Source organism: Semicossyphus pulcher, unplaced genomic scaffold (genome assembly GCF_022749685.1).
Source record: "Semicossyphus pulcher isolate SPU_LCO1_2020_fin unplaced genomic scaffold, fSemPul1.0.p SCAF_19, whole genome shotgun sequence".
Taxonomy (NCBI): Eukaryota; Metazoa; Chordata; class Actinopteri; order Labriformes; family Labridae; genus Semicossyphus; species Semicossyphus pulcher.
The window spans coordinates 7,052,577-7,297,282 of NW_027211692.1; the positions used below are offsets into that span (position 1 = coordinate 7,052,577).

The 244,706-nt window shown below is 42.2% G+C and overlaps 4 protein-coding genes across 9 annotated transcripts in view; 3 read left to right on the top strand and 1 right to left on the bottom strand.

Annotated features, from left to right (window-relative positions):
• The window catches only part of spartb (spartin b), a 7,651-nt gene extending 3,516 nt beyond the window's left edge, over positions 1 to 4,135 (top strand). The window contains exons 4-8 of one of the 2 annotated variants that reach the window (XM_069668511.1): positions 1,287 to 1,443; positions 1,548 to 1,742; positions 1,833 to 1,991; positions 2,085 to 2,175; positions 3,021 to 4,135. In XM_069668511.1, the coding sequence (XP_069524612.1) occupies positions 1,287 to 1,443; positions 1,548 to 1,742; positions 1,833 to 1,991; positions 2,085 to 2,175; positions 3,021 to 3,225 (807 nt within the window). In that variant the 3' untranslated portion in view covers positions 3,226 to 4,135. Of the gene's footprint in view, positions 1 to 1,286; positions 1,444 to 1,547; positions 1,743 to 1,832; positions 1,992 to 2,084; positions 2,176 to 2,349; positions 2,893 to 3,020 lie in introns of those variants that run through there. The other variant, XM_069668512.1, reaches the window with a different exon arrangement.
• A 3,750-nt stretch (positions 4,136 to 7,885) lies between these two features.
• Positions 7,886 to 27,253, top strand: LOC138596936 (serine/threonine-protein kinase DCLK1-like). Of its 2 annotated transcripts, XM_069668416.1 has the most exons (17): positions 7,886 to 7,999; positions 8,392 to 8,774; positions 8,990 to 9,336; positions 16,782 to 16,881; positions 17,887 to 18,003; positions 18,245 to 18,339; positions 18,926 to 19,013; positions 19,137 to 19,306; positions 19,465 to 19,584; positions 19,813 to 19,959; positions 20,367 to 20,500; positions 20,617 to 20,694; positions 20,829 to 20,925; positions 21,048 to 21,128; positions 21,853 to 21,966; positions 23,700 to 23,773; positions 24,442 to 24,578. In XM_069668416.1, the coding sequence occupies exons 2-17, from the start codon at positions 8,414 to 8,416 to the stop codon at positions 24,497 to 24,499; spliced, it is 2,181 nt and encodes a 726-aa protein (XP_069524517.1). In that variant the 5' UTR covers positions 7,886 to 7,999; positions 8,392 to 8,413; the 3' UTR covers positions 24,500 to 24,578. The 2 variants fall into 2 exon arrangements, with proteins under 2 accessions (XP_069524517.1, XP_069524516.1); XM_069668415.1 differs by lacking the exon at positions 23,700 to 23,773 and having other exon boundaries at positions 24,442 to 27,253.
• Positions 27,254 to 28,010: 757 nt separating this feature from the next.
• LOC138596689 (neurobeachin-like) lies at positions 28,011 to 242,719 on the bottom strand. Of its 4 annotated transcripts, XM_069667989.1 has the most exons (58): positions 242,447 to 242,719; positions 189,609 to 189,840; positions 187,640 to 187,740; positions 187,317 to 187,412; positions 185,481 to 185,602; positions 182,714 to 182,840; positions 180,340 to 180,459; positions 177,111 to 177,257; positions 170,087 to 170,284; positions 169,836 to 169,969; positions 167,758 to 167,866; positions 165,924 to 166,076; positions 163,920 to 164,088; positions 157,716 to 157,795; positions 156,303 to 156,365; positions 155,844 to 155,941; positions 155,300 to 155,392; positions 152,935 to 153,043; positions 152,752 to 152,833; positions 152,548 to 152,671; positions 150,918 to 151,110; positions 148,627 to 149,616; positions 147,481 to 147,698; positions 147,070 to 147,223; positions 145,458 to 145,638; positions 144,375 to 144,502; positions 143,408 to 143,515; positions 142,293 to 142,461; positions 139,383 to 139,821; positions 132,605 to 132,762; positions 131,178 to 131,301; positions 129,386 to 129,513; positions 124,973 to 125,034; positions 119,694 to 119,758; positions 117,271 to 117,379; positions 114,760 to 114,926; positions 112,540 to 112,559; positions 109,725 to 109,737; positions 105,057 to 105,181; positions 96,088 to 96,234; positions 90,081 to 90,217; positions 69,019 to 69,136; positions 68,838 to 68,940; positions 67,555 to 67,670; positions 63,516 to 63,628; positions 53,507 to 53,647; positions 52,314 to 52,433; positions 48,695 to 48,847; positions 45,243 to 45,410; positions 40,341 to 40,430; positions 39,073 to 39,265; positions 38,178 to 38,249; positions 37,868 to 38,023; positions 36,633 to 36,803; positions 33,363 to 33,464; positions 32,420 to 32,616; positions 31,890 to 32,041; positions 28,011 to 29,777 (listed from the first exon to the last, which is right to left on the bottom strand). In XM_069667989.1, the coding sequence occupies exons 1-58, from the start codon at positions 242,717 to 242,719 to the stop codon at positions 29,687 to 29,689; spliced, it is 8,721 nt and encodes a 2,906-aa protein (XP_069524090.1). In that variant the 3' UTR covers positions 28,011 to 29,686. The 4 variants fall into 4 exon arrangements, with proteins under 4 accessions (XP_069524090.1, XP_069524091.1, XP_069524088.1 ...); XM_069667990.1 differs by lacking the exons at positions 109,725 to 109,737; positions 112,540 to 112,559 and adding an exon at positions 95,682 to 95,714; XM_069667987.1 differs by lacking the exons at positions 109,725 to 109,737; positions 112,540 to 112,559 and adding an exon at positions 130,345 to 130,464 and having other exon boundaries at positions 124,973 to 125,039; positions 129,385 to 129,513.
• Positions 87,167 to 89,467, top strand: mab21l1 (mab-21-like 1). Its single transcript, XM_069668703.1, has one exon. The coding sequence runs from the start codon at positions 87,541 to 87,543 to the stop codon at positions 88,618 to 88,620; it is 1,080 nt and encodes a 359-aa protein (XP_069524804.1). The 5' UTR covers positions 87,167 to 87,540; the 3' UTR covers positions 88,621 to 89,467.
• Positions 242,720 to 244,706: the final 1,987 nt, after the last annotated feature.

Below are 244,706 nucleotides of genomic sequence, written 5' to 3' on the forward strand. Positions count from 1 at the left end.
ATATCTTTGTACATCAACACAAGCCATCTGCAGCTTGATGACGTTTATCTTCATGCGTTTTATGAGCGATCACATGCACAGAAAAATGAAACTCTGAACAGGGTTTCTACTGTTTTCACTTCAGATTGTGTTTGCAGTACAGAAGTCTTGAAAGTCATTGTTACACAATGCCTTTTGGCTAATCCTCTTGTGCCAGTGGGGCACAGAGAGCTATTTTAGGAAAAGGACACATAGAAAATGTGTGTGTTGTGTCGCTCGTTATTTAGACGTGTTAGTGGGTTTGTGCATATTCTTTTGAAAGCTGAGATCCCACTCATGTAATAATGATAATAATGTAATGCTACAATGCTTAGCTTTAACTGCTAATGTTGACTAAACAAATCAGTGTTCACATGCAGAAGTATATAACACCTAAATAGATTTGTCATCACACGGAGAAGATATTTTTTGTCTGTAAATTCAGTGTTGAAATTCATTAGACAGTGCTGACTGACAGCCATTTTTTGGCAGTTCCTTAAGACTCCTACGCCATTAATTAATTTATTCATCACAAACACAATTCTGCAAGCAGAGGAACAACTACAGATATTAATGATGTTATATTTCTTTAGATTTTTGTTGCTGCTTACTCGATTCTTTTAGTGTGACTCACAGGAGAACAAACTTTCTCACTGGTTCGCCCTGGCATGAAACTCTTGCTGCTGTTTACTTCAGAGCTGGCACACTTCTCCACGTTACCCCTGCCTCAGCATTGAGGGGATTTGAGACAGGCAGGTGAGGAGAATTAATCAGTTATAATGCTCTTATCTGCCGCTGTTAGAACAACCTCAGAGCTCTCGCTGAAAGACGAGAGCTAGTTCAGCCATGATGGAGGAAGAGATGCAGGCTCAGATCGATGCCAAACAAGGTCACTTCTGATGTACGCAGCCAGGCTCGTTATTTCATCTGATGGACGTGATAGCCTATCAGCAAGTACGCACTCCTGTGTTGTTGTAGTTTTGGTGGAAATGGAAGATTTTAGGTTATTCAGCACAAAGGGAGAGTGTGTTCTGACTTCAGAGTCTTCAAATTGGCATCTCTTTTTGGCAAACAAACAGCGCATTGTAACGAGAAGCAGAGAAAAACAAGAGGAGCTATTGTGTGAGTTTAGGGGGTTTCTTTGAGATGAGCATTTGAATGGGGATGTGTACAGCTTGCACAAAGTAGCAGACAAGTTGTCCAAAAGTTTCCCCCAACCTTGTCTCTCTTCATCTTACAGTAGCTAACCTATGTGTCTTTATGGGCAGGATCCTGATGAAGCTTCAGACTCCATTAATCTCAGTCAGAAGGTGTCCATCGCTGCACCTGAGGAGGCAGCACCTGAAGAGGCTGCACCCGCTGCGACAGAGGAGGAGAAGGCTCTGCCTGAGTGGAGCGAAAAGGTGGCAAATGGGATCCTGACGGGTGAGGTCAAACTGCGTCTTCCCCTAAAATATGTTAAAGCATTAATTTAATAATTAACAGCCAGGAAAGACGAGACTGAACGACTAGCCGTTTTGTCCTCTCAGGTGCGTCCTGGCTAAGCTGGGGCCTGGTAAAAGGAGCCGAGTTTACAGGCAAGGCCATCCACAAAGGGGCGTCTAAACTGCGGGAGCACATCACGCCTGAGGACAAACCCACCCACGTCAGCCCCACAGTCACCAAAGGCCTCCATGTTGCCAAGCAAGCTACAGGAGGAGCTGTCAAAGTCAGCCAGTTTTTAGGTGACTGAGTCGTCCCCAGTCAGCATGTTTTACTGACCTTGTGATTATTTGGCAGCAGACCTCTAATTAAGTAATGCTGTGTTTCTGCAGTGGACGGGGTGTGTGCTGTCGCTGGCTGTGTGGGCCGAGAGTTGGCGCCACACGTGAAAAAACATGGAGGCAAGCTGATCCCAGAGTCGATGAAGAAAGACAAGGATGGGCGTTCCAACATAGACGGAGCCATGGTAGTGGCTGCCAGTGGAGTGCAAGGTAGTGTGCATCAAGCTTTATTTTCTCTAAGAGGAAGTTGTTGGAAAGAAGAATACTAAAATGTGCCCAATGCGCTTTGTATTCTGTGCTCAGGATTTGCCACCATGTGGACTGGTTTGGAGGTAGCAGCAAAGAACATCACTACGAGTGTAGCAGCAGAAACAGTCACCACCGTAAAGCACAAGTAAGTCTGTTCTTTTATTTTGTATACTTGTCTGATCACTGTCACTGGCTTTAACATAATGCAGATTTTAGTTTAACACTGCTCGGTTTTTAATGTATTTGTTACAAATGACTCTCTCCCTCTTGCATTACACATTCAAACATGCACTCACTCCCTTTTCAATTTGCTTTGCAGATTTAGGGGTCTACAAAACATCTTTGACCCACCTAATGAGAAGAAGTGTAATTATTCCTAATTAGTCACAGCTGTTTAACTCTTTGAACTACTAATCACAAGCATGACATGAAGTGAATTGGCTCTTCCACAAAGGAATCTATGCTGTGCCAATTCACTGCCTTCCCCTCCGCTGCCAATCACATGACGGTGCTGCTTCTCAAGATCACAACTAGCAACGTTTCTGTCCTGCCAGTCTTCCCAATTTAATTAATAGATGCTACGTGTTCCAATGACGAGCAAAATATGTAATTGTTTTCTATAAGATGGATGAAGCAAAAAATAACAACCCGATCTGGCTATTTCTTCATTAATGGTTTCTATGTTCAATATCAATATACGTTGATATTGTGGAAAATAATTATTACCATAAGTATTGCCCACCCAAAGTTTCCTGAATCGTGGTGGAGAATAATTTCAATTCAAATTCTGGCAGTCAGAGGTTTCCTAATTTAAGACTACGCACTTGCATGGGTGTAATCCTCACATTAAAGTTTACCCTGCAGCATGGCATCTTCGCGATCCCTGCTCTGCACATGAATTAATTCTTCCCAAATCCTCTCTCTCTCTCTCTCTCTCTCTCTCTCTCGCCTCACGCTCTGGCCTCTCACCCAATCTGGCTTCTGATGAAGGTACGGAGCAGCAGCAGGACAAGCCACAGACCACGCGGTCAATTCTGCCATTAATGTCGGCCTCACTGCCTTCAATGTTGACAACCTGGGGATCAAAGCTGTGGTGAAAAAGACTGGGAAGCACACGGCAAAGGCGATTTTGGAAGACTACAAGATTCAGGATCAACCAGAGAACGGGAAGCAAGTGGAGAAATCTGGAAAATAGCCAGCAGTGCCCCTGCCTCATCCCCTCAGCAACGCCTTAAAGCATAATTTGTATTCTTCTATCAAATAAATCTATATTTAATATTAATTATTTATAAAAATATATGTTTGTAAGATAACTACAGTTATTTACATCTTATAGTTTCATACACCTCTAAAGCACCTTAATCTTTATTTAAAATATGGTAAACGGACCTAAATAAAGAAAAACAGCAGGTTGTATAACCCAAATAAAATCCTTAATTTAGATATAAGTATATTAATATATACTGACACTCTATAATATTCAGGTATTATCATTTAACTTGGAAGATACCAATATAAATGCGCTATTTTTACGAAGGAAGCATTGATGTTTTTTATGGCTAGACACTGGACATATTTCCCAATATTTATAAAGCAAGTATTTGTTTCCCCTGTAAGGGTATGTGTAATTCATATACTTTGAATGACTCTTGAAAAAATAGGATTTGTTTATTAGTAAATGCAGATATAATTGAGGCGAGAAGCATCTGCAGCAGTTGTAGTATTTAAATAAGACATCACTGATGCTGCTGAGTGCCTGCAAATATCAAATATCCAAAGATTGTATTTTTAAAGAAGCTGTAAAACTTCTGACTATAGTCTATAATGCACTTCATTCAGACCCTTTAATAAGAAACTTAAAAGTTAATTCTTCTCAATTGCAAGTCTGAGGGGATTAAAACGGATTATTTTTGTGTTCTGCTGTTCTTATGCATTTCAGTTCTATCCACATATCTTGAAAATGTTAATATTTAAAGTATTAAACATAAAAATCTAGATTTTAACATTTCATGTATGGACAAAACATTTCACTAAAAAGTCAATTTGAAGTGTGCTGCTAACTGTTTATGATCAAGCTAGTCTCTTCATTTTTGACTGATTAGATTTGTCTCTTTTAAACTCCAGCTTTAAGACTTGAGCAGGTACATGTAACTTTCAGGTTAACAAATTCTGTATTTAACCAGTGAGATTGTGATTTAATAAAATGAAAACAAGAACAAGAAATTCCCTGTTTTTTAAGATTTTCAGATTCACTACTATCTGTTTAGTGCTCAGTGGGAACAGGATGTCTTTGAGCAGTTTCATTCTGTTGAAATCCAGCAGATACTTTTTGAAGCTGTCAGCTATACAACGCCATCTAGTGGCTGCTTCTGTCCTTCATCCTACTGAAGGGTTATTCTGTAAACTATTAGAAATGGATTTGAAAGAATTTTACTTCGGAAAATATTTTAATTTCACATTTTGTCAAAACAAAAATGTGTTTTTTAAGATGAGCTATTTTTCAGATGTTTACTATTCATATCGCAACCGAAGTGGAAGGAGTTTTCAAAGAAATAATTTTATTAAACTGCAAGACCAAAACAACAATCCTCCAATAGCTCCCATTTTATGAAACACATCATTCACTTACATAACTATTTTTTTAAAAGTAAGACTTATCTCCTCTATTCACCTCAAAAACTACTCAATTCTTAAAATGTTTGATTGAAAATTAAAAGATGTAGTTAAAACAATCTGAAGCAGCATCACTTTCCAACATTAAATCTGTCATTATCCTGTCGTTTCAAAGACTACTTCCACAGGGGTTACTCTCCAGTAGGAGTCTTGTATGACACAGAGCATCTGACCCTGACACATTTCCATTCTCATTGTTCACATCATCAGAAGTTGAATTTGCATTTAGATACATAGACAATGGGACGAGGTGTTGGTTTGTTATGTTTACAGTTGAAACACTGAGTTGGGCCACCATAGGTGAATCAAAATGACTTTGGACTCTTGGATGGAAGAACATTAGGATCCACAAGGGCAGGACGGTCGTCCTTAAAAACACCTGGTCTGATGGTGGGTGCAGCCCCGGCTGTGGTAAAAAGTATGGCTGATCATTGATGTGGGAGCATGTGAGGTGGGGTTCATAAAGGCAGAGGTTGGGTTCATCCAGTTATTTTCCACAGACTGAAATGAGACAGAGAGAAATTGATCCTGGCACACTGGCAGCCTCTGTCCCCGGGGCACAGACGATTTGACCAACAGTATTGGCGGGGCATGCATGCAGTGATGACAGGCCCTCAGCTGGAGATGGCATTCGAGCCATAGTCAGAGGATTGGTTGATGTGATAGATGGCTGATTAACTTGTGTCAAGAGCTTCAGCTGGGAACATTGTCTGTAGAAATAATCTGAAATTTTAAAGTCAACAGACTCAAACTTCAGGATTCTCAAACAATGCAATTCATTAAACCTATCATTATTATTCCTGCCAGAATTGTGCGAGTCACAAAAAACAGTATATTAAGTCAGCCTGCTTTGCTCTCAGTTCATCTGTGGGAAGAATAGTGTGTTTGAACCTCAAATTGTTGTTTAAAAAACATCACCACTCATATAATTCCATCAAAATTAGAATTATTACACCCTCAGTTACACATGTTGACGCCCATGACTGAATAGAAAATGTATGCATTTTAGGAGAATATCCCCAATTGATCTGATAAAACAATCAACATCGACTAAATCAAACCTTTGTTTCTTTTCCTTGTTAGCATGAAGAGAAGCCTGGAGCTCAATTATCCTTTTCAGAAGAGGAGTTGGTTCGTCTGTAGACTCATCCTGGTACCTGAAGCAAACAAAGCCCCATATCCACACGACTCTCTGATGTCTCCTATATTTTCAACATTTGATTTATATTTTCAGGTTATAAAAAAGTAAAGGACAGTTTTCATTGCTTTAATCTTAGTCAGGGAAATTCAATGAAGCCCATTATCATGAATATGCGTCAAGGGGGTTTACAATATGTGTAGCCTGTATCTAAACTTCATTTCTCTAAAGAACAAAATCACAATGAGGCCAGATTAGTGTTCAAAACATACTTTAAGATACAAGTAAAAGTTGTTGAAGAAAGTAAGTTAACTTTTCATCAAGTCAAAAGTTTGTGGAATATTTTAGGAGCCTGATCAGCAACCTGTGACTCTTTGAAATAAACTCCAAGACTTTGAAGTTAAGTAAATTATGCCTTCAGCAGGCCAGCTGGATAAAAGCCCTTTAATAAAGTAAACATGAAACACTTTAATAAAGTGCATCACGTTAGACAAATTCAAAACTGCTGATGGCCACAAAAGTAGCTAGACCCACTCCTTATCCAATTATCCTTGAAAGATGTAGGCCATGTAGGCCTAAGACATGTCTGTGAAGGTTCTCAGTCATCCAGGTCATGGTGATTCTAAACTTAATCCAAAAGACAAATACTTGAGGTGCTTTTCGACAGCAGGAACTTTCCCCAGGAACTATAAACCTTTTGAGGAACTCTGTGCGTTTCGATAGCAAGAACCAGGGTCTAAATTTAGTTTGAGGGTAATTGATTTACCCCCTGAAAAGTCCCTGCTCGGGGGGTAGTACTTTCCAAAGTCCAGGAACTTTCAGGGCGGGGCCTGCAGTGCTGATCATTTCTAATTGGTCGAGTACTTGCAGGGTTTTATTTCACCCGCCATGTCTAATAGACTGCAGCTACAAGCTCACTGTTATCCCCATGCTCCATGCAACCATGCTTTGAGATGGAGTCAGAGAAGAAAGCCTACGACAGATGGAAGGTGTAATATTTTCTAGTGGAGTTACTTTTATTGCTTCTCCATATGTCATTGGCCTGATTTGCCATAATCTTATGGCTGCTGTGGAAACACAGACAACAATGGGCTACAGGAACCATTTAGTTTCTTGAGGAGAAGTTCCTGGAACTAAAAGCCCCTTTGGATGAAGTTCTTGAAGACGTTTCACCTCTCATTCGAAAGGCTTCTTCAGTTCTACACTGAATATATAAGCCTCTGTAGGTAATTTAGTATTCATTACTAATGACCTAGAGAAATTCAACCAAGTCCAGTTGCCTTTTGGATTAAGCTTAGAACTAATAAAGTATGATAGTCTGCTGGGATGACTTTGATACAAAACACGTGCAAATTACCAATTAGGTAGTCTTCTGCTCATACTTTCAGCCACTCATCTCATAGGTGCTTGGAGTGTTTTCTGAATCAATTAATTACTTGGGCCTACATCACCTTCACCTGTGCGGGTTTGTCCCAGAGCAAGCCAGATAGAGTGGCAAATTGTATTTGAAGGGCATTGTTAGCTCCAACTGTAACCCCAACATGTCTCGGTCATCTTGTGTAAGTCCTATTTTCCTGTTGTGAAATTAACAGCATAACCGGAAATACACAAAAACATCCACCTGGAGTGTTTGAAACGGCTGTATGCTAGGCTTACCTGGTAGGTATTACCTGAAGACCTGCTCTCTGCAATGTTGAAAAGGGTAAGACATTTACATTAAATGCATTTACATTTCTAAAACGCGTTTAGTCGTATAGGCTAATTAGTGAAAGCAGATATTTATAGCCTATTTATTTTAACGTAGATATCCCAATATTGGGTTATTCAAGCAAGTTAACCGTGAACGCGCGCATCATGCTAACACGCAGCAGGGTTTCTTCCATAGCCACGTGCACGCGCAGTGCTGACACCCGAGCGGTCCGGTGTAAATCACTGCAATGGCAGAGGAGTAGGGGAGGGTGGAGGACACCGGCTACAGCCCTGCCTCCTCTTTGCATGTGAACACACAGCACAGCAGACGCACGGAAGGCAGGCAGCACCATCACAGGGGCAACAAAGGGACGCATGGTTCATCTCAGGCATTAAATGAATAAATGATTCATTGAGTGAAGTTTCGCTTGCAGATACACGTTGTATTGCATCTGTCCTCACCTCAAAGGTAAGAGCGATTGCACCAGATTAGGAAAATCCTTGTTCTGTACCGTTTTCTTGCTACATCATATTTGTTTTTATTGCTTATCTAGTACAATATGCTTTTAGCTAATATCCCTAACAGCTTTACACTATTGCTCTATCCTCTGAAAACGTATGTAAATATCCTTTGTGAAAAAGATAGAATTGAGAAACACCAGGCAGCATGAAATGGGTGTGACATGTTACTTCATAATGTGTGTATAGGCAGCTGTAGCAGCATCAAAGCCTGTAGCCATGAGTGCTGTATCAGGATTGTAAGCAATTATGCTGTCAGAGAGCTTAATTTCTCTAATGTATTATCTAAGTGCAAGTTAAAGAGCTTATTCAGATGGTAACCTTTCTCCTTGTATTATTTAGGGTGTAATAGTACTGCACAGTCATGGAGCTGGAGCACTTTGATGAGCGGGACAAGGCTCAGAGAAATACCCGAAGGGGCTCGAGGGGCAATGGGCTCCCCAGTCCCACTCATAGCGCTCACTGCTGCCTTTACAGAACCAGGACACTGCAGGCACTGATCTCTGAAAAGAAGGCCAAGAAGATCCGTTTCTACCGCAATGGGGACCGCTACTTCAAAGGGATTGTGTATGCCATTTCTCTGGAGAAATTTAGGTCCATAGAAGCACTCCTGGCTGACCTCACAAGGTCTCTGTCAGATAACGTCAACTTGCCACAAGGGGTGCGGACCATATATACCATTGATGGGATGACAAAAATCACCAATATGGACCAGCTGGTGGAAGGTGGGTAGTGTCCCTGATGTTGTAAGTTTGTCCCAGATTTAGTCGTGTAATGTTCAATTAAGTCACAAACTCAACAAAAACAGCTCCTGTAGATTAAAAACAAAATGTATGAGATACTCTGTCTTGTAGTGCAAAAGTACTCTACCCTGTAGTCTTTGCCTTTTTTCTTATCTTTTATCAGCTAATAGAAATGTTTATGTCTTCATTTTGTGCAGGCGAGAGCTATGTCTGTGCATCTATAGAGCCCTACAAGAAGGTGGACTACACAAAGAATGTGAATCCCAACTGGGCAGTTGGGGCTAAGACTGCCATGTCAGTCCGTGATCCTGCTTCCCTTGGTAGTGCCAAGGCAGTATTCCCAGAAACCAGGGAGACCAAGGACTTTATTAAGCCCAAACTGGTAACCATTGTTCGCAGTGGAGTAAAGCCTCGCAAGGCCGTACGGATCTTGCTCAACAAGAAGACTGCCCACTCCTTTGAGCAAGTCATGTCTGACATAACAGACGCCATTAAGCTTGACTCTGGAGTCGTCAAAAGGCTGTATACTGTGGACGGCAAGATGGTAGGTTGAGTTATCATTTTCTAGTTGTGATTTTCTAAACCTTACTTTTGCTCATTTTTTCAGGATGATTATATTAAGTGGCAAGCATTCAGTGTTATAAGCATTTAGTGTTTTGTTTTCTCACACTTTAAAATTAATTTAAGGTTTAAGGAGTCATATCAACTAAAGTTTTGGAGTGTCACATTGCATTCCCCTTACTCCAGGATTCATTAGACCTCATTTATTGCATACTAAATACAACTGTGCCATTTAGAGCATAGTTAAAGGTATAATCTTGAAGATCTTCATGTAAATAAATGTCTGTTTAGTCACTATCTATCGCTGAATGAGGTAACACAATGGTGATTGAGCCTATGGCCCACTGATGAAAGCATTTGCATTTGCAGTATATAGTATTATTACAGACTGGGTGTTGGTGGCGACATTCGCGGATCAAATCACAAGCAGCGCCCAGTTAGTATCTTAATTTGCTTATTTATAGTGTGTTTATTTCAATTAAAGCAGTGACACTTGATGTTTGAATTTAAGCCATAGTTCAAAGAAGCCAGGACAACCTTAAGTGCTCCGCATCTGAGAGAGTGCCATCATCGTATGTCTTTTTCATCACCACTAATGCATCAATTGCTCACTCAAGTGAGGAAGAGTGAAGGATGCTTTTGCTGGATCAAAGTCAAAAGAGACTGTCATGACCTTTGCATATCTGTTTCAAAGCCTGGCTGAGAGCAGTACCTGGATACTTTAGGTTGGTTGGTGTTTGTCTTTCTAGTTTTTGTCACATTGAGTGAATTTGAGGCTTCAGAAGAAACAGAACATTGCATCTGACACAAGAGGAGGTCTGTTTTGTTCTCCATTCATGTCTCTTAGAACAGTTTCTTTACCCAGAGAGAGAGAGAGACAGCCCAGTGGGTTAAAAGTCAATTGGGAATATTCCCTAAATGTATTACAAGAAATAGGTTTCTAGGACTCCGTCTCATATTCCTTCCAAACAGTGGCACATTATTGAATGGCTATTCATTTAGTGAGATAGTACCAGACATCATGCAATATGATCAGTATATTGGTACCCTCACAACAAGCTGCATGCTTTCTGTTTCGTATATGTTTGGCTGAATTTAACTTTGATGACAGTACTAAATATTCAAATGATAATTAACATTGTTCAGGGCTAGATGTTTGCTGGCTGATAACAGTGGACAACACTTAAATGGCCAATGCTTGCAGAAACAATTCATCCCGCACAAATAATCTGCTCTTTAACTAAGCCTATTCATAAACTCCATCACCTGCATTTTTTTTCTCCTTCTTATGGTTTCTATGGTGACATGGTTTTCCTGTGCTGGTTGCTAAGGAACAGCCTCTGCGGCAGAGCGGTGCAGTAGTGATGTCAGGACTGAAGGTGTAGTGTGAGGGAGTTCATAGATGCAGTGTGTGATCCGTCAGCCTTATTATACACACGGTGGCAGGATGGAGCACATGGCTGAGGTATTATCCCAGGATAGAGGGAACAGTTGGGGATTTTCATACAAACAAACAAATCTGCCTTCACAAACCCTCTTATTGTTATTTTAGGAACACAGATTTTTTTTTAGCAAAGAGTAAATGGAAGGGAAAAAGCAAGAGATTAACAGTGGATATCCATTGTGTAAATTTCTTTCTATGCTCTGCATTTCTGCAGTTTTTGCACAATATATTATTCCTTCTGTGGTTTAGTGGTTTTAATCTCATCTCTGCCTTCCTAATATGCTTTTGTGTTATGAGCATGATAGTGCAGTTTTCCTGCTTTTTGTACTTTTTGTCATGTTGTGGCTCCAGATGGCGAAATAACCCCCCCGTTGGCATCAAAAGGCCTGTTTTCATGGGTATTTAACCTTTGGCAAATGACCTGCTTGTGCTTTTGGTCCTCCTGAGACAATGGCGTTCTCTGGAAACAATTAATTCTGGCAGATTTGGTTTAAAAACATTGCTCGGTAACATTTCCAACCACAACCACCCGATTAGCCAATATATTTACTTAAAATTATTGTACATTTTTGATGATACACTCAATCAATTACATGTATCCCTATTAAAACATCTACTGCAGAAGAAATGGACAAATAATTTGCTTTTTTTTTTTTTTATTAACATTTATTTTGGACTCATGTTTTGTGTTTTTTAGCAGATTCTCTTAAAGGGCCACTGTGCTTCATGGCTGTGATCTCTATACTGCTGAGTCACTCTGTAATGTGCCAAGAGAGCGAGGTTTAACTAGGCCAAATGGACGATATAAATTAAATGATTCTTGGGTAAACTTTATAAACCTCAGAACAATGATTACTAATAAAACATGATCCCCACTGGCAATAGTATATTTATACTGTGTATATATATATATACATAAGGTAAAGAGTCACAGACGCCCTGCAGGCAAAGCTTTTTTGATGCATGATAACGGGGGTCTGGTGAGATCCTGCTGTTGTCTCGAATGTAGAAGAGAGTATCTGCATGACTGAGGACGCCTGAAGAGACTTAGCCCATGGCTTTCCAGTCCCCACTGTAATGGATATGGGTCTGTACTGTAATTGTATTATGCGCACCGCTTGCTCCACAGTGCATGTTAGTCAACCCTTCTCACTGAAATAGATGTCAACACATCCGAGAACAGAGTCTTAATTCTCTCTGGTAAAATGATGTTAAAGTAAGTGTGTTAAGCAGCCCATTCATGCTTTGACAAATTAGAGACCGAGTGGAAGTGGTTATGAGATTAACAGTTCCCTATGAGCCGGAGAGCCAAACCCTAACTTATGTTTTCCAATTCATCAATTCAGGTTGACCTTGACTCTGCTGTTTCCTGGTTTGGCCTGTGTGTGCACACAATGAATCTCTATTACCACCACTTTCATTTATGCCTGATGCACAGTGGCTATTGAATTATTATTTTTTTTAGAAAATGTCCATATTTCACAAAGTAATTTAAGATGATCTTTAAATTATACTGTGCTCCAATTCAGTGGCTTTAATGTAAAGGTAGATTTATATTTTGTATGTGTTTTGTTTTAAAGACCCCCTCCAGTAAAAATCCAGTGTTTAACCTTGTAAACATCTCCATGTGGTGTTCCTCATGTGCTACAAGACATATCAGGGACGACATAAGCATTCATCTCCATGGCTGGGCCTGTCTGCTTTTAAACTGCAGTGTACCAAGGACAGGCTGAACAACACGTTTTCAGACTGGAAGGTTTGAGACGTCACAAACTTAAGGAGCCAATCCCGTTAATGGACAGGGTGACGCTGTGTATATCATTATGTGAAACCTATGGCAACCACTTCAGCATGTGCGAGCCAGCTGTAACCGTCATCGTCATTTTTAACTCACGACTGACTACTAACGTTAATGTTACTACTACTACTTCTATTACATTTCAAGCTAGCTAAGTTTCACTGAATGATGGCAGAGAAATGTTTTGTTATCACAATGGAGGGGGCGGTTGGTAATTTGCATAGTGGGAGGGGCCTATGCTGATTCAGATATTTTTAATGAGGGAGAAGGAGGAGATGCCTTGGGAGGATTTTTACAAGATAATGAAACATTGTGCAGAAAAAACATTTCAAGCAGAGCATTTCATATGTTTTAAAACATGACTGGAGCTGGTCTTTAAGTGACATAACAGATAGTATTAGAAATAATATCACCTAAAAGTAAACTACCGTGTGGTGTGAATGTACAAGTGAATGTATGGCATTTCTTCCTAAAAAAAACGTATTAACTGTTATAAAAAACACAGTTACTAGTAATTAATTATTAAAGATTTGTTTCTTGACAGAACAAGTCGTTCCCACACTCAGCCATTTTATAAAATAAATGGTGGAGGAAGGCAGGCTGTCGTGCTGTCCACTCTCCCAATGCTGCGACTTGGCTGTCAAACACAGAAAAGTGACTTGCTCAATGTCCCACTGCATTGGCTCGGAGAAGAACTTTTTCGGCTTTTGTTTTGAGACGCTGCTAATTATGCGCCAGCAAAAGTGGAGCATGCTGTCGTACTTTAATTAGAATATTGCAGAGAGTTTACAGCATATGAAACGGGCACTGTGAGCTATGTTGATTTAAAAAATGGAGTCTGCAGTAATTAACACATTTTTAAATGGTTTATGCATTAAGTTGATGTCATTCCTACCTAACAGTCATCTGTTGGTGATTTTACATGCTTTCTACATGTGTTGATAGACTGTATATCATGTACATTATTCCAAAGTCTTTAATATAACATTATTATGGTTTTACATTTTGTCCTGACAGCAAGCCAGCCTTTTTGAATATGATTCGGATCGGCCTTATTTCTTGCTGCTGAATTTCAGACATTGTTAGAACTACTGAGAGCTAAATATAGACACTAGAGAACAGGGTATTGTGATTAGGAATACTTGAAATGTGTGAGCTAAATCAATGTGTAAGCTGCTCACATTTTCTTTAATGTGTCCTTATAGATGTCTTCATGGTGACTTGTACTTTTTTAAGAAGTTATTACTCATATCTGTCTTTGCAGAAACTATAGTTATGTCACAGAAATCTGCAGCAGACCTAATTTAAATTTTAGACTATGTACTGTATATCTGTGAATACACTGTGCATGAGGACAGCTCAGGCAAAACGACCTAGAGCCTTTTGACTGCCCGCTGTGTTCAGTCTTCCACTTCAAAGGAGCGACTCAGCACCCTGGAAAGCTCCACCTGTCCACTGGTAGAGATAATTTTTTTATTAGTTTGTGTCTTTTATGTGGTCTGTGCGCCTCATCATGGGTCATATGGATTTATTTAAATAGCCTGCATACCTCCCGTTGTGTTTGCTTGGTTAAGGAGCAGTGCCTGTGCGTGAGGAAATGACAAATATACCCTTTCGATCAATATTCCATGGGATGCTCCTGGACTTCTCGAGTTTTTGTGTGCGTATGTGTTTGCGTGATAGGGGGAGGGTAGGCCTGACGTACTTGTCGGGCTACTGCGCCAGCAGGCATAAGTAATCAATAAAAAGCAACACATTAATGTTTGCCCCAGTTATGCTGTTCCATTTAAAGGACTGAGGTTTCTTTTTTTCTGACATTAAAGACAACTATTGGAAGCAATCCCTTTTTGTCACTCTTTAGTTCGACACTGTTGTGGCCTTTAGAGGGATGTGCCACCATTGATTAGATCTATTAATGGCTTTGAGCCTGCTGTAGAAATTGCCTGCCATTTTTTATTCTATAATCACGAATAATTATTTAAAAAAATGCTACCTTTGGTCAGATTTTAAGTTTAAAGTCTTGGCCATTTCTTATTTTATTAGATGGTTGTATGAAAGAGCTTTGTAGTCATAGGGTTGATGTCCACCAAATGTCAGAAGCCAGATATGAACCCATATTGTCAGGGCACCAGTGTGTTCAGTGTTATCCGTCTTAGCTGGACCTATCGTGATGTTCTTCTGATGTCTGCAGGTTGCACTATTCAGTGCTCATGATAGGATCTGACAGTGGATATTAAAGTAGCCGTGTCCCTCCCATCGTCTCAAACTCAGCTGTGATTCGGTCTGGTCTCCGTGGCAACGGGTGCGCAGCTCTCCTCCCTTTGGGATCTCAGACTCTTTCAGAGGAGGGGTGGGGGCAGGGGCTGTCAGAGAGGGGCCATATTGAACCCCCCTCTGTGCTTAATTTTGTATTTTAAGACTTAATGGATGAGTGACCTTTAGATGTTGGATGTCTTGCTGCAGGTTACTGATAAACTAATCCCTCCCTTTGTCTGGTTGATAGTCCAGCATGACAGGATTTGTTTTGAGTAAAAAGCTGTGTTTTTCTCTTAATTATTGACAAATTAAAGTGTATATTTCTTCTTGAATAGTCAATGTTTTGAACAAGGGAAACCAGTGTATTTGCTTATAGTAACTAAGGATGATTGTGACATAACATTTAATACATGGTTAGTGGGCAGTCTGGTTGACGGACTGTGGTGGCTTTCTTCCTTTCTGGCCTTCTTTGCTCTCTGTCTCTGCACTTAAGTCGTCCTGTTAGGATCCTGCTGAACTCACCATGTTTCAGAGCAGTGAGACAATTAATAATATATGTGCACGTACATTATACTGTATGTTGACTTATTTTGCTATTGTGTGGGTGTATTTTGGGGGTTTAAAAACAACTGCAAGCGTTCTTAAAAGTAGATAAGTTACAGGAATAAATAACTGTATACTTCATCCCACTCCTCCTCAAACTCCTTTTGTGTTGACATTTGCAGTAGAAATTGTTTTATAGGTTTACTTCTCAGATTTTCTGCTTAATAACTAAACTCAAATGGGATGACTCTTCAATAAAAGATTAAGCTGTGTCTGCCTCTCTGTAAAGATAAGAAAACAGCAACTCTATATTCTGTGGAACACTGCTGTACGCACATCGATAACCCTTTTTTAGGAGGTCAGGACTGCATATGTATCTTCATTTATTTATGATGCTGCATCCACTGCAGTGGGCTTCTGTATTAATGAGAGCAGCTGATGCATCCACTCAATTATCTTTGTATAATAAAAAAATAAAAATCTAATTATATGTGGTAACCATGTTGTTCTATTTAATGCATCAATGCCACCCTCCGGCTATATGTAGCATCTATCCTACTGCCATACAACGGTTCAGAGTTTTATTATTTGTGATACCGTGTGAGAACCAATATGCTCATTGTTTCTTTATATGATTGCTCCCCAAAAGAATAATTAGTGTAAAAAAATAACTTGTTTAGCCTGGTGTTGTATAATAGTCCTTGACACTAGAGGGCAATTAACTGAATCTCTCTCAAAGGATGGAAACGTTTTTAATGACCGGCAGTTGCCATTGTCACAGATTGTAACACGTTTAAAAGAAGGGTTTTCTGTTCTTTGCAGTTACCCTAGAGACACTTTCATATGCAGGCCGGCGGATACACCAGTAGAAAGAAATGTTAATTCATCTATTCATATGCTGCACACACTGCAGAATTTATTTTCCCTTGTACTTTCATTTGCGATTGCAGTGCTCAGAAGCAGTCCTTCATCATTAATGCAGCTGTATTTTTACATTGTTTTCTCTCTTGTGCACTAAGATGAGCTGAATGAAAATAACTACAGATTTAATCTGACCACTTTGATGTATATTTTTTATTATGATATTTTGCAAATTTAGGTGTGATGTGACACATTTTATTAAATATATTTTTCTCATGCTTATATGCTGTCTAAAAAACTAACTTTCAGAGGTTTTATGTGGGCGTTGGTCACTGGCACACGCTGAAATGTTACTGAATCTCCTCCAAGAGGCTCCATTAACGTTTGAAACCAATCCAAAACTGGCTATGGTGTGCAGCAACAGAGAGTGTCAGTGTGGGGGTGTATGCTCTAATTGCAAAATAATACCTTTACTTGTGTTGCTTTTTTGGTTCTTTAGCTGACAGAAACATCCTGTGTTTACTAGGTATCCTGCCTTCAGGACCTTTTTGGGGAAGATGATATATTCATTGCCTGTGGCCCTGAGAAGTTCCGTTATCAGGATGACTTTAACTTGGATGAGGGTGGTAAGTGTTTTTTTCATTTATATGAGATCTTTGATCACAGTGGGGAGAGCGAAGGACTAACAATTGTGTTGTTTGCCCACTATGGCACTACACATTGACTCACATCGGTACTGTAAATAGACTTTTCACAAACCACCCTCCTTTGTGGCAAAACTAAATGTGGATTATTTAAAAAGTAGGACTTAAATTCTGTCTACTGCTGTAACTGCTGCTGCTTATTTTAGGCAGTGCTAATATGTAGTATACTGTTATACCTGAAAGAAAATTTGCTTTTTTTAATATGTAAACCTAATTTAAAACAAACCAGAACATCAAATCATCACAAACTTAAAGTAATAATCTGGAAGATTTTCATTTAATAAATGTCTGTTAAGTCTCTATCTGTCGCCGAATGAGGTAACACAATGGTGATTGAGCCTGTGGCCCACTGATGAAAGCCTTTGCAGTATTACAGACTGGGTGTCTGTGGCGATATTCGCGGGAAAAAATCACAAGCAGCGCCCAGTTAGTGGCGTGTTTTCCATCACCCAGCAGTGATCGGTCTGCCAGAGAGGGTAGGCGGAGCTAAGCGTCTGCTTTTCCGCTCTCTGCAAGTGTTGCGAGTAAACAGTAATCTACTATGGCTGAACAAACAAAGAAAAGATGGATGACGACAGATACAACTTTAAAAATAAGTGAAAATCCAGAGAAAAAGAAACAAACTCGACGCTCAGATGAAGGCAAACAAAAAAGGAAAGAGACTGTCAGGCTGGAAAATCAAGAGTTACAACCGGAGCCAACTGTGGACGTCACACATGCAACACTGTCTGGATATCTGGGAAGTGTGCTCCTGCAATTACCGTTTATCGCCATAGGTGCTGCCAAAGAGAACGAAACTGAGATCCCCGAGATTACCACTTTAAGGCTGAGTGAAAAAAAGGGAGAACAAGTTAACCTTAATACTTTTAAGTACAAAAATAACTGCAGGTAATTATTTGCATTTATCTTTTTCTTCCTTCTCTATAGAATGCAGAGTGGCAAAGTCTGCATCATATGGCCGGCTTCCCACTGTGCATGGTCTCTCTTCTCCGAGAAGTGGTGGGATGTCCCGCAGAAGCAAGTCTCCGTCATCCACTGGCTCAGGTGTGTGTGTGTGTGTGTGTGTGTGTGTGTGTGTGTGTGTGTGTGTGTGTGTGTGTGTGTTATCTTTACATAAAGAAACAGTCGCAAAGGTGTTGTTCCAAAGCTTCACAGATTGGTGTTACAGGATGAAATATACTGTATGTATGTTCGCATTGTATATGTATAAAAAGTACATTTGGTATTATTGTGTAATGCTTCATCATTACGCTGATTGTTTGTTTTTCCTTCTGCATATTGGCAGCTAATGGCACAGCAGGCAGTCAGCTATCCACACCTCGATCTGGAAAGTCTCCAAGCCCCTCTCCAACCAGTCCAGCTAGCCTCCGAAGACGACAGGTAATAAAAATGGATAAGCGAGACATTACGTAACACTGTCTACTCACTCCTACTTATAAATATACATCAAGCCAAGATCTCTTACAATTTCTTTGCATATCTCGTGTAGGTTTCTTCTCAGGAAAATGAAACACGGCCAATAAAGAACTACAGAAAACTTTATTACATCACCTGAAAAAAAGGCATTTGTACCCAATGATTGCTTATCCCTATACAGCAAGACACTGCTTTTGTAGTCTACACAAGGGATAAACAAAACCGCTTTGGTTTACTATTGATAACAAAACTGAAAATAAACTTAAGAAAAACAATTTTATAAACATCTCCTAATTGTTTATGGTAATCCCAGGGTAAAGGTACATAACGCAACACAATGCAGTGCCACTCATTTTGCTGGTGAAAAAGTTCACGCTTGATTTACTTCTAATGTCAAACTGCATACTCAGCTGGGAGAGTGGAACTAATGAGCTTTGTGTTATCTGGCTGTAATCCCAATTTTACAAGCCTTGACTTCTCTGACGTTTGTGTACGATAAGTGATGCAGTGTGTTTTTAATTCTCACTCCATGCCTGTCTCATCTTTCCAGGGATCTCTGCACAGTGGCTCTTCTCTCTCTTTAGCCTCAACCAAGGTTTGCAGCTCAATGGATGAAGGAGATGGGCCTGGAAGTGAAGGTAACATTTCATTATTTGCACACATGAATGCAAACATTTGCACGCAGAGTGGGAACACTTTGCAAATATTATCTAGGCTTTTATATCTTTACATTATTAATCTTATTTTGTTTTGCTCCACAGCTGACCCAATGGAGGAGTACCCCATAATCCCTGCCTCCATAGCAGAGAGGTACAAAGTGGGGAGGACTTTAGGGGACGGAAACTTTGCTGTGGTCCGAGAGTGTGTCGAGAGATCCACCGGAAGAGAGTATGCTCTGAAGATCATCAGCAAAGAGAAGTGCAGAGGAAAGGTGAGTCCACCTCGTCGTCAGCTGACTTCAGTTATCAAATCATCAAGTTTTCTTCAAATAAATTAAATTAAGTTAGTTAAGTTTAATTAAGTTTAATTAATTTAAATTAAGTTAGTTAAGCTATGTGCTTTTCCTTGACTGTTTTTCTTGTTACCCAGGAGCACATGATCCAGAGTGAAGTGTCAATCCTTCGGCGGGTGAAACATCCCAACATTGTTCTTTTAATTGAGGAAATGGACACCCACAGTGAGCTCTTTCTTGTAATGGAATTGGTTAAGGTAGGCCTACTACACATCTGATGATTTTTGAAGAAATCATATGGCAAAAATCAAATGTTTGAGTTGAGTTGTTCAAAGTAATGTTGTTACTTGATATGTGTTAGTTACATTTTGGAATAGGTCGACAAAAATCAATACTTTTAACAGATAAAATGTTCATGTCAAATCCTTACTTAATTGTATTCTAGCAACTGGTGCTCTTTGACATCCCAAGTACTCTTTCTCCAGGGGGGCGATCTCTTTGATGCCATCACCTCGTCTAACAAATACACAGAGCGAGATGCCAGCTGCATGCTGTTCAACCTGGCAAGTGCCATCAAGTACATGCACAGTCTCAACATCGTCCACAGAGACATAAAACCTGAAAACCTGTTGGTAAGTTTGACTCGACAAAGATTCTGTCCTAGGCTCCTGGCAGCACTTCAATCATCATGAGCCCTGTGTCCCTCTTTCTCTGAAGTTTATATCTAGTTTTCACAACAAGTTTTAGAAGCAGAGGACTTAACATTTCTGAATTTAATGAATACAATTCACTCATTCACACAAGAACAAGATCTGACTCAAATATATCACAGATGCATTTGTTCATCTTGTTATTTGTTGCAAACATGATGTTCATGTTGTGATTAAAGTAAAAAAATCTCCATCTGTGAATGTTCTTCTTTTCCTGTTTGAACTTTAATGAGAGTGCACCAAAGTCCTTTTTAAACCCCTGTAAGGTCATCACAGATTACCCAATAAAAATGTGTTTCTCAATTAATTTCATTGTGTTTGTTTCACAGGTGTATGAACACCATGATGGTAGTAAATCTCTGAAACTAGGGGACTTTGGCTTGGCCACCATTGTTAACGGGCCCCTCTATACTGTGTGTGGCACACCCACCTATGTAGCACCAGAGATCGTTGCTGAGACCGGGTGAGTCTAAGCGGTTACATTATCTGAGCCATCTGTGACATGATTATTCGTGAATTTCCTGTGAAGGAAGTTGAAAGAATTTCTTTGATACCGTGTTTCTTCTTCTTCATCGACAGGTATGGCCTTAAGGTTGATATTTGGGCAGCTGGGGTCATCACTTACATACTTATGTGTGGCTTTCCTCCGTTTCGTGGGTATGTGGTGCTGAATCAGGATTTTAACTCTGATAAGCACTATGTTTTAACAACATCTACCTGTGCAATCCAATAATAGATTATAATGTGGAATGTAGTTTGCGTTTTGTTAATTAGTTCTTTCATTTCAACAGCAGTGGTGAAGATCAGGAGGTTCTCTTTGAACAGATTTTAGGAGGCCAGCTTGATTTTCCTGCATCGTACTGGGACAATGTGTCTGATTCTGCCAAGGTTTGTGTCTGGCAGTCTACCATTCTTATTATCCATGGGAACAACAGATCTGTCAGTGATCTATTGCTGGGTTTGAAACGTCATTCTACTTGATATTCATGGCTTCCATGTCCTTTTTTCAGTCTCTGATCACTGGAATGCTGCAAGTAGATGTGAACAAGAGATACACTGCTGTGCAGGTTTTGGATCACCCCTGGGTCAATGTAAGTTAATTTTAAAGACCAGCTCCAGTCGTGTTTTAAGACATATATAATGCTCTGCTTGAAATAATAAATTGTGTCTGATATGTTTTTTTCCCAGCAAAATACATTTAATTATCTTAAAAATCCTCCCAAGGCATCTCCTCCATCTCCCTTATTAAAAATTCCTGAATCTGCATAGTCCCCGCCTACTATGTAAATTTCCAACCGTCCCCCTGTCGCAAAAACAAAACACGTCTCTGCCATCGTTTAGTGGCAACTTGTTGAAACTTAGCTAGCTTGAAATGTAGTAATTAGTAGTAGTAACATTAACGTTAGTAGTCAGTCGTGAGTTTGAAAAGTTACGAAGACGGTTACAGCTGGCTCGCGCATCGCCAATGTGGTTGCCATAGGTTACACATAATGATATGCATAGCGTCACCTGGTCCATTAATGGGATTGGCTCCTTAGATTTGTGACGTCTCAAACCTGCCAATCTGAAAACGTGTTGTTCAGCCTGTCCTTGGTACACTGCAGTTTAAAAGCAGACAGGCCCAGCCATGGAGATGACTGCTTATGTTGTCCCTGATATGTCTTGTAGCACATGAAGAACACCACATGGAGATGTTTACAAGGTTAAACACTGGATTTTCACTGGAGGGGGGGGCTTTAAAACAGAAAACAGAAAGAGTATGCAGTTTGATCGAAAAGGTAGAGATGCTATAGCTTTGTTCTCTGTGTTTTCCAGGAGGACGGTGTGTCAGAGAACGAGCCCCAGCTGCCAGTGGCTGGGAAGATCAAGAAGCACTTCAACACCGGGCCCAAGCTCAACAGCACCTCAGCAGGAGTGTCAGTCATTACAGTAAGCACTGATCTGCATCTCTCCACACACTAACGCTGCATGCAACTCTACATCAGCAACATTCGGGTTCTTTTGGTGCGAATGTGCTAAAGCGATTAAGCTTTGGATGTCTCTCAAAATTGAAAAAATCTGCAGTTTTTTAATTTTGAACCAGAGTTCCAACAAATCACATGCTTTTTATCTTTATCTTTTGGATGTCAGTTAAACATTTTCTTTTAAGTTAAAGCTTGTACAACTGCATTAGAAAAGCAGTAAATGACTCCATGATCACCATTTTTGTTTCTCTAGCCCCTGTCCCACTGGTCAAAAAACCCGCCAACCCATGGCTTTGCTGAGTGGGAACGTTTACAATCAGCATTCAGACCCGGGTCAAATGACTCTGCAGTAGACCCGGGTAATTATCGCCTTGCCTCCGATCGGCAATGATGGGAACACAAAAACTGGGTCAACATGCTAATCTCCGCCCCGTTTCTGGTGTGATGCTATGATGCTTGCGCATTGACACGTCTCCGTCCAAGCAGTGCTCCAAATTTACTGGCGGCGAGTTTGATAAATAGACTCAATAAATAATAGATACACTAAAGACCTAACCACCGTAACTTCTTCACTCGCCTCCATGCTGCTTACCAAAGAGTATGTTGTTTCTCAGACATTGATGATGCGCAGATGATGAGAAGAACTTCCGTTGACACCGACTTGTTTGTATAAGCATAGGTTTATTACAAAGAATCAGCATCAGACAGGTTTCATGAATACCTGGGAGATCATCATGGCCAAATAGTGTCTCCCCGAATTACAGTTCTACATGCGCTTATATATGTTGGGGGTGTGTATATGTTTCTTCTCCTTTACTATAACAGGACAAGGACCCTCAGACTCTCAGACTGGGGGTCGCTAGATGCATCACCTAATAAGGAGTTAACCTCCTCTCAGTGTACATTATGTTCCTTACATCATTGTATAAACAGAGCACATGAACATATTTAGGACTCTTACACAGGACCCTACAGAATCCTCCACGTAAGCATTTTCACCTCAGGTCAGATACTTCAAGTATAATGTAAGTTCTTTGTGCTATTTTTTACTAACCCTGTTTCCGGCGCGTTTGTGACGTCAGATGTTCACGCAGCAGAAAAGAGACCGAAAGGAGTATACTCCCCTGGCAATGGGAAAAGAGACAATCGGCATTTATTAGCGGGTCTTCCCAGGTCTGAATAACCCCACGTCAATGCGCTTGGCGGAAAAGGCGTATGTTATAAAATGGCAACTTCCCTGCTTTATCCTTTGTACCATACACATCAGTCCATCCATCTGCTTCTCGCTGCAAGGTCTTCCTCCATGTGCTTTGGCATCTCATCCTCCTCCAAGACGGACTGTCAGCACTGTTCTTAGGAAATCTTATTATATATTATAACATAGTTGGATTAAAATAACTAGGTTTTGGTAGAAAAGATACGATATGATTCCTTTTGTAGTTTCGAAGCAAAGCTAGATTTAAACTGTTGGCAGAAAGATAACTTTTTTTGATGGGGGTAAAATCAAAATCTAGTCTTTTTATTTACTTTGCATAAAGCTAATCTCTCAGTTGTCAGTTACCAAATGAAAATGTCTCTCTCTTTTCCCTGACTTGCAATGTCTTGCAATATAAGTGTAGAGTTGTGCGCCTTAATGCTAATCAGGTCAGTGATGCTTTAAGGTGATCCTCTGAGTTGCGCTCGTCTCTTTTCGCTCAGCTGAACAAGGACTTAACCATCCAGAGATCAGGGTCTTTGGACCCCTACCAGCATCCGGGATTGTTCTGGATAAGGTATGACACAGCGTAGTGCTAATATGCAGTGCTTCCATGGCAAAGTGCTGGCAGTCTCCATTTCCCATCTCTCAAAGGGTTTGAGCCATTAACCCTCAACAGAGCAGTTTTCATGCCTCGCCCTTATTTACCTCATCAGATCCATCACTTCATCACGCCACTTCATCTCACTAGTGCTGTGGCTGTTTCCTCTCGCCTGGTCATGCAGTTTACTTTGCTTTTTATTTACTTACTCTGCATAGGACAGCTGTGCATCTGTATTGCTGACTGCATTTCAGAGTTACATCTGGATGTGTTAAGGAACAAGGTTTTGTTTCATGACTTAGGTGTCTGTTTCTTTAAAAGAAGTGCTTTCATGGACATGAAGATTCCACACACGTCTCCTTGGTAAACCTTAATGGGTTGTGTTGTTGCTTTTCTTGGTTTTGCTGAATGTTCCACTAACAAGCTGTGAGAAAAGAAGTTGAACTCTCTCTTTCACAAGAAGTTCTACTATATTAAGAGAGATGTAGTCAGACAAATGCACCTTTTTCAAATACCAATACATGCTAGCATTGGATCATTTAAAATGGACTGTTTCTCACTGATGGTTGAATGGATGCCGCATCTCATCTCTGTGGTTTTTCTCTCAAGAACCTAATGATAGCTGCTGTGTCACCCTCTCTCAGACCACGGCACTTGATAAAGAGAAGCAACATTTCCGACGAAGACGCCACCATGATGTGAAGCTCGCTTCCCACTTCCCACACAGTACCCGTGCCAGTGCCTCCCACAGTGCCAACCCTGGCCTCCCTCCTGGTGACGTCACCTCTGAGTCTGAGGACATTTCCCCATGTTCAGCTGGCACTGTCCGTTCACCCGTCTCGCCATTCTAACGGCATTCATGAGGTCAGGGCACCTTCCAAACCTTTCATGGAAATGTAGGAGAGAGTACAGGTGGAAAATGCAAAGACACAAAATAGCGTGCTGATCTGGACATTCATAAACTGCATACTTCTCCTGTTCCTTAATGACTTTTTTTTTCAATCAGTAACAAATGCATTGCACAGAGTTTGTCTGTGTTTCAAACAAAACATCTGAAGAGCATGTCACAGTTCTTGAATCATGCTTTATATTGTTTTCAGAATGCATACAACAACCTAAACCAAACAAGCAAAGTAATATATACAAACAATAGGAGATGGTGAGACAGTGAATGATAAAAAAAAATATTCAAAAGCAGGAAGAAAATAAATTAATTAAGTACATACTTATAAATAACTTATAAATAAACTTATAAATAAATAGACAAGACAGATTCACCCATCAGGTTCCCATCTTCTATTTGTGCCCCTTGATCCCGCCCGAACGCTAAATCACCTGCACAGGACAGACATTGTGCAAGCAGTGTAACTGAAGTGTGTTAAAGCGGAATTATAAAAGAGTAAAAAAAACAAAGCATAGCGGTGAATAAGTGACACAAATAAACATTGAATAAAATACAAAGTAAAAACAATAATAAATAAAATAAAAGGTAAGGTTGTAGCAAAGTTAATCAGAAGTCAGTATTGTTTTTACTCCCACCCCTATAACCCGAACCAAAACCACAAGTCTAAGACACTGGGCTGTGGCTATCTGTTTCAAGTTTCGTCAAGCTAGACTCTACTCTGCGTTGGTTGCTCTGGAATGTGTCAGATTTCCAAGAAGACATCCAGCTTGTTATTTATCTTGTAAATGAGGCGCTCATAGGAAGCTGTTTCTGCTAGAGTATTATACCGCTCTTGATAATTTGAAGGTTCACTCTCCTTCAAATGTCTAAGTATGACCCTTTCAGCCATGGTAATGGCAACCTTTAGCCATCTCAAATAGTTAGTGCTCACAGCATGTTACTATTCTTAATATTTTCCCCTTCCTTTTTAAAAGCCACTATACAGTTCAAGCCTTATTTCTACACGAGCACTGGTTCTGTGTAGTACTGTATCGCCCTCTACTGGTTTAGATTGTGTACTGCAGAAAAGACAGCCTGCTTTAAGAAGCACTTTTTAATGGAAGGTATAAACACAAAACATTGAAACCTTCGCTTCCAAATATCAAATTATTTTGTGATATGACATGTTCAGAACATATCATGCTATTATATGTTTCCAAAACACGGACACTTCACTATAACTCACTCACTCAATACAACAGTCACCTTTTGGCTGTACTGTGTGACGTCTAGACTACTCTGCTCTGAAACTAAAGGTTCTGGTGCATAAACCTCAGACACACTGTTTAAAAAACTTAAATTAAAAAGACATGCTGCTATGTTGGGGGAAAAAAAGTCATGCTACCCAGTAGCTCACCTTTCCAGAGAATTGAGGGCACTAAAGTTTGATTGTTAACGGTCCAGATCACCTGGAGGCAGTAGTTTGTTACATGTCTGTGAGAGTGGTTGTAATTCATTGGTGGTACAGATGAATGTCAGTGTTGTGTAGTTGATAGTAAGTGCATGTTATAATCCTTGCCTTGGTAAATATGGATTTAAGTGCAATTAGGTGTACTGCCCAATGAGCACAGTGTTTTTAAATTTGTCCTCTGAAATGCTGGAATAAGTGAGAATGGATCTGTTGCAGGTTGTTATCGGTAGCTGACGAACACACTTCTTTCTCAGACGGGGGCATCAGCTCTTGCGTAACTTTTTTTTCACACTCTGAAATAAGAAACAAGTTTGTAAACACAACAGTGCTTCCAGTAAAATCCATTAGTTTAATATATGTTCAGCCAGTCTGTACTTTTCTTTAATAGTAATCTGATAGAACAACATGGCTAAGTAGTCCGACTCACAAGACTGTATGTACTGTATGTCCTCTCACCACTTCATACATTCATCTTCGCAGACCAAGTATTCATGGATGTGAAGGCCCTCTTCCTTTCATCAAAGACTGTAACCTGCATGTGTAATAATATGCATCCTGAATCAGCTGTTCTGGTCTTCTACTGTTTGATATACACCTGTCAGATATAAACCTGTTCCTCTAGTCACTGTACGCGCTGTCTTAGTGAGTGCAGTTCAGTTAAGGCCGACTATATTCATACCATAGCTAAGTTAAGACTTGTATATAGGTATTTTAACAGAAATGTTACCTTTCACCTCTGACTTTGTTGTAAAAGGGCTTTTAAGTTTTTGACTGACTTGGAAGGAGTGAACCAAAAAGCACAAGGAAAGCAGGTTGTGATGATGACTTTTTGGGAATGTTTATATACAGCTGACAGAATGTTACTCAAAGACAACTGAGAACGTGAATGTTATGTGGAAACAGATGGAGAATGTGAATGCTGTATTATATTCATCCATATTCCATTTAATGTAAGGACATTATAAAACTATCTTAATGATAAAAACTGGTAACAGATGTTTTCAATTCATGAAAAAAAAAAAAATCTATTGTCATGGTTGAAAAAACTTCCAACAATGTACTCCAATGAAACCAAACCTGGGAATAAAAATGGTTTAATAATGTTGTGAGTCAGTGACTTCTCTCAAGTTAGTACGCAACTGTTGTGCTTGTGGACGGCAGGCAGTGTGAGTGGAAAGGATGGAAAACCAGGAATCAGTTTTCTTAGTTGCAAAAAGAATTTATTCAGGCAGGCCACACAAAAGAAAAAGGATCATAACAGGAAAACTGTGTCTCCTCACAGCCCTCACCTTTTATGCCCTGTTACCTGCTTCCTTGTACCAATCAGGTTCAAGCTCTGTAATCAGTTGCTGATTGCTTCAGGTGGAATAAATCACCCCTCACTTGTTCAACGAGACTAAATCTAAAGTAGTAAATAAAAAAAGTAAACAGGAAAAAAAATAAACATTTAAACATGTGCACCTTCCTCTCTGCCTTAATATCAACATTTATTTCAGGTGGTTTCTTTACAGACTGGCAAAGGAGACTGAAGTCTCCATGACAGTCAACTGTTTTTGGAAGATAATCTGCAGTTGACCCACTGAATCTGCAGCAACAAATATGGGCAGCAGGTGGCAGTATAGTCAAAGAAAAGCTTACAATTTCTTCAGTTTATTCCACCTTCAGTCACTCATTTTATAGTGTAAATTTACCGAGCTATCCTCATAAATATGTGAGGGATTGCATTAATAGATGCATGAGTGTTTTGGAGGCACTTTACACATAAACATGAGTAAAATCTCAGCAAGAACAACTCCTCTGACACGGTTTTATTTTAATTCAGTTTTATTAAAAACACAAAAATAATGAAAGCAGCTGAAATTACAATTGTCATATTTTTTTTATAATCACATTGGCTTTAGACATATCATTTCTCTCCCAGAACATATGCAAAAACAACTGGCAATACAACTTAAATATATAAATTATATATATTATTAAAATGCGCTGCTTATTTAGAGCATGTGATTAACAAAATTATTTTCCTCAAACTAATGAACAGTAATGAAAATGATTTCACAGTAAATAAAAAGTTAACCCAGTGCCTTCAGCTTTAAGCGTGCAAAACTTGAGCTTTGGGTAGGGTGGTGTCTTGTAGCACCACATGAAAATCAGATTAACTAAACGTCTATTTGCATATTTCTGTTCATTAGAAATTGTCAGTTCACAAAAACAGACCTCCCATTTCAGAAATTAAAATAAGACACAAAAACTAATTTTTGTGTGACCTTTCTGTTCATCATTACATACGTTTTTGCCAGACCTTCCTTTTACAGCAACTAAGTTTTAATATTGCTTACCATGGTGTGCATGGTGTTCAAGCATGAACCTGTGTTCATGAATTCACAGACTGAAAATAGGCAAGCAACCATTATGTGCAAAAACAGAAAACATAACACTGAGATGCAAAAGTAACAGTATTGAACTTCAAAAGGATCAGTGGTCTTACAAAATGTCTTTAACTTCACCACAAACATCTGAACGATCATGACATACTGGGCAACAAATCTGGTATTTAAGCCTCTGGTTACATTTTTGGAAGAAACAAAACAAACTTCTGTTCAAACTGTTCCACTTGAGTACTTGTAAGATATCACAGTGAGTAATTTTAGTTCTTTGTAAAATCTTTATAAACAAAACAGTCAATTTAAAATAAATATGGAAATACCGGTTATGCTTTTTGCTGACATCATGATCAGAAACAAAGATTTCACAGGACTAAACTCACACAGAATTAGACTGTTCTTCCATATAGACGATCAAACACAACAAAGTAACAAACATTTTGTCTTTTCACATACAAATACATTTGACCACCGTTAATAACAATGAGAAAACAATGGCCACACACTTATTGCTAACCAACTAATATCTGCAGTGCAATGGAGTCATTGTGAACATTTCATACATGGCTTTCATGATGGAAATGTTGGGAACATGGTGGCTAGTCTAACAGCATTTAGATCTTCCTCTCAGCCTGTACAGGGGAGAAACACTTTACATTGTCCATATTTACAGGTTAACTTTTTTCCTTAGAAAAGTGTTCCACTTGAGATATGTATCCGCCATACAAATGTTGTATAAATGTTCCTTACAGAGGATTCATTTTGTTTTGCATTTTCAGTTTGAAACAGGAACTCATAAGCTTACGTTACGTTTGTTTTAGTTGATCTCAGTCTCTCATTGCACAGGACAACAGACTTGCTTGACTCACTTGGGGAAATGCATCAGCTGGTGTTCAGGTAAGACATGAAAACTGACAGAAAATGTGTCCAGATTGTTCTGCAACAGACGAATAGAAACAAATTCGCCTTAGAGGCCAGATGAACATGTTAGCACACTTTGTTCTTTATTAGCATCACAATGCTGATGGTCTCCGACCCACTTGATCTCTATCGTGCTCTGCGTGGATCTTCTGCTGCACAGCTTGGTCACTGGACCGTGGGGGTTTCTTTTCACCCACCACACTTGCTCCTGCTGCGTGATTCTTTTCTCTTCAGTACCTGTTCTGATGCTCGTAGTGCCACCGGTTGAAATCGATGTTAAAAGCCACGATACTGCCAGACACCATGCCCGTGATTAAAGTCCTGAAGAGCAAGAGTGACATCAAATTACAACGTCATCAAACATTTTATAAGGTTAGTACAATGTGAAAAAATTAAGCTAAAACTAGACATTAATCTCATTGTTGGTTTGATGATTTCATGTATACAGTATTCTTATTTCAAAGGTATTCTTATATGAGAGAGAAACATGTTCATTGGTAAAGATTATTTCCATGAATATGAGCAGTTTGAGCTCATTTCGTTCACCACTGTGGACATTTTTACAGAGGGTCATCAGGGGCTGTAACAGTAAATTACTGGGCTCCTCTGACAGCTGAAGTCGAGCACTGAGTCCCAGTGTCTTTCCGTAACCCTTTGCTCTTGTGTCCACGGCTGGCTGGTATGTAGGAAAAGCAGCTGATTTCACAGGGTCGTCTTATTCTGCAACACCCCAAGGGCTTAAATACTGAAGCACAATGAACAGAGCGGCAGAAGAATGCCCCTCTGTAAATGAAGGCGCGGTCCAGGGCTCACTTGTGTTACCTAATGTCAACTTACTGAGGAAAGAGATTGTAGCTGAATCACAGGGTTCTTAAAATATTTAATTGAAGCGATTTGTTAAGTGGTTTTGGAAATGTTCAAAAAATAGCCTCTTTTTTAAATTTTAGTCCTTAATTTAATTACTACTGTGAAATGTACTTTATATTAAAAACACATAATGATAAAATAACAATGAATAGCGGACAATTTCACTTCTATCAGATTATCCTCTGCTGACTTTAACAGGTTGTGCAGTGATGTTTTTAAGAAGCAGGTCACTGTTTCTGGCTGGACTGTAAGTGCTGGCGGGGATTTGGCCTGTGGCTGTAAAGTGCAGCCTGAATGTTCAGAGTCTCTAACCTCTCTTGACTACCAGGGTCACATGATGACGTCAGACTTGTGTCGCCTCTGCACCGCCATCCAGGCACCCATCATATGACTCCTGACAAATCACGCAGCATGCAAACTTTAAAGAAAAACATGCTGCTGACCAGCCGTCTGCAGTATGCATGTTAGTACACTGTTGTCTGTTTATCCAAAATAAATGAGTGCGCAGACGATACCCTGGTATTTTTTTTGTTGTCTCTATGGCAACTGTAGAATCTATTTAAGGGAAAAGGACGGTGGATGTTCCTCTAACAAAAATGCTCAGTGACAACAATGAAACACAGGCAACACAAGGCTTTTTACCACAGCCTACACACACAGGACAGCACTGAGGATGTGGGAGCATTTACATGTGCATGCAACAAATACATGGACTTACTAAGAAAGCCCACGCATGCACACAGACAGCCCTAACACATAAACACACAAACCCACACAGTGATTTCGGAGAGCCAAATCTCGGGCACTGTCTCATTCTTAACATAAACTAAATTTTACTGAAAATTTGGATATGACTTAAAGGTATAATCTCAAAGATTTTCATGTGAATAAATGTCTGTTAAGTCACCATCTATTGCCGAGTGAGGTAACACAATGGTGATTAAGCCTAAAGCCCACTGAAGCCTTTGCATTTGCAGTATTTAGTATTATTATGGGCAGGCTGTCTGTGGCGACATTCGCAGAAAAAATGACAAGCGGCGCCCAGTTAGTGACACGTTTTCAGCCAGCAGTGGTTGGTCTGCCAGAGAGGGTAGGCGGAGCTAAGCGGCTGCTTTTCCGCTCTCTGTAAGTGTTGCGAGTAAACAGTAATCTACTATGGCTGAACAAACAAAGAAAAGATCGCTGACTACAGATACAACTTCAAAAATAAGTGAAAATCCAAAGAAAAAGAAACAAATTTGACGCTCAGATGAAGCAAACAGTCTAAAAAGGAAAGCGACCGTCAGCGAGGAAAATCAAGAGTTACAACCGTAACAAAGGGAGCCAACCGTAGATGTCTGGTTAAATTGGGAAGTGTACTTCCAAAATTACCGTTTATCGCCATTAGAGGCGCCGAAGAGAATTAAACTGAAATCTTCAAGATTGAATCTTTAAAGAGGTTTTTACCTCAGGGTCTAAAAAAATCTTCTTTTGCATCTCAATATCTGTTTTGTCAGATGGCTTTCTGTAAACATTGTCACTTCTCAGTGGCTTCAAAATTGCAAACAAACAACTTCCTGCTCTGACCTTTGATCATGTGATAGGTCCATGGCACGTACGCCAGCATCACAACCAGGGTAGATGTAGAGCTGTTTGAAATCACAGGCCTGCCACACCTCCACCACTCCGTTATCCCCACCTGTGACCAGGTTGTGGCCATCACTGCTCAGGAGAATAGCCTACAGTGGGGATAGAGAGAGGTTCAACACATCGCTTCCAACATTTATTTGTTTCTTGTACAGCAAGAAAAACAAACCAATCACCAGCATTTGTGATAATGCCACAACAGTATAATAAAGACATACAGCAGCAATGTACACTTAATTTTACAAATGAGTATGTTTTGGGCTGTGTACTGTGATACAGGTCATGTGAAGTACTTGATCACACTCCAGCAGTCACTAGATATGCAGAGTTTCTGCTAGATGATTCAGTACTTAAATCAAAGCTTAAATTTGGATTTTTAGCTGTCAAATATTTCAATCTTTCGAGTGTTTAAGAATGCAGATGAGCAAACATCTCTCTTAGAGAACTTTGCTGTCAAACCTTCAGCTTACCCTGGTGGAGTCATTGACCTCCATCTGTGCCAGCAATTTTCCATTAATGCTGAAGTTGCAGAAGCGGCCCCTCTCGTAGTAGATGATGCAGTGCCCCTCGCTTGACACTGTGATGAGCCGTGGGCACTGATAGTGGTCCGGCCCCTCGAGGGCCCGCAGCAGGTCCCCTGTGATGGTGTGGACAAGACATGGACCCTCTGCCAAACCAAGAAAGCATATGCAGGCACAGACATACTTAAGCGTGAGCAAACTGAATCAAAAAACGTATGAATCATTCTTATGATCAGACAGAGTTAAACAGTACATCTGGGTGTGCTCGAAGATATATTCTTTGTCCCAACATTTTGTGTAAAGCATGTCGCAAGTTAAACTTTTTGTACACATTCATATAAAAATTAATACTTGAACAGTACGTTCACTAATATGCCAGCTCTAAGCATAAGGATCCCTGACTCCTTTTGTTTTCTCTTCAAGGATCAGTTCGCCCCTGGAAAAAGCCACTGTCAGTCAAAACTGGTGCTCTCTGTAATCGATAGAAGCAATAATATTTGACATCGGCGCCATAGCTGTGGAGAAAGTTCTACAAACAGCTTGTGGTTTCGCCCATTCAACATTCCTACAACACCCAGCATGCATTGTGCCCCTCCTTCTGAAAGGAACGGCCCAGCGAGAGACATTGGAGTGAAATGCTACAGTTTTACGACGAGAATATACCGGTGGATCGCAAAAAATCTTCAGGTCTGCAGTTTACATTTCAAACCTGATGTTTTTGAATGAGACATGACATCGGAGGCGGGCAACCTAGATCGAGGAAGTGTAGTTTAGAAAGCTCCCTGGCCTCCGCCAGATGACGTGTTTCAAGTAACTGAATTTTTTTTCGACCATAATGGCATTAGCTCCCCATAATAGCAAGACAGTAAATGAAAAGAGAGAGTACACTGACCTTTGGCTCCGCTGATGACCAGGCCCAGCTCTGCGCACACCGATACACACACAACTTCCTGGTCATGACCCGTCAGAACTGCTCGTGGTGCCGGGTAGTCGCCTAAAAGAGAACAGAGAAACATCATCATAAACTAAATGACTTTTAAACAGATAAATATTTTGTCTGATTGGACAACATCACCTAAAAAATTTGAGCAGCATGTGGATGACCTATCTAAATTTACCGGTAAAAGGGTGTTTCTGTGCAATAGTACACGTAACCAGTACACCTTTATCAGGCCATAAAATCATATAAACACAAGCACCGTGATTGTGACACACATCTGCTAGCAGGGAGGTCCCTTTGAATTGTCATGTAAATGCAGGATGCCCACTGATGGCAGCAGAGCCACTTGATTTCATTCCGCGTGTCACATGATTGATGACGGCCGGGGGAGAGGTTAGTGAGGGGAGTTTCGCGGCACCTGGAGCTGACCTCAAGTGCTGCCAGAGAAGTATGACAGCAGCACTCTTACGGAAATGCACAAATCACCAATAAAGAGTAAACCCTCATGTGCCTTTATACTGCTGTGTCTTACAGTGAGTTTAACCGACTGAATCCAACTAAATTAATTTAATTGGTTCACAACAAACAAGAGAATGCAGACATAATATGAACGCTTAAAAGGCAGCACAATAGTTATTTAAATTGGAAATTTGAACATTACATTAATTTACATAAATATAGTAATACAAGATTTATATATATATAAAAACTGCAATTTTTAGTGGGCCCTTCAGCCCACTAGTAATGGCAACTTCTGCCAGACCACTGAACATACAGTATGTGGCTGTTGTGTGTCCACACATGACTCAAAAGTTAGGCCAAATCAGTGGAAGTTTCTGCATCCACCTAGCTGACAGTAAAGCACTGATAGATGATGTGGACATGTGTCAGACCTCTTTCCCTCTCCTCCTCCCCCATCATCATCTCCTCCTCCAGCTCGGCATATCGCCTCTGCAGCTGTAGCCGTCCAGCCAGTGAGCCGGACTGTGATCGATGCAGCACAGTCCCTCTGAGACCAGGACCTGAGCAGCGCTGTCAGTCCCAGCACCCACAGCTGAAGGGGGCTGAATAGGACAAGTGTCAGAAAAAAGCCTCCAGGGGGAAAAAAAGAGCGTGTGCAGCTCACCTACCCTACAAAAGATTCAATCAGCTTGCACTGCACACCCCCCTACTCTCTCCTAGCCCTTGGGACGAGCCGAAGTCAGCCACCACAATTACCCGGTGCAAATATCCCCTTGCACGTGTGTGATGGGGCAAGGCTGAGAGGCAGGGCCATGATTGAGCTGGAAGTTATTTTAATTATTACACATTTAAGACACATGCAGCCTTTTGGGGTGCGGGTGAAATCAATTTCTTCCACATGCTACATCTGCGTGACGAGGGAGCAGTGATCCAGCTGCTACATATTCACACAACCTTCAGCCAGTGTTATAGAAAATATAATTTAGAATCTGTAGGCAGGGACCAGGATTTCCGGGACGGCAAGTGTTCTGGTTTCTGTTTTGGTCCGTTTGTACTACGCTTGTAATCGGAGTAATATTGACCTATCACGTATCGGCAGGCTGCAGCGTATGCAGGAAAAACATCCCGGCTCCCATTCCGCGGATATCTGACGATGATTTAGCTTCTTATTTATCTCTATAAAGAGACATCTGCAGCAAGTTCAGCTAACAAACCGTGCTAGATCTAAAATAAATTCCCTGAAGCGGTGTCACGAAAGCCGTTTAGCGTTCAGGTTTCCCGACTTCCTTGAATGCATCAGAAATGATTGAGCCGACCTCAGTTAAACAAACGAGCATTTTAAAAGTAGTTTTCTTCTCCCCTTGAGGACAGACCTGAAACAGCTTCTTTTTTACTTTTTACTAATCTGCATCATGAAATTTCGGCGAACACAAGACATTACAAGACATTAATTAAAGTAAATCACAAGAAAAACAGGTTATTTTTCTGTAAACAATGCAGCACACGGAAAAGGAAGTCATGACTGGAAGCCGTTTATCCCGCTTGTCCCCAGTGGCTATATCGTCGTCAGACTATAGCCGATGGGATCCAAGATTGTAGAAAATATAATGTACATGAGAACACCTTTCGATGAATAGTTAAAAGAATAAAGAGGATTTTCAGTGTGAAGATATGAAAAGTTATTGGTAGTTTGTCCCTGAGCATCCTTGAAAATGCCTGCTAACTTTATTTAAAATGACTGATATTGGCTGGCTGCAGAGGTTCCTATAGTGCTGTGTCATAAAAACAGTATGTAAAGCTTTTAGCTTATTTATTTTCCTCTGCTTTAACAACAAACTCCAAGTTCCTGCACTCCAGTTTTCTGCATCCTCGAACCAGCCTAGATTTTTATCTGCAGTGTTTCTGACATCATGAAATATTGATGAAAGATTGGAAATTATTTGATTGAGTGAAAACACATCCTGTCTTTTGTTTCCTTCCCTTTGTCCGTTGAAGATGCATTGTAAGCACTCGTGGTGTGAATATCAGGGGAATTCTGTTTTCCTGCTGCAGTAACACAAGTGCTTTTGCCCCTTGCTAATTGGAGGCAACCAAGCTGAAATTCTTAATTAACTGTCGGAGCCTCAGTGAAGTTAATTAGAGAACACTAGCAACTAATCCAAGGCTCCTAGAATCTGTAACAATTGGAAACACGAGATTGTCTAGCACCCACACACATACACCAACACCCATTGTATTGTCATGTAGAAAAAAACTAAAAACACACTCTCTTTCTCATCTTGAGTCTCAATTCCACACCATATATGGAGCGTCTTGCTTGTACAGTACTGCTTTGTCTGCCTACCTACCCTGATGGATTGTTCTAACACAGACAATCAGTAAGAATGAGCAACTTAATGAACTGAGCAGCAGAAATCACACACTGGGATCTCCCGTTTTGAATGCCAAAACATCTGGAATCCTCTACTTGAAAGCAGCACTGCTCAACGCAATGAATCACACTAATATATCACAGCTACAGTTCAGAAAAATTATCCTCTCTCTGTCTCTGCACATTATTTGATTCCTAACACAGAATGCCTTTTTCCAGAGTTGATCAAAGCCTCTTGTTTCCTATGTTACTTTAATAATAACTCATGTACCTTTATGGGCCTTTAATAAGTGAAACAGGTGCCATACAACAGATTCCTGTAACTTTTCCCAGAGGGTGATGCTCCTGTATCCTCTCTGTTTGAATTCAACATTCAGACTCTTACTTACTGTTATTGGGGTTGTCGCCAATAATATGGTGCCGTCCACTCCAATACCACAGCAGCAGCGTAGCATCTCTGGACCCTGAGACGATGTAGCAGTCTCCTCCAATGTAAGACTCTGATCGGGCAAGACATGTCACCACATCCCAGTGGCCAAACACTATCTGGGTCAGCTTGCCTACAGAAAACATGTACAAACACATTTTTGGTGTTAACAGAAATTGCTAGTCAGAAGTTCCTGAAATGCAACACGACAAAAGTACTGCCAGCTGTGTTTTCAAAGCCCCACTGGTTTAATTAAGGAAGTATTGTATTTTATTGTTTTATGAAACAGTGGAAAATATTTCTACTAGAGTTAAATCATGGTTGTAACTCTTGATTTTCCTCGCTGACGGTCACTTTCCTTTTTAGACTGTTTGCTTCATCTGAGCATCGAGTTTGTTTCTTTTTCTTTGGATTTTCACTTATTTTTGAAGTTGTATCTGAAGTCATCGATCTTTTCTTTGTTTGTTCAGCCATAGTAGATTACTGTTTACTCGCAACACTTGCAGAGAGCGCAAAAGCAGCCGCTTAGCTCCGCCTACCCTCTCTGGCAGACCAACCACTGCTGGGTGATGGAAAACGTGTCACTAATTGGGCGCCGCTTGTGATTTTTTCCACGAAAGTAGCACCAGACAAACCAGTCTGTAATACTGCAAATGCAAAAGCTTTCATCAGTGTGCCATAGGCTCAATAACCATTGTGTTACCTTATACGGCGATAGATAGTGACTTAACAGACATTTATTTAGATTATTACTTTAAGCAGGTTTGACTCTTCTGTTTTGGTTTTTTATACTTGATTTTAGAGGCCAGAAGAGGGGAGTGTATGCTGTGATTCATAAGATAAAAAAACTTTTACAAAAAAACAACAGTTTCTTTTCTTATTCTTTCAATCCTCCTCCGACCCCTCAGATTCATCTGGCTTGTCAAGCTGCAGTGATCATCTGCATGTGCATAATAAACCAGGCATGTTGTCATCACTATCATTTAGCTGAGTCATCAATTGGAAGTAAATCAGCCAAAAAAAAAACAGCTTTTACTTATCAGGGAGTTCCAGTGTATTACAGTATAGACATCCATTTTTCTACAACGCTTGTCAGAAGACAGCAGCGACGATACTGTATTACTCCCATCATAGCGTTCAGTCCTCCACACATCAGTGCACACCTCTATAGGAAATAGAGTTTACACTGCAACCTACCTGTCTCGGAGGAGTACACACGAAAGCTCTTGTCCCAGAAGCCACACACCAGAATGTAGCGGTTGTCAGCTGTCACCACGAAACAGTGTGTGGTGATTTGGATGCTCTGGTCCACTAGGTCTGTGATCTGACGCTTGTTGCTTCCAGTACTGTTGGCTGTGAGGGGGGAAAAAAAAGGAAAAACAGAACAGGTGTCAATACCTGAGCTGTAACAAATAAGCTATAAAGACTGTTGCTGCTAAAACAGACGTACAGTCAACAATATTCATTTTTGCTGTATTTTTCAATCCCAACATGGAAGCTTACTCACCAACCAGAGAATCCATCTCTATAGGGAGGTGATGGGCCTGCTCCAGAGAATAGCCTGGTGCTCCGCGGAGACCTGATTCAAGCAGGGATTCATGAGGATATTAATCATCGAGGCTATTTCTAACCTCCGCACGTGTGAATTCTCACACAAACAAACACACCTGTTCCCTTTTTCACTGCCAAAGATAATTCATAGTGCCTTCCAGGAGAAGGAAATATTGGAGGTCCATCAGAAAGAATTCTACCCATCATCCCGGGCTATTTTTGTCATACTGAAACTGAAACTGAATGGAGACATTTTGTCCAAGCAATCTGTATGTGGAGCTAGTTTTTAAACAGCAACATGCCTGAAAATATGGAGGCCTTATTATCATCGTTATTCGGGAAAGCCAAACCACATTTCCCTCCTCTCCGACAGGATGGCAGGGGTGCTGCAGCTGTGTTCATTAGTGTGGGAGCAGCCAGAGCAGCCACACAGTGCGGACTCTTTGGTCCTGAGCTCGCTGTGTTTCTACGGTGACAGAGGGGGACGTGTGAGGAGAATGTGGTGCAGTTGCGGCCTAATTTCCTAGTAACCATTGCTTTGGCCCTCTGACCCTGAGGTGAGGCTGATTCTCAGGGAGGGGCTCTGTGGGTAATGTTGTTCACACATGTCTGAAAAGGAACATGTGGAAACACTCATGGTCAGCTTACCTCGGAGGTGCTAGCCGGTCACATAGCCAGCTGGCTGCAGCTCTATCACGAGCAGTGGGCAGGTTTGTATGTGACGGTGATGAAGTGATTTTACAGGGAAACTGCTGTGGTGGGTATCACATGTGGCGTGGCACTTTTTTTTTATGAGGGCATATGAGTATGTTTGAACACATCACCTGCCATGTGTGCTGAGCTCCACTCACCAACGGTGTTGTGCCATCGGTTAACGGCAAAAACGCGGCTGCAGGTGACGGTGACCACAGCAGGGATGGTAAGATGGGGCAGCGTGTTGGCGGCCACGTGCGTCACTGGGGAATTGGACGGGAACTTCAACACCATAATGACATCCTGCTGCATCTGGTCCTTGAACATAAGAGGACTCTGTGGAAGGAAACACTATTGAGTAGAAGAGAGAGAAGATGGTGTTTCGGAAACGATGGAGGGATGTGACGGTATGAGAGGAGGAGTACAAGGATAGAGGACCAGGAAGAGGAAGGAAAAGGAAGGCAGGGAATGAAGAAGATGAAGGGAAGAGGTATGATAAATGAGAGAAAAAGAATGGAAAGAGGCAATTAGTGTGGAGGTTGGAGGAAAAAGTAGGTTTAGACACAGAGGAGAGTTTCATGCACTGCTCCCTCTGGACAGTGCAGCCAGACGAGGGATCAGTCAGACGAGGGTAAGACATGGAAAACTGGGATGAAGTCGGCTGTACACATGAGATGGTGCAAGCATGATACACATGTATCAGAAAGATTCAGAAGAAAATAGAAGCAACGAGTTCTTGAAGATTTGCTTAATTTACCACTCAAAAAGCTACGCTAAGCCTTTACAACCCTGGGTGAGACTACATGTGTAGCAGGAGTAAAAGCAATGCAGGAAATAGTGATCCTGACTACACTGTGAGTGTTAAACTTGTTTCTGCTCCCCAATTTTAGAAGATTCTGTCAGAAGAGGACAGTAGTGGATGAAAACATTCACATCTGTTGCAGAAGTAGAAAATTGAACTAAAAGGTCTCAAAGGGATCTGCCTTACAAAGTTTCTTGTAGGGAGAGAGAAACAGAGAGAGCCATGTGGGGATAACGAGGGCTCGGCTGCCTATTACACGGATTAGACAGAGAAGAGCGGCTTACAGAAGTAAGAGGGAAGCAACTAGACCAGTAGGGAGCACTCTTCCCTTTACACCAGACTGCTAGTAGGAAGTAAGAGCTACAAAAGAGTGCAGACAATTTCCTTTGAATATATGTTGTTATATTGCAGGTCTTGGACCTACATGAAGTAAGCTCTCTGAATTATTTATATATTTTATAAAAGAGTGATTTGAAGACAATATTGAGACACGAGAAATCAGGGAAATCTATCTCAGTCCTGCGACTAGCAAACACACACCATCCAGGTCCACACATTCTCTCTCACGCACACCAACATCACCAGAGGTGCAGGGAATTTTCCCAGCATGCTCATTGCTCTCACCAGGTGCATGGCGGAGCTGCGTGGAGGATGTGGCTCAATAAGCAACTGAGATGGCGTCTGTCCAAAGCTCTGGATCTGTGCCTCTGTGGCCTGCGGGAGAGAGAGAGAGAGAGAGAGAGAGAGCAGAGAAGGAGAGGAGAGAGAGAGAGAGAGCGGCTGTCACAATCAATATGCATCAAAGTGATGGGTCAATGCGTTACTTGACAATGCAAGCAAATCCTAACTCAGCCGTGCCTCTGAGGAAGGGGGGAGGTAAAGGGAAAGGGGAGCACTCCCAATCCGCCTGGGTGCTCCCCCTTCCCCCCTCAGCCTGCAGAGTCATCCAAGTGTTAGTATGGAAGAGACAAGCCTTTTCCTATTAACATGCTTCAGTTAACCATTCCCATTTCCAGGCGCAGGGGCCCCAACTGCATAAACGTTAACCTGGAGTGACACCCAGCTAGGACTGCAGCAGGCCGGCCTGCTTTTAGATGTTATTGTGCTTGAAACAAAGGGAAAAAGCATGTCCATGCACACACATACGTATGAGACAGAGGCACAAAATCACACAAGCAGACCAGAGCAATTTGGCAGAGGGTACCTTGATGAAGGATGATTTATGGGGTATAAACTGGGACTGTGGATACTTGTGACTGAGGAAAAAAAATAGACACAGTTGCACCCTGAGTAGAGGAACAAAAACCAAACAACAGACGACTGTTTTACTATTATTAGAAAACAACCTGGATTTAAATAGACAAAAGATCCCCTCTGCCTTCCAGTGAGTGAGGAAAAAACAAGCAGTAAAAGCTGCTGAGCTTGACTGAAAGTGGGGCACTCCACGGCGGGAGTGATTGATGTGACTGGAGCCACTTCCACCATCAGAGGGGAGCTTGTAGACGTCCGTCAATGCCACTGTGCACAATGGAACATACATCGCTCAGCCTTTCGCCTGCCCTTCTGACTGCCTGGGTGACTAGCCCTCATTTTCCTCCGCCTGTACACACCACTCACTATCAAAAGGACCTATTGGGTAGCACATGCCACAGAGGGAGATGTGGAGCGGGACATTTGGAGGTGATACTGAATTAGGACAGGCCACCTGCAAGCCAAACAGCCGCCCCAAACGCCCCCTGGTCACTTCCGATCTTCCACAGCACCAAAAAAGGCGCTGTCCACACGGCTGAGCGCTGTCGCACAGCAGTGAAAGTTTCGTGTGAGTTGGTGAGCACATTTGGCAACCATTAAGTGTTAGTGAGTGTTTCTTTACAATGCAGTCCGTCAAGTAATAAGCAACTGACATTATGGCTTTCTAAGGTTAGGTTTGGGATGAGGGTCACAATGTCTGTTAGAGTTAGGAAATTCGATACAAAGATCAGAAAGGCTGAGAGGGCCATGTGGAAAACATCACCATATTTCATGTGATGATTCTATTACCAGCTACACTGGTCAGTTGCATGTCACAGTCTCAGACCATCTTTATGCCCACTATTATTATTATTAATGTACGGGGGAGGATTTGTCTGTCTGTGTTTGTGTTGTTGTCTGTGTCAGGGGGAAGGCCGTCTGTCTTGTTGAAGGTTACCTCAAGAGCGTGTTCCTCCTCTAGATGATCAAAACATGTCAATATCTCTCAGGTGCTTCAACACTAATCCTCTCTGAGGAATGTCAGAAACTTATCTCTATCTCAGTCTGAGATGGAAAGCACTTAACAGGCAGTTCATTAGTTTAAGTCACTTCAGGCTCTGCTTTTTGGCTGATAAGTGACACTTATTGCCAAAGCCATCTGGATGATCTCCCCTCCCAGCAACAACCGCCTTGCTTGGGTGAGCACCTAACATCCATCATAACACACAGTGTCTGCATGTCTGTCTGTCTGACTTTGTACACATCTGAAATGGCTGCAGCTTTCCCTTCTTATCTGCTGCCTGGTCCCAAACTAGTGACTGTGATCCCCCAGCAGCTTCCTCCAGTGCACTCATGCAACGCAGCGACACAACAGCTCTGTCAGACAGAATGCAAACTCGGCCTCGCAGTGACCCGCTAAGCAGCGTGGGATCATGCCGAGTCACGACACCTGAGATCAGCCGTGGCAACTACAAATACAAAGCTGCTACACCTTTCACCTTTTGACAGATTCGGTAGATAAGAGAAGCAAATTGCTTTCATTAAGTACTTGTGGTTTTTAAATAGTACAAACAGATTATAAAAATAGATCAAGCCAGCACAGGAACCTCACAAGCACATACACATAAACAAACGACTCATTTAATTGTGTATTTGCGTTGAGAAGACACTGCTGCTCATTCTTTACATGCCATGGAAATTTGTTTAAGGTAAGCTTATCGGGACTTATTTTAATCCCTTAGTACCAACAAAGAATTACCCTGAAGGTGCTTCTTGAGTGACAGCTTAGACGGAGACATTTGCACTACTGTATGTGGAAGCAGAAATGTCTCAAACAACGTGTCCACCAGTGTGTGAATGCCTAATAGTAATCATGTATGACACGGCACACTAAATCCTATCTGATCTGTGATACATATAAAGGGAGTTTATTAGCATTGAGGTCAAGTATTTAAACACTTGTGTGCCATCTCTATGAGATTATCAAGGTGAGGTCAATTTAAAGTATGTCAGCTGCTTCAAAGCCCTTCATTGGCCAGCCACAGCACACTTTGTTGTCTTTGTCGTCCCAGACGGGGCGGGAGGGGCTGTGGCAGCTGAAGAAGAACAGAGTCCCGATGATGAATAATTTGTCTGTTTACTTCTGAGTGACACAGCGGGGTCTGAATCAAGGGGTTGCTGTCATGTTTTTCCATAAGAGAAGGCTGTCAGGAGAAGCGTCGTGGGGGAAAGGACTGCTGTTCCGGCAGTGTGCCCAGTGGAGCTGTCACCGTGCCCTCAACGAGCGGCCGGCGGCATGTCAGAAGGTGTCATCATTTCAAACTGACACACGGATGGGAATTATCTCTCATGACCTCTAATTTCTTGACATTTCAAATGCCTTAATTGTTGTGACTAATGCCAGATCTGCAGTTTCACCTGTCAGGCCCTGAATGAATCAATGCCCTGGAGTCAATAGCTGCATTTCAGCAAGTCTTTGCGAGACATTCATTGGGCACTTTTCCATGCTGCACCTCACTGACTCAACCAGGCAGCTCATAGACCGGCCTGTGTGGGCCAGGAGGAGTGGTACACATTAACGGTTATAATGTTAAACTGAATTGAAAATTGGGTTTATATTAAGATTGTGCCTCGTTAAGTAAAACAGACAGGTTATAAAATCAAAGGCAGATATTAAAATAACAATTAATTTAACAAAATAATTGACCAATGACATAAAATTCCTTTAAATGAATGCGAAAAAAAAAGATTAAGACTCAAGTAAAATCTGGAAAGGCTCGCCCATAAAAGTTTGTCTTAAGAAGGGACTCAAAAGAGATCACTGATTCAGCTGACCTGACCTCCTCGGGCAGGTCGTTCCAGAGCTTTGGAGTTTTCAGTCTGGCTTTTGGTACACACAGAAGACCTCTGCCGGAGGATCTCAGCATGCGTGTCGGCTCGTACAGTACTAAAAGGTCTGAGATATAGCTGGGAGAAAGGCCGTGGAGAGACTTAAAAGTAATCAGTAAAATCTTAAAATCAATTCTAAAACATACTGGGAGCCAGTGTAAAGATGCTAAAACAGCAGTGATGTGGTCGTATTTTTTGGCAGCTGAGGCTTTTAACCAGAACCTGTACGTGTGTTTGCAAAAATCAGGAGAATCAGTTATTACATTTTAAGTTCTGTGTTTGACCAGCTTGTTTATAATATACTTTAAGGATACCGCTGGTTTGTATATGAGGTTTATTTACAAGGTTTATATACAATGTTATTTTTTATGTTACAAGAAGAGGACGGATTCATCCTAAATGCGAAACGTGACTGAAGGTTTGAAGGCTCGTCTTAATTAGTGCTCATCTTATCAGCATTACATCAGTTGCAATTAGCCGAGCCGATTTTTCATTCCAGCACAAAAACATTCAAATGTCACTATGGCGACTGCATCAACTGGGCACAATTAGGGAGTCTGAGTTACAGGATTCCTAATGTGCAACTAACTAACACTGCTGTCATCTCTCATGGTATCAGTAGGCAGGGTGTCAGACAGCTTAAAAACCACCTCAGTCTGATTAAAAAAAAAAAAATCACCAAAATCCTCTCGAAATGATGAAAATCAAACCTTTCACAACACGGTTTGGTAATTAGATCGGCCAAATCTTCTGCAGGTGATTTGCATAGTGGTCACTTGATAAATAAAGGCGCTCCTGGAAGTGACAGTATATAAATGACTTGTTTTGCAGACAGCAGATGGTGGATATCACAGGGAGAGACAAGCTCGCACTGGAAAGCACCACAATGCATGCCAGCTGCTGCAGTCTCTGGTCCCCTTTCCCCTCTACGCAATTAAGCTATTCACGAGTAGTACGGAGGAGCTAATAGATATTCAATTAGTTACCTCAGAACAAGAGGATTCACTCCTTCATCTATTGACCGAGTGACCTTTGTTGATTGATCAAAGGGTCCAGTCGGGCTCATTGATCTGATTAAGGAACATACAGTATGTTCAGCATCCAGAAAAGAGCACAGAAGATGATGTTTAGATGGATCTGTGAATACTGTGGACAGATATTAAAAGATTGTTTATCGGGCCATCATGAAGTGACGTTAATCAAAAAGCAAACTGGATGACTCAGCAGCTCGTCTGATTCTCTCACGGGTTACACTTGCATGACACAATAATTGATTGACAGATGCACGATATGAAAGCTCTGCGAGCTCCAGCACATGCCAGGACAGATATAGACAGGAAGTCGTGCCTATGATGAATAAGGGAGAGGGGGAGGGGCTTCGTCTCCATGGCAATATGTGTGTCTTACCTCTCTGAGCGAGGGGTCAGTGATACTGTCCAGCTTGGCGGACCCCTCGTAAGTCAGGTAGTGAAAGACGTTGAGGGCACGCACCGCCTCCGGTCCCCGCTGCTTGTAGCCGAAAATAAGGTCAATCCACTGATGCAGCTGACATGACACAAACTCGCTTTCCAGGGCCTGTCAGAGGAGAACAGGGCAAGTAGAGGTGAGAGGCACGCCGGCAGCACATGGGCCAAAAGACAACACAAAATGTACTTCCATAAAACAAAACAGCCTACACAGATGACCTATCTGGACTTTACATCGCATCAGATATCACAAAACTAACTAAGAGTACTGTAAGGGGAAAATAACTGATATTCAGCCAAATAACGATGCGGATTCAACCTGGTTTACTGGACATAAAGATTGCAGAAGAAGAAATGGGCGAGAGGCATCTCCTCCTTTAAATCTAATCATCTTACTCTGAGAGAGCCTCCCATATCACATTTCTCCGTCCACTTAAAATAACAAGCCGACTATCTTTGCAACGAGACAAAGAAAGCGGTTCAATACTAACAGGGATCCAATTTACTGTAAAACCATCTGCAGGAACGACACTGATGAATCACTTGTAAGCGAGAAAAAGGAGACTTGATTTCTTGTGGGAGATTTGGGATAAGATTTGAAGCTGATAATTATTATAAATACACCTATGGAAGCCATGCAGTGGGGGCTTGATGTATTGTTCCACAATACGGTATAATATAATTCCCATGCATGCTGGTGTAAGGCTGTGCTAGAGGAATTTACACTCCTCCCCTCGCGTCAGGGATAACAGCCATTACCAACAAAGCCTGCTCGAGCACACAGAGGCAGAGTTTGCCACAGGGCATATCACTACAATTGAAAGTGGCACATGCAAAGATGGGAAGTGGGAGGAAGAGGGAGGGAGGGAGAAGGAGGGAAGGAAAAAGGAGGAAGAGTGAGACAGAGGGGGAGGCAGGGAGAGAGGTTCACTGACAGAAATGAAATAATAGAGGAAGCAAGAGTGTGGGCTAGCGAGGGAACAGAACAAAAGAAAGACGAAAAATGGAGGCAGAAGATGACTGTGAATACACTGGTCTGTGAATGTAACAATGCAAGGCTACATCACACATGCATCCTTCAACAGTGAGAAAATATCCTCTATAATCCTTTTGTCATCCTCTCTCCTTGTTTCGGAGATGCAGACATGCCTGTAACAACTCCCAGCCTCTCCCCTCTCTCCCCCCCAACCCCCCGGCTCTGCCGGTATACACGCCTGATAGAGCTCGACCAGGCAGCGGGCGTAGAGCACGGCAAAAGGTCACCTCCATAAGACCAGCCCAGCTCTGTCACTCCGACTGAAAAGGTCAAGTGTGTTCCCACAGCCTCTTTCTACCTCCGGTCCAAAAACGCTGTGGCCCCTAACCTCAGAATACATAGCATGCATCAAACTCTGTCTTTCTGGAAGATTCTATGGTTCTAAGAGGAACGACTCATCAAGCATGACAAAGTGTGGGTGTATGTCATAGGGGATTCATCATATTAAACTGGGACTGTATATCTACCCCTTAAATTCTCAGTGTGTCATCTTACATCCACACGCAATACTGAAAATCTTGTACTCTTCATTCCCATGTTTAAATAAATGACACATGTGAAATGTGAAAAGTAAAGCTGTTGTTATTCATCACTTGTGAATTTTGAGGTTCATGTGGAATCTCATAAATGCAAATATAATAAAAAACTACGTTCTTATTCTGTTTTCTTTTCTTAGGGGTTAAGCTAATAAGAGAGCAGGCAGGCTGGGCACATCATAACGTCGTGTACAGCATACTGACAGTGTTGCACTGGATTTCTGGGGACTTTCTAAATAGTTAGCATTAGCTCAAATTCTCAGTCACACGCAGCTTTTTGAGCTTTCATAAATACATTTTTCTTTTTAGCCAAGTTAAAAAATTGTGGGATATGTGATCAAACTGCATCTGCACTGCTGTAAGCTCATGCGATGGCCATTCATCATGTAGCTATTGTATGAAATGTTGGTCTTCTCTTTCATTAGCTTCAGTGGGGAGGAGAGCTGTTGAGTTCCTACAGTAAGTGATTCCAGATTAAACGGAGAACACAGTTCATTTTCGGCAAGAGTCGGGTTGTGATCTCCATTTCTGTCTCTGCGCTGCTCCTGAGACCTGCTGGGGCTTGCGGACCACATGTTGATAGGCTGTCTGTATTAAACGTGCACACACAGACGTTCGCACACGCAGGCGGAAAGGGTCCTGCACGCTGCCAGAGTGATGAGGCCCGGCATTAGAGAGGGTAACATTATAGGGCGGGCTTGCCCTCAGCCCTGTCCTTCAGTGACATCACTGGGGTCAGAGGTACAGTGTTAGTATTGAGCGGTGCACTTTATTAGACGCTTCATGAATAAGACAAGGAGACTCAGATTCAGAGGAAGGTTACAAGGAAGAGTAGGAAATGTATATATTTGCTGCCGTGGCTGGCAATAAGAAATTCAAAATGTTAGAATACATTTTAAAACATTCGAATCAGTTTATATCATCCTATAGTAGATTTTCTGGATGGTAAAATGGTGTATATACCATACACTGTATAAAAAGATCGACGACATGACAGCTGCCTAAAAGTGAAGCAAAAACATTTTGAGCGCCCCCTGCTGACAGGCTGCAATATAGGTCATAAAGCCCGCCTCCTCTATGTTAACAGATGGAACATTTATGATGCTTTAAAAGGATGATTGACAGCTCTGTTGACAAATACGGCTCCCGCAGTCGATCTGTTCCGGATTAGCAGAGTAGAGGAGGAACAGAGAGAGGAGACGTAACTTTTCCATAGTTTCAATATCTGTGAACGTCTGCTTCAGACCAACGCAGGAAGCTGTTCTGCTGTTAAATACGCCGACATGCGGGATCCTTGCTGTTTTTGACGACAATTTCAGTCTGTGTTTTGGTTAGCGGAAGTGGCTACGGAGGGTCCACCCGCCGATCTCTACTGCGCAGGTCTGGCTCCAAATGACATCACCATCGCAAGATGGCAGCGGCCATCACAGGGGCTATTTTGGATTCAATTTCATACAATGAGAGCAGATGGAGACATACGGTCATTGGTATATATTGATGAAATTAAATGTTTTTATTAATGTGACAATAATATTTTTGAATTTTTTTAATTACTGTTGGTGCCATTTATAAAATCTTAAATGACAATAACAGATAATATATACAGATTTATATTATCTGTAATTTATGGTTCAATTCTAACATGATTAAAATGTATTTGACTCTTGCCATTGACTACCATACATACAGTATATTGTACATATATTTCTTTTATATATATGGTCCCATTTTGGTCAGGTGGAAAAGGTGGGACTCTGCGTCTTTACAATTCGGCTGAAGTAGTTGTACTATTTTGTAAATTTACAAATACCCAAACTTTACCATCCGGTTGATCCTAACAAGGTCTTCAGGCTTCTTCGCCCAGGCTGGCAGGTCCACGTCACAAACCATGGCCCTGTCCTCCCTCATCCCAAGATGGTAGCCGTTGCTGTTGACGAACATCTCCGGGAGGTAGTAGAACTCAGGAGTCAGTTCCTGCATTTTAGAGGAGGAGAGATGTTCATGATTTACAGCTCACTGACAGGACCACGTCTAATAACACAGTTTTCACCATATAATCGCCCAACAAGTCAGCTAAGTGTAAGAAATAATAGACGTGAAGACAGAGCCACAAAAAACAGAGAGAAATGGCTCTGTATCCCGCTGAGATGAAGTGAGAATTCAGGGGGAAAGGTAACACAAACAAACTACACAGCAGGCCATGAGCAGGCGGTGAGAGGTGCTAGTCCAGTTATTCCAGGCAGAAGTGTTAGGTGTGTTAAATGAAACTGGAACTGAGTTTGGTTTTTCCCCCTGGTCTCTGGGCTCTTGTGATGAGGTCAGGACCTCGCAGTGGAGGGGAAGTCGGCATGGTAAAGGAGCCCCCTACAAAAAGCCTGGTGTGAGTCCATACATTGGAGAAGAGAGCAAATATTTTCCCTCAGTCTCTGACAAGACTATTCCTTCAGGCATTACTGCTGTGGTGAATGACCACACGGGTATCTTTACTTTTTTAAGAACACATTATGAACACATTTAGACATTTACCTTCCAGACTCCCCTTTATAAATCATGTACTTGTAGATAATTTGCAGAGTAAATTACTATCTGTAAACCGTCTGTGATTCTGCTGCCCCCACTCTGATCCCTGATCCTCCTGATCATACAGCTAAGAGAGGACGAGTGAGTAAAGCCTCTGCACAATGAGGCATATGCACACCAGGAATGTAGATCCTCTGCTCTGTCCTCATTAGAAAACATACACACAAGACATGTTAAATGTTGCTGTCTGCCTCTAAGCCTGAGATTATAAAGGGGGAGAAGAGTATTTTAACTCTGTGTATGGGGCTTGTTTTATGAATCCAGTGTTTGTCACATTCAGTGGTAATACAGGGTTTTATATTGCCTATGGGATACATTACGTGCAGAGCTTTTAGGCCCCCATAAATCACTGGGTTTTGAGAGCGCCAGTTAGCATGACATGGTACAGGCCAATAACACTGCTGGTCTGCTGTTGGTCACATTTCACCCTCCGCACACGACAGGGAAGGGAGTAAAGTAGCCATTCCTCTCTGTTTCCCTCTCTCTCTTTATACACACACAGACACACACACAACCGCACTTTTCCTCCACTTTTTGTCTGTAAACTTCCTGCCGTAACTCACCGCCAAGCCGTTAAAACTGCCAGCTCTGTTTTCAAGCCACCCTCCCATGGCAGCCATTAATTCTGCAACAGCATCGTAATGGGCTAACAAGTCAATCACACAAGCCTCCATTGCTTTACACTGTGTCACCTTAATGACATGTTCGTCAAAATCTGTCACTGGTGGAGTGCTGCTGGATTCCTTCAGACAGCATGGTGGCAGCTCTTGTGTGTGTGTGAGTGTATGTGTGCGTGCCCACTACTTCCACAAAAAGCCTGCTTCTGTCTGCCCATGGTGGCCGTGCCAGCTTTACATAGCACTGTGTGCACTCAGTGATAAATGAGAGGTATGGATGCACAATAATGAAGGGGTGGTCGGCGAGGTGAGGGGCTTGGTCGGCGCAGGATTTCTTCCATTTGACTTGCTCTTTTAGGAGGTCAGCCCCATCAGGGGTTCAGCCTCCCTCGGTCTTGTCGTCATTACTGCTGGAGGGGGCCGGGGTTAATGAAGGAGAGACCCTGGTAAAAACAAGCTGGCTTTTAATCAGAGGCCTGATGGCCGCCCGGTGTAGTGGGCCGAAGATGACCTTAACCCCGCACTCTGCACTCAGTCTCAGTCGCTACGTGGCGGCTGTGCATGGCGATTGTGTCTTTCCATATGTTTATCTGCCTTCTGGCATACATGAACACCTTAATTATATTTTTAATTTTGAACAGGAGTATACTGACAAAACCCCCTTTTCATATATAGAATGTTTGAGATTACGAGAATTTAGGAAATAAAACTTTGTTGGCTGGGGTGCAAAAAAGAGACAAACTGAAATTAAGAATACTATAAAAACATCACAGTGATTGTTAATAATTTAATCATAATACGTATAGTGTTTTGACGGGGAGAAGGGGGGGCATTGGCTCATAGTTTAGGCCTATTGCACCATATGTAAACCAAACAAGCCCTTACATAATATTTTCCTGCTTCTTATACATTATGAAATACTGTTAGTACTTTGTCCTGCACACTACAATGCCCCTCCTAATAGATCAGTGGCCATCTTATGTGTGTAAAAAGAGATGCATGCAGACATACAAGTAGTAGAAAGTAGGCTGTATTTGTTAACAGGGTGGCGTTTGACTATTCAGCTGTTCGCTGGCTCGCGGCTTTCTGCCTCTGCTTCACATAGATTGTTGGCTGCTCTCCCCCAGATCCTGGCGAGTAAAAGCCCTGTCCGTACATAAAAGACTACATTTTAAATAGCTTTTGTCATTAATGCTTTATTAATTGCCTGGGGCAACACTACCCAATGCAGGGTGTGCTAGAAATATATGACACTTTGAGGTCAGTGCGTATTCCTGCTGCGTGTTATGCAGTGGGCAAAATGGAGGCGAATCAGCAGGGTTCAGCGTTTTCAGTAACTGCTCTGTGGATTTGCAGAGGGAGGGCTTTGTCTTACTCTCAGACACAGCCTTTGTTCAAACTCATGAGTGCTCGCATGCAAAGACACAAGATCAGTCTACCTCTGAGATAGTTTGTTTCTGCATGAGATAAATCAAAAGTGCATTTCTAAGTGCTGAGGGTATTCCTCTACACTGTGGCTCTTTGTGATTCGCTATTTGAATGAAGCATCTATATTTAATGGTATATATTTTTCCAGTGGTGTTAAAGCTAAGGATAAGGGAGGGGAGTTAAGCAAGTGAGAGGCTTGGTATGGTTATATTGCAGATTATACACTCTGTATAGTTTTGCTAGTAGATATGTTGTGCAATCAATATTAATATTTACTAGGGATGCACGATATTATCGGCACGTTATCGGTATCTGCAGATTATGGCTTGAAAATGATGTATCGGCATCGGAAGATATGTCTTTTTTTTGCTGATTAAACAACGCTTTAATTCTGCCTAAATGCTCGATGATTCCCTAAAAAAAGACAAGAAAATGTTAGAAAACAAATAAATCTGGCATTTTGTACACAACCTAAGTTTAAGTACTTTTCTTATATTGCCCAGTGAATGTGTACATTTTAAGAAGCACTGTATTATGTTGTTCTGCATCATACAGGGAGACGTGATGGTCTCTGCAATTAGGCGGAAAAAAACATGTGTCTAATATATCAGTATTGAAATTGGCAAAAAGGGTTGGAAAATATCGGCATATCAGATATCGGCAAAAAATCCAATATCGTGCATCCCTAATATTTACTATTAATATTCAATAACACCAGCTTAAAGACGGTTTGCGGCAAGGAATGTTTAGGTAATAAATAATAATCACAGTTAACCTCTAATTGTTTGAGGGCACAGTTTTGAAGCTGTTCTCACCTTGACGTCAGACGTGTCCCTCTGACAGTTTCTCCAGGAGCGGGAAATGCCTGAGAAGGTGCGGTCAGGGTGGTCGAATTTGTTGTTGCTGGCACAAAGGAAGAACGTGGTAAAGGGCTCCTACAGAGAAACACAATTAGACATCACAAGGTTCAAAGACTTCAACCCAAATTTCAAGTCATCGTTGCCTTTTTCCATCCTTTTAATTGCAACCATCATAATCAACATAATGACAATCCCAGTGCTGTTTTAAATTTACTGGATTTCCATACGATTTATTAATAAACATGTGAAAAGTCTGAATAATCTGCACTTTTCCATTGTGATTTTCTGCGGCAGACGAGGGGATCTCTGCGGAGATCAGTCATTCATTGTATCCAAGCCTGGGGGAGAATTAATTAGTGCTCTTCCTGAGTACAGTAAGCCATAATGATAATTGGCTCAAATTTGGTTTTCTCAGCCTGAGATGGTAACCATTGCCGGTTGGAGCGGATGGATCACTCACCAGCGGAAGAAAGGGATTGTGGGAACAAACCCACGGAGGACAAGCTTACTGCTGTCAAGGGAGCTCCCTCAGTTCATCAGCCCCTTTCTACTAATGATGGGGGAGGAGGAGAAATACAGTACAAGCTCCACGTGAAGCTCTTTCAAATTAATAAGCAGACTTCAAAATCAAATGGACACCAACTCAAAAAACCTGTGCAGGTTATAAGGGCCTGTTTTAAGGGGAACAGATTGGAAGAGAGCGTGCATGTTTCCCCCTTCTCTCCCAGAGTAAATGAGGACAGTGCTCAGTAACCTTGATGGACATGTCTCCAGCGCTCACTGGGTTGCCCGAAACACATAAACCTGTCACAGCAGCCTCTGTAAATCATTACCCAGCCACTCTTTATTTAGTTCACATATGCCGGTTTACTGGCCTGTGAAATGTGTTTTCTGAGCGCCATTGGTCTAACTCAGGCCCAATCAAATTGAGATGTCGAGCTGTTTCCTGTGCGGAAGCCGACAGACCTCAAAGTAACAGCATCATCAAGTCTGACAAGTGACAATCAACTAATGCAAAGTCAGAAATGAAAAGCTGTCTGAGGACGTGGGTTTGACTTCATTCCTATTCTGATGCTTGACTAATTTGTGGATTTGAAGCGCAGTACAATAAGGGCAGTGAAGGCAGTCGAAGGAGTGATTTTACTCACTATTCTGACGAGCCAGTGCAGGGTGGAGGCAGCTGTGGAGTAGTGGGAGTTGTAATGACAAGGTGGCGCCTGGTCGTCCTCACAAGTCTCGTAGCGTTCGGCGTAGAATGCTGCACGCTTCGGATTCAGAGCACCAACAGGCTGGAGAGAAAGTATGGAAATAAGAGGTTCAGTTGATGCAAGTTACCTTTAAGAAATTGTACAAGTTTATGCTTTGTGAAGGCTAACTTGAACTTATGCATAGTTTCACCATTTTGAAATTTTTATAGAATTTGCATGCTTGTATTTGTGTCCTATATGCGGCATACAAATCTGTGTTTAATGACTTTTACTGTAACTAAACATTTAACGCCACTTCTACATCACTTTTTGGCTAACTTAATCCATACACAGAGGACATTCTCACTGGTATAACTCTTAATCACGATAATTTAATTTCATACAAACAAGCTTCAATGCTTAAAATAATTGAAAAAATTACTTATTATTACAATTTAAAGGGCCAGTTCGCCAATTTTCAACCTCAGTCCTATCATGCTGTTATTGGGAGCTAATATCATTATGGTATAAAAAAAATGCAATGTCACTCTGTGCCTTTGGAGGACTCTATCCGCTTCCCCAAATGGGCCCAGGAAAAGCCAGGGAGCTTGATAAACTACACTTCCTCAATCTAAGTCGTCAGGTTTGAAATGTAGACTGCAGACCTGAAGATTTTTTAGACGATCCACCAGTATATTCTTGTTGTATTTCGATTCTGTACCGCTCTGAGCCATTGCCTGCAGCGAAACGATAGCATTTCACTCCAGCGCCTCACGCTGGCCCGTTCCTTTCAGAGGGAGGGGCGCAATGCATGCTGGGTGTTGTAGGAATGTAGAATGGGCGAAACCACAAGCTGTTTGTACAACTTTCTCCACAGCTATGGTGCCAATTTCAAATATCATTTCTTCTATCGATTACAGAGAACACCAGCTTAGACTGACAGTGGCTTGTTCCAGGGGCGAACTGCTCCTTTAAATACTAATGAGAAAGTGGAAAGCCTCAAATTACAATCAGAAGTTTGTGGTTATCTATCTGTATTGATTATTATCCTGCCCAATATATTACAACAAACCTCAGCAGCTAATGTATGCATAGACCAAAGAGTAACTCAGTAATGAACCTCTATGTATCCTTGAGAGTCTCATTCAAAGAAACAACGCCTGTATGAAATTCAGAATGTCTTAAGAAAAATAAAAATGTCAAAAATAGACACAAGTAGAAATCGATCAAAATAGCAATAGTTATTGCATCGTCATAACCAATCTGAAGTAACAGCAACGGTACAGGCCACGTTGTAGTCCCTGATGTTGGTGTCTTTAAACTGTTGTGGAGCTAGAGGCAGTTAAGTGAACACAGAGAGTCTGTAGATCTGAGGACCATAACAGGCACATGTCTTGGCAGCAATTCAACAATATAGTGAAAGACAGGTTCATGAAAGGATTTATAGACTAGCTGAAGATTTTAAAATCTATACAATGAGTGACTGTGTGTTACTGTGAATACTTTGCAATACAAGTCATTCTCTAAACTGCCTTCACATCACAACCTCAGAGACTGACTTATCTGACTGACTGAGGTATCACTAGGTCAGCAAAATTAAGTTGCTCTTACGTATGGCTTGGTGATATACTGGAAGAAAAATCAGTTGCCAAAGCTTATGACTGAAAGCCAGGCAGAATTTGGAAGATTTTCAACAGACCGTATTAGCTGAAAATCAGTTGAACTATATCCATGATATATGGATACATTTAGGCTATGTTCAGACTGTAGGCAAATGTGGTCCAAATCCGATTTTTGTTCTCATATGTGACTCAGGTCTGGTTTTTTTTCATGACAGTGTGAACAGCACAAAAACAGCACATAAACTTGGAAGACGGCTCCGACTCCGTGTCCACACACACCTCCGTACTGAAGTAGTAGCCATTGTTCCACAAAAAGGCATAATTAAAAAACATCAATTTATACATGAAACCGTAAACGCTGACTTCCATGGCAGCCATGTTTGTTTACATACTACAGTGTGCTGTGCTGTAGTCTTTGTTACTGTTCTTTTGCACATGCAGGTCAGTTCAGGACTGTGACCAGTTCACACTGCAAACTGATATTGGCCACATTTAAAAAAAAAAAAAAAAAACCTCTCTGGGTCAGTATTTCAAAGAGCAAGCCAATGCTTCGGTTTGAAGTTAGGTAGTTATAGAAAATTACACTATCCAAAGCATGAAGATGAATCAAGAATCCAGAGATGCCTCTAAAATTTACAACAAGAATCTTTTTTCTTGTAGTAAATTTTAGAGGCATCTCCTTTTGGCTTCATCATTGACATGCATATACAGTATACTGTATAACGTGTGCAGGAGCAACAACATTTAACCAGACCAGATGAAGCCTTTGCCTGGTGACACTGATGATTTGCTACCAAACTCGATGCTCATGTAGCGAGGCTTTTGATGCTCCTTACTCATGGCTGCAGAGAAATTTATTAGAGCCCTTACCAGGCAATGAAGCTACAGAATTTTTACTTTCATTTGATAATCTTTTGTTTGATACATAACCTAAATTACCTGCTTTACCCCGTGTGCACAAGGAATGGGAAAGCATAATTGAGCATTATTAACAGAGATGGACTTGCAGAGTCTTAGCAGTTCCCCATTAGTCTACATGTGGTAAAGCCGGCAGAGAGGCTGGGGGAGAGTTCAGGGCACACAAGGAGCTTTACTCTGGGATTTGTCTGTCAGACCCCATTATTCTCCTGAACCCTAAAAAGTTCCTGTTGCGCCGTCTTCTGTCTGAAATTTACAGGGGTACGGTGGCATGGGTGAGCAGGACGGGGCGCTGAGAATGGAGGGAGGAGATATGAGCGTCTCCTGCTAAATGTTGTGGCTAATCCGTGTGGATTAACCCTGGCTGACCTGATTTACACCCAACACACCCACCGAGCCAAGCACTTTACTCAGCACTGCTGCTCCCATCTGCTTTAGGAGCCCTTCTGTGCTACTGGGCACTGCTGTCGGGGTAACTTGAACCTATACAATATACTGTGATCAAATGAATTAAGCTTTTGATCTTTTGGTTTTTCAAAGTTTGGCGTTATTGGCTCGCTTTTACTGCAGAGAAGTTTATAACATTAAATTATACAGGTGTTGTGTTAGTATAAAATCTCCTCACAACATATCGAGGGAATCAATACAGAAAATTTACCATTACAACAGTTTAGTTTAATGAACAGAAGTAATGGATATTTCTTTTAAAAAAACCAACCAACCACGAGAGCAGAGCCAGCACTGAAAATCACAAACTAATAACGCTCTTATTTGTTGCCTAATTATTGTGAGGATAACAAACATACATCACAGGAACGTTTATCTGACATCCATCCAGTCAATTACATAGTTAGGCCAAACCTTGGATAGTGTGGTTCATTATTTAAACGCAGCCTCAGTAATAATTCCAACATAGCACTGACACTATGACTGGGTTTCTGCCCTGTGGGAGCTGTTTCATTTTTATGTGTTTTTAGGGCAACAAAATTACTCCCATTAAACACAAATTTAGTGGTGAATAAATTGCCTTCTCTGCCTTTTCAATCACCCTGTCCAATATAAGCGCCTTGGAGGCATATTGGCAGTCAATATTAATATACTCAGTTCCACTGAATCGGTCACAAAGGGGGAAGGGGAGACTGGTAATGTAATCAATGTCAGCTTTTTTTTTTTTTTTTTACCTGAAAGCAGCTCAAAGGTCAGAAGAAATAATATAAAAGCACACAAAAAGGTCTAAGACTGCAGCCCTTTAAATCCACATTATATTAGTAATAATAGTTATTCTCTGGGTATTTGTATGCAACCTCAGCGCGACAGACTGACTGTCTTGCTCATTATGAAGCTTACCGTCATATGCATGTGTGGGCACATGTCTGAAGCTCTAAGTCAAAATTAAATGGGGCCAGGGTTTTTTTTTCTTCCTAAAAATTTAATGGCAGTCCACATCAGTGTTAGCACAATTGAATAGACTGAAAGAGAAGTTTATTGAGATCTGCATAGATTTATGGGGTGATAATAGCCCTGCATGTGACGTCTTGGCCCAGCTGGATCGGGGTGCAAGCCACAAGACGTCTCGCACTCTGTAAAACCGCGGCGAGAGTAACTAATGCAGGTTAGAGCTATGAAAGAGTCTGAAAGATCCAGGTAATCAATGTGACAGAGGGAGAAGAGGAAAGAAAAGACAGCCGCAGGTCATACTAAAGAGTGAAAGAAAGGAATAAGTAAACAAATCACAAAACAGGTATCAGACCCAAAGATCAAAACAGGTTATTAAATGTTGTTCTTGCCGATTTTAATATCATGGAATCAGAACAAGATGGAAAACAAATTTAGTCATGTTATTATGGGCAAGAGTATGTGATATGAGCCATATAGTTGTGCTTACCAGGATATTACAGGCTTATATTATATTTTTGTTTCTTAATTTTGGGTATATTAAAAGAGTACAGACTCCATTCTGCTGCCAACTTCTTAACCTTTTCCTGACATTAACTTAACTTTTGCTGATGAAGCACCAGGTCACAGGAAAGGAATCCAAAGATTAACGGACAAGTTATTTCCTATTCTTCTTTTACTTGGCACTACATAAATAAGCCAAAATGTTCTCACTGTGTTCCAAAGTTACTCAGCTGTGTAAGCTGACATATAATAACCTTATGTCATTTGTAATTATAATAAGAGTGTTTTTATTGGTTTCTAGAAACGTGTAGTGTAATTAAACTGACTGTCTGGCAAAACTTATCTACATGAATGACTGAATTAGTTTAACTGATAATCTTGAATATTTTAATTTAAATAAATGTCAGTTAAGTCAGTATCTAGTCTCAGTACCCGTCTCTGCAAGTGTTGCGAGCAAACAGTAATCTACTATGGCTGAACAAACAAAGAAAAGATCGATGACTACAGATACAACTTCAAAGATAAGTGAAAATCCAAAGAAAAAGAAACAAACTCGACGCTCAGATGAAGGCAAACAGTCTAAAAAGGAAAGCGACCGTCAGCCAGGAAAATCAAGAGTTACAACCGGAGCCAACCATGGACATCACACGTGCGACACTGTCTGGATATCTGGGAAGTTTGCTCCCGCAATTACCGTTTATCGCCATAGAGAACGAAACTGAGATCTTCCAGATTACCTCAATCTTTGACACACGTTGTTGTAATCTTAAAGGGAATTTGTACTATATTATTCACCAAAAAAATCTAAGATATATAAAAATAATGTAAAATACAGTTAAGCTAAATAAAATGGCTAACTGGCTTTTCATTTCCATACCATTGATGTAAAAAATAAGGAAAGTGTGCGCAGACATACACAGCTGGTTGAAGGAAAAAGCTTGAATAAATGGAAACGGAGGGAAAGCAGAAGAACTATTTGTATTGTATGGTGTATATTATAAAAACCCACCTGCAATTACAATTAAGTACCACTAGTAGCTCCTACACTGTTGGTCTTTGGCAGTTCGAGCATGAAATAAACTAAAGTTACTCCCAGGTTAGTCTAACCCTGTACATCTCCACATCGATTGTTTGGGCATAAAATGTACAAGAAACAGGGTTTATTCTGTTTGGAAAAACGTAATTCTTGTTAAGATAACCTGAATTTAAAATGGACATAATCTGCTTAAGATCTACTTTTGTTTTTCCTTAAAAAAATGTTTGTGTGAGTAGCTGTTCACCTGTTCACTGAGAAATAAAAACAATTGTAATAAGACAGCATGAGCACTCCAGCAGTCCCTTAGAAGCTTTTTAGTTGTCATAATCCCAGCTGTTGATAAGCACGAGTCAGCTTTGCTCACCTTTATTTTACCAAGAGTGTGCTGCACTCCAAAGATGCAGGATATAAACATGACCGTTGGTGAATAAGTGTGCAGAGAGTGCCTCCATTCGTTTGGTTATATCTAAGATGGCTCCCAAAGAGACGCATATTGCATTTTATATTTCAAAATAAATTACATTAAAGTATGTTGCTATGGTGCTCTGTCAGGAGAAGTCCTAGTTGTTTTTGCTTGCCTCGTCAGAGGCAGGGCTGCATGCAGCTCCAGTCTAATGCAATCAAATTGCTCAAACTCAAGATAAAGCAGATGTGCTCCAAAACAGCCTGACTAGAGTGGAAGTGAGGGTGAAGAAGGCTCCATAATGGAAAGAAGAGCACGGAGAGTTTTTTTTTTTTACAGCAGCCAAGCTCCTTCTTTGTTACTTAGAGTTTGTCTCTTAGAGATTCTCGGCTTTCACCGAGTGCATTAGCAGAAGCTTCAGGAAGGAGTCAAATCAAATCATGTTTACAGGGTCAAAAATGGACAGTATCAGGGTTATTCTAGTAATTCTAAGAAAGGGGAAATGAAGGAGAACACTTTAAAGAGCAGCTCCAGTCATGTTTTAAGACATAAAATGCTCTGCTTGAAATAATAAATTGTGTCTGATATGTTTTTTTCTGCAAAATATGTTTAATTACCTTGTAAAAATCCTCCCAAGGCATCTCCTCTTTCTGCCTCATTAAGAATTCCTGAATCTGCATAGGCCCCGCCCCCTATGCAAATGTCCAACCACCACTCCGTCACAATAACAACTACGTCTCTGCCATCGTTTAGTGGTAGCTTCAAATGTAGTAATAAGTAGTAGTAACGTTAACGTTAGTAGTCAGTAGTGAGTTTGCAAAAATGACGATGACAGTTACAGCTGGCTCGCACATGGCTGAAGTGGTTGCCATAGGTTGCACATAATGATATGCATAGCGTCACCCTGTCCATTAACAGGATTGGCTCCTTAGGTTTGTGACGTCTCAAACCTGCCAATCTGAAAACGTGTTGTTCAGCCTGTCCTTGGTACACTGCAGTTTAAAAGCAGACAGGCCCAGCCATGGAGATGACTGCTGATGTTGTCCCTGATATGTCCTGTAGCACATGAAAAACAACACATGGAGATGTTAACAAGGTTAAAAACACTGGAGGGGGTCTTTAAATTTATTTGGGCTGAGAAATAACCTTGAGCGACTTTTGGTGTTGCTTATCTCTTGAAATCATATTTTACACAGTATGCACGCAAACTTTACTCAACAGATGAAGAAACCGTGTTACACCACATCTGCTTCTTTCACCTTCTTATGCAATTATATGAATTTACATCACATCATTTAACAGCTATGAGGAAGATTAGCTTCCGCCTATCTATCATCCACTTGTCAATTCATCACAAAATAATCATTAGAATCTAATGAAACACTTCACTGCACGGATGTATCTGACATCCAAATATGCAGAACTCTGGCCCCGAGGCAAAGCAACGCAGTGCTCAATAGCACTTTTCACAGCTGACTGAATGCCCAACCAGCAGGTAATTGTAGGTGTGTGCTGTACTTTGGGAGGATTTTATTTGACAGATCAGCACTGAGCTCCAGAAGTTCAAACAATGCTGTCAATCAACTGGCAGTCACCTGTAATTGACAAACAGGTCTCAGGTATGACTCCGAGCTGTGGGAAAGAAAGCCTACAGAATTGGGCAATGCCAGCGTGAGATACTCTGAGAATATTTTAGGAGTATTAATGATGCTTCAGTAAACATAATTGGGTTGCAATTACAATTTATGGTTATCAAGTGTATTAACCTGCGAGTAATAACATGACAAAATGCTACAGCTCAGTGAGCACTGGAGTGACAGGTGATATTACATGAGGAGATTTGATATTTTTCAACCGCAGGAAAAAAAATAAACGTACAAATTAAAACAGGAAATGAATCAAATAGCTAACCACAACGACTACTTTTTTGGAACAGACAGATATGTGTATCAAGACACCACATGTTAAAACTGCCAATAACTGAGAACTGACTTGGAATGCTTGTTTGGACTTGTACTCTACTTAGACTTCTGTTTGTTTCTATTCAATTCAATCTGCCTTATCCAAGCAAAGTTCTTCTGCAAGTGTTTGTTTGATATCGGTTAAAGGAGCTACTGTTAAAGGAGCAATCCGCCCCTTCTCTGTAATCGATAGAAGCAATAATATTTGAATTTGGCGCCATAGCTGTGGAGAGAGTTGTCCAAACAGCTTGTGGTTTCGCCCATTCTACATTCCTACAACACCCAGCATGCATTGCGCCCCTCCCTCTGAAAGGAACAGCCAAGCAAGAGATGCTGGAGTGAAATACTACCGTTTAGCTGCAGGCAATGACTCAGAGCAGTACAGAACCCGAAATAGGATGAGAATATATCGGTGGATCGTCTAAAAAATCTTCAGGTCTGCAGTCTACATTTCAAACCTGACGATTTTGAACGAGACATGACATCAGAGGTGGGCGTCCTAGATTAAGGAAGTGTTGTTTAGCAAGCTCCCTGGCCTCCGCCAGATGACAGAGTTTTGATGAGTTTTACTGAGTCTGGTGGAGGTTTTCCGGGGGCCCATTGGAGAAGCGGATAGCGTCCTCCAAAGGCACAGAGCGAAAATGCATTTTTTCCTACCATAATGGCATTAGCTCCCCATAATAGCATGATAGGACTGAGGATGAAAATTGCAGAACTGGCCCTTTAAATGACCTTAAAAAAGGGGTTTTGTAGAGTTAAACATGTTTATTTTCCAAAAGAATTGGTACCGAAAGATGGTTATTGTATAAAACCATTGAAATGATCTTACTGTACACACAGCCTGTGTGGTACACAACCAAAGCCACTGGACATACACCTCAGAGAGACACTCACAGTCCTAATATACAATGAACACGTCTCTAGAGACGATGCGGCTACCTCTGATCCATAATTGAACAAAAGGGCAGGCCGAGCACAGAAGAGAAGTGCGGGGGCCTCTGTCCCTCGCTGCTACGCTAGCTGTGAACTTTTGGAGGTAAGAGCCCCGGGGTTCCAAGGACAACTGTCAGGAGACACGGGCTGTGAACTCATGCTAATGAAGGCAGCTCAGCCCTGTAAACAGCATGAGAGGATGTCACTGGAATACATTACAATACATAACTGTCTCCCCAGGGCAGGACGAGTGCACATGGCTCAGCCACGATCACCCCCACCCCCACCCAAATACACACATCCTGTGGCTCTCTCAGCCCACCTGGACGCCCCACAGGCCGGAGCCGCCAAAAGCACACAAGTGCTGCAATGATGCTGGAAAGGAACAAAACTGAGCTGTTTGTCCAAAAAGTTCTGTTTCACTGAAATAAGAAGTTCTTCAGAGCAGAAGGAGATCCCCCTTTATAATGTGTGCATGACACGTGTTGTTTAATACTAACTACCTTCTTAACCCTTCCAAAGTTCTCCTCTTCCACTAACAAAAAACTGCCCACATGCCTTGAAAAGCAGAAAAATTGAGACAACCTGCTGAGAACTGAGATGAGCAAAATGAGGCTCTTAGTCAGAACATTGGCGCTTTGAGGAAAACAAGAGGGAATGAGGGAGCAATAAAGAGAGCAAGAGAGAGAGAGCTCAGACAGGAATGCAACTGTTTTCAGGTCACTGAGCTGCAGTTTGCATGTGCTAGAGAACGAGAGAGACAGAAAGAGGAGGGGGGTGGTAAACAAGTAAACCAGGGCACAGTTTGTGGTAGAGTGATCTACTGCCTTTCCCTCTTCAGTCAAAATCAGAGCGAACATAACTTTGAACTTTATCTCCCAGGGTTGAGGGGCATTAGTGTCATTGTTTCTGAGCTCTTGTGATTTGGCAGCGTTAGCAGGATCGTGCTACTGCACAGCTGGATGCATTTTTGAACCGCCATATTTAGAAAGGCTTTCACTGCTACACCCTGATAATGACCTGCTGTTATTACTTTATCAACCTGAAAGTCAAATCAAAGCCGAAACTTACAAAATGGTGATGTATTAAAAAGATTACAATTATAATGTATATAAACAGCCTTTATGAATACATAATACACTATGTGATTAGCAGTCTCGATGTCATGCTGAAGTGCATGGCCAAAACGCCTCGGTACCTTTGAGAGATCTCTGAAGTTCCCTGGCAAGGTCAGGTCCAGTTCCTCTGAGTCGTAGTTGGTGAGGACCCAGGGAAAGACCGGGTACTGGTTCAGGTCATTGTATGTCCTCCCTAGACACACAAAGTAGACAGAAATCTGTGAGTGATGAAGGGTTGGACGGGAACAGAGAGGTTGAAAGCGGGGCAGGGTACACTCGAGGCTTCAGTTACTTTAGGGGATCAGCATGCAACATTCCAACAAGCCCCCAATCTCAGAGCCCTCAATCAGACGCACTTCCTGTCTCATACGGAGTCTGGAAGGGAAACGCATACACTTATGGCATGCTCTCTTTGCTATGAGATACATTTTTCTGTGTTACAGAGGAGTCTGTCTTTATGTTTATAGAGAGCATGAGTATATCTCAGCAGTAAGGAGTTGATGTAATTGGAGGGATATAGATTATTCCCAGGGCCATGACTTCAAACGCCTGAAATGCCACTGAAAGTCTGATGCACTGATTGGCCAGATGTAAATTCCCTCTATGCTCCGGCAGTGGGAATTTGGTTTTAGATGGCAAAATGTGTCAAAGGAAATTCATGGGAAAGCCCAGAGCATGTACCATGTTGTTATTAATGCTCGGCTTTTCTTTTGAAGATGACACTGATACAGCTGCGAGGTCAGGTGGTGGACAGTCATAATCCAGGATTGGGACAGGGCTGCTGTGGACAGTTTTGTTGGAATTTTTACAACTGGTAATAAATCATGGTAAAAATGTAAGGCTCAAAGCAAATCAAACATTTTATTCACCCACTCAGCACTGGAGAGGTCGTAGCAGTACCAAGAAACAATACAGAGAGAGAAATGAGTCTAACTACCAGAGCTCCAACACCAGAAACATGTGGGCTGGACTAAAAACTATCGCCTAGATGATATGTGCATCTATCCCAGACGAATTGAATACCTTCTATATGTACACTTTGAGATCAACTTCAAGACAGAATAGGTGCACACGACCCAGTACCCCAGCCAACTGCTAATAACCAGGGCAGATGTTTATGGATCCTTTAAAGGGATCAATCCAGGCAAGGTTCAAGGACCTGATGGGATCCCTGGACAAGCTCACAAGGTGTTTGAATCTCCAGCTTGTAAACCTCTCACTATGACCAAAAAGACCAAAGTCCAATAGCACTGACTTCCATCATCCTGAAGAGCTTCGTAAGATCAGTCCTCACCTCCCCGCTCCCCGACTCACTGGAACCACTTCATTTTACAAACAGACCAAACAGAAACAGAAACAACTGATGACGCCACGTTGTTGCACCTCCATGCTGCCCTTTTCCACCATGATTAGGGGAGAACATACTGTATGTTAAAATCACTGACTACAATCCACCATTCATTATTTGTTACAGGCTCGTCTTTGAGCACCGTCTATTGTGACTGCATCCTGAATTTACTGACAGGCAGGCACCGGACGGTATGAGTAGGTAGCACTTCATCCTTCCCTGATTCTCAACACCAGCAGCCCTAAGGGCTTCATACAGAGCACTCTGTAGTCAACCAGAGCTTCTACCTTATCTTTAAGTTTGCTGACTATATCAATAGGATAGTTTGGGTTTTTCGAAGTGGGGTTGTATGAGGTACTTATCAATAGTAAGTGTACAACATATAGTAAATAACAGCACGACCCTTTTAAGTCGGCTGGACTTCCTACTTGGAAGCTAAGCAATGTACCACTGCAGACGGAGCCACAAGTACCACATACATTAGCCTATTAAAATAGTCCTACATATAAACAAACATTTCCGTTTAAGTGTACGCTGTATTTTTTTTTTTGTCACCCCTTCACCTTGGTGTCAGACAGCCCTTTCCTTCGGCACTACGTCTTACTCTGCCCTGTATACCTACGCATGCAGCGCACGGTATAAGATCAGCTGTTTGGGTAAGAAGAGACAACAAATAAAGAAGAGAATACAATATTATGGAAACGAGGAAATTACATTCACGGTGGCTCATCGACCTGATCAGCAGTGATGACAAGATGGCCGACAAAGAGGAGGTCAGAGCTTTGACCTCATGCTGCCAGGACACATTCTGCATAGAACTTATTGTGGAGTAGAGGAGGCAACGTGGTAAACAGCATGCCCCCTTCTCCGTCCATGGGACTACAGTGGAGTAAAAGCAGCTTTAGGTTCCTTTGGCTTCCCATCAGCAAGGACCTGATCTGAACTCACCTGACCAACACCATCACAAGGACAACAAGATAATGGCTCCTCTATCCTTCTAGGCTACCAAGGCTCAAAATCCACTCCAGGATACTTTGCAGCTTCAACAGGAGCACCATGGAGGGGGTCATGACTGGCTGCATGATTGCTTGGTATGGAGGAAGTTCAATGGGTTCATGAAAGACCCCGGTCACCAGAGTCGCATATTGTTCTGCCTGCTGCTGTCGAGCAGAAGGTACCACAGCTTCAGGTCCCAAACCATCAGGCTCAAGGACAGCCTCATCCCTCAAGCCATAAGACTGTTGAGCTCTTGAGCTCTGAAGCTCATTACCATGTCACTGTCACTGTACTGTATATAGTGTCAACATATGGTCACCTTCTACTGTATTATATTATTTTCTGATCTTCTATTCCTACATTTTACAGATTCCCTGCATGTTTTATCCCTGCATGCATAAGTGTTTTTCTTTGTTTTATACTTTACATACTCTATTCTATACTCCTGCAAAGCCACTCCTGCATATGTTTGTGGTCAAAGAGTTACTTTTACATGATAAAATACAGTTTATAAAGAGGATTTAATAATGACATTGTCTACTTTACATTGACATCTCTAGCTAGCTGTTTAAATAAATCTAAATGAAAGCTTTTGCATTGGTATTCAATGTTATTAAGTACAATTAAATAAGATTGTTCAATAGAAATACCATATTATCTGCTAGTGCCAGAGGTTTTAATGATTAGCTACAAAATTGTATCAGCCTACACCCATCCAGCGGCATGTCTCTTCTCACTCTTGTACTGCGGCAGGTTGGCATCAGATATTCTAAATCTGGCTGAGCGAGCCATAATGTATGACAGGCTAGTCAATGGGAAGGCTTCTGCAGAGTGTTCAGGGTCTGGAGAAGCTAGAGAGCATAATTATCCAGGTTAATGCCATATATTGAAACAGAAGCAGCAGACCGAGTGTGGAAGAAGAGTCGGGGGTGTTGGTGTGGTTAAACCTACTGCTTCTGAGGCCTGAGTTGGGATGGCAGGATGTTAATAACAGTGGAATAGTGTTTAATTAGAAGACCACTTCCCGTTCGCACCTCTTCCCAGCACTTCACCCCCCGCCTGTCTGCCGCCCCACACTATTCTGACATCCCTGTCAGTGCAGGTCATTACCGAGGATTTTTAATGAATTTTGGGCATGTTTTTCTGTCTGCCTTACATCTAATTAGCTGACAATAATGTATCGAACTCAAGCACGAGCTAAATATAAATATGCATGAATATGCAGCGAGAGAGAGGATGACACCTCTCAGAGCAGAGTAGCGTGCAGTCGCTCTTGCCTTCCCTGTTAGTTGCAGTTCAGATCAGAGAGTCGACAACAGAACCTCTCAACTCCACAGACACAAACGTGTACGCTTTCACAGAGCTCGGCGCTAATTATCTGGCAAAATCTGCTGTGCCGGCTCTTTGCTTCTAACAGAACACACACATGAACAGAGAAGTCTACCATGTTGAGCACCGCTTAAGGTTACCAAGGATTCTTAAATAAATATGACATACCTGAGGCCACTTATAGCATGTTTCCAGCACCACTGACACATAAAGTTTATTAATCATGATAGCCAAACTTAAAGTCATAAGACTCTAATGGTGAGGCAGTTCAGACAGATAATATATTAAAACTTTACACTTCCACTAGTTGTATATTTTGCCTGGATAAGAAAGAAAACAGATCAGAATATATTAAACTGATGGCTATGAAAAAGAGAATATATAATGTCTATCCCTGCAGTTATTTCCAAATTAAAAGCATGGAGTTTCACTTAAGAATGCTGTACCTGCGATAGTGTTCAGAAACATGAGGTACTCAAAGTTGGAGATCTCTCTCCTCTGCCAGCGCTGGGTCATGTTGGAGGATTTGAAAAGCTGTCGTGGGGTGGCCATGGATATGCGCCTGGAAAAAACAATCATACACAAGAAAGGAAAACATAAGGTGGGTGTTAGTTTAATTTATTTAAAGAGTTACACTCTTAAAACTTTAAAGTTGTAATCTTGAAGATCTCAGTTTTGTTCTCTTTGGTGGCACCTATGGTGATAAACGGTGATTGCAAGAGCACACCGATATCCAGACAGTGTCGCATGTGTGACGTCCGCAGTTGTGAGTCTTGATTTTCCTCGCTGACGGTCGCTTTCCTTTTAGACTGTTTGCTTCATCTGAGCATCGAGTTTGTTTCTTTTTCTTTGGATTTTCTCTTATTTTTGAAGTTGTATCTGTAGTCATCGACCTTTTCTTTGTTTGTTCAGCCATAGTAGATTACTGTTTACTCGCAACACTTGCAGAGAGCGGAAAAGCAGCCGCTTAGCTCCGCCTACCCTCTCTGGCAGACCAACCACTGCTGGCTGATGGATAATGCTGACCTTACCTCATTCGGCGATAGATAGTGACTTAACAGACATTTATCTAAATGAAAATCTTTGAGATTATTACTTTAAAAGCAAAAAGCATAGTTATGTTTTGCTTTAGTTCAAATGACTGGCTACACCACAGAACATTAAAGAATCCCATTGGAGAAATTTTCTTCTGATTAGATTGATAGTGGGTATTGGATAAGAAGATCTATGTCAAACATAAAATCTTTAAACTATCATCCTGAGATTAAGACATATCTCGAAAATAAAATATGAAGCTGAAGTGAAAGAATATATGTGGCTTTCAATGCACTTACAGTCAGACTATTTTAATTCCAGTAGACTAAATTAAAGCTAGCTGCAAATTAAGAGCCATATAGGAAAGGTGCTTGATTTGTAAGTGTATAAACAGTCCTGTTAGCACTTAGAGAGTCTAAAGGGAATCAGTGGTTTGCTCTGTGGTCAGTGGCCTGGCTGCAGCCCTGCTGTATAGAGTCTTCTGTCAGGGAATTAGGCCAGTTCAGTCAGGGTCAGTGCACATCCACTGCAATGACTGCACCAATGAGATTTCAAATGACTCTGCTGCAGGCCTGGCTGCACAGAGGCTACAACACACAACATAGTGGAGGAAGCCTCGGCCATGAAGGAGAGACACATTATAAGACTGTTTTAATAGTGGTGAGTTTGTTATCTGTTAGCAGAGGTGACCCACCTTGCTTGTGGAAGACCATAGCTGGTGCCCACTCCCACTCGTGGAAGACTGTAGACCACTTTCTTCACTGTGGCCTGGTCGGGGAAGTTGAACATGACCGATGCTGTGAAACAGTGAGAGATTAGTGACGGAGAACTGGTAGGCATGGATTTCAAATGCTGTAATTGGCCCTCCCTCTTACTTCTGTTGGCCATAAAGACCTCCATCGCTGTGTTCTGCAGGAGGTAGCGTCTGGAGAATACTGCCCGAATCTCACTGAACATCCACTTCCCATGTAATCCCTCAGTGTAGACTAAGACCTAAAAAAGGGCAGAAAAAGAAGAGAAAATGTCCTCAGGATATAATCGCTGTGGAAAACGACCTCAGTAACATTTTACTAAACAGAGTTCAAGTTTCTTTACTGTTTAACTTTTAAAAAACTTGGCAGCTGTTGTTCTTTTTCTTGTTCCTGTCTGAGTTATGGGAACAACAACAATGTTGATATTAGACATTGAATAGTTATCAAGTGCTTGTTTCTCATATTGTCTTCTGAAAACTATGCTACAAAAAATTCCTCAAATGAATAAATTTTATTCAAAGGGGGGGAAAATTAGACTAGAACCAACTTATCTTTCTGCTCTGGACAGATCCTCTTTGTGTTTCACAGGTTTATAGTAAGTCTAAAAAAGTCCCTTGTGTGAGGCAAGTAGTCAAAAAACGACCCCGGGGTCAGTGGCACATAAATAATCAATAAAAACCATCATGCCAGGGTGATGAGTAACCAGACAAAGGATCATTAGCGTACAGCCAGGTCCACACAGAAAACCAAGACAGTTGTTCTGACAGGTGAGAATGGTCTCACACACCTTTCCCCCCCTCCTTCCATCTCACTTCCCTCTGACTGAACAATTTTGTCCAACAGTATGAGCTGGGGAGCAAACTCATCAACTCCCCAGGTCATAATCACACATATGTTAAGTTCAGAGAGAGTGAGAGAACAGAGATATAACAGGGCAGTAAGGGGTGAGGCCCTACAGTACAGTGTGTGTGGGGGGGGTGTCTGTATGTGTATGCGGGGGTGATGGAGGTGGAGTAGGCAGGGAGAGAGGGAGAGAAGTCAGAGTGAGATGTTCAGCTGGGTTAGGTCTGATGCTAATGCTCATTTAAAATAGTGACAGGCTGGAAGAGTGCAGCGCGAGCTGGGCTGCCTTAATTTCTCCCTGGAATAGCTCATGCCCGACCTCCGTGCCACATCCAAAATCTCTGGAGCTCAATTAAAATTGGATTAGGTGGAGATGCTGGATGTGCAGCACAGCATCTCTGGTGCTCTCCTCCCAGTAATGCCCCTGCCTGACACCTCTGCAACCCCCAACTCAAACAGTTGTCATAGAGACAGCAGGGCCCAGAGGAGGCAGCGTGCTGACTGGAGGGGGAGAGGAGAGGAAGGGAGGTGAGATGGAGGGACGGCTGCGAGGCTGCGGGCGGACTGTTGAGGGCCAGCAGCAGCTCACTAGGAGGCAGGGTAGCTTTCATCCCCCCTCCCGCTCTGCAGCCAGATGTTCTGGAAGTAGTCTTCAGAGTGCAATGCTGAAAGGCAACTCATGCAGATATGCATCATGGGAAGGCTACAACAGCTTACTCCATCACGGCGATAGCATGCTGTAATTTGAATACATATTAAGTTATCGAGATGTCTTGAGATTTCAAATGGTTTCTCTTTTTTCAACAAAGACTCTATTCATTCTATAATTACTATTTTATTTTAACAGTCCAATAAACTCGCTTCCTGAATTCTCCATGTTATATGATCTAAAACTTTGACTAACAACTCATCAAGTATTAAAAAACACAAGTTTATCAAACACGCTCTAATTTAGGCTGTTAAGAATTTAAATAATGTCTATAAAGCAGCTCTAATGTGGTTGTATTTAACTTAGAATAAAATCATATTTTAGCACTGGCTGGTTCTTGTTGCCCAGCTAGAGTGAACAGTTTGTTGCCATGACAAAGTACAGGCCAAAGGGCTAGCTGTCAACAAAAGAGAGGCTAAAGAGGAGAAAAAAAGAGCTGATTTCAAAGAGCCCAGATCAAAAAATTTGTCATAACAACAAAGCTTTGGTCTAAACCAACACGCAGGGGCCCCTGTAGACTTGGAGATTTGACAAAGCCCAGCCCTCATTTTTGGAGGCCCAGCTGTAAAAAATGCCATTTAATGAACCTGTCTGCTGAAGCTGTCCCCTGCCTGTCAGAGGTGTCAGCCAGTGACAAGCGCTGGGGACCGCCGCCTCCAGTCACAGACAGGCCTGCCAGCTGGAGACTTCGGCCCCAATCTAATCACGCCACCAGGAAGGGACCGGCGCTCTGCTCTTGGTCTGTCACGCTCAGGGCTGGGGGAGCAGCGAGGGGACGGGTGGAGGGGTCTGGTATGGCCGACAAGCACAGCCTTTTGTTTCCACACAGGTCCCTCCACGCAGGCTCATTAGGAGCCACAGGCGCATGCGCTGCTTTGCCAGCTGCAGGGAGGTGCATCTCTACAGCATAATAGCTGTAATGCAATTTAACGTCTCTCTTCTTGCCTTCCTTTATTCCCCTTCTCTTCTCTCCGTGGTTTGACAGAGGGCAGGCTGCAGTCTGCCTGTAGATCATCACAGGTGGAAAATAGAAAAATATTGTGACAGATGAGATGAGGAGAGGCACAGGTGACGCCGGTGTTTAGGCTGAAACTCATATATAATAATGTGCAGATGCTCAAATGGAGCACATCATACTTAAAAGCGAGGGGAAGCCACTTCATGCACGGAAATAGATTCTAATCACATCTGACTTCCCAATAGCTTTAACCCCACATTGGCTGAGACACTATGACAGAAGTTATTAATAAACCTAACGAAGCATTTCTCTAAAACCTGACGCAATTTCCTCCTATAGGAAATACAATCCCCCTCCACCGCATTTACAGCAAAACAGGAAAATAATATAATTCAGTGAGCCCTCCAAGCCGGCATGACTGATATATTTATATGAGCCTGTGGAGATCTCTGACAACCTGGTATCACAGCACCTCGGCTGCATTCTTCTAAGATTTGTCTAATAGGCTTCCACTATAAAGCCTCACAACTGCAAGGTCCCAGGCGGCCGGAGAGAACAGGGAAGTGGAAGAATAAGGGGAGGATACGAGCGGCAGTTTCATTTTGAGTGATATGACTACTCCCCCAGGAGCGAGTGGGATGGATTTCACACATGGCAATTTGGGGGATCAGCACACACTGCGTATACTGTATTCAATGGCTGACCCCGGGCAATACGGGCCAAATCTGTGAAGAGGTTGAGCAGTCGGAGAAGGCGAAGATGAAGTGTAAAACCTGGTAACAGGGAGAGCAGAGAGCAATGTTCGGCTAAGTGGGAGAGCATCGTCAGCCATAGGCAATGTGGTAGTGTGGCTGATGAAAAAATATATACATATATAAAAGTAAAGAAATAAAGGGTCTTTCACCCAATTTACATAAATATATACTTACTGCATTTCATGCATTAGCCATGTAGATATTTAGTTTTGGGTTTATTTCCAAAGTATCCAAGATGCCTAAGAAAATACGATACGATACGATACGATACGATACGATATGACAGACTTTATTGTCCCCTTGAGGAAATTGGTCTTGGACTCCAATGCTCACATCTCGCTCCCATTACTGTAGGATCAATAAATTAAAAACAATAGAAACCAACACAATCCACATGTAAACAAGAGAACATGCCTGTGAAAAGAGCACACACATGTATTGCATGTAACCCATGCTGCACAGATCCACATAAAAGAAAGTCAGAAATAAGAGAAAAAGATAAAAATATAGAATATAAGAATACAAATATAGGAACATCACGATGCTATTGCACAATCCACAATCGATATAACCTCAGGAAGCATTAGGAATTTTGATCGACGTGGGCACAAACACATTTTTAAAACGGTTTAGTTTGCACCTGGGGACTCAAAAGTTCATATTCAGAGTGAAGCAGGTGAGACGGGTCAGACAGAACTCTCTGGGCCTGCCTGAGAAGAGACTGCTCGTATATCGACATAACACTGTTAAAAGCAACATCTTGTTTCATAGTAAAACAGGAATTTTTCCTTAAAATAAATTTTGCAATTAGATTTTTTTTTACTTGAACAGGAAGAAATGGAGAACATATAACTCTTTGTAATTAAGTTAAACTGACCCTTTACATAAAATAAAGGAGGAACATACTATGACTCAGGTGCTGAAACTTTATAAAGCTGCAGTAACCATGATGTGCTCAAATCCTAACTTTTATTTCAGCTTAAATCCCTTTAAAATCCTGCACAGATTTATAACGTACGTAACGTCTGTGCATCAAAGTATGTTTCCCTTCTCACCCCCCTCTTAATGTGACAACTGTTATGAAGTGTAGAAATTCAAAACTGTAAAAGATTCCCACAGATTATAAAAAAAAAAAATCTGCATTCCTCTCGGTTCCCCTCTGTGAGACCCATATCTCAACTTCAATAAAGTCGCAGGCTCCTAATGCAGGTATTGGGGGAAAAACAAGACACAGATTTGCATAATCAGTGTCACTATACATTTGGGTGGTAGCTGGAGTGTGGCAAGATGACACAGCTTGGGTGCTCTGGCAAGACCAGTGGGATAAAGGAGATGAATATGCATTAAATATGCTGGCAGTTCACTGCCCCAAATGTCCAGCCAAGTTTGTCAATAACATTTATGTCAGGGATGGTATTTCACGCACATTAGCAGGCCCTGCAGCGCTGTCTTCAACACTGCCACGGTGGGACAGGTGGGAGGAGCCGTTCACGGGTGTGCAATCTCTTCTTAAAGAGTCGAGGCTCCTTAAATATTCTTTATCAGCCTATGTAAAAATATAAAGCCTGAAGAAATGTAATGAAAAAAAAATCGTAGTTACTTAGGACGATGGTTCCCTGCAGTGATGATAAACAAAGTTTGGCATAAAGCCGAACGATGCCTGCAGAAGGCTTCTGAGAGGTCGGAGAAACAACCACAAACAAAATGTATTTCCTTCTGATACCCATAGTGTTATTAATGTACAACTGGAGTAATGCACAACATGCAGTTAGCTTTAACTAAATAGCAAAATACAGAAGAATAAATAATAATGTTTAAACTACCTGAAAAGGGGAATCATATCTCGAGAGGATGTTTAAACTGATGTCAACACGAACTGGTCCTAGAAGTTTATTTATGTTTTATATGTTGTGAAAAATGCATTAAATCATTTTGCCTTTTAATAACCGACCACCTTCAGTTAGAGAATAAATTATTTTGTGTCTTTGTGGCCCCATTAGTTTTCTATAGCCGCTTTCCCACTGGTCACAAAACCTGCTAACACCCGCTAACACGTGGCGTTTTTACTTAGTGGGAAAGGTTACAATCGGCACTCAGACCCGGGTCACATGACTCTGCAGTAGACCCGGGTAATTATCGCCTCGGCTCCGATCGGCAATGACGGGAACACAAAACCCGGGTCGACACACTAATCTCCGCCCCCTTTCCGGGGTGATGCTGCTACCTGTATCCATCCAAGCAGTGCTCGAACATTGTTCGAAATTTGTCGGCGCTGAGTTTGATAAATAGACTAAATGAGTAACTGATGCAGTAAAGACCTAACCACCTCCGTGCTGCTTACCAAAGAGTATCATGTAAGTTCTTTATGCGTACTTTTGTTTGCTAACCCTGTTTCGGGCGTGTTTGTGATGTCAGACGGTGACGCACCAGAAAAGAGACCGAAAGGAGTACTTCACTGGCAATGGGAAAAGAGACAATCGGCATTTATTAGCAGGTATTATATTAGTCTTCCCGGGTCTGAAGAACCCGCATCAACACGTTCATTTTGGTGGTAAAGGGGTATTTTTGGGTGTTTTTTTACATTAAAGTACAGATTTAACAAACAAAAATGTTTAACATTTAAGCTAATGATTCAACTTTGTAGCACTGATGCTGATGGTGAATAAATAAGTAAAAAACATAAAGAACAAACATTTAACATAAGTATGAACATATTCCAGTGCTGACCCACCCACAGCCACTTCCACACACACACACATGAGCATACTTTGTGAGCACATCATCCAGATAAACAGCTTGAGGATGCCTTCACTAAGGAGCTTGAGAGAAGAGATGCAGTCATTTGGTATGGGGTCTTTTCAGCAAGCTTTTCCTAATGGGACTTTTTCAGCGACTTGTCAGCCTTAAGATGACTGAAATCTTCCTGGCCTGAGTACCAGCTTCCTCTGGCTGCCACCACGAGTGCCAAGCTGATCGCTTTAAATCCAACTTTTCTTATCCTTTTCTTTTTTTTTTTTAATGGTGGTGCGTGGGAGGGATAGGGGCTCAGAACAAGACAGAGAAGAAGAGAAAGAACGAGACAAGGATGGAGAGGCGGAGAGACAGAGGAGGAGAGGGACAGAAAGAGCAAGTGGTTAGACGAGAGGGCCTGATGAGCAATGAGCGCTTCACTCGTCCTCAATTAATCTTGTCTCTCTACCTTTGCTTTGGCGCTTCCCTCAGCACCAAGGTAATAACGACACCCTCATCCATTATCCTTTTATCCCTGTTATTCACTGGGAATTGCTTAATAATATGTTACAGATTTGTCCTCCTTCGTATAATTCTTTCTGTCATTCGCAGTATATCATTTGGAAAACACACAGCCCCCTTTCTGCCGGACGCTCTTTGAGGATTATCGTGGGTGACACCTTCGGGACGCAGCCAGAATCTGGAGCATCATTTTTTCAGGCATAAAGTGGAATTACCCTGACTTATCTGTCATTGCCAAAAGCACAACAAGCCATTCAGGGCCAAAGCAAAGGTGGAACAGGTTCTTATCGGCTCCTTTGAACGAGAGCGCTTGTAAATTTATGCTAATGAGGGCCTTTTGTCATCCAGGCTCACCCCTCGGGGCTGAACGGGGCTTGCAGGGGATGATAATCTGGCTGTTGAGTGCACTAGATAATTTGTACTTTATCCTCATGTAATTATATAGTTTAAATCTTTTCACCAATGCTAATCCTGCGACATGAGGAAGTGTCTTAACCGTGTCTGTGGCACTAGTTAGCGTGCATCTGACTCTCTCTCTCTCATAAATTCACGTAGGAGGAGAGCCTCGCTGATGTAATTACTCTGACTTTCTGTAGCCCGTGCAATGAATCCTCATATCATTTTGATCCACCTTAGCAGGCAGGCAGAAAGCCAAGCTAGCAGCCTGGGGGTATGGGAGACAACTCAGAGAAGGTGAAAACATTGTAGCTAAGCTGAAAGAGCCCTCCCCATTTTTGTCAAGGAGGAAAGATGGAGGAGACCTGGAAATGGTCTGAAAGGAGTGAGAGCAAGTGCAGGATAGGGTAGCTTTGCAGAGCTTTTTTAGGTCTCCTTGCTGTCCAATGGGACTCGAGGCCATCCTGTGTGCCTGCCAAAGCCGACAGCCCTTGACAAGCTGCTTGGCGTGCTGCAATTTGACTAATTACATTGGATTAGACCATATTAATGCAAGCTGTTTTCTCCAGGGTCACTGACCCACCCAGTGTGCCCCTTGCTAGTTTCCCTCTTTTTGATGCAAACAAAACATGCACAAAAAAGCGTGTAGACTTTCCTGTGTTAAATCAAAAACAATGGACACGTATCTTTATCCCTGACGTTATTTTTATAATGGGAGAGAATTTGTTACGAAGCATCGACAGAACAGAGAGCTTTGAAACACAGCCTGCGCTTTCCTGAGGCACATCATCGCAGGATTCTTTGATAACAACCAGAAAGCTTTTCCTGCTTCATCTTTCTGCAGAAAAAGAAAACAAAAATAAGACTTTTATGAATCTCACACAAGTTGCAGGGTCACATAATTGTTTTTTATACATGGAAATGGGGGTACGGGGGCCGAGAGGGGTCTCCACATTCTGAGAACAACAGTGCAAAATTTCATTTTAATGCTCCTTTTATCTTAGCAAAATATCAGGATGAAGCCTGAGTAATGAGGGGCTGTTTCTATGTGTGGTTTGGTCCCACAGTTGTTTTTCTGAGCAAATGCTGTGTTGAAATACATGATTAATATAAATAACAAAGCACACATCACTCGATCCGCTTCAAACATGAGTGGAATTACTCAGAAAACAAGAATGAATTCTTTTTTCTCGAAACTAGGAGGGAAGCTGATCCTCATTTGCATTTGCAAAACTTCAAAATGAAAGGGGGGAAATGAGCCATAGAATATGTGTGTTTTAATACAATTGCTCTCCCAATTGTACTAAATCAATTTGAGTACGACACAATGGAGAGGCAGCCTCACTGTTTGTATGTGCTCCTCTGCCTTGAACATGCTGTAATAATAGTCTTAAAGCAGGCGTTATACAGACAGAATACCAAAGAGGCTTACAGCCCTGGTTTCATGAAACATTTAGGCAAAAGTTCCAAGGGCTGAGGATGATGAAAGAAGGTAAGCTTGAAAATGGGCTTCTGGGATCCACAGCCCTTATTGTACAGAAGTCACATCAAATTAATACTGAGGGCCATTTGCAGCCTTTCTTCTCCTGAGCTTTTCAGAACGGATTAAGCTATGAAAACTCAGAAATTACTAAAGCACCTATTAGGCATTATGCTCACCCTTTCTCTTCCTTCCCTTTGAAAGTCATTGAATGAGCTTCACTTCAATTGCACTTCAATTCATGAGTTGTTTGCATACTTTAAAGAAGGGAAGTTTTATTACAGTGTTATGTAAAACCTATATTTCCACTTGCACTATGAGAAACACATCCCTGCAATTTGTAGATAAAAGAAAATATTGTCTTTTCCACATTTGTTGTCTTGTAACAGAATTATGCATCATATTTTGGATCTTTCGATTGATTTAAACTTTATTGTAGCTTAGTGTGACGATGCAGGCTGCAGTGTTCGTTGTTTCCACACTAAGGCTCTCTCAGGCTCTCCGCGCCCCTCTTTACTCTCTCAATGGCTCTTCAAAGAAGCGCAGGGAGTGCATGAATTGTAATTATGGCTCCTAACAGGATTCAAGAGCACCCAAACGATGGCACTTGAGAAACAGGTCGTGTGGAGTTAAACGGCTGTCAGACACTCAAAGCTCCCCAGCATGTGAACAAACCCACAAAGGCTGGACGTGTCCACCTCAAGGGCCCTCCTACCCACTCTCCCTCACATAGGGAGAGATTAAAGATCACCTAAGGCCCCTTTAAAGACCCATAACACTGCTTTTTTTACCCACATGCAACATTCAAGATGGGTAACAGCTTCCCAGGTAAGATGCACTTCAGAGGTGCATAATGTTGACTTGAATTAAGTGTTTGATAATAGAGGCAGAACTTAAGGCCAATTAGACAAAACCAGGGGAGCTTGTGAGGGGGGAAGAAAGGGCTTGAGAGCATCAGGTAATTGGTACCACCTGAGAAACCGATCTAACCACAGAGTCAGATTATCTCCCGACCTCGCCTTCAAAATAACGGAAAAGATCATCTGTGCTCCCCAGACAGTTTGAATGACTCACCGGGGCACAAGACCCCTCGGCACACATTAAAGAGACCAGCCTTCAGTCAGGCCCTCTCCAACCTCAGCCCCATCCTGCTCCCCAAAAGCAGCCAAAGAAAGCGACCTGCAGCGTGAAGTCCCTATGCATGACCCTTGTTAAACTCCTAATTGGATTGAGAACTGCAAAGAAAAAAAATTCAACATCGCTCATTCAGCGGAGATTTTCTTTGGCATTCCTTCCAGTAGTTTGCCTCTTCAACAATAACATTCAAAATCAAGTCACTGAAAACTTTTTCTCCCTTTTCAAAACACAACCACATTTTCCAAAAATGGGAGTATAGGCAGAACCTTTTTCACCTTCCCCTTTAAGGCAAAGCACTATTTGATTTTCACAGGGAGCAAGTGACAGGCTGAAACAAAGCCCGGCACTGGCCATTGTGTAGCCTTTCACTGTTGTAATGGTCTTAAAGTGGCTACAAGCAGGGCCCTATTCAGTGGTGACCAGGCTGCTCAGCTCTCCTCTCCATATCCAAGACAAACTGTGCACCAAGCGGGAACTCTGAGGTCAGCCGATGAGCGAATGAGGGACTGAGTTCACTCAGAAGCACAGTCTCAGACTATCAGTGCCTGAAGAAGTTCAGGACACATTTACACTGATTATAGAGAATAAATAGTGCCACAACAAAAACATCAATCAAGTTCATTATGGAAAATAACATAATGACAATAATTACAATAATATCTCATTATGAAGGAGAATGAGAGGCAGGGGAGAATTAATAGCAGACAGGTGTACAACACACCGCAATTATGGAACCTTAAATTAGTTCATTGCCTCGAGGCAAACAGAAGAGAAAGGGAAGGTTGTGAGTGAGGGAGCGTGTGTGTGTGTGTGTGTGTGTGTGTGGTGGGGGGCTGGTTTCAGGGCTGGGAGTAGGACTGATAGAGAGAGGCTCACTGACAAAAAAAGGAATTGCAAATAAGCAAACAAAAATGTCTTAAATGTGTAAATTAGGGAGAAAAATAAGAGGGAAAAGCAGCTTTTCCCTGCAGACTGGAGCCTTAGATGAGAAGGGAGCAGCGAAACGTGATCAAGGGGAGCCGTGGAGCGGTGCGGCAGGCGTCAAGATGAGCACTCAGCCAGCGAGTGGCAGCTTCTCCTTTTCCAGTCAATCATTCATTACAGAGCCAAGTGCGGTGGAGGAGTGCCTCCTCTTTTTGACCTATCATATTACTGCCTCTGTAAACTCCTAATCCTCCCTTCGTTAGATGGTGTCAACAGCCGACATGCTCTCACCCTGCTGCTGCACTCCCCGCTCAGACACCTCCCAAGCCCTGCCAAGACCACAGAACTGACACTCAAATAAAATCGTTTGAAATGTAACAAGGTAGAACCGCGCAACTTCATCCATCTGTTTTGGTGCTTGCATCAACCTTTTTTATCATTAGATAGAGATCCAGAAAATTCACTTAAAAATTAGTTAACTTTTTCTCTCTGTCTCGCTATCAACTCCAAGCCTCCAGTTCACAGTAAACAACACTCATAAAGTCTGACTTCAGCTCTTCAGCCTTTCATTGGCCGGCCGGAGCAGCCTGCTTCTTTTTGCCTTGGGGCTGTTCCCGAGCAGGTGAAAGCCTGGAGGCAGGAACCTGCACATCAGCACTTCTCCGTCCATCATGACTCTTTCATGGGGAGCCCTCTCCTGAGCTTCTCTTCCGACGCCCAGTCAGATGACTACTATAATGAGTCCAATAGATGAAAGCCCAGCAGGACAAAACAACATTTAGATACATCTCAGCACACGCACACACACACACACACACTGGGAGAAGCAGCAATCAGAGACTCTGGGACTGTGAATATTGTTATTCAGGGGAACAAAAATGAGGCTGTAGATTTATAGAAACTTTGATTTGGATTATTTTCTGGTGAAAATTTTGTGCTGATCACAAACAACAATCATAACATACCCAACTGTCCTTCACTCACATGCATCAGTGCACAAACGTCCCTCCACACACACAAACACATCCTAACAGTGTGCGGACGTGTTTACTGCCAATTTAATAGACAGATAGCAGACAGTAGATACTAAAGAAAATGACAACAGTGATAAGAGATGATTCCGAGTTACACTGAATGTGACACTGTCACAACAAAAAATATTACAGTCAAACCAGTGAAGGCCGGCAAAGGTCCTAATGACCCACAGCACACAGGCTTCTGTAGTCTGTGAGGATCTTAAAATATCTTTCCTTACTGGGAATATATATGTAAATCTGTGAGATAAACTTTGTCACGGTTGAGCCACACCTACCACATAACACGGTTTGAGGGCTGTTAATTACCGTATAAAATAAGCAATTGGCATCCTGCCCCATATGTTCCACTTTTCAGTGAGGAAGATGGAAATGAGGTGGGGTAGATTTGATTGTGACATGCTCTCCGTCTGTGCTCCACAATGTGTGGCTTTGCCAGTAACGGGCTAATATTCAGCACAGCTCAGCACCACCAGAACTAATGAAAGTAGACAAAATGTCTCTGCTGCCATCTTTGTCTAGCATCCGCTCAGGGTGAGCCTCCCCTCTTTCCCTCCTTTCCTTTTCACCTCCCCTCTCTCCCCTCGCTCTTGAAGGGAGGGTGACAGCGGCATAAAATGGTGGCGAGCAAATGTGCCTTCCATGTGGCAGCAGTGGTGGGGGTGACAGGGCAGGCTGAGGCCAGCGCTATCAGCACTGTGAGGCTGTTGCTTTGAACAACCTGGATGGTGGCCATGGAGGGCCGAGCTGATGAGCAGCAGTTACACACAAAAGTAGCTCAATATGAAATCAAGAAATAGGCTGCTCATCCGCAACTACAAACAGATGCATGAGAACTTTGCATTACATTCCTAGATATCATCTATTTACACTTTAACCACCTGCTATATTTTATATATAAATCTAAAGTCTAAAAAGGAGGATGTCATATGTTCTACAATTTGTAAAAACTCAGCGACAAATATGTTTTTTTTGTATCCTAATACACATAAAATCTCTGGATTTGTCTTGAAAAACAAGATATAAAACATGTAAATATAGAGTATATCCATTCATGCATAAAAACAGCCGCACAAAGCAAACTCCCTCCATCCAGCAGTCTGTGTTTGAGTCATTCACGGGGTTGTTAGTTAACCCCGAGCACAGAGGAGGATGAAACAGGGGCATAAATCACAGAGTGAAACAAGGCAGACTCCTCCGATTCATTAATGGAAATGATCTGTCAATATGCTGGAGTCAATTCACACGTGTCAGCTGGGCTCAGCACACAATGGGCCAGCCAACTTATGAACTCCCAGCACCACTCCACCGAGTCCATAAAACAACTGGCATCGCCGCTGGGGAGCACCCCGAGACACCACCCTCTTGCACAGACCACCAGATGACACAGATGGGGCGAAACCAAACAAAGACGAGACTCCCTTTGTACAAAGAGGGACCTCTTTCAAAAGCCATTCATGCAACAAATTGGGGAAATCTGGCCCTGCAACACTCTGCGTTTGCTCTTTTATTAGCGTGAGTCTTACGTCACAGTAAGTGAAATCAGATTTACGGCTCTCTGTTACAAAGGGGGTTAAAATCCAGCTCACTTTTAGGACAGAAAAACTTTTTTAAAGCCATGTTAAACAAGAACAGTTTGGCCATGTTAAGCAGGAAGAGCCTGTTATGTTGTGCACGTTGCACAGACTAACAGGCGATTCCTCTGTCTACAACGCTTTGCCCTCTTGCACGATAATGGCCAAAGCATTCAATACAACTAATGACATGCTTATGACTCCTATCTCCTGGAGTTAACAGATTGTTGGCTAAATATAGAGGTAACTTTTCCATGTGTTATTGTCAAATCGTCTTGACAAGCTTGCAGGTAAATGTAATTTAATTGTAGTTTCTATTTTTTTCTCACTGTATGGGTGAAAGCTGCAGATCGTCATGATTCTGCAGAGACTCTTAATATCAGGCACTGTAGGAGACTCCTCCATTTTATGGGAGCTTTAAAGAGCATCAAGCTCGAGTACTTTCAAAGGCAGTCCATCAGGTTTGTTTCCATGTAGGTCATTAAATATGTGCACACAAGCTTTCTCTTATTAGGCCTCTCTGCATTTTCTTTTCTTCTTCTCTCTCAGCTGCACACCCGTGCTGCTGCAGCAATCTGCATAGAGAGACATTTGTCATCATTAGCCCTGCTCTGACAGTTGGCACCCGGCACCTCAGATCTGTAGGACTGGCAATTATGAACCCTTCATCCCTTATTTAGGCAACATTGCCTAATTTCATCACAGGACTCAGCAGCAGCATTTGATTACCAACAGCCCCAAACCCTGAATATGCCACCATGTCTTCCATTCCCTTTGTTTTCTGCCTCCATGTACTCTTAGATCATGTGACCAGGAGAGAGAGAACTGTGAGATTTGAAATTACTTTTAAGACACAAGTGCTGCAGAGAGGACTGTAGATGAGCATCATGGGGTCAGTGGGTAGATGATTACAGCGCCCACCTTTAGTTTGTCGACATCTCGCAGACATTAAGATTAATCACACTGCTGCTGCTGTGGCTGCTGCTGAATGGCTGCCTTTTACTACAGACACGATAGAAGTCAGGCATATTAGATAAACTAAAGGGAGAAAAAAACCTTTTGGAAATAAACAAGACAATTTTTCAAAAACAATTTAGCAAGAAATAAAAACAGGAAAAAACCTGCTAAATAATGTCTTAAGATACCAACCACAGTCGTGCTCCGTTCTTATTGTCATGTACAACAAAATAAAATGCTAAACTGTGTGATAATAAACGAGCAGAAAGCTCCACACCAGCACTTTCACTGCACTCAGCTGCCACCTGCATCACCTGAGCAGGAAAAACCTGAGCACAACATTAGCCTTTATTTTTCTTTGGTGAGAAAAAAAAACAGACATTTTCTGGATCGTTATTTTGGCAAACAAACCTGAATTGTATTCATGCTAAATTCATGCAAATACATGCATGTAATTCATCAAGAAGGCTGACAAGCGTACCATATTGCAGAGGGGAGGGGTGAAGGGCCACATGAAGCCGAGACAATCAATTAAGTTTCATAATTCACACTTTTCTCCACCTCTGCTTTCTCTAAATATTCATTATAATGAAAAGTTTGGTGATTTGTGATCGTGTGTATGCTACAGATTCAGCTCACAGAAAACAGAGCCTGTTGAGTTGATCACTACAGGGTCTCTGAGAGCCTCTGGCTATGTGGTCCAGCTTCCTGACTTCTCCGAAGGAGGCTGCTAATACACAGCCGAGAATTAAACAAATGAATGGACACAATCCAAAGGGGGTCCTCAGTGCAGCTCCGGGCCCAGAAATTAACTGGCCTCCAACAGAGACGCCATATTGCTTAGAATAATAACGTCCTGTTATTAAAAATCCCAATGACAATTTCATTTTGTGACAAATAAAATCATTGAGAATGTGTCAGGTTGAGCGTCGATCCCCGGAGATTAAAGTGTATTAGTTCTCACAGTTTGAGAGCCAGTGTTGATGTCACTTCTCTGAGGAGTCGCTGCTTTTAATCTGATTTATATAGAAATATGTCATCCTATTAAGTCCACTTTGACTAATCTGCATATTAGCTTGGGAGCTAGCTGGTAAAGTCCCTTTGTAAAGGAACTGGCTTGAGATTCTCTTTTTCAAAACTAAATGACCCCAGAAATGTAATGAAAGAGCATATGGCAGGCCTTATTGGTTCTTGTGTAATAGGATTATTACAATAATTAAACATCACCCATAATTATGATGCCAGTCTGAAGAGTGCTGGTAATAAAGGTTACAGCTTAAAATCTGCCAAATGAAATGACGTCACTGATTATGATTGACAATAAAACCTCACAGTCATGAGGTCATTCAGAAAAGCGAAACTAAGAACGTCTAATAAAATCTTTTTTCAAACCTTTAGTTTATAAAATATAGTTAAAGCCAGAGGATTGTGTAGCTAATAAACATGTGTGTTAGTGAGAGTGGACTTCTCATCCCCCCTGGAGACTCACTTCTTCAAAGTATTAATATTTGTATTAAGTGCTTGAGGCTTTAAACTGTGATGCACATAGAATACAAATAATCATCTTTTAACGCAGATTACGCTCATTTGTTCATCAGCACATATGTTTTATTCTTATACATATATATTACTTATTCATGTGTATAAATACGACATGAAGCCTTGAGGATGAAATATAAAACAAAGCAATATGACTTTAATGACTTTGACCAGAATCAGTGGAATATCATTTCAAGTCACTCAAAGCACGAGCGGTGTCATCAAAGGGCAATTTCAGCCATCAGACAAGTGCCATTGACCTTGTGCCCGGCCATATTAACAGGGTGATCAGTCTTACTTGAAGAAAGGATGAAAGAAAAATGGAGGAGAAAAAATGAATAAGTGTAGAGGCATGCTCTGGAAACAAAGAGGCCTTCAAAGCAGGGTCACATGCTTGTGCAAAATTAGGGGAAGTAGGAGTCATTGTATTGATTTACACAATCATGCATGCATTTTACTGGGTCAGAAATAGGCCTTGCTGGAATCAGCGCCCCATATATCACACTGCGGGCCTCCAATAGCCTAGCGGGATGGCGAATGAAGCAACAAAGCTTGCAATGTTGTAATGGTAAAGATATGGCTAAGAAGATTGGGTTGTCTTAGGCTAGACCTGACAACTGCTGGAGTCCTGGGACTGCAGAGCAGGTTGAGTTACTGTGAGATCTGTGCAGCCACATGCTTTAGATTAAGAGGTGATAATCTCAATGAAAATCCCCCCTTCTATCACGCATATGGATGGCTACGGGCTGGAGCACAAACTCGAGAGGTGCAACTGGATTCTAGGGTATCTGACTTGGAGCAAGATAGCCTGGAAAGCGAAGCTAGTCTGGTTTCAATAAAAGGCAAGTACCTGCTGGGCCACAGACAGTGGGAGAGAGCGAGAGAGACGAATATCTAAGCATGAGCGAGGAAGAGGCTTCTCACGCTCAACACATGAAAACATCATAATGTGCTTGGAATGTACATTTCTGATTGAATTCAATTTTGATAATGTGATAAGAACTAGAATACAGAGCTAATCTTATTATTCAAAGTTAGAATTAACCTTTATATAGACCTCTATAATGTCCCGCAATTAGATTTATGAAAAAAAAACTGACTCCATTTCTGTAATTTCTGCCTGGTAACAGTGTGAATAATCAGTGGGGTTTGCCAAGAAGCTGCTGCCAGTGTGTCCATGACAGGCTGTGATGATGATGGGAGTCACCTATCTATCAGGGTCCCTCTCGCACACGCCGCCTCCCGCTCAGCCGCATCCATGTAGCGAGAGTCAGAGCTGACGTGCGGCGGTTTGCCCCCATAATGTCTGGTCTTATGCAGCTCTGACTGGAGCAGAGATGAGTGTAAACGCCTTTGTGTTCCTTATCTGATCCGTGCAGCATTATCTTTTTTGAAGTCCTCTTCAAAGCAGGCAGTGTACCTCGTGAGATGGAGTGCCAGTGCAGTGATGAGAGCCAGAGGGGGTTTAGAGTGGATACAACATCTCTTTATTGTTAATCACAGTCTGTATCAGAACATACTGCAAAACAACTCAGTAATACATCAGGAGGCTTTACAGGAAATGGGAAACCTTAATTGTTAGAAAGATTAGCAATTAATGTTTCTGATTTAAGTTTTATTTATTTATTTTCTATCCAAACTAAGTATTTCCTGATATTATTGTTAGTTGCTGCATGATCATCAGTTTGTTGAAGAAAATAATGTATAGGCCATAATAATGGACATCACGTTGCAGGATGCATTATTGTACATTATTCTCTTTAATTTAATGATCAGTTTTGAAAAAACAACAACAATAATTTCAATCTATTCTAAAATCAAATAATAATTCATAACAGGTAAAAATGTATGTTAGGTTAACAACTACATTTTTTTCTTCTTCTTACAAAATACATAAATTACATGACTGAAATAACAGGCTGCTCACGCGCAGTAAAACAGCAGGAGACATGCCTTCCTAATCTGCACGGCCACACACACGCTCTTAACGCTTTTACTGATCACCGCAGTAATAATACATTTGTATAATTGCAGTGCTAAACATAAACAGCGCAGTAACTTTTTAATCCCTCAGAAATAATAGCCTCCTGCTGCATTACCGGAGGATTCAAAGACTGTCACTATGGCGGAAAGCTCAAATTCATTAACGAATGCATAATTATTTGTATTAATATATCACTTACAAACCTGCAAAAATAAGCCCAACATCATTAAAAAATACAATGACATTTTCGTCACAAAAAAGTACCTTAATTACTTCATTGTAATTTAAATTAATCTGATGTCGCGTAAAAATAAATTAGATCCGGTCAGCTGGAGAAATAAAAAATAATTTTAAAGTCAACATTTTTTTTTTACCCGATGTCATAAATACTTTTTGAATTCTAAATCCACCTACTGTTTCATATAAGATTCAGTATAGCTGACTAAAACAGAGCAGATAGAGTCCAAGAAAAAGCAACGTTACGCAGTGAAAATGCTGTTTTTTTTCTTCTGTCCAAATGCGTAGGTGTACTTCCGCTCCTCGATATACTACTACTACCTGTACTTTTTACTTGTATATAACACCCAGGGATGAATTTGTTTTCGATAAACTGGGAAGCGGTGACGCATCGGACAGCGATTGGACACCTTGGTCTCAACTCCTCCCTTATAATAAAGAGTGTGTGTGTCTCTCTGTTGTAAAACACAGCAACACCGGGCGGCTGCGTCAGGAGGGCACATTCCACTCTGCGCAATTACGCGGACTCTTAACTGGCACAGTGTTCAGAGAATTACAAAAGGAATTTTTCAGCTACTGAACCTCACAACGTTGAAATGGACTTTTAATCAGCTCCTCCTGTTAAATTCGAGGACTTGGTTCGAGCACTTTAATGCAGTTTACGGTAGAACAGCTGTGAATGTTGTGATAGATTTTTACGCATGTGCTCTGAGCACAGCTCTGAATAGTTGTCTTATAAATAGACACTTTTTTTCTTTTTAAATAGCTCTCTTTCTTCTCTAAAATTGGCTCCCGTACAAACAGCCGCGTTGGATCCCTCGGCTTACTGCGAGACTCCGGTGTACAACCCGGATCTCTGCCCTAATATGATAGCCGCTCAGGCAAAATTGGTGTATCACCTCAACAAATACTACAACGAGAAATGTCAGTCTCGAAAAGCCGCCATCTCCAAGACCATCCGGGAGGTGTGCAAGGTGGTATCGGATGTCCTGAAGGAGGTCGAGGTGCAGGAGCCTCGCTTCATCAGCTCTCTCAGCGAGATGGATAATCGTTTCGAGGGACTGGAGGTCATTTCACCCACCGAGTTCGAGGTTGTGCTCTATCTGAATCAGATGGGAGTATTCAACTTTGTGGATGACGGATCTCTCCCGGGCTGCGCCGTGCTCAAGCTCAGCGACGGCCGCAAGAGAAGCATGTCTCTCTGGGTTGAATTCATCACAGCCTCCGGTTACCTCTCGGCGCGCAAGATCCGCTCCAGATTTCAGACACTGGTGGCGCAGGCAGTGGATAAATGCAGCTACAGAGATGTTGTCAAAATGGTCGCTGACACAAGTGAGGTGAAGTTGCGCATTAGAGACAGATATGTGGTGCAAATCACGCCGGCTTTCAAGTGCACTGGGATCTGGCCACGCAGCGCTGCGCACTGGCCTCTCCCTCACATCCCCTGGCCGGGACCTAACAGAGTGGCTGAAGTGAAGGCGGAAGGTTTCAATCTTTTATCCAAAGAGTGCTACTCCCTGAACGGCAAGCAGAGCTCAGCAGAGAGCGACGCCTGGGTCTTGCAGTTCGCCGAGGCCGAGAACCGGCTCCTCCTGGGCGGATGCAGGAAGAAGTGCTTGTCAGTCCTCAAAGCCTTACGCGACAGGCACCTCGAGCTGCCCGGAACACCGCTGAACAACTACCACATGAAAACTTTGGTTTCCTACGAGTGTGAGAAGCATCCCAGGGAGTCAGACTGGGATGAGAACTGTCTCGGCGACCGGCTGAACGGGATACTATTGCAGCTTATTTCATGTTTGCAGTGCAGAAGGTGTCCGCATTATTTCCTGCCTAATTTAGACCTGTTTCAAGGAAAACCTCACTCTGCTCTAGAGAACGCAGCCAAACAGACTTGGCGACTGGCAAGAGAAATACTGACCAACCCCAAAAGCTTGGAGAAACTCTGAGGTAAAACATACTAGCTAACCTCGTCTTAACATTGTGGTAAAGAGGCCTAACGAGCGCGTGCACGGACAGAAAAAATATTGCCAAACAATTTGCAAAGTCTCGTGAAATGTGACTGTCCACTATTGTTAAATATCTTTTGGCCAAGCCTGTTAAAAGTTTCTTTTTCATTAGAGTTCATTTTGCCATTTTTCCCATGCACCTTTTTGACGGTGTCAAAATTTAGGAGCAAGTTTAAATTATTGGCCACCTTTAACCCAGGAGGCCACCTCTCCACGTGCCACTAAATCCTACATTTTCTTAAATGCTTTAAAATAAAGCCCGAGACAAACTTTGGAGAAAATAAACACACACACATCTGTACATTTTATACTGTAAATACATTCATAGATTGTGATTCAAGTGGTCTGAAATTGTGAATGTTGTTCTGTGACACGTAAATAGGATCCACCTGTTTAAACCTGAACTTTTTCTTTATCTGGTAGGAACGTTTTTAATTTATACTTGCATCCGTGGTAGTCTGATTCATCTGTTTCAATGGACATTGTCTCAGTTTTGGAAGTTTACATTTGATGGTAGGCGTACACGACATTTGTTACATTGAAAAAAAACATTCCATCAATTTACTTGAATTATTATTTAAAGTACATTTTTCGTTGTTGTTTTCTCTACCATGCTTAGGCCTACATGATAAAAAAAGAAAATGATAACATATATATAGTATATATATTACAGTTTAAATGAAAAAAAAATGCACTTGAAATACACTGGATTATAACATCTGTGATCTGATTTTTTTTATTTCTGTCTTTGATCTAATTTAAAGAGCTAATAAAACGAGCTGTTTTATATTTGTGTCCCATTATGCTTTTATTAAATGTGTTGTTGACGGTTGCGCAGTAGGCCTAATGCCAGGCGATAATAAGGGAATGGAATATTTAATTTCGGGCTCTCTGCTTCCTGTAGGTGTTTTACATTCAGAGGAGTTTGACGCTATGAAAAAGCAAAAATAGGGAAATGCGGAAGGAATAGTTTTTATAGTTTGAAAAAAAATGAAACTAAAACCACCTTTATGAGACATTTGCCTGTAGTTTTTTAGGTTAGGAAAACAATTTAACTTGGCATAACATGGAGGATAAACGGTCACTGTTTGATAGCTTAGCAGGAAGAGTAGCCTCAGTTTTCATTAAAAAAAAATGCAATGCAGTAAATTAAAACACACAACAGAGAAAGTAACCGTGGATTACGGTACAGTTCCGTGCTGTTTTAGATACAACAGAAAAAGACGAGAGAAGCGCACATCTCTGAAAAAATCACCTGTGCAATTCCGCGCTTTGTGTATCGAAAATTGCGTATTTAAAATATGGAGCATAATATATAAATGTATTGTTCAAAAAAACATGCCAGACGCCAAACTGCCCGCTTTAAACGTGGGCTGCCCACTTGCTCGCAGGTTACTTACCTTCGGGTCGACCCTCTTGAAGGCAGGGTCATCCTCGTCCACCTCGAAGTAGATCTCAGTGGTGGTGATGGACAGAGTCCCACGAGCCACCAGGACGGGGGCCACAAGCTGGGCCGGGCTGCTCAGGACCACTGGGCCTGCGGAGAGCAGAGGGGCAGCCGCGTGCTCAGTCAGAAACATGCAAAAAAAATGACATTTAATGAAGGCAGGCTGAGGCTTATTCTAATAAGCTGATCGATATGATTCACCGACCTGCCAGCGGCCTGTCTGCGGCAAACTATCCCGCCACGTGCGTAAACACTGCGCTTAGAACTGTGAGGGATTTTTTATATTAATTTTTGTACCTCAGTCAAATATTCCGCAGAAGGGCAGCTCCGTGAAATCTGCATTATCTTTTTTGCTCCACAAAAAAGCCTCTAAAAGTCTTTTTGTCATTAAAGTGCATGTGTCCATATTTGAGCATAATACAGAGCATTTATCAGGCCTAAACACATGCCTGTTTGTAAACCAAAGACGCGCTGATAACTACTAGATTTTATAATGTGACTGGATCATAACGCAAGCAACCTCAAGAAGCAGCGTTACGATGGAGTCACATTCTAAAAAATAAATGCATTTTTTTAATATTCTATTCACGTTATATTATTGTAATGCATTTGCAGTACGTGTGTAATGTACAAATGTACATAGTTTATATTCAGCGCTGCTTTGAAAGGCAATTTAATAACACGAAAATAAAAAATAAGCTGCGTTATTATTCGCCATTACACTCTCGTAAAACAATAGAACTACAAGCTTGTTCTCAAGTGCAAATAATTGTGCCGAATTTGGAGGTGGGTTTGTGACCCTGCCAGCTCATGGTGATCACATCTTTATTCCAGTCTCCTCCTCCCTCCTTCTCTTCCTCCGCTTCATCCTCCATGTTCTCAGATCAGTGTCGCTGTGGAGCTCCGGTACACTCATTTGTCCGCTGCTCTCGAGCGAAAGCTCTCCAAATCAGGATATTTATCGATCCCTTAAACTCCAAAGAGCCACTTTAATGTCTCATCAATCTTAATCTGCGTTCCTCAGCCAATTATGGCCGATAGTGTTACAGGAATACAAGTGGATTTCGGTCTCAACTCCCAGAGCGCCCCTTCATCGCTCTTGCAGGCTGCAGAGTCAAAGCGCCTCCCCGGATCTCTTCTGTGCGCTGCTCGGGTCCATTAACAGAGATTCTATCTGCTGATGCTATCAGCCCACGCGCTATACGGTGCTTACAAGCCTCATATGAAGAGTAAACACACAGCCTGTTTTACTGCATTTTAGATAAAGGTTAGTGTATTAAATAAGTAAAAAAATTTTGTTTTATTAGAATGTGAAAGTGTTTATATCAGACTATTAGCATGATTATTATTTATGCTAGTTGACCCTCTGTGTGTGACACAAATGGTTTCAGCTACAATAAAAGAAGTTTGTCTTTATATTCCCTACAGCCCCTAAATTACAAGCCCCTTCCCCTCTTACTAAAAATAACACTTTTAGAGCTGATGCTTTGTGCGCGGCCCTAAAGGGCTACACAGTGAGAGACACAATGCCTGAAGCATTAAGCCACAGCATCCATTGCTCATGAGGAGGAAGAGGATTAGGCTGTAATCCCCTCAGGGATCCTTCCATAATTAGGCTATATGGCATTAAAATGTTTACAGGAGAATAATGAAATTAAAGGCAAGTTACACAGGAGGAGTGGTGAATATGCCGGCTAACGCTTGGAATTAGTTCTTTTAATGCAAATGCAATTATTTGTAAAAACGACAGAGCCTTTAATGAAGTGATGACAAAGTTTGGTGTAGTGGGAGTTTGGGAGTCCTGCTGAGAAGATGGGTATATTATTACCCACAATCCACCCGCTGGACTGTAGTGTTTGTTAAGGCCCAATGCATTTAAGCTCTGGAATATGAGAGAAATACAAGTGGAAGTGGGTTACTTGCACAGCTGAGCACTATTAGTCACGTGCAAACCATGTTGACTTATACACACATACGCACACCTGCAGCCTGTATATCCTACTGTATGCTAAGCATCAGAGGCATAATGCATTGCTGTTCATTTGAGTGATTTAAATAATATTATTTTGGCTGTTTCAAAGCATTAATTTATCTTTGAACATATAACATGTAAATATAAAGCCTGGATTAATGTATATTTTAATGAGGCGGCAGCAAGACTTGTGTTGTTTTTAGATTTTCCTTTTATAGACAGACATTTTATTCAGACATGTGATTAAAAAACAAGAAAGTTGGAGCTGTTCAGTGGGTTATGAATATGAAATATTGGTCAAACACTTGGTGTTCCTCGGATGTTTTTTCTTGGTTTACACATTTACAAATGTTATGTTGGTTTGACTCTTTTATAAACATGTCACCACTCAGGGGATCAGTAATCTGAATGGGGACTAACGCAGAAATACAAAGACTAAATTAAGGCTAAACAGAATGGTTGTACGCGCTAAACCACACATTGTGAATATACTGACCCTGCTCTTGTGTGCCAGCAGAACAGTCAAATCTACAGACATGACGTGAAAGGCCTTGTGAGGCTCAGGCTCATCCTTTCTTCGCTCTCACATTCTAGTCTTAAGCTTCTATTTCCCTGATTTAGTTAACAATATGTGCCAAAAAAATAGGCTAATTTAATGCCAGTGCAAGCAAAGATGGCATCTCGAATGTTTGTGGGGGAGCAAAACTGATCATAGGTTCAGTAACCACAACTCCCTGGGCTTTTGAGTGCAGGCGCCGCCCCTTTGGCAGCGGCAGCAGCAGCCGGCACTGACCCAACGGCTGGCAGGAGGAGCACTGTTGTTGACAAGGAGATAGTCCCAGATCTCTCATTAAGGCCGTTCATGCCTGAGATTAGATAGAGGCCAAACACAGACAGAGCATCCTGGTAAAAACATTACCCTAATGTAGTGAGTGAGGGAGCTCCCCTACTGGCAAAAGCATAAACTCAACTTTGATTCAACTTAAAGAAGTAATCACAGAATGTATTGCTACCTTCAAAGTTTGGTTAATGATTAAACCACATTACCAAAAAGGAATCACACATATTCAATCTTAGTATTTCTGCTATTAGTTCTCTCAGGAGAATCCAGTCTTACTCTTTTGATCGGATAGTGCAGGGTTCATCTGACAGACACGGAGTGTTTGGCTGCCTGCTGCCCCAGGACAAAGAGGAGGAGTTAGCCGCCTCCTCTGAGAATCATCTGTGGGATCTTAAAGGGGATTTCACTGCTCAGCAGTGCCCTGCTTCAGCCTGAGACTCATAAACTAAGCCACAATAACTACGTAATGTTTGTATGGTTATAAAACTGCACTGATTATTTAATACTCTTTAAATCTTTTTAAATGTCTTTTTGTGCGTGAAATGAATCTTTTATGTTCATTCATATTAGTTACTGTTAACATGCTTCAGAGGCAGCACAGAGCCTACAGGTTTAGTAAAACCTGTGACACCAGGATGCTTTATAAAATGTGAATAATGCAGACAGTAGAAACTAAATCCACAACTTAAGATTATTAATACAATGTCATTACAAAAACAAGAACACCCTCCAATCTTCATGTTCAGTTTTGTTATTATTAAGTACCATCTAGCAAAAATAAGCTAATTCTATGAAAACATGAAAATGTTTAACATTTTACATCACTGAAACATTTTTTAAACGTGTCGGCCTGAGAGCGAGATTCACTTACAACGGGCCACACTTCTTACCATTAGAGGAGAAACCTTCATGTGCTTTATTATCATTGGAATATAAGAGATGTTTTCGTAATAGATGATAGCTGCCAGAGCTAAGTATTTACTTTATATTGTACTAAAAAACCCGAGTCATTAAAGCATCAAACCAGTAACAGAATCTGCTTATTTAAAGGCGCAGCGTATTGCATGAAGTGTTAAGTGAAGATTTGGCTTTATGGAGGAGAACGCAGCGCAGCATTCTTGATCCACCCTCAAAAGTCGAGTGAACTCTGGATAACTTACCTCTCAGAGCCATGCCAGTTTGTTGTACAGCAGCCAGGGGTTGGCTGGATAGTTTGGCTCACACACAGAGCGTGATGCCGGTTACATTACAGCATCTTTGGGCAACAATCACCTTGCCAGTAAGCTGCACTACAGACTGAGGTATTAAAGTGGTGTGTGTGTGTGTGTGTGTGTGTGTGTGTGTGTGTGTGTGTGTGTGTACAAATGAATAAAAGATTAATTGAGACAATAAATTTAATTCATCTTTCCTTAGCTGTTAGGAGCAAATTCATCTTTTAATGATTGTTCAGTGTAGACAGAACGAATGTTAGTCTGACTGCAGGATAATTAAGTAATTAAGTGATTAACTCATCTAAAGGGGCCGTATCTTTGAAATGGATATCCTCATATTTGCATGGGTTTCACATTTTTGGGGTGTTTATTGTTTACAGTGAAAAAGTGAAAACTGAAATGGGCCGTTCAGAACAGCTGCAGGTTTCTACGTGGAACCTTGCTTTCACTGAAATTGACCAATCTTCATTCACCGTCGTTCTGGCTCGTACATATAAGGCCGAATAACTGATCCTAGAGCAGCCATGTTTTCTACAACTTTGGAGTGACAGTGCTGTGCGGCCGCTCCCCCACATGGGATCACACACATGGGGGAGGGGCTAGACGGTCACTCCAAATACTGTCAGCCAATCGTGGCTAAGGTCTATCCTTTGAATCGCAAAATGGCTTGTTCATTTCAGGAGGAAGGAGAGGCTCCGAAAAATAATTAAATTAAAATATGTATACAATTTTTAAAGCGGAACAAACTTTACCAACGTGATTCAAAAACACATTAGAATAAAAGAGAATTAATTGCAGAGCTAAAATATGTCCCCTCTAAATTTAATTTTTTTGGCAAGATCTTTGAAGTTATAAATAAAATACATTTTATTCATTTAAAATAAGGAAAGTGAATTGCTGTAATTTCAGATGCCTGATAGAATATATTATATTTACAAGAAAAATACATTAATACAGAGTTTGATTAACTTTGAACATTTTCTAACCACCAAAGAGTCTGTTGTTTGATTAAGTTACAATATTGATTAAGATGTGTGTGTTAGTATTATGCAGGATTTTGATACAGATTAATACAATTCTGCTGTTGCTTATTAAATTTTTAATTTCAAACATTTTCACTTAGTAGTTTTTAAAAAGGTTTCATCAGTATCATCACAAGATCTTGTAAGAAGACTGAAGACTTACTTATCAGAGACCAAGAACACTCTGACTACAATATTTAAGGATGGCCTTATTAAATGGTAACCAACAGCAGACTGGACTGCAGAATATCCATGAAACAACGACGGTCTGTTAGTGTTTAAGTGAGTATAATAGAAGCTTAACGAATTAGACACAGTGTCTCAGTCACCACTGATTTTAAATGATGTCAGCAAACCTTTCAGGGTACATTACTGGGTCAGATGACAGTAAAGTTAAAAACTATCAACAAGTCAGCGTAAATCAGTGATTGGTCAAGTTTTATATAAGAGTTGCGACATATCTGAATTGATCATCTTTCCGGTGTCAGTTTTACTTTAGATGACTTGCCTTTGGAGATAAACACACGAGGAAGGAAGGGTGCTGAGGAGATCCAAAAGAAAACAGAGAGGGACACTTATCAGAGCAAAACAAGTCCTCGCTGTCAAACCTCATCAAAGATGTCCAGATCAGAGCAAAGGGGAAAATAATTTGACTGAGGAGCAAAAAGGAGCTATTAAACATTAAATAATTCTAAAGCCAAATATCTCAAACTTACCTCGTTCAGCTGTACTGATGCAATAAAATGATCATTTAAAGCCCCTACATTGATCCCAACTCTTCATCGGATACACTGATTTTAATCATGTACACTGTTGCTATGCCCGCTATTAGAAGGAAGACAGATAAAAGACTGATGCTGCAGCAGAGGAGATGTTGACTTGGGGTTAATGGAGGTGCTGGTGTGCTGACTTACCACCCAGGTTGTCCATCTCCTTCTCCTGCAGCAGGCTGACGGCATCATCGTCTCCCTCCAGCAGCAGCTCTGTCTCGGGGTTCTGGCTGGTCACAGTTTGAGTGCGGAAGACCGGCTTGGACTTGACCACCTCGTCCTCGTCTGTGTCTGTCAAGAGATAAATGAGGAAGAGAAAGCACTAAATATTGTACAATAAAATATTAGAATATGAAATAAAAAAATTATGAGAAAATACAAGAGCATGAAAAGAAAAAAAACTAAGAAAAAACATCCACACATCTCTGAAAAAGCATTGATGACCTCTGCATATATCCCAGAAACACACACACACACACAAACTAATTAACTAAGTGTGAGAACATAGAAATGTTTTCCTTTAAAAATACTGATAATATCGATACAGTAAAAAAATATTTAAGTAGAACAGCATCACATTTATACATCTTACCCTCTTAGTATGAGCTTTACAGCTTTATTCTAATCAAGTTTGTGCACATATAATTCAAACAATCGGTTTATTTGAACAATTAAAATGCACAACATTGAGTCAAATATATAAAAAGCAATAAACTTCTCTGCAGAAGAATGTCTGCATGAAAAACACACAGTACATGCAGGATGAACCTGATCTGAGATGCTCACTAATGTACTTGCCGTAGCATATGAAAGAGTGTCAGAGTACACACTCGTTCAGTGAATACATTACACGTGGTTGAACATCAGAGGTGTTTCAGCTTTTATTTTTAGACAAGGTCAACAATGAATCACTATCTGTAGCTTGAAAGACCAACAGCTGAGTCGGGGGGATACATCTCGAGCTCGTAGTCGATTAGAGATTTCATTTGGAGCTTTTGGAGGCCTGACAAGAGTGAGACTGAACAGACAGTACAATTAGGAGGCTGCTTACACCAGTATTTCATCATATGGCTATAGCAGAGCACGCTCATTGACAAAGACGTGTTCATACATCCTGCAAAACAAAGAGGTCTCACAACACATGTACCAGCTTGAATCAGCCCATCTCCAACATGTGCCTGCCACACGGCTGCTCACAACACTTATGTGAATTTGTCTATGCGAAGTCCAACGTAGGAAATAGAGGAAAAAGTTGCGTGTGTGAAAGGAAGAACACATATCAAGAAATGGGAGGTGGCTGACACCCGTCTGACATGTTTCCTTTCAGCACAGTTCTTAATTCGCCTCTCTCTCCCCTGAGGAACATGTACCTTGTCTTGAAGAGGTCACATTTGACTGTTGTCAACACTGCTACTGAGAAAAAAGTCTGCTTCCTGCTCTGTCTCATATCTGGAGTGCTTTCATCAGACGGAGGGAAGAAGTCTGTGCCTTTCGGAAATGAATTCTGTGTAATGTTAAAGGCAAAAGGCAGCCAGCGGTCAGAGATCAAAGCAGAATGAGTGAAACTTAAAACTGTAATTCTGTAAACCATCATTATGCTGAAAGTAAATGAGGGAAAGCTCAGCGGACATGCTGATGTTCTGACTGGCAACTCTGTATAGGGTTGAGTAGACCAAATAAACTGTGCTGATTTCTACACACAAATGACCAACAACTGCCGGGGGGGCAGGGCAGAATGTAGGGTAAGGAATCTGCTTTACCCACAATGCAATTGACTCACAGAGAAAATAATGTGGTTATAAATAAGGAGAAATGAAGAGCTATGACATGAAGGAGAAAATGTGCTGACATGAGGAGTGATCTTCTCGTGAGTGATAGCCCATTGACTCGGAGACGTTCTTACACGGAAAGAGTGTCTGTGAGAAGTGGTCACCATTTTTCACTGTTAGAAGATTGCTGTGCAGTCGTGTTGAGGCAGACTCATTAGAAACGTTGTCATGTGTTCACCTTTGACCACTAAAGGGCAAAACAACAAGAAAGACCCTCTGAGTGTCTGAATATGAAAAAGAAGAAGAGACAGCTGCAGGCTGGAGGAGATATTTTTATGTTCTCATTCTTGAATGCAACTTTCATAATCTTATTTAAAGGGGGCCGTAGCTTTTAAATGGATATCCTCATTGCCTAAGTTTCACATTTTTAGGTGTTTATTGTTCACAGTGAAAAAGTGAAAACTGCATAATTCCGTGTTTTGCCAGAATCGCATTTTTAAAAAGGTCGCCTCTGAAATGGGCCGTTCAGAACAGCTGCAGGTTTCTACGAAGAGCCTTGCTTTCGCTGACATTGACCAATCAGCATTCACCGTCATTCACCGTCATTCACCTCAGGCTGCCTTCTTGCCGTCGGGCCGTTGTCAAGATCTCAACTTAGCATTCCGATACCTCCTGGCGTTCATGGCTCGTACATATAAGGCCGAACAACCGATCCTAGAGCAGCCGTGTTTTCAACAACTTTGGAGTGACAGTGCTGGGCGGCCGCAGGATTTGGAGAGACCACGTAGCCCCTCCCCCACATGTGCGATCCCACGCGGGGGGGAGGGGATACGTGGTCTCTCCAAATCCTGTCAGCCAATCGTGGCTAAGGTCTGACCTTTGAATGGCAAAACAGCTTGTTGGTTTCAGGAGGAAGGAGAGGCTCCGAAAAATAATTAAATTAAAATATGTATACAATTTTTAAAACGAAACAAACTTTACTAACGTGATTCAATAACACATTACAATAATAGAAAATTGATTGCATAGCTAAAATATGTCCCCTTTAATGGCATGATGGAATAGGTAATGGGATGCTGAACTGATCTTCAGAATCTGTTCTGCTATGACTTCTACTTTTTATACTATCTACTTCTCTAATTTCTTAAGTTGTGTTTACACTGTAAGAAAGGTATTAATTGCAATTTACGTTTACTATTAAGGATGTAGTTTGCAAATACTTACTCTCTAATCATATTAAAAGTGCATTTTCAAAAACACAGTAACTTCATAAAATTAATAAACATTTTAAAAGAAAGGTCTAGTGTGTCACTCATGATGCTACATTAACTAGCATCTAACTAATTAACCTTTCGAAGCGCGCGGTCTATCAAAAGCCACAACCACTGACTTCCCAACGTCTCCCAGCAGTTTCATTTCATGTTGACTCTCCTGCCCTTCATGGCCACAGCCAGGAGAAGCCACCTATCACCGGTCTCACGGGTCCTCTTGTTCAATCACTGAGTTGAAACTGCTTCAGAGTGCACTAATTACACTCCGTAAAGTGCATTGCAGAGCTTTTGTAACGCCGTTGGAGGCTGATGAAGACCTGCCAGCTGGAGTTCAACAAGGATCCATGGTCCCGAGTTTCTCGGAAATATATTAAACTATTTCACTGACGTAATTCGAGCAAAAGCTTTGTTTTTATTTTAAAAATGTATTTATAATGCTTGGTTGACACTTATGAGACTTCACAGACATCATGTCATTGAAGAAGCAGGGGGCAATTTGATAGTTTTCCAGAGAGAAACGTTTGTGTCTTTTAAGAGCAACATTATTTTATGTTTCTTATAAGTCATACAAAATATTTTTTCAATTCAAGCAATTGTGATCAGTAGTGAACAAGCTAAAGCCCGACTCAAATAAACGTTATAATCTTACATTCAGGCTCCCACGATGGAAATAATTCAATGCACAGTAGTTTAACTATTCAGTAAGGAGCAGATAAGAGTTAAAGGCCTTTAAAACGACTGTTGAATTAACTATAATTCTGTTGCCAAGGCTCCATGTTTCATGTATACTGCAACGCTGGAGAGTTTTGTGGCACTGGCCTTTCATTTTTATGGCCTCAGCAGAGCCAGCGTGAGTCTCCTATGTATTATACACCCCGGCTCAAACACACTTCACTGCCACTCCTCAAAAAAGAAATCCACAACATCATGTTTCACTTAAGTTTATACTAACGTGTAAGGGGGGGCTGTTTCACAAATGCTTTGAGTAATTCAATATACACGACTATAAATAAAACACAAAATACCTGGAGCTGCTCGTGCTTCAAGGTTTTCATGAGGAGGTTTGAGCAGCAAAGAAAGGACAAATGAACATTTTGGACGGAGCTGAAGACACACAGCTATCTGAAATCCTTTATAAACACAGACCAACTCCTGAGCCTTTGCAGAAATTATTCTGTTTAATGTCTCGTTCTGTCAGGTCTCTGTAGATAACATGCATTAGTATAAGCCTCGGTTCCTTAGCTTATTTACTTCACTATCTCATAATGCACATTAGTGTTTTGTGCAGCCATTCAAACGTCCCTAACGTGAGCTCTATAGAATGTGTAAATATATCTCTTCCGTTTCCCAGCCTCTATCTGCTTCAGATCCTGCCCTCCTACGCTCCCTCTCCACGGGCTCCACATTCCACATGCAGAGAAAAAGTCCAGTCCATGGGATTGCATTACGGCGGAGGAGATGCAATTCTGCCCTCTGTCTCTTCACTTTTATTTACTCTGCACTGAAAGATGAAATGAGGGGGAAAAAATGACAGCTTCATACTTCCTGTGATGCAAGCCATCCGTTCTGCAGCGTATGTGTTTTGAGACTGTAAAAGTAAATATTATCACTTTGATGTAGGGGAGTTTATACGGTGCAGACGCTTCCTCTTGGGATGAGCTTTATTCAATATCCTGGGACGTGTGGTGCGTGTCTACTGTGCTGCCAGAGGTTACAAACAACCTCATTTTCTCGCGATCAAAACATTCACGGCAGTGCCTGATAATTCTCACGTGTGGACCTGAGGATTTGCATGTTAGTATTTGCCCTAATGTCCTTTGTCACAGTTTAATATCTGCGCTATAAAGCTGGAGAGGGTTAAAATCACATCATGAGGCTGCTGCCTCTGCCGCAGTAAAGAGCTGTAAAGATCTCGGCCCGGGGCAATCAGCTCGGAGAGAGGCTGCTCACCTGAAAATGAGACAGCAAGGACACCCGGAGGTAAAACACCCCGTTAAACACTTGGATCAATATTAACGTGACTTCCATTTCATGCTTGCCCAATTCCAATCACCTTACAATATACTCTGATAGTGGGCTGTAACAGGGCAGGTTATTACAGGCGCAGGGCAGAGACAGAATGTGCTGGCTAAGCTGTCAATGGTGCTAATAGACAACGAGGCAGAGTTTAAGGCAGAGTTTAACCTCCCATCACACACGTTCATGAATGTGCACACTCTCACACACCCGGACATGCACGTTGCACAAAAGTGATTACGAAGGTTAAACACATGATGCACTCGATTTGACAATTCATCAACTTGTTCTTAAACAAAAGTTCGGGAAGAAAGTGGCGAGAAATCATTCTCAGAGGGTGAGCTAATGTCTGTTTTTAACTGTGCAGGCGATGATTCTGGGAAGAAGCACTAAACTATAAATAAACACAATAAATAATCCAATTTATCAAGATAAGATAAGAAAGAACTTTATTAATCCTGAAGGAATGACTGTGCCAGATAACTCCAAAAATCCAGCACAAATTAGAGAAATGCAAAAAACACTACTAAAATATAAATGAAAAAATAAAACACAAAGTGTATGGGCTAATGCAAAAGAGACAGTGCCTGATAGAAAAATGTTGATATAATTATCATATATAACAGGGCAATATATGAAAGAGCAGAGAACATTTTTGGTAAATTTGGGAGGCTCTTAGATGCTGTCAAAAAGCAGGCAACTCATTCGCTAAAGTGTTTCTGTGAAAAATAAACTTCCCTGCTCACTTTCATTTCCCCCCAGTGAGCTCGTAAGACTGACGTTTACTGTGAACACAACAGTGGAAGTTTGCCCTCTTCAAACTCAAGATGGTCGCTGAGCATAAATTGTTATATCTTGCTGTCAAAACAGAAACGGTGTATTCAATTTGGACAACCGACTGGTTCTGCGATAGTCCCGGATTTTAAAGCTTTAATAATGACTCTCCAGGGCCAACTCAAACAAGCCTCTTTGTTTTTCTACCCTGGAGCCTATGCAGCCGGCAACCCACTAAAAACTTCTATAGAGACCCTGTCAAACCGAGGAAACAAAGTCTGGATGTTATTACTAATGGATATCCAACCTCTGAGCCTGTGCAGCAGGGTTATCTGCTAAAGACAGGTCCTATCTTTAATACCATGCTAATTAAAGTGAATATTCATTACAAATGTGAAAAAAAAACAACACAAACTGTCAGAGCACATTTAAAACAAAAACTGCCAACTGTCACCGCCAACAAAAGCTATTGAAGCTGTGCAAAAAGAACAAAAGAACCTTCTCATTTTAACTCATAACAAAACCTGGCCTCCGCTGTGCAACCACATCAAAGCCTGCTGGAAAAAGCCTGAAAGTACAGCTCACCTCTCGAGCAGAGCAAGCGGGCCATCCGACCGCAGGCGATCCCTTTCACTTGACAAGTTTATACATTATTCCACTCATTAAAACCACCGCATGCCAGCAGGACTTCAACAAGTCTTCAGTCAACTACACTGGGGCATTAATGTCAGACGACAGAAACTCAACAGATAGTTTGAAAGCTGGTGATCTGATAAACTAAATAACAGGATATTTGTAGTCTTTAGGACACTAATGAAGGAGACAGAGCAATGGATACGGATGCAACTGCTTTAAGATGCCTATAGTAAAATCCTCTCCACGCCTTTTTAACAGGCAATAACAGGATTTCTACAAAAAAAATTATCCTCAGAAATTGATCATTGTAGTAGGAATTAGCCTTACACGTTTAACTGATATTTCAATATATATATATATACTTTTAGTGACTTAATTTAATTGTCTCCAGGCTTGAACACGTTGGGGGTTGCTCCTTTAAGAGGATGCAAAGGACAGTGATACATGACTGAATGTATCTGTATTATAAATTATAAAATCATAACAATGATGTGTAAGAAAAAAAACACACATAAAACATTACTTAAAAGGTTCTAAAGGGGACATATTTTAGCTATGCGATCAATTTTCTATTATTCTAATGTGTTTTTGAATCCCGCTGATGAAGTTTGTTTCGTTTTAAAAATTGTTTACATATTTTAATTTAAAAGGTATAATAAGTAAGATGTTTTCTTTGCATTTTGTCAACAACACATTCAAACTGGGCCCCTCCTCCTGGGCTCCTCGTCACTAGAAGCTCACTCTCACTCTCTCGTGTGCCAACACGCCCTTTGCGCTTGCATGCTAACCGCCGGTTACCTGTGCACTAGCATGCTAACCGCCGGTTACCTTTGCACTAGCATGCTAACTGCCGGCTACTGCTGCGCTTGCATGCTAACCGCCGGTTACCTTTGCACTAGCATGCTAGCCGCCGGCTACAGTTGCACTGGCATGCTAACCGCTGGTTAGCTTGTCGTACCTGGTTTGAGGCACCTACCTGTCCAACAGACTCTCCAACTCTGAATCACTCTTTCGCCATGTTTTTCGGTCTGAATGGGGTGCTAATTTGAAGCACTCCCCCACTTGTGTGATCCCATCTGGGGGAGCGGCCGAACTGCAGTGTCACTCCAAAGTTGTAAAAAAGATGGCTGCTCTAGGATCAGTTATTTGGCCTTATATGTACGAGCCAGGATCTCCAGGAGGTATTGGAATGGTAAGTTGAAATCTTGACAACGACTTGACTACAAGCTCGTGCAAGAAGGCAGCCTGAGGTGAATGACGGTGAATGATGATTTCAGTGAAAGCAAGGTTCTACGTAGAAACCTGCAGCTGTTCTGAACGGCCCATTTCAGAGGCGACCTTTTTAAAAATGTCATTCATTTTTCACTGTGAACAATAAACACCTAAAAGTGTGGAACCCATGTAAATATGAGGATATCCATTTCAAAGTTACGGCTCCTTTCAGTCAGAGCTTATCATGCTCACAAGTTAGCAGCGGGTCAGGATTGTTTATGTGAAATATGGATTAACAGCTGGGTGGATTATGCTGCAGGAGTAGTTTCTATTTTGTATTGATGTTTTAGATGTTTAACAGGTGTGCTCGTATTTACTGGTATGTAGAGCTAATGCAATTCAACAGTTTATTTGCAGATGACAAAAGCCTTTAATCTTTCTCAGCAGGTTAAAAGAGCCAATATTACAACATTTGTTTCCTTGAGTCCTCCCCTCTGCAGTATCAACACATCACCAAAAGCCCACAAAATTAGCTCATAACTAAAAATAATAATGGAACCACAACAAACTTGAAAGCAGACGGTGCAATTATTGCATGTGTGTCTCATATAGACCACCTGCAGCCGAGGCAGCAGCTGGCATGTGTTTATCTCCGGAGCTGCCATGGTCTTCATACAGCAGCCGTGGCAGAGCTGAGCTGAAAGCAGCCAGATGACATCCTGAACCCAGCCAACGGTTCGCTTCAGTAGTTCAACACGGAGACAGCAAGAGGTCAGCGAACACTGTGATCTTCATGCTTGTGTTGCTGTACGCCTACAGTCGTTTCAAAGGCTACATCACCATAACGCAACGCCTGTTTTCTATTTTCTATAAAGTAAAAGGTGCTTACTCCATTAATTTCAAAATCAATACATTCACCCTGGTGCTGTTAATAGTTCTGCTCTGCTCTTCAATTACAGGCGGGACAGAAGGGCCAAGGGTGTTTAATAGTACTGAGCTGCCTTCCTTTAAAAGTTGCTGTTGCATGACATAAGGCAAAATTGACACAAGATGGTGGGCAACACTACAACACTGCCCGGGTCAATCAGGAAAGTTTCAGGCAAAGAGACGGCACAATAAAGGCAGAGATCCAATTAGTTCTTGAGTATGTGTTGTGATGGAAATAAAAAGTGCAATAAAATGGATGTGTCATGTTCAATTTACACGACTCATAAATATGTTTCCTATAAAAATGACACTTAACTTCTCCTCAGCAGAATGCTAAACTGTAAGGACAAGCACGGGCTGACGTTAGTGCCCCTTTAATGCTTTCTCTATTATGCTGTAATGGGAATATGGATATTCTAGATTTGACATGGAGAAAATAAATATCTTAAGTTTCTGCTCCCTGACTCTGATGCATTTTAAATATGCCACAAAGAGAGGATAGACTCACCATACTCCTGCAGTGACTTGCATGTGACATCTAAATGGGTGGAGCCATATGGGTTTCTGACGAATCTCCGCCTCCGCCGCAGGTCATCTTCCCAGTAGTCGAGACGCCAGAAGTCGTGCAGCTGACTGTGAAGGAGACAAGCAGACAGGTAGGTTAGATGGAGCAAAGGACCCTCAGCGATGGTCTAATTACAGAAGCCACTTCCTTATCAGGGGAAAACATCATGAGGAGGAAAAATCAGCCCACAGATAGCAGATTTATTGGGCTGACTCGTGGCATGCTCTGCAGAGGTCCGCTAATGTTAGCACAGCTAAACCCTATAGCATCAGAACAGCAGGGAGCAGCAGCAGCGGCTGCACACATAAATCACAGGCACTCCCATTAACAAATACAGCATCAAATTACAAGTATAAATGGCACAGCTTGCCTCCGTCTTTACAATGTTTTTTAACAAGTCTTGTAAATCAAAGGTAGGAACCTCTACGCAGACAGCGTGGGGTTTAATGATCAGGGTCTCGGGGCGGTTGAGGCATGAGCCTATAAAACAAGCCCCCTCCCTGCATATGTGGAGCCATGATTAAAATAATGTGCTGAAATATTCATTGAAATGATTCCCAGAGCCCTGGAGCAAGCCGACAGAAAATTGCATTTTTATTCATTATTAATAACAGCGAATTAGGGTCGTAAAAAAAGAGAAAAAGAAGAAAACAGTTCCAGCATGTGGTAACCATCTTTGTAAATGATTATTCCAACATTAGTGAGGACCTGGGATAATTTTATTGCTTGCAGCTAATGCAAACCATTAAGCACCAGGACTAGCATTAGGTTACTAAGTGCTGCTGTTCAGGCTGTGCACTAGCTGGAGCTGTTTCAAAGCCTTCGTGTTTCCTGGAGAGGGAAATGCAGCAAGAACAACTTTAATTTAACCATAACGGGGAAGAGTGAAACGACAATAATAGCGATGATTCAAAATGTAGTGTGCACGTGACAGCTAAGGGGTGATTACACCAGCCGGGCAAGAGGTTCTTTTTTATTTAAATTTCAGTCAAGTGTAAAGAAATGAAGCATCACTCTGAAATGTTTAAGCTCTGAGCTAAAATTAGCCTGAACCTGATCTTTATATTGTAAAACGCAACACAGTGTCACATAAAGCTACACAGAAAACCTCAGACCTGGTACTGTGTGTCCAAATCCAAGAAGAGGTTTTTCAGTACATGAAGGGTACAGTCAGACCTTGGCAGGCAGCCGTCTATTGCATTGTATGATTTCTGCCCCTTTCCCTGCCACAGAATTGAAGCAGTCTAAACAGATTAAAGTGTTACAGGGGATCACATCACAAAATGCCGCCTGCCTGCTCCGTGTATATAATATCTACAAATGTCAAAAAATCAAGAGGCTCAGGAGACTTAGCTGAGCTCTGACAGCAACAAGAGCTCAGTTTCAGTTAAGTATCAATCAAAATTGAGTGTATGTGTGTGTGTGCGCGCGCTCATTGTATGCACAAAGTATCAAGAGCCCCCCCCCCCCCCCCCCCCCCCCCCCCCCCCATGCAAAGCAACGCTGAACGCCTTGAGCTTGTCCCCTGTCAATCTCCCTCAAAGCTTAACTGAGGAAAAGAGAGATGTCAGTGGGTTGAAAGGAGAAACCCACGTAAATGATATTGTAAATGCGAGATTACACAGTGTGAAAAATGTAAATCCACTGACGGCAACTGGGCGATTACGGCTGCAGATTATGTCCCCTAATTCTTAGTGCAAACAGACAGCAGATGCCGGTGGGGGATAAATCCGCCACTTTGAAGATTTCCTTACAACAGTATTAACTGCATGTGATGCATTTTATTTGGCCTGCTTAAGGACGCTCATTTGAGTACAACTTTAGTTTAAGCCAAAATACCTTCATTAATCTTTACAGCAATCAAAAGAGCAACAAACCAAAACCTCAAGTTATTATGACTCATTAATGAGTCAGATGCCAGCGTTTCCCCGAGTTCTTCCCTGTGCAGATGGTTTCAGTTTGAATGTGGTATTCTGCTGTTTGAGCCGGACCTGTGATATTCTAGACTGGATGAGGACTGTGCTGAAGAACCTCCTCTCTCAGGGTGGTCCAAAGAGCTCTACAAAGGATTGAACTCCTGATGGATATCTACAGCTGGGAGCGGCTCAGCTTTAAAACAAGGGAGCCAGCAAAAAGCACCACCAAGTCTGAAAGTAATAATCTTGAAGATTTCTATTTAAATAAATGTCTGTTAAGTCACTATCTATCGCCGAATGATGAATGTAACACAACTGTGATTAGACTGATGAAAGCCTGTGCATCAGCAGTATTACAGACTGGGTGTCTGTGGCGACTTCAGCGGAAAAAATCACAAGCGGCGCCCAGTTAGTGACGCGGTTTCCATCACCCAGCAGTGGTTGGTCTGCCAGAGAGGGTAGGCGGAGCTAAGCGGCTGCTTTTCCGGTCTCTGCAAGTGTTGCAAGTAAACAGTAATCTACTATGGCTGAACAAACAAAGAAAAGATGGATGACTAAGCATACAACTTAAAAAATAAGTGAAAATCCAAAGAAAAAGAAACAAATTCGATGCTCAGATGAAGGCAAAATCTAAAAATAGTTACAACCGTGGACATCACACATGCAACGCTGTCTGGATATCTGGGAAGTGTGCTCCTGCAATTACCGTTTATCTCCATAGGTGCCGCCAAAGAGAACGAAACCGAGATCTTTAATTGAGATTATATCTTTCAAAGCATGGAAGGAAATAAAGAAAGAGCATGAAGTGTGTTGAGTTAATGTTCCGTTAAAATCAGTGCTATCCTCACTCACATAGAGACTCAAAACCATACGGTAAAAACATACTTGGCGATAAAATGCACACATTTCTGCTGTGTAATAGATCCAAACAATCCAGGCCAACATTCAGTCCGACCCCTGCACTTCTCAGTGGTGCAGTCTTGAAAACACACTTCTTGTTTCAGAATAATTAATAGAAAGCAGGACGTCTGCATTGTCAGTGTAACAACAACAAATTGTCAATGCGATAGCTTTCTTTATTAAGCAGAGTTCGCACCAGACCTCCTTTCTTTCCACATCAAATGTGTCTGGCTTCATGACAACCATAAAGAATGGCTGTGAGCCGGCCTCCTAGAAACTGGCAAAATTTATTAGTCCTGTCACCCATCAATCACCCAAATGGATTTCAAACCGCATTTTAAAAGCTAATTTTCCTGCACTGATAACCTACAGGAAACAGGAGCACCATTATTTATGGATGCTTTCAGACTTGCTAAGTGCAGCAGGATAAATGTGTGCGAGGACTATCGTCTATTCTCCTCTCTCTCTCTCAAATAGGTATTTAAAGCACCTTTCCTCGAGGAGCCACTGTAGAGGGTTTTTTGACTCGCCAGATCAAACACAGCAGTCCACAGGGAACGTGTTGTGTTTATAAAGGGAGAGCTGGCAGGCATGATTCAAAATAAGATGGGGAGAGAAAAATAAAAATAAATGGATTGATAACAGTTTTATAGGAAACTATAAAATCATTCTATAACAGAGATATTCTTGACAGCTGAGAGGGGCTCATATTGGATTAGAGGGTGATGTATTCTTAGTGCTTTGTCAGGACGGCAGAGATCTGGGTTTGTTTTCACATATTTTCTATGATTATTCTCAGAACAATAACACTGTTTGAGTTAAAGAATAAACTTCAAAAACCTGCATTGTTAAAACATAAATTACAACAAAATGTTACGGTGCATAATCAGCTATAAGAGTGCTAAATATGAATTCATGCAGTAGCCTTGTAGCGTCACATTTGCAAATAAAATAAAAACTTGTACACAAAGTCCCCAAAATCAAGCAACCGATCTGCTTTCAAAGGCAAATATTACGCTTATATTTTTTAGGTCACTTTAACCAGAGGGGCTCGCTGAAACATGCAAACGGCCACATTCTCATGGTTAAAGATTTCCTTTTTATTCTATTTCTGCTCAGAGGATTTGTGTGTGTGAGGCGGTCAGGAGGAAGGACAGGGGCATGCTGATTGAATAAAACACCATTATACTCCTTATTAAAGCTTCCATTGGTGACATGAGTACAGGGTAATTATAATAAATGCCAGTAATCAGTGACAATTCTATTCAAAGGCGCAGTGACTGGTTTCCATCACGCACACACACACACACACACACACACGGACTCCGAACACATGTCAGTTTTTAGTGCAACTCTGAGGACAAGTGGTCTATTCTTTCGTTTTCAGTTGTCCTATGAGGCTCTGACTTTGAAAGTCCAAGAGGAATCAGTTTGAGAAGCAAGTGTCGCCGGGTTTAAAGTAGGGATAAATAAAAAGAGGTTATATTTTATTATTATATTCCTGATATAATATAGCAATTGAGCAGATGTTGTCAATAAATTCAGACCAGAATTATGAGAAACGATCTCTCATTTGACCAAGAAACATTCCTTAATTGATCCAGTCCTTTGATCACATTAAAAATACAACAAAATATGAGGATCTGTCATGATTCAGATTCCACATCTGGATGCACACACACAAAAACAGAGCACGGATGTGTTACAACGTTGTCTTAAAATCAGTGCATTCTCTGAGGTGAGCGTTTTTATGCCACATTTCTCAACATACTGTTGCTACATTGAAAAAAGACACCATGAAGCGCTGACTGGCAGCCATATGGTGATGAGCATTTCTCAGCCCACTGATTTCAAAGTAACCTATAAACCTAGAGAAAAAAAATCACAGTAATTTCCTCCATAAAAACACATCGATGCTCATGCAAACTGTACGGCCAACATCATGATCAGATTATCACTGGGGGCTGAAAATGGTGCACAAGACTTTCATCTCCTAAATCCTTCCATTTCTTATCATCACTACTCTCAACACTGACGCAGGCGTGAGGCCGCTGAGCTAAGATCAAAACGCTTCTAGTTATTGGAGATGACTTTTCTTTTGTAGATTGAGAGATAGTAAATAGACAGACTGAGGAAAGAGTATTGGACAAAGACGAAAGGAAAACAACACAGCAGCAATAAGATTAACTCCAGGTCATGTGGTGTAATGAGGACAGGCGCATACGTGCTTGGACGAGGGATGAGGAGCCGCACTGTACTGTAGGTGAACTCCCCAGGATCGCCAGCTCTGTGGATCCCCATCTTTCATCGGAAATGGGGCACAGCCAGGCGATGCCCAGCTCAATTTCAACACCCGATGAAATTAATGATTGTGTGAATGGGCCTCTTTCCAGAGATAATTAGCACAGTGTGCAAGGTTAAGAGTGCCCCGAGGGAAAAGAGCCCTGTGTAGGTCAAGAACAAATGCAGGCAGAGAGAATATCAGCTTGCAAGAACAAAGCTGCTTCACGTTTTAAATAAAATGTAATTAAATGAAGAATTGAAAACATTATCATTTGCAAGCTGTTTTAAAATGAGCATGCAAACATAGCAAAGAAATTGGCAATTAGAAGGACAATCATTTAGTCTTTAAAGGTATAATCTCAAAGATCTCAGTTTTTTTCTCTTTGGCGGCACATGTGGCGATAAACGATGATTGCGGGAGCACACTTCCCAGATATCCAGACAGCGCTGCATGTGTGACGTCCACGGTTGGCTCCGGCTGTAACTCTTGATTTTCCTGGCTGACGGTCGCTTTCCTTTTTAGACTGTTTGCTTCATCTGAGCGTCGAGTTTGTTTCTTTTTCGTTGGATTTCCACTTATTTTTGAAGTTGTATCTGTAGTCATCCATCTGTTCTTTGTTTGTTCAGCCATAATAGATTACTTTTTACTCGCAACGCTTGCAGAGACCGGAAAAGCAGCCGCTTAGCTCCGCCTACCCTCTCTGGCAGACCAACCACTGCTGGCTGATGGAAAACGCGTCACTAACTGGGCGCCGCTTGAGATTTTTTTCGCGAATGTCACCACAGACACCCAGTCTGTAATACTGCAAATGCAAAGGCTTTCATCAGAGGGCCAAAGGCTCAATCACCATTGTGTTACCTCATTCTGTGATAGATAGAGACTTAACAGACATTTATTTAAATGAACTTTCTCACTTTAAGAGAATACTTTACATTGATAACAATAATTAACAAAGAAAGCGTAAAAGAAGATACACATTTTGCCCCTCTGGATGTAAAAAAAAAACAACTGATATTTTTGAAGTATTTCTATTATATTGTCAGGCTGGTTTCTTTATACTGTCTGGCTCATCCAGAGACCTTGGCCTTTCCTTTCTGCCCCACAGGGGTCATCACATCTTGAACCCTCTGAGGCTGTGAGGCCCTCTGAAGGTGCTCCCCCCGCTTGTGATAGCAGACCTCTATTAGAATTGATAACCCTTTCAGCCGAGACCAAAATACTCCGGGCACATCCTCAGTAAAAAGGTTCATTCCATCACAAAGTTATTATCCACGGGCAGATTGTTACCATTCATCAAGTGTGAGAGATGAAACTCACTGTTAGTCAAGGGAAACGGCTGTTTCACTGCCGCGCCACAGATCAATATATGCCGCCATTTTCCTTTCTCTTGTCCGCTACAAAAAAGTAATTATACAGAAGAAATGTTGACAATCAATAGACCAGTCAGGTAAGGTTAAGGTCTGCTGTGGAGGCCAGCGGAGGCTCCTCCGTCACCTGTCAGTGATGCTGCTGATGTGAACATGGGCGCCAGCATGGGAACAAAGGGAGGTTTGTCTCCTTCAGCCCCTTTAACGTTTCTGTTACGGACAAAGAGTACTGAAGAAGTTCAGCCAATTATAATATCCTATATAGACACAAGTAGCGTTCACTGAAGCTCAAATTGTCCGGGTGTCAAAACATGCAGATTACACGAACACCGATAAAAAGATAATGTCTGTGTACAGTTTGAACGGCTCAGGTGCAGCGGAAACAAATGCTTCTCAATTTGAATGACGCAGTACACTTAAAAAAATACCTTCCATCTAGTGTGCATGCATACCTGTACCTGTGTGGTTCTAACAGTGTATTAAATGAGTTTGATTAGTCTCAGATTTTTTGATACGTTTGCCATCTAATTGACTTTTCAGCAGACTCTACTACAGCCGCAGCCTCACGCCGCAAACGTGCTGGACATTATTCTTCAATGAATTCATCAGCCTCGCCTTGACATCTACTTTCACTTGAGACGAGCCTGAACTTTATAATCCACTGGCAGGGTTCAGAGGTCAACAGCAGAGGGGACCAGAGGGCAGGGAAAATCACTCTCCCCCTGGAAAAAACTCTGACATCCAATTTTCAACTTGATTTATCAGTGTAAAGCTAAAATTGATAGTGTGTCATTACTGGGCAGGGAGCTGTCTCGGAGAGATGTATCAAAGCCTCCTCATTTTGATTTAGCACGGCGGATCAATACAACCCTATACTGTTTCAATTTGAGGAGTATTGATTTTCCTATGCTGACTCTATACAGGGGGACATTCATCATCAAGCAAGCATATGATCCAACAGGGCAGCATAGGGTCTGATCTGCTTATTCTTCACTCAGATCACATGACTGCAGAGCAGCTGTTTGCAAGCCCTGCACACATTATTTCCTTGATGTCTTTTGTCGTATGTGCTGCAACACAATTTCTTATATAGCGTGCTGCGAAGAGAACAGCAGCTCAAACAGGAGAGGCCTTCAGAGATGCAGGGAATCGGCATCTAATGGCAGGCCAGGCGGTTATATTAATCTAATGAGCACAGATGGAAACACACACTGGTAGAAGGAAAATATAACATATAGGTTATACTAGTTCCTCAGTCTCCTGTCTGCCCAGGAATAATTCTGTTTATAAGACGTTCTGCACAAATGAAAATATCCTATGGCATGTCTCCAGGCAGAACTTAGGAGTAAAAGGCAAAGCAATTTCTGTGCATGAGGGTGAAAACAAACATTAACAACTAAAGTCTCCCTCTGTCTTCCTCACACACGTACACACACACATGCACACACACACACCGACATAACAGACAGCCTCCTCCAAATGCTTGAGGGCTTTATATTTTACAAGAGCAGCATAAATGGGAAAGTTAATGTAGCATTGAATAAGACTAAGCTGCTGAACTGCAACACTGCCTTGAGCTTGTGAGCATATTGCATCATTTTTCTTCACCAGCAGGTTACCATTAAATTTGAATTTGTTGGAAGTTTTGCCGTATCATTTACAATGCACCCACGCTCAATAACCTTTTGTTTCAATGCTAATGCTGCGCCTCTGAGAGGGGCTCCATAAATATTTGAACAAGAGCCCAGAATTCAATCCAATAGATTTTGTCACGGGTACTTCTGCTGAGGTTCACTCAGTTTTATGAAAATGTGTACACAGTAACCTTTTCAGTCACGGCTGAAATATTCATTACATAGTATATACTTAATACTATAAACTGTTTTTGTACATGTTTCTAAGTTCTAATACTAATCACATCAACTAAATGGCCCCTGAAAAATGAAAGTGATAATCTTGAAGATTTTCATTTAAATAAATGTCTGTTACGTCGCTATCTATCGCCAAATGAGGTAACTGATGAAAGCCTTTGCATCAGCAGTATTACAGACTGGGTGTCTCAATCAAATCACAAGCAGCACCCAGTTAGTGATGCGTTTTCCATCAGCCAGCAGTGGTTGGTCTGCCAGAGAGGGTAGGCGGAGCTAAGCGGCTGCTTTTCCGGTCTCTGCAAGCATTGCGAGGAAACAGTAATCTACTATGGCTGAACAAACAAAGAAAAGATGTATGACTACAGATACAACTTCAAAAATGAGTGAAAATACAAAGAAAAAGAAACAAACTCGACGCTCAGATGAAGGCAAACAGTCTAAAAAGGAAAGCGACCGTCAGCGAGGAAAATCAAGAGTTACAACCAGAGCCAACCGTGGACGTCACACACTGTCTGGATATCTGGGAAGTGTGTCATGTGAGTGGTCTTGCAGAAAGCAGCTCAAAGCACAATTATGGATTAATTTTTGGGTGAACATTTTGTTCTTTTACTTTATATTTGTGCATCTCACTTTCATCCTTGAATCCTGTGATGTTGATTTTTTTCACAGATAATAGTGAGTCTGAACATAACCCACACAGCTAATCTGCAAACAGCAGTGGATGCTTCCAGGTTCTGCCTTTAAAAACAATAGCATGTACGTTGTTATAACAAAAGCACGAAATACAAACAGTCTGTTGTAACACCTCTGTTTGTCTCATATAACTAGCTCTTGATCTTGCCACTCCACTCTGTATCTGTGGGACCATGTGGATGCAGGCGAGAGGCGGGAGGCAGAGCAGTGGTGCCGGCGGTTATTTTAACAGGGCCCATGGGGAAGTCTGCAACTACCACCAGGTGCTGGGCTGTGTTGCTGAGAGGGTCAATGAATGCCTGGACAACACTGCAGAAACACCCCAACCCCCTCCTTTCCCTTCCTCTATCCTGCTCTGTCGGATGACTGGCCAATCAGCTGTCCCCAGGGGTTTAAGCCAGTCCACACTGTAATTGCGTTTGTTGACCCGATAGCTGACCCTATCGGATCCTGGGAAAATGACATTAGCCGGTGGTCCAATCCCATCACTGCAGAGTTTTGTTAACAGGTAACTTTTGTCCTCTAGGTTGAACCTAACGCTGAGCAGCTACGCTTCAGGTTAAAGCCTCAACACGGCCCGTGTTGGGCTGAAGGTGAACTTGAGGGGGGTCTTACCTCTGGGCCAGCGTCCCCCAGGCGCCGTGCTTGTTGGTGAGGATGTTGACGATTTTCTGCTTTAGCTGGTTGGCCGTCACGTGGTCTCTGTGTTTGGCAGCACTGATCAGGTGGTCACACATCTTCTCTTCTTCTTTTCTGTCAGCAGCATATTGGGCACAGTTGGACTAATTTGAGATTAAAAACAGGAAAAAAGGAAGAAAAGTGTGAATTAATTGTTTATTTACGGCCTTCGATACAGTCTCCACCGCCGAAACGATGTCTGACATTTTACTAATAGCATCTGAGAATGTTTTACTTCAATAAAGCCAGAATAATATATACCCTCTAATGGAGCATTTGTCACACTGAAGAATGTTATGGCTTCATTCAACACACTTGAGTGCATAAAGATATTAGTGGACAGCTGAGAGATATATTTCTGCTCCCTTGGAGGAGTGTAGTAAATCATGGCCAGCACATGAAGGCAGACCATTCCCTAACTGCGGACAGATGAGGCTCCCTGCTACGTAGCCTTGGATGCTGCTATTAGAGGAGAGGGGGAAATACTCTAATAGGTCCACAAAGAATATGGACTGTCAAGGGTAACAAAGCTACACTGCTATTTCATCAAGCAATATGTTACTGTCCGCTGGTATAGGAATATCATCACATGTTTACATGCGGCCATTTTTTTCCAAGGGAACAAAATGAACTGAAAAAAAGAGATAAATATTTAATATGTTTGTTATTTAAGTGTTAAAATACTCTAGATTTAAAGATGAATTGGCCACCTTATAAAAACAGAGATCTTCCTACAAGTCTCTAAGTAATCCAGAGGAGCACATCTGACTCCGTCTTTGCTGCTAAAACCAGATTGTCTTACTCCGCCACCCCAGGGGAACTCTTGCTAATATTCAAAATCTAATTTGCTAACAGAAGCTGCAAGTTAATTGAATTCCCTGCTTCAAATTTGAATTCTGTCAGATATTATACTTCAGCGTATTCTTCATAAGGCAGATAACTCAATCTCTGCTTGTCAGCTCACATTTCCACGTGACGCGGTGACAAATATCAAACGTTATTTATCACTTTAAAGCGTATGACGCGTCGCCCTGACACCAACTTAATTGTAAAAATGTCTTATCTGCGTCCTGAATCTTCAATCTTGGAGAGTGGGTAATAAAGTAACGTCAGAGCGGGATGAAAAGTGTAGGCTGTCTGGAGTTGGCAGACAGAACGGATGGGGCCAGGTACACTTCCCCCTTCTCCTGACATTGCATATCTAGCCGTCTCTTCCAGTTTATCTAGCGGGTCAAGGATCCTCAAGAACTGTATATCAAGCAGCTGTTTGAGGATGGCTGCTTCTCCCAGATAAGAAACTCATCACTCCTCACATGTACAAGCTGCTAACAGAGGTGGTGGAGGTATGTGTGTGTGTCTGTGTGCAGGTTTGTGTGATTACGCACATACACACACAGACACACATACGTTTGCCTTCTGATGTTTTACAATAACCAAACAAACTCTTTAAAAAAAAGCACAATTTCTTTACATTTTGCGATCAGAACTGAGGATGTTTTTCCCCCCTATTTGCTGTTTTTCGGACTAGACAGACTCTTTTTAATGTAGACGACCCTTAGAGGAAAATAGAAGCCAAATCATTATTTCTGCAAAATAATTAATATTCAGAAATGGCTTAAACCTTGTTAGCTTCTCCTTTCATGTCTGAAATAGTCACGGTTTGATGTGGATGGGCTAAATACAGACTCCCTAAATTATTTTTTCTCCCTTTTCCCTTTGCTACCAATAATTAAATTCTTTTACAGGACATGTAAGGGCGAGGAGTTAATCCTCAGAAGGACACAAGAGGGACAAGATATCAGCAGTTAAATGCCCTTTTTATATTAATGGGATCAAGTTCATTACTAGACTGAAAAAATATAATCTTATTATAAAACAAGATTTTAATTTGGAGACACAGTTTTCTGCAATAGTGCTGTTCTCTGTTGATTATACTATATTTTATACAATAACTTCTTAGTTAAAGTGATCGTCTCGAAGATTTTCATGTAAATAAATGTCACTATCTATCGCCGAATGAGGTAACACAACGGTGATTGAGCCTATGGCCCACTGATGAAAGCCTTTGCATTTGCAGTATTACAGACTGGGTGTTTGTGGTGACATTCGCAAAAAAAATCACAAGCAGTGAGCGGCTGCTTTTCCAGTCTCTGCGAGTGTTGCGAGTAACAACAAAGAAAAGATTGATGACTACAGATACAACTTCAAAAATAAGTGAAAATACAAAGAAAAAGAAACAAACTCGACGCTCAGATGAAGGCAAACAGTCTAAAAAGGAAAGCGACCATCAGCGAGGAGCATCCGGGAGTGTGCTCCCACAGTTACCGTTTATCGCCATAGGTGGCGCCAAAGAGAACAAAACTGAGATCTTTGAGATTATCACTTTGACTCTTTGCTTTACTTTATAAATCAAACATCAGATGAAAAACAGGATGAGACAGTTTATACCTCAAAATCTGCGTGTTTGTGGACGTCCTCTGCTCGCTGTCTGTTCAGGATGAACTCAGCCTCGTTGGCGACCCGAACGATGTGGTCCTTCATGGCATGGCAGAGCAACCTTTAACAGTGCAAAGGAAGTTACATGCAGCACTTTCACACACACATTATCATTAATGAGGAATTAAAAAAGGACTAAAATCTGTCGTCATGACTTTCCTCAGGGAGACTCAGGGTGAAGGGGAGTATAAGTTGTCAGGATTGTGCTACATTCTGCGCGTTGAAAGAGCAGACGAGTAAACAACATCATTTGTCTGTGTTATGTAGCAAGGCTGCGGGTCAGTGACGGATCCCTCTGTAGCATTAAGGAGGGAATGGAGTGTCATTAGAGCATTGGAGCCTGTCTGGCACACTCCTGATTGACTGAGCATCCCTTCCCACTGACCAGAACATCAACCCCTGTGCCTGTGTTGCTGACAAGCCAGGCCGTGAACAACTTCTCACTTGGCTGACTCAGGAGGCTCCGCGGTCTCCACCCACATTCACATTTAAATTCAAGTATTTTAATAATTGAAAAACACCCTGGCCATTGTGTGTAGATTACATGCCATTTTACACACCATTAGGCGAGCTTTGTTTTAATTAAAGCATCCCCTGTTCCTCTCCAGTGCTTGATACAGATTGTAATTTCCCTTCTGTCCCGAGGAGAGGCAGTAATCCCGAGGCTGCATTCATCAGCTGCTATTGCCTCTTTAACTGTTGACAAGCACTCATTAATAGACAGACGTTGACTGTTCAAAGACAGAGGCTGACAACGCCAAGCTTTGTTTGGGAGACCAAGAATAGATGAGAAAGCAGGTTGACGAGAGATATTTGGAGATGAAAACAAAAGCATGCATGCTCTCTACCACAATACAGCATTAATACTTCATAGAATGGTAACACTAATTAATACATGTAGCCTGGATGTGACTGATATCAATCGCCTGAAATCATTCACCCTCCCAGTTCTAAACACCGAGATTACCATAATAAAACTGGTCTTTGGAAGTGCTGCATTGGAGTGTCTTTTATCAGATTGTGTTTTAAACCATTTTATGTCGAGTGCTTCAAAGCACCATATATTATATCTTTATCTTAACACTAGTCAGGGGTCAACGTTGTGAACTCTGAGCTGTATACACTGTATAAAAATAGTAGGCAGGAGTTTTCAGGACTTTACTTACAACTGCTGCATCATGAAAGGAAAGGGAACAGCAAACAACTACCTGCTATACTGCAGTGCTGTTGCACACACAGCAGATGCAACTTTGTCAGCCACGCCTTGTAAGCCAAACAGACTCAGTACACACTAAAGCTACCTCGAGACCCGTCTAGTTAAGCAGAGCAGGTGTGCAGAGACTTGAGTAGGGCAGGGAAATTATGTATCTGTCAGCAGCACCCTGGACAGCGCCGTGTGGCCCTACTGACTGGAACTCTTTGTTCCAGGGCCAGCAGGGGACTCGGAGAGGCCTGACTGGGCTGTGGCAAGAGCCCGGGCATAAAGAAGGCCTGGCCAGATGGGTCAGCAGATGGGCAAGGAGGCTGAGCCGCCCCTGATCTGTTCTAGGGAAAAACCCTGAGTCTGGCCACGCCCAAAAGGAAAAGGGAGGGAGACAGAGAGAGAAAGACTGGCACTGGGATGTACAGTATTTAGAGAGACAGAGACATAAGAAGAAAGACAATAAGAGAGGTGGACCACACTATAGTGTTGATGTTCTTACTACATCCTCTCAACACAATCTTATCTTAGCGTTTCTAAGTTGCTGCAAGAGGTTTACAGCTAATTTAGCCTTCCAACTTGGTCCAACAAGATTCATATGGCCACCAGGGAGAGTAGTGATTTTCCTTAAAGGGCCAGTTCGCCAATTTTCAACCTCAGTCCTATCATGCTTTAATGGGGAGCTAATGCTATTATGGTAGAAAAAAAATGTGATATCGCTCTGTGCCTTTGGAGGACGCTATCTGATTCTCCAATGGGCCCTGGAAAACCTTCAACAGACTACGTAAAACGCGTCATCCGGTGGTTTGAAATGTAGACTGCAGACCTGAAGAGTTTTTAGACGATCCATGATATATTATCGTAGTATTTCAGATTCTGTACCGCTCCGACCCATTGCCTGCAGCGAGAACAGTAGTATTTCACTCCAACGTCTCTCACTGGGCCGTTCCTTTCAAAGGGAGGGGCGCAATGCACGCTGGGTGTTGTAGGAATGTAGAATGTGCGAAACCACGAGCTGTTTGTTCTACTCTCTCCACAGCTATGGCGCCAATTTCAAATATTATTGCTTCTATCGATTACAGAGAACACCAGCTTTGACTAAGACTCCTTTAAAAACATAAACCGATCATAGAAGTGTTTTAATGTTACATAAAACAGTGAACAGATACATTACCTTCCTTCGTTGATTAGCTCAATGAAAGCCAGGCCAGCGTTCTTCTGAATGGAGTTCTGCCATTCCTGAAAAGTAAATGAGTTTTATGTTACTTCTTGAAGCTTCCCGTTGTTCTATTTTAGGGCTTTAAATAGTTTGTTAAAAGTTCTGAAGAAATAACAAGTTTAAAAACATAATACATCCGTAAAGTCAATATTAGATGTATGATGATGATTTTTAGTTTAAAAGTTAACACACTAGAGAAAAAAAGAATCAAAATACCCACTTGGTCCAGTATGTAACAAGATCTTTCAGAATTGCACTCAAACACAAGATTCCCATTTCTCCATCTTAATTGCATATTTCAACTGTAATTCAAAGCTTGTAATTCAAGTAGGTAAAGAAAGCATTTTGCTCAAATATCCTTGCTGCCTAAAAAAAGCCGAAATCCTGCGCAGCATGTGTGACCATCCATGCTTCCTCTGTGAACAGATCTGTAAACACAGGAGAGATGTAATTGTGGGATGAAACTGTATCCTCTCACTTAAATACAGCCATTTCCTCTGTCCCTTACAGTGACAGATTACTGAGCAGGCTTACTGAGCCCCGCAGTACTCGCCTGGAAGGGATCCGAGCCCCGGGCCAGAGTGCCAGCACTTGCTGTCTCACAACATGCTCTGGAAATGATTAAAAAGCAGTTTGAGAGCGTGCCTTTCACTGTGGGAAATTCAGCTCTCCTGTGCCCTCACTGAGGTGCAAATGGAAGAGAAAACAGAGGAGGCCACAGTTCAAAAGAGGAGGGAAAATGAAGGGAAACGGTTTTAATTTCAGGGAGTTCTAATGTATGCATGTGATGAAAGTGTATCCACATATTCATAAGAAGCCTTTGAACGTTTCTACCCATTTAAATGTCGCAGTAATTCATATAATTGCAACTTCACAAAGAATAAATGGAAATATATTATGTGTAGTAGAAAATACAGAATACACACTGCTTGTTCTGTGTCAGAGCCCAGACAAGGTGAGCAGCGTTTGTTGTGTACAGCACCAGAATATTTGACATTGACATTATTATGTATGGGCATGTGTTTTTGTACACAGTTGTCGTGCCTGACACATACCGGTTCACGCAAGAGTACACAGTCTGACCCTACGATGCGTTAAATCAGGGAGATGGTGCTGACAAACTGCTGAGCATCTGGTCTCCAAATGTTCCCCGTGACCCCCTTCCTCTGCTACAGTATCTGCCTGGAATAAGCTGTTCTTGATTTGGACAGGGATCATGTACAGCCAGGCTTTTGAGGTTCCTCTTGCACCACGCTCACGTGACAAAAATAAATACGGAAATCGAGGCAGATGTGACACTCGGGTGTTGCCAGGAAAATGGCAGCAGGTCAGCGGAGGTATAGCATGAACTATTCAAATTTGCTATCTTGTCTGAGGTATGCTTGTTGACAGCACTTCAGAGGCTCTTTTTTTCTGACTGGAGAACAGAGCTCCCAGAGGAGGCTGCCTTTGATTGCAGAGATTTTAAAAAGTGCTCTGCTGCCCATTTGAAGGGAATTAGGCCTGACGTGCAGCTGCTTAAAAATGAGATGTGATCCTTGATGTAGACGCAGACCATGACCAGAGAGCAGCAACCCCTGCCGATGGAAGTTTATAGATAGAAAGCGCGAATATCATGAAAAGCTGCAAGTTGAAGATGCATTATTTAGGTTTTTAGACATTTGGGGACAGAAGAGAACTTGTAAGCTAGCTATTAGCTGCTTAGATATCCAGCAGGCAGGCCAACTTAAGCTAGCTCAGCGCTCTTTCAGTCCTAAAGCCACTCATATAAGTTCAGTTGCCAAAATCTCCTGATTAAAAATAACTAATAAGCTGCGTCCTGACATGTAGTTTTGTGTTGAACGGTTTGTCTACAGCACATTTACCTGAGCTTTCTTGCTAAAACAGCCGCCTGCTGTTAAAAACAATGAAAGCTATGACACTGACGACGAAAGTAAATGTGTGTGTATACCAAACAATTTGATTAAAACAGCAAAAAATGGGCACCGGTTTAGCTAAGTAGTTATATTGGCAGCCATACACAGAGGCTATAATCCTGGATGCGGCTGCACTAGGTTAAACTCCCGCCCTCGGCCCGTTGCTGCGTGCCATCCCCACACTCTCTTCCCCTGTATCCGAGACTATCCACTGTCCTCTCTGTCATATTAAAGCCCCTGTGAGGAGTTTTTCGCTGGTTATCAAACAGACTTAAATTAATTTCTGTTGCCTCTATATGAACTACAAAAGCAAACCAGACCATCAGTGAAGGGATTGATTATTTCTATATAGTTATTTGTAACGCCTGAAACTGCTGGCGAGGGGTAGTTGTGAGACGAAGCGATTAAATGCACGCTGCCTTTGTTTACATTTTCCAGGTCATAATTTAAAGTGAGTGATTCATATGACTGTTAAAGAAAGCAGGATGAGATTTTTTTGTTAAACAACACGATTTAAACATGTACAGGACAAAATCAGCAAAGAGATAAGAGTTACAGCTTTGTCCACAGGGGGCGCCAAAATCAACACGAACCGAAAGTTCCTCACAGGAGCTTTAAAGACATAAAAGGCCAAAAAAATAAACTTAAAAAAATGAAGATGAAGAACGAGCAACATTGGGATATGTTGGACAGCTAGCGATGATGCTGAATGTTTACTTGGTGAAATAGTACCATTCTTCCATCAGTCTTTGAAAGACCCACCACCTCTTTGTGGACTGAAAATCCCACATCTCCCCCCGCCCGGAGGACAGCATGCTGGCCTTGAGAAAACTTTCCCTCCTCCCACTTTCATCGTCTTGAAATTCAGCAGGGCACTAAGTATTTGTGGTGTTTCAATCCAACCTGTCAGTGAGCGGGAGCCTTTGCTTTTATCTGCTTCTACTCTCCACATCTGGAGGCCTTCCATCACTAAATCTCTGTGGCTCCACTCTGGATCCCCCCTGTATGTTTAAGCTGTTACAAGAAACAGAGCTGCTTGACCTTTTCATTCAGCTGCCCGGGCTGAGGAGAGACACACAGTGTCTGCAGCCTCGGCCAGCCACACGATGATTGCTGCGATTAGTATGCATAAATAAGAAAAGGCAGATCATTAGCACTAATTCTTTCATAAAGCTGACAGGTCACAAAACAGAGAGGGACTAAAGGTCAGCTAAGTGCCCTCCTCGCTGTCTTAAAACATTAATGTTGAAATATGTGAGGGATACGTTGAGGTTGGCATTTTATCGTGATGTCAGCCAAGGCTCACGCTGCTGCTGAGAGGACTGCTGCGCTCTTTGAAGGCACACACAAACAGAATATGACACCAAAGACATTAATCAAAAGTACTGTTGTGTATTTATCAGTCAGGTTAAGCATTGTGTCTGTTCACGGTTAAACAAGCTTTGTTGCCTGAAAGAGGGTAACAGAGCAATAATCCATCAATGCAATATGAATTTTAAATCATATTAGTTTGCAACATAACTGGATTCATTACTGATGCTGCGGTATTAGGATACAAAGCAATGGATCATCCCTTTTTGAGAGGTGGTGGAAGGACACGAGCTATACGGTCCAGTTTCAAGGCCTCGCTGTCTGATCGATATCTCATCCTGGGTTTCATCCCCAGAGCCCCTAATGGCAGGAACCTCTGGAGCCGCAGTAATGCTATCTGTGTAAATGGGGGAAGGACTCAGACCCTTAACAGCATGCTGACGCTCTCATCTGCAATAAATCCTTGAGCTGGAAAAAGCAACTTCCCACAGATACTCTACAGACAGAAAAGCAGCACAAAAAGGAGCCAGTCAAAAACCTTCAAAAGAGCAACAATAACTCACGGCTGGCTGCACTATTTATGTACGTTTTGGGGAGGAAAGCCCCTGAATAATGGCCTCAATATAACGGAGGATGAGCTCCCTGCAGAAGAGGGCTTTGGACTACGGATACCACGGAGCGCACATAGAGGCAATCCACCTCCTCAAGGCTCTGGCCCTGCAGTCTGGATCCACAGAGAGGCACCAAGTAATGGCTTCCTTATGGGCTCCCAACGCAAGACTGATGGGCTGACAGAAGGTATGTTAAATATCTCCTGTTCTAACTGCTACATCGGGGCTTTGACCTTCTTTAAAACAAGGGCTTAACAAGAGATTCAGAGGGTCAGCTAGGAGGTGATCAGTCACTAGCGGCGTAGCATGAGGTGGGGCTCATTCTCTAACGGAGAGCTCGGGATTAAAGCTCTGGGGTGTGGTGAGAAAGTTGCTGGATTCTCAGAGAGGTGTGTGTGTCTGTGTGTCGTCACCGGTTTAGTCGATAGGGAACATTTTAAGAACACTGAAATGCAAAGCTTCAGTGGAGATTGAATAACTTGTTCTATGATGTAAAACAGCGCCCTTAGACTTAAACCAAGCATAAACCATTATGCATACATTAACCATTTATCTGCATGCGTCACTGAATAAAGACTGAAACAATTTTAAAAATATGGTATTAGAACTGTGTTCAATTAGCCAGCTTGTCAACCAATATTCAATTAGAGGTGAAACCGTCTCCTCTCAGATATTCACCTACTGTTGACAAGAAATATATTATGAGGAGCAGGGATGATGTTATCGGCACGTTATCAGTATCTGCAGATTATGGCATCAGCCGATATGTCATTTTTCCGCCAATAAAACAGACTTTAATTATGCGTAAATGCTCGATGATTCCCTAAAAAAGCTTGACGTAATGCTACAACATTAACTCTTCCGTCAAGTGTGAAGAAGGGTCTAATAAGATGTAAACGGACAGCAAGGTTGATTCATTTCATGTATTTGTTCTGTGCAACAGGATTGTCAGGATTGTCTCAGGGAGAGCATCATCCAAGCCTGTCTAAGTTGCATGAGTATGAGTTTTATTGGGAAGAAAATGTTACAAATAAATATGGCATTTTGTACAGAACCTAAGTTAAAGTAGTTTTCTTATATTGCCCAGTAAATATGTACATTTTAAAAAGCACTGTATTATGTTATTTCTGCATCTGCCAGTGGGCCACTACAATAAGAGTAAGCATGATATCAGTTCCACTGCAGGCGAGACATGATGTTCTCTGCAGTTAGGTGGAAAAAAACAAAAAATATCAGCATATCGGATATCGGCAAAAAATCCAATATGGCGCGTCCCTATAATAGAGTGAGGCAAATTGCACAAGGAAAAGCAGAGAGGATGTGACCTAAAGAGAAAAAGACAAAGAGAGACTGAGAAAGCAGACGGTGAAGAGGAGGAGGAAGGAAATAAACTCACCTGAGAACAAAGCAGCATGACCAGCTCCACCACTGAGGTGCTTGACTTCATACACACGAGACCTGTAGAGACAAAACCAGTCAACGTTTTAGATATAAACCTTTTATTTCTAAAGGATTCAACAGAGTATATCTGTATAATCAGGTATTGTATCATCTGTGTGACAAGATAGTACTAATTCTGACATCATGTAATGAATTGGACAAAGCTGCATTGTTTCTTAAATCAGGTATATTTTAGGCAAAATGACAAGCAGTTTGTAAACCCCTACATGATCCTCCCAGTTTGCCCATCATAAAACTGGATTTGCATCTGCACAGAATAGATTTGAACAGAACAGATGCACAGACGTGCATGCAAGCACCCCCTACACACACATCCTCCTTCACACATGCACACACACCCAGAGAAGTGAACACAGACATTCACAGCTTCTCCTCTCATCTCCAGTCTGTAGACAGTGAGCCGCAGAAGCAGACAACTCTCTAATGAAACAAGGTGCAGGTGTGAAAAGCTCATTTGCAGAAACAATGGCTGCAACTGGTCTCGTATTCTGCACCTCCAGCTCCTTCTGTTGCACTTGGCGGGAACCATTAAAGGTGCAGCCATTAGTAAAGGAAGGAATGGAACTCTCTAGGACTCATTATAGGCTGGCAGGAGTAGAACTCTGCACCACACAGCTGCCTTTGTTTCGTGGATGTGGGGTGTCAATCAGAGAGAACCGAAGGGAACAAAATATTCCTGATTTGAAATTTTAGAGTCGTGAGCTGTGCCGTACAGTGTGTACAGTAATTAATCTCAGTTCCTCAAATAGGACGTAGTGTGATTTGCAAGACACTCAAAGATGAATCCATTGAAATTCTTCGGGGTTGACATGACTGTACAGAGAAGACACTGAAAGGAGCAGTTCTCCCCACCGTCAGTCAAAGCTGGTGTTCTCTGTAATCGATAGAAGCAATAATATTTGAAATTGGTGCCATAGCTGTGGAGAAAGTTGTACAAACAGCTTGTGGTTTTGTCCATTCTACATTCCTACAACACCCAGCGTGCATTGCGCCCCTCCCTCTGAAAGGAACAGCCCAGCGAGAGACGCTGGAGAGAAATACTATCGTTTCGCCACAGACAATGGCTCAGAGCGGGACAGAATCTGAAATATGACGAGAATATACCGGTGGATCTAAAAAATCTGAAGTCTACATTTCAAGCCTGACGATTTTGAATGCGACATGACATCGGAGGCGGGCGTCCTAGATTGAGGAAGTGTAGTTTAGCAAGCACAGAGAATTTTTTTCCTACCATAATGGCATTAGCTCCCCATAATAGCATGATAGGACTGAGGTTGAAAATCGGCGAACTGGCCATTTAAACACCTCGGTGTTGTTTAGCCTTACTACTTTAATTTCTCTATTCAATTTAAATATTAAATGTTAATAACCACTAAATATTAAAAAATAATAATATTAAAAAATACTAGCCTACAACCTAAATTCAAAACAGAGGACTTGAACCTGCATTGACTCTTGGTCATCCCTGGATCTTTTAATACTAAACTTGTAATACTAGTAAAAGACAAAACCAAAATCTAGAAGTTAATATCATAATATAAATAACAGCGTACATAGTTATGCTTGTGTAAAAATGTCAGACAGACTGCAAACTGGGTGGACGGATGTTTTACTGGATGATTTTACACCGTCTCTATTCAACAGCGGAGACTCTCCGAGGAAGCGTATTGTAAATACTCTGGGAGGAAGTGACCCTTCTCTTGTACACAGAGTGCCACTGCTGACCTCTTGTTATAGCTGTGACATGCTGAGCCATAAGTCAGTCAGCCTGACACTGGAGTCAGGTGGCCGACTGACCCTGGCCTTGTGCTGGTAGACAAACTAAATGCATTCTATTTAAACATGGCCTGCCAGTCCTTTCCTGTAAACAGGCCAGGGTTAAGGCACGGGTGAATGTGGCATTGTGGGGCAATGTGCCGGCAGACTGGGCCACTCAGGGGACAGCAAGGAGCAGGCGGCAGGCATCACAACAGCCGCAGTGTTCACACACAGGCCTTACCCACCAACTCCAAGTGTAGAGCTCAGGGTGCACTCAACGTAATTGCCGCAGTGACCACATGTCTTCAGGGGGGGTGAAGGAGTAGGGTGAGGCGAAGGGGCACACAGGGCACATGGGGGCTCGACCCCCGGCAATCTAAGGAGTGATGGATGGCTGGTAATTACTGGTAAATGGAGCGCCTTTGCACCACAGCACAGTATTTCAACTGTGAGCCTGGGAATGGCCGGTAAGAAGAGGAGAAAGAGGGGAGGAAAATGAGCTCAGTCATTCTGACACACAAACTGCACCAAGTACTAGAAAGTTAAGGATTTAAAGAACATGTGGTAAATCTGTATGTTTGTTTTGTTCGGTAAACCTGCTCTAATCCTCGTCAGGGCGCACTTCTCACAGGCCCGGACAGGGTTAAACACGTCTGGTGAAGAGCACTGGGGCCCGAGCTGTCTATCTACGACCTTGTTTGTGGGGTTAGACTCTCAGCTCAGCTCTGGTTTGTCAGCTTGGTCAGTCTGCTGACAGACTTTGAGTGAAAGGGTAACAGACATATTCACACTTGTCAAGGCTATGCTACCTGATTTTCCATTCCTTTCCCCTGGGCTCCGTCTGTAGCCTTAGCCACATATCCTCACATACCCACACTGCTATTTACATATGTGTATGGCACATGCATAACGTATGGAGGAGTAAGTGTTTGTGGAACTTTACTGGCTGGAATGGAAATGTTTAAAACAGCAGTCAATGTTACTTTAAATGTACTAGCTCATTATTTCACTACTTAAATATGCAGAAAGTGAAATAAATAAGACCCTGCCAACGAGTGATTTTACCAAGGTCGACTATTTTTAAGCTGATTTAAAATATCAGCCCTTTAAAAATAACATATTTTCAGATTTCAGGTCATAAATTTAAATAATTTTAATCTAAAATCCAATGCAGCAATAAAATAGTTCTGACATTTAAAAAGGTAACTAAAGGTAACTGGCAGTGTAAACAGTATACAAACAAACTGTACTCAGGGAGGTGGATATGTGTCAGACAACTTCCTGCAGGAACCGGTTTTAATAAAGTCACGGGAGTGCATTCCTTCAGCCTGCTGTCATTCTCTGCATACGCTTCTGAAACTAATATCAGTTTAGCTTACATTTAAAAGAAAATACTTTGGCAGAGAAAAATGCAGAGATAACATTTCACTTTGTGCAAGAGACTGGAGGCCACACATACATTCTGCACTGTGCACACACAGGCAAACGTCTGCAAATACGCTTACAGTCACACAGACGTGCGTGTGCTAGTTGTGGCGTTCTTGTGAACAAAAGCCAAAACAAGCGATGGGAATAGAGTGGCAGTGCACTCCAGGCAGGCAGACAGTGCCTGAGGTTAGGCAAAAGTAGCACTGTGAGCGACTGCCAACCCGAGGCCTGACGAAGGCACTGGAAGCCTTCACAAAGCCAGCGGGGAAAAAGACTAGAGCCCAGAGAGGAGTGCCGCAGAAGGATCATACTGAGTGAGTCAGACCCGCACTTTAAATGTATATAACGTTGCTGCTGTAGCACTGTTTAAAACAAAAATTATGAGGATGTTATGGTAAAGACTTAAATCCTGGAGGTCGTTTTATTGGGACATGTCCATGCTGACACAACCATGATTTCATGTTTTACTTGCAGCGCTACATCACATAAAAGCATTATCTTTGAGACATTATTGAACATTTAACAAGGCGTCTGTGAGCATCCACGCTTCATTTTACTTTCCATGTCAGCAGATTTGGATTGGACTGTGCAGAAAATATGCTGTGTAAATAAAGGTTAAGGTTTCAGACTTTCCTACAACGGCAAAGCGTCTGCCAGAAACCACTTCCTGTAAGTTTATAGTGAAATAAAACAAACAGCAATATTTGACTGAAAAACTAACAACAAAAAAATGACTAAAAAATCCCCTTCTAACATCAGGCAACAGGGTCATGCAAGCCTAGCTTTACAAACTAAAAATAGCAACAGCACGAGGAAAAGGCCGCCATTTATTTAAACATTCATTTCATTGTGACATTTGTTGTGACTGTAAAACCCTGATGTTTAAAAATACCACAGTTAGGAATTATCCTCGATATGCGGAGTGAATCATGAAGAAGACAAAACACACAGACGTCACAAGATGAATGGAAGGGAAAGCAGATTTAATCAGACTGTGACAGACCCCCAGCTTGTGTGCAAAATAGTGACTCTGCTGTCAACACCTACCACTGCGTAGGCATCCATCAGTGAGGCAGCCAGAGGAGTACATAAATGGCAGCGTGTTGGGGACAGGAGTCCACCCACAGCTTGGAGAATAAAACGCACTTATTAACATCTGTACCTTCTATGAGCAGCTCCTGTCCGTGGCTGCCCAGCAGGGTGCGCGACAGAAAGGGTGCAAAGTCCACGAAGGTCTCTCTCAGCAGGGGTGCCACCTTCTCCAACGCCCTCTCCAGCTTTGTAGTAATGCTGTCAAAGAAAGCGCATTAAGACAGGGGTCACGAAGGGAAATTTAGAACACATGATTTAGTGTAAAAATGTAAGGGAGGTAGCAATGTGCCCTTCCATCAAGGTTAATGCAGGAAAGAGCAGTGAGAGCTCCACAGTTGAGCCTGCGCACACAGCTAACAGCAGTTAGTGTGCAGCCAGAGTGACAGAGTCCTGATGGGTGCAGAAGGTAACCAACACATTTAAGAGGATGCAAACCCAGCCACATATCCATGAGGGTATGGCTGCTATCACTGGAGATGTTAATAAGAGAAGATTTTACGTTGTTAAAAGCCGTGTTAACACATAGTTTTTGCATTCAAACAGGGTTTCTCACCAGTTGTTTGCATTCTTTCTTGTGACATGTTACCAGGCTTTCACACAGGGATCACAGTTGTTCGACACTGCAGAGGGAAGTTCCTTATCTTCTCCACACTCACTACATGCTGCTACCTGACATTATCTAAGCACCTCAGAGAAACTGTGAGCTGGAGTCATGCAGCCACACAACTCAGACTGTATACGAGCAGAGATAGGACTCGAGCCGCAACACATCTCTGTGTTCCTCTCTGTACGCGCACAGATACTAGACAACACGAGGAGAGGAGAGGCTTGTTTTCCCAGCTAAAACGGGCAGAAAGCAGCAGGATAGAAAGAAACACAAAGAGACGAGAGGAAAGGTCTGGGTTAGGATTTGTATGAGCGTGTAGTGTAACCTGCCTTCCAGCGCCCCTGGGAAAACACAGCACAGGGATGACAGACTAGCATAAAAAGCAGGGTGCAAATATAGGTGGCTAACATAAATGTCCTTGCCTAAGACACTGGCCTGCACCTCTGGAGGCTGCCTGTAATCCTGTCAGGGGGTTAAAGGGTTTGAGCTCTGGAGGTGTCAGCCCCTGGCCGAGTGGACACTGGTCCACTTCACAAAAGGCACTGAAATAGAGAGAGAAATTAAAAATTAAATAACAGGCAGTACTTGCTTTGTGTTGTTTTTGTGATCCTGAACTAATTAAAAAAACTATAATTTCAAAATATATAATTATAATCGTATTTATTTATTTTCAGTCGGTTCAGCAGGGGTGTTTTTTTCCCTCATCTAAAATATAAGTTAGGCATCGGCAGGCTCTGCAGCGAGATAGTACTATCATTGACTTCCCAGTTACGCTAAGTGATGTCAGTTACTGCTGCCATGGCAACTGAATCTCTATTCTTCTAGCAAAACACACCAAGGCAGAGAGAAAGAGAAAGAGAGAGAGAGAGAAATAGAGGGAGAGAGAAAGAGACTGTGTAGAAAGACCTGGGCTCTCAGCGGGACTAAGGACCTCTGTCACAAACTATCAGAGAAACTGAGGAAGATGAGTCAAGGTCAATTCAAGTGCACACACACAGAAATGCACGAATGTATACGTAGTTATGCACCAAATCTGATGAGCTGCACAAAATCCATCATTTTAAAAAAGTAGAAAAAAACCCCCAGTAGAAATAGAGAATTAACTGCAGGGTTTTAGTGGGAAAATAATTGTTTTGAAGAAAGGCTTAGGCAAGGGAATGAACCGACTTTATATGCAAGTCACACAATTCAAATAAAGTGAGTTTACTAACACAGGAAATACGAGCGTGTGAGAACAGAGCGGGCCCTGTTGTACCTCATGTTTTCTACTGTGTCCTCAGGCATGGGGGCCACCGTCTGCACGGCCGGGAGATTCTTACTGGTGGCTCCGTTGACAAAACTGGAGGAAGAGGAGGTAGGGGGGGCTGCATCAGTGGCTCCTGCAGGTAAAAGAAGGATGCAACATGAGTGGAGTGTAAGAATAATTACAAACATGTATTTCTGTAAATTTAATTACGATTAAATTAATATTTTTTTACACTTGATTTTAATTTAGATCTGTTGTTAAAGATTCATCTTAAAATGCCTGACTGGGATTACATTTCATTGTCACCTCCAGGGGCAGAAAATGTATGGAACTGCATGCAGACATGGCAATCATTTTAAGAATGAAGATATAAAAACCAGCCGCACATGACAGTGGACTTCAACAGTCTGCACAAATTTCAACCAATTCAAACAAATGAAAACATGAAAGAATGTCTAACTGTGCACAAAATCTTAACCAAAAACTAATTGCACCTGAGCTGCGTTTTCAAACCTCAGCTGGAACATTCACGACCAAAAATAAACCAGCACAATAAAACAAATCTGCATCAACTTGTAAAAATGTTGCTGTTAGTTTTGGTATCAAGCCAACATTACGGTTATCGTGACAACAGTAATTTAAAGGTTAAACAGCAAACACCCAAATATAACATGATTATAAATGTCCTTGTGAGAAGTGGAAACCAGAGTGCGTGAGATCATGGGGTTTGGGTGAGAGCCTGTGGCTTTAGCTGAAAGCGCACTTTGACTTGGATACATTTCTCACATTCCTACACAGGGCTCAGAGAGGACACGGAGAGGTTTTTTTTTTTTTAATGGCGCACATTAAAAAGGTGTTGGAGCTCCTAATGGTTCGTGGTGTTAAGTGGGTCCTTTCAGAGGCCCGGACTACGGGAGCCCTGAGGTGGAACCGGCTCAATGCAGCCGAACCAAAGGAGAGGCAACGTGACAGCAGGGGTAGGGACAGATTACACAGCCATGTCTGCATGTTATTTTCACTATTGTAGACATCCAGTTAATGTTAAAAAATGTTAAATAATTGTTATAATTAAAACTGTGTTGTTTGATTTGGTTGTATCATCAGGAATCTTGTAGCTGTAGGACAACCGTTTTTATTTTGCACTGTACAAAGCTGCTGCACACAAGTAGGAAGGTAAACAGGGCCATCTAGTGGAAACAATGAGCCGCTGCACAGACACACATGATCACATGATCCAACACAGGGAGAACGCTTTGTTTCTATTCTTGGAATCAAGGAAAGAAAAAAAAACAGACTGGGACATGAAAATGAAATCAAATTAAGCACTCTCATATCTCACATTTCCCTACAGCACGAACATTGTGAAACAAACCTCTTTACCTGAATGTGGTATTTTCACTTTATATGTATATACCAGTAACCTTGGCATGACCTACCCGTGGTATTGATCATGCTTTTGGGGGTCGCAGAGGCAGCAGCAAAGATGTTGGGGGTGCTGCCAGCTGTCAGCCCGGCAGAGGTGCTGCTGCTGCTTCCCACTGTGTGAACTGCCAGGCTGCCAGGGGAGGTTTTCTTCACAGGCACAACCACACTCCTAAAGGAAACACAGACACACAGTAAGCCTCATTCACACATGCATTTTAAAAGTTTACTTGGAAACAGTTTTAAAGCAGAAATTAAACAGAGCTGAACAGACATTATAAGCCCATATTATAGAGTAAATAACAAATGAATAATGGATGCAAGAAGGGGCAGCAGAGTTGCAGGGTGAAGAGGAAATGCTGGAGTTTGTGGGGTTTTGCTCTCTGCTATGGAAGTACCTTCCCTGAACCAAGTGCCCTTAAGGAATCCATCCAGGTTGCTTTAATGACTGCAGGTGTAAACTGTAGTCTCAAAGTGTGATAACTATATAGAATTATTCATTTACTCTGACTTTTGGCCTCAATATAATACTATAAACGATTGCTGGAGTCGAGCTGTGGGTGAAAAACGCATTCTTAGTTCTGTCATGAGGTTAAAGTTGAGTCCAATAATTGAGAGTTTGGGATCTAGCCTGTGGCCTGGGTTCAGATCAAGTAAGCCAGCAGTGTGGCAGGTTAGCTGAAGAATAAACACTTAAGCCAAAAAGGCTCTCAACCCTTTTCTCAGGACAGAAAATCAAGGACTTTATGGACTTACGACTCAACAGTTAACTTTCTAATCCTCCTCTCTGAATGACCCCTGACCACAGCAGAACATTTAAATTCATTCGCTAGAAGAAAAGAGGAGAGTACTAATGATCTTCACAGTGCTCTCAGGCACTGCCAACATGAGCATGCCCAGATGTTAGTCAGGACGTTCGGAAACATAAACATCCTGACCTGTAACTCCATCTTTCAGCGCAACACATGCAATGCAAACACATAGAGACAGGCACACGAGAGGCTTAAGTAAATACACCAGAGGGCACGAGGCCAGCCCGCCACTACACTTTCCCTTACATCTGCCTTTGCCACTGGTGGCCCTCTGCTGCCCTCTGCCCTGCACGGAGGAGCTGAAAACATCTCAAGTATTAATGAGAGGCTCTCCAGGAAACACTCGGCAGTTGTTACTGACGTGCATTTGCAGAGCTGTCTCCTGTTATTGAATAGTTGGAACAGAGATTAACACTTTTCTATTTGCTTTTATAAGGACAATACAATATATATATACGTGTGAGCAGATTTACCAAGTCCCAAATATATACACGCACACGCTCATATAGATTTACATTTATACAATCATACACATTGTACACACACATTTGGATATAAAATGTGTATAATGCACAATGCATGTACTGTATACAATTCATACACACTAGATTATGTAGATTAAAATTCTTTAAGACGAGAAAACTTGCGCGACAAAATTACTTTTTTTACTATCTCGACCCTATTAAACAAGGACATTATAAATATAAGATATTTACAGTATATACTTTTATAAAATAATACTTGTACTATACTCATAGGGCTCCTTTGACTACTACTACTACTATTACTACTATTACAACTAGTAGGACAACTACCAATATTATTAATAATTATCAAAAAAGATAGAAAAAACAACTAGGAGAAAGTCGTCTAGAGCAGTGGTTCTCAACTGGTGGGTCGGGACCCAAAAGTGGGTTGCGGAGCTGTTTTCAGTGGGTCGCAGATGTGTGCTTGAAAAAACATAAAGTTATGACTATAAAGTCTGCGCTTTTATTTTGAAGGACATGGGTTTCCTATGACGTGCGTGCAGTAGTAGTGTAGTTTTTTCACACTCTATGTATCCACTGATTGTGTAATTCCAGCTACAGTTACTTTTACATTCTTGAAACTTGATGAGCCTACAGTAGCTGCATTTCTGTTGCAATGTTTTAGTTTATTTCTGTTGAAAAAATGCTGTAAATTAACTGTAGAGGGAATATCGATGTGTCTCGGGTCCAAACTGCACCATTTTTCATTAAATAAATTTGAATTGTTGAAAAATTTGGGTGGCGATTTGTCGCTAAGGAAGTGGTGGTGGGTCCTGAGGCTGGACCAGGAAAGAACCACTGGTCTCAAGGATATGGTGTCACAACATGCCCATAAGGCTTTTCTAAACCTCAGAAAGCATCATGGGTATACATTTGAAATGCACGTTACTAAATATGCACTGCAAGTTGCTCTCTAAAAACAACCCCAAAAAATCACAATAAAAACCAGAGTGACCTAAAAAGGATCTGTGGATTTACAAAGTACTTCAGCTGTGAGCTAACAAAACTGTTACACAGCTTGGGTGGAATACCTTGTGTTTAAGCAGGACACACCCCATGCTAGCTGTGTTCTGGGTTTGTGTAAGCCCTGAAGGTGAGAACGTTTGGCACGCTAACATTTTAAATATAGATGAGAAATGATGTTTAGGAAGTTAGTGTCTCAACCTGATTCAGCGGTGGGTAATCTAGCAGCTGGAAATTTTAAAATATTCATATGATCAGTCTTTTCTGGACTTGGTTGTATTTCAGTTCCCAAAAATATTAGACGGGAAAACCACAGGGACAATCATTTCTGACAGCTTACCTTTGGAACCGAGTTGAGTTTATGTAACTGAGATTTGATTAAACCTTTTCAGATTCTCTCACATCTTGAAAAAACGGCAAAACATGATCTGCATATTAAAATAAAAATGACTTTGTTGAATGCAAAATTGTTTGTGTGTTTTAATTATCTTACAGTTTTCTAAAAGATTGATAGCAAGTATAAAAGCATACGATTGAGCGGGTCCTTAACAAACCAAGCATGATCAATGTAACCAGTTAGGAGAGAAATTTCTCCAACCTAATTGCTACAATATTTTTAGAAACATACAATTGGAATGTATTACTGATAATGGAGGATAATGTGAGCAGTGTTTTCATCTTTACTTACAGAAGCTACAGTACAAAACATCACATGGTGCTGTAATAAAAAGGGCCAGAGCTCATGAATGAAACATGTAAAGGAAGTCTTGTGGAGGCTTGAGATTAAAGATACACTCGTGACCCCATGTAAGACTGCATGAAAGCACAGACACACCACCAGGCAACCAGACCTCTGTTTGCAATCTGATTGGCCGAGGATTAGGCATGATGCACGGTGAACTTGGCCCTGCAAGAGCTGCCTGACAGGAAAGAAGGAAAGCTTGTCCTTATCGGGTCTGCAGTTGGCCTTTGGGTTTGTGAGGGTGCCAGATAATGTCCTGTCCAATCTCCGGCAGTTACTCTGGGTGACACAGGCCAGGCCTCTGCTCTGTCACAAGCAGAGCCTGCTGTCATCTGGAGCAAATCCCTATCCTCCCTCAACCAAACAACACAGACTGTTACTGTTTCATGTTGCTTTTATATCCACAGTCCTTCTCATGGATGAAGTAAAACGTACTGGACACCAGAGGAACACAAACCTCACTTTGCCTGGATGTATTTCAGTCTTTTAGGGAATTTAATATCAGATTTCTCTGTATTATATCTCTGTAGTTTCACTTTATGGATAAAATTAACAAAAAGTAGATTATAGTAGATATTCAGTGACACACTGACACCACCTAACAGCTACAAAGTACCACAAATAGCATGTTTGAAAGCCAACCAAAACATCACTATCTCCGCAGATGCAGCTGTGCTCCAAGAAACCCTGATAGCTAAGTATCATTTATTTAGTAGATCTGCTCCCCTCTGTGAAATCTCATTGACAGATATCACAACATCACTAGTGTGTTTGGATTGTCGGCACTGGGCATGAATTTAATGTTGCTCTCCAAAATTATCCTTTGCTTGCATCTTCCACTCGAAGCCTTTTCTCTTCTTGCACAGCCAGTATAGCGGGGACGCTACGTTACATCTACAGGATGCTTATAAAACATGAACCTCTTTTAATGAATTATTCATTCACTGAGTGCTCATGAATCATGTATAGATTATCTAGCGCATATCTTATTAATAGGATTGTCTTAATTGAGTTGCAGAGAATAAAAAAAGGATTAATCTTGGGATTAATATTAATGAGGTCTGCGGCTGTGGAAGATGACTGCAGTGTAAAAGTATAACCAAAGAGATATTCCTCATTTAAACCCAACATATTGTATGGAATCTAATCTTATAGGGCTTTATTCAAGAATGCAATGATTGTACATGTGCTACATTCCTCTCGCAGATTCAATTAAACCTATAATTATTGGTCTACAATGTGGGAGAAATCAAATAACTAGAGCTACTATGGAGGGTTTCTCTGAAGGAGAGGGAGAAAGGCAGGAAGTAAAGGATTAAGGAAGATAAGGCGGTGTATTCCCATTTGGTCTAACGGAAATCTCCAAACCCCTCTTCCATGAAGGTCTCTAGCAGAGGGGCTACTGCTACGCCTGCTCCCGTGCTCTCCACTTGAAGCCATTTTTTCTCTCCTTTTTCTTTTTTGATGTTGTCACTCCTAATCTATCGCCACCCTGACAGACAAATGAAAGGCCTGTCCGTGTCTGGCAGCTCATTTCGCTGGCAGGCGGCAAACAATTAGACACAGCAAATACAGGCAGGAGGGGGAGTGACATGAAAAGCATGAGACAAAGTTGTATATGTGGGCAGGAGGGTTTGTGTGAAAGCATTTCAAAAATAATACACTTTGCTGTGGCGACTCATTTCAGGCTGCCAGTTCCCATTACGGCTGTGAGCGGTGAGGGCGACAGGGCTGGCCACGGTGTGGCGTGAGGCCGCTTCTGTTTAATCTGTCATCAACACCCTGGAGACCCCCACCCCTCTCCGCTGTCCTCTCTCCGCATACTCCTTCATCTCCTCTCCCATTCATCAGGCTCACCTCAGCCCGGTTCGGCAGCAGCAGTATGCATTAAAAAGAAGGGAGGCCTCATTGTTCCTCCTGACTCAGTGTGTCCTCTGCTGTCGCTCTGAGGCCTGGCAGTGATCACACAGACTCACAAACCCTCGTCCAAATCAGTTGTGTTCAGAGGATAAGAGGAGTTTTTGTTTGTGCTAAACCAACCCAAATTACTTTCAGAAAAATTATGATTTTCAAAACTTTCCCAACCATAGGAGACAGGGATCAAGAGGGAACTGAAGCTTGAAATCCCTGCAGGAGCAGGTTTGTAAACTCTCAAATCCAGAAAGATTACTGTGTGGTTTTATCTAATCCAGGAATGTAAATAAACCACAGCAGTGCCACAGCGCTCCAGAGACCTTTTCAAACACAGGCATTCCTCGCAGTGAAGGCTGAGTACAATACAAGTGGCCTGAAATGAATAATGTGTTGCACGCTGCTTAGAAACCATTAGTGGTATACTGGATTACTAAAATAAAGCCAGAGCACACACGTCAGCATTTTACGGGAACTAGAGTGATGGCAGACGTGTACACACGCACGCATTTATTGTGAAATTTTCAGAGCGAACCTCAGAGAATTATAAAGTCAAAGATAAGATATTATTTATTTTTTTATCTTGTTTTATATCATCACATCACACTTTGTTTCTGTAGTAATTTAATTTGATTCATCTTTTAAAAACAATACAGAACTCAAAGTTAGTTAATAAAGTGATCATCTCGAAGAATAAATGTCTGTTAAGTCTCAATCTATCGCCGAATGAGGTAACACAATGGTGATTGAGCCTATGGCCCACTGATGAAAGACTTTGCATTTGCAGTATTACAGACTGGGTGTCTGTGGCGACTTGCACAGAAACAAATCACAAGCAGCGCCCAGTTAGTGACGCGTTTTCCATCAGCCAGCAGTGGTTGGTCTGCCAGAGAGGGTAGGCGGAGCTAAGCGGCTGCTTTTCCGGTCTCTGCAAGTGTTGCGAGTAAACAGTGATCTACTATGGCTGAACAAACAAAGAAAAGATGGATGACTACAGATACAACTTCAAAAATAAGTGAAAATCCAAAGAAAAAGAAACAAACTCGACGCTCAGATGAAGGCAAACAGTCTAAAAAGAGTTACAACCCGAGCCAACCGTGGACGTCACACATGCAACACTGTCTGGATATCTGGCAAGTGTGCTCCTGCAATTACCGTGTATTGCCATAGGTGGCGCCAAAGAGAACAAAACTAAGATCTTCGACCACATTGGTGTTTTTTTCTTAGGTTTTTGTATCGTACCATGACAACACTTTAAACTGTGAACTTAAATTTTCTGCTGTATATTTCAAAATGTGCATTGTATTTAACAGACTAGAGTCCAAAATCTATTAGCAGACTCTGAAGTTGTGTAATCCATCACAGTCAATGATAATGACTTGTATCAATCTATTTCCTATATGTTGAAGACATAAATACACACCAGTGGATTCTTAGAAAGGCTGGAAAAACAAATCCAAAAACAGCAGCACAGAAACAAAACTATTAATTGTGATGCAAAGTTTGTTTGATTTGTTGTCTAAAACCATGGTTCTCAACTGGTGGGTCGTGGAGCTGTTTTTTAGTGGGTCGCAGGTGTGCTTGGACAAAAAAAAAAAAACGTTGATGCTGCGCTTTTATTTTGAAGGACATAGGTTTCCTCTGACATGTTCGCAGTAGTAGTGTAGCTTTGCTACATTCTTGAAACTTGATGAGCCCTACAGTGGTTGCATTTATGTTGCAGTTTCTAGCATTTTTCTGTAAAGAGAATATTTTCCTCTTATGCACTGCCAATGCCAAAAGACAAATAAATGACATCACTGAAGCTGCAACACTTATTCATGATTCTCTTCCTCACCTGTCAAAGGAGTGAAACTGCATGGGCAGCATGGCGTGGGCCTGGGCTTTAGCTGTAGTATCTGGGTAGGAAACAGGCTCCAGCCCAGCCTCCATGACCTCCACCGGAGCGGCCACCAGGCTCTTCAGAATCTCCTTGACGTTGATGCCTCTTTTGGGCTGGCTAATGCTGATAATGGAGGAGGGTGATTTCAGCCCCTCCACGCTGGGTGACTCCGACAAACGCTCCTGGGACTTCTTCACCTCTGAGGACAGTGTAGATATAAGCTCGCTCATGGCGTCCGGCCCGCCCACCCTGTGATCCAGCTCAGACCCGTTCAGGATGCTGGCGACGTGCTCCTCTCCAATCCCAGAGTCTGTGTGGGGAAGGGAGCTTTCCATGTGGAGGTGCTCTGATGGCAGAGGATGATCTTTACTGCTGTTAAATACGAGTGGTGTTTCTGTAAAACACACACGATCACACCGAGAAAACAGAGAAGACAGTTAGACCTCTAAATATATGTATAACACTTAGACCAGGGGTCTCCAACAGGTAGCTTGCGTCCTGGATTTTAGTAGCTCGCCAAGAGGTTTACAGACACAAAAAATCCAGCAACAATAAACGCACCTTAAAAGCCTCTTCCAACTTCAATTCAATAAAATACACAGATGTTCCGCCCCCTCCAATACAAAAGAATAGGATAGGCCAATCAGCTGTCAATAAAACATGGTGATGCTCCTGGTAAGTTTGTCAACGTCTGAACCTAACCACAGCAATGTTGCAGCAACCTCCATCGACAGGTCGGGTCAGTTACGCTGTACACTAGTTGAGCTAAAGTGAGGAGTTTGGTGCCTGTTTAGCTAGATTTACGAAGGACAGTGAAGGTGGCCACGCCAAGAAAAAGCAGAAAACATACTCTTTCCAGGGGGAGTGGGAAAGCAAGTTTTTACACACCAATGTGAAGGTCAAAGGTGTGTGCCTCATCTGTGGTACCAACGTTTCAGTCGACAAAAGAATCAACACGGGGCGCCACCAGCTATTACAGCGATGTAATGTAAGTAGCTCTAGGCCACTTTTTTCAAAGTAGCTCTCAGATGAAAAAAGGTTGGAGACCCCTGACTTATAGCATACTGAGAGGAAATAATCACTGTGTCAAATTTGATTAAATCATTTACAATTATAAATGTCATTTTTTAAATTTTAATAAGCATTTCATAAGCGATTATTTAGTCTCATCATTTAACAGAATAACAGAATAAACCGGCTTCAAGAGTCCAAAGTGATTTCTTCAAGTATTTTTCCTGCTCCAAATCCAAAGTTTTACATTAATATAAAACAAATCGTCTCATCTGAGTTGTTAGAAATAACCAACATTTGGTGCTTTTGCTGAATAAATAAGCTAATTGTAATAATTTCAGTCTTTCCCAACTCTCTTTGGATCCTTTCTCACACATATTTAGCAGAATGGCTCCTTCTATATGCCGACTAAATTAACATAACATTTGTCAAGAGAAGGAAGAAAAGGGGATTTCAAACTAATTCATTTGATGCCAGTTTTAATGAAGAAAATTACATTCCAGAGATGCTTTACATTCATAGTCAAAGAGTAAATTTAGCCTGCGAAGACAGAGCCATGTGGCAGCGCAGCTTCTCAGATCTCTCTCCAGAAGCTCTGTTCCTCTGCTGAGATTATCTCCCTGTTATTCTCCCTCTATGCTAATAAAACATGAATCCCTTTCTTCAGCTTCCTCCTGCCTAAAGCCTTTGGAGGGATATCTATTTAACCGATTAGAAACAGTGACAGGAGTCAGATAGCTGCTCTATTATTCTGGTACTTGATAGATTATACACCGAGGTACAGTGCACTGCATATTATATCATGTATATACTCTTTGTACAAAACAAGCTACAACATTCTCTCTGTGTATTAAAGATGCAGATTTTCCCCTAATGGAGCAGAGGTGCCTCTCTGATCTGATTTTGGTTCATCCTGACCCGGTGTTTACCTACATGCAAGGCTGGATAGATATTAATATTCATCACATGCCCCCTAACGAGGTCAGCAGGGCCTGATTTAGCCAGCAACTCGTCTGGCTTCCTGGTCCATCAGACAAACGCCTGCCACATGCCGTCTGGAAAAATCCCCTATTTTCTGGCGAAATTTATGAAGGCGGCAGTGTGCCTTTCTCCTCCCAGCAACCTCTATGATCCCATTCTCCTCTGGTGGATTGCTTGCCTAATGGGCACTGACAGATGGGGCTGAAAATAGCAAGGCTGGCTCCACTGCCCCAAAAACCCACAGTAGTTGGTCAGCATGCCGCTGCTTTCCCATCTCTCAACTTCTCACTGCTCATCTCCCCTTCCTTTGTTCTCTGTGTGTTCTGCGCTCCTCAAATAACACTTTCAGATTTCCTTCGGCCTCTCCCCGCTTCCTCTCGCTTCTTTTATTCACTTCACCTTTTGTCTGAATGGAAGTTGATAAAGTATGCTCACTCATGCATCTCATAATAGCAAGTTGGCACCGGAGCAGACATTGCGTTAAACCTTTGTAGGCAGCCGCTGATTTCCTTTCATGTGACTTAATGCATGATTAATGACTTGAGGCACAAACTACCTTTCATTTCAGAGAGAATGATGATGCCTATTCAAGTTCATAACTACCATCTCAAGCCCTGCTCTCCTTTTGCTTCCACATTTAAATTCTGCGCGGTGCAATTAGCAGAGCTCATAAATAAATCATTTGTGAGGCAGCGGAGAGCAGGCGGGGTATCCCTGCTATTTTTCTGAATGAGCTCTCGTCTGAGCTGGCAGCAGTGTATCACAAAGGAGCAAGGACACTTAACATTCATTTATATCTGACACAGTCACCACAAGTTAGATTAGTGGGCAGGAGGAATGGATGTAAGAAAGGTAGGGCACAGCTGTCAACACCTGTGCTGGTGGGTGAGTTTATCTCCTGACGCATGCCGCGGCCTGATTGGCTGCTGATCCTGGCAGTCTCACGCTGGGGCTCCAGGATGTCGCGGTACTTTGAGACCATGAGGACGGAGATGAAGTACACCACAGCTAACGCCAGGAACTGGGCTTGTTTGCTGTCATCCTGAGGAGAGGAATCACAACACGGTTATGCCACTTTCTTTCATCTCATTTCATTCAACGCAATCTGCGGCTGCTCCCTGAAATTGTTTTCTCACTGCAAAAACAACTTAGACCCCGTGTCCACAAAGCACCTTCTATTGAGCGCCAGTGCCTTTTTTCAGTTGTTCCCAATGAGGACAGAGCGTATGCGGCCCAATGCGGTTGCCTAGAGAAAAAGCGCTGCACCCAGCGTCTTAATTCAGAGCGCCGTCTTTTTTGTGTGGCCGCTCCGAGAGCTTTGAGTTGAAAATCTGTGAACTTTCAGAAAGGTGCTGGTGTCATCACCGCCACTCGTCACCCTGGTTACCACCATGGAGAAGCATTTCTTTTTAGACGTTTCTGTCTACCCGGAGCTGTACGATATGACAAACAAACAGTATCACAATAGAGAAAAGCCCATTTGTGGGAGCAGATCGGCCGGACACTAAATGTTGCTGGTAAATGGTGCTTTTATTGCCTTACGTGTTGTAAGCTTGTTGTTAACTCTGTAGTAAGTTGAACTTATTGTTGTCATAGAAACAAAACCTTCGAGCAGCGTTTTTTTCTCTCACCGAACAAGCGCTTCATCCCAGCTCTCCCCAGCACCCTGCCAGCGCTTTTCTGCCAGAAAAAGTCGCTATGTGGACACATAGCCTCACATAAAGAATGAAAACACATTCAAAGCATTTGAATTATTTTTCTAGCACGATTCTGATACTTTCTTTGTAATTTGCTGTATTTCAATTCAACTCTTGGGGGCTTGTTTTTTAAAACACAGCAGCACAGCCGACTTAAGCACCTTTGGCTTTTCACCTGTCGCCTGCAGGGTGTTACATTTCACACCAGTTTAACTTCCAAAAAGAAGAACCCTGTTTTCATCCTCTCCACCTGCAACCGAGTCTCTGTTACAAACACATGCGTTGACTTACCACATCACGAAACACCACAGCGCGCAGTCGATTGATGTCCACATCCTGCAGGAGGCGATCAGGGTCCTTGATGGGAGACAGGTTACTAGGGACAGTCTCTATGGCTGTCTAAAGCAGAGAGATAACACAATATGACATGCTACTCTGTTCAGTACAATCTCATTTAAACAGGTGTTTGCTATTCTGGAAAAAAGAAACACCTGTTGATTAATACACAAAGATTATAGCAGTATAAATTAAGCTTACACTGGGAGAACTGATTAGGCATCACTACTCAAATCCTTAGCACGGGGCAAAGTGTGATTGCAGTAAAATGCTTTGTAATAGGGATGCACGATATTGGATTTTTTGCCGATATGCCGATATTTTACAACTCATTTAGCCGATTACCGATACCGATATTTTTTCCCCGCACACCTAATTGCAGAGATCATCAACTCTCTTCTGTATTGGAATTAGCTTACAGTATAATGGTGATACTCTTATCACATTTGTTACAACGGTCGTGGTGACGGGTCTTGAGATGGTTCATCAAGTTTGTAGTGTTGAAAGACTTTGCCTTGGCTCCTCCTCGCATCACCGAAGCTGAGCAGTCATTGCAAATAGCAGCTTTGCTATCTATTTCGGACACTTTGAAAAACTTCCACAACACGGACATTTTGGCTTCTAACTCTCTCATGCTGCAGGTAGACACACGTGACGTCATCACGCTGCGCCGCGCAGGTCTTCTTCGCGCCGGGGACATTGCGCCGAGGTCGGGCATTTAATCAAGTATGCAGCAGCCCATTATTTTATCGGTTAATTATATCGGGGGATAACGGCGTGTTGGCAGATGTCCGATAGTTCATTTTTAAGCCAGTATCGGCCGATACCGATAACGTGCCAATAATATCGTGCATCCCTACTTTGTAGAGATGAAATGTTGGACTGGGCACATAGACACCAAAGTTCTGACATCACATCCTACCTGGCTGGAAGTCACAGCGTTCAGCAGGATTTCCTGAGTCTTGTTGTTGTTGGGAATGGAAGACTTGATTCCCCTGTCTCTGTGTCTCTGCCTGCACTCCAGACAGCTCCTAACAGCCACACAGCACACTGCACACACACAGCATACAAACAGGCTCTCAATTCAGAGTTAAATGGAAATTAAATGTTGATAACATGCATGACCTCCTTTAAACTAATCAGTTCTCTCTGATGACTGTTTGTTCCAGGCTGCCAGGACACAGGCCGGGAGTTAAATCAGCAGCCAGACTGATTTCACACTGAGCTAGTGATGAGAAATTGTATGTTTGCAACAAGGACACTGAGAAGTCTGAAGGCTATTTCCCATCCCCCAGAGCACAACTAGGAGTCAACAATCTAGCAAACACAGGCTTGTACACACACACAGACCCAGAAGCGCAAACGGATATAGACACTGACACACTCGCACAGTCCCACAAAAGAAGGACACATTTTTAATGCCTCCCTATGTGTCAAATATTCTAACTAAGACAACAGAACACTACATTTTGCAATTTAAATCACTATTATATTCTGAACTTCCATCTGCTTTGCATTTAAATGTTATTCATTAAATCTCTATTATGTACACAGACGCATTCAAACACACACAAGGGCAGGGAGGACCCCGAGGACTCCGATGAGACACACCAATGACAGACACAAAAAGCTACCATTTGCAAAGAGTACACGCTCACACTGCAAATGATTCTCTACCCTTGTTTTGAATTCTAAAATGATGATCCTGTTATTTCTTGCAGCTGGAAACTGCAGCAAAAACCCTGCTTATTCTCCACTTTAGTAAACAATTAGCAAAAGACGCTTAAATTAATTAGCTTAGCTGATCAAACAGAGGATTTTCAGGGATTAGAAGAATTATTAGAGTGTGAGAAGAGAATACTGTCGTGACATTTTCCAGCTCATCAATTTTCGAGCATTAATGAAAAAAAAGTTGCAGTTTATCTCTGAAAACACCGCAGAGAGAAACTCTAATTGTTTCTCCGCCCAACTCCACTCGCTGACATTCACAGCGTCATGACCTTACCGAGTCTGAGGCACTGACGCATCAGGCCACCCGAGGACATGTTCTTCTCAGCCTCGATCTCACTGAAGTTGAGGGAGCTGGAGAACACCAAGACATCCACCATGACCATGAGCCGGGACAGGAAAGTGATGGCGGTCTCTGAGGACATGCCCTGTGTGGCCTCGATGTTGTCCAACTCCGTCTTGCACAAGCAGCAAGGAAGACACCAGTCACAAAACACAGAAGTGCACATGTATGTAGGATAATCTATGCCAACATTTAACGTTAAGTTGTGATTATGGGATATTTTTCTGACAGAAATATGCACTGGGTCAAGGGTTAGATCTTCGTCATCAGTGTCCACTTAAGGATATATTTTATGAAATCCTTTTTCAAACAGGCAAACAGTCAAACAGGCACAAGCTGTCTTTTCCCTTTCGTTGATACATGGAGAGTTGTTTGGAAGGAAAATCATGGAAAAGGACACAAGCACCTGAGCAATGTCTTCTATCATTTTACTAATTTCAGCAACTGAGAAAAACAAGTAATTAAAAAATCTGACATTTTTGGACCCCCCATTTAAATTGGATCCGTCGAACCCGTAGCCGATCGTTTGCCTCAGCGTGCTTTAGCTGTCAATCACGGTGTGTCGATCCACACAGGAGTCTGACTGACAAAGGCGAGAAACATTTAGCTTCACTGCGATTATGGACTGAAAACAGAACATAGGAAAAGATAGGCTAGCGTATGTTGAATGAACCTGCTTGGCCCACTGACTCCAGCCAATCTTTAAATTAGCTAAAAAGCAGGATTTTACTGTCGCTGCAACGCCGAATCAATTTACTGGTAAACGTTAGCGAACCGGTGAAACGGTGGGTCTGCTTATCTAGAAATTTCGGGCAATGTTTCTCCGCTGCTCTCGGCTGTGGAGATGGGACGAAGAAGCCGAAAATGTAGAGTCAGCTCTCTGAAGTGTAACGTGGCTGTAATTATTTGGCATTATAGCTCTGTTGATTGTATTATTTGGGATGTAGTGGAGGAGAGTAACAAGAATGCACATAATCTAACTAGAATAATGCAGGTGGCTGTTATTTGACTTAATCCAAGAGGTTAGATGGGACCCCCCGCCACCTATCTTTCCTAGTTTCCCCATTTTGAAAGAGAACCAGGTGCCCATGGAAATCGATACCATATGAACTCGTCAAGAGCGACAGTACATGCAATGTTATATCTCTTTAATGACTACTAATAAGTTGTGGACAGAGAGTAAAATTGAGTGTGAGAACAAAAAAAAGCACAAATAGTGACCATGGAAATCAAGATATGCACAGAAAAAAGAATTGGATTGAAATCAATTTCAGTGCAGGACTGCAAATTAAATCTCATAATTACAATCTATTGATGAAAGGTAAAATAAGTGGCGCACAGGGGGGTATTACAAACATGAAATTGAACAAAGGTAATGTGCTCAGCATTAATCGCAGCCGAGTGAAGCAGTGCACGTTAAGTCTAATTTCCCTCAGGAACATAATGTACTGTTGTAAACCACATACAATCATACACCAAGCAATTGCAATAAAGCACCACTAGATGGCACTATTCCCCAACAGTAAAGGCTGTGAGGTTCACTTACAGAGGGAGAGGTGGCCGCTGAGAGAAGGGGCAAGATCCCTCCACAAGCGATAATGATGTTGTCCACCATTTGTGAGATGAGGTGGATGGTGTTGTGGACGAAAATGATGTTCTCGTTACTGTTAACAAAGTCCATGACAGATTTGGTGGAGTGGCTGCAGGGGAAGGAGGGAAATATACTGGATTAATAAGGGCACAAGCATTCTTCACACCATATAAATGATGTCATTTTAATATGTAGAAAACTAAATAACATTTACAGGCTGTGTGAAAAAGCTAGACTCAATAAATGTCTTAAAATTGCAGTAAAATGATATATTACTGTCATAGAAGGTGCGTTATTATCATTACTAGCACCGTGTCCCCCCTCCCCATCTGTCTCATTCATGAGCATATAAACCAGTTCTCACACCTCCTCCAGACATGGACGTCGCTCTCCAGTGCAAACAGCAGGTCAGTGAGCAGTCTCTGGTGCATGGATGACCATTTGAACTCTGGGATGCGGAACATGGTGGTGCGTGGGCCGGGGCTGAACTGACGTCGCTGCTCCTCCGTCATGGGCGTTCCCCTGAAGCCCAAGTCCACACGTATGTCCCTCTCCATCTGAGCGGCTGGGCGGCCGTGTAGGCTCTGAAAGCAGACCAATTAATTAGTGAGAAAACTGCATCACGATTGTTTACAGGCTACAAGTTTCTAATCCTATTATTCTGCCAAAATCGATAGTGCACCCTTAACGAGATATAATGCTACTGTCGTCCTATTGCCATCTAGTGAGTCCTCATATAACCTCTTTCTGCCGGCGGGTAAAGACGAAACACAACAAGCTCAATGCCACCTCAACACATAAGATGAATGAGTCGGCAAGGTGCTGTAAAAAAGCCTGTTCAAAAAGCAGCAGCGATGAATTGAACATGAGCAATTATGCAACAGCAGTGAAAGGTTTAAAATTAAACCCTGCCTCCCACTGGCCCTCCGCCAGTGACCCAGTCTAGGCAAAAGAGCCCGACCTCTGCAAAAGAGCACAGCTCGTATGAGAGGAGGGGAGCGATGAACAAATCCCAGGTGATCCTGCAGAATAATGCTTCGTCTATTTCTGCCCTCCTGTTGGCTCATCCAACTATTCCAGCAGCCCACTTTCCCGACTCTCAGAGGGATGTTGCCTGATGTGCAGCAGGCCATCCTGTCCCCATTACAACCACAGTTGGGACAGAGAATGATCCCTGTGGGTCTGTTAATATAGAAGTGTTCACCAAAGGCCAACCCAACCTGACAGTGGCAAATGGTCTCCCTCCCTGCTTTCCACTCTGTGACCCTGAGGCTGCCGTGTTTCAGCAGTCATACTCGTCTACTGTTGTAGTTCCCTCTGGCTAAGCTTTCCTCCTATTTGGAGTCTAGTGAAGTCAGAGAACCTCAAGTATTTCTTTCATATGAAAGTCTCAGACTGGGAATGTTGTCATGTTTGTGTTGGATACAGGATGACTCGATTTACATGAATGAACACGATATAGCTTCTGACCAATCTCGGATCCCATTGGCTGAGACGCTGCTTCGGACCAACCTGTGTTGTTGCTGTCGTCTGAATCTTCCTCATCTCCTTGTCTTTACAATCATCTGATCTCTCTGTGTCAGAGGCGTTGCCTGTTACATCTGCTGCACGGCTGGTCCTTACAGTCGCGGGGTCCCCTTCAGATGGCGTTGCAGCTGTGCCCTCGGTGACCTCTGGGCTTTTAGGGGACTCCTCAGTCGCGGTACCCGCCACAGAGCTGATGCCCTCCAAAGCTGCCTGCAGTTCAAACTCATCCTTCTCCAGGATGCTGGGTAATGAACCGAGCTCGGAGCCGCCAGTCATGTGAGCAAGAAGGCTCAGATCATCACTGGCGCTGATGTGGAGCGGAGGCTCTGGGCTGGGCAGGATCAGAGGCTCAGCTGGACTGAGATCAGGCAGCAGCTTGTCCTCCATGCTGCCTGCCACCTTGCTGAACAGGAAGTTGTTGCTGTTAGAAATGCTGTCCTTGTCGTCGTCCAGAGTAATGAGAGGAGGGGCATCCATGCTGCCCTTTGGTAACAACACACTGTTGACATTACTGTTGAGCTTTTCCACAGCGGCACAATAAACATTGTCCAACAGAGAATCCACCTCCACCAGAGCCCCATTCTGAGATAATCCCAGAGTTTCAGAGGACAAGTCCAAATCGTCTATTTTAACCTCTGTTGCTTCCACTTTTTCTGCCTTGATGTCCACCAGAAGGTCATGAACTTCCACCTTAACTCCATCCATCATTCCCTCTGTTTCAGTGAGGTCTTCCTTCACTTCAGCAAGGAGATTGCGTGGGTCTGCGCTCTCATAGTCCTTCTCACTCTCAGGTGTCTGGGAGTTATCGTCCATCTCTCTGATCTCTCCTGCTCCCTTGATACCTGAGGCCTGCGCAGACAGACCAGAGATGGTGCTGACCAAACCCTTCCTCCCTTTCTTTATATTCTCCTCCTCCTGACGCTGGTACTCTTCATACATCTTGGCCAAGTACTCTTTGTGTGCTTCATAGGTCACCTATAAGAACAGCAACATTAGAGACAATGTTAACATATAGATAATGCGGACACACGGATCTTATTCACGAATATAAACACAGTAGATAAAAACATCTCCCTAACAGCAGAGGTCAGTGTTCCTCCTGTGGTGTACAGTACAGCAACGTTAGTGTATAAAAGAGGTGGAATTTCCTCCTCGTCTTTAAAGGAAAGTTCCTTCAACCTGCATTCTTTAAGATGGCCAACAGGGGGGAGTCCACTGCTTTTGCGCCCGCTAAACCTGTGCAAAAGATTCGGCCTAATTCTCACAGCACACGCAGAGGATTAAATGCACCCCAAACTGCGCTGCAGAGCAAGCAGCATCTCTGTGCTCCAGTGCTGTTTGCGCGTTTGTAAATGAGTCATTATGCAGACATTTGGGGCAAATTTGGCCCCTTTCTCTGCAAATGTGCCTCGTGGCCAAAAGCACCTAATTCACAAACATCAGCACTAACAGCACCGCGCAGTTAAAATATTACCGTCTGCAGAGAGCTGGTGGTAACTGCGGCGCAGTATTATACCGGCAGTCAGGCTCAGAGTTTCCACTGATCATGACGACAATTCAACCTTTTGTGTGATCAAAAAATTTATTTGTATTATAAATGATTGTCATTATTATTATAATCAGGAGACTCATCAGTCCGGGGCTGTGCGAGGCTCAATCCCAGTACATGCGCACACTTTGTCCACATGTGTGGAGACTGTCTGGAGCCTGCTTTAGTGCGCTCGTTTAAAAAAATTACGCTGCGTTACAGAGAGTTAACTTGCAAACATCTGTCGAATCTGGACTTTACAGTAAACTGTTAAAAGAGCTGCCCTCTCCTCTCCCTGCTCATCATCAGTCTGTGCATGGAGGTTAGATCCATTTAGAAATTGAGAAATTTATGGAGGTATCAGTGGCCGTAATTCATTCTTAGTGAATTTCCCCTTCATTGTATAGAAGTCAATGAGAAAGTTAGCCCACTTCTCACTTAATATTACCTCAGAAAACATATTCCAAATGAGTTCATACTCTCAATCGCTAAACTGAAATCTTTTCAACACAGCATGATGCTCATTTATAAATCATAGTCACATTTAGAGTTCAATAGATGATAAAGCGGGGTATGCTTCAGGGCAGTGTAACACTGTGATTGAATCGTCACTACCAGAGTCACTTCTAGCTCCAAAAGCCAAAAACAAGATGGCTATGGTCTCATATTATTATTCCACAAGTAAGTGGATGATATCAATGTCCACTTTTTTTTTTTTTTACAGGTGATGTAAGTGTACAGTACTCACCTTTGAGTGGGCTATAGAGAGTGTGTCCACCCACACGCGCCATCCTCCCCACTCGTACTTGATGGCATGGTAAAGCAGAATCCGGAAAATGTTGTACACCATCTCACTGATCTTCTGCTCCTCAGAGTTTTTGGGGTTGATGTAGCCCAGAGAAAACATCCAGTCCTGCCACACCGAGCACTGAAGCAGACACCTGCAACACACAACCATACAATCAACGAATCTGCATCAGCTTTAGGCATATAATGAGATTTAGTAAACTCTGATACATGTATCTTCATCAGCAAATAGGTGCTTTTGGCATTTGCTGATTAACAGATTGTTTTTATCATTTGGTCGTTAGATATATTCATCCAGCCAACATCAGAAAGGGGCAGAGAGCTGGAACAAATTAAGAGTTTTTTTTAATACAACAGCTTGACTTGACAAGGCTCTTTCTGCCTCTTAATTTGAGGTTAATTACGTTGTAGATTTGGGTCAGTGGTTTCTTAGGACTTATTATGTATAGCAACACGGCTTTAAATGTTTAAGTATAAGAAGGAGAGATTGGCTGGACCCCAAGATTTTCATTTTCATCTCATCTCATCGATTCATGGACGTGTAAATTACAAACAAAACGTATAATTGCTCTTAATTGGAAGAATGTAAATGGGCCAAGAGTTGGCATGTGGATTGGATATTGTTCGACGTAAACATGTTTTTGATGATATTTGGAGCCCCTTTTTGGAAGCTCTGAGTTACTCTGATCTAAGAAACACCCTTTATTTATTTACTTATTTTATTCTATGTATTTCATGTGTGTGTATGTATGAGTAAGTATTTTGTTTCATTATAATTAAATGACGCGTCGCAGCTCTCCCTCCATCCATCAGACTCTCCTATTGACATTTTCAAGACTAATCTTCAAACCCACCTTTACTCGTTAGCTGTCCCTAACTTATCTATCCCAGGTGTTTCCTCTGTATTGCTCTGTAGGTCATTATTATTACTATTATTATTATTGTTGTTGTTATTGTTATTATTATTATTGTTATTATTACCTTTGTTGTTGTTATTGTTATTTCATCATTATCAGTGGTGGTGTTAATAACTATAATATTAAGTGTGTTGTTCTAGTTATATCTATCAGTCAATCTGCTCTTCTATGTTTTGTGGTTTTTTCTCTTCCTTTTTTGCTTTCCCCTGTTTTTAATGTGAAGCACTTTGGATCAACTGTGTTGTGTGTAAAGTGCTATATAAATAAAGTTAGAGTTATTATTATTGCTGTTTATTTATTTAATTTGTTATGTCTGTTGATATGGGCCAACTGATGGGTGGGAAGGCGAGGGGGAAAATGTTTGCTGTCTTCTAAATAATCGCTATTCATTGTATAATTTGATCTGATCTGCAAATTTAAAACCAATAAATATATTGCTGGAGTGAGAGTGAAAAGGGGAGAAAGCTGCAAAGAGCCACTGTCAAGAACTGGAACAGAAACATCTGCTTGAGAACATGTGCTCGTGTGAGGATGATGGAGCACCGATATGAGCCTATTGATCATGATTTCAGAGGGACAGTGTGGCTTTCCTCTCTATTTTTGAAGCATGAATCAGGAAGATAATTGAAGAAGAATGTAAAAGTTGTTGCTCACCGTCTGTTCTCTCGGCTGTTGCTAAACAGTTTGATCATGTCTGAAAGGAAGAGCCGCCGGACCTCCATCAGCTCCGTGCTGGGGGCCGAGCTCTTCAGTAAGGTGGCTACGACCTTGAGAATCACTAAAATCAGAAGATATTTTGTCAATTTTACCAGAAAACAGAGAAAGAATTAAACTCCATGTGACACATAACGCGCTTACTTGGGTTCTGAATCTTGACGGAGGAGTCCGGCTCAGGATGAGGTTTATGAACGACCTGCGTGCACACCTGCTCTGTCAGAATCTGGTGTGGGACATGGGGAGAAGACATCGGTCACATGTTAGGTACACAGAGACCAAAGGTGCAGTAATATTGTGACATCTTAGAGGAAACTGTTTGGTTACCTCATACAGAGTGTTGTAGGTCGTCACGCTCACAGTGTTCGTGTGCAGCATGAGCCTTTCTCCCAGGAGAGTGAAGAGGCTGTGTGTGTGCATGATCTCCACCTTCCTCCTGCGGATAAACACACACACACATACATAGTGGTAAAGTGCCTTGTTTCGAGCTGCCTAAGCCACTGAAAGGATCAGTGAGTGCCGTCTGCCTGCTTCCTTATTCTCACCTACAGGGAGCCCGGCTCTGGAGACAAGTGTCAGGAAGTGCCTGCTGTCATAAATTGGGGGAATTTGTTGGAGGTGTGCAGGATAATGAAGTTAGTGTGTCACTAGGGCTGGCTCCAGAAACACAGAGGAAAACCACAGGTGAACAGTGACAAACTACTTCTGCAAAGAGCACGAGGACTGCTGTCACAACGCTAAGCCAAAGCTGCTTCCTCTGACTCAAACTAAGTTTCCTTTTAAGTCGACAAATTTTTTTGTGTTTTGCAGAGGCTGGTAAATTGGACACTCAGGAGAAGAGAAGCATTTCTCTCAACTGTATAAATATGGAAATGCGGGAGAAAAGGGCAGACTGATGATGCATAGCAGGCTGAGGTAGAACTTGTGCAAGTCTACTTAACCATTTTTTAAAGGGGCAATATCTTGTGAATGGATATCCTCATATTTTCATTGGTGTCGCATTTTTGGGTTTTTATTGTTCACAGTGAAAAAGTGAAAACTTAATAATTCCGTGTTTTCCCAGAATGATATTTTCAAAAAGGTCGCCTCTGAAATGGGCCGTTCAGAACAGCTGCAGGTTTCTACGTAGAACCTTGCTTTTGCTGAAATCGACATTCACCGGCATTCACCTCAGGCTGCCTTCTTGCACGAGCTCGTAGTCAAGTCGATGTCAAGATTTCAATTTACCATTCTGATACCTCCTGTTGATTCTAGCTCGTACATATAAGGCCAAATAACTGATCCTAGAGCGGCCAACTTTGGAGTGACAGTGCTGTGCGGCCGCTCGCCCACGTGGGAATTGCACACATGGGGGAGGGGCTACACGGTAACTCCAAATACTGTCAACCAATCGTGGCTAAGGTCTAACTTTTAAATGGCAAACGGCTCGTTTGTTTCAGGAGGAAGGAGAGGCTCCGAAAAAATAATTAAAACCAAAACCAACGTGATTGAAAAACACATTAGAATAATAGAAAATTGATTGCATAGCTAAAATATGTCCCCTTTATGAGTGTAAGCGCAGAAACAGTCACCCTCAATTTCCCTGAATATAGTTTTGATTATTATTAAGACAATATAATTATGAAGGCAAAGTATTTAAAATATGAAAAAAAGATGTATGCTATCCAGTGAGAAGTGATGAAATACACTGTTGTAAGAGAGATAAGTTATTCATACAGCTAGGAGCACGTTTAGTCAACGCCAAACGTGACACGAAAAAGATGGTTGCAAATAGAAGACAGAAGTTTGAGTCGACTTATGACTGACTGACTTTTCTCTCACCCGTCTCTGATGTTTTTGTTCAAGTCCCCCAGAAAAGGAGCGAATTAAACAAATCTGAAGATCACATCATACTGATTAGTTGACTTATCAACCCCTGCAGAACTAACAGTATCTAAAATCAGTGTAAAATAACAATTATAAAAAGTAATAACCAACAAAGCATGAAGAAGAAACATATTCAATTCTTCATGAGAAGCACTGGAGCTCATATTGAACTCAAAGGTGCTTTAATGTATGAGTGCTACGAAAGCGAGGGGTGAAAGGAGGCTTTCCTGAAACCCTCGTGTCTCCTGAGGATTTAGGCCTTTTGCTCACACCTGGGGCCGACTAGCTTTGTGCTCGGCAGGCACCAGTTAACACCACAGCACCTGGTGCCCCGCCATTGTGAGCACAGCAAAAACCCTCATATCTCCTCCATCCATCCCTGCATCCTGCATTTTAAATGAAAGGCTCTCCACTCACAGGCAGTCTCTCTCGTGCAGCACATGGACGGTATGCTGACATCCTGGTGGGGTAGTTTATTATTTATTTTACTCTGCAGGACAGTAACTTGGAGCTCTTCCACCCAAGTAATGGTTTGAGGGCGCACAGCCAGGAATTCAGGTGTTCTACAAAGAAGCGTGCCCTTTTCTGCGAAGCTGGCATCCAGTCAAAAGTTTTTAGGCTCTTGTAATTGTACATTCTTCTTCAAAGGAGTGGAGGGAACAGCTGAATCATCTCTCTGAATGCAAACCCCTTATTAATGTTTTTTCAGTTTCTGACACAGCAGCTGTTATCACACTGTTGCTAACCAAAACACAACAGAGTAAATAACAGGTATTCATTTTAAAAACACTTAGGAGTGCGTAGTGAAAAGGAGTGTGTTACTTACTTATGGCCCAAATGCTTGAGGAAGTACCCAAGGACTTTGAGGGATTGTACTCGAATGCTTTCACTCTTAGAAGCCATCAGCTTGTAGATTACCCTGCAATAGACACAAGCAGCGAGAGCTGGCAACAGCACACTGTCTTGACAGAATAACATATCCGTGTTGATGAAAAGGCCCTGCACTGGTTAGCTGACAACCACTTTCCTTCAGGGAGAATTCACATTAGGATTAAATGAATGTCCTAATGAAAGCGGCAGCCTTTCCACAATGAATTCCTTGGAACTCACAAGTAGTGCATTTATATTTTATAGGATCACATGGGGTAGGCTTGATCATCCGTGTCATACTGTGAAATCAATATGTTAATATTGTTACTTTTCCATGCATAGGTTTTTTTTTCCCCTCACTGAACCTATGAATTATTCATGCCTCTCATAGACACACAGCAACAGTGCAAGTGCTAGGTGCTTAGGTTTATTTTGTGAAATCACCTCTTCATTTTGTGCCTGAGCAGCGGAGGGATTGCGTCTTCCCCTGAGGGGCTTACCGTATTCCATTTCTCTGGTCAAAAGCAGGGATCATGGAGGCTGGATGCTCAGACATGAGGGCTACCACCAGCTGCAACACATCATGCAGATTCTCATCCTGCAGACAATGCAGCAGAGGAAGACAATGAGAGCAGAAAATTACAAATGGAGCCAGTGAGGAGAAAGAATGCACTCTTTGTTCTCTTTAAGACTCTGGAACTGCAACTGCAGCAAAGACATTATGTGTGAATGTATGTGCCTCGCTATTCTGTGAACTGCAATTGCAAAATACACCTGGCTGGCCAATACTAATCAAAATGATTCAGTCATCCTGCTGGTTGGTTTAAGTGCTGGGAAAAATAAACCTGTCCTAAAATAGCAACTCTGAGGATGAAATGTGACCTTGTAGCGGAGTGCAGGAAGTGGCACAGTAACACACTGAGTGAGTTCACTCGAAGTAGAGACAGACTCTCATGTACCTCATGCATTGTTAACAAATAGTTCAGGATGCTCTGCAGCTCGTCTTCTTTTACACCTCGGTCCTGAAAGAAAGTAAACATCGGGAAACAGATAGCACATTAAAAAATATACAAGGCGAATAATTGTACACGGGTCATGGCATTACAAACATCACAGTACAGTTGGTGCGAGAAATTAGAAAGGAAGAGGAACACTAAGTGTTCTGACCTGCACACCTCGGGGGTGCAATTGATGCAGCCGTCATGAGAATTTAGGTTTCTACAAGAAAACAGATTGAGCAGCTAGATAACTCGTGTTTGCCTGCGGCCTAGTGATAACATGTAGACTCCAATCCCGTTTTACGTGTAGTGCTAAAATTCCTCTTCTTTGTGCCATGCCCTGAAAAGCCTGTTACAAAACATGGCAGGATAATTATCTGCAGAGATACAGCAAGCTAGGCTGGAAGAGCAACACACCGACTATAAAGAATGAAGTTTAAAACATTCAACATTAAAGAGGGGGTATGCTGTTTCTCATTTAACGACATATATATAATGTTACAATGTTGGATGTTGGAGACTAAACATGGGTAAAGTTTCAAATCTGGAGGTAAAAGTATGTTGGAGTAATCTCCAGGCTTCTCAGCTCAGTCTGCAGGCTGCTGTGAACGTCAGGTTTCACACAGTTATTTCTACACGCTGCACTTTGTGATGTCATAAAGAGCTGGCCAATCAGAAGAAAGTGGGCTTGTAAGGGCGGGGTTTCTTAAAGGGACAGAGCCATTTCAGGCAGAGGCTGTATGAGGGCCTGCAGAGCACCAGTGTGTTTTATTTAACTGTAAATTATGCTAAGCTACTCCACAGGTATCACAAAGTGAAATATGAAGCTTGAAATTACCACAATACCCCCCCTTTAAAGAACCTAATAAATAATGTAGTCTAGCATTGTAACACTTTCAATTAATGACTGGTCCATCACTTTTTCTAAGATGAATTAATTAATATATTCAGTAATCAACAAAATAAAAAAAAACTGTCATACAAACAGTCTGATGAACCCAGAGGGAGTTAATTACTATTAATTGAAGCACAGAAAAAGATAATTTTTGTCTCATTTGCGAAACTGAAACTGACTAATGTTTGGTGTCTTTACTAGATAAATTACTAAATGCTTAAATATTAATAAAAAGTGTGATTCATTAACCTTCTCTTGACTAATGAACATTAAATTAGTTTGAACACAACTGTTTTCTTCCAAGCACACGCTTCAAAAAGGAAGAGAGGAATAAACAGCTCTGAATTTATCGAGGTGCAGACCGGCAGAACGTTTTAAAGGATAACACAGTGAGAATTGACAATCTCCAGATTTTCTCAGCGCAGCTCAAAATCAAGCCGTGCAAGGGGCTGCGAGGCATGAAGACAGGTGGGATATACCTTCAGGATGAGTTGCTTGAGGAAGAGAAGCATGAACGCCCGCAGAGAAATTATTTCTTTCTGGGTCGGCCTCGGACCATCTGTAGTTGGAGAGAGAAAGAGATAAGCTGTAAAACTGAGAAAGAAAGTATCAGACCTTGTACATCTTTTATATACGGGTCCTTTTATATATTTCTGTTGTTTTTCAGTTGTCTACAATTTTCTTTATTCTGATGTTTTATGGACTATCTTACTATTCTTTTTGATGTTTTTTTGACTGATAATGAAATATTTCTTTTATTGGTATCTTGTGTTCTCCTCCTTTGAACATTTGGCAGCAGAAAACACCTTCAAAAACATCTTCAGTTATCATCAGCTTTGTACTGATTTACTGGATTCACCTTGGATGTGTGTATGAAAAGTTTTACCAGGTATTACCAACAACCCAATCTCGGATCCCATCTGCTATAGTCTGAAGACGATATAGCCTCTGGGGACAACGGTGAACATGGGTGTGTCCGGTTTAGCCAGTGGTTAGGATAAACGACTTCCAGTCCAGTTAGCAACGTGAGAAGCGACACAGAGGCTTTACTCTGGCTAACTCCTGAAATATGAACCCGAAAACCATTTTTCCTGTGACTGACTTTAATTAACGGGTCTTACCTTTGCCAAAATTTCAACATCATGATGCAGATTAGTAAAAAGTAAAAATGAAGCTTTGTCAGGTCTGTCCCTTAAGAGGAGAAGAAAACTACTTTTAAAATGCTCGTTTGTTGAACGGAGGTCGGATCGATCATTTCTGATGCATTCGAGGAAGTCGGGAAATCTGAACGCTGAACGGCTCTCGTGACAACGACAAGGGAACTCATCTCAAGTTGAATTTTAGATCTAGAGCAGGTTGTTAGCTGAACTTGCTGCAGATGTCTGTTCATAGAGATTAATAAGAAGGTCAATCATCGTCAGAGGACGCTGATGGGAGCTGGGATGACATTACGTTCTGCCTGCTACGTTCTTGCCATCCCTAAAATCCACGTCCCTGCCTACAGATTCTACATTTCTATGTAGAGATTACTAATAACCCAAATGCAGCGTGTGGCAGATAGAGTCAATCTCCCACTGAGAATTTGAATATCAACAATGAGTAGAATATAATATATACACATAGTATGCTTTATATTCAGTCGGGGTCATTCTGAGTATTCAACCTAAAGGTATTTATCATTCATGCTGCATCCAAAGTCTGTGTGTATCTCAGGTATTCTTGGTCACAGCATAGTTCCCAGGCAGCCAGCCCAAGGTCACTGTATTTGCACTTCCCATCACACCGGCCAACATCTCATTAAAACTACCCACAATGCCTCTGCCAACTTAAGGTCACTTTGGCACACAAGTAAGCCCCACATTGCGATCCATCCCTGCCATAAAGCTCATTCACCATCTGACGAGCTAAATGCTGTCAGCCGGTGAATGTATGTCCTGCAAATAAAGAGGAATGACGGAATACGACAGTTGGCATTGATTTACTGTCATATCACAGAGCTGCTGCTGCTGCTGCTGCTGCTGCTTTTGTTGGCATGATTAATTGTGACTTGGTCAGATCCTATTCAGCACCCTAAGCTCTTTTGTTTTCAGCCAAAAGGTGTTCGCACATACTCTGAGTTAGCACATTAATGGGCTGCAGCAACAGGCAGATCAATACGGCACGGAGCTATTCAGTCAGACAGATCAGAAAATACAGGATGTGGCATACATTACTGCTTACAACAAAACAAACATGAATCCCCATAAGATTAGCAACACTTTCATTGTAGCACAAAGGCTGCATTTTGGCTGTGAAACCTGGCATATATTCATTCATTTCTTATTCATCCTGTGCAGCCAGCCAGGTAGAAACACACAAACGAAATCTTTTACATTTGCAGAGGTATTAAATGAGATTAACTGGGCCAAATACAACAGCAACAGCCTTTCAGGGAAAAAACGGTCACTCTGCCAAATGTCTTTCTTCTCTTCACACTGCTGATAAACTCCAGCCTCCACCCCGGCTAGACACATGTTCGTTTGAAACGGGGACAGTGGCATGATGACAGATACAATGGCAGCAGACACCTGACCATCCCGCTGCTCCAACAGCCAGTCAATGTAATCAATGATGAGGCTCCCCGGGGTTGCAGGAGGATGGCAAGTGCTTCTGCATCGTGACACTGATTAATAGAGAGAGAGAGAGAGAGAGAGAGAGGAAAACCCAGTGCAGGGGCCGAGCCTGACATAGAAGGGGGATGATAAGAACATTATTACGGCAGCCGCTGCATCCAAGTTATTCACAAGCAATTATGCTCAGCAGCTCTGCACAGCCCTTGTTTCTCATTCACATATTGCTTTACTTCCTGCTTCCCAAGGGCAGCAGGAGAAGGCGTTTATTGGAAAACAATTTATGTCCATGTGATTAATGCAGGAATCTTATTTTGGCTTATGACTGATGATAATAAAGTCACTGCACACACAATTGAATTTATCCTGCATACTTGCGCCAGCCTTTAAACAGAGAACAAGAATAATTATATTTACACGTCTTGAATGCTTTAAAACAAACAAAGGATGACAAAACACTTTAATGCAACAAATATTGTTAATGGTTGCAGCAATAATTGCTTTGCAGAATTCTTCTCAAGTTTTAACTAATGTATGTTTCGCCTGAGAGCATCCGAAGTGTGTTGACTTTAAACTGCATTGACTAAACACGCACACACACATAGGGCCAACACGAAGGTGAAAAACATCAAAAATGAATGCAGAAGGCTCCCATCGCTCTCTCTTTCCTAATGCACCGCCTAACCTCCATTTACTCCAGCAGATTTCCCAGGTGTCAATGTGCATTTATATTATTTTATTATTTTACCGGGAAGTCCCATTGAGATCAAAAATCTTTAGCCAAGGCAGCAGCAGCCGTACAAGATCACAGCATATTAAAGTCAACATTTACAACATTATATATAAAAATTCACAGTAAAAAAAAAAAGTGGAAAAAGTGTGTACATTTGAAGCAAAATCAAATAAACGACACGCTTTGATCAGATAACTGAAGCACACATGTCTGTCTTTGGTGATTTCTCCTGTGATGGGAAGAGGACAGCAGCAGCTTAAATCGAAGGTGATGACTGGCCGAGCAGCTCATTACTCATTATTTAGTGAAACAGAGGCAGGGCAGAGACAGAGACAAAGGCAGAGTGATAGAGATTGAGACAGATTACGTGTTGGCTTGTGGGTACATATCACAGACTGAGACAAGTTGAGCAATGGGGCATCTGTCTGCGAGTGCCTGCAGTGATTCTGTGTAAAACCGAATGATACATGGCTTTAATTTGATAGCACTCTGTATTAAGACCTGAGGAAGGAAGAAAAAAAGAAAAGGCACTTCCCGAAACAGAGCGAGCGGCTGGAGGAGCTTTGTTTTAAATGTGTTCTCTGTGTCGCTATAATTGAACACTTCATTATCTGCTTGGCTCGCTCCCTCTTCCTACGTGTCTTTGTTTGGTCATTTCTCAGTTCAGAAGGACAGAGAGACAAACTGACCTGCCAAATGAAGCGCAGATCAATGGAACCGGATCCACTTTGAAAATTACCTACAGGAGGAAGGCAATCTATTGTGAGATATGCCTTCTCCAGAATCTCAGCCATTTCCTCTGCTCATTACAATCTGCCAGGAACAAAGAGCACCATATTTACAGTTGTGTTGAAGAGCTTAAATTAGAATGTTTATAAAAAGAATATCCATATTTGTGTAACTTTTGGACCTGTTTAAACATTTAAGTTTCAAATTTGTAGGTAAAAGTATGTTGGAGTAATCTCCAGGCTTCTCAGCTCAGTCTGCAGGCTGCTGTGAATGCCAGGTTTCACACTGTTTTTTCTACACGCTGCACTTTGTGACATCACAAAGTGCAGCCTGGAAGGGACTGAGTCGTTTCAGGCAGAGCACAAGTGTGAGGAAATGAGGAGTTTTCTTAACTGTAAATTATGCTAAACTATGCCACAGATATCACAGAGTGAAATATGAAGCTTGAAATTAGCATAACCCCCCCCCTTAACCAGACTACAGAGCCCCATTATGATGTCAGAATTTCTCCTCAAGTTGCCCTTGTTACCTTTGCACCCTTCACCTTCCACATAGACACCTTGTGCAGGAACCCTAAATGGGTTCTTTCAGTCCACCTTTAGAATTACTGCATTACTGCTGACCCATCCACCTGTTGATCTCATGATCCTGGCTCACAAACAGAACCTGAGATTCTTGATCTCCTCTCACTTGCGTCAGGAAAATTGCACACAATCCAAAAAGTGTTAACCTGCCGTTTTCTGGCAGCGGAACATTTTCACAGACTCCGTTGTGCCAGCTCTCACCCCAGTGTGCGCCAAAGGACATGGTCCAATGGAGCCAACAGGACGACGTCATGAGCATTTACATCTTATACCCCCCTCCCTCAGACTCGCGACCAATTTAATTTTTTTTAAAGATTATTATTATTATTATTATTTTGCCTTTATTGCATAGGACAGCTGAAGAGAGACAGGAAATGTGGAGAATAGAGAATGGGGGAGGACATGCACCAAATGATCGGCAGATCGGGAGTGGACTCTGCGACCACTGCGCCGAAGACTGTGGCCTCTGTACATGGGGCGTCTGCTCTCCCAACTGAGCTAAACCAGCGCCCCAGACCAGTGACGATTTAAGTCCAAATTGCCCGTACATGTCCCAAGAGCCTGTTCTATAGCCGGGTGTCAGTTGCCACCAAACCCCATCTTCACCTTTCGCCCAACCCAGAGCGACTCTCCTGTACAGCTCTGACAACAAGATGAAGTACAGTGAGCACAATGTGTTTTATTTTTACAAACCCTGTTGACATCTCTGACTTTGAACAAATCAGAACACGAGTTGTTCTTGTGATGCTTCTATTCAAAGCTGAACTGTGCAGCAGCGCCTGAGGCTACACAGAGTGAGATTTCCTAAACAAGCGTTTTGACATCAAAATCTATTATTCAGCTGTAGTGAAAGCAACAAAAATACCCAAACACGACAGTCTGACGTAGCGTACAAGATAGAAATAAAGTCCTAAGAAAAGTTCCTGTGATGTCCAATCTAAATATAGCTCATCTTCCTAGAACATGACTTCTAGATAGGTTGAGCTTTCATCACTTATTACATCCTGTAAAGTTCCCTTCAGAGCATAAGAGGGATAAGGGACGACGCAGAGTGTAAGTAGACGGGATAAGGAACAAATTAAAATCAGGAAGACCGAGGGGCCTGTGTGACCCAACTTTAGAGATGTGTGTTCCCATTTTATCCCAGCCAACCTCAGTCTACAGGTCACCACCACTATTAGCAGGAAATCAATTAGGATCAGTCCCAGCTCGAAGAGATCAAGAATGTAGGCCAAGTTCTTTATGTGCCGTATATATAGGCTCAAACGTTGCAACACTTAGGCACCTCTGACACCGCCTGAGAGACTTTGTTTTCATCCTGCAGCGTTATTAAATATGTTTCCTGGTTGGTAGTGCAAACAACCTCAATGGAAAAGTCCCCTTTGACTGAAGACAAGGATTAAATCAATGTTGTCAGAATACTAGCTTTAACCTTCAGGAAGTGGATTTCATCAGGCCTTGGTGCAGCGATAACTGAGCCCTCAGTACCATTATAAAACAACCTCAATACTACAAGACAGACAGTTTGGGAGAAGAATAATGGAGAGCAAAAAGGAAATGACAGTTCAAGGACGCTCTCACTCCCAGCACAGCCTGCTCGGTGCTGTACTGCTGTTTGATAGAGGAAGTGTGCCAGTTATACCACTGGCCCAGGTTTCAGAGGCCTTACACCCACACCGAGCACCCTGGGGGGACGACAGTATTGATGTGGTGTGTCTGCCTCGCTGTCATCTCCAGTGATGGCCACACTCCTAACAGCTGACAGGCAAGCGCTTCCATGTGGGGATGAGTCATTTTAAATGTGGGGGAGCTGCTGCCATTTCAGGAAGACACTTTGATTGCAGGCTTGTGATTGTGATTGGTTCCCTCCCAATCATTTCCTTCCCAGAACACTGAGCTTCACTTGGATGAGCCTTCAGACGGATGCTGGATATACAGTTTATGTAGACAACATCCTAAATCAAATCATGTTCCGGAGCAAAAAAGCTGAACATAAGCTCGACTTATGTTGAAAAAAGCTATGCTCACCGAGACCCTTTGGCATGATGCCGCTGTTGTCTGCAGGGTTGACGGCCCAGTAGTAGTACTTGAGCGTATGCATGAGCTGAAGCACCGTGCCCACTCGACGAATCGTGTTGTAGATGGTTGCCGTGCCGATGAACTCAGCTGAAAGGTATGTGTACAGAGAGAGCTGTACCTGGAATGGGAACACACACACACACACAAGTAATCATGTTATTAACTGCACAGTGTAGTTAATCACTTGAACCGTATACCTTTCAATACTGACCAGGACATTCTGCTGTGGTGGATTGCACTACACGAGCTTATTATCCCGGCAGGTGTATGGCGGGGATGGTGACTGACCCTATATTACTCAATTTCATAATTGTCGCAGCTCCACTCTGTTCAACGATGATTAGCATGTCCTCTGTAATTAGCAACAGAGCTGACAAGAATCCTTAATCCCAGCGCAGTCATTGCAGCTATAAATACGGAGGCCTTTTTCCCATATGTCATAAATTATAGGATATTAACGACTCAAATGTGAGTCACGATGAAGGGCTGCAGTGTGCTTACAATGTGAGCATGATGTGATACACTTCGAGGCTACTCAAATTACACACGGGAGATAAGTAAACCGCATGTTGGTTATATAATTTCAACAAGAACAGGAGAGTTAAATGCACTCACACATCTTATTTGCCTACTAGGACAAGGTCAGTAAGTAATTAATGCATGTTTCATACTCCTGATTCACACAGCTGGCTCTGTGCACCCCATGCAGCAAACAGAAACAGGGGAAATGTGGACCTCTGTGGCGTGTCCTTAGGGACGCAGCCAGCGTAGCTCTTTGTCCCCTCGTAGCTAAAAGTGTTCTAACCCACTTCATTACCTCTCTGTCTCATTTTTCTCCCTCTTTTGCTATGCTCTGTTTTGGAGGAGTGTCACAGGCAAGCCTCCAGACACTTTTGTATTTATTTCCTTCTTTTATTTATTCATGGCCTGGCCCACCAGCAGCATTCCTAAGGCAAATGTATTTGCCACACAAACTCAGCTCCTTTGATATACCTCATCCCATTTTTTCATGGGTCATTATTTAAAAGGAGGGCGGAAAAAGAAAAAACCCTGGAACATCTAAAAAACGTGGTTAGTTTGAGGACGGGAAAGGAGAAGCAAGGGAAGAACTCTGCAATTATTTAATATATAAATGTGAGAATAAATCTAGTGTTTGTGCTGCACTCAGCTCAACTTCAGAGTCTGCAGACAGTCTGAAATGATTTGGTAAATTTTAGTCAGTTAGGTCGAGGAGTGTAGCTGCATGATTCTTTGGATTTAACAACTCAACTGAGTCAACAACACTCAGTTGCACTTGGCTCATTAACATTAGCTGCAATCACATTTCACCCCTTCTTTCTGTTATTACCACCTACACAAACACTTGGTGCCATGGGGCATCTCAGCAAAATTGACACCAGTGTGAAACATGCCTGATAACACAAACAGTTTCCACCTCTATCCCCTCTGAAACGCAGGCACGTGTGAGGACATGTAGTTTCAATTATCACGTTCTAAGGGGCAATGAAGGATGAGAATAGCTTTCTGTGGTTAAGAGTTCCTGATACGCATCCACTTAAAGGACCAGACTGACGATTTTCTACCTCAGTCTTATCATGCTATTATGGGGAGCTAATGCCATTATGGTAGAAAAAATGCAATTTGGCTCTGTGCCTTTGGAGGGCGCTATCTGCTTCTCTTCGTATTCCGGATTCTGTACCGCTCTGAGCCATAGCCTGCAGCAAAACAGAAGTGCAATGCACGCTGGGTGTTGTAGGAATGCAGAATGAGAGAAACCACAAGCTGTTGGTACAACTTTCTCCACAGCTATGGCGCCAATTTCAAATATTATTGCTTCAATCGATTACAGAGAACACCAGCTTTGACTGACGGTGGCTTTTTCCGGGAGCGCATTGCTCCTTTAAGCTTGATCACCTGTCCCCTCACTGCTCCAGTCACCTGCATGGAGCTCACCTTAGCGGGGGTGTGGATCCAGATGGCGGCATTGAAGAGGATGTGGTCACACAGCTGCTTCAGCAGCGGTGCCCCGTGTGTCAGACCGTCCAGATACTTTGCGAAGGAGAGGAATTGCTCTAATACGGCCCTGGTGATGTGAACACGTGATGACTGGAGGAAGAAGCAGAAGGTCAGGTTTAACAGTGATAATATCGTCAAGCCTGTTTTGCTGGATGTATTAAGGCCTCCTTTTACTAACTTCATTATAGAGAGAGAAACACTGTGATCACCGTGTGTGAAATGTCTCTTTGAAACACCCATAAATCCCATGTCTGCATAAATGACACACATGTAACTCTGTCACAAGGGTTGGTGGTAATTTAGTGTTTATCAAATGTTTTGGTTGTTTTGGTCTGTTTTGTACGGAAGCCCTTAGCGGACATGCATTCATACATTTTACATACTCTGTTTTCCTGTGATAACGAGTTCTTTCTGGTAATTTTCTTGAGATCTCAACTTAGCTATCACGTTATCACGACGCGGCACCACTGTCACGTTAGATGATCATATCCCCAGAGTTGCAAAGGCACAAAACAAACACAGAAACAGGCTTAACTTAGCTCATCAGTGTGGGCAATGGCAGCATGGCATGTCCTGGTCTGCAATATCACAGTGACCAGCCTGTTGTTTTATTTTCTAGATTGCTTGTTATCACGTGAAAGCAAGCTTTGTTATCTCGAGATAATGGGCCAAATTAATCTGTTATAATGAAAAAGCCAGCATTGTTATCCCAAGATAGCTGGAAAAATAAGCCGAGATCTCAAGAAAACGACCAGAAATAACGTTATCGTTATCAATAAAATGTATGGATGCATGTCCGCTAAGGGCTTCCGTAGTATTGTTTACTGTTTGAGAGTTGCACGTATTTTGGTTAACACATAAAAAGTATTAAGGAAAAGGCCATGGCTGAAAAAATGTCAACTCAGAGGAATACTTGGTTTTGCATGTTCTACTTACGGTCTGCAGCAGCAGGTTAGCACAAGTTCTAAATCGATAGCCTACTACTTAGTCCATTTGTAGAGTTGCTGAATATAAATACTTAAACTAAATAAGAGCAAGTTGCAGAAGCATGACTTTGCAGAGGATTTCACTTTGACGAATATCGTTAGCGCTCCTGTCTGGCACCTGTTCTCTGCCCAGGTGGGGACTCGGCGAGGGCAGGAGAGAGGGAGAAATGAAGGCACGGGGAGAAGAGAAGGTGTGGCATAAACAGATCACGAACAGATGGTGCGATATGTGGAAGTGTGAAACCTGGCAGCGGGAAGGAAGCAAGAAAAAAAAAAAAAAAACAGCAGCTCTCAGATGCAGACTGTGCCTGGCTGTTAGTTAACAGCAGCTGAAGCCAGCAGGCAGGCAAGACACTGAGTGACAAAGTGGAGTCATTTCTCAGGGCTGCAAAAGAGCGGGCACTCTGGGGAGGCCGGCAAGCTGCTAGATCTGCATCACAAAACGGGTAAATAAAGATTGATGCAGAAAGAGAGCGAAACAAAGGGGGGGATATTGGAAGAGAAGTAGTCTTGAGGTGTTTTACTTTAAGGTCTGTTAAGTTCAAAGACTAACTCTGAACTCTAAAAGCACAAAAGGCGTTTCAGTAAGAAGAAAAGGTGTCAAAACTCATTCTTCTATTGACCTAAGAAGGAAATTAAGATTTAGCTGGTACATTTTCCAAATCAGTGTTCAAAGTGAGAAAAACTGTTGCTGTGATGAGTCCCACACTTCTGGTCTAAATGTATTTTTCATCAGTTCTCACACACACAAGGTTAGGAAACATGTTATGGAGGCTCTCTCATACCTTCTCCAGCAGGTATCCGATCACCAGGAAACCTTTTCCTCCCAGCATCTGCTCCTGCATGGCCACAGAGCTCTTGAGCAGCTCCACCAGAAAGGCCAGGAGGGTGGCACTGCAAAAACAGGAAGACACGACGTCTCACACTGGGATAAAACTCTCTCCTATTCGCACACTCATCAGTCGGTGAAGGAGCTATTCTGCAAACTACAGAAGCATGAGGAGACAGTGTGGCTGAGGGAAGGTCATTTTCAGAGGAAGTGAGCAATCAGCTGGGAACTGTAGCTCACCACTCTCAAACCTCTTCAGCGCAGAAGAAAGGGCTGGCTCGTTGGACTCTCCAGGGACAGAGTGGCCTGGGAGGGCGAGTTGTAACAGACAGTGTTTGTGTGTGTTTGAGGTAGAGGGAAAGGGTTCCTCGGGCCAAGGCAGTGCGCTGAAGATGATTTTTTTCCTTTGTTGTGGGGCTTTTTCAGCTGAGGCTTTGGCTGAGTGACAGCGGTGACACTTCTTAATCGGCTTTTCCAAACATCCTCTAGTGGCGTCCACTCTAGCACAACAATCACAAGGACACAACCACTCCTGTGCTGGCTTGCTTATGGACACTGCTCATACACCACATGCATACACACTCCTTCCCTTCATTCCCTCTGTGTCTGTCTGTTTTCTCATGGTTCAATTCCCACTTCTGCTCTAACTTGGCTATAGCTGAGCCGAGGGGAAGACATACAGAAGTGGATGACAGTCGACTCTGTGTGCTCTAGGTTTAGCCTCTGATCCTTTACTGCGAGCACATGCTGCTTCCAATATGGTAGCACAAAAGTGCATGGTGTTATGTCACTGCTGTTTGAAATGCAGCAGAGAGAAACGTGAGATCAGATGTTCATTAAAATGAATGTTTAAAAAGCAATTTGAGGGTTCTGTTAAGGACAGCCACAGCAGGTCCACTGGTGATGTAGAGAGTTAATTATCGCAGGAGCTTTGAACTCCGCGGCTCAGGAGGCTTTAGAAGGACTCAATCTAAAAGCCATGCAAGGACAAAGCAAGTGTTGGGACAGACCCGCGCCATCTCAAGCCAGAGAGAAAGCGGGACAGTAAGCCGAGATGAGAGGGAACTACAGAGGCAGAGAGCTTTGGGCCTCAGGGGCTTGTGCCGCTGTGTGGCCACTCCTGCGCCTATTGAGTGGTGCTGCCGTCGTTGAACTGACACAGGATTAGAGCAGAGCTCAGACTCCATCCAGGCCACTGAGGAGTAGATTTGGACTGACCACCTCAGGATGATGGGGAGGAGAACAGTTTCAACCAGAGAGTAAGGATGAAAATAGGCTACAGCTTGACCAAGGCTGGCATTATGAGCAGCAGTGGTCTATTCGTATAAAATGGTATGGTGTACATGTTGACCGAATTACAGCACTATGTACTGAGAAAAACGGACTTAAAGTAATAATCTCGAAGATTCTCATGTAAATAAATGTCTGTTATGTCTAATGAGGTAACACAATGGTGAAACTGATGAAAGTTGCTGCATTTGCAGTATTACAGACTGGGTGTCTGTGGCGACTTTCGCAGAAAAAAATCACAAGCGGCGCCCAGTTTGTGACGCGTTTTCCATCAGCCAGCAGTGGTTGGTCTGCCAGAGAGGGTAGGCGGAGCTCAGCGGCTGGTTTTCCGGTCTCTGCAATTGTTGCGAGTAAACAGTAATCTACTATGGCTGAGAAACAAAGAAAAGATGGATGACTACAGATACAACTTCAACAATAAGTGAAAATCCAAAGAAAAAGAAACTAATTGGACGCTCAGATGAAGCAAACAGTCTAAAAAGGAAAGCGACCGTCAGCGAGGAAAATCAAGAGTTACAGCCGGAGCCAACCGTGGACGTCACACATGCGACACTGTCTGGATATCTGGGAAGTGTGCTCCCGCAATTACCGTTTATCACCATAGATGCCGCCAAAGAGAAGGAAACTGAGATCTTCAAGATTACAACTTTAATGTAATACAATAAGACTCATATCAACACATTGCTTATCCAAAGAATATCTACTGTAATTTGTGCATGTGCAATAAGCATTTCAGCTTCTTACCAAACAGTAGCTTCCACCTGGCTGTCGTTCAGCTGATGGAAGTCCAGCTGAGCAAAGAGCGGGAAAAGCACCTGGATCCCACCGATGGAGTGGATGGCACTGTGGATGGAGTGAGTCACTGTGGCTTTAACATCCTGTGAGGACAATATAAAACACACTATTGTCATAACCTATTGAAACGGGTGCAACAGAATAATGAATTAATATCTCCTTTATGGAACACAGAGTAAGTTTGGAGTTATGCAGCTGACCTGGAGCATAAGGGCGTGAGGTGAGTGCACAAAGATGGAGGCGTTTTCTTTAGGCGATGACTCCAGGCAGAGCTGGGCGTCTGTGGCCTTGGCGTTGTAGGTGAAGGAGATGGAGCTGGCCAACTTGCCGTCGTACAGCACCTGCTTGTGATGCTCGGCTAAATGGATATCACTCTCGGACTTGAACTTAAATGTGCTCTGAAAAAAGGAGAAAGAGAGAGAGAGCGAATAAGGGAGCCATTAAGACAGAGATGGACAGAGTGAGTATTTTTTTTTTATATTTCTAGACAAATTATTGTTGCATTAATTTAAACCAGCCATACTCTCTTGCCTGTTCTGGAGCTACCTCAAGCTAAGCACAGCCACAGCTGAAGTTTCATTATACACAAGGAAACTTGCTACAGAGAGACTGTGTCGTGATTGCAGATCTTCACCGAGCACACATTTAAGATTTTGGCAAATACATAGGTTTCTTTACTCTATAAATATTTATTCTGCTCAAATACACTTTGCATTCATGGCAGAGGAGTCTGTGTGAGAAGAGTTTATCCAGTTTGGCTGAAAACGCGATCAAATTAAAGCTGGCAGTCTGCAATTTAGCTCTGCGTTACTGTGTCACTTCACATCCAAAGTAATCAGACTCTGAGTGAGAACATTGTGCAAATACTTGTTGAGAAAACAACATAGGCTCAGTATTTATTTATTGGATTTATTCAATGAAGTCTCGCTCTCCACCTTCATACCAGAGAGAGAAAAAGACACCTTATAGAAAGTGTGTTGCAGTTCTTCCCTTTTTAAATCATAAGGACAACGTTGGGGCATGATGGCATACTCTGCAGTTTCTCCCAGCTAAGTACTAAATATGACCTACCCTCTTCTGACCTCTCCCGCTTCTTTCAGATCTGTCATTTTTTAAAGTCACAGTTCCACTACTTTTCCACACTGTCCCCCAGAATTGGTTTGGGAAAATGAATCTCCAATATCTCCAATAGTTTAATGTTGTTGGGTTGTGACTCTGTTCTCAAGACCAAGGCTAAGTGGGTTGAATGATGAGTGGTGGGCTGAGGCCCTTCGTAGGATTAACTACTCGTCCTCCTGCACACGTTTGAGTTTAATTCAGCTCAAATGGACACAAAGAGCTTATCTGTGTGATGCTCGTTTGGCAGAATTCTACCACAGCGTTAGCCCAATGTGTCCCCACTGTGCCACTGACCCTGTAACCCTTCCACATGTGTTTTGGTCTTGCCCGAAGCTCAATAAGTTTAGGTCAGCTATTTTCAGAGCTATTTCAGAGGGGTTAAAGGTCAGGATTGATGGCTGCCCTTTGCTAGCAATTTCAAGTGCGCCTAGAGTCCCGCTCTCTTGTAACACTGCAATGTCCGACACGATCGCTCTCCCAATGCTCCTGGCCAGGAGAAGGATACTTTTGTCCTGGAAATCTCCCATTTTTCTCTACACTCTGTGTGGCTCAGTGACACCATGTTCTTTCTCCAGTTGGAGAAAATTAAGTTCACCCTTAAAGGGTGGACGGGCTCATTTTATATAAGGTGGCAACCATTTCTGCCTTATTTTCAGAACTTGTCCGTAACCCCGCCCGATTAGGATGAATGACCATGTGCCAGGACGTTTGGAGTTCATCACAGATGTAACTTTAAGTAGGGCTACTCGATTAATCGAATTTTTATCTCAATTACGATTTTGGCTTCCAACAATTATTAAAAAAAATAATCGAGTTAAAACGATTATTTTGCCGCACCGTTTCCCAATGACGCACTCATTTTGTCCTGTGATATAAATCCAGCGCATCCCTCAGCAGTGACATTTGCCCCGCCCACACTCACTCACCAGGCTGCAGCGGCATGTAGTTCAGTCTGAGTCAAGATGACAGAGAGAGAGCCTTTGGTCAACAAGCAAACAACACTTTGGTTTCAAAGAGTCTGACGAGCAGCAGCAACAAATACTGTGCAAACTGGTGGGACGTGCCCCTTCCCCATCCAGCTCATCATCTGTAGGCGGTGACAGAATTGAGCTCCGTCAGGATGAGAGACTGGAGGTTCAATCAGACACAAAACAAGAGCAAATTGCACGAGTAGAAACACTTTATGGTCGTGTTTGCGCTTGATCATCATTAATACAATATGATTTGGGAATCGGACCTTGAGACAGAGCCGAGCAATTGATGCGCAATTCATGGTGCTATTAGTGGCCGCAATCCATACTTAGTGAATTAACAGCAGCTCAATACCGATTTTAGAACATTTTACACTTCGACAGAAAACAAACTTCTCACCAGAAGTTCCCACAGATGTGGCCCATGACCAGTTCTTAGTTTATAATGAACAGATTAGTGAGGATACATTCAGGTGAGGAGCGGAAGCGGCGAAACTTTTCATGGTCAGTTTTTTCTTTCTTTTTGTCATATATATTTTATTTATTACAATGTATTTGCATTCATCACAATTGTTTGAATGTATTTATGTTAACAGTAGTATTATTATATTATTGTTATTACTACTGGGCAGATATAATTCTCAAAATCCTTGATGTTGTGAACCATTTCATCCCTGTTGGTTGTAACCTCTTTGCATTGCACATGCACCAGTAAAGTGTTGAAACTGACAAACTGCAATGTGTCTTAATGCTTGCAGTGATGAATTAACGTTATACACAGATCAATGTTGCGTTTACATCTTTTTAATGTGCGTTATTTATCTTAAAATTTCATTTCGCATGAAGACATCTGAAGCCATTTGATGTCTGTGTAGAAAGAACTGCAGCTTCCATCAGCCGCACATTCATTATGGCTTACATAACAGCTGATCGATAACTAGGCCGGTCTTAATTTACTCAATCAATTAGCAGTTGACAGATGAGCTGAATTAATTTGTCAATGCAGTGTGAATGGAATCCGCTTAATAAGGAAATCAAGTCCTCTCATCAGTCGGCGTGAATTATTAATGAATGAGAGAAATGTTTTTCCTTCCCTCTCTGACTCATGCACAGAAGAGGATGGTGATAAGATAAAGAGACGCAGAAAGAGCAGAAGCACCAGCGAGGAAACAACCATCTGGTCCTGGAGGGGCTGTGGATAAATACAGTATGTTATGCAACACAAGCAAACAGGGTTCATGCACCAGCTTAAAAGGCAGCTAAATCTGGGTTTGCTGCTTAAAGTAAGGAAGGAAATGGGTAAAAAGGTGAGATGACTCAGGCTGTCAGCTGTACAATGATTGTGCATTTTATTCTGAGTGCCTGTACAGTGCAGAATTATAGGTAGGTGTGTTTTATAATTCTTTTTATTGTACACCTGCAGAACAGAACAGCACATTTAAATCTTAATATAGAAAGTTTTCTGAACCTACAACATAATCTGAGCAAGTTCATCCTCCTTCCGTCTCCTATCATGTTTATCTGCTGCCTCCGAATCTGAGTTTTACAGGGTAGTTCCACAAACTGAGAGGGTTGAGCCACCGTTAATGGCCTATCTCCTTCCAGTCAGATGATAAAAAAGGCATGAGAGGTATTCTGCTCATCCGCTCTGATCAAGTCCACGCAGCAGCCAGCGTGCATCTCATCATGTAGTCTCTAACATCCTTCAAAAGTTCCTGCGCATGAAACCCAAGTGAGAAGAAATAACAAGCTTCAGTGCCCTGCACTTTAGAGTGAACGGCGCCGCAGTGTGAAAATAATGATCTCATGGGTTGTGGCCACAGTGACAAACTCTGTAGCATGACAGCATCAGTCCACAGGGCAGCCAGTCATGTAAAAGAATTAGAGCACAGTTGCCTTCTTCCTCTGACAGTGCTGAAATTGACCAGAGGCTTCGTCACAACTCTCTGTGAGAAACAGGCAGACGCTTGACAAGCTGGGGAAGCTCCTGCAGAACCTGCCGTCTAAAGTGACTACACACTGAAATAATGTAGTAAGGAATGGATGCAAATACTGTTTGCAATGACTTTGTGACATTAAAGGGCCAGTTTGACGATTTTCTACCTCAGTCCTATCGTGCTATTATGGAACATTATATGACGCTATCGCCTTCTCCAATGGGCTCTGGAAAACCTCCGCTAGACTACGTAAAACGCGTCATCTGGTGGAGGCCAGGGAGCTTGCTAAACTACCCTTCCTCAATCTAGGCAGCCGCCTCCGATGTTATGTCTCGTTCAAAATCGTCAGGTTTGAAATGTAGACTGCAGACCTGAAGATTTTTTAGAGCCATTGCCTGCAGCGAAACAGTAATATTTCACTCCAGCGTCTCTCGCTGGGCCGTTCCTCTCAGAGGGAGGGGCGCAATGCATGCTGGTTGTTGTAGGAATGCAGAATGGGCAAAACCACAAGCTGTTTGTACAACTTTCTCCACAGCTATGGCGCCAATTTCAAATATCATTGCTTCTATCGATTACAGAGAACACCAGCTTTGACTGACAGTGGCTTTTTCCAGGGGAGAATTTCTCCTTTAAAAAATAAGAAACGTTTTCTCATTATTGACTCAATGTTAAAAGTTTCACTTTATATTTAATGCTGGTAAATGATGATCAGCTTTGGTTTTCAGTGCACTGCAAATCACTGCAAATCTTTTTATATCGAGGAAATGTTTTTCTTCTTGAAAGCCAGAAAAATATTGAACAATTCTGCTTTCGTCTCATGACTGCAAAAACAAGCCCTCCTTGTGTACCAATGATTGTTTGGCAAAATGTGTATTTTGAACATAAAGACATCAAACAAAATGGATAAAATGTTATTGTGCTCTCTATTAGCTGTGAATGAGACCCTCATGATACCCTCAGTGTATGTTGGCATGTGTAGTATCTTCATCTTTGAGCTCGTCATGTTCTGTTCCACACCAGATATTGGATTAATTCTTGCACACAGATCACATTTGTCTTTGCTGACCTGGTGTAACCGGGACTGTGCGGCTCCTTTAACAGAAACATGTTGTGCATGCTGCAGAGCAGTGTTGGCACTATTCTAACGGGCTAATCTGCCTCATGTCGAACACATATGGCAGAGATGATAGAGGGCAAACACAGAAATAAGTCGGAGTGCATCATATGAGAAGTCATGGCTTAACTGTTTTGACTGGTCAACTGGATGACTAACAGTCTGTGTTCATCGAAGCTGTCGGTGCATATTGCAGCGATGGATGCTACTTTATGACTCCAGATCAGGCTACTTCACAGAGCTGGAAGGACATCAGTAGTTATCCAGAATAAACACGCTGAGGGGCCGTTTTAAAACTGTGTTCACTAGTATCCATTGGGATTTATAGTCTCCATGCTGAGCTACATCTCACACAGCTGTGAGGCAATTAATTCCCCCGTATGAATCCTTCAGCCCACAATTTCCTCGACTTTCACCAAAGCTTATGAGTTCTGCTAAAACAGCGGGAGGAGTGACAGTCCGATAAGACAGTCAGCTTCTGTCAGCCTCAGCGTCTGCAAAGACAACACTGTCTCTTGATGTTATCTCCAGCGTCTAGGAATGTTTCAAGGCAAGTCATAGAAACAGCAATATACTGTATAGCACAAGTTGTTGGGAGTCCATCTCAGTTCAGAGTGTAATTTAGCTTACAGCAATAAGAAAAGAGCCTGGGGAACAGATTCCACTAACAGGTCTGTCAGATTTACAGCCATAAATCATAAGATGCAGTAGGAATAGTAACCCTCGGCAGCAATAATCTCTGCATTTCAACGAGCCGCAGAAGTTACAGTTACTTCCAATGCGCTGCGTCAGCGTGTCAAACATCAAACATGGATGAGAGGACCAGGGATCAGAAAATAAATCATACATCAGCTCAGATGTTTTTTTTTGCGGCTGTGGAGCTGAGCTGAAATAAAGTGAAAGTGTAATGTACATATTGGAGCAGATGCATGCTGTGCGATTTGCTGCACTCAGGCCTCTCGGCCTCGACAGCACTCCCATCCCAACAACCTATCAGTAAGCCTGACAACCCTCTGACCTTCATCCTCAGCTCACCTGGGCGTCTCCATCACACTAACCATTACCAACAGCATTCACGTCTTCATCAGTTTCCGCTAATTGTCTCCCTGGGACCTGCTCTTCATTATTTTGAGAAATCTGGAGGATTGCTCCGCTGTGTGTTCCGTCTCTAATAGAAGGTCTAGAACCACAATTAAGGCGGTAAACGAAAAGTCACCGGCTATTAGTGAAAAGAGCAAACAACAAGATCTCCTGGGAATCATCAGACATCCACAGACCTGATTTAAATCACAAACATCCGTCTCACAACCTTTAACAGAGTCGCTTTCACAATGACAAAGCAAAAGGCAGCTTTTCCTCCCCGCCATAAAAAAAGCATAATTCAATCTTCAAAGGAGCTGGAGAGCAAACAGAGCTGGTGTAAAATGGACAGAGATATTGTAAATTGTCTGAGACACATCCTGTGTTCAAAGCTGATTTGGCAGCGCGTGTCATTCCTCCATTTGTGACAAAGTGCAGGGCTCAAAACTGTGAAGAAACAGCAGCACTTTGTGAGCATCGGCAGACAGAGTGAGACGGTGAGAGGAGAGAGGCAGCAGGCGTTGGAAGTGAGAATAAACTGAGGGCACACCCTGGATCTAATTCAAGATGAGTGGAATATTTAGGGATAGAGACTGAATAATTGAATTTAAATAAAAAAATTCAAACCAAATATTTTGTCAACATATGATTAATATTCAAAGCCGAGTCCCCTTCTGGGTAGGTCAGCATCTTTCTAAATTCACAATCTTTTGCTCTTTGTCAGGGAGCCGGGGAGTGCTACACCTGCTGCAGCTGATATAAGTCGGCTCAGGACTCCATCCTCTCAGACTGCCTGCTGCTTCCCTCCGCGTATTGTGCCATTATTTGCGAGAAGTAGGTAATTTATGCAGCCGTTTATCTGAGAGGAAAAGCACCGCTCCCTGGACGGGGACACATGGCAAAGGAACTGCGGCGGGGGCAGCACCGGGCATTGATTTCACAGATTGATAGGCGAAGCACACTGCTCACATGTAATCTAATTTAGTCACCCTCAAGAACATACCTTATAGCCCGGTCCGAGCTGATGAATTGCAAATATCTGTGAGGGATTGAGGGCTTCACTGAACACGTAGACACCTCCTAGCTGCCCACAGAATACTCTGTTTGCATCTGCTGTCTCAGAGGAGCCCAGGAAGCATTTATCATAACTCTGCAAGAGAGACATAGAGAGAAAAGGCTACATCACTTTAGACTTTTAGACTGAAGGAAAATATTCAAATTCACACAGAGATAAAGAGGGCACGGGGCAAAAAGAGAAGAAACATGATGTGATTGTAGAAAGCTTTTTTGTATATATTAATATTTATGTATATTTTCACCTAGAAATTGTATTTATAATGTTTCTATCTCACAAAACATCACCTACTTTGCTGTGTCAGTGCCAACCTTGACACCTCTGTGATGGAAAGAAAACAATAGAGCTGATTTACAGAGATGGGAAACCTCAATCTAACCTCTGGGAGGGTGAAGATATGTGACGTGATTGCATTCAGGTGAGAACTGAAGGATACCTTCGGATGGCAGCAGTGGATTAAACAATACCTGAGGATGAATTCAGTATGAAGGCAGTAGAAGTTGGAGCGGGGTAAAATCCAATTTAATGCATTAATAGGGAACTCAAAATCTTGATAAAGCCTGTCCTACATTAACCCCGTTAGAAAAGACCATCCTATCTGACCTATGTGTCTGATTCCTTTGATTGAAATTATCTTTACATACTGAATAAAATGTAAAACTTCTAAGTTCAAGACAGCAGATGGATGGCAGGTGTGTGGAAATGTCTGTAGGCTCAGGACTCGTTAACGCTGAGACAGAGTGGGTGAAGATTAACAGAAATTATGTAGATGATGCAAATGATCCACGATTCTAAATTACAACCCTGTTCACCTACAACTTCTCATGTTTTGCACCCAACGCATGCAGCACGACTCCAGCTGTCAGCCCACAAGATTTTCTTTCTCTGTGTTATCGTACTTCCTAAAGCATATGAGAAGACAGCAGTGGTTGTTGTTTAAATAAACCTGATCCAAGGAAAGGTTAAGGTGCAAGGATGTATCATATAGACTCATCTGATGTCCCTCATGCTTAGTTGAAATAGGCTAATCTAATCAGTGCTATCCTCCTGCTTTGTAGGTATTATTTAGCTGCACCCAGCTTTAGATCTCAGGCCGGTGAGGGGGCCTTTAGTTACTGTGGTCCTTCTCCCTGGAACAAGCTGCCTGTTGACCGGAGGTCCATCATAACTGTGTCTACTAAACTAAACTGATAGAACCTAATCACAACAGTTTCAGAGGAAAAAACGTTTATGGAGCAGCTGCTGCAAGACTGGGTTGGGAAGTTCCAACCTTAAAGTTATAATCTCAAAGTTCTCAGTTTTGTTCTCTTTGGTGGCACCTAATGGCGATAAAAGATAATTGTGGGCACATACGTCCCAGATATCCAGACAGTGTCGCATGTGTGACGTCCACGCTTGGCTCCAGTTGGAACTCTTGATTTTCCTTGCTGACGGTCGCTTTCCTTTTTAGACTGTTTGCCTTCATCTTAGCGTCAAGTTTGTTTCTTTTTCTTTGGATTTTCACTTCTTGTTGAAGTTGTATCTGTAGTCATCGAACTTTTCTTTGTTTGTTCAGCCATAGTAGATTACTGTTTACTCGCAACACTTGCAGAGACCGGAAAAGCAGCCGCTTAGCTCCGCCTACCCTCTCTGGCAGACCAACCACTGCTGGCTGATGGAAAACGCGTCACTAACTGGGCGCCGCTTGTGATTTTTTCAGTCGCCACAGACACCCAGTCTGTGATACTGCAGATGCAAAGGCTTTCATCAGTGGGCCATAGGCTCAATCACTATTGTGTTACCTCATTCGGTGATAGATAGTGACTTAACAGACATTTATTTAAATAGAAATCTCCACGATTATATCTTTAAACAAGCTTCACCACCATGCTAAACCTGGCTTGAGAACTGCGATTTCGTGGTGCGTTAGCGTGATAATTTGACGAGAGGTGGATGGCATCCGCTCTTCTCTTTTCACTCTCACTGCCCGCCGCTTGTGACAACAATCGGGAGCTCGAGGCACTTCATTCCACAGCCTGCCTAATGTGTGGATATCAACTCACTGGTACCCTTGATACACAAACTTAGTTTCATAACACTCACAGATTGGATAACACACTTGTAATGCTCTAGCCTACAGGAGGATTTATGTTTTGAGTTTGTGTGTTTACAGATATAAAAAGATGCAGCGTTTAATAATAAAAACTGTAGTAGTCGGATTTTTTACATTAAGCAGCTTTTGGAAACGTTATTCAGTTTAGATGAAGAGTGACAGTCATAGAGGAGTGAACAAGTTATTACAAATATCCGTTTTAGTTTCTTGCTGATCCGAAACATGATCAAAAGCCGTGATACGATCCGAACCGTGAGTTTAGTGATCCTTTACACCCCTTGTGTCTTTGTGATGCAGCTGTTTCTGCAGCCATCGCCGGGAAAAAAAATCCTCCTTATCACAATAATTCAACCTTATGGTTTCTATTTTCCATCTAAGTGTGGGGAAATTCCTCCACAAACACTATCCATCACAATTAAGGCGGCTTAGGTTAATGTGGGGGAATATTTCATGAGCAGCACTTACATCTCAGCCTGTCATTTGTGCCTTCTTCTCCTGAATACACAACTACAGTAAACACACCTTTGGAAGCGTGTCTCCTCTATGCAAATAGCTTTTTAAATCAGTCATTTAGAGCCATGTGTGACTGCAGGTTTCCATTTAGAGTCATTCAGACATGCAAATATCACACAGTCACTCACAGTGTTGGCACACATTTTAAACAAGAGTGCTTCAGTCTGATGACACTAACACTCTCTGTGCACACATATGCAGTATCTACTGAGATTCACCAATCCGTCACTCAACGCATAAATCTGTTCTCCGAGTGTTTGATACTCCGTCTTCCACCCTCGACTGCAGGACAGCTCTGTGACAAACAGCTATTCAAATAGAGACTGAAAGGCCATGTCAGATTTCGGAGAGAGATCCATGTTGATACGGTAAAACTCATTTTGCTCAATGAGCACTTTGAAGATGCATGTATTTTTCTTCCTCTCACTATTTCCAGCCATGCAAATCATCAATGTGTCAGCCTCAGTCAGTCCTGTGCCAATGAATATCAAAGCCACAGGAAGATGGTGACAGCAGTGAGGAGGAGTAAGGGGGGAAAAAAAGAGTGCTTACATCATTTGTGTTGACGTGCCACGCCATGTCTCCGTAAGACACGAGCTGTCCGTTAACGTAGCACCTGATTTCACTGTTCCTCCAGCGGCTGTAGATGTGCACGATACTGATCATGTACCACTGCAGGAAAGAGGAGAGAGATGATTTTATTAAGTTATTATCTTTCATAAGAGCGTCTGTTTGCTAAAACTCGACTGGACTTTGGTTTGATGAGCAACATTTCAGCTCTACAGTTTGTTTCTGGATTCAGATGAAGCTCAAAGTTACTAGAAAGCGGCGGCCATGAGGTTCGCTACCTAATGTTTTGAAATCTTCACTGGAACATGGTGAATAATTAATCAGAGAAAAAGGGGAGGCAAGGCAACTCATGTTTTACCCGGCTCAAATGCAAGCAGACAGTAGCTTTGCGTATTCAGCGGTGAAACACTAACTACGGCTTTTGAAGTCAAATCAGGTCTGCAGCTAGAAAAGGTGTCAAGTGTGTTAAAAATCACATAAATTCAGCTGAACTTGAACATGGATCTATGAAACAACTATACGTTAAGAGAGAAGAAACATGAATGAGATTCTATCTTCTCTTTTCTGCAGGATTATCAATAGAAAGTCCAAAAAGTTTTGCTTATTTTAAGCACCATTTATATAATGAACAGAAAAATAAATCAGCTTTGCTTACATTTGCTAACAGAACCTGTAGCTATATTATTTATAAACTACACTTTGATAAATACAGCAAGCTTAAACCAATTAAACGCAACTACAGAGGGTTTCTCACATTCTGGGTTGCTGATGAAGCAGATACAGCAACGATTTCAGCTCTTTTGATTTTACATTAAAGGTCTATCTGAATGTTTCTTCTGACTCAGATCAACTATGTAAACACATGAATAAAATGTCACATTACATATGGTCAGTTCTGCAGCAGTGGGCATCAGGTTGTCCGTCTCTTTTGGGACTGTGTGCCCACTGTTCATTAGTTTGACCCTTGAAGGACACTGTGAGCAGTCTAATGGAATTACAGCCATCTCCACACAAAAGTAAGGACACTTAAAAGAGGATTCATGGCTGAGGGGAAGAGTGCAAGCTGCCCGCAGATAATTTAAACAGCGCTTATCCGCAGATGTCTGAACCCAAAATCAATTAAAAACTTAATTCAACATGTTTTATCTTCTCAGAGCTTCCGGAGAACGATGCCTGCGCTGCAGCAGAAGGAACGGGCTCAATGGTTGTTCCCAGGTGTTGCGTGCAGACTCTAATTGTCTGACACATGCTTTGAGACGTTTTTTTTTTGTCTCTGCAGGGGCAGCTACACTCCACGCTAAATTAGGTTTCATTTTCTCATCTACATTTACATCCAATTACACCTGTAGGACTCCTCCGGGGGGTCTTAAACACTTGGTCTATATGTAGACATACAACTTTGTGGGGCCAATAAAAGAACAGGTGGTGGATGGGGAGGCAGGGGCTGAAAAAACTGCAGGGTGTTATTTTGGTTTATTTTGAATTAAATCAAAAGCTTTTATTACCTTTGTATCAACTCAAGCCACCATTATGTATATTTCTGGTATTTCATTGGCGGTATAATGCAATTCATGCTCAGATGTGTGTACGTTATATTTAAAGTAGCTATCAGGTCAGTCTCGAGTGTTTTTAAAATGTTATTTTACTGAGAATCACTATGTAGTCCTCTGACTTGTTTATTAGGGCTGGGTATCAATATGGATTTCTCAATTCGATTCGTTTCCGATTCACTGGGTCCTGATTGGATTGAATTTTTAGACTGTACCAATGACTGTACATAATAGAGTCTTTGGTCTGATCATCTGGCTCATGGTTTTGATTAACTGGGCTTCAACTTGCGCGAGATTTGGCCACAAGATCTCATAGCGTGAAGAACAATGCCACAATAGAGTTATATGGAAAGGCATACTGTATAACAACATGCCGAAAATACATTTGCGGCCAAAGCGGACGCTAACAGAGAGTAACATAAACATCAGTGCAAAACTAACTTACATATTCATGGACGCACACACGTAAAAAAGAGTCCGTCAGCGATCACTGATGTCGCAGTAGTAAGTGTAGCAAGCAAGTCCGGGCATGTCTCCCTCACTGCCATGTTTCAAGGGGATGCGCTGAGTCGTGCTGCGTTCAGGAGCGCTCAGAAATGTGAGTGATCAGACACGTTTTTACATATTTTAAAAGATCGATCTTGGGATTAATGAATCGATATTGGGTCATTCAAATGAGAATCGATTTGAATCGGAAAAATCGATTTTTTAAACCCGGCCTTATTGTTTATATAGGTCTACTACACATTTAATGAAATGTAGAAGTATTTCTGAAACACATGTTTGAAAGCCAAAGCTGCTCTTACCTTCCTGGGCTGGAAATCATACTTCACACAGTGCTGGAAACCTTTTCCTTTAGACTTCAGTGACGTCACGATCAAGCAGTTACCAACAAAATGTGCAGAGTACCCGATGCCCTTACTGGTACGAAAGCTGTAATTAGAAACAAGCACAATAAATATCATGAGCTGCAAACATGGCAGGTTAAAGGTTCATTTATCAAGAACATTACAACACTCTTCTTCTGCCTTCTTTTTTGTGACTTTAATGATTGAATAGTTCCTCCTTAGCAAGACTGCACACCAATAACTGAAGTGACAGCAGCTTCTTTCTGTACAATAAGATTGGGGTCAACATATTTTTTAAATGCCTTGCGCTGTGCCGACACAAAGCAATTTGCAGAAGTAATTGACAGGTAATTCTTTAAATTCTTAGGAGACGCGCGATATTACGCTTATCCATTCAGCACAGGGTGAGGGTGACACGACAGCTACTGCAAATTTTGCAGGCATGGTAACAACTCACAGGGTCTAATCCCTCCACTCTTATCCTCTTGACTTCACAACAATACTCTCTGTAATGTCAGCACAGATGAAATGCCACTTTTATACAATATGAGCAGCCTGCACAAACAACCTCGCAGCACTAGTTCTCTGTTCTTCCTCTGCTTGAACTTCACATCTTTTTCACTGCTGACATATTCTCACTACTCTCCCATTGTCTGTAGGTCTGTAGCAGTCTACCATCATCAAATCCCTGCACCACCACCTCCCTCTGGGACCATCTAGAACAAACAGACCTCTTTGTCAAGACAGATAAAGAGAGCCTAGGATTTTATATTGCGGAGTGCAGGCAGGGACGGAGAGATATAGAGCCCCTAACCGGGCTACCACTGAGCCAGAGAAGACGCTCCAGTGGACAGGCCTGCTTGTGATTACACATCAGGTGGAAAGCAGCAACCTTGGTCCGCTTCTGAAGATACAATTCCTTTTTGTTGTCTACATGCCCTGCCACTGAGCTCTGAGGCCCTCAGAGCACAGCATAAACAGGATTAGCTTGGCATATCTCAGCCTTTTTGTGACTCTGTCAGAGAGGAATCGCTGCCACATGAATACCAACAACTTAGCTCAGCCAATAGTTCTTTTTTTCTGCTCTTGATGTTACACATCAGAGAAACGCGGAACAAGTCCTTCCAAGGTGAGAAGATTCTTTCATTCATACTGTGTGATCCAGGTAAAGCAGTGGCAGCGAGCAGATGATACCGAACAGTGTGAAGTCTTCCCTCATCGGCCAACTCGGCCGTTTCATCTTCATAATCCATTTTCTCTCTCATTCTCATCCACAATTCTTTAACATGCTTCATTGTATTCAGTTGTTTTAAAACACAGCTCATCTCTGCATTGTTGGGCTATTGCTTTTAGCACTAATTACCCACAAGCCCCTGCAAGAGCTGGTATGTGGCACATATTCAAATCCAAATTAAAAACTCCACAGTGTAGCAGTTCACCTCTGTTGCAGCCGGCACCAGTCGCTGTTGTTCATGCCTACATGGGTTTTTATTAATCTCAATAATCTCACCTAATTCCCGTCTCAGTTCATAATAATTCATGAACAATATCTGGAACAAATGAGGCCCTTTCACAAACGTACGTGTGTGAAAAATAGTATCTGTAAAACTAGTTTAACCTTGAAAAACAAGCTCCGGTCATAATCTGCTTACATGGGAAAATCAGTTCAGGTCACAGAGTATCAACAGCACACTGTTTTGTCAATAAAGCTGCTGGAAGCTTTAACGGTCCCTGCAGAGAGGGAGAGGGATTCTGATACAAAGTTAAAGCAATTAGATTACGAGGAAAGTTGAGTGTCCTTCTCTCTGGTGTCACAATCAGATCCCATCGGCTATAGTCTGATGATGATACAGCCTCTGGGGACAACGGTGAACATGCCGGGCGTGTAGCCAATGGTTAGAGATTCTTAAGAGTCTTAAGTTTGCCAACATTTTCAACATCATGATGCAGATTTGTAAATGGTAAAAATGAGGCTTTTTCAGGTCTGTCCTCAAGCTGAACGGCTTTCGTGACAGCACATCAAGGGAATTTATCTCAAGTGGAATTTTTGATCTAGAACTGATTGTTAGCTGAACCTACATGAAGATGTCTGTTACTGATATACTAGGCACATGCTTTTTTCCACCTCATTGCAGAGAACATCAAGTCTCCCCTGTAGTGGAATTGATATCATGCCTACTCTTATTGTAGTGGCCCACTGGCAGATGCAGAAATAACAAAATACAGTGTTTTTTAAAATGTACACATTCACTGGTCAATATAACAAAACCTAGGTTATGTACAAAATACCATATTTATGTGTTTATAACATTTTCTTTTCTTCTTTTAGGGAATCATCGAGCATTTAGGCAGAATTAAAGCGTTGTGTAATCAGCGGCCATAATCTGCAGATACTGAGAACGTGCTGATAATATCGTGCATCCCTAATAAGATGGTAAATCATTGTAAGATGACGCTGATGGGAGCCAGTATGTCATGACGACAGATAACGTTCCGTCTGCTTTTGCTCTCCACACGCACGGACTGTTTTTCCTGCATACGCCGCAGCCTGCTGATACGTGATTGGTCAATATTACTCGGACTACAAGCATAGTACAAACAGAAAATGTTTTCTATGTAGAATCTGTAAATTGAGATTATATAAATATAATAGAGATGGTGTCATAATGTAGACTTGCAGCTCATGTTAACACAGAGGAAGAATTTCATATAATTGCACACTCACCAGTAGAGATACGGTTTGTCCTTGTCAACATTGATGTTATTCAATGGATCCATCCTGAACCAGGTGTTGAATGTAAACCCGTTCTGATAAGGCCACTTGGCAATAGGAGGTAAAGCAATGGCCTGAGAAACACAAAGAGACGGTGTAGAATATCAAACACTGAAGAGGCAAACTGCTAAAACAAAGTGCTGAAAATGACCAGCTGAATAAAAAAAGTGTTTTCTGAAATCAAAAACTTTTTAATGCAAACTTTCTAGTTAATACCGTCTGTAAATATTTGATGAACTTTCATATAATCTTTGCTTCGGTCACATTCTAATTTATTAATCATTTGATAACACACAGGAAATTGCAACTAAAGGATAACTCCATGATGTTACCGGCCCACTGATCGCATCAGAATTCCGGCCCATGCTGAATATTTGATGATGGCAATCGTCCAGCCTCTTTGAAATAAATCCAGTCACGATTTTTACTCCTATTTGCATTTTGGGTAAAGCTGCTATTAATCTCTAAGATCCTGGAGAGAAGTGAAGAAAACAACTTTTAAACCATCTGTGAAAAATTACCTCTAATGAAATTACTGTGATGACTCATGACTTTAACCAATACACTTCAGCGTGAGGCAAAATGTGCAAAGGTAACAAACAGCAGGCTCCACTGCTCCCTAATTATTTTATCGGCAAGTCCAAACCTTATATATTTTACTTATTCACAGGGCGATGTCATTCTGTCGAGGTCTACTTACATTATAGAGTAAACATTTATATACACATTAGTGGAGCTGTTTCCATCTCCATGTTAAGGCCACTTCACACCTGTTTTCTTATCAAAGGAAACCATACAATTAACGATGCATGACGCATGTTGGATTGCAGTGGGTCTGTAAAAGAGGCAGATTATGATGCACCAAGTTTAAACAAATTAAAGACATAACACTTTGTTAAGTCCAGCAGATGTCAGAGGTACTTTTTTGATACATTCATTTGTAGTTAAAAACATTTGAAATCATTGACATCAACCTGCACAGCATAAAGGATTTTTTTTGGTTAATTTGTGTTAATGACAGTGTTCATTTTGAAAATTACGACGAAAAATGTTCGTCAACAATTATTTTTCCATGTCGAAGACGAGAGAGAAAAATAGATCTCTGATAATAAAAACTCACGACACGTATGTTTGTTTTTGTTAACGAGACGAGACGGGACTAAAATGTTGTTGGTGGGCCGTCAGACATTCAAAATCCATGATATTTTAAAGCCTTAATCACCAGTTAGAGATAACAGGTATCACAAAGGTGGTTGACAGGCTTTCTGCTTCAGGCTCTGTGCACGCTCACAGAAAAAGGGACGTTTTACATGTAATTTGAGGCTTCTTCCGCACAAAAAGCAGCGATCGTCAGCTGTCTGCTGCAGTCAGACTGTTTAAATGAGAAGATGAAAAGTAATCTTTATATGCGGTGTCTTCATCCTTTATTTACTGTATGGATGATCTGCTGAAATTTAGAGTCTTCATTTTACCTGAAGCAGGTAAAAACGAGAAGAGGGAGACTGGAGGGAGGTCATATTTTTTCTGAGAGAAATGTAGTAATGACTAAAATGAGATGACTTTTTATTGACGAATACAAGACTAAAATGTTTTGAGTTATCGTCAACTAAAACGAGAATAAAACTAATGAGCATTTTTGTTTGAACACTAAGACTAAATCTAAAATAGCTGCCAATATGAACACTGCTTCACGAATAATCCATTGGTTTACCCTGATAAACAGCAGGGCTCTATAAAAATGCACATGCCATATTAAAATAGACTACACAATGTAAACGTGAAGCTTACTGCTGCGCTGCGACCAGGAAAGTTGAAGAAGGCGTCCGGGCCGTGTCTCTGGGGCATCTGATTCAGCACCGACAACATCTTGACCGCATGCTTTGGCTGCACAGGTGATAAAAAAAGAGTAATACGAGAGTCAAGGTTTTCTCTCTGACTGTTTGCACTGCAGTCATTACACTGTCAGTTACCTCATTCTGCAGTTAATCAACTACACAACAAGCCACAGACAGATCAGTGAGATGGTTCCCTGGGGGAAACTCATGTGACAGAAACCCACAAAACACACGCTCCCGCTGAACTCACTGCATCCAGCCCCTGTTATCACTCACCCACAGGCCTCCCTCCCCTCGTAACATGCTGAAGAGCAGCTTCAGCTCCTTCACCGTGATGCTGTAGCTGGCCAGCACTCCCAACATGTCCACCAGCAAGTCTGAGAAGGCAGGCAGCGTGCATGCACCACCAGACGAAACACATGTAAAAACAAGAGGGGAGAAGCAGGACAATCAGCTTTTTTAAACAGATATTATAATTCATCAACATTTAATTCATATGCATCAACTTCTTAGACAATAAAACAGTTTGGCATGAATTTAGCTTCATTCTCACTGAGCTCAATGTCGGTCTGAATTTGCATTATATCACAGAAACACTTAAATTATATGGAAACTAACTAAATCAAAGGGAGGTCTAAATGGTGAATTGTCAACTTAGTGGCAGAGTAACCCTGCTGGGAAAATCTACTGGGATTCCTCACCTGAAACATAATTTAAATTTAAGTTATGAAAAGGTATGGGTGTAATTTGCACAGAGCAGAATCTCAAAGTGACACTGATTTCAACAGACAACAGAGCAGTGACGTGAATATGGATATGAGAGGCTCATTCCAGGAAGTCCTGTGTGAATAAAAATAAGAGTTTAATACCCTCCTTCTGTTAGACCACAAGTCTAACCACCAATTTGAGATGATGTACCTTGTTTACAAGGAAACTCAGTGGTGAAATGCGGACCTGATGGTGGTGCTCGAGAAAGGTACAGGAAGTAACTACGGAATGATCACGACATCAGTTCACTGCTGGATAACTTCTAAAGCCCAAATACAAGAATACTTATACCAAACAATGAACATCCGGAGGCTTTGCTGCTAGAGGGACCAAAACACCAACACGCGTCATTTTGTCATTAACTAAATCTGAAATATTCCAGATCCAACATGTTAAAGCTCCTGTGAGGAGTGTTTTGCAGGTTACTAAACAGACGGCCATTTGTTTTACATTTTCCAGGGCAAAAATTTAAAGTGAGTGATACATCTGACTGTTAAAGAAAGCAGGATGAGATGTACAGGACAACATCAGCAAAGAGATCAGAGGTGCGGCTTTGTCAACAGGGGGCGCCAAAATCAACACAAACTGAAAGCTACTCACAGGACCTTAAATAGTTTTACAATAAACCAAACTGAAAAACACTATTTTCTGATTTACGTCCCTTTTCATTGCTTCCATAGTTTCAATCTTTTAAAGGTAGTATTAAATTACCTCCTCTCTCCCTTCACTGTTTTGCCTTTGCATGTATTTGTTGTTGTTATTAAGACACTAAACCCCTTTCCCAACGAAATTTAGCGCGTTGACGCGGGTTTTTTCAGATCAGAGAAGACCAGCTTATAAATGCAGATTGTCTCTTTTCCCATTGCCAGTGAAGTATACTCCTGTCGGTCTCTTTTCTGCCTGTCTGACGTCAGTCTGTGTATCAAACTCGGCGCTGACAAATTTGGAACGATGTTCGAGCGCTGCTTGGGCGGAGATGGGTTGAATTTGTAGCTGAGAAGAGAAGGAGTCGCAGAAGTTACAGACGGAGCATAGCATCGCGTCGGAAAGGGGGCGGAGATTAGCGTGTCGACACGGGTTTGGTGTTCACATCAATGCCGATCGAAGCCGAGGCGATAATTACCCGGGTCTACTGCAGAGTCATATGACACGAGTCTGAAGGCTGTTTGTAACCTTTCCCACTTAGCAAAAAAAAAGAGGTGTTAGCGTTTTTTTTGACCAGTGGGAAAGCGGCTTTGTTGTAGTGTCTTAACAGTATATTTGCCTTAATCCCTGTCAGACCGCTGTTTGATGGCTGATTTGTGAGCTAAATTCCAGAAGAGTAGTGCAAGAGTAGTGAAATTATTTTTTTCCATTCAAAATCTGTATCACAAGTTAGCCAGACTACTGCAGCTAAAAATGCAGATCTATTAAAAGATACAGGCAGATTCTGACTGAAGGTTTAAACCAACAGGGGGTAAAAACACCATTATCGTACCTGCTATCATGTCCTCCACCGAGCTCATCTTGAGCAGCACCTGCTGGATGAGGCCCACCTCCGTGCTCGTCTGCAGGTTCCGAACACTCTTTCGAAGGATGGCGGTGAACATGCTCCAGATTTCGGCCTGGCAGGTGACGTCACAGTGCTCCAGCAGCTCCACCATGCAGCCGATGCTCTCCGCGTCCTGGATGATGAAGTTGGTCTCCAGGTCAAACTCTCCGCCCACCAACTGCAGAGAAAGACGGGACAGAGGGGGAACGTAAGAAGAGATTGGATTTTTACGCTCTTCTCACGCTGTGTAAATTATATTCTGTGTTCTGTCGCTGCAGTGCTCCAGCATGGCACGACATGGATTCAACTTTACTTTCACAGTGAGAATTGCTGACCCAGCTCTCAACCCTGCTCTTGATCAGGTCTTTCCTCTGAGGAGAAATTAACTAACAGACCCTTTCACATATTTTCTGGGTCACTACACTGATGTTAAAGGGCTGGCCAGCACTGGAAGAAGAAAGTGGAGATCTATTTCCCTCTAAAAGGTTTTGATCAGAATTTAAGCACCCATGAAAATAAAACGGCCTGGTATTTAATGAAAAGAGGAGGGGAAGGGACTCCCTATCGCCCTGCGGCTGCTTTTGAGACACAAATGATAATCACTATTAAGAAAGTAGAAAACAACAATCAATAATGCGGTTCTTCAACCTCATCGAGCATGAAATTAGCCCTCTAAAGCAGGGCAGGGTATAGGTGGAGAGCGCTGACAACCTGGTGGTGGGTATCAAAGCAGGCAGGTGGAAAATGGGCCTCGATACCCACCGCACATTATTGTGACTGACAGGTAATAGCTAGGGGAGATCAAAAGCAGCCTAAAGTAGTGGAAAGAGACTCGTTCTTGGGAGGTAGAAATGGAGCTTCACCTCAATCATCATCAGATCTTGGTGCAATTACATTACGCTGATGTGTGTCATCGGGCTGCTTGGACTGTTAGATTGGAGTTTTTTCCTCAGAGGGAACTTGTTGTGCACATAAAAATAAAGCAGAACTCCACAAAAGCAGTTTTTTTCTCTCAGGAACAACAAAACAATTTGCTTTAAAAAGTGCAGGTGGAAATTCAGAGGAAGCTAATTTAGAGTTTCATTTAGAGTTAAGAGTTAGAACCATTTAAAAGTGATGGAGCGAGTATTAAAGTCGAGATGAAATGAAAAATGGAATTTTAATCCTTTTAGATCACATCCCCGGTAATATTGTGCATCTATTTGACAATGTAGGCCACAAAAAACCCAGGAAATCAATTTCTTCTTATTCTTATATCAAAATCAGATCATTTTTTCTTCCGGTAAAACTAAATTTCACGCGTGCTTACGTAAGTTAGCACCAAACAATTTCAACCAATCAATCTGCAACATTTAGCCGCAGAGCACCAAGAACGCTCGGTGAGTTAGCTAGCTACTGCGCTGTGGAGAACGTCTGTCTACGCCCACTTCTCAGCGATCAAATCAAATCCCTCTAATGATATGTCCCGCCTGCACGTCCTGTTTCACTCGGAAATACGTCACGATACGGAAGCTTGATACTCTCGAAATGCCGTTTCAGCTCGACTTTAAAGGGCCAGTTCGCCAATTTTCAACCTCAGTCCTATCATGCTATTATGGGGAGCTAATGCCTTTATGATACATTATGGTTGTGACTTTGGAGGACGCTATCTGCTTCTCCAATGAGCCCTGGAAAACATCCGCCAGACTACATAAAACGCATCATGTGGCGGAGGCCACGGAGCTCGCTAAACTACACTTCCTCAATCTAGGACGCCCGCCTCCGATGTCATGTCTCGTTCAAAATCGTCAGGTTTGAAATGTAGACTGCAGACCTGAAGATTTTATATTCTCATTGTATTTGGGATTCTGTCCCGCTCTGAGTCATTGCCTGCAGCAAAACGGTCGTATTTCACTCCAGCGTCTCTTGATGGGCCGTTCCTTTCAGAGGGAGGGGCGCAATGCATGCTGGGTGTTGTAGGAATGTAGAATGGGCGAAACCACGAGCTGTTTGTACAACTTTCTCCACAGCTATGGCGCCAATTTCAAATATTATTGCTTCTATTGATTACAGAGAACACCAGCTTTGACTGACTTAAGATGACGAGCAACTTAAATCAAATGTTTGTTTGAGAAAATGTGTGAAGCCTTTGCCTGCATATTTTGAAACCATCAACAATGCTGAAATTAAGCCTGAATAAGACGCCATCTTTATCAATGAGCACAGAGAGCAGTCAGGCACCAACAATAACAGGCATTTCACAGCTTGAAAGCTCACAGGGTGCGGGTAATATGCAGTCTGAGCCGGCTCAGCTGCCAAAATGTGCAGACGACTCCCATAAAGCCGAACAAGCTGCAACATGTCGGCCCTCTAAATATAGTCACAATTCTAACTGGTATGGAAATGAACAAACTGGTGGAAAGCTCATTACGGGTCTGAAGACCAAACTGCCCACTCCTCCTACCTCTGCATGTTGCTGCCACGCACGCTGCTGCAGAGCCAGACGCAGACTCCAAACACAGTAAAGCTACACTTTATCCTTCTGTCAGGTAAAACATGCTGCGTCTGGTGGCCATGACTAATTACATAGTGATTACATTCACAGGACAGAAAGCCCAGAGCATGCCAGCTAGACACAGCGATATTTACACAGACATGATATCATGGGTATCACATAGAATGGCATACTTCTTATGTTGAGTCACGTTAAAACCAATCCTGAGAGAGATGCTGCAGACAGGAAACCTGTGCTGCTTTCATGAACTGTTTGTGTTTCCCACTTCAAAGGTGTGTTTCTGCGGTTCTTACTTTGTGGGCTTTCAAGGAATGAAGGATGCCGATATATCAACTGATAATGAAGAAGAGACTTTTCATCGACCCGACGGCTGTCAAAGGTTGTTTGTTTGAAAGTTATTATCATCAGCGCTCCTGTTGCAGCCATCGGATCGCACGTCACCCAACATCACAGCCTGAGAGGAACAGAGCCGTGCAGTCTAGACCAAACCTTGTAATTCTTCAACGCTGTTGCCATTAATCAAAATATTCACAGGCACGACACAATCCTGAGAAGTGGCGTAATTGCAGATTCAGATGCTCAGAATAATTTCCAGCCATTATGCCACAAGAGAAAAATAAAGACATGAAATCACTGATTACACACTTAACACGTAGAGAGCGGAGCTCCTCGGAGCCAAAACAGGAAATCAATGCAGAGCCTGAATAGCACTTTAGATCAGTGATGTAAACCCCATAATCAATGTTAAGAAGTAAATGACCAAACTCTCTGAATACAGAGGAAACTTCTGCAGTCTGTCGCTGAAACACGCCACAGAGGAAAAGCAACCTTCAAACTGAAACTCGGGGCGCTGGTCTGGCTCAGTTGGTACAGCAGGCGTCTCATGTTTAGAGGCTACAGCCTTCGACACACTGATCGCAGGTTTATTTTGTAATACCCAATCTAAATACATATTGAGTGGCCACTACATTAGGGACATCTCCACAATGTACGCATAGACTGTATAAAAAGATGGACAACATGACAGCTCCCTAAAAGTGAAGCCAAAACCTCTCTAGCTCCCCCTGCTGACTGGCTGCAGTATAGGTCATAAAGCCCGCCTCCTCCATGTTAACAGATGGGACATGAGTCAAACTATAAAATCAAAATACACGTCAAATACATTTTTCTCAAACATGGTTTCTGTCATTATAGTTAGTTCTTATCATGCTGATTTAAGTCCAAGTGTTCATTTTTCTGACAAGTTTATTTTTAATTAGTTATTTGATGCTGTCAAAAGGATGATTGACAGCTCTGTTGACAAATACGGCTCCTGCAGCCGATCTGGAGGACGAATGGCGAGAGGAGACGTAACTAAAACAATCACTACAGTCATTGAAGTTTACATATCTGTGAACGTCTGCTTCAGACCAACACATCGTGCGGGATCCTTGCTCGGTTGTTCTGTAATTTAAATGTGTGTTTTTAGTTAGCGGAAGTGGCTACGGCGGCGCCACCCGCCAATCTCTACTGCGCAGACTCTGGCTCCAAATTACTTAACCAACGCAAGATGGCAGCGCCTATCACGGGGGGCAATTTTGGCATCAATTCCCTACAATGAGAGCAGATGGAGACGCGTCGTCCATCTTTATATACAGTCAATGAATGTATGCAATCCATTTCAACAGTGCTGCCATAACAGACATCTTCACAAACCTCAGAGTGTTCAGTTTTTGGTGACATTGGCAGAAACGTCTACATTTCTTTATCAGAAGTTGAGGTAACAAGTGGTGTTGTTGGAAACTACATCATATTGAGCGGTGTTTTTTTCTGTCCTTTCCATTTACATAAATTAGGGATATTAAAGGATATTAAAAACACCTACTAATAACAGTGTTACCACAATGACAGAACATTTAATTGAAAGAACACCTCAATAAAAATGTCAACAAAACCTGAACATGACAACTTAATGAAAGAGCACTTTAATTGGATTTCATTCGACTGTAAAGAAGTATCTAATAAAATGGACAGCAAATATAAACCTCAATCTTCACCACAAATGCAGCTTCAGTTTGACTTTGTTTTCTTCAGGATGTTGAGATTCAGTTGAGCGTGAAAGCACAACAGTTCACCCAGTTGACAGTTGACAAAGAAAGTCTAACGGACTGTCAACAGAACTTTGAGATAACCGTGTTACAGACAAAATCTGAGGACGAGTATAAAGCATTGATGGATCGACTGTGACTATTAGTGTTTCATTAGGACCAAACGGCCACTCTAATGGAGCTTCACAGGTCCTCTGCAGAGATGGAGAACCTGTCAGAGAGACAGCAATCTCTGTAATGCTCCATTAATTAGAGAGTCGCTATATAGATGCCACTTTCAAATTAAAGCCATATGGCAGCCTGCCTGGAGTTTACTTCATGACAGTAAACCTGACGGCACCAAACGAAAAGGGAAGTTTTCTGGTGGAAAAGGGGAAAGTTGGCCTGAATACTTTGTGGCGAACCAAAGAGACGTGGCACATTACCTGGCTAATACTGCTCTTCAAAGTGTAACTGCACCCCCAGGTCTGACCATAACTCCACCCACTGCACAATTTTGAAAAATGCTCAAAGTGGGCAAGGGGCTGAGGGCGGGTGGGTGTGTCCGACAGCTCAGTGACGTCCCCTCCCCTGGCCAGAGAAAAATGAGAGCTACACAGGGTCACAAGGCACATATGCCACAGAGGGCTCTTTTGAGGTGGATGACTTCTCCACTCCAGAGTCCCCTGATGAGCACTTTAATGTGGTGGAGAACCGTGGTGGTCCCGAGCCCTATCAGTTCGAGCCGTTGGCTCCAGCTCCACTAATGCCTGAAGCTGGAGCTTTCGGAGCTGAGGCAAGGCACCGTACGTGCAGCCTGTTACAGTTATTTCTGATTCTGAAGAGAGAACAGGCGCAGTCTCTGAGTGGTAACGTAACGTTAGCTAGAAGGCTAATGTACAGTGTGCTAGCAAAAATAGTGTAAACACGAGTGAATGATGTGTCTCGATCAGGATATATTTGAATGAGTGCAGTTTCACAGAGTCCCTCTAAAAGACAAGGCCAGGGGGGGTGTACCGCCCACCTCGGATTGACAGGCAAGGTCCAGCGCTGATTTAAAACAGTAGATGGCGTGTTCGAGCCATTTCCAACCCATGAAATGCAGATTTTTATAAATGTGGCAAGAATTGTCAATATTAACACCAGCAGTGATGTGTTTCATCACAGGATAGAAATATAATTTAGATTACAGTGTGCAGTTACGCTTTAAAAAAGGTGTTGATAGCTGTGAATATGTTTGAATGTTTAAATAAAAAACACACCTCTGTGTTGCATTTAGTAAATCTGCAACATGTAAAATATATCACACTGTAACTTTAATCTATAACACACATTAATGTTGAGAAAGGTGTGAGCCAAAACCATGTATTGGCCTCTGCATTTATTTGTAATATTATCTTAAATGCTGAATGCAACTGAGAGGTGCTGCACGTTACATCTCCGTATATAAACAGGCCATTTGTTGGTGCTGTACAGTGTCATTTAACAAAAGCTGCAATTGTGACCACTGTTAAATTCTCATGTTTAAAGGGAACTACAGAAGCAACAAGAAAAGACTCCAACAAAACATGAAAGTTAAATTTTCCCTCCGTCCAAAACTTCCCATCAGAGTTAAATGCTTCTCCGACTCCCTGCTGCCTCTGCAGGTCTTATCTAAAACACTGGAGCAGCAGGAAACACTGACAGTGAGAGAATGTGACGGTGTTCTCATTTATTTCGCGCCTATCTCCGACTTCTAGCCCCGATGCTTTTCAATGATATCACTGCTAGACTTGGTCTGTTTACCACGGTTAAACTCGGCCGCGGCTCAGAGTGCTGGTGAGACTGAGCTCCCGCGCTAAATCCTTCCTCGCTGAGACTCTGAGATGATAGCAGTATCAGTAATCTGCGAGCACAAGAAATCTCCTGCTTTGGGAAAGACAAACGTGTCATAAATTCAGATGCACGGGAGACGGAGAGATCAGAGAAGTTAAATTAAACGATACCAGGATATACTCACGGCTGGGCTTCTATGATGTATTTGCTTTTATTTGTTTAACTGTTTCCCACGGGTTATTTATTGTATGAATAGATTGAAAGCCTTTTTTTATTGTTATGTTAACATTGGAAAACAAAAGACTACTGATAAAGTGCTTTCAGATGGATCTGTACTAATAAAAGAAATGAGGGATCTTTTTTTGCATTCTTTAAGCGTTGTTTATTTCGGGCATAATCTTGCCATGCGCTCACCATGCTGCCATGAATCTGCCACTCAGTCTGTGTTGTTCCTCTGCTGTTCACAGTTGCCATTGGAACCAACTATTTCAGCTCGATTCCAAGAAGTAAACACTGAAAAACATGTTGTCTTTATTACAGACAAAACTGTATATCTATTTAAAATAAACCTGTTGCTGCTTCTATGACGATTATCACATAATGCAAATCTCTAAATCCCGCACGTCTGCGGTGTTTCCGGACGGGAGGACTGTTAATCGACTGTTTATTCGTCCATATGGGCGAGGTGACCGGCAGTGTGAGCTCGGCATACGGGATGTCTTACCCCAATAATTATTCCACGTACTAAATATTCTCTTCTGTCTCTGTGTTTCACTAAAGGCTGGAAATTGAAAATGAGGGGCTCTGACTGAAGTCTTTCAGGTGCTACAAGTGTCTGAGTTCTGTGGTGCAGTCAAAGTAAAAAGACAACCTGTCAGTCAGCATGTCAAGTCTCAGCTTAAGCATTTATCTCTGCACACCCACCCGGCCAATTTGCATTCACGTTCTTTCCTCTCACACACAAATGGAATTAAAGCTTCTGACATTTCTTTGAATGCACCATAATTCAGCATCAAAGAAGCATTGGACGTTCAATATAATGTGAATGCACGCAACCGCAGAGTCGCCCGTCACACAGACCTCCAGACAAATCCTCGCCATGTGGAATCACAGCGTAATGAAGAGGAGCAAACTAAGCAGAGAGAGAGTCCATGCTGTGTGATGCAAATACCCACGTGCTGGTTCAAATCAGGGTTCTGCAGAGCGACGTAAAGCTAACCCATTTCCCCGTTCCCAGGAGAGCGACCCGGGAAGCAGCAAACCTGCCTCCTTCAGCTACAGCTAATCATATAATTTCAATTAAGAATATCCTCTGGATTATGAAGACGCTCGGAAGCTCAGAGGGGCTGCAGGTTGATGATTTGCACAGCAGAGTGGAAGCTTATAGGAACAACACTGCAATGTGAGGCAGGAGAGTAATATGGCTTTAATTAGGCTCTCAATGGTTTCTCTGCAGCTCGAGCAGGCAGACCTGTCAGGGTTCGGTTACACAGGAAGAGTGAGTGACGGCTGGATCCTTTCACTGTAAGAGCACAGAGCGGGAAGGCCTCACCAGTGACAAAGCAGAGGTGAGATAGCAATAATGTCTTTCAGTCACCCTCCTACATTGGCCTGAGGTTCAGTGAACTGCTCACAGGCTTATTGTCACTTTCACCCGGCTGACCTGTGAAGAATGAGATCCTGCGATGCTTCAGATAATCCCGAGCAGAGCCTGTTGTGTCTGAAATGAAAGAATCTAAGTCATTATAGCGATTCTTTAATGTGCTGGGACTCTCATTCCACCGAGCAGCCGTTTCCTGTGCAGCAAAAAATTGTTTATGTGAAAGCAATTAAGGTGTATTCTTGGTTTAATTCTTCACCCTGGTGGCTCCTCTCTTTTATTGTGAAAGGATTATGAGCCTCAATCAAGCATTTTTTTTGTTTCCCCTCGGAGAGAATTCATTTGTGCGTCATCGCTATGAGGCGGAGAATTTAGAGAGCTGCGTCTCAGCCGTCCACTTTCAACCGCTTCTGATTAGGCCCGGGGATGGAGGCTCGCCGTCGCCATGGTGACAGGCAGCTGAAGATTGGACTTGAGACGGTTTCCACGGGAAAGCCCACGGTGGCCACTAAATTGGGTGAAAATAAATAGAGCTGATGTCCTATTTACCAGGACTGCCGGTGGAGTGCGAGCGTTGCAGTGAAGAGTCTCTGAGGGGCAGACGTGGAGAGGAGGGGTCCTCTCTCGTGTTTCTTAATGAACACAATGAGGTTCAAGGTTCAAACACACACTCAGCTCGTCTGCCAGATGTGCGCAGAGGAAGATGTCCACCAAAGAGTTTTTGGCTGAAAAAAAAAAAATCAGTGTTTGTGCACTGATTTTTCTACCGTGTGGATGTTTGTGTTCATATTTTCCTGGGAGATAAAAAAGACAAATTTCCTGCCTGAATTGGAAAATACAGTTTCTGGTGTATTCCAGCCCAAGCAGCACAGGATTATAGAGACACATACAGACACTGATTCTAGAGAGAAATTATTCACAGATTACAGACAGTGTCTAAAATGAGTGAAAATAAACTATTGGGATTGTGCATCAATGAGAGCATACAAACGGCACCAAAGGGCTGCTTCTTTAACAAACTAACCAATGTTTACTTTGTTATACAATGTCACCTAGCGCTGCATGTTATTATATATCATCAATATCAATCAATCAGTATCTATCATTTCAATGATATACTGTATATTCTCATATTAAACAATACAGGTAATTTATCCCTACACATGCAGTGTTTATTACTGATATACATCTAACAATTCTTATTTTTATCATTTAAAGTAATAATCTTTTTCAAGCAAACAGATGTCTGTTAAGTCTCTATCTATCGCCGAATGAGGTAACACAATGGTGATTGAGCCTATGGCCCACTGATGAAAGCCTTTGCATTTGCAGTATTACAGACTGGGTGTCTGGTGCGACATTCGTGGAATCACAAGCGGCGCCCTGTTAGTGACGCATTTTCCATCACCCAGCAGTGGTTGGTCTGCCAGAGAGGGTAGGCGGAGCTAAGCGGCTGCTTTTCTGCTCTCTGCAAGTGTTGCGAGTAAACAGTAATCTACTATGGCTGAACAAACAAAGAACAGATGGATGACTACAGATACAACTTCAAAAATAAGTGAAAATCCAAAGAAAAAGAAACAAACTCGACGCTCAGATGAAGCAAACAGTGTGAAAAGGAAAGCGACCGTCAGCGAGGAAAATCAAGAGTTACAAACGGAGCCAACCGTGGACGTCACACATGCAACACTGTCTGGATATCTGGGAAGTGTGCTCCCGCAATTACCGTTTATCGCCATAAGTGCTGCCAAAGAGAACGAAACTGAGATCTTTGAGATTACATCTTTAAGTACACTAAATGTATATCCACATCTAACAAACAACCCCCCTGCTTCTTCTGCCACACATGGTCCAGTTACTCAGACATCAGCAAGGGGAAAGACAAGACTGGATGACAGATATTTGGGGTTAGGGTTAACCCCAAACAAATGCATCTATATATCAGGACGAGGCATTTCCAGGGTTGAGTTTCTACAGTAAACAGGGCGCTCTGTCGCCCAGTCATTATCATCACAATCAGAACATGTCCTGGCTTGATCAAAGATACGTTTGGTTTATTTATAAGGTTTGTTTGTTGCTCAAACTTGGAAGCAAGTGTCCGTGCAGTGCTTGGAACAATAACTGTCTGCATGGTTTTTGGTGTATTATCATGAAGCTCCAACATATGAAGCTCAGTGTTTCTAACACGCTGCTTTGCATTCATGAGCAGAAAGCCAGACCAAGAAAACAAACACACATGGATGTCATAAAAAGGACAATAGAACTCGGTGGTTTCTTCCAGTAAAAGCATTGTCAGAGTCTCAGCGTAAACCTGAGCACGCGGAGCACAATAAAGCGTCGGGCTGCAGAATGAGAACAGCCTGCAGCCGACTTTAAAAACGAAAACGCAGTCAAAGGGATAAAGTATGATGCAAAATGTGGCACGCAGAAGTAAAGAGGAGGAACAATGAATGGGCCATTCTGCAGCCAAGTGCTTAGCGGCACCGGAGGGAGTTAGACACAAAACACAATATCCATATAGAATACTTGGATTTTCCAAAGAGCCCTCTCACTTCACAGCCACTCGAAAAAAGCTATTTTTCAGCCACAATGAGGCGAAGGCAGACGAATGTGTTTGAACTGCTCAAAAGAAAAGACGTAACAGAGATGTTATGTAAGCGTGATACAACATACTCATTCAGATTTTCACAAGTACCTCAATTCATCCTTTTCACTTCGATCTTTTTGGATCGTCTCATTGAAAACATAACAAATTACTTTTAAATGCCTGTTTTTTCAGGTACAGGTAAGACAGAACAAAGTGAGAGAAAGGTTAACAAAAAAAAGGTGACATAATAAAGGAAGAGAAGAGTGTTTCATCTAAGTCATTAGAGTGCTGTATCTCCTATTTCTATAGTGGCAAATTCATCATCTTACAGTTGTAGTTGCGATTAAATACGAAGGTAAGAACATTAATAATACATACAGGTAAATGTAGAGATCATTAGCTTTTATGCAAACATTAATCAGTGGCGTCATAATCATAATTTTTCCAGTAGAAGAAGAACAACTCATATCTGATCCCCTACTTCTGGAACTAAAGCATACAAACGTTGTAGGGGGGAACTACATATATTGCATGAAGCTAGGGCTGAACAATTTTGAAAAAAATATCTAACGATATTTAATTGAATAATAATTTTTACATAATTTTTCTCATTTTCATTGAAAAACCTTAAAATGCTGATGGTGTGTTTTCTGCAGGGATCTCTCCAAACAAAGATATTTGATACTTGCGTCTGTGATGTGTAGGCCAGAACATCTCTGCAGCACAATATTTAAATTCAAATGGTATTTAGACGCACACTTCAGCTTTAATAAATATTGCGCCTCCTGCAATTTGAAAATTGCAGCAGGCCATGTTGCGATTTCGATTAAATTCAGATTAATTGTTCAGCCCTACGTGAAGAAGCACAGAAAAAGTCTGGATTTTTCCTGAGCACCCCTGATGTGCAAAATGAGGGCAGGAAATACATTGTGTTGTAAAAGCAATTAAAAAAATGTGGACCTGCAAAAAATAGTCTTACTAATTTGGTTTCTGTGGAGGAGAAGTTATTCTTCAGTGTCTAAATGTTAAAACCATCCATCCATACATGATCTAAACCGCTTATCCTGTTCAGGGTCACGGGGGGCTGGAGCCTGTACCAGTTGGATTAGGGCGAGGGCGAGGGCGAGGGCGAGGGCAAGGGCGAGGGCGAGGTACACCCTGGACTGATCGCCAGTCAATCCCAAGGCTGACACAGAGGGACGGACAACCTTTCATGCTCACATTCACACCTATACGGGCAACGTTGAGCATGTCGACTGTGGGAGGAAGCCGGAGAACCCAGAGGGAACCCATACATGCACGGGGAGAACATGCAAACTCCACACAGAAAGGCCCACTTCGTCTGAACCGGGATTCAAACCGGGAACCTTCTAGCTGTGAAGCGACAGCGCTAGCCAAGGCCCCACCGTGCGGCCTGTGTTAAACCAATGACGTGAAAAAGAAGTTATATGAAGATATCCTGCAAACAGCAGCATGCGCCTTGGGACAAAACACGGCACTCTCACTCCAGGGAACTGTTCCAGAGAGTTGAATCAGGAGACTAACTTTAGGGCCATTCTTTCTTTACTTTAAAAATGTCACCAAAATAAAGGTCAAGCCGTTAAATGGAAAAGGGGGTGTGGAACATTGGAGGGGGAGTGTCTAATGTGTAAGAAGTAAGTTTAATGCTCCTGTGGTTTCATTTAGTTTGATGAATGGCCTTCACGTCAATGCTGAGCCATGCTAATGACCACACTTCAAATGTGTATCCACTCTGCTTCCCTGACGAGCTAACCACAGCACAGAGCTGCGTTCTGCTGCGTTCTGACTTAGAGGAAGAAAACGACTGTTCTTTCTCTCTTTACAGGCAATAATCGTCTGAGGAACGCGCGGAGAGCAACAGAACAATGAGCCAAGTTGGCAGATTAAACCTCCTCTTGTTTATCTGTTTCTCTCCTTGTTAAGTCCTTAATGGACAAAAACAAGCTCAACTTTAATGTCAGTTTAGACCAACTTCAGATCTTAAAATGCTGCTCATCACGCTACAGAACATTTTATTGTCCCAGAAAGTTGTTTATGGAGTTACAGTCTACACAAACAATCTCAGACAATGTGCACTGATGATGGCGAGATGATTACAGTTGGAAAAAGCCCCAGCTGGAGCAAATGACTGTGATACTGCGATAACAAGGCCGATCATCTTCACTTCCTTTTTCCAAAATAAGACATGGCCAGTACAACCTCGCATATTGTGGTGTTCAGATACAGTATGTAACATGACACTGCTCCTGTTGTTTTCATTGTTGCTAATAAAGTTTTGCATTCTTCATTTTAGGAAGCTTTTAGAGAGAGCTCGCCACACAGTCAAGCTGTGTCCTGGAACCTCCTGAACTAGAAGCCCCGTCATGATTCATGAGAGTGAATGACAATATTTTCTATGTCAACGTGTTTTTAATATTCAAAGAAATGATCATATCACCGAGTATGAGCAACAGAGGGCATCAGAGATGGAAAGTATATGTAGCCTTCGTGCGTTTTATTTGTTTTTCATTTAATCAAAAAACAAGATGAGAAACAGGAAAAGGACAGACAAAGATAGAAAGAGAGAGAGCAAGGCTTGCATTAGATATTAAGCCTCTGAAGTGCTCTGCTGAAACACAGGACCACATTTTGTTCCTGACGTGCTTGAAAGAGTGGAACACGTCCTCGTTTTCTGCTTTATCTGGATTCAGATTTGCATTTTCCCCACCATGAAACAATGTGGAAAGTGTATCTGCAGCCGCTCTCCCACTGGTCAAAACAGCTGCTAACACACTGTGAATTTGTTCTATGTTTGGTGCAAGATGCATCAACACTGGCAAACCAGTGAGATGAGAGAGCTTCTTCTGATCTGAGGGGAAGAAGAAATAAGGATTCGGTTTCCAGCGCGTTTGTGACGTCAGACGGTGACGCAGCAGAAAAGAGACCGAAAGGAGTGAACTTCACTGGCAATTGGAAAAAAAACCTGCGTCAAAGTGCTAATTTTGGTGGGAAAGGGGTATACTTATCCAAAAGGCTAAACACTAAACACTTAATACTGCCCATGTTGCATTCTAAACGTCCTCAGCACGCATACTCTTCACTGACCTGACGCTACAACAATACAAAGATCTTACAAGACAAAACATAGCCAGAATGTGCAGCAGATTCTGTCGCTAGAATCAGTAGCAGATGTGTTCATCACAATTAAGGGTCTGGTGCATGACTGATCAGCTCTACCTCGACAGGTGAGACGACACGACAACTTGTGTGCGACGCCTGCAGAGCCTCCTCTCCTTCACTAAAACTTAGTCTCAGTCTAACTTCAGCCACCAGACGGCAGCCACCTGGAGTGTCTGAATGTCTGAGTGCTTCTTCTGCCGTGTACAGTCAGAGTGTAGATCCACAACAATTCTACACTTGACACCCATATGTCTGATAGCGGTTTTCCTCACAGCTCAGACATGTATTATTTCGGTGATAAAAGGTAAAAGGGAAAGCTTAAAAAAAGCAGCAACCATTAAAACATGAGCCTTATTTTGGATGCTAAGCTCCCACATGTATTCCTATATCATCCCTGAATTACAGCACCTATGGCAACATAATGAGGTGAGCCTGTATTTACAGAACCTAAACAGTGTGTTGACTGTTTGACTGCATTTAAATAGAGATTAGCTTAAACCTGCTAACGCGCAGAGCTGGAAAGAATGTGACCTGAATTAACAGCTAACTCCCAGCATGTGACCGGTCTGTGATTGAGACTTCAGGCAGCCTGCTGTATTGTTTGTGGAAACCCTGCTAAAGATTTACAGATTACAGTGTTTATGCTTCACTGAGCCGGATGCCTGCAGCATACAGATGTGGCTAACAAGCCCCCAGGAAACTCGGATGAAAGGTGTTTCGTAATGATTGGAGCTGCTGGGGAGTCCATCACCGAGGATTTGAGAACATCTTTACAGCTAATGGAGCCGTGCGGCGTTTCTGCTCTTCTCTTAATTTCATTAAGAATAGCAGCAATTCATCATCCGTCTGTAAACATCTGTTTGTCAGCTCGGCGACAGCTTTGTTTTCCCACCTTCTGATTATCGGCTGAGCTTTAGACACAGCCGATCAGTGAACTGAAAATGACAATTTATTGCTCAATTTGTGGCAAAATGAGAAAAGTGATCAAAGATTAAAGTTCCAGAAAGAATTTTTTTTGTTTCAGCTTCAAATGAGTGTCTTTGAAATATGCAGTTGAACAATAATCACCTTATTTAACTGTACTGTGTTTCTCATTGTGAGTCCAAATTGCCTTTAAACTATTCCTGGCAGTTACTTTAACCTAATGTGAACTGTATTTCGCAGCGCTAATTTCTAGTAAATTGCTGTTTTTACATCTTAACTTATTTCATAGTCTAGTTTCCAATTAAATCTGCGGCGACTTCAGTGTTGTTCTTAATTACTTCAATACTTCTTTCTAAAGGAGGAGGATAAAATATATCCCAGTCATTTGAAGAGCAAATGAAGCCGACTGATCATCGTACGTCGACATGACAGCAATCAGCAGAAAAGCTTCCAAGGCTGTTTGGATATTTATTCTGAACGATGAATGGATTTATTAAAAACAGCTTAACTCTTATTATCATACAGGCTGTGTGTGTGCAGAGGGAACACACACAGCAAGATGTTGAAGCTGAGGCGCTGCAGAGTTTCAGTTTCAGCGTATGCCAAATGAAGTGTTCACTTTTTGAGCTCTTGCTGTGCGTCAGCTTCGAGTGGACGGTCAAGGTCATATTTTCCACTGACTGTAGCAGTATCCCAATTCAGGGGCTGCAGCCTGCGAAGGCCGTGTTTGAAGGCCGATTGCCTCACAGCTGCACGTCGAAGGCTGTCCCAATTTGAAGGCTACTTCAGATGAAGCCGATAAATGCGGAGGCCCACCGTATCCCGTGATGCATTGCGCGCCAATTCAAACAGATGGTGGACTTTTGCACGGCCGAGGAATAAACTTTTAAATGTTAAAGTTTTTGGCTTTAACTCTGTCGAACAGCTAGCGTTACGCATGTTTCAAAAAAAGGAAAAGGCCCTTGAAACAAATTAGCTGCACAATAACTACGTGACGTTAGTTATGCTAGCTGGTTAACCTGCTAGCTACCTGTTGCTAGGCGACAGGAGCCTCATTTGGTGACGCAAGGGTAAGGGAGGGAACAGCTTCTTAACAGCTTTTGACGCTAACAGGAAATCCTCCGTAGCCGTCTACGCAGGCTGCTAATGGAGCATCCTCCGTAAACACACAGGGAAGCAGCAGGCTGAGTCCGGGTTAACTGGAGCACAATGGGGGCACATGAAGACACCAGTTGATGCAGATTCCCTCACTCGTGTGCAAGTGTTGGACCTTTATGGCCAAATTACATTTTTCAATTGTGTCTGATTTAATCAGTCTGCAGCAGAAAGGGTCTGAGCATCCTGGGATCTGAACCTCAGCCTAATGGAGAAAATTACTGAGAATGAGCTTCTGAGAATAAACCAGACGAGGTTTCACAGCCGACAAAAATGACAAGAAAGAAACGTTTGCCGAAAGAAAAATGCCTGACAGGAAATCAAATGATTCAAGGTTGTTTTGTCAGTTGTTTTGTTGTTTCTGCAGAGACTTTAACACGAGCACGCCATATCAGCCATTTCTGCAATCATATCAACTCGGCTTTCTGTCTGGATAACAGGAGGTATTTTTGAGAACTTATCTGAATTTTTGAGACACAAGACTGACAGTTACCTCATCCTCCCCTTCCTTGAGGTGACAATCTTTGCTCCATCAGTTTTGCGTACAACTACCGACATCCAACAGCAAGGTTTGGTTTGCTTGAAGATCAGGAGTGTGTGTCTAAACAGTTCGGAAATCTGCTCTGAGATAAAGAGTCTTGGGGAAGACAGCCACATTGTGTGGGTGTTTGTGAGTGAAGAAGAAACAGGCTGGCAGAGAGAAGCACGAGTCAATATGTTTACTGAGTGGATTGAGGTTATCATTAAAAGTGCAGCTGAGGGCAGACGGGGCAGACCGGGCAGATCAACAGAAGGCGCACAGAGCTCACTGGTGCTGAGACTTGGAACTCTTGAGCCCTGCAGACTGAGCCTGCAGCAGCGTTCAGACTAAAAGGCACGGCGAAGAGACAAAGTGAGAAAGAGCGGATAAAAGAGGTGACGGTGCTACGGCAGAGAGACGACAGACACTGGCAGGGAAAGGGGAGACTTACAAGACACAGGTAAAATCATTTGTACACACATGTTTTACACTCATTGAGTAATTTCTACTCGCTTGCTGGTATTAAGAGTCAAATAAGCGTTGATTTAAAGGCAGAATCAGACCAACAAAGGGTGCCGTTTTAAGCGAGAGAACAGAACTACCTACTAATATACTGAGCCACCAATGCAAAATGTAGAATATAAGTTTGTGGGGAGCTTTTTTTTTGTGTTGAGAATGACAGGACAGAGGACAGAGGGCACTGCATCTACTCATCTGATCTCTCTGTGCACAGCAGAGTGACCGTGTCACCGAGTCCCACCAGGCATCACGGCCGTCCCATATATTTTATCTCATCTGGATTCTGGCAGTGTACAGCTGTATTAAACGTCCTGGCTTCTACAGCCTGCCACAACATATACTGTGTGTACACTGTGATGTCTACCTACTGCAAAGTCACCTGCTACAATAATCTTTCAATGTTGGTTTTAGCAGTCACTGCACTCCATTCCATTATTTCCTTATGGTTTACAAATGTTTTTTTTTTTTTACATACATTTATATCAGTACAACTTAGATAATGTTTATGTTTTATCTTGGGCAGCTGCGTTGTCCTTATCAGTCACTCTATCTGAAAGATCTCAGTTTCGTTTTCTTTGGCAGCACTTATGGCGATAAACGGTAATTGCAGGAGCACACTTCCCAGATATCCAGACAGTGTTGCATGTGTGACGTCCACGGTTGGCTCCGGTTGTAACTCTTGATTTTCCTCGCTGACGGTCGCTTTCCTTTTTAGACTGTTTGCTTCATCTGAGCGTCGAGTTTGTTTCTTTTTCTTTGGATTTTCACTTATTTTTGAAGTTGTATCTGTAGTCATCCATCTTTTCTTTGTTTGTTCAGCCATAGTAGATTACTGTTTACTCGCAACACTTGCAGAGACCGGAAAAGCAGCCGCTTAGCTCCGCCTACCCTCTCTGGCAGACCAACCACTGCTGGGTGATGGAAAACGCGTCACTAACTGGGCGAGGTTTGTGATTTTTTCCACAAGTCACCACAGACAGTCAGTCTGTAATACTGCAAATGCAAAGGCTTTCATCAGTGGGCCATAGGCTCGATCACCATTGTGGTACCTCATTCCCAGTAGATAGTGACTTAACAGACATTTATTTAAATGAAAATCTTGGAGATTATTACTTTAATAAAAGAAATGGAAAAACCAGAGTCTGAAATCATCAGCAAAGTGTCATTTCATTTCTAACATGGAATAACTCTGTTACCCGGAGGAAATAAACCCCATTAAACCTAAAGAATAAGATCGGCTAAAGAAGAATCCAAACAAACATTATTGTGTATATGACACAAAAACAAGCCGACACTCACTCACAAACATTTATTCATTAATATCTTGAATGAGTTTACCTCGTTTTTCCTAAGACCTCCAGGCTCTGAAATGTTTCCCTGAACTGACACTGCTTCTACAATTATTTCAATCACAGAGAAAATTATATCAAATCAGGCGGCCGAAAGCAAACACTCGAAAGCTATTTGTGGTTTATTTAAGAGGAAGGGAAAAGGTGATCTCAGAAAAAAGCGCACAGAAGCACAGAAACCTGACCTGAATATTAAAGGCTCCTTTCACTGTCAAGTTAAAAAGGCTTTACCTTGGGAAAGGTGTGACCTCCACTGTCTATTTCCATCTTCTCTGCCAATAAATTAGGAGGAAAATGAAGTGTAGCAAATCTCAAACCGCACACAGAAAGTTCAATTTGTCTGGCTGCCTTGACTTAAGGTAAAATGTTCAGGATGTTTGCTCATGCCGATGCCTAAATTAGCAGTAATAGCATGACTGCAATTTCCATCTGCAGGAAAATGGAATAAATGGAAAAACATGTCAGGGTTAGTAAAATCATTTAGTCCTGTGTGCCACTTCTTTGTAGCAGAGGTTATTTAATTTGAAGGGGAAAGTGGAGCACAAAAGACCATCCTGTTATTTGAATGTGTGATGTTTTCATAATGTCACCTCTATGTTAAAAATACAACCTCTAACCTCCCTGCTGATCAATTAATGCTAAAACTGAAAAAAACAATGAAACAGACGGCATTTGAAGGCAGCGGGGTCGGGAGAGGAGAGTTTGGGGAGTTTCACAGGGAGGTGCATTTTGAGGCAGCTTTCTCTCTGAGTTATGGGATCCGGATATTATTCACATCCCATAAGCCAGAGGGCTGAATAAATTGAAAAGTTTGAAGGTGAAACTGTAAAACAATGAAATATTGGGGTCCTGATTTGAGAATATGGTGTCGAATTAGTCACAAATCAACCTGCTGTGCAAAACAATCAGAAAGTTTTCTCTTCCAGGATGAATCATAAGTTTATCTAAAGTAAAAAAAACAAATAAGAGCATTATGGGTAAAGTCCTTAAGGACAGCCTCCATGTAGGAGGCTCTGATGTGACTGATTGCTGCAGTGATAAAGAGGCAGTTGAACAGAAAGAGTCCCTCGGCTCCAACTCCCGACAGCAGCTGCCTGTCTTGATTTCAGCACCGAGGACAGCTCCCTTCTTGTGGATCCCGCCGAGAATCAGCCCCACACTTCTGACGTGTCAAACTGGAGGGTCTGCTTTAAGTGAATCTGACAGGTTTAGCTTTGTAACATGCGGCTCTCACTTTCTGTGGTGTTAACTGCTTATATGCAGTGTCTACACCGCCTATCCTTAACTCCACCGTTCTGTGCCAAACCCCGTCAGCTGGAGCAGCCGATGAGCGGTCAGAGGAGGTGTTTTATCCGTGGCCAGTCTGGAGCTTTAAAGCAGCCGGACTGATACAAACTAAATCAGGGATCACGGCTCATCAATGCTGCTCTGTTTGCTTTTGAATGCCACTCAAGGAAAGTGTATGAGAGCACTTTGCCTTTGTTCCACTCTGCTAATTAATCGCACCTTTTAGCGGGCCACACTCACAGGGGCAGTTAGAGGGAAAGAGGTCCATGTCCAGGGAGGGGAAAAAACTCTCCAATCCACCCTGCTTTTCCTATCTCATGTTCACAGCTTACTGTGTGGCAACACAGGCCTGTTTACTATTCTGGTGGGTTTGTATCATGTGGTCGTTCCTCTAATCCCTTGAAATGCTTGGAATTGTCAAACAGGAGAAGTGCTCACCTCTCCAGAGGGCGAGAGGAAGAAAATTAAAAGGCAATCTTGCAGGAAATATATCTTGCAAGAGGGAAGACGGTGCGCTCTGTGAACACATCTACCAGAAACCTGACTGAATGATAGAGCCAGGCAGAGAATACACAACATACAATCTGAATACAGCGATAACCCCGCGGAACAAAGGAAAGGAAACATGCACTGTCTAATTTAAAAAATGCCCTTGCCGATAAAGGAGAGCAAATTTGATGGACAGCAGGCGCATGAAACAACGCAGAAGTGAAATATCTGTACCTGATGTGAATAGGAACACCCTGTTCATCCAGACAGAGGTTGCAGGGACATGCAGCTGCAGTCCAAAAACAAGAATAGTGTAAACTGGCAGCAACCATAACTTAGTTATAAATTTGACCCAAGGTAGACAGTCACCTTGACAGTTCCCTGCACTGCAGCATTCTCCTCCCTTCACCTTTGTTGACGCAGTTAAATCATGTGATATATAATCCCATAATGCAGGACAAGTGAAACAAAAACGCCTTCCTCTCCATCCCTCAACACGCAAGCATGAAGCGAGCCTCTCTAATTCCCAGCTAATTAAACACATTAGATACAGAGCAACAGTTGTGAGCTGGTATTAACCCCTCTGACCTTGAGATATGAAGTGGATGGAATCAAGCTCACATTCCCAACGCATGATGATCAGACAGCCGGAGATAGAGCTGACAGTCGAGAGGGTTTAGTGATTAGTGGGCACAGTCTCCTCCTGCTGAAAACTGCTGTCAGAAAACATATGTTCTCCTGATGTCTCTTATACTGTAGAGAGAGAGAGACGGTGCAGCCAAGTAGAAATATCGGCTGCTAGTTTTCATCAGCAGGAGAGAGGAGGAGAGGAGAGGAGAGGAGAGGAGGAAATTAAGGGTCCTGCCGATATAAACATCTCTTGTTTGAGAAAAGTACACTGCAATGCAGACACCAGAGGGAGAGAAAGGGACGACTCTAAAACAGAGATAGACTTTTATATGAAATGAAAAGAGGGTGACAGCAAAGAGCTCTTGACTCCGTCCTCTCCAGATCATCCGAGTGTCACTTCTGTTACCAGGCTAGGACTGGGACAAGATGTCCTCCAGGTTCAAAACAGGGATCAGTATTCAGGTCACAGAGCTGAGGAGGGGGAGAGGAAGAAAGTGGTGGAGAGAGTCCACCGTGTTTACTGCAGCAATTCCCCACTTCCTCTGTCTGCCCACAACACTAATGACACTGTTTCCACTCGGATCATTTATCAGCAGTCTGACACCGAGCCGTACTGCTTTCTCTCACACGGGGCTTATGATGGGAGCAAACCTGATATACAGGCATACTATCCTGATAACAACAGTGGAAAATATATTAAGTAATTACTTTAAAAAATAATTTCCAATGTGCGTGCTAACACCTGTTTTGGTATGCAGATTTAATGGAGCTACATAGAGGAGGAAATCCAGGTTATTGTGGAGGAGTAATGACAACTTTAAGCAGATTACACACCGTTAGCTCTGCAGCAGCCCACTCTGTTGTTCTTCTTCCAAACCACGATAAGAAACAAATAAAATATCCTGTGGGGCCGAGGCCGACTCCTGTAAAAGAGAAAGTCCTCCCACAAAGTGAAGGTCACAATAATAACCATGTAGCTGTTTACTAAAGTCAAAGCTCTCTGCTTTATAATCTCTATTTACAGATTCTACATAGAAATGTTGAATCTGTAGGTAGGGGCGTGGATTTCAGGGACGGCAAGTGTTCTGGTTTTAGTTTGTACTACACTTAGGTCTGGGTATCGATAAGGATTTCTCAATTCGATTCAATTCCGATTCACAAGGTCCTGATTCGATATTTTTTTAGGGGTATTTCAGTAAAAATATCAATGCATCTCTAACCTGGTGCATTATCAACATTTTTAAAGCTTACAATAAGAATTGACCCCAAAGAAGTTACATCGTGTACTTTTTATTTCACATGACAAACAAACATGGGATGCGCTGAGTCGTGCTGTGTTCAGGAGCGCTCAGAAACGTGAGTGATCAGACACGCTGTTACACATATTTTTAAAGATCAATCTCGGGATTTATTAATCGATATTGGGTCGTTCAAATGAGAATCGATTCGAATCGGAAAAATTGATTTTTTAAACCCAGCCCTAAGCCCGTGTGGAGAGCAAAAGCAGGCGGAACGTAACGCGCCGTAATGACATCCTGGCTCTTATCAGCAGCCATCTGAAAACGATATAACTTCTTATGAATCTCTTTTTTATTTTTTTTTGGCCTTTGGCTTTATTTATAGGACAGCTGAAGACAGACAGGAAATGTTGGGAGTAGAGAGTGGGGAATGACATGCACCAAATGATCATCAGACCGGGAGTCGAACCTGCAATCAGTGCGACGAGGACTGTAGCCTCTGTACACGGGGCGCCTGCTCTACCAACTGAGCTAAGCAGCGCCACTTCTTATTAATCATAAAGGAACATAATGCAGCATAATGACATGCCAGCTCCTATCAAGGGCTATCTGACGATGATTTAGCTTCTTATTAATATAACAGACATCTGCATGCTAACACCTAACAATCCGTTCTAGATCTAAAATCCAACTTGAGATAAATACCCCTGACGCTGTGTCACAAAAGACGTTCAGCGTTTGGATTTCCCGACTTCCTCGAATGCATCAGAAATTATCGATCCGACCTCCGTTCAACAAACGAGCATCTTAAAAGCAGTTCTCTCTCTTCTTGAGGACAGACCCGATAAAGCTTCAAATTTTTATCAATCTGCATCATGATGTTGAAATTTTGGCAAAGGTAAGACCCGTTTATTAAAGTCAATCACAAGAAAAAATGCGGAAAAGGAAGGTCTTGACTGGAATTCGTTTATCGCTAACAGCTGGCTACACGCCCGGCATGTTCTCCGTTGGATCCCATTGGCTATAGTCTTACGACGATGTAGCCTCTGGGGACGAGATGGTCTGCTTTATAACGAGTCAGGAATGTCGTCATGCAGGGGTGTTTTAGGTAATGTGGCCTTTTAACTGAGTAAATAAAGAAAGCATATATTTTTTCCTATTAAAATTCATAAGGGAAAATGTAAATTGCTAACAGAGCATATACAGTACCATGTCACACTCTCACTTTCAACATCTAATACAAGCATAAGCATCATAAAACCCCTTTCTTCCTTTTTGGACTCTGTTTCTCCGATTCCCACGCTCACTGATTCTCGCCTGGGGCGGTTACATCTAAATCCCCCTAATCTTTCTCCCCTTTAAAATAATTTGTACATGTACCAACAGGAAACCAACCACTGGCTAAATGCTGCAGACACCTGACATGCCCACACCAACTCTCACGGCTCCTCTTCCAGACGAGCAGGTGAAATGATGTCTACGTTTATAAAAGAGCCCCCCTCCCCTCTTTAACTACGTCAAACTCGCCCTGAGATTCTGAAAATATGAAAAAGCTAAACAGGAAGTTACAGTTTAACAAGATTAAGAGGAGTGGGAGCGTGTCTGAAAACTGGCAGATATCAGATGTGCTTTATTTCTAGGTGTTGGAATAAAATGATCACAGTTAAAAATAAAACACTTCCTGTAGTGTTACATTTGTAATACCAGAAAAAAACTGTCATCTGTGTGTAGTTCAAAGGGCTTTGTAGTGAGCGTGCACCAGGTCGTGCGGCATCAGGAGAGGGCGACACAGAAAGAGATGGGGGTGGCAGGTGATGATTAAATGAACGAGGACTCTGGTTGTCCAGCCATCATTATCCACTAGATACTGGTTAGAACATCCTCTAATAGCCGGAGGATACGCACAGTTAATCAGATGTTCAGGCTCATTATGAATGCCTTTGTAGAAGCAATGAAGCGGGAGCTTTGCATATTCAGCGTCAGGGTGAGGCAGGGGTCAAGTAGGATACCCTGCTGCCTCTGTGCAGGTACATTAACAGCTTCATAAGGACTTCAGAGGCATGTGGGTGGGAGAAGAGGGAGTGGGAGTGGGAGGTGCTGCTGTCCTTTAATGCCCCTCTGTCCAAGCTATGTTGATCACAGTCTGAAAGTGATAATAGTCAAGCAAATTACACCAAGAGAATGCTGCGACCTTTGACTCTATGCTCAAGCTGGAAGTAAACAGTGTCATGAGCAAGTGATAAGAACAACAGCGTGTCAAAGTGGGCTGAGTTGGGTTTCATGTCTGCCTCAAAGACTGTATAAAAAAAGTGAAGCTTCAAATGTGAAGCCAAATTACCCTATTTCTCACTTAATTTATTACTTCAGCAAACATTTTCTTCATAAGTTTATGATCTCAGTCGCTAGTTTAAAATCTTCTTCAATACAGAATGACGTTCATTTTGTAAAATGTGGTCTCATTTACAGCTAAATAGACAATAAAGAAGGTATGCTAAAGGGCGTGGCTACCTGTGATTAACAACTCACTACCATCAGGGCCTGTCCTCCAGGATAGGGACATATAATGTGTATCCAACCCAGATATGGTCTCTTCTAAATAACCAAGATGGCGGCGGCCAAAATGCCAAACCCAAGGCGTTAAAAGGGGCGTTCACAAACCAGTGGATGACATCACTGTGGCAATGTCGACTTAATTTACACAGTCTACAGTCTGCCTTTGTTAAAAGCAATACCTGAACTATAAAGAGCAGCTCCAGTCATGTTTAAGACATAAAATGCTCTGATTGAAATAATAAATTGTGTCTGATGTGTTTTTTCTACAAAATATATTTAATTACCTAAAAATCCTCCCGAGCCATCTCCTCCTTCTCCCTCATTAAAAATTCCTGAATCTGCAAAGACCCCGCCCACTATGTGATACGTTTCTCCTTTGGTAAAATTTCAGCTGAAACAAAACACGTCTCTGCCATCGTTTAGTGGCAGCTTGCCGAAACTTAACTAGCTTGTAATGTAGTAATTAGTAGTAGTAGTTAGTAGTCCGTAGTGATTTCGCAAAAATGACGATGACGGTTACAGCTGGCTTGTGCATTGCTAAAGTGGTTGCCATGGGTTACACATAATGCTATGCATAGCGTAACCCCGTCCATTAACGGGATTGGCTCCTTAGGTTTGTGACGTCTCAAACCTGCCAATCTGAAAACGTGTTGTTCAGCCTGTCCTTGGTACACTGCAGTTTAAAAGCAGACAGGCCCAGCTGTGGAGATGACTGCTGATGTCGTCCCTGATATGTCTTGTAGCACATGATGAACACCACATGGAGATGTTTACAAGGTTAAACACTGGATTTACACAGGAGGGGGTCTTTAAGGGTGTAACAATGCAATGATATCAATTGATATAGTAGGGAATAAAATTGTGAAATCATTTTGTTGTTATATTGTGAGTTGATTTAAATGTAAGTGATTGCATTAAATGATCCTATTGATCAAAGGCAACAGAATTTGAAAGATTTAAAATCATATTTTGGCGGGCTTTGTTAAATCAACAGACTCGCGGTCTACTACCCTAACCAGAGGCCAGCATGTACATTTCTTTTGATTGACATTGACATTGCCCACTGTGTCTCCAATCTGCTCCATCTGCAGGCCTCTACATGAAACACCATGTGTGAGCCACTGTCCTCATCGCTTGAGACAAACGCTATGTCTTGACCTAAACTGCTCTTTCCAGCACCAGCTGCCCCGTCTCACCACTCCGCCACCACCACATAAAGTCAGCTCAGCCACTCCCGTACCTCTGAGTCCTTCAGCTTTGTCCCTCCACCCCCCCACCCCACCCCCACGGTCCCGCAGTGTAATTACTGGACTGCTCACTGGCTGCCCCACCTGCCTGGCCTGTCAGTCCTGGAAAATTCATGGTCATTAACCAGAGACAAAAGGACAAATCTCATCCCATGCTGGACCCCATATGCTCCACTTGATGTTTTAGGTTTAACAGCTTGCTTTATAAGTCAGACACTTTGCATGTAAAAATCACTCCACTGCCCTCATCGTGTAGAATTCCGATGAAAAACTCCCACACAAACTGATCGTGTATTCAAGGCCTGCGTCTGAAGCAAAATGAAGAAATGTGGGCTCCTTTGTGAGGATTTACCTGTGGCTGGGATCATCTGAGATTCTCCTCTCATGCCAGGTGGAATATGAAATCAGTGGAGCTGGATTTTATCTCAGACAGGCGAGACACTCGCTGGATCTTTAATCCTCCTAATTCAAAAGGATGCATGCTGCTGGCGTGCTGACACAAACCATCACACCTAACATGTGAGTAGTCGAGAGAATCAAAGAGCAAATTAAGGCAGAACACAAAAGTTGAAGAGTCAGAATGTATCAGTGAAACTACAAATAACAATTTGCCACTAAAAGAAAACAGGTTTTACATTTTTACTATTTAATTTGTTTTCACGGCCACATGTCATGAATCAAACTACATTTAGGAACGATTAATCTCCATTTACAGATTCTACATAGAAATGTAGACGTGGATTTTAGGGAAAGCTAAGTGTTTTGAAGTCCTTGTAGTCCGAGCAATATTGACCAATCACTTTTCAGCAGGCTGCAGGAAAAACAATCTGTGTGAAGAGCAAAAGCACGCAGAACATAATGCGGCATAATGACATGCCAGCTCCTATCAGCGGCTATCTGACGATGATTGACCTTTTTATTAATCTCTTTTAAGTTCAGCGAACAATCCGTTCTAGATCAAAAATGCAACTTGAGATAAATTCCCTTGACGCTGTGTCACAAAAGCCGCTCAGCATTCAGATTTCCCGACTTCCTTGAATGCATCAGAAATGATCGTTCTGACCTCCGTTCAACGAACAAGCATTTTGAAAGTAGTTTTCTTCTCCTCTTGAGGACAGACCTGACAAAGCTTCATTTTTACTTTTTACTAATCTGCATCAAGGTGTTGAAATTTCTGCAAAGGCAAGACCCGTTAATTAAAGTCACAACAGGTTATTTTTCTGTAAACAATGCAGAACACGGAAAAGGAAGTTGTTTATCGCTAACTGCTGGCTACACGCCCGGCATGTTCACCGTTGTCCCCAGAGGTTACATCGTCGTCAGACTATAGCCGACGGGATCCGAGAACTTCCTTTCCCCTTCTCTCTTATTGTAATGGATAAATTGTTTAGATCAGCTGGTTTTTCTTATGAAAACTGCCATAAGTTTCAAGTTTCAAAAGAATTTTGGTAATAACTAAACTGATTTATAGAACTACAGTATATCAAATGATATGTCAACATATCAGTGTATGCAAGGAAGAGTTTCACTGTTTTGGTGAAATGTAGGTGAAGAAACAGCACGACGCACAAATATAAAGAAAACACCCCTGATTATAAGATGATTTGGATTATTATCTTGTCGTCTCGACTCTGTGTGAATTCCATTCACAGGTCTATTGTTGAGGTACAAATGATTTAGTTCCTGAGAAAAATATACACCTGACCTAACCCAATTTTTCATGAAAAAAAACAAAGTAAATTCCACGTCTCCGCTATTCAATGTACTCTACTTAAAGCAGCAAATATTTAGTTCAGTTCGATCTCATTTAACATGGAACATAATGCAAACCACATTCAAAACACTTTTGTTGCCTTAAATTGAGGCACAATAGAAAAGAGGTAGTCGTTCTGATGACTGCGTCATCGCTTCACATCCAGTTATAAGAGTAGAGCCAAACCACTGCCCAAATATTTATGGAGTTTGGTAACAGATGTAGAGTCCAAACTGGTTCATCCACTCAGAGAAGCTGTATAAAAATGAAGAGGACAGCCAGCCAGGACAGAAGGAGGTGAGTCCTTCCCTACCTCTACCTCAACCCGCACTGTCATGTTCACGCTGGGAGAAAATGAAAAGAGGATGAATAATTCAAGCTCAGCCCGGCTGCTCTATGGAGGAAAGCAGAGGAGGGATACACACATCATACATTAAAGTATGTGAATATGGACAACTCAAAACACAAAAAGAAAAGTCTCATCCTGCAGCCAGCTGCAAGGCTTTACCACAACGTGTGATATCCAGTGATACCATACATTCACCCAGATCCAGAGTCAGAGCGAGGCGATCGCTCCTCCTCTGCTGCAGAGATTTTTACAAGCCCTGAAAGCTCCTGTGAACCACAGCAACATAAAACAACACAGCAGAGTGCCATGCTCAGTTTATATTAGACAGACAGACAAAGTGCTTCTCACTTCTCCCTCCAGCTGAATGTCAAAGGGGTTATCAAACACCAAAAAACAGCCAGCACGAGCCGGGATCATTTGCATGGAAAAGCTGTTATTGACAGTCTCTTGACATTGAAGTGCAAAAGGAGCAACTCGAGAAAATCAATCAAAAAACTGAATTTCAGGCCGAGTAAACAGATGCTGGGAAAATGTGAGGAAATCTGTGAGAGATAGCGCCGTAGCTTTAAAAAGAAAGTATCAAAGACAAAACACTTTTTCTTAGAGATGTTGTTTAAGAAAATATATTAAAGTCATGGCATTAAAGCCTCTATGTGTCGCCTCTGCGTGTGTTTATGTGTGTGTGTGTACGAGTGTGGTTTGGTCCCAGCCCAGTGATTGATTGCTCTATTATGGTCTTATTTGATCTGCTGTGTAATTACTTGCATCAACACAACCTGTCAGCCTCAATCTGCCTCACATCATGAGGCTGCAGAGCAGATTGTTGCTCTCTGAAAGATGGAGAAACGTCAACAGTGCATCCCTCTCATTCACATGCACTGATCAGCTCCAGACAGCGTTGCAGACGGAGCGGGGCTGGCCGGGCTCCTGCAGGATGCATGAATGTCAAACCAGGTTTCACCACTTAGATAGCAAATACACAAGGTTTGTTTATTCAGTGATCGGTGTAGTGTGTGGATTAGTGATACAGTAAAAATCGGAATGATTGCAGCACAGTAATTATTTCTCACATGACACGCTGTTTCATCATGTTGCCTTAGCTTAGGGGATTTCTACCCCGATTATTGTTGACCATCGCAAGGCAGCAAATTTATTTTGAAACTTGCTTTAGTCTGTCAAAAATATCAAGCAGAACTAGTTATTTGCTGAAGCTTGATGAATCTGCAGCTCGTGTTTTATTTGCTCTGGCAGATGTGCACGGCCCCCTCCCGTCAGATAGACCTCCATCAGGCAGGCCTGCGTTAGGTTAGGCCAATCACAACACCTTATGCTTTTAAGGGGCGGGTTTCATTGTGATAGTTCACATCACATAGTGGTAAGTATTGGGTAATAAATGAGTGTATCATGCATCAAAAGAAGTAGCTAGCTAGCTAATCGAGCAGCAGACCATTAAATCCACGTTTCGTTTCTCCAAGCTGTTGTAGCATCCAGAGGCATTTTGGTCTGCTCCCATTAATAACACACCTTGCAAATGGGAAATGGACTGAGAGGTTCAGTGCGAGGTTAGCTACTGCTTTTGTGCAGCCACAAAAGCTGCAGGATGCATAATCCACCACTGGTTTTTTTGTTCAGCAGAGCCCCGACATGTGACGGTGAGACGAGACAGCAAAAATCTATACTCTTGTTGGTGGAGAAACACCAACAGTAGGGGAATTACTGCACATGTAGTTTGGAAATCATATGCAGTTATGACATTCATATATCCTCAGTTTATTGGCACCAGCACGTTGACATTATAATCGATGGACAGGTGTAATAATGGAGCAAGTTGAGTCTAGACAGACAGACAGAGGAGCCAGATGGTTGTGAAACAGCAGAGTCATCCCACGGTGCCAACAGTGGAGTTTGCCCGCAGCGCGAGCCCCTCACATCATCTGTCCTCAAAAACACAGCAATTATCTCCGGTAATAAAGGGACAGAGCAAACCTTGAAACCTGCTATGATTATATATTGGCAAAAAAGTCGACAAATTAAACAGGTAAAAATAAGCTCAACTTTGTAGCTGCTGTAGCGTTGTGCCTGCCATCTGGGAACAGTTAGACAAACACTGCAACAGGTGTAACTGCATTATTTTAACAGCCATGAATACAAACATTACATTAAATCTTTAAAAAAACAAAGTGTTCTGCAGAGATACGAAAAGAGTTGAGTAATTATCACATTAGTACAAAAGGGCCCACTGTGTGTTCTCCACGACACAAACATTAAATAGCTCAAAATATGTTGTCATGTTGTCTCTGCTTCATCTACCTGCTACATACGTGTTTTTCTGCACTGATAATATACATGTATGATTATTGGTCGTTTGAAGTCTTTCCTTTATGTGTTCTGTCAACTATAACTGGAAGAAAATAGTCTCCGAAGCTGTTAAAGGACCTGCCTATCAGTGACTATAAGGTGGTGCAAATGCAAACTGATCAACATATTAATTATAAAACATTTGCTGTTGCCGTGGTGGCTTCGTATGTTTCCCAGAGAGAACTTGACAATCAAGCAGATTTCAAGAATTGTTTTTCTAATGAATTTCTGTAGAAACATGTCAACGTTCCCTCTCCATCGTCTTTTGAGAAGCAGTATCTCAGTTGGTTTGTTTTCCTTTTACACTGGTCTTTCTTTTGCAGTGCTGTCCTGCACTGTAAAGTCTAACAGGTTAAGTCAAATTAGGAAACTGATTGCCTTGGGAAAGTTATGTGTCAAGTCACGTGAAATGATTCTGTGTTTAGAATGAACATGCGTTATTTGAGTAAGCTGAGCAAGCTTAATGTATCCACTGTAAAACCAGATAAGTAAGTTCAACTAAAACCTGAGTCTTTTATTTATTGTTGAGGTCACTTATAAATTAAGCAAACAGTACCCATTCAATTCAGTGTATTGACCTTAAAATAAGTGAGTATTTTGAACTTATCAATTAAGTAAGATGAACTTAGTTAAGTAGTTTATCTCAACTTAAACTCTCCTGTGACCACAATAATCCTTTTGAGTTACTGCTAATTCATCTGGATGAGTTACATCACATTTTTCGAGTCAAGTTAACTTTCTTCTTTTATTAAGATAGACTGTTTCACAGCGTGCTCGCTCACCAAAGGGACAACTGAGACAAGAATGGTGGTCAATAAAATATGTGCAATTTGCTCATTTTATCACCTTTTTTATTCACAGCCCATTTACAGACTGGGCCTCATGATGATGCTGTGCTTGGAGGGAAAATGTTTAGCTGTAAAGCCCAAAATCCAAGAGCCTATTATTGCCACATAGTGCGACCTTAACCATCGCTGTGTACTGTGTAGTGGACAGTAGCACAATAGAAGTGTGCCTAGAATATGAGGCAGCATCTTAAGACTCAGAGGAAAGGATGGAAGAAGAGAGGACCAGACGGCCAAGAAGCACGGTCACTCAGGCACCACACACTCGCTAATGTGCAGACGCCCCGAGTGAGACTTGGCCGTGCTCTCTGACACATGGCAATCACACGGCTCAGTGCAGAAACACAGGCACATGGTCCACAACACCACGGCCTCAGTGACAGACCTGGAAGCACCAGCTGCCCTCTGACTGAGGATGGATGTACTGACAGCCACCGACTGTCTCCCCCCCCGAAGTGTCATTCTGGAGCCTTCGCGGACACAGAGATCAGAGAGAAGAGACTTTATTTGGAGCCGAGCTGAGAGTGTATTTGATTCAATCAGTGGTCACACTTACAGGCATGAAGAGTTTCACTCTTAATCTGGTTACTCAGGTAATCCAGTTTTTGTGCAGTGCGTGTAAATGTCATAACTTGTTTAGAATAACCAGGTTAAGCTCTGACTGCTGTCAAGAGGATTAAGCTAAATTGCTTGTTACCGCAGCATGAACTGCAACATCTTACTGCTTTTACTTTTGGTAAACGTTGATAATGCAGAGTCTTTTTCTGTCTTCAGTCCTGCTGAGATTCTCAAGCAGCAAGCAAGAAAGTCATGAAAATTAGGTTGCTATATTTACATATATTGTTACTATCTAATTAGCCAATGGGATGCCAGAATAAACAGCAGGTTTTCCCTCCATATAAAACTCGGCAAAGTGCTAAAGCAGATTTCATGTAGAGACACATTTTGTCATTTCTGTCCTCTGGTCTGCTCACTGTGTCGGAGTTTCACCGCAGGCACACACAGCTCCTATACACACACACCACACACACACACACTGTACCAGGTGAAGCACAGATAAGGTGTTACTCGAGGCTAATAGGTGTTTTTCCCGTTGACTGCATAATTCCAGCCAGAAAGTTTGCAGGAAATGGACTCTGTTTCAAAGCCACACTCCACAGCTCCGGTGTGGGAACATTCAGGGTTTCAGAAGAAGCAGAGAGAGGAGCCCATCAACGTGAACGAGCTGGTGCAGCGTCTTGCTTTCATTACATTGGATAGTAAATCAACCAATGAAAGTAGCAATCGTGACAGTTGGTGCAACTTGAAGAGTGTAACTGACCCATGATTGTAATATTAACTTTATGTTAGATGGTATTTATTGGCAACATAAGTCCTGTTTCATTAGTTTAAATTAGGGGTGGGACAAAATAACGATACGGCAATATATTGTCATCCTGACTTGTGCAATACAATTATCAGTACTGGCGCCAAAATATTAACAGTTAAAGCTTCTGTAAGGACTGAAATTAATTCTGATTACTGAGCTACAAAAGCAAACCAGACCATCAGCGACAAGATTGATGATTTCTATATAGTTATTTTTAATGCCTGAAACCGCTTCCAGGTCAAATATTTAAAGCGAGTTATACACATGACTGTTAAAGAAAGCAGGATGAGATTTTCTGTTATAAACCACCATTTAAGCATGTACAGGACAAAATCAGCAGAGAGATAAGAGGTGCGGCTTTGTCCACAGGGGGCGCCAAAATCAACACAAACCAAAAGTTCCTCACAGGAGCTTTAAATGTACAAATTCATGGCGCTCTAAACAGGTTTCCCTGTGATTTTGACTCACAACTTCATGACTCCTCGTGGTGGCACTTGGTGAACAGAAATGAATTGACAGAAGAAAAAAAATTTAAATTATTTTCACAATATGTCCCCTCTAAAAAAAGAAAACAGATGTTATGTAAACATTACAAATAAATACATTTGGGGGTAAATCAACCAAAAAGGTGTCAGCTTTTACACAATATATTCTGTTCAGCAACCATTTAATTACTTTAACAACGTGAGTTGTATCATAGCAAAGCAGAACAAACAAAGTTTGTAACATTTCTTACAAAAAAGTTCCAAAAGAATTCACACTGAACACGTTAATCAGATATTGTGTATCATTACATTTTATATCCAATATAACAATTATCGCAGAATCGCTGTATCGTGATATTATCGTTATCGTGGGCCATGTATCCCTGCGATTCCTACCTCTAGTTTAAATATAATCAAATGCTGTAAGTAAATTTTAGACAAGCCATGGATCCCACAGTACATCACGTCTGTCAGGAAATGAATGTGTTTAGATGCATGATTTAAATTGGGATTCATTTATAGTCTTACACGACACATGACACACCAAAACAAGACGCTGGGCAGTCAAAGAGCTGCGGCCTGACATCAGAGCATCATCAGTCTGATATTCTGATATTTGCATTCACACAGCGTCCAGCTGAAAACAGTAATGTTCATTTAAATGTTATCATTCTGTACAACTGAGGCAACCCTCATTAATGATAATATGCTGTGCATGTTTGTTCAAATGGGGGGAAAACATTCCTGCAGTTTTTGTAGCTCTGTATTTTGACACGCATTATTGCAGGACGGGGCGTGTGCACTTAAATCACACTGATGCAGTTGAACAGTTGTGAACTGCATTCTCGAAGCTCGGGGGTAACGATGTCTGGTTGTGTCGAACATATTTCTCCACTACTACTTACTCTATTTCCCTCTGTCACTCCCAGGCTACCTCCCCCTACCCAGCTCACAATGACCCCCCCCCATATAACAGGTCACACACTCAATCTCATAAACCCGCGACAGAACACTGGTCGAAACCTGGAACACGCTTGACTGCTGGCAGCACAGTGAAATCATTCGCAGTCTCTGACTGAAATGACAGCTGTCAGAGGGAATGAATGAACAAGACCTCACGGACATAACACAGCAGCTGACAACTCACAAATTCACAATAGGCAGGAACAAGCAGTTCAAACGCTGAATAGTTTTTTTCCTGATTGTGCAATATGAAAATTCAGTCCCAGCCTGAAAGAATCGTTTCAGCTCACACACAGTCACTGATAACTAAACATCATTTGTTCGGCGCGGTGTACAATCATTCATGGAGCAGCTCCTCACATTAAGCCAGCAGTGACAGTCGCTTTCGCTGCTTAAAATGACAAATGATGGCGGCGGGTCACATCAGCTGTTGCTAATTAACGTTAACTGCATGAGTAATATGATGACAAGCCAAAATTAAACTTGGCTGTTGTCGGGTTTATGTGCTCCCTGCAGCCGGTGTCTGTACTCAGCCAAAGATGGTTAATGAGGGAAAAACTCCACCTTGTAACATCGCTGTAAAACTATATGTAGACTTAGTGCTTTTGCACTTGTGCTAACTTTAAAAAAGTGAGGGATAATTAAGTCGTGAGCTTCAGGAGTCCCATCATCCTATTTTAAGTCAAGATAAAACGCTTTTAGATCACACCCCTGGGCACCTGTGTACCTATTTATGCAAAGAAAAAAACATCCAACAATAACAACGTCCTTATCTTAGCTTGAACCCACCAATTCTGAGCAAATCTTTACATTTTAGAGGCACAGAGGTGACATTCATTAGTGAGCAAGCTAGCAACAGCATTGTATGTCTGCATCTCTTTGGGTGTTATATAGAAAATCTTCCTTTCCCCCCAAATAACCGTGGCACCGGCAGCTACAGTCACCGGCCACTTTATTAGGTACACCTGTTCAACTGCTTAACGCAATAAAATGCTAATAATAACCAATCAGCCAATCACACGGCAGCAACTCAATGCATTTCCCAGTTTGGGATCAATAAAGTCCATCCATCCAGACATCCAGACATGGTCAAGACCTTTGACCTTTGAACGTGGCTTTTGTTGTTGGTGCCAGGCGGGCTGCTCTGAGTATTTCAGAAACTGCAGATCAACTGGGATTTTCACGCACAACCATCTCTAGAGTTTACAGAAAAAGGTCAGAAAAAGAGGAAATATCCAGCAAGAGGCAGCTAGGCGGAAAAGGGCAGAGGAGAACGGCCAGACTGGTTTGAGCTGATAGAAAGTAAGAAATTAAAGCAGCTCTGGAGGCGAAAGGGGGGGTAACCCCGGTACTAGCAAGGTGTAGGCCGGTGAGTTTATAAATAATTCACAGTGAGGAAAGTGGTATGTGTGATAGCTCAATCTTGGCGCACCAGTCAAGTCAGTAAATTAAACTCTTAATCTACCAAATACCCCAAACTGGAGAAGAAATAAGTCAATAATCAGTCAACTGACTAACTGTTAGATACATGGGCATGCTTTTACCTTGGTTTTATTAGATCAGACGATGTTCAGTCAGCAAGGGCAAGGTTTGAAAACATGCAAAAAGCAAAGTATTAAACCAAGGCCAGATTATAACTTCGTCTTACTGGTTCGTTTTAGCTCCACAACCTTCAGGTCATCTAATCATTAAGGCCTTTTTTTCTCACCAACAACAATAAAGCTCTTCTGGATTTAAGGGAACAAAGTACCCAATAAAGTAGCACATTTTAACAGACTTTAATGCTCAGTCTTTTCTTGGCTGAAGTGGTCTAAGAATAAAGACACTGGTGCTCAATGATCTGTAGATTGTCTCCGCAAGCTAGGAAGTTCCACCTTTAAAATATAATCCTCCTTCTGCTTCAGCCCCTTAAACCAAAAAGGTGGCTCAGTAATAACACACAGAGCATCTACAGGTGCTTCTCAGACAGAAAGGATGAGTCAGCAATGGCCGGGCATCACCGGGGATTCGAGAAGTGTCGGACTGTCAGAGACGTGATGTGCAACTTTGTTATACTTGGCAGTGCAAATTTACTTCTAAGCCTCAAGGACATTTCTAGGCCAGTAGTGGCTCGCTAATTTGTTCAACCCTCTTAATAAAGTCGGGCAGAAAAATGTGTTCCACAGAAGCGGCTCCGACTCCAGTGCAGCCAGAAAGAGGGCCGGGAGAGCAGACCGACAGCGACTCCTGGGTCAATGGTCGATAGACATCTAGAGAGATCGTGGACATAAGCGGTTTTTATGAAATTCAATCACACTGATGGTCTTTGACATCATAAAATGAGCCCAAAGGATAGCATGAGAGAGGTCCTCTTTGAACAGGGAAAATAGTCATACAGCTACACAGCACATCTGCTGGCTATGAGTAATGGACGCAGAGCTTCACGGCTGATTGGAAGCGTTTACAATGACCGTTGCAGGATTGGAGCCATGGGGACGCTTCCTATTGTTGGCTGTGTAGATCAACTTGAAACCACCTGATCATTGTAATGCCTACACTGTGCTGTGAACACACTGTTGTTGTAAAAGTGCAGGCACAGCTGCCACATGGATTTAACTTGGCTGTCCTCCCCTGCCCTGGAGGAGCCACGAGGCTGTCCTGAACTTCTCCTCACCCCGCTCCCCGTCCTCCGTCTCCTGCCCCCTGAGGTGGAACAGCGGTCGCTCCAAGGTTAACAATACACGAGTCGGCCAAAGGCATTGTCACTGGAGAAGGAAGCCCTTCAAAGAGGGGAGCAAAAAAACACGCTTTCATTGCAAACATCAGGCAGAAACACTGAAGTCCAGAAATCCAAATATCCTCTTGCATTTCCACCATGAAATACACAAAATGTTTGGGTCTGGCGTCACAATAATGAGAAATTCTGGGTAAAGAGACCTCTGCCTTATGTATTGCTGATTGACTACAAAGCTCTATTTACCTGTCACACTGTGCGAGTGATTGCCAAACAAAATTGTTGGTTTTCGTTGGAGCTTTCGAGTCTGGATGTATTGATTTAGACCTGGGACACCTGGTGAAAGCAATTATGGCCCTGTGGTGGGAAAGAAAACCAACGGCACCACTTTAGGTTCGAGATGACATATCCATGGGCTCACAATAGCTGCCAGTAAACTTAATAGTACACTCCGATTCTCTCCTGAAACATACAGCCCCATATTTAAACGGTGTGGAGGCGAGGATGTCAGCAGGATAATAACGACGGTGTGCTTCTTGGAGAAAATATGCCACCTTGAAAATGTATACCTGGCACACAGAGCCACTCTCCTCTGTAAGCACTTTTATCCTCTCTTCAAGAGGCGATCTGTAATGCTGGTCTGGAGTGAAATATGGATTGAAATATTGCACATTTAGAGGAGACTTGCATGGTGTATCGATTTGAATGGAACCATAAGGGCAGTAATCTACGGCCCAGTTCGACTCCCACCCTTGGCCCCTGGCTGCTTGTCATCTCCCCTTCTTGCTTCACCTGTTTCCAACACTATCCACTGTCTGCTCTATCAATAAAAGGCAAAATAATAATAATAAATTAACAATCATCACCTCTCATTGTTCAGTTTTCAGGTGAGTTTATTGGGACTATTTTTATACTGCGTGTATAGTTATCTCCAGTTCTAGCTCGAGGGGGGAAATGGGACTCAGGGATGGGATACAGATAATGCAGAGAGATAAAATCAGAAAACAGCCTGCGGCTCTAAAAAAGCCACATACTGTACGACCATCCAGCGGAGGAATAAAATATGGCCAACGCGATTGATAGAAACAGGCAAATATGAGCGTGGACTTCTGCCCAAAGCCAGGGAATATGAGATAAAGTACTCAAACGTTAATCAAAGCATGTATTATCAGTCAGACGCATGATGCTGGGACTCGGCAATCTCCGCAGCCTTTCCCCCGCTCCTATTCATATTAACAAGAAGAGAAAGACTGGCACGCTGTCCCACGCTGGGCTCCATATAGGCCATCTAATTCCATGCTGAATCATCTTCAACCAAATGCCACGGCGGTAATCCTCCTCAGCTTGAGACTCTGGAGCAACAGTGAGGCTCTCCAGCCAGATGTTCCTTTCAAAGCGGTCCAACTCTCACGACTAATAGCATTAGCCAGAGACACACGCATTTAGCATCTAGCCCTTTGCTGGAAATTGGGCGTCAGTGTTCCCATGCATACAACATACAGAGGCTTTAATGCACGCTCTGACAAGATATGTAGTGTGGTACGGAGCAGTGTAGTTCTATTGTGTTTACAGCTTGTAGGCTTGTACGCTACATGTGTCAAAAATAAATCTAAAATAAATAATCCAAGGTCGAACGGTCAGTCGTTTTAGATTCCACACATGGACAGCGCATGGCATGGTTTTTGTTGGTAGTTTTAACCTCTTCTGGATCCGCCCATCACATTATTTTGGGATGGTATCCATCTTTGCAACCTTGGCGTCCATATTTTGGACATCGCTAAGTTGTTTTCTTAATTGGAGCAAGAAGTGACCTTATTTGGGCTAGAGAGTGGATCTCAAAAAGGTCAATGACTCGGCTGAAGTGATGTCTAGACACTAGATGCACACGCCTTCATTATGCATAACTATAGAACCAATTAAATCAACAAAGAATCTAAATCGCACAAAAATCCTGTTAATCGGGCTCCATTAATCATTATTCGGTCGACAATCCCAGACGTTATTGGACAAACACAAAAAAATAAGTTGATACAGCAGACGCAAAGCAACCATTTCCAATGTATGTAATTAAACTAGGGAGGAAGAACATCTGTAGGTGTCCATTAGTCCCTCATGAATTTATGTATGAGCAACACTTTTCTGCTGAGGAAATCTGACATTAAGTGGGATTTGATTCAGAAGTAGAGTGCCACTAATGTTTCATTAGAGAGAGGCCTAAATATTCCATAGCAAACTGGTGAGGCTCCATCAAACTGTTTTTTAGAAGTGCAGCGAACGAGATGGAAAAACAAGCAGACAGCAGACAAAGTACGGCCAAGTGACTAATTATAAAAAGATCCCGTTAGAATGTGGAAGGGAGGATAATGAGCCGTAAAAATGGATGGTGTCTTCGTTCATTACGCTGATCCCTCAGTATTAATTGTAATCCAAAACCCTAACTCTCGCTAAGCCCTCCATTATTTCCCCTTTACTTCAGCTACATTAAATCAGTGTGTGATCTAGCTTTTACAGAGTCCTTCATGCTTCAATATCAGCAGGAAATGGAAACATCACAGCTGTGCTGAAGCAATAAATATCAACATCTCGCAGATTGATTACACCAACCTGTATGAAAAGCAGAGCTTTTACAGGACTGCAGAGAGCAGGAGCGCAGGATGAGCCGAGCAGCAAGGCCTCAGTCATCTCACGGCAGCACTCTGCAGGCTGCGGCGCCGCAACACTTCAGGACCAGAGGGAATCAAGAGTAAATGAAAACATAACATATTTGAAACACAACCATCCCAGCAACAGTAGCTGCCTTGTCAGGAATAATGTAGAAATCTGTATTCACAGCACACATCATTAACTGCCTAGTGGCTCGTGTGCAACAGAGAATTATAAATCTGTCACTTCCTGTAATACGGACCTCAGATGGCTTCTGCTACACCAATAAAGTGGGTTACTCTCTCTTGTACGTGCGCTGTCACCGGCAGAGAAGGAGAGAAACAGCTTGTACAAAGACCACCTTTCCATTGGGAAGCTAGTTTTGTAGGACAGTGAACAAGGATGGAAGTATTTGTTGATGCAAAGCTCTCAGAACAATAGTTTGTCATAGCTTGTAATACAGACAGGCCTATTCTTTCATTCACTGCCTCGGGGTAATACGACAGTTGGAGCTTAGGTATGTGGATCCTCCCATGATTTCAGTGACAGACGAACCACATAAAGAGAGATATAACAGCCGCCTTCAGGAGCTTGTATGAAATGGAAAGGCCTCTAAAATGGGTCAAATTAAGTGACTCGTCCACGCCCTTTTAAATTACGATCTGATTACACAAGAAAAGGAGCGGAGAAAATGTCACGATTTGCTTTTCCAACATGATTCAAATGAATTTGAATGAATCACTTTTTCCAATTATAACAAAAAAGAGGTGCAAAAAGACGAGGTCGACTGGTATCAGAGCGAGACAGCTGCTGCTATTAAAAGCAAACACTGCAGCTCTTCCACCTGTTATCCACCTTAATATGTCATAATGACTTCAGGGTGGCCACATAATTCCTCAACACATAGAAAATTCAAACATCAAATCGCTCACACGCCGACATCCAATCACCCATCCCCCCCCCCACACACTTTATGACACAGACCTGCTTAGACAGAAATCTTTTTCTCCTTTTGTCAGGGACAGCGAAACAACAGGTTTTCCTACCTTTGCTATATCTGCAGAACACTTTGCAACAGTAATTGGCTGACACCCTGCTTCAGCCAGCAATATGACTTTGCATGTTTGCCTGATCACAGATGCAGCTCATCTCCATAGAAATGAGCATGTGTGCGCAGGGCTTTGTCCCTATGGGGGACACAATGTATTAACACCTAGGCTAGGATTTGGGTGCCTGCCAAAGCACGCTCCACCCAGGAGGAGGCCCAAGGATTCACATTGTTGCTGCTGCTGCTGCTGCTGATGATCCAACACACTGGCTCCTGGCTTTAAACGGGTCTGGTTGAAGTTGTAGATTTCAGTTTCGTTCTCTTTCTCCGGTTGTAACTCTTGATTTTCCTGGCTGACGGTCGCTTTCCTTTTTAAACTGTTTGCTTCATCTGAGCGTCGAGTTTGTTTCTTTTTCTTTGGATTTTCACTTATTTTTAAGTTCTACTTGCAGTCATCGATCTTTTCTTTGTTTGTTCAGCCATAGTAGATTAATGTTTACTCGCAACGCCTGCAGAGAAAAGCAGCCGCTTAGCTCCGCCTACCCTCTCTGGCAGACCAACCACTGCTGGGTGATGGAAAACGCGTCACTAACTTGGCGCTGCTTGTGACACCCAGTCTGTAATAGTGCAAATGCAAAGGCTTTCATCAGTGGGCCATAGGCTCAATCACCATTGTCTCATTCGGCGATAGATAATGACTTAACAGACATTTATATTTATATTGTGCTGTGTATCTCATCTTCCCCTGTAAGTCCCATTTTAAGGCCTTCTTATCTTATTTGTAGACGATCTGAGCGACCGGAGCAGCCAGCAGTCAACCTGCACTGCCTCACACGGTTTGCTGTCACAACGTCATTGTTTCCATCACAGTTAGGCGTTCGGTTTGTGGTGATTCGAAGACTCGGTTTGTAAAGTTTGCAGCCTCTCATGCTGTTGATCTGCGTACAAAGACGTCGCTAAGAAACAATGCACTTTTAAAGACATTCCTTATACACAGTATATTGTTTTGAACAGACTGATGCCCTTCAGAGGTTGGTGGAGGAAGAGTGATGCAGAATTGGATCAAGCATCAATTGTATATCATCTCAGTGTAAAAGAGAAATATCGCAGCTAAACAACAACCAAACATCCTTTGATAGAAACACACGGTTGTGCTTTATACTGAGAGGTAACTCAACCAGAAACCAAGACGTATATATTTTGTTACAGTAGACTTCTGTCCTTGAACGGAAGCGGCTGAGTTCAGTGAGTTTTTCTGCGTAGACAAATCTGCACTGAGGTCACAAACACACACCTATAGCTCAGTCTTGTGGGTGTGCACGTATATAAAAGATGTGACTGAGCTGTTTGGAGAGTAAGAAGCAGAAAAGAGAAAGCTTTCTGCTATCTCAGTCCTTTCCTTTGTCGCCTCTCTCAGCAGGGTTTTGCCCACTTCTCCAGCTCACACTGCAGCACAGCAACACACTTGTTCAAATACAATCCTGAAAGACCGGGTCGCCCACTGCCGCAAAGCCTCCACAACCGGGAGTCAGTTGCGCCCCAGGTAAACATTACCACACTGAGCTGGGAGACGCATCCCCAGAATGCACCCTGACACAAATGTAAGCAGCGGCCAAATGATACACCATCAGCATCTCTCCGGGGTAACGCTGCGAGAACGAGTAAGAGGGATGAGCGCAGCGAGAGAAGAGCGAGGCCGAGGGGGGAACAGAGAGAAAATAGATCCATGGCCTTTGCACAGTCATTTGACCTATCTCCTTAGCATTTCCTCAAGGTACCGGCTGTTGGTTATCAATGAAACCACAGAGGAGCGATACCCAGCAGCACTCCCATTGTGCCGGTGTTGTTATCTAGAAAAGGCTGACTTACAGAATTCGTATTTGGCTGCATTAAAAAAGGGAACAATGGAGAGAGGATGCACTTTAATGTAGTAACAAATATCAGATATATTCTACTATTAAAACTGTGTATAAAGAAATAAAAAGGTGATATTAAAGGCTTAAAATCATAACGATTAGATGGTGCAAGGGAATGAAGAACGACTGATGATTGCAGAAACAAAAGAGTGCAGCTGTACTTCGATATCAGAGGGACAAAGAAACAGACGTGGAAGTGCACAGAAATGTTAACAATGCAGTCCTTCACTTTGTCCTTGGTGGGAGACAAGAAAAAGCACATCAGCACGCTCCCTGAATAAATCAACAGTTCAGGTAAATCACTTTTAAGCAAACAAATTTGCAAAGAATCAGAATTTCAATTTTCCCCTCAAATCCTGAGAAGATTATCGTGAAGTAGATCAGAGGAAACTGCACTTGGCAGAAATTGGATGGCTTAGTAGAGAATAAAGTTACTGAGGAAGCACAATTTTAGCATACTGTGGGCGCCCAGGGTGTGCGTGGCTCAAACTGGAAAATATGAAAGGCTTAGGGATGAATTCATGAAGGTGAACGCCGGCGTTCCTGATGCATGTTGAAGAGTTAAACGTCTAACGATAGCGAGCATGCAGCACAGTGGGAGCCATCTCAGGTAGATTAACTGCAGTAATGTGAGAGTTAATTGATCCCTGTGGGAAAACTGGATTCCATTGACCTCCTCTACATAAGGTCTGATTTCACACAGCTGCAGAGAATCTGTGTGGCTGTATACATTCATGCTCGAGGACATTTCTTCAGGATGTCATTAGTTAAGGAATGGTCTAAAACATAAAGTGTCAGATCAATATCTAAGACGCTTCCTTTAGATTTCTTTGTATGATGTCCAAGAGTTGGATCGAAAGGTCAGTCGCATTCATGTCACTGAAAACTTGTGAAGTTTGTTTCTTCAGCAGAACTTTTGGAGCCCTGATGGAAAATAAAGTCTAAATCAATCATATAGAATGGTTTAAGGTGAAAGCCATACATGCATTCATGCAGCGGGTCGGCAGTAAAGATCCGACGAGACGTCACAGAAAACAATCGTGGGAGAAGAAAAATGTGACATTAGCAAAACTCCACCAGAGCCCGGAGGAGATATTGATCCGGGATTGATCAAAGAGAGCAATAGACTTAACAGCAGCAGAGGGATGCTTACAGTGAAGGCTAACCATAACTGAACGCAGCTGAGGCCACACACCAGTCTCAATCCCTGTCCTTCATCTATTATGCATTTACAGATCTGCTGATCGGCCCTGACGGCGAAGCTGCACACCGAACCCGTTTGATTGGTTGTTTTGTTAGAGAATATAAAAGTTTAGCTCTGTTGTAGTTTACAGGATTATTATTCAACACTATGAAACAAAAGTTAAATAATTAAGGCCTTCTTTTAACTTAATTCTCGATGCAATTACAGGTGCTGCTGTGTCCAATAAAAACACTGGGACAACAACAAAACATCTTTGTTCAAATACTCAGAGTGGCAATCTATTTCATTTTATTTTAATTAAGAGGATTATTTTGCATTTGGGTCCATCAGGCTCAGTGTTTCATTCCATCTGACAGGTTGAACAAAACAATGAAAATCACATCAGCACAAATCAATAGTAAATCAATGACATAACCATGACTTGTGAGCATGTTATGATGACAAATCTGACTGTCCTGTAATCTTTTTAACATATTCAGAAACAGAGTTAAGAGTTGACAGGTTTCTTTGTTCCGTGTGTCAGGTGTTCCAGGTGTGTGCGGCTCTATAGTAACGGGCCGCCTGCACAAAGGGACTATTTCTTTATGGTATGTGGGGAAGCTTGAATTTTAGATTCTGCAGAACTTCTGAAGATCTTCACACAGCAGGAGAGAGAAAGTCTCCCCTTTAACCATCTCCCGAACCAAAATATTTATTATGAGTCCCAAAACATTTTACTTTTAACATTTTACTTCTGGTGAAAGACGCCCTCTGTTTTATTTTACCCTTAGATAAAAAAACAAGATGAAGAGAACTTAAAAACACAGATCAGCACCGTGGCACAGAACTACCAGAGTTTGTCCAGAAGCTGGAGCTTCAAAAGAGCAAACCAACAACATTAAAGAACACCATAAATAATTAAATAAATCAATAAAAGCCTAATAATGATATCATAAACAAAGAAGGACAGATCAAAGTTCCTCCAGAAGGTTCATCCTTGAGGACCTGGACAGATAAGGCCTGTCACCTTCAGCTTTAAAGTTGACCTTTGGATGATGAGCAGTGTTAGGCAGAGTGATGTGAAAGGCCACGGCTAACAGGCGTTGAAAGATCAGATGGGCCCCTGACACCGGTGTTAGAAGATATACAGAGACTCTTAAATAGTAGTTTGACTTTTGGAGTTTTAATTTACTTCTTACCAAGAACCAAATCCATGTCAAATCTCATTAAGTGGAATGATCATGTAGGGACTGTGTGTAGAATAAATATAAAAGCTGTGGCCTTCAACAAGGAGGGAGAACTTTCTCTGTGTGCCTGTGACTTTAAATTTAGCAGGCACCATTCCAAACAACATCGCAGAAGTAGCATCATTCACGCATTTGTCTCGTATATTGGACAATTGCTCCGTGCTCAACACATAACCCCGATAGTTTTTCACCAAGTCCAGACTACAAACTTCTTATTCCCTAGAAAGCTTTTCATGGATTAGTCCAACATCTCCTTATTTGGCAGAGCTCCTCAGACCTTAAATCACCCCTTGTACACTCACATGATAGAATGCATGTTTCTCATTATTCCAAAGATTATGAATCAGCTCGCCCAGTCAGAGAGCCAAACTGTAACTGACTGTATATCATTTTCTGGGTGTGCTCCTTGTTTACAGCTTTTTATAAATAAGCAATAAAAAAATCTTATTTTTGTAGAGTGAACGGAGACACTTTTGAACTCAGATGAACTCACACTCTCAAAGAATTTGACCAGCACTGTCACCCCAGCATACTGAGCCACTGTCAGGCACGTTACGCTCAACGAGAAACTCACATAAATGTCTAATGTCATAAATTAAACAAAGTTAACTGAAACAGCATTTACATGACCAGCACTTAAGTCAAACACAATTTATAGGGTCTTGGGTGTAAAATCTAAGTTAAAGTAATAATCTCAAAGCTTTTCATTTAAATAAATCTCTGTTAAGTCACTATCTATTGCTGAATAAGGTAACACAATGGTGAGTGAGCCTATGGCCCACTGATGAAAGCCTTTGCATTTGCAGTATTACAGACTGACTGTCTGATGCGACTTTCATGGAAAAAATCACAAGCGGCGCCCAGTTAGTGACGCGTTTTCCATCAGCCAGCAGTGGTTGGTCTGCCAGAGAGGGTAGGCGGAGCTAAGCGGCTGCTTTTCCGCTCTCTGCAAGTGTTGCAAGTAAACAGTAATCTACTATGGCTGAACAAACAAAGAAAAGATGGATGACTACAGATACAACTTCAAAAATGAGTGAAAATCCAAAGAAAAAGAAACAAACTCGATGCTCAGATGAAGGCAAACAGTCTAAAAAGGAAAGCGACCGTCAGCCAGGAAAATCAAGAGTTACAACCAGAGCCAACCGTGTGACATCTGGGAAGTGTGCTCCTGCAATTACCGTTTATCACCACAGGTGCCGCCAAAGAGAACGAAACTGACATCTTTGAGATTATATCTTTAATACAGTTTTGATTATCTCCTAAAAACTTTAACATGTAGATACATAAAATGACAAACAACCTGCAGCACTATAAGACTGTTTCAGTGTCCAAGCTGGGAAAAATGCTTATAAGATACCCATTATACCCATTTTCCACTTTGTCTGTGTTAAATGTGATGTATGGTTCATGGAGTTCGTGCGACTACAAAACTCGACTTACAAATGAAGAGGACCTAAAATAAGGAATACTTAACATGACAATATAAATCACCCTATTCAGCAGGTTAGTGATTGTAAGTGTGTAAGAGAGACTCTGCTACAATGATACTCACCTCATAAACAGTAACATGAGAAGGACCGACTCCAAAGATACAAGCATGATAACATTAAAGCTCAAGCTCCTTTTTGTTCCTCTATTTATTCCTGCAGAAAAACATCAACCTTGAAAGCAGGCCTCCGCAACCTGTCTTATAACACATTATCTTAATTACAGCTTTCATTTTCAGGCTGCCTATACATGAAAGATTAATGACATTCCCATTTAATTAGCTTTAATAAAGCATGGTGGCGCAAAACTGTATCATCTGTGTGTTTAGCACATTCAATTACTCTGCCGCACAAACAGAAATACTCGGGTCACGCAGGGCAACGATGTTCAATTCTTATTTAATTAACCTGTTAATGTTTACAGTGAAATAATGTTTGGTGATGTGCCAAACTGCTGCTTACAGGAGCCATTGCATCAATCACTTAGATGGAGTACACACAGTCCTGCAGCAGAGGAAGCTTTGGGAAAGGTGATTCATTTTATTAAGCGCTCATTAATCATTACGGGCGATAATGGAACGCCAGGACCAGAAATATTACAAATGTACGTCTTATTTTATATATTTCTTCTCATATTTCTTATAAACAGTGTTCAGGGAGGAACTGATGAGGTTATTTGTGAGAGGCTGTTGTTTCATTATGCAAGATTCAAAACTATCTTTCAAAGTGATGTGACTCTCCGTGATGCTCTCTTGATGGGTCCAAACCCTCCTGCCATGTTTGCTCAATAGGCCTTGAGACGAAGACGCACAGGACACCATAAAAACTGTATAAAACCCATCAGGAAACGCTCCCTGCTTGAAATCATTTTAACAAAAGATATATCGACGGTGGCACAGACCGGGAGAGGTGTTACACGTGACAGAAAAATAAAGGCACGTCATCATATACCTCACAGCCGCCTTAGCACCTCTCCTTGTCGTGTCGGAGGGTGACGTGTCCCTGTGAAATCTCCTCCAGCTGTGCCTCACGTGCATGAATCATCAACAGAGCTAAATGAAGACGAGTATCATTTTTTCTTTCAACTTTAACATCAAACTGGAGGGTGAGCAGGGGGGCACATAATGCATCTTGAGTGAGCATTGCACCTTTACAATATCATGAAGTTTATTTCTAGTTACATGGAGCTGGAGATGATCCAGGAATTCAGTAGGAAGGTGACAAGCAGATCCACTCACTCTTACACACCTAACAGTAATTTAGAGCCCTCATCATATCCACACAATGACTTTGATGTCCAGCCAAAGTATATGTTTGGACTGTGGGCAGAATGTGCACTGAGAAAAGACCACTGGATTGAACACAAACATTTTGTATGCTGCCGTACGTCTTATACACAATCTCTTCTGCAGCCAGAAGCATCCTGTTGTGCAAACCACACTTTAGCTTCTAGATCTGAAAAACATATGAACGTCCCGCTGTGATACACTTGGCTGAGGAAAGAACATGGGTTTGGTTTAATACAGCAAAAGTCTGTACTAGCAAAATGTGTTTGTTATCATGGTCTTTCCCTGACCTCAAATAAAATCTTCTGTGCAAAAACCTAACCACGAAAAAGACTCTCTCGATGCAAATCTGGTCTGTGGTGTCACGGCCATCTACCACCACAACCCTGTATTGCAACTGCGTCGCGAGAAAGGGTTGATTCTTTGGTACTTCAATGTCTTTTAAGTCTCTATCTATCTGAATGAGGTAACACAATGGTGATTGAGCCTATGGCCCACTGATGAAAGCCTTTGCATTTGCAGTATTACAGACTGGCTGTCTGTGGCGACTTTTGCAAAAAAGATCACAAGCAGCGCCCAGTTAGTGACGCTTTTTCCACCAGCCAGCAGTGGTTGGTCTGCCAGAGAGGGTATGCGGAGCTAAGCTGCTGCTTTTCCGTTCTCTGCACTACTGTGGCTGAACAAAAAAAGAAAAGATCGATGACTACAGATACAACTTCAAAAATAAGTGAAAATCCAAAGAAAAAGAAACAAATTGGACGCTCAGATGAAGGCAAACCAGCCAACCGTGGACGTCTGGTGAAATTGGGAAGTGTAGTCCAACAATTACTGTTTATCGTCGAAACTGAAATGTTCGAGATTGAATCTTGACGTAGTTTAAATGTTCTGCTGGTTGTTCATCTCCAGTTCACTCTGCTGACACCGAGTCTGGTCCAGACATGCCATCTCTCGTGTCACATCACCCTCACACAAAAAGCCAGCATCCATCCAGACTAATGTGGCTTTCAGTACAACAATGCGTTTCCTTTCATTTTCCTCTTTTTCAGTGAAATTGCCCTGAAAAGCATCTTGTAATCAGAAACAGCAAGGATCAGTGATTACTAATCATACTTCAATGTGCATCACTGCGCCTGTTATAAGGATAATTGAGTAGCATGTGTAATGCCATTTAGATAATGAAAACTATTTCATTTGGCAACTTGTGATCATAACGAAGCAGTGAGTGCGTTTCAAACGCTGACAATCTGTCAATTCCTTAATCAAAGGATCTCAGCAGGCCGGTGTGCTTTTCATTATAGCTGGCGAGAGATATAAAAGCTAATAAGCACTGAGAGGGACGTTGTAGTGTAAGGACAGAGCAAGACACTGAGAATGAACTGTACAGTCACTACGAGGGATGGGAGGGAATACTGTTGTTGCAAAAGCGATCCATCTGTGTGAGAACAATACTTTTTAGACTCTTTGTTTGGCAAATAATATTTCATCCTCCTTATACACTGCAGAGCTTCAGCTGGCAAGGTGAAACATTTCATCCAAGTAATAATCCACCTAAAATCCTGTAGACTCCCTTTAGGCCTGAAAGAGCATGTAGGCAGTTTTATCCCTCACAGAAAATATCAACGTAAATATCTCTGTGCATGAATCCCACCATCCATAATGTATAAACTTCCTCCTGCAGCATAATCTCCTCCTGTGTTTCTTACACAGTTGGTCATATGAACGTGGAAAACTTGGACTTTCATTGAATTCTGACAAAAGCTGTACGCTGTATCAGTTTAGCTTTTCTTATTCAATCCACTGAGACCCCCCCAGATCTTGTGAAAAGCTACCTGCATAAACAGCAAACTGGAGCCACAAACAGAAAGTGTGCATTTGTCCAAGATTTGACATATTTGGTGAAACGTGAACATGAGCGGTTAAGCGGATTATGTTGCAAGTTTTTGTGGGTGTTTGGACAACTTTTTTTTCCCCCCAGTGAAACTCGGGAATATATGTAATATATATATAAAATAAAATATACATATTAATTAATGTTCATTGGAAATTTGGGAAACAAGCGTTAGGCTACTTGTCTCTGCTTTAGGGGCGCTGGAAAAAGCGCCCCTAAAGCAGAAACGAGTAGCCAATCAGGGACTGTTGCTGGGGCAAGATACGCGCGTGAATTTGGCCAATCAGCGTCATAGAAAAAAAAACCCGAAGGGCGATTTTGAAATACCAAACAACTCTGTACGCTCTCTTCTTCAAAATCTGTTCGAGAGGAGAAGTTCAAGTGAAAAATTACAGATTAAAGAACTGGACCAGATCAGCCAGATGTTAAAAGCGAGTGAAAAAGGTAAAACCTACACCAGAGGATTTTCTCGCAACAGGTACACCAGAAAGGCTTGGCTAGCTGGATGTAGCCATGTAAATGCACCATTTTGCTTCCCGTGTTTACTTTTTAAAACTGTAGTACTGGGATGGTTGTTAAAAACTGAGTATGGCACAGCACAGCCCCACCTAGAATATTTTTCACCAGCCGCCACTGCATGCAACTATGTTGAAGTTCTGTATGAAGGAATCTAACACTTCTAATGCCCGAGTTTCAAGGGAACAGGGGAACAGTGTTTGATACTGAAGAAAAGAATCTGGATGGAGAATAACTTTAAGGATTTAAAATACGTTTGGTGATGACTGTGACCTGATGTGAAAGTCAAGGCGTGTTTCACGCTTTTGTGCTGCCAATAACCAGACGGTGACGGCACATGAGAGCTCTAGATCAAGATAAGTGCTGTCAAAGCTAAATTTCATATAGGTCCTCTTTTAACACCTTTCCGTATTATCTGTCTCATCAAACTTCAAACTAAATTGGCAAACCCACTCCTTTTTTCTTATCTTGAGAAAGCAGTGAGGGAGTGCACATCTGAGCACGAGACAAATCCACTTTGCTTAGAAGACAACAAGCTATATTGTCTTGTTTGAATCTGATTCAGTGTCTGACCTTTTTGATCGGAGCGCGAGAGCAGCTTTAGCTTTACGTGCAGCTCAGAACAGCTGCTGATGGTTCTGACTGAACACAGAAAAACAAGTTGATTGCTGTTGTTTTTAACGTCTTTGGGACAATTTCATCCAATCATCCGGTAAGAATTGGATACCAGTGTAATTATTTCAACCAAGATGCAAACAGACATCCAGTCCGCATTGATTTGACTTCTGCTTTTATGTTTGGAAAGGCTCCATATCCCCGATAATAAATTGGTATAATGCAGAGAATTAATTAGTTAATGTCATTTTAATGAGACAAAAACTCTGGCACAGAGCGAAGCATGTCGGTAGATACAGAGCCGAGGGTTCTGCTGCAGCACCGTGATTTAATGCTTCATCTTCTGAATGTGTGTTGTGTCTAATACAGTTTAAATTTACCATATTAATCTTGTGACATGCCTGATGTCACATCTCTAACATCAAAGGTAGGTTTCTACGTAGTCTCATTCTCGTAAAATCACCAGCAATTTTCCCGTCCTTGCAATTCTACAACAACAGCAGCTCAATAACACCGTTAAAAATAACAGAATTAGAGATAAATGTGCAGACGAGGATCCTCGCACCAAAATTTCTCAACGGCACTCCATGGAGATGGAGAAAACTTTATTATTGCATTACTCCACAAATTAGCCCCCGCGAGATGGAGTTAGAGATCCTCCAGGATCTTCAGACCCTCCCCACTTCAAAAATAACCCGGACTTACACGCATTAAAATCCTTGTAGTCATGGCTTCTTACAGGCGGGAAAGGGTTGTTGCAAGACAGCTCTCTATGCCCTCCGCCCTGGCTGCTGCCTTTCATGCACTTTCTGTGATGTAATTTAGATGAACAGGCGGATATGTTAACAATTACTGTGTCATCTTGTCCCAAAACCGCTGCATTATAGCTGCTTCATTTATATGCACATAATTTAGATAGAGGTTGTTTTTCTGTTTGGAAACAAGTCAAGTAGAATCAAATCTCTGAATAGTTAACCACAGTGAAGTACTTATCATTTCTGTTAATTAAATTTGTAATTCAAAAGTTTGGGACCAGTGAGTGAGCGAGAAGGGTTTTGATTAAGCGCACTCTACTGTATGTTACATATAAGGGCACGCACAAATACTTTGAAATGCAAATTCACACAGAAAAACAAAAGGCCTCTGTGACATGAATGCTAACGGAATAAATTACAACGGAGAACTGACTGAAATAAGATCAGTGTCCAGAGCAGATAAATGTGCGGCCTCTTGTCTAGACAATCAGTGCTGAAAAGATAATTGTAGACTGTAGCATGTTATTCCTTGAGCGAATTTTCCTGTGAAAATAGCGCCGCAAAGTGTGAAGGGCCAAGGTGCCAGAGCCATTGCAGTACTACTCTCGTTGTCTTAACACGCCAAGGGCTACAATTTGTCCTGCTCCACAATGTGGATTTCTGTTGTTGCAGAGCAGGTCATAATTAATCTCTAGTGTGTTGGAACAGGAGAAGCCAACTACTGCAAACAGGCTCTGCTGTGGTACTCCTGCAGAGGGTCAAAGCCAGGCTGGCTCAATGGTGTCTTCATGTCATGTTATGTTCTTGTGCCAATGGAGGGATGTGGCTTCATTTGCTAACCCCTGGTCCCACCATGGGCTTATATTCCTAAACACTGCTGAAAATATTTGCTTCACACACTTGCTTCTTAAAGTAGAGGGGGAAAAGGGCTGTACACGAAATACCGATACTGCCCGGTTGAAAAAGAATTAAAGAAGAAGGCAATGACCATCATACTCCGGTAACGTTATTAAGAGTAGCTCAAGAATATTCATCATATTTACCACACACTACTGAGTAGTAAAGGCCAAGTTATCACCAAACACTGACCACTTCTTAAAACTTAATTAAAGGAGGAAAGCAATTGTTGGGCTGTGTATTCCCTAAGAACAGCTATAGACCTTGTCCTGTAATGGGGACCCTCAGCTCTGAGCCCACAGATACCCCCTCCTCCCACACTCACACACAGATAGCAGCAGATGCCCCCTGCCTCCTTTCGCCTGCATCACTCTACATCAACAGAAATTCTGTTTAAATGACTTGTGCCTAACTCTCTTTCACTAATCCAAGAAGGAATATACTTTACCCTTTCCTTTACCATCATCATCCACACAGGTCTGCTGGATTTGCAAGCAAAAAACAGAGAAGTTTGCACCTTGTTGAACTTAAAAACTTAACCACTGGCTTTGATTTAGTGTCCACTCACTCCTCAGTCCACCTTGTCTGTATGCACGTGTGACTTTTCAATGTCCACTGCTGTTTACTGGCACATATCCCGGGGCACTTACTTTCAAGTATGACAAATAATTAAATAATCATTTGCACAGTCTCTATGGTAAAAGAACATTGTTTTCAACATTGTGTTCCGCTGTGGTTGCCACCGAATAGCACACCACATTTGGGATTAGGCGAAAACGTCCAGTCAGAGTGAAAACAGGACAAATATGTTTACTTACCAAATTCAGCACCGTCTCCACAATATCCCGGTTGCTAACCTCTCCAACTTGGATCAGTCCGATGAGAACAGCAAATTTCATTTTAATATTCCGGATTGGAAGCGATGGATTGATAATCCCAGCCGGGAGGAGCACAGAACCTGAGCCGGACATCATCATTGTCTCACCGGCGGCAGCAGAGACTGCAGCCGCGTGCTGCCGGTGTCCTGGAGGAGGTTGTCGGTTCGAGAGCGACACAGAGCCCGGCATTGTCACCGCTCTCTGGCTTGTCATTCGCCCCACAAACCGGGAGGCTCTTCAGAGGCTAGTTATACGCTTTCCCCTTGAAGTAAACAGGCTCAGTGCTCTGGAGCATCAAAAGGAGATGAAAGAGAAGAACACTCGCGAAGCCCCGAAAACAAAACACAAACAAGAAATCACTGTCTGTCAGTAAAATCCACTCTCGGGAGTTCCGGTGAGGGAGTCCGGTGTGTTGTCGGTGCCAGCCGGTTAACTGGGCTGACTGACCTGCGCTGTGTACACAAAGATGTGTGTGTGTGCAGCTCTATCGGATGAGTTTCTCAGTGCTTGTGCTGCTGTTACCGCCATGTTGCCGCCCCCTGCCTGCTGCTCACTCTAAACACGCCTGCGCTGGCTGCAATGATGAAGAGCCGGAGACTGACCGCTAATAGGCACCAGCGCTTCCCGGTGCTGTCTACCGGGCAGGTGGGAGCAATTTGGCGCGGAGTGCTTCTTGTTCCGTACAGCAATGGCCACTTGTGAGACAAAAATACACACAGTGGGATTATTTCACCACCAATTATGGCTTGAATAAAGTCTCGTTGTTGGTCAGTTAGGACAGCTCGGGTACACTTTTCCGATGTGAGTTAAACTTGAATGAAAAATATTGCTTGGATTAAAGCTGGAAAGCTAACTGAGCCTCTGCACAAACATTTAGCTTGATTCCGAAATGAAGACGGCAGCCGGAAGTTAACTGACTTATGTTTCCAGAGTAAAAGCTAGAAAATGCGCAAGATCAGATAAATCAAAGAATTTAAATCATTTAAAATAAAAGTAATACAAACAGCTAGCTAGCTTACAAATGTTGTTAGCTTCAGACCCTGTATGGACGCACACCTGAAAAAAATGTTTTTCATTTTTATAATCCTTTTATTTCTTTCTCTCTCCACATGAGTGTAGTTGTCTTATTTCAGTTTGCGCCCCGGATGTGAGGCACACCGTTGACCCTGGATAGACATGTATGCAAGCAATACAACAAATCCTATTAAACTCAGACTAATACCTTGGTCAACTCCAGGTCAACATTTTAAGTATATGGGCATTTCAAGCATTTAAAGGCATTAGTGAAATGAAATTCCTGTTTTACTACTTTGAATTTAAAATGAAATCATGGTTTGCATCCATAATTGTTGACCATGCATGTTTCATATTTACAGATCTTTTTTTCCCCCTGACCTCAAATTAATACCCTGACCTTTATATTAATGCATTTGTTTTCCTTTTTAATTAACAAAATGCCAATGCATTACACTGTATCGTAGAAAATATGCAATTTACTGCCTTCTGTTGTATGTTTTATGTGACAATCAAAAAGATAAACCAATATCTCTTTTGCTGTCCTTTTTTACTTAATCCAAAGCCATGTGGGAAAAGATATACAGTATGTAACAACAAACAACACAACAAAAGAAGTAACAGGGTCCCAGTGGTTATGTAAGAGACTGACGCTGACAGCTTGGCAACAATCCTGTCCCTCGTTCTGACTGACAACCAGAAGCTGAGCTTGCATTTCATGACCTCGTTAAACTCGACTGTGTCAGCATGCTTTCAAAGGCGGTAGAAATAATGTCAGGCTTTATATAGATGTATCTGTCATGTGTACCACTGTGCCGTTTTAAAGCTTGATTTTATTTGCTGTAATGCAAAACAGAACAATTGTCAATCTGATTATTTAGCCTGCTTGTCTATGAGAAAAAGAAATACAATCTCATCCTGTGATGTATCTTTTAGAATGCCGTATCCTATGGTAACTCATGGCAACTCAATATACATACTCCTTTTGATAAGGCATCATTCTTTACCATGTGCTAAAATCCATATTCCTTTGTATTCAGTTCTACAAACAAAACATTTTTCTAATAGTTTCTTTTTAATGTCTACGTGAAATCACTTTCAGGAACTCAATCCCTCCTATCCTCCCATCTCAGCTCTTAATCTTGCTGCTCCCCATTCCAGCGAGAACCATAAACCCTGCCAGTGC

Excerpts from the sequence above, each read along its gene's own strand:
- LOC138596936 (XM_069668415.1), top strand. The coding sequence starts at position 8,414 with ATGGAGCTGGAGCACTTTGATGAGCGGGACAAGGCTCAGAGAAATACC. Across the intron at positions 20,501-20,616 it reads GAGATCGTTGCTGAGACCGG|GTATGGCCTTAAGGTTGATA; the intron begins GTGAGTCTAAGC and ends CTTCATCGACAG. Across the intron at positions 21,129-21,852 it reads TGGATCACCCCTGGGTCAAT|GAGGACGGTGTGTCAGAGAA; the intron begins GTAAGTTAATTT and ends TGTGTTTTCCAG.
- mab21l1 (XM_069668703.1), top strand. The coding sequence starts at position 87,541 with ATGATAGCCGCTCAGGCAAAATTGGTGTATCACCTCAACAAATACTAC.
- LOC138596689 (XM_069667987.1), bottom strand. The coding sequence starts at position 242,719 with ATGACAAGCCAGAGAGCGGTGACAATGCCGGGCTCTGTGTCGCTCTCG. Across the intron at positions 139,822-142,292 it reads AAACTCACCCACCAGCACAG|AAACACCACTCGTATTTAAC; the intron begins GTGTTGACAGCT and ends TGTGTTTTACAG. Across the intron at positions 32,042-32,419 it reads AGGTCAATGACTCCACCAGG|GCTATTCTCCTGAGCAGTGA; the intron begins GTAAGCTGAAGG and ends TCCCCACTGTAG.